The sequence below is a fragment of the Pelophylax lessonae genome (assembly GCF_965119305.1).
Source record: "Pelophylax lessonae genome assembly, chromosome: 2".
NCBI lineage: Eukaryota > Metazoa > Chordata > Amphibia > Anura > Ranidae > Pelophylax > Pelophylax lessonae.
The window spans coordinates 461,329,515-461,617,871 of NC_138769.1; the positions used below are offsets into that span (position 1 = coordinate 461,329,515).

The window sequence follows — 288,357 nt, forward strand, 5'->3', positions numbered from 1 at the left end:
GGCATGGAGGTACACGTGTGTCCTGGGCTGGGGGGACACCCTTTCCTCCTCTCCTCCACCTTCATCCTCCCATACAGAGGTGTCCAGGGACGGGCATTGCCGGCGAGGTGCCCAGCCGTTCTCATACTCCGGGCGGCTTCTCTTGGTGGACCACCAGCCGTCATGGAAGAGCAGAGAGAGCAGCAGGAGCATGAATGCCGCGTACAGGAGCAGCAGCAGCCACAGCCTCCGGGGCCGCTTCTTCTTCATCATCATAGCGCTATCTATGCAGGCGCTGGCAGCAGCATGGTGCCCGCTCCGTCTATGTGTGAGAGTGAGTGAGTGCAGTGTGCAGGTATCCCCGCTCTGTCTCCGCTCAGCTGCCCTACGCCGCTTCACAACCATCCGCCCAGGGGCGGGGCTACGTGCTCTGTTTATGTAACGCTCTATCCTCGCTCCACACATGAAGTACGCTTCCCTGGTAGGATGGGGAGGAAGGAGCGCGCACACCCATAGAGACACACATAGGGAGAGACTCTCTCACACACAGCATTATCTCCTCTCCACTACCCTAAGCTGGATTTACTGAGAGCCTGGGAATGGAATGTCAGCATAGCATGTAGGAGGGGAAGAGGCTGAAGGGATTCGGAGTATGAGGCAGTGTGTCAGCAATGGAAGGAGACCTCCTCATACTTGTCTTCCCGCTTCTCATTTCATTGTGGAGAGCAGAGATTTCACCAGGGTGTTATACGAGGCCCACTTTAGCCACTTGAAGACCAGGCCTCTTTTTAACACTTGTTGCTTTCAAGTTAACCACTTTAGGACCGGAGGATTTTCCTGCTTTACGTCCAGGCCACTTTTTGCCACTGTGCGACTTTAACTGACAATTGCGCAGTCATGCAACGCCGTACCCAAACGAAAATTAAGTCCTTTTTTTCCCCACAAACAGAGCTTTCTTTTGGTGGCATTTGATCACCTCTGCGCTTTTCATTTTTTGCGATATTAATAAAAAAATCGACAATTTTGAAAAAATAACAATATTTTTCTACTTTGACAGTTAAAAAATATCCAATATATACAGTAAAGCCTTGGATTGCGAGCATAATTTGTTCTGGAAACATGCTTGTAATCCAAAGCACTCTTATATCAAAGCGAATTTCCCCATAAAAAATATAATGGAAACTCAGATGATTCGTTCCACAAGTCCTTCAGTTTATAGTCTATATACAAAGATTATAGCAATGTGATAGGTTGTGTAACCATAAAATGTCCATCCACAATATGCAGCTTTCCCAAGGGGATTAGAAGCAAAATCTAGCAGAGCTACAGAATATAAGAGAGATGAGAGTGTAGCAATATGGTTACATTTAAAGAAGGTTCAACATTTAGCAACTCACATGGTTGATGATTAAAATAGGCACACCTAAGTATGCAGGCATCCGGGGTAAAGCTGTCCATATAGACCATCTTCTGAACCACCGACTCTCACCACTGTCAGTCTGCAATCGTGACCGGGAAGAATAGCCTGCAGTAGAGTGATCTGAAAGTGAGGCTTTGAATCACTCGTGTAGTGCAGCGGGGAAGGGATGATGAAGATGGCTGTGCAGAAGATGGTCTATGTGGACAGCTTTACCCCAGATGCCTGCATTCTTAGATGTGCCTGTTTTATTCATCAACCATGTGAGTTGCTAAATATTGAACCTTCATTAAATGTAACCATATTACTACACTTTAGAGGCTCCTCTCTTCTTTTTTATACATGACGCTACTTGTATATCAAGACATCGCTTGTATATCAAGTCAAAATTTATTTAAAAAATGTACTTGTCTTGCAAAGCGCTCTCAAACCAAGTTACTCTCAAACCAAGGTTTTACTGTATTTAATTTTTGTCATATATTTAGGCCAAAATGTATTTAGCTACATGTCTTTGACAAAAAAATTCTCAATGAGCGTATTTTTAACCGCTTTAAGGGGGAGGTTGCTGTGTCCACCACCACTCACTGATGGTACTAACTCCCTGCTTTTACTTTAACCAGTTCTGGACCGGAAGATTTTACCCCATTCCTGACCAGGCCATATTTTGCGATTCGGCACTGCGTTACTTTAACGGACAATTGCACGGTCGTGCGATGCTGTACACAAATTAAATTTATGTTTTTTTACTTTTTGCGCTATAAACAAAAAAAGAGCTACAATTTTGAAAAAATAACAATAATTTTCACATTTTTTTTATATGAAATTCCCCCCAAAAAAAGTAAAAATCAAAATTTTTTTAACATTTTAGGCCAATTTGTTTTCTGCTACATATTTTTGGTACAAAAAAATCACAATAAGCGTATTTTGATTGGTTTGCGCAAAAGTTATCGCAGCTACTAACTACGGGAAATTTGTAATTTTTATTGTTTTTTTTTTTTAACTAGTTCTGGCGGCGATCTGCGATTTTTTATTTATTTATTTATTTATTTTTTGCGGGGACTGTGACATTGCGGAGGACAGATAGGCTCCCTGACTGACATTTTTGACACTTTTGGGGGTACCAGTGACATTACTACAGTAATCAGTGCTTTAAATATGCATTGTTACTGTAAAAATGACACTGGCAGGGTGGGGTTAAATTTTATTGGTGATCAAGGGGTTAATGTATGCCTGGTGCTTACTGACGTGTGTGGGGGGGAGGGGACTGTGTGACACAGGCACAGATCATAGGTTCAGCTATGCTGAATCCTGTAATCTGTGACTGCATGTCACTTAGGAGATCCGCCCGCTTTGTTTACACAGCGGGCGGATCTCCACACTCGATCCCCGACGATCGGGGAAGAGCGGCGGTGATCACCCCCTCTCCTCCCCTGGCCCTACTCCCGCTGTGTCTGAATACAGCGGGAGCGAGCCTCCGGCCGCACGCGCGCGCCGCCCACAAGGGGAGGAGTCCAGCGATGTAGACTTACGTCGCTGGATGATAACGAGCCACTTTCTCGCAGTACGCTCAAAGTGAGCGGTCGGCAAGTGGTTAAAATCAGTATTTTTGGCTAGAAAATTACTTAGAACCCCCTAAACATTATATATATTTCTTTAGCAGAGACCCTAGAGCAGGGGTGTAAAACTCAGTTTAATCGTGGGCCGCATCAGCGTTATGATTGCCCCCAAAAGGGCCGGTTGTATCTGTAAGACTTGATGTCAAGAGAATCCCCTACCCTTACATAAGATGTCAAGAGCCTCTCACCCATCAGAAGTTGGGTCCCTCACCCTCCCTTACATCACCCCTTATCTTATGCTCCTGCTGGGAAGAAGTTGTAGGCATTGCTGGAAAGCAAAAAGTACAGGGTCTAGAGGAGGACCAGAGCAGGGCTGGAGCTCTCCTGCAGCTGCAGAATAGGCGCGAGGGCCGCATTCGGCCCGCGGGCCTTGTGTTTGACACGTGTGCCCTAGAGCAAGGGTGGGGGAACCTTTTTTCTGCCAAGGGCCATTTGGATATCTATAACATCATTCAGTGACCGTACAAAATTATCAACCTAAAAATGAGCCTGTGATATTTGGTCAAACATTTAATTAACTCCCCCTTAAAGCAGAGTTCCGGTCTCAAAATCGACACAATCGATTTTGTGCCATCCGCTTGCTGAGTGTAACCTGAAAAACAATTGGATAGTCCTGTTTTTTTTTTTTTTTTTACTTACCTTGATTCAGAAGAAAATATACTCACCTTTCTTCCACTTCCTCCCTCTGCGGCCGCGGCCCGCGCCGTCACTTCCTGTCCTGCAATGCGTCCTGGGAGCTCTTACTCATCACTCCCAGAAGGCAATGGGCAGTGACGTAGGCGGCTGGCCGCTCCTCTAATCGCGTTATTTGCAAAAAGGAAATGACGTGATGATATAGAAACCGATCGCATAGTACTGCGCATGCGCGAGATTTTACGCCGCATTCTGCGTACACAACCAGGAAGAAGGGAAGACATCTATACACTGCGGCTTCGTATAACCCCAGCAAAGATGGCCGCGCTCAGCAAAGAATTTTAAAAGTAAGAATTTCAGATAAATCAAAACATATAAAACACTACGGTATTAGCGGATATATTAAGGGCTCAGGATCACTATTTGGGCAGTATTTTTATGAAAAAAAAAGTTTCTGAGGCCGGAACTCCGCTTTAATGTGAATGCTGGAGCTGCTTCTCTTTGGTGAGATGTGTGATGTTAGCTAGTATTGATGATGTTGCAACCTGCAGCTGGTTTTCCAGATTTGCGTCGGTCAGTCTAGAGCGTAGTCGACTCTTTGCGGTGGAAAGTTTTGAAAAGAACAGCTGGTGGGTACTTCTGGGTGGTACAGCTGGCTGGTACTGTGCTGCTGGCTGGTACTGCTGGCTCAGGCTGGTAGTGCTGGCTGGTACTGCTGTGGGTACTGCTGACTCAGGCTGGAAATGCTGGCTAGAGACTCAGGAGTGATGCCGCACTGGAGGAAGATCGAGGCGATGCTTCCCTGTATTATTCAGTCTCCTCACAGGCGGAGTGCATTTGATATCACTCCACCTCTGACTCAGACTATCAGGACGGAGCTGAAACTATACAGGAACCATGGGCTCTGTTCTGACAGCTCAGCTGAGACAGACTCAGCGGCACGGTGGCCAGACCAAATGATTGCAGCCCACGGGCTGTAGGTTCCCCACCCCTGCCCTAGAGAATAAAATGGCGTTTGTAGCAATATTTTTTGTCAAATAATGAGAGTGTATATTGTTGCGGCTAGTAGTGTCATTAAAAGAACTATGTTTAACTATAAAGTGGAAACAAAGTCTAAAACCTTACTCCTTAGGCCCCTTTCTCACGGGGCAGACTCCACTAGCTCAGCGGAGATACCTCCATTGATCCCCACTGAGCAGGCGGATGACAGGTCCGTCTCTACACACTGTGCAGAGATGGACCTGTCAGAGTCCCACTCTCCTCTATATGGAGATCAGATTAAAATGGACACGCTGTCCCTTTTCATCCAATTCGATCTGCTGGACGGATGGCAAACGTATCGCCATAATTCTGTTTTCAGCAGATCTTGTCAGATCAGATGCCATATGGGTGTCGGCGGACACATCTCTGCTGACAATTACCTCCCCATAGAGTAGAACCTGATCGGTCCAATTGTGTGAAAGGGGCCTTAGTGGCCTTGGTAAATAGTATTGCTGAATACACAAATATAGGTGGATCATATATAAATATCGATATCAAACACTGGTTCCTAGATAGACTCTAATACAGTGACTATAAATGTGAAAAAAATTGTAACTGAATGGCGTAATCGCAAAATTACAATATATAATAAACTGAAAAAGTCCCTAAAAGTGCAACATGTAAATTCAATTCATGAGTGAGTCCATAATATTACCAAGCACAAGTGCAAACAAAGTCTGAAACCTTTCTCCTTAAAGAGGAGTTCTGCCCCCCCCCCCCCCCAAAAAAAAGAAGTCAGCAGCTACAAATACTGTAGCTGCTGACTTTTAATACTAGGACATACCTGTCCAGGGTACCTGCAAATTCGGCACCCGAAGTCGATTATTGGATCCACTCTCAGGTGCTGCCACCAATATTCAAGGTAAGGGAAACCAGCAGTGAAGCCCTTCGGCTTTACAGCCAGTTCCCTACTGCACATGTGAGAAGCGCCCTGCACTTTCTAATTGGCATGGCGGTAGAGGAAGAAGGAGGGGGGCCATGATAATAATCTGTAATCAGAAAAGTGCTGGTGATCCCCACCACCGCTCAACTAATGCGCTCACCTCTCTGTTTGACCTCTCTTACTAGGTCAGATTATGCCTTCCCCTATGTGCTGGGGTATGCATGGTGGGCTCCTCTGGTGTCCTCTTTCTTGTTTGTTCCACTGTATATACAGATACAATTTCTTTAGTGGGGTGCCTGGCCCTTTAAAACCGCATGCTTCCTCTAAATAAGGTAAAAATAACAACTAAAAAGTGACAAAAAAATGACTAAATAGGTAAGTGTTTCATATATACAGTGGGTACGGAAAGTATTCAGACCCCCTTAAATTTTTCACTCTTTGTTACATTGCAGCCATTTGCTAAAATCATTTAAGTTCATTCTTCTTCCTCATGAATGTACACATAGCACCCCATACTGACAGAAAAACACAGAATTGTTGACATTGTTGCAGATTTATTAAAAAAGAAAAACTGAAATATTACATGGTCCTAAGTATTCAGACCCTTTGCTCAGTATTTAGTAGAAGCCCCCTTTTGATCTAATACAGCCAGGAGTCTTTTTGGGAAAGATGCAACAAGTCTTTCACACCTGGATTTGGGGATCCTCTGCCATTCCTCCTTGCAGATCCTCTCCAGTTCTGTCAGGTTGGATGGTAAACGTTGGTGGACAGCCATTTTTAGGTCTCTCCAGAGATGCTCAATTGGGTTTAAGTCAGGGCTCTGGCTGGGCCATTCAAGAACAGTCACGGAGTTGTTGTGAAGCCACTCCGTTATTTTAGCTGTGTGCTTAGGGTCATTGTCTTGTTGGAAGGTAAACCTTCGGCCCAGTCTGAGGTCCAGAGCACTCTGGAGAAGGTTTTTGTCCAGGATTTCCCTGTACTTGGCCGCATTCATCTTTCCCTCGATTGCAACCAGTCGTCCTGTCCCTGCAGCTGAAAAACACCCCCACAGCATGATGCTGCCACCACCATGCTTCACTGTTGGGACTGTATTGGACAGGTGATGAGCAGTGCCTGGTTTTCTCCACACATACCGCTTAGAATTAAGGCCAAAAAGTTCTATTTTGGTCTCATCAGACCAGAGAATCTTATTTCTCACCATCTTGGAGTCCTTCAGGTGTTTTTTAGCAAACTCCATGCGGGCTTTCATGTGTCTTTACACTGAGGAGAGGCTTCCGTCGGGCCACTCTGCCATAAAGCCCCGACTGGTGGAGGGCTGCAGTGATGGTTGACTTTCTACAACTTTCTCCCATCTCCTGACTGCATCTCTGGAGCTCAGCCACAGTGATCTTTGGGTTCTTCTTTACCTCTCTCACCAAGGCTCTTCTCCCCCGATAGCTCAGTTTGGCCGGACGGCCAGCTCTATGAAGGGTTCTGGTCGTCCCAAACGTCTTCCATTTGAGGATTATGGAGGCCACTGTGCTCTTAGGAACCTTAAGTGCAGCAGAAATCTTTTTGTAACCTTGGCCAGATCTGTGCCTTGCCACAATTCTGTCTCTGAGGTCTTCAGGCAGTTCCTTTGACCTCATGATTCTCATTTGCTCTGACATGCATTGTGATCTGGAAGGTCTTATATAGACAGGTGTGTGGCTTTCCTAATCAAGTCCAATCAGTATAATCAAACACAGCTGGACTCAAATGAAGGTGTAGAACCATCTCAAGGATGATCAGAAGAAATGGAAAGCACCTGAGTTAAATATATGAGTGTCACAGCAAAGGGTCTGAATACTTAGGACCATGTGATATGTCAGTTTTTCTTTTTAATAAATCTGCAACAATGTCAACAATTCTGTGTTTTTCTGTCAGTATGGGGTGCTATGTGTACATTCATGAGGAAGAAGAATGATCTTAAATGATTTTAGCAAATGGCTGCAATATAACAAAGAGTGAAAAATTTAAGGGGGTCTGAATACTTTCCGTACCCACTGTATGTATAACGTGCCAGTGCAAATTAAATCCATAAACAAACATATAATGCAAAAAAGGCCAATACAATAAATAATAAATACATGGAACATAGGGCGCTTCTGTTAGGGAGATCAATCCTCATTGGTAGGTAGGGGGATATACTCCAAGGACATTTAGGTGGGTGCTATACTGACACCGAGGCAGCTCTTCTGGAGAGTAGAAGCAACTCCAACCGATAGAATAAGAAAGGGAGAAGGCACCTCTAAGTGCAGCATTGACAACGTTTATTTGCACACAAAAACATAACACCTACAAGATAGTTGTGTATAGCGGGCATATCAGGACATCACTGAGGTTCCGTTCCTGTCCCTGTGGCTCCATCTCCTTCGCCCGTCCAGCAGTGGGAGGGATGGTGGAAGTGGAGAGCCTAAACAGGGAGGTCCTTTCGTCCGAGGCTGCGGTGGAACGCATGCGTCACTCGTGGACTGCACGGGGCGTAGTGACGTCAGGGAACGGTAACTGGTTTCAGAGTGTGCGCAGTAGAGCTCCTTTTCACAGTACATATTGTATTTCACATTTATAATCACTGTTAGATTTTTAGAGTCTATCCCAGGAACCAGTGTTTGATTTTATGATATCGATATTTATATATGATCCACTTATATTTGTGTATTCACCAATACTATTTACCAAAGACACTAAGGAGGAAGGTTTTAGACTTTGCACTTTATAATTAAACACAATTCTTTTACTGACACCACTAAGGGCGTTAGGCGCAACAACACACACTCTCATTACTTGATTCACATTGTGGAAACACAATTAGGTTGTATGCAGCCATCTGTTGTGGAAATTTTATTGTGGACGTTTCTTAGGATGTATTTTTAATTAAATTGCCATAATGTCTCCCAGTGTCAGAGTTTCCGGTAATCGCTATGAACAGCGAATATTGCTTTACCTGTCATTGCGGAAAGACTTGTTAGTGAAAACCTTCCATTAGATGGGATTGCACAATACTTGTAGCAAGGAGTCTATCGCACAGATGTATACTCGCCATCTGGGGCCCCGTCTATTTACTGCGGAGATATGTTTGTGATGTTTGTGATGTAGAATTCTTATCGTTTTACCAAGATTAATGGATGACCTCTTTTTTAAGTCATATTTGATCCGTATGACTGAAATACTGCTGCTATTGTCTTATGCAGAGAAAGCCTCATCAACTGGAACAAATAGAATGGTCACTATTAAATATGGTTTATATGAACTATATTTGATGGGATCCACTAACAGGTAATGGGTCCATGTTTGTGAATGAGCACAGACAAGTCCATAAGATGGCAGCCATTTCTGCTTATCTCTGCACATGTCAGTGTTTTTACATAAGCACTGGCTCTTCGTTCCCATTGTACTTTTTGAATGTATACATGTTCTGTGATTGGTGGTCTTAAAGCCACTCCTTGTAACCCCCTTTTGTTCACTTGCTGTAAATAAACCAAGCCCTGCCCTGAGACACACAGAAGACACAGAGAAGGCTCACAGAGGAGACACACAACACTCACAGCCATTCATGCATGCAGACACAGAGACTGGACTGAAACACACACACACACACACACACACACACACACATACATACATACCCACAGAGAGAGACCAGGGCAGATGGCATCGATATGACCCAGCGTATCTGTTCCTTTTTTTTGTCGCTGAGCGCTTGGTAAACCTTATGCAAAAGAGCGGTACATTTGTACTTTTCAGTACAAGCTATTAATGGCGTTTGGTGCGTATTAATCTTCAGTGCACTGAGCGGGTTTCTATGCTCTAAGCCCTATTAATTTCCACAACACATCCATCACAAGACAAGCCATACATCACAACCTATAAGATAGCGCAGGATAACCCACACTTTTTTTTCATAAAAAATATTTTATGTCACACTGTTTATGTCTGACAGCAATAGTCACATGTCAGGTATTTTTGTGGAGGGATCTGGGTTCTAAAAGACCCCAAATCCCTCTTTTGCACTTAAAAGCATTAAAAACACCAAGTTTGGCTGTTCTGAATACTGTCATTTTTTTAAATCTGGCGCCTTTAAAAGAGAAGTATGGGTTTCAATTTTTTCCAGTAATATATTTACCTAGGTGGATGCAGCATTGGTCCCCCAGCACCTCTACAGTGAGAACTGAGCGATTGAACACCACCGATCACTCGGTTCTCACAGCTCCATGAGCAGAGAGCTGCTGACTGTCAGTCAGCAGCTCTCTTCTCTCCTCCTTCCTCGCTCACTGGAGCAATGGGCTGTGGAGGGGGTGGAGCGGTTGGCTCAGGCTCTCAGCGGCTCCCTGAGAGGCCGAGCTGGGTAACGGTCCAGGAACCTGGCGGATCCAGACTCCATTGTCACGATGACGTGGTGTCTGGACTGACTTCTGTAACGTCAGTAGAGAGCTGACTTTATCCCGCTCTCTGTTGAAAATGGGTCACAGGAGTGCAAAACAAACTGTACTCCTGTGATCCATAAGAGGTGTACAGCCAAATGAGCTTTGGCTGTACATCTCATCTAAGGCTCAAGTTAACCTGGAAGTGATGTCATGATGTCCCTTCTGGGTTACTAGATCTGAGACCTGATCAAAGCCGATCTGGCCTCCCGGTGTGACAGGAGAGCAAGGTTGGAGTGGCGAGATGGGGGGGGGAGGATGTCCCCTCCCACTGCTTGTGATAACAGTCAAGCAGCTGCTTAGCCCCGTTGGTTGTTATCACAAGAAAGCCGACTGTCAGCCCAAAAAACGGTTCTGGGGTGAAGCTGCAGGCATCACTCCGGTACAACCACTTGAAGCAGAATGATGTATAGGTATGTGATTTTGTGGCAAGTGGTTAAGATGTCTTCCCCCCATCCCTACTATATAAACTAGGGCTGCAACTAATGATTATTTATTTAAATTATTATTATTATTATTATTATTATTATTATACAGGATTTATATAGCGCCAACAGTTCACGCAGCGGCGCTTTACAACTTGAGGGTAAACAGCAGTGGTGGGATTCGGCCGGATCGCACTGGTTCGTTCAAACCTGGTACTAACATTTTACAAGTTTGCCAAACCGGTGCAAGCCGCAGATCGGGCCGGTCCGATTCTCCTATAAAATGGCCACAGCACTCCGCTCTCCCTATCCTGCAGGAGCCAGGTATCAGTTCTGCAATGCAGGCAGACTTTGCTTCCTTGTTGGCACTGACGTTTACCCCCATATGAAGCTGGCTGGGCTAAGACTCAGCTACCTATTGGCTGAGGAGGTAGCAGGAGGAGGGCTGCACCGCCTTTCCTTGCATCTCAGCCAATGAGTGCATTGCCCATGTCTTCCAGCAGGCTTCCTGTAAGGGGGCATGGAGTTGCTCTGCAACTGCAAACAGAGGTGAGGAAGGAAGTCTCTCTCTCTCTCTCTCTCTCTCTCTCTCTCTCTCTCTCTCTCTCTCTCTCTCTCCCCCTCTCCCCCTCTCCCCCTCTCCCCCTCTCCCCCTCTCCCCCTCTCTCCCCTCTCCCCCTCTCCCCTCTCTCCCTCTCCTCCTCTCTCTCTCTCTCCCTCTCCCTCTCCTCTCTCTCTCTCTCTCTCTCTCCTCTCTCTCTCTCTCTCTCTCTCTCTCTCTCTCTCTCTCCTCTCTCCTCTCTCTTTCTTTCTCTCTCTCTCTTTCTTTCCCTTTCTCTCTCTCTCTCTTTCTTTCCCTTTCTCTCTCTCTCTCTTTCTTTCCCTTTCTCTCTCTCTCTCTTTCTTTCCCTTTCTCTCTCTCTCTCTTTCTTTCCCCTTCTCTCTCTCTCTCTCTTTCTTTCCCTTTCTCTCTCTCTCTCTTTCTTTCCCTTTCTCTCTTCTCTCTCTCTCTCTTCTCTCTCTCTTCTTTCTTCTCTCTCTCTCTCTCTCTCTCCATCCATCCTTCTTTCTTTCCTTTCTCTCTCTCTTTCTCCCTCTCTCCATCCCTACTTCTTTCCCTCTCTCCTCTCTCCCCCCTTCATCCCTACTTCTTTCCCTCTCTCCCCTCCCTGCCTCCCTCTTTCTTTCCCTCTCTCTCTTTCCCGCCACACCTCTTTCTTTCCCCCCTCTCTCTTCTCCCTCCATCCCTCTTTCTCTCTTCTCCCTCCCTCCATCCCTCTTTCTCACTCCCTCCATCCCTCCTTCTTTCTCTCGCTCTCTCTCCCTCCCTCCATCCCTCTTTCTTTCTCTCTCCCTCCCTTCATCCCTCTTTCTCTCTCTCTTTCCCTCTTTCTTTCCCTCTCTCTCTCTCTCTCTCTCTCGCTATCCCTCCCTTCATCCCTCTTTCTTTCCCTCTCTCTCTTTCTCCCTCCATCCCTACTTCTTTCCCTCTCTCCCTCCCTTCATCTTTCCCTCTCTCCCTCCATCCCTCTTTCTTTCCCTCTCTCTCTTTCCCGCCACACCTCTTTCTTTCCCCCTCTCTCTCTCTTCTCCCTCCATCCCTCTTTCTCTCTTCTCCCTCCCTCCATCCCTCTTTCTCACTCCCTCCATCCCTCCTTCTTTCTCTCGCTCTCTCTCCCTCCCTCCATCCCTCTTTCTTTCTCTCTCCCTCCCTTCATCCCTCTTTCTCTCTCTCCTTCCCTCTTTCTTTCCCTCTCTCTCCCTCCCTTCCTACATCCCTCTTTCTTTCACTCTCTCTCTCTCCCTTCATCCCTCTTTCTTTCCCTCTCTCTCTCTCCCTCCCTCCATCCCTCTTTCTTTCCTTCTCTCTCTCCCCTCCCTCCATCCCCCTTTCTTTCCCTCTCTCTCTCCCCTCCCTCTTTCTTTTCCTCTCTCTCCCCCTCCCTCCATCCCGCTTTCTTTTCCTCTCTCTCTCCCTCCCTCCATCCCTCTTTCTTTCCCTCCCTCCCTCCCTGCATCCTTTTTTCTTTGTTTCTCTCTCTCTCTCCCCCTCCCTCCATCTCTCTTTCTTTCCTCTCTCTCCCTCCCTTCATCCCTCTTTCTTTCCTCTCTCTCCCTCCCTTCATCCCCCTTTCTCTCTCTCTCTCCCTCCCTCCATCCCTCTTTCTTTCCCTCTCTCTCTCTCTCCCTCCATCCCTCTTACTTTTGTTCTTTCTTTCATCCTTTCTTTCTCCATCCCTCTTTCTCTCTTCCTCCCTCCCTCCCTCCCTCTCCTCTTTTTTTCTTTCTCTCTCTCTCTCTCTCTCTCTCTCTCCATACAGGGAAAGGGGAGAGGTTGCTGTGTCCACCACCACTCACTGATGGTACTAACTCCCTGCTTTTACTTTAACCAGTTCTGGACCGGAAGATTTTCCCCCTTCATGACCAGGCCATTTTTTGTCTTTCTTTCCCACTCTCTCTCTCCATCCCTCATTCTTTCTCTCTCCCTCCCTCCATCCCTCTTTCTTTCTCTCTCACTCACTCACTCCCTCCCTCCCTCTTTCTTTCCCCCTCTCTCTCTCTCTCCCTCCCCCCCTACATCCCTCTTTCTTTCCCTCTCTCTCGCTCTCTCTCACCCTCCCTTCATCACTCTTTCTTTCCCTCTCTCTCTCTCCCTCCATCCCTGCTTCTTTCCCTCTCTCCCTCCCTCCATCCCTCTTTCTTTCCCTCTCTCTGTTTCCCTCCATCCCTCTTTCTTTCCCTCTCTCTCTTTCCCTCTCCCTCCATCCCTGCTTCTTTCCCTCTCTCCCTCCCTCCATCCCTCTTTCTTTCCCTCTCTCTGTTTCCCTCCATCCCTCTTTCTTTCCCCCTCTCTCTCTTCTCCCTCCATCCCTCTTTCTCTCTTCTCCCTCCCTCCATCCCTCCTTTCTTTCCCTCTCTTTCTCACTCCCTCCATCCCTCCTACTTTCTCTCTCTCCATCCCTCTTTCTCTCTCTCCTTCCCTCTTTCTTTCCCTCTCTCTCTCCCTCCCTTCCTACATCCCTCTTTCTTTCCCTCTCTCTCTCCCTCCCTTCATCCCTCTTTCTTTCCCTCTCTCTCTCTCTCCCCTGCCTCTTTCTTTTCCTCTCTCTCTCGCTCTCTCTCTCGCCATCCCTCTTTCTTTCCCTCTCTCTCTCTCCCTCCCGCCATCCCTCTTTCTTTCCCTCTCTCTCTCTCCCTCCCTCCATCCCTCTATCTTTCCCTCTCTCTCTCTCTCTCTCTCCCTCCATCCCTCTTTCTTTCCACTCCCTCCCTGCATCCCTTTTTCTTTGTCTGCCTGTCTGTCTCTCTCTCTCTCTCTCTCTGTCTCTCTCTCTCCCCCTCCCTCCATCTCTCTTTCTTTCCTCTCTCTCCCTCCCTTCATCCCTCTTTCTTTGCTCTCTCTCCCTCCCTTCACCCCCTTTTTTTCTCTCTCTCTCTCACCCTTCTTCCTTCCCTCTTTCTTTCCCTCTCTCTCTCCCTCCCTCCATTCCTCTTTCTTTCCCTCTCTCCCTTCTTCCTTCCCTCTTTCTTTCCCTCTCTCTCTCTCTCTCTCTCTCTCTCCCCCTCCATCCCTCTTACTTTTGTTCTTTCTTTCATCCTTTCTTTCTCCATCCCTCTTTCTCTCATACTCTCTTCCTCCCTCCCTCTCCTCTTTTTTTTCTTTCTCTCTCTCTCCATACAGGGAAAGGGGGAGGTTGCTGTGTCCACCACCACTCACTGATGGTACTAACTCCCTGCTTTTACTTTAACCAGTTCTGGACCGGAAGATTTTCCCCCTTCATGACCAGGCCATTTTTTGCGATTCGGCACTGTGTTAATTTAACTGACAATTGCGCGGTTGTGCAACGCTGTACCCAAATAAAATTGATGTCCTTTTTTCCCACAAATAGAACTTTCTTTTGGTGGTATTTGATCACCTGTGAGATTGTTATTTTTTGCACTATAAACAAAAAAAGAGCGAAAAATCTGAAAAAAAAAAACAATATTTTACACTTTCTGCTATTTTTTTCATTATTTTAGGCCAATCTGTATTCTGCTACATATGTTTGGTAAAAAAAATCCCAATAAGCATATTTTGATTGGTTTGTTATCACGTCTACAAACTAGGGGAAAGATTTATGCCATTTTTATTTATTTTTTTTTGCTAATAATGGCGGCGATCTGCAATTTTTAGCGGGATTGCAACATTGGAGTGGACTGACATTAGATAAAAAAAATTACACCATGCTTGAAATTCGGAACTGGTTACTAAAATTTTTGAATCCCACCAGTGCTAAACAGTACAACTACAATACACTTTAGTACAATAAGAATCAGAGAGCCCTGCTCGTTACAGCTTACAATCTAAGAGAGAGGGTCAAGAGATACAAGAGGTAATAACTATGGGGGATATGCTGATGGAGATTATTTTCATAATGAATTCGTTGGCCAATATATTTTTTGACTAATCAGATAAAAATCTCAAAATAAGTTTGGTGTATACTTTAATTAATATGCAACGTTTTAAAAAAGACAATTCATTCTGGAATACAGTAAAACCTTGGTTTGAGAGTAACTTGGTTTGAGAGCGCTTTGCAAGACAAGCACATTTTTTAAATAAATTTTGACTTGATATACAAGCGATGTCTTGATATACAAGTAGCGTCATGTATAAAAAAGAAGAGAGGAGCCTCTAAAGTGTAGCAATATGGTTACATTTAATGAAGGTTCAATATTTAGCAACTCACATGGTTGATGAATAAAACAGGCACATCTAAGTATGCAGGCATCTGGGGTAAAGCTGTCCACATAGACCATCCTCTGCACAGCCATCTTCATCATCCCTTCCCCGCTGCACTCCGCTAGTGATTCAAAGCCTCACTTTCAGATCACTCTACTGCAGGCTATTCTTCCCGGTCACGATTGCAGACTGACAGTGGTGAGAGTCGGTGGTTCAGAAGATGGTCTATATGGACAGCTTTACCCCGGATGCCTGCATACTTAGGTGTGCCTATTTTAATCATCAACCATGTGAGTTGCTAAATGTTGAACCTTCTTTAAATGTAACCATATTGCTACACTTAGAGGCGCCTCTCATCTCTCTTATATTCTGTAGCTCTGCTAGATTTTGCTTCTAATCCCCTTGGGAAGGCTGCATATTGTGGATGGACATTTTATGGTTACACAACCTATCCCATTGCTATAATCTTTGTATATAGACTATAAACTGAAGGACTTGTGTAACGAATCATCTGAGTTTCCATTATTTCTTATGGGGAAATTCGTTTTGATATAAGAGTGCTTTGGATTACAAGCATGTTTCCAGAACAAATTATGCTCGCAATCCAAGGTTTTACTGTATCTATATGCAGTAAATATAAATAAACAGCTACAGTGGGGAAAATAGTTATTTTATCCCCTGCAGATTTTGTAAGTTTTCCCACTTAAAAAGTAATGAAGGGTCTATAATTTTCATCATAGGTGTATTTTAAATGATAGAGACAGAATATCAACCAAAATTCCAGAAAAAACACGATACAAATGTTATAAATTGGGTTGCAGCTCAGTGAGTAAAATTAGTATTGGATCCCCTACCAACCAACAATAATTCTGGCTCCCACAGATTTGCTACAGTATGTGCTCATGTGGTACACAGATTAGTCCTGTCAATTTAAGAAGGTGCTCCTAAGGACAACTCGTTATGTGTAAAAAAGACACCTGTCCACAGAATCTTTCTTCTATTCAAAACTCACCATCTTGGACAAGACCAAGAAGCTATCAAAGGACATCAGGGACAAGATTGTAGACCTGCACAAGGCTGGAGTGGGCTACAAGACCATCAGCAGGAAGCTTGTGAGAAGGAGACAACTGTTGGAGCGATTATTTACAAATAGAAGAAATACAAAACAACCATCAATCGCCCTCGGTCTGGAGCTCCATGCAAAATTTCACCTCATGGGGTATGGATGATCATGAGAAAAGCGAGGGATCAGCCCAGAACTACATGGGAGGAGCTTGCGAATGATCTCAAGACAGTTGGGACAACAGTCATCAAACAAACCATTGGCAACACAATTCGCTCCCTTGGATTGAAATCCTGCAGCGCCAGCAAGGTTTCCCTCCTTTAGGAAGTCACATGTACAGGCCCCTCTGAAGTTTGCCAATGAACATCTAAATGATTCAGAGAAGATTGGGAGAAAGTGTTGTGGTCAGATAAGACCAAAAGTGAGCTCATTGGCATTGACTTGATTTGCTGTGTTTGGAGGGAAAAAATGCTGACTCTGACCCTGGGAACACCATCCCTACAATCAAGCACGGAGGTAGAAACATTATGCTTTGGGACTGTTTCTCTGCTACAGGCTGACTTTGCTGCATTGAGGGGCCTTGTATTGTAAAATCTTGGTGTGTTAGAGACCTTGCGCTTCTCCACCTTCCATTTGAGGATGCCCCACAGATGCTCAATAGGGTTTAGGTCTGGGACATGTTTGGTCAGTCCATCACCTTTACCCTCAGCTACTTTAGCAAGACAGTGGTCGCCTTGGAGGGGTGTTTGGGGTCATTATCATGTTGGAATACTGCCCTGCGGCCCAGTCTCCAAAGGGAGGGGATCATGCTATGCTCCAGTATGTCACAGTGCATGTTGGCATTCATGGTTCCCTCAATGAACTGTAGCTCCCCAGTGCCGGCAGCACTTATGCAGCCCATATATATATATATATATATACATACACACTACATATACAGTATCTCACAAACATGAGTAAACACCTCACATTTTTGTACAAAGACAGGTGTGCTACCAAAATTGCTGCAGAGGTGGAAGGGGTGGGGGGTCAGCCTGTCAGTGCTCAGAACATACGCTGCACACTGCATTAAATTGGTCTGCATGGCTGTCGTCCCAGAAGGAAGCCTCTAAAGATGAATCACAAGAAAGCCCGCAAAGACAAGCAGACTAAGGACATGAATTACTGGAACCATGTCATCTGGTCTGATGAGAACAAGATAGACTTATTTGGTTCAGATGGTGTCACGCATGTGTGGCAGCAACTAGGTGAGGACTACAAAGACAATGTGTCTTGCCTACAGTCAAGCATGACGGTGGGAGTATCATGGTCTGGGGCTGCATGAGTGCTGCCGGCACTGGGGAGCTACAGTTCATTGAGGGAACCATGAATGCCAACATGCACTGTGACATACTGATGCAGAGCATGATCCCCCTGCGTTTGGAGACTGGGCCACAGGGTGGTATTCTCACATGATAACGACCCCAAACACACCTCCAAGATGACCACTGCCTTGCTAAAGAAGCTGAAGCTAAAGGTGATGGACTGACAAAGCATATCTGCAGACCTAAACCCTATTGAGCATCTATGGGGCATCCTCAAACAGAAGGTGGAGGAGCGCAAGGTCTCTAACATCTACCAGCTCCATGATGTCGTCATGGAGGAGTGAAAGAGGACTCCAGTGGCAACCTGTGAAGTCCCATCCAAAATTGGTGTAGCCAAGCCCTCCTTTCTCTCTCGTCTATACAAGAGCTCTGTGATTTCAGAGCTTTACTTAAATTTATGACTATCGATGTAAATTAGAACACTGCCTGAATATTTAACGGATAAGTCCAAGCAAAAACAAAAGCATGGAAAGAAACCATGTAAAAGAAGGTACTAACACTAAGTTTATTTTCCTTAAATCTGAAGGAAAAAGTCTTCAGAAAATCTTATAGTGTGTATGGCCCTTTAGTGTCCAATTTTATTAAATATTTTATTGAGAAGTTTTTACACTATGCAAAGTTCCGATGGAGATGGTCCAGAGATGATGCTATTGTTGGTCCTATTGAGTGTCCATTCATCTTGATTCCATCCGCATGTTGACATATTGGAGGAGTGGAGGCGATTACCATTGGTTGTCTACACGATAATTGGAGAAGTCGAGGTAGTCACCTTTGGCTTTTCATGCCTTTGTTGGCCCATTAGGCGTATGCCTATTTGAGCCTACAATATCTGGTAAGCCCCCCTCTATTACTGAGGGTGGTTTATACACAATTGGGTGATCTCTATAAATGAAACGTGAAGACTTTGGAAATCTGTTGAGCACTTTTCTTTTCAGATTTTTACCACAAGTGACTTTGAACTATTCTTTATTCATACCGATTATTTTGCACATGTTTTGTGATATGTTTGCCCCTTTTTGGGACAGATGTACCCACTTTTATTTGTTAGCCCATTATATATTTTTATCTTCAGCCCTACCAATTTATTTTAATTAGATATATTTACCGGTGCTTCCACTAGGCAAACTAGGCAGCCGCCTAGGGCGCATTGCCACCTAGGGGCGCAGCCACGAGTCAGCACTCACGCTCCATCATGAATGATCCTTGTGAGCTGAGGAAAGGGGCGGCAGTGGGGGAGGAAGAAGGGACAGAGGAAGATGCCAGGTATCTGGGGCAGTGGCAGAACTACCAGGCCCTGGCTTTCCACCATTGTTGGGGGAGCCCCAAGGGGCAGGAAAGGAGCCCACCGGAGTGCTAGCTGCATAATGATCCTCTTCGTCTGGAGCTGAGCGGCCTAATCCCTGGGCGGGAAGGGACTCTAATCTGAGCTGGTGGGCAGCCGTTCATTTCCCTGGGTCGGTATTAAGCCGGGAGTGGAGGAGAGCTGAACCTGAGCTCGGCACTGGAGGGCGGCACCTTTACTGGAGCAGAAGCGACGAGGCAACGGAATGGTCTGAGGAGGTTGGTGATGAAGGATGTGCGGAGCTCTCTGACTGCTGCTTCTCCCTACACCAGGAGTCGGTTGGAGCTGTGGTGAGCACTGTGGTCAAGGAGAGGAGCGTCCTGGGAGAAGGAATAAGCAGGATCATGGTGAAGGAGGGAAGAGTGCAGGCCACTCTCTTCATACTGCCCAGTGAGTGTCCCCAGAACAGGGAATCAGGGTCCCTGGGTGTGAGATGGAGTATCCCTGGTGTGAAAGATAATAGCGGTCACAAGGTATGCCATGGGGAATCTGAGTCACCAGGTGTGACATGGGGGAGAGGGGTCACAAGTGTAAAAGGGGTGCCATGGGGGACTGAGGTCCCCATTTGTGACATGGAGGAACATCAGGGTCCCCAGGTGTGACATGGAAAAACATCAGGGTCTCCGGGTATGACATGGAGGAACATCAGGGTCCCCAGGTGTGACATGGAAAAACATCAGGGTCTCCGGGTATGACATGGAGGAACATCAGGGACCCCTGATGTGACATAGAGGAACATTGGGATCACTGGGTATGACAGCATTACATGGAGGAACCATCAGATCAGGGTCACTGGATATGACATAGAGCAGTTTTTAACCCCTTCCCTTTTTTTTCATTTATTTTTTTTTTGGGGGGGGGGGGGGGCGCAAGTAGCTGATCTTGCCTAGGGCGTAAAACAGTCTAGCACCGGCCCTGTATATTTATATTCCTATTTATGCACTTTTTTTCTTGTTTCTTTGTGAGATTTTACAGCCACTAGCAATAATCACTGTGTTCTCCTGGTGGGGATGGCTTCCCCCGTGGGGAGAACAGCACAATGGCTCGGTGGGAGGGATACCCCCATCAACACTGACTGTGTTGATGAGGGAAGAAAGCTATTTTCTTTCCTGCAACCTATGGCCGGCCTAAAGGAACTCTGACATGCATTTATCAAGAGATCCTGACTATGCTAACCCTTTCCCTACTACAATGCCTATGAATGGAGGATGGGTGGATGAATAAAAGGTCCACCCCCTTCTTTCAAAGATCACATTTCATTCATTGAAGCTGTAGTATGTCTTCTATGAATGAAATAAGTGGGTGGACTGGAATATTAAATGCTTTAAAGCAGGGATTCCCAAACTACGGCCCTCCAGTTTTTCAGGAACTACAATTCCCATCATGCCTAAGTCATGTCTGTGAAGAGTTTTACAATACCTCATGGGATGTGTAGTTCTGCAACAGCTGCAGGGCTGTAATCCCTGCTTTGAATCCAACACAAATCAAGGCACAAAAAAACACACATTAGGACATGTGCAAACCAGTGGTATAAATGGGTCTTTCAGTCATCTGCCCAACACAGGAGAATTTCTGGAGCAGCATTCTCTATTTCAGTAATTGAGTTTTTATAAAAGGTGTGATACATTACAAATATAGCATAGCAGAAAGATCACTCCAAGGGTACATAAATATTTAATGCAAATTGCACAACAGAGTGAAATGAAAGATGAGCTATAATGTTTTGAATTAGTAAGGATAAGTAGTGCAATAGTGCAATAATAGTGCTTCTATTTTATTTTGTAAATTCCACAAGGTAATAGGAGCATATTAACCACTTAAGGACCAGGCATATTTCTGGCACTTGTTGTTTACAAGTTAAAATCAGAAATAGGAAAAAATCTCAACCAACCATAAATTATGGAGGAGGAGAAAATTGGGTTGGGGATTTTTCAGGTGCCAAAAAAATCAAAAAACATTTTTTATATATAAAAATACAAATTTTATTATTACATTTAAAATAACACAAAAAGAAAAAAGAGACATATATTGCACATATATTGTTAAAATCAATTTGTTTGCTGCGCCGCCGTACACGGACATCCCTGCTGCAGTTTGTTTTGGAGTCCTAAAGATAAATATATATACAGATAGATACTCCGTTTTACCTAATACTTGGGAAATAGAGAGACTTTGCATATCTGCCCAAACCATTTGATCCAAAGTTCGGATATTTTGGGGGAGATTTACTAAAGCTAGAGAGTGCAAAATCTGTTGCAGCTGTGCATGTCAGCCAATCAGCTTATAACTTCAGCTTGTTCAATTAAGCATTCACAAAAAAAACCTGGAAGTTGATTGGTTTCTGTGTAGAGCTGCCCCGGATTTGGCACTCTCCAGTTTTAGTAAATCAACCCCTTTGTGTCTGCATTTCTGCAGGAATGCTTTCCTGAGAGCTGCTTGAGCCTTAATTAGTTGACCTATTAACCCTGTGTCCGCCCTTTGATCCATGCTATAACCAACTTAATACTGTATTGAAAGCTAATCCTCTTTTTGGTTTCACCATTGAAGTAGCTCAGAAAGAATCCCCTGAAGAAACCGTTCCGGTGAAACATGTCGGGATTGCTACTCCGTGATATCAGTATATTTTCTACCTCTGAACTGATACGATAATAAAAATATAAAAAATCACAAAGTCCCAAAGATGTGCAAAAATGAAGTGCAATCTAGAATAAATGAAGATATTAAAAGTTCATATGTGATCCAGTGATAAAAAAAACACTTCCGGTGACGACCAAGTGCGATAATTAGTGAGCCTGGAATCCAGATTATGTGCAATGGCCGCTCGCCTCCATTCACACTCAATAGAGCGTTTTGGTGTAACCAATCACCATAGGGGACCTCCGGATATTCTCCAGTGGGATAGGGGGCTTATGGAATCGACAAATGGATCTCCAAATAAAATGCTCAAAAAGATCTTCCTTTCCTTTTATGGGGTCATCATATAGGCAGCCATAGATAAGGTGTTCCTGGGACACTCACTCACCAAAGATAAAAGGGGGCTCTCATAGTGTAGTAAATCAGGTTTTAATACATCAAAAATATAGCAAACTTACAGTTAAAACAGGGAAGATGCGTTCAGTAAACAACGAGATACCGCCGATGCGGTCTGTACCGATACTTCCGGTCTTGGCCGTAGACCGGAAGTGACGTCACCCGGCTTCCTCTGACGCGTTGCGTCACAAACACACATGATTTTCTCAAGGGTAAAAACTTCCAGCATGACAATGACCCAAAACATGATGCCAAGGCAACAAATGAGTGGCTCAAGAAGAAGCACATTAGGGTCATGAAGTGACCTAGTCAGTCTCCAGACCTTAATCCTTTAGAAAATGTATGGAGGGAGCTGAAATTTCAAGTTGCCAAGAGACAGCCAAGAAACCTTAAGGATTTAGAGAAAATCTGTAAAGAAGAGTGGACCAAAATCCCTCCTGAAATGTGTGCAAACCTGGTAACTAACTACAAGAAACGTCTTACCTCTGTGCTTGCCAACAAGGGTTTCTTCACCTAGTACTAAGTCATGTTTTGCTCGGGGATCAAATACTTTTAACTCACTGAACTGCAACTTAATTTTTAGCATTTGTTTTCTGTGTTTTTTTTTTTGTTGATATTCTGTCTCGATCATTTAAAATACCCATATAATAAAAATGTTAGACTCTTCATTTCTTTGTAAGTGGGCAAACTTACAAAATCTGCACTGTGCGCAGTCATGTTGGAACAGGAAGGGGCTATCCTCAAACTGTTCCCAAAAAGTTGGGAGCATGAAATTGTCCAAAATGTCTTGGTATGCCGACGCTTTAAGAGTTCCTTCACTCGAACCAAGGGGCCAAGCCCAACCCCTGAAAAACAACTCCACACCATATTGCCCCCTCCACCAAATGATTTGGACCAGTTCACAAAGCAAGGTCCAAAAAAGACATGGATGAGTGAGTTTGGGGTGGAGGAACTTGACTTGCCTGCACAGAGTACTGACCTCAACCCGACAGAACACCTTTGGGAGGAATTAGAGCGCAGACTGCGAGCCAGACCTTCTCGTCTACATCAGTGCCTGACCTCACAAATGCGCTTATGGAAGAATGATCAAACATTCCCCTAGACACACTCCTAAACCTTGTGGACAGCCTTCCTAGAAGAATTTAAGCTGTTATAGCTGCAAAGGGTGGGTCAAATCAATCTTCAACCTTACAGACTAAGACTGGGATGCCATTAAAGTTCATGTGTGTATAAAGGCAGGTGTCACAATACTTTTGGTATTATTGTGTATGTATTAATAACTTATGTTGATGTTCGCTCAGTCCTCCAGCTATTTTGTTAGGTAATGATTTACAGCTGTGTCTGAAAAGGGAGCCACTTCTGATGTGCTCTCTCCAGCTAACCTGTGATGCTTTGGAAATTCTTTGTCATGTATACAAGGCTGTATAAATATAAATGTATAGTAAAGAAAGTAACATACATTTATAAAACCCAAAGTTATGACCACACAAAATATGCGCCTTTAGAAAAATAGAAATCCAGCGGTTTCTGAAAGGAAGCTATATCTGATGTGCTCTCCTTAACTAACCTATAATACTTTGGGAATCCTTTGTCATGTATAAAATGTTTTTTTGTAAAACAAAAAGATTGTATAACTGTATAAATATAGTTTAAAAAAATGTGTTTATAAACTTGTAAAGAAAAAAAAAAAAAAAAGTAAAACGGATGGAAAATCATTAAAGTCTCTCTTTAGAAAAAGGGAGGATTAACCAGCAACATCTGGTTTTCACATCACATGCTGAGGAACTCATACTTTTCAGCTGGCTATTTGGCTTTACTACAGCTGGAGGCTGGTATCTAATGTAATTCCCAGGGTCTGAGACAGGAAGATTAGAGTTGTAATCAGACATGTTCCAGCAGGAAAAAGGCTTTGACATTCTGTAGTTTAGTAAACAGACTGTCTGACCAGGTAACAAAAGCTACAGGTGTCTTCTGTAATATAGTACCACAACACTACTGGTCTATAGGGATTTACGAAATGTAGTCAAACTTAAAGAGATGCCGTCACCTTGCCAATTCAGGACAAAGTGCCATTGTCCCAGAACCTTTATTACTCTCAGTGCCAGCACTCGCCTCCAGTTCCAGCTTCTGTCGCAGTCCACACTAAAATCCCTGATGTTGGGATGATAAAGGGAGCAGTGACATCACTTCCCTTATAATGTGATAGTGTTCAGGCCAAAACCTTCTCTACCTGGCCTGTTTGTGCACTACAACCTAACCACCTCAAAGCCACCTAATTATGCCTTTCCTATTGACTCCAATGCAATTTGCCAAAAGGTGGAATTGATGAGGTGAGTCTTTAAACACAAGACAGCAATGAGGCTTATTCTTAGATTGACTTCACACTGCTATGCTTTGGTAACATGTATGTTAATATGCACCTTTTGCACATTGGTGCACTCTGGTGAAATTTCCTTCCATGCGTTGTGGTGTTCTACATTACAAAACATTGTGCGTGCACCTTTTTTGGTGTTCTAGTCAGCCCTGCAACTGCCTTAAAGCATAAATAAACTTCCAGTCATTTTTTTGACCCCCAGGAGCTTTTGGCCATATTGTATAAGTATGCACAATATCTTTGCACATTATGACACATGCTCACCTAGCAAAGTGATCCTTCCCAGAGCTACAAAGTTTATGCTCCCATCTATAGCTGGTGGTTTCAGCTTTACCTGGTCTTCTTCTGGGTTTGGAGTTTTTGGCCATCTTGATAGGTTGGGCAGGGATGAAGTCACTCCTACACATGTGCACAGGACTGCCAATAGGCAGGTATATGCAGTCCTTCCCTACTGGACTCCGACTCCATCAGGTCACCAGGGGGGTCTAGCAAGGGTTGTGTTTGGTCGCACAAGTGTAAGTGGAGACTTAGGTGCAATATACCATCCAATGTTGCAATCCCAGATGCTACCTTTATAAAGTATATCGCATATATATATATATATATATATATATAAATATATATATGCAATCCACCAAATGAATGTGCAAATATCAAATAAAGTTAGAAAATAGACAAAAAATGTTTGCCAAAGTCCAAATAAGAAGTCCCATGACTTAAACCAATACAGAGGGTCTCAACTCCAATCTTCTTCACAAACCTGCAGAGACTGTAATAATCAAGCTCACACATGGGTCACATCACACAGTGCTTGGGGGAGGCTTACGACATATCTTTGACCCTCCATTTAAAGAGTAGTTATAAACAGCTTTACTATGAGAATCCTTAGGATTCCTGCTTTCCTTCAATCACCCAGACATACTGAAACAAGTGTCTACCCAATGTTGCAATTTCAACCACAGGCTCACACTGATCAAACATTCAGCCCAGATATGCAACAAGTGGATACGTTCCCCATAGATGAGAGTAAAACCAGTGATAAAGCTTAACCCTCCCAACGTCTGGAGAAGTCTTCACACAGAGCACCACTTCAGCTTCCCAGGATCCAGTCAGATGGAATCCAGTCGGTGTCCTTGGAAACAGCAGACAGGTCCGCTGCATATTGGTTTGGTACCTGCATGCTTTTGAAAGCATGAAGGTAAAAACCCTTCAGCCTTTACAACCACTTTAAGACATCATCTCTAACCAGAGCTATGCAATTTTAACATTTTAGTATTATACTCACATCACGTTAAATGGAAGATATTAAAGTGATTGTTATTTTTAAAGAAAAAATAATGACACTTTACAAACAGGTTTTACTTCCTCACAGAGCAGCCCAGATCCTCCTCTTCTCGGATTGCTCGTCTGCGTTCCTGACTCCTCCCCTCATGTCCAGTGCCACCAGAGAAGCAGCTTGCTATGGGGGCACCTAAGCGGAGTCACAGCTCCGTGTGTCCATTCAGATGCAAAGCCGTGGTTCAGCCTCGCCCCCTCTCTCTCCTAATTGGTTGACAGCAGTGGAAGCCAATGGCACTGCTGCTGTGTCTCAGCCAATCAGGTGGGAGAGTCCGGGACGGCCGAGGCATCGCTGGATAGAGATGGGGCTTAGGTAAGTATTAGGGGGTGCTGGGAAGGCTGATGCACACAGAAGGCTTTTTATCCTAATGCATTAAGATAATAATAAAAAAAAACATTCTGACTTGACAACCACTTTAACCTCCCTGGCGGTATGATTCTTTTGGATTTTAGGTGCTGAAAGCGGTACCATTATTTTGCATGCAATTCTTGTGAATGAGCAGCCCAAACCAACTGTATACATTTATTATATATATATATATATATATATATATATATAAATATATATATATATATATATATAATGTATACAGTTGGTTTGGGCTGCTCATTCACAAGAATTACGTATATACATATATATATATATATATATATATAGTTACATAAAAGTACAGTAAAACTGCAGGAAAGGGCACTGGGGGGCAATGTAATGTGAATTTTTTTTATTTTGAATGGTATCAGTGTGTTTGGTGTGTTTTACATTTGAATTTGCCGCCGGTTCCACCCCCCTGCGAACGTCCCGTCGCCGGAGACGAAAGCTGGGGCTCGCAGACGATCGAGAGGAAGCTTCGCCGCCGCATACCGCCCGCATTCTTCGCTGGATCCCGGAGAAAAGGTAAGTAAAACCTCTTCCAGGATCCAGCAATCTTCCTAGCGGTACCCCGAGCGCTAGGAAGGTTAAAGGGTAACTCCACTTTCTTGGGGGAAAAAATAGCAAATAAAGAAAAAACTATATAGCGTATACAACTGCAAATACAAGTCATATTGTAATTGAATGTTATTAAAAATGACCATTCCTTTTAAATCTGCAGCTGTTGTAATTTTCTGAAAATGCAATGCAATATGGCTAAATGGAGGTGTTCTGTACACAGAATGTTTACTGACCACACCCCAGAAACATAATTTCCTGCTTGTGTGACTTGTCTGCCTACAAGTCAGATTTCAGGCATCCCCTGCAACAAAAGTGTCATTTTTGGTGACATAGGAACACGTCTAAAGGGATGCAGGCCCAGCAGCTTTTCTCATTTGTGCTCTGCAGCTGTACAGCTGATAGATTAATATGAAACCACTTCCATTACACCCACTTAGTACAGAGGAACAAACTGGGATTTCTTTAGAAAAGCAAAAGGTAGGACTCTGCAACAAAGGTTGTTCTAATCCTTGCAATGTACATAGATCACCCAGAGGGGAATGTTTCCCCAACAAAAGTGGTGTTACGCTTTAAGTATTTAAATGGTGACTAATATTGTTTGCACCTTTGTGATATAATAAATGAATACAGACAGGCCATGTAATTACACAGAAGGAAATTATTTCAGCAATTTATTCAGCCAGGTTGTTAAATTTTCTTAATACTAGTCTCAACATATATACAATAAAGTGCATATTACATCATAAATGCTGAAATAGTGAAGTGAAAATATCAAAGCTTGACAAATACAGAACACAAATGAAATGGGGAATTATTGCTTACTAAATATACATATTAGTTAATGCTACAAGCCAGTAATGTAAGGGTGAATTTAACATGACATACATATCTGTTAAAGGTTTTTGCACTCAGAGAGAATACAGATTATGGGGACTGTTTGTAACCTCTTTGTATCACTTTTGTTAGGTACTGAGAAAGGCTATACTTATAGTGCACCCAAAACTAGAAAAATTAAGTATTGCGATGAAAGGGTTTTGTTTAATATAATGTTCATTGCATTGTTGAATTTTTTGCACTTACTAGACTTTATACAGATTGGGACCTCCTTGTATCAGAGAGAGACCATGCTTATAGTGTGCACACAATAGGAATAATGGGGTCTTGGTGGAAACTTTAATGCTGCTTTCTGTCTTTTGATCATGGACTCCAGAGAGCAATCTGGATGCAACACAAAGAACTTCTTGGCGTAAACCGTATGAGAAGTCTTCAGCCAGCTGAACATATCTCATACATTGGACAACACTAATACAAGTCTTTTATGTTATATATAACTTTTTACTAGGATAGGATCCACAATATTTATTTTTTATTATGCTAGATTTTCATCTATCAGACATATTGTGCAAATGAATGAAGACCAAATAATACATTTGTTTATATAAGAAGACATTTCACGTAGGAACAGCTTATCTCCAAAGAGGAAGTCCTTTGTGAATTTTCAGTTTCTCTCTGTGCTATTTGCGTGTTTCACACATACAACCACAGCCAAATAATCTTACATTAATACAGACAAGTAGTGTCTTCTATGTGAGTTTGAATATGGGTCAATAAACCGACATAAAGGGGACCTGAGCTGTAAGAGCTGCTATTGTTGACCATCTTCTGAAAATACAAATTGCCTGTCTTCAATTTCTTATACGTCAGGGACCTTAGACAGCCATGCAAATTACAAAGATTGACATCAGAACTCCTAGATACTAGAAACCATTAGGGCTTTTAGACACTGCAGCTCAAAAACCCCCTGATTTTCAGGCTTTGAGCTTTTTTTTTTTTTCCCATTGCCTCTAAACGCCCCTCAATATTAATCTAGGTGCCCATTCACACATAGGCATTTACAGGAGTTTAGAGGCAGGGGCATTAACCACTTTAAGACCGGAGGATTTGGCTGCTCAATGACAAGGCCCTATTTTGCGATTCGGCACTGCGTTACTTTAACGGACAATTGCGCGGTCGTGCGATGATGTTCCCGAACAAAATTGACGTCCTTTTTTCCCCACAAATAGAGCTTTCTTTTGGTGGTATTTGATCACCTGTGCAACTTTTATTTTTTGCGCTATTAACAAAAAAAAAGCGACAATTTTGAAAAAATAATTTTTTTCACACTTTTCTATGAAAAACTCAAAAAAAATTTGTAAAAACCAAATTTTTTTTAACATTTTAGGCCAATTTGTTTTCTGCTACATATTTTTGGTTAAAAAAAAAAAAAAAAAATCGCAATAAGCGTATTTTGAGTTGTTTGCGCAAAAGTTATTGCATTTACTAACTACGGGAAAGATTTATGTCATTTTTATTTTTTACTAGTAATGGCGGCGATCTGCGATTTTTTGCGGGACTGCGACATTGCAGTGGACAGATCGGACCCCTGACATTTTTGGGGGTACCAGTGACATTACTACAGTAATCAGTGCTAAAAATATGCAGTTACTGTAAAAATGACACTGGCAGGGAAAGGGTTAACTGTACAGGTGATCAAGGGGTTAAATGTGACCCTAGGGGCGTGATTCTAACTGTAGAGGGGCATGGCTTGAGAAATCATCACTGAGACATGCGATCCTATATAGCAGGATCACATAGCCTCTTTGATCATCTAAGGGAGAATGACAGACGGCTGTGTTTACATCAGCAGTCTGTCCTTCTCTGTCAGCAGCGGGAGATCGTGAGTGGCTGGCGGCCATCGGAGCCGCCGGTCACATGCACTGGCCCCCCAGCTGACGAGCAGGGGCGGGAGCGTGCCGCCGGCGGCGGGCGCTCGCCCCCTAGGGTTTCCTGAGCGAGCGACATAGTACTACGTCGATTTGCCCAGGAGCTGCCGCCTGCCGCAGTAAAACTGCAGTGGGCGCTCGCTAAGTGGTTAAGAAACAGAAAAAACCCCCACCAAAGTTGCATTCAGGAGCAGAGCTTTTGAGCATAGAAAGCACATAAATGTGCATTTATGCGTGTTCGTGCGAGAATACAGTCTAATGGCCAGAATAAATTAATAATCTGGCCAACAGAATGCATTAAAGGCAGTCGTGTTAATGCGCATGCAAACGTGGCTTTTAACCACTTTTTTTTTTTTGTGCTAAACTCCTGTAGGAGAAAAGACATCAGGGAGAATACAGTGTGCATGTGGCGTTAAAATGGTTGTAAACCCCGTTCAATAAGTTTTACCCAAGCACATAGATCTGTAGTGTTTACTAATCTCTCCCCAAAGCTCTAAATGCCATGTATTTCTGCTGCTTTGTTTCTCTGTTATCAGCATGATAACTTCTGACAAGCACTCCAACACAAGATAACAGTAGCAGAAAATTTGTGTTGGGGAGGGAGCTTAGAGGTAGCTAATCAGAGAGCTTGTCTATTCACAGCACAGCTCTGCACGTTCCTTCATTTCTCTGCCTATGTGGGGTGGGGTGTGTTCCTTTCCTCCAATCAGCTCTCACACAGTGTAAGCCCAGACTTCACACCCACTGCTGAATGAGGAAGAAAAATGTATAACCCGATCTGCACTTTCTAAAGAGTGCAGAAAGAGAAAGGCAGCAGATATACATGTAAAACCTATGTAGGGAGATTTGTTTCATCTGGGGCTGTTCACCTCACTGGGTATAGGAGAGGGTTTACAACCACTTTAAAGCCTGACACAGCTAGGCACCTTGCATTGTCAGAAGGAAAGTTCAGTAATGAAATCTTACATACAGTACTTCCCTCGGTACATATATATTTTATTGTGTATCAAAAGTATTTAGATACACTTTACTGCTGCAAGACTGATCAATATTTTTACTTATAGAGAGGCATTCAGGTTGTAATAAAATGAGGTCCTACCTTGAATAAACATAAGTAGTATGCAAAAAAGATGTAAAATGTACATCCTGTACCTTTACTAATGCGTTCAAGTCTGAAAGATCTACTATATTCCACAAACTAGTCAGAATTTCTCTTTTCTTTTCAAATTGGCTTGCTCCAGTCCTTTATTTCAGACATTATAGACAACCTAATGAAAGATGAAGGGGTTGCATTGCGAGACTGGTCTTTAACCCTTTAGCTACCAGGCCCTGCCTCTTTTTTCACATTTAGTGCCAGTTCACGCTTATGCGCTGTAAATTAGGTGCAAATTTAAATTGGTATACAGTGCGAATTTGCATTGCAATTTCTGCTTGCCATGTGCGATATCAATGTGAATTTGTGAAGGAAGTGGTCATATCTGCGATTTTATTTCTATAAAAGAAAAAGATATTCGCAGCGATGTGAACACTGGACTGCAATTTCAATCCAGCCCCATAGAAGTCTATGGAGCTAAAATTCTAACCACATCGCACTAAACTCGCACAGGACCCTTTTTTAGAACCGGATAAAATTAACACCACATAATTGTGAACAGCCTTCATACGGAAAAATGCTTTTTTAGATGACATGCGAATCTATGCTTTTCAGATTGCATCTGATCCGCACAGAATTTGCACAAGTGTGAACCGGCCAGACAATTTTTGTTACTTTTTCAAGTTTCAAAGACCCCGCCAAACCATTAATTTTCTCACAGCAAAAAACCTGCAGAATTGAAAGATGAATATACCGATTTTGTTCGCTTCAATTGTGCAATTATCAAATCTGTTTTTGTTTCCAAATACACTAAATTAACCCAACATATCTTTTAAAATGTATACTAAAAGATAGATCTACACTGTTAAATAACCATTAAAGGAATGCAAATCTGTAATTAAGCAACTTGAGCCAAAAACCCAAAGACATTTATATGTCATAGTAACACACAAACCAGTTTAGGCATCCGCAGTGCCGAGGATTTTTAATTGTACAGCAACAACCTTAATGCATTTTCTGAAGTGGTGCATGATGGCAACTGAAGCACTGGTGCCTTTACTGCCAGAGAAATACCCACAGGCACCGCAGTGCTCAGGAGTGGGCACAGGTTGGAGAGGGACAGGGACTGGGGCACAGCATGTGGGCACATCCATTCACGTGAGAGCAAAGTGTCAGGTGCCCCTTTTTACAGTAGGAAAATGTTAGAAGCCCTGTCAGGTTTTTAATTCCAACACATTTTGAATGAACAATCTCACCCTTTTCTGTTGGTTACACCGTATTATATACAACTATTCTCTCATTTTGTCTGACGCCAACACTAGATTCCTCTGAACATCTGAGCTCATCTAACAATATGGTTACAATAAGCCTTACAGTCTAGTCAGAGTCCCCAGTTTTGTGTGGACAAGCAAAATGCAGTTTTGGTTTGATGAAATGGAGCCCTTAGGCAAATGTGCATTAAAGTCATTCTAAACCTAAATAAATATATATATATATATATATATATATATATATAATCTATATATATAAAAAAACACAGCTTTTAAACCTACCCAATTACATCTTCAAAGCCCCTTTCACACTTGTGCGACTTGGGACTGTAAAGTCGCTTGTCAAGTCATATCCCATGATTTTCAATGAGTACCATTCATATCTGAGTGACATGTGACTTGAGGTCCATAGATCTCAAGATTACACATGTATTGCTTCAAGTCACACGAATTTCAGGTCGTACAAGTGTGAAAGGGGGTTTATCTACCTGTACCCTTTGTTTTTACTATATACAGCTTTCCTATACTTGGAATTACTTGGTGACGCTGCAGTTCCTCGGGTTTCCTCGCTCCTGGTGGAAACAAACTGCAAGCTCATAGAGGCTCTGCCAAACCGATTCAAACAAGAAAGCCTTACTTTGAGTACACTCAAGGTTCTCATTTTTAACTGAATCCCTGATGAAGGGGGACTTCATTTGACCCCCCAAAACACATTGGTTGTCTTTTAACACAACATCAATAAACTAATTTAAACTTATATTGTGGTTTGACGCTCCTTCCATGTAAATCTTTTCCTGGTAACCTGCTGGAGTACCCACAATAGGGTAGCCTTGCCTGTAGTGAGCAGCCTAACCTGAGTCAGTGGGTTGGTCAAATGTTTTTCCCCTGCTCATCACCTTGATTAATATCTCATATCAAAGTCCCAGCACCTCTTGGGTGCCGCCCTTTTTCCATTAATGTGACAGTGTTTAGGTTTTACACACCCTCCCTTCCAAGCCATTCAGAACGGAGTGAGCTGTTGGTCACGCATGTGGTCTTCCCCCTTGGTGGCTAAGATGCTTGAATGATCACACACTCCTCTCTGAAAAGTATGGAAAGGGAGGGAGCATAAAAATGAAAGCGATGTCACGAGACATATGATGCTCCGCACTTTAGCTGTGCCAGATCCGGACGGTGCAGCGGTGGTAAAAGGAACAGTGATCATGTGACCCAAGAAAACCAGTAAAAGAAAATAAAAATACAAAAATCAGTATATACATCCTGTATACTGTACATACCTATGTGGGCATTGCTGTGCCCCACTTATAAAAGGTAGGGTAGGTATCAAGAGTTTAGTACCTGGCCTGGAGTCAATGGCATCAGTTTCTTCAGCTTACCAATCATTAGATGTGCAGCACAGTACTGTAGTGGTTAGCACTTCCACCTAGCAGTACCAGGGTCACTGGTTCGAATCCCAACCATGACAGTACCTGCCTGGAGTTTGCATATTCTCCATGTCTGCATATGTTTCCTCTGGGTACTCCGGTTTCCTCCCACACTCCAAAGACTTGCAGGTAGGTTCATTGGATGGATCCGGTCGAAATTGGCCCTTGTATATATGAATTTGACCTTAGATTATAAGCTACTTGAGGGCATTTTCACTAGGTGATCTGGACTGTAACATACCTCCTGTATTAAAGTGCTCCCACTTTGGATGAAGGAGCAGAGAGTGCACTTTTGGACAGCAGCATTGTCAGTCTTGGAGGAAAGGAATGATATATATGTACTAGCAAATTTAAATACACTAAAAAATTTAGGCCAAACTCCAGCTAACACTGCATAAGCATTTACAGCAACTGTTTTGTTTCTTTTTGGGGTAAAGATTTATCAAATGAAAGCTGCTCATTATAAGCACCCTTCAGTGTTGATTTGTCCCAACCCTCTAACTGCTCCATCTGCCAGACAACTTGTTCTGTTAGAAAAAAAGAACAGACTTACTGATCAAATCACCAGATAAAAAGAAAGAAAGCCTAAAAAAGAAAACAAATGCAGCCATCACATCTAAGAACGGGTAAGTTGCACTATAATCAATGTATTTTGGGTTGAATACCCCTTTAAGCTGACCCATGTATTATAATCACCCTTCAATATGAATGATCTGTATGGAGTCTGTAGTTCTCACTGCGTACCAGTTTTCTGAGCACTAGTAGTAATCAGTTTCCACCTTAATTAGTTGTACTTTGTCAGTGTACAACCAGGGTTATGTCATTAAATTTTAAGGACAAGAAACGACATGCTAATCGTATGTTTTATGTAGAATGCACTGTGGAATAGGTCCACACTAAACAAACTAGTAAAAAAGGTAATCTCTTTTTTATTAAACAATACACATCATTGTTTGATAGGAGCATTTCCCCACTGACCTTTACACTAAGCTGATGTATGGCTTACCAATGTAGATTGGATATAGCTATCAAAGTAAAATCTTAAGCATTTTTTTTTTTGTTTCACTTTTATCCTGCTTTAAATTATTTTGTCAACAGTCGATTTTTAAATATATAAAATGATAGTCCTAAAATATTTAAATTTACACTGGTGATTCTGAACCACCCAAATAAAATGTAAAAAGCACATGCACGCATTGAGCGTTGCATTTCGTACAGCTCCATACAAATGAATGGGAAATGCAGTTTAATGCATACAAAGCAGCACACATAAAATTGTGCTGCACATTCAGCACTGAAGTATAAACAGAATTTGATCATGTCGGTTTTAATCCAGCTATAAAGCACACTGGTCAGCACAAACTCCCTTTACTTTAGTGCATTTGAATGTTCACTATTTTACAGACTTGGAGGTTGCATTAAAACCAGACACATACTTTGAATACAGTATAGTACATTTTTACAGAGATTGAAAATGTATAAACTTCCCAGCAGACAGCACAGCAAATGGAATAACAATCTGATGTGCCCAAGAGGTCAGCAAACACGTATTATCTTTTTGCTGGAGGGAATCAGTGCTGTAACAAAGGAGTAACACTAAACATGTAAATGTACATTGTAAGTTTTATAGCCTAAGACATAAACATGAAAGTCTAATATATCAGCAAACCACAACATTACATTATCAGCCATGCTTACTCACTGAACGCACATTAACCTAAATTTACAAAACCATAAAAAAAATACTCTTATTAAGTAAACTGTCCTTTTCATGCATTTCGGCATCTATATATTATGCTATACAGGAATGGTAAAAAATGGATTAACACTTCTTCCAGATGCCATAACATCACCACTTGATCTTTAAACAGCAGGCACTTTCCAAAAGAGGTTGCTCCTTGCTACAAATAAAAGTTGTTGCATCAACAGCAGAGGGTAAAGCAGTCACATTTCCTCCATTGTTCAGTACATAACAAAATTTGAGTTTTCTTTTTACTGGGACACATGGGAACAAGCAAGGAGAAGGCCGCAGCAAAGTTATGTGTGCAATTTGTGCGCCATACCTAAAAATAATTGCAGTTGTCACATTTGATAAGAAAAGAAAGTCATCTTTTAAATTTCCACCTTTAGTACCACAAGAATGGTTATGTTTCTAGTGTGTGAACTGCACCCAACTCTTCACCACACTGGGGCCTGAGATGCTCCGGTACCATACTTGGTCATACATTTTTCTTTCGTAGCCATTTCCTCTCTAGGTCATGCATTCTCTTCAAGAGGGAATACTAGCCGTGTTCCTCTATTGGTAATTTCATAGTCTCCTCCAAGTTCACGTTCCAGTGCTTCTTCTGAACTGCTTTTTGTTCTTCTGCCATCTAGGCTTGTGGTGGCCGTGTGAGAGCCTGAAGACCCATTAGCTGTGATGGTGGTGTCTCCATAAGTCAATGTAAGGTCACCATCATTAAGAATGAAATCTGCATCATCTTCTCTCAGCTGTTCTGAATTCTACATTGAAAGAATAGACACAGTGTACATGTTAATTTCTACTAATTGAAATATAGATTATGTATAGCTTCTTCGGGCAGCCTGGCAGACAAGGATTCAGAGTGCCCATATTAGTGTGTAGAATCATCAACACTAATCAAGTGTGTACACACATCTACAATGGACTGGGGAATTTATCTGAGGGGCTCTTAACATTTTATTTTAAATATTCATGTAAAGTCCAAGTAACAAATGCGGCCTTTTCCACATGTAAACTTTCTCTATGAAAATACTTTACATTTAGCTCCCTTCTAACTGACCGAAAAGACTGTCCAGCTTGATAGTAACCATAAAGGCCAGTTGTACACGGGAGTAAAAAAATGCTTTTTTACCGATCTGAAATTAGATACACTGTTGTTCATGGGACATTGCACAAGGCCGAGTAGAAATTCCTTCTTTCCATGAACTATGTTGAACCTCCCTTATTTTTTGGTAACCTCTTTCTCCTCTCTGGGGCCAGCATTCACATCTCCTCAAATGCATTTAGTCAAGCACCCTAAAAGCACCCAACTTGGTCAGGAAGGCTAATGCTTAGGTTCTAACTCAAAGTATATCTCTATCCAAACTTCGAAACATTTAATAGTTTTTGAATCAGTAGGGAATGATTAAAACCCCTATCTTGTTTTTTATATTTGCTGTCTTTGTCCCATTTGGGAGAGTTCAAGACAGCAAATGAGAGGGAGTGTTCAAAAAGTAATCTCAGACAGCTGTAACCAGAACCACTGCGGTTTGTGAAATTCTGTATTTCCCATCACTTTCTGGCCTGGTGACAACATTAGATAGTGAGAGTCAATTTCACCTACTGGGACAAGTACAGTAATACAAACCTGAAAGATGTTCCAAGCCTTCCCCTTTATACAAAACTAGAAAGAAGGTAGATCTAGTAACTCTGTCACGCTACCCTATGTTGAGGATCCTGCATATGAACCTAGACTTCTCTCCGATCACTCTGTATTCTTGGTAAGATTGTAAATACCTAGTCCCCCCTGCACCCCTTGTGGCAGGTCAGTCTGTTCTGGCTGACCCTTTTCCCAAACGCTGACCCTATTCCAAGGGACTTCTCTACCTTTCCTATGCAGTGCGGGGGGAACGGCCTCAGAGGCTATATTATGGGACGTCTATCAAAGGGGGCCTATTAGTGGAGAGATAAAGGCTGTCAAATGGAAATGGGAGGAGACAGATTGCAGCTGCAGTGCAGGAAGGCTAGTCTGGTTGCAGATCCTAACCCTATCACTCAAACTAGGTGGTTGGAAGTTCAGTCTCTATACAACTCGGTAGTCCTATCTGCTGCTGAAAAGAAACATTACTTTTTACAACAGTGTTATTTTTGAGAAGGGGAGAGTGCTGGCCATCTACTGGCCTTGGTGGCCAAAGAGCAACAAGAAGCTTCTTCTCTAGATGCTATCCGCTCCACTCCTGGAAACCTATATACTTCTCAAGCAGGTATATGATCTACGTTTCATCAGTTTTACGACAAGTTGTATGCTTCCAAGCTCACTACACCTGACAAAGCTAGCTATGCTTAACTCTCCCATCATGATCAAAGAGCCCACAGAGGCTTTGGCTGCGGCACCCGTTAATAAATCCCTGAGCTCTGACGGTGTATACCAAATATGGGAATCTACCCCATCCTTTCCTATTGCAGGTGTTGCAGGAGGTAGCAGATACTGGTGAACTAACAACCTCTATGCAGGATGCTATTATTATTGTCGATGGACAAACCTCTCCCTGACTCATATAGTCCCATTTCTTTACTGAATATGGATGCTAAACTCCAGCTTGAGTCCTGGTCACCAGACTAAGGTTATAGGCAAACTGATTCATGGGGATCAATCGGGGTTCATTCCCTTTAGATCAATGGTGAAGATCATCTCTGCCTTTTCTCAAAATACATATGCCAGTGGACAACCCAGGGGGCAGGGAAATTCTCTCCTTAGATGCTGCCAAGGCATTTGACAACGCTGACTGGCCTTACCTCTGGGAAGTGCTATCCAGATTTGGCCTGGGGAATACATTTATTAATTGGGTGCACATACTTGTTTCTGCCCCCAGGGCTAGACTCCATATTAATAGAGATCTCTCTACAACCTTCCACCTGCAGAGGGGCACTCTGCAGGGGTGCCCTTTGTTGCACCTCCTATTTGCCCTCGCAGTGGAACCCCTGGCCATCATGGTCCGTAGATCAGCAGATATAGTTGGGTTCCGTAGACACCTAACCAAAGTGAAAAAAATCCCTTTATGCTGATGACACCCTATTATACCTGGGTGACACCACGGTTTCTTTGCAGGCCCTAATGGCTCTTGTCATTAGATTTAGGGATTTTTCTGGTTTTACTATCAACTGGAACACATTTTTCCTCATGCCTTTGGTTTCTCCCTTACCTGACTGTGCTCACCAGATACCACGTTGCTGCCTCCTTTAAATATCTGGGGGTAATAAGTCTCTCCTGACCCTACACAATACCTTAAATTTAATTTAGCTCCTCTACTGGATAGACAGAGTATGGTGTCATAGCTGGAGTACACTTCCCCTCTGGGTGGTAGGAAGAGTTAACTTAAATAAAATGATCTGGGCACAGCAGCTTTTTTATATTTTCCACAATTATCCTATTTGGATTACTAAGAAATGGTTCTCATGTATAGAATCCCAATTTAGCGATTTAATATGGAAAATAATCCAGGCCAGAATACGATAATTGACCCTGCAATATGGGATTGACAGAGGGGGCTGGCTGTCCCACAGCCCAGAATGTACTTTTTGGTTTTCTGGTACAATATTTTTATTGAGTTAGAAGAATACAGTGGTAATATTCCCACATAGGGGATACAGAAAACAGGTTTAACATTAACCACTTCTGGACCGGAAGATTTCCCCCCGTAAAGACCAGGCCATTTTTTGCGATACGGCACTGCGTTACTTTAATTGACAATTGCGCGGTTGTGCGAAGCTGTACCCAAATAAAATTGATGTCCTTTTTTCCCCACAAATAGCTTTCTTTTGGTGGCATTTCATCACTTCTGCAATTATTTTTTGCGCTATAAACAAAAAAAAAAAAAAAAAAAAGCCACTATTCTGAGAAAAAAAAAAAATTTCACTTTCTGCTATACAACATTCCAAAATTTTTTTTTGTCATCATTTTAGGCCAATTTGTATTCTGCTACAAATTTTTGGTAAACAAAAAAAAAAATCCCAATAAGCATATTTTGATTGGTTTGCACAAAAGTTATCACGTCTAAGAAAGATTTATGTCATTTTTATTTATTTTTTACTAGTATTGGCGGCGCTTAGTGATTTTTAGCAGGACTGCGACAATGTGGCGGACAGACCGGACCCCTGACATTTTTGACACTTGCTAACAGTAACATTGCTAAAAATATGCACTGTTACTGTACTAATGACACTGGCAGGGAAGGAGTTAACACCAGGGGAGATCAAAGGGTTAAATATATGCCTAGAGGGTGTTTCCTAACTGTGGGGGGGATGGGCTTATGGAATCAACACAGGGACCTATGTTTCTAAATAGGAGGAACACAGGAGCCCTGTGTTGATTGCTGACAGAACAACAGTCTCCTGTGTTTACAACAGCAGACCACCGTTCTGTCTCCACAGGGAGTGATCGCGGGTGCCCGGCGGCAATCGCGGCCACCGGCCCTGCAGATCAGCTTACCTGCTGACGCATGGAGGTGTGCCCGCGCCCCTAGGATCGCTCCCGTGATGCAACGTACTGGTACAGCCATTTGCAGGAACCTGCTGACCTACCACCATATATCTGCAGCGGCTGGTTGGCAAGTGGTTAAACAGCGTAAAAAATACACATATATAGTGTGTTTTAAGGCATTAACAGCTGAGAAACAGTAACCCTCCGAGAAACAGTAACCCTCCGAGAAAAAAAGGGGGAAGGAGGGGAAATCTAGCATAAGAACACACGTGGCGTGTGTTTTTAGGCATACACTGTCAAACAGCAGTAACTCTTCGACCAGAGGCGGGAGTCAACACAGGTTCCCTGAGCTTTACGGCTCATAGGCTGAACTGTGGCGCAATCCACAAAAAATTGGGATAAATATAACGGACACGGGGCATAAAATAAAATGGGAAAAAGAGGAGAAGAAAAAAAAAGGGGGGGAGGGGCCAAGTAACAGGGGAGAAAGTGAGAGGGAACATAATAGAAATGAAAGGGGGGGGGGGGGAGGAAGAAGAGGGGTAGAAGGGGGAAAATTCTCCCAGGCTGAGAGGCAGGTAAGGTCAATTAGAGAAGTCCAGGCTGCGCGGATGCAAGATTGGGAGAGCGTAAGACCACCACGGGGCCCACGCCTTAAGAAACTTGCAGTGGGAGTCGAGGAGGATACTACTCATATTCTCATTAATCATGAGAGTCTTCAAGATGCTCTTTACCTCTGAAAACAGAACAGCTGTTTTTCCAGGCCCTAGTTACCGCATGTTTAGCGGCAATGAATAGATGAGTGGCCAGTATATGCTGATAGGAAAAGAGGCCTGGGATCAGACAGTGAAGTAGCGCCAATTTATTGTCTTTGCGGATAGGTACATGGAAGAAGGTGAACAAAAGTTCAAAGACACTTGATTAAAATCCCACTTGATGGGGGCAGGACCACCAGATATGAAGTTTGTCTCCTCGTTGACCACATCCCCAGAAGCATCATTCATTGTAGCATGGGTTTGATTTGGCAATGTGGGCTGGGACCCAGTACCAGCAGAGGAGTACTTTGTAGGCCACCTCCAGTGTGATCGTATTAAAGGAGCACTTTGCAACACTGGACCAGGCTTTGCTCCAATCCGCTAAGTTAATGGGGGCTAAATCTTGCCCCCATTTGGATACATAGGATAGTGAGACTGAGGTACCGCTAGAGGTGAGGGAGGAGTATATCAAGAATATGGTGCCAGGATCTCCTAGGAAATGTAGAAAAGTAAGCTTGAAGGCTGTTTTCTGATACAGGAAAGTATCATGATGTTTGAGAGAAGTTATCTAGTTTGGCAATTGAAGATGGTGGAAAAACTCAGCTGAGGGGGCATTGTGGGTCTCTAGGATCGCAGACCATGAGGGGAAAGTGTGAGATCCAAAAAAATGTCAAACATGTAAGAATCCATGGGCGGGCCACCATGAGAAGACGTGGTTGTTCTTGGCCAGGAGGAAACATAGGGTTGTTGAAGAGAGGGAGGAACGGAGATATGAGCATGCCCGAGTGCCAGACTGAGTCCCAAAATGTCAGGCTGTGAGCCATTAGGGGGTTGATGAAGGGGGGCGCATAGTATAGGGGGAAGCCAAAGCAGTTCTTTTTAGTTTGAATCATTTGTATTTTAAAGTGTTCAAGAACATAATGAAAAAATACAAAAAGCACTGCGAGCATAATCTAAGAACAGAGGTACAGTTGCGTAAGGCAAATTATAGGGCTCACAGAAATGGTCAAATACTAAAAGCCAAAACCTATATAGTAAAGTACAATAGGGCAGGTTCTAGTAATTACAGAACGTCAAAGAATTCACCAAATCTGCAACTAATGGAAGACAAAGCCCCAGAGAGCATGCCTTAGAAATCAGGTCATCTAGACCGCTAGTATAAGTAGTGTAAGAACGTACTTTTTAGCGGCACAAAACCAGCAATTGGCTGGTTGGGGGGGGGGGGGGGTACTGGGTAGTTCAGATTCTTTAGTTAAAAGTATCACATTAGCCAAACCTGCCCTGCCTGCGATATTATATTTAAAGGTGGCTCTGCCTGTCCTTCCATCTAACTGCCCTGCTGCCAATCTCTTGCGGGGAGTATGGGGCACTGTACATATTACAGGGTTTTTGGAATCTACTCCTATATGGACCAGTATTCTCAGATGCAACCTTTAAGTCATTTGAGCAATTAAGCTCTGAATTCCTTTGGTCCCACGGGCAATTTTACCAATACTTACAAATCCAGCATGCAGTACAGGCTCAGTCACACTCTGCTGATTCAAGTAAAGCTGACTTCCCACTTATAAAAGAAGTGACCTGAACTGCTGTGAGGAATGGATTGATTTCTTGTATATATACATTCCTGCTCTCTACTATACAAAATCCTGCTACCCTAAGCAGTAGGGCACACTGACCAGAGATCAGTGGTGAACAATGGGATATGGCCCTAGAATCAGTAACCCTAACTTCATTGTTGGCTTCCCTTAGTTTACTCAATTATTTATACTTCATCGGGACTATAGGGCTGTTCAGGAGGGAAAAGAAACACCTATCTGCCCTAAATGCAAATTATATAGGAAGGACTTCATCCACATGTTATTGGGCTGTCCGAAGCCTTCCAGATATTGGACAAAGGATCTGCAAACTCTTAGCTGCCCAAATTACTGTTCCCTCTGATCCATTGCTATGTCTGCTGGGAGCATTTGATGAATTGTAACCACCAAAAGGGTTATATTATGGTCTTCCAACTTCTGTACCTAGAAAACTTATAGCTAGATAGATAATGGATGTCATCTACCTCTCAAACACGTACAGTGCATTCGACAAGTATTCACACCGCTTTACTTTTTCCACATGTTACAGCCTTATTCCAAAATGGGTTAAAGTAATTATTTTCCTCAAACTTCTACAAACAATACCCCATAATGGCAACATGAAAGACGTTTGTTTAAAATCTTTGCAAGTTTATTAATAAAAATAAAATCAACTGTAAATAAGTATTCACAGACTTTGCTCAATACTTTGTTAAAGGACCTTTGGAACCAATTACAACCTCAAGTCTTTTTGTGTATGATGCTACAAGCTTGGCACACCTATTTTTGGGCAGTTTCTCCCATTCTTCTTCGTGGGACCTCTCAAGTGCTTTAGGTTGGATGGGGAGAGTCGGTGCACAGCCATTTTCAGATCTCTCCAGAGATGTTCAATCGGGCTCAAGTCTGGCCTCTGGCTGGGCCACTTAAGGACATTCACAGTTGTCCTGTAGACACTACTTGGTTATCTTGGCTGTGTGCTTAGGGACGTTGTCCTGTTGATGAGCCTTTGTCCCAGGCTGAGGTCCAGAGTGCTCTGGAGCAGCTTTTCATCAAGGATGTCTCTGTACATTGCTGCATTCGTTTTTCCCTCGATCTTGACTAGCCATCCCCACAGCATGATGCTGCCACCACCAAGCTTCACTGTAGGGATAGTATTGGCCAGGTGATGAGCAGTGCCTGGTTTCCTCCAGACATGATGATAGCTATTCAGGTCAAAGAGTTCAATCTTTGTTTTATCAGAACAAAGAATTTTGTTTCCTATGGTCTGAGGGTCCTTCAGGTGCCTTTTGGCAAACTCCAGGTGGGCTGTCATGTGCCTTTTACTGAGGAGTGGCTTCCATCTGGCCAATCTTCCATACAGGCCTGATTAGAGGAGTGCCGCAGAAATTGTAGTTCTTCTGGAAGGTTCTCCTCTCTCCTCAGAGAAACGCTGGAACTCTGTCAGAGTGACCATCGGGTTTTGGTCACCTCCCTGACCAAAGCCCTTCTTCTTCAATCACACAGTTTGGCCAGACGGCCCGCTCTAGGAAGGGTCCTCGTGGTTCCAAACGAATTCCTTTTATGGATGATGGAGACCACTGTGCTCATTAGGCTCTTCAATGCTGCAGACAATTTTCTGTACCCTTCCTCAGATCTGTGCCTCAATACAATCCTGTCTCGGAGGTCTACAGACAATGCCTTGGACTTCATGGCTTAGTCTGTGTTCTGACATGCACTGTTAACTGTGGGACCTTATTTGTACATGATTTGGAAAGGCACACGCATGTCTAATCAACTGAATTTATCACAGGTGGACACTAATCAAGTCGTAGAAACATCTCAAGGATGATCAGAGGAAACAGGATGTACCTGAGCTCAATTTTGTTTGTCATGGCAAAGGCTGTTAATACCTATGTACATGTGATTTTTTTTTTTTTTGTATTTTATTTTTAATAAATTTGCAAAGAATTCAAAACAAACTTCTTTTATGTTGTCATTATGGGGCATTGTAGAATTATGAGGAAATTAATTAATTTAATTAGTTTTGGAATAAGGCTGTAACATAACAAAATGTGGAAAAAGTGAAGCGCTGTAAATACTTTCCAGATGCACTGTAAGCAACATGTAGAATACATGAACTTCTTACTTCTGAGGGAACAACCTACTTATTGCAATTGCAATGCACTTTGGCAGTTCCAGTTGGTTAGGCAAGGCTGGTTAGATATTCTGGGCTTAGTTCCACTGCAATTAGTTATGGATAGGCTCCTTCAAATTTAACAGTCATTGAATCTTTACAGAGTATATTTATTGACCTGTTTTTTTATCTTGTGTTGACTGCAAGACTCATTACTATCCCATCTTTAGCTGGGCACTGCTTCATACTAATAAAGCCACCTGATGTTGGTAGGTATGGTTAGCATTGGTAGTGACATGATAGTACTTGACTTTTTGTGAAGAGAGGTTCTTTCATTCTATACAGTGTTATTTGTGCTTAATGCTTACTACGGTGTAGGTTATGCAACACCTCAATTTTCTTTATCACTTGTTTGTACTTTTGATATATTGTGCTGTAGATTCTGCTCTTTGATAATAAAAGTATGTTTGGATAAAAACAAAAGTAGCTGAGGGCAGAATGGAAGGTGAAGGAGTTCCACATGTAGCCCCAAACCACCAATTTGATATATCCATACTAACTCAACCATTTAAGGCAGGGGTGTCAAACTCAAATTCATTGGGGGCCGCATCAGCAATAAAGTTACCCTCAAAGGGCCAGTTGTACGGAGTTCGGAGTTCAGGAGTGCGCTGGGTACAGAGTTCGGAGTTCAGGAGTGCGCTGGGTACAGAGTTCGGAGTTCAGGAGTGCGCTGGGTACAGAGTTCGGAGTTCAGGAGTGCGCTGGGTACAGAGTGCGGAGTTCAGGAGTGCGCTGGGTACAGAGTGCGGAGTTCAGGAGTGCGCTGGGTACAGAGTGCGGAGTTCAGGAGTGCGCTGGGTACAGAGTGCGGAGTTCAGGAGTGCGCTGGGTACAGAGTGCGGAGTTCAGGAGTGCGCTGGGTACAGAGTGCGGAGTTCAGGAGTGCGCTGGGTACAGAGTGCGGAGTTCAGGAGTGCGCTGGGTACAGAGTGCGGAGTTCAGGAGTGCGCTGGGTACAGAGTGCGGAGTTCAGGAGTGCGCTGGGTACAGAGTGCGGAGTTCAGGAGTGCGCTGGGTACAGAGTGCGGAGTTCAGGAGTGCGCTGGGTACAGAGTGCGGAGTTCAGGAGTGCGCTGGGTACAGAGTGCGGAGTTCAGGAGTGCGCTGGGTACAGAGTGCGGAGTTCAGGAGTGCGCTGGGTACAGAGTGCGGAGTTCAGGAGTGCGCTGGGTACAGAGTGCGGAGTTCAGGAGTGCGCTGGGTACAGAGTGCGGAGTTCAGGAGTGCGCTGGGTACAGAGTGCGGAGTTCAGGAGTGCGCTGGGTACAGAGTGCGGAGTTCAGGAGTGCGCTGGGTACAGAGTGCGGAGTTCAGGAGTGCGCTGGGTACAGAGTGCGGAGTTCAGGAGTGCGCTGGGTACAGAGTGCGGAGTTCAGGAGTGCGCTGGGTACAGAGTGCGGAGTTGTGTGCGGAGTTTCTGGAGTGCGGGGTTGCCTACGGCGTGCGGAGTTCAGGAGTGCGGGGTTGCGTGCGGGGTGTGGGGTTGCGTGCAGAGTTTTCTCGTGTGCTGGGTACGGAGTACGGGGCTCAGGAGTGCGCTCTGCTCCCATCCTCCCACCTGCCTCCACAGCCCTCACCACCCCCCCCTGGCCCCCCCCCCCCCCAAAAAAAACTGACATCTGTGCTTTCTCTTACCTTCCTATCTGTCCCAGCTCTGGTAAACCCCTGCCTGTGTATTGGGCAAAATGCCCTCTCTCAGGGTGCAGCTCACTGACAGGAAAAAAAAAAAAAAACACTGACACTACTAGCCGGCGCCACTAGAGGGACTGAGGAGAGAGAGAGCAGGAGACTGGCCGGCCGGGCATGCGCTCAGCTCAATCAGCTGGCGCCGCTAGGACAGAGGTGAGTGCGAGAGGTCTCCTTGGAGACCGGCCGGCTGCGCATGCGCACAAACACAGGCGGCGCCGGAGAATGTATTTATGTAATAAAGAGGTGGCAGGCAGCGCCCGCTACGCGGGCCGCATGAAAAGGCCTGGCAGGCCGGATTCGGCCCACGGGCCTTGTGTTTACCACCCGTGATTTAAGGGAAGAACTCACATATACAAAAAGGATGAACAGGTAATTGAACACCAGATTAATAGGCCCCTTTCCCATTGGTGCGCTTTTCCAGGGAAACAAAAATACATGAAAAAACTATTCTCCATGAAACCCTATGTAACAATTAGGGCTGCAGGTGTGCTGCGCTTTAAAAAGTCCTGCATTCTGCATCTTTGGTGTCGTTTTTCAAAAGTGCACCAAAAAGGCACCTTCCAATGTAAGTCAATGGGAAGACGTCAAAAGTGGAAAACGCCCTTAAAACAGAACTTGACCAAAAAAGGTAAAGTTCCTCTTTATATCCTCCTCCCTCTCTTGGAGATTTTCTTTTTTTTAGGGAGCGGGTACCTAATTCTGACAGATACCAGATTACACAGTACTTGTAGCAGTTGACTTCATTTTTTTTTTTTTTCATATTGAAGAACCACTTTAAGATGCACAAAAGTGCATCAGTGTGAAAAGGTCCTAATAAATATATATAAATATATATAAAAGAGTAGGATGAAAAGCAACAAAAATGAAAATTGGTGTAATATACTCACATTATATACTTGTGGGCTTGTAAAACATCGGGCAATCAAGCCACACCAGCTGGGCAGTGTTGTAGTTAATGGAGGACCACTGTGGGTCAGCATAGGCTTCAGATAACTTTTTTGGAAATTAAGGAAAAACTGACATATTTTAGACAGACATTTCTATAGTTCTATATGTATAGAAAAAAAGGTGCGCTGATCCGTGATAAAGCTGCTACCAGAAAGTAATAATAAATGTGCAAAAAAATGAAGGTGCGCTAAATCTTAATTAAACATATTCAAATGAATATAGACAAAACAATACAGGTCCTTCTCAAAAAATTAGCATATTGTGATAAAGTTCATTATTTTTTGTAATGTACTGATAAACATTAGACTTTCATATATTTTAGATTCATAACACACAGCTGAAGTAGTGCAAGCCTTTTATTGTTTTAATATTGATGATTTTGGCATACAGCTCATGAAAACCCAAAATTCCTATCTCAAAAAATTAGCATATCATGAGAAGGTTCTCTAAACGAGCTATTAACCTAATCATCTGAATCAACTAATTAACTCTAAACACCTGCAAAAGATTCCTGAGGCTTTTAAAAACTCCCAGCCTGGTTCATTACTCAAAACCGCAATCATGGGTAAGACTGCCGACCTGACTGCTGTCCAGAAGGCCATCATTGACACCCTCAAGCAAGAGGGTAAGACACAGAAAGAAATTTCTGAACGAATAGGCTCTTCCCAGAGTGCTGTATCAAGGCACCTCAGTGGGAAGTCTGTGGGAAGGAAAAAGTGTGGCAGAAAACACTGCACAACGAGAAGAGGTGACCGGACCCTGAGGAAGATTGTGGAGAAGGACCGATTCCAGACCTTGGGGGACCTGCGGAAGCAGTGGACTAAGTCTGGAGTAGAAACATCTAGAGCCACCGTGTACAGGCGTGTGCAGGAAATGGGCTACAGGTGCCGCATTCCCCAGGTCAAGCCACTTTTGAACCAGAAACAGCGGCAGAAGCGCCTGACCTGGGCTACAGAGAAGCAGCACTGGACTGTTGCTCAGTGGTCCAAAGTACTTTTTTCGGATGAAAGCAAATTTTGCATGTCATTCGGAAATCAAAGTTCCCACAGTCAGTGATGGTCTGGGGTGCCATGTCAGCTGCTGGTGTTGGTCCACTGTGTTTTATCAAGGGCAGGATCAATGCAGCTAGCTATCAGGAGATTTTGGAGCACTTCATGCTTACATCTGCTGAAAAGCTTTATGGAGATGAAGATTTCATTTTTCAGCACGACCTGGCACCTGCTCACAGTGCCAAAACCACTGGTAAATGGTTTACTGACCATGGTATTACTGTGCTCAATTGGCCTGCCAACTCTCCTGACCTGAACTCCATAGAGAATCTGTGGGATGTTGTGAAGAGAAAGTTGAGAGACGCAAGACCCAACACTCTGGATGAGCTCAAGGCCGCTATCGAAGCATCCTGGGCCTCCATAACACCTCAGCAGTGCCACAGGCTGATTGCCTCCATGCCATGCCGCATTGAAGCAGTCATTTCTGCAAAAGGACTCCCGACCAAGTATTGAGTGCATAACTGAACATAATTTTTTGAAGGTTGACTCTTTTTGTATTAAAAACACTTTTCTTTTATTGGTCGGGTGAAATAAATGGATTTTTGTAAACTCTTACCGTAAAATCCTTTTCTCTTAGCTCATTGACAGACGTAGTCCTCGGTGATACAGCACCTTCGGGTTATGTTGCCTCCACAGGAGTAGGACTAGACAGGAAATAAAATGCTCTGGCCACACCCTAGGGGCAGTCCCCGAGGGTATATCCTCTCTCTCTCTGCCACAGCAAATCAGTTATGTCACAAAAGCAGTGTTTAGAGAATTTAACCCAACCCAACTCAAAAACAGAGGGGCGGGTACTACGTCTGTCAATGAGCTAAGAGAAAAGGATTTTACGGTAAGATTTTACAAAAATCCATTTTTCTCTATCGCTCATTGACAGACGTAGTCCTCGGTGATACAGCACCTTCGGGACGTCCCAGAGCAGTATCACAAATGAGGGGTGGGAAAATGGAAATCAAATCCAAATCTAGAAGGCCCAACCGGTGCCAACTAGAAGTTTACAATGCTCATCCTTAATGATGAGACTCAACAAAAAAATTTTCAAACAGAAAAAAACCCTCGAGGTAGACCACCGGTCTCCTCAAATTGCGGCCTGCAAAACCTTGCGGCCAAATGAGGCATCCGCCGATGCCATCACATCAATTTTCTAAAATTTTGTAAAGGTATGTACCGACGACCAGGTGGCCGCCTTACATACCTGGACCACTGACGCCTGATGGCGAAAGGCCCAGGAAGTACTGAGCGCTCGAGTGGAGTGCGCCCTAACAGGGAACGGAGGACTCTGACCCTTAATAGAATAAGCCTGTACCACCGTCTGTCTAATCCATTTGGCAATAGTCGCGGCAGATGCAGGCAACCCCTTTCTGGGGCCATCCGTGATCATAAAAAGTGAATCCGTCTTACGGAACGATTCCGTGGCCTTCAGGTATACCCTGATTGCCCGAACCACATCCAAGGAATGCAACGCATGTTCCCGATGATGATTGGGCTGAGGACACAAGGAAGGTAGTACAATATCTTCATTCAGATGAAAATCTGAAACCACCTTAGGAAGAAAGGATGGCTTAGGATGGAGTACTACCTTATCCCTATGAATCACCAAGTATGGGGACTGGCCTGATAAAGCAGCCAGTTCTGACACCCTGCGTGCAGAAGTGATAGCCACCAAGAAGGCCACCTTCTGGGATAAAGTAAGCAAGGGAATCTCCCTGATGTTTTCAAAAGGAGGTTTCTGTAGAACCGACAAAACCAAATTAAGATCCCAGGGCGGTAAGGGCGCGCGGACTGGTGGAGCCAGGTGCCGCACCCCCTGGATGAAATTCCGCACCAAGGACTTGGTAGCTAAAGGTTTCTGAAAGAAAATTGCTAATGCTGAAACTTGACCCTTGATGGTGCTCAAGGCTAGCTTCTGCTCAACCCCTTTTTGCAAAAAGGCCAATATTCTAGTCACCGAATAGGTACGTGGAGGAAATCCTAAAGATTCGCACCACGCGATATAAGTCTTCCATGTGTGATAATAGACTCTGCTGGAAGTCGCTTTCCTTGCTTTAATAAGGGTAGGAATGACTGAAGCTGACAACCCTCTGTCCTTCAGTACTTGGGTCTCAATGGCCAGGCCATTAAAACCAGCGACTGTAAAGCACAATGGTAGATTGGTCCTCGAGACCACAGATACTCCCTGAGACGCAGTTCCCACGGAACGTCCGCGACTAGCAAGTCCAAGTCGGCCAGGCCGGCTTGACGAGGCCAGCCTAGAATTTCTAGGACCACTGACACTGACGGGATCTGAACCAGGCGTCCCTAGAGCTATCTGGCCCCCACCATCCGACAAAGTCTGCTCGTTCTCTGTTCCCACACATTTATCCGACACCTGATTCCTATCAGGAACGGTGATCTCTCCTGGTTGGATCTCTCCTGGTTGAATCTCAGGGACCGAAGTCACCCGGCTAGAGGCTTCTTGGTCTGTCTGGTCAACCAGATCCGATTCCTGTGGGGAATTGAGACTAATCTTAGGAAAAGGTAAAGGAAAAGATCTATTCAGGGAACGGTGACTACCGCTCCCTGTAGTACTTAAATGTTGGAAGGGAAGAATCGCACCGGTAGTAGTAGTCGATGCTCGATCTAATGTCCTGAATACCGGTGAAAACGTCCCCCCACCCTCAACCTGGGTGGGGGCGCACCTTCAGGCTGTGTAATCCTTTGCTTCAGGTTTGGCTGAGTCGGTCCTCTGTTTGTCCGACCAGCCTTTCTTGAACCCTCCTGGAGGAGTCTTGCCTTTCCCGCTTGTTCCAGCCGGGCGTGCAAACCCTTTATGGGCGGTAAAGAAAGGTCCTCACTTGTTGCGAGGTCCCTTAGCTTTAGCAGCCTGTGGCAAGAAAGTGCTCTTGCCCCCAGTGGCATCCTTAATAATTTCATCTAGGGTGGCCCCAAATAGGCGATTCCCCTGAAAGGGGAGATTCGTCAAGGTCTTTTTGGAACCTAGGTCAGCTGACCAGCATTTTAACCACAGCACACGTCTGAGGATTACCGCTGACATAGATGCATGCCCTAATAGGGGGGTAGCATCCAAGGCTGCGTCACAGACAAACTGTAGCCCTTGTATAATCTGTTCCATCAAATCAGATGTTCCCTGGGGGATATCTTTTCCCCTTAGGTCTTGGCGTACCAATCTCGCCCATTCCGTTAGTGTCTGGGAAACTAGACCAATAACAATTACTGGTCTAAATGCTGACCCTATCTTTCGATCCACCGGATCCTTAAAGGACGAAGTGTCCTCCACTGGGATAACCGTGGCTTTATTCAGCCTGGAAATAGGTGGATCCACCACTGGTGGTACCGTCCATTTCTTAATGAGGGATTCCTCAAACGGATAGCGTCTAGCAATACGCTTGGAAATAGTAAAGGTACGCTTAGAATGCTCCCATTCTCCTTTAATTTTATTACCAAAACACTTGGGTACAGGAAAAACCTTCACTGTTTTGATGGGCTTGTTAGTACCAAAGGGAATCTCTGTTTCAGTTGCCTCTGCCGGTAAAACCTCAAGTCTTAAGGTTTCCCACACCGCCACAACTAGTGCGTCCACCAATGCTTCTTCCTGAATTATGGCGGAAGAATGAACGTCCTCCTCACTGTCTGAGGGAGCTTTACCTGAGATAACAGCCCTTGCAGAGGGACCTGCAGCTGCAGTGACCATCTCTGAATCTGAGTCAGAGGTGTCAGATAATATAGGGGTAGGCGGGGGTCCCTTTCTTGACCCCCGTCCCTGACAGGCCGCCACCACCCGAGCCACCATAGACTCCAAAACTGCTGTAAATGCATCCATACTCTGTGCACCGGCGGGTCCCGTGGCCCCCTCGAGGGAAACAGGTGGGGTTACTTGTGTGGCAGGTTCCATGATTATTCCAGTAACTACCCGGAAAATACAATCCAAACTTAAATAAAAAACTTTTTTTTTTTTCAGACCCCCAGCGCCACAAAAGCCCCTCAGTGTTACCTGCTAGGGATCCCTATCGATCGAGAGAGAGAGAGAGATAGACCCCCAGGCTCACCACTTGATGCTCAGAGTTCACTGCAACAGGTTACAGCGCTGTCTTCACAAACAGGAAGTCTTTTGGCTGGCTGCCCGGGAAGAAAGGAGGCGGCTCCGCCCCTCTGCACGCCTTCCGGCGCCTCCCCTAGCTCCACGAGGTGTTTGAGTCACCTCAAACATGGCCGCCCCCATGCTGCAGACACGAGGCTACGCCAAAATGGCGGCCTCGTGCGATCTACGGCGGTCTGATACAGCATAGCGGCGTCCTGCAGAGTAACTAGGCATCGCAAAATCTCTCTCTCATGGAGATCAGCTTGACCGGCGGTACCGAACCCTGGCGGAACCGCGTGGCAGTCGGGAGACCTGCTTCAGCTGGAGGAATGACCTGGCAAGCCGCATACCTGTCCTGTGGCTTCTGACAGGTAGGATGCTTCTAGTAACACAGTAAGATTCCAGTGCTGCCACATATTACAATCATTTTAAACATACTTTGTAATTAGATTGTCAGCTCCCAAACCAAGCCTGCTGGCTTTTTGCACACACAAATCACACTCAATATAGGGGGATCTGTGCTATGTTATAGGATAGAGGGGAACCCATCCTTACCATTACAGAGAGGGGCCCGCGTTCACCACAAGACCCGTCAGGGGGAAAAGGGGAACATACTACTCACCATACCGGAACCAGGCGGGCGCCAACTCCTGACAGTACCCCTCTCCACCGAAGTTGGAGGGCTGTCGACCAATACGGACGCCGTGACTCATGGACCTTGGCGTTTCAGCGAGACGTTTAACTCGCAGGGTCAGTCCCCTCAAGTGGGACTATGTCGCGGCCGACCCAGCGCGGAGCTATGGCCTGCACGCGCTCGTAGGCTGAACTGGGGTGACCACTGGATCTCAGCATCCCGCCCGTCGCCCAGTTCAGCTTTCTTGCTTGAAGATCTCACAGGAACACTGGAGAAAAAAAAAGCTGTCTAAAAAAAAATCTTTTCTAAGAAAAAAATCCTGCCAGGACCGAAGATCCCAGCAAGGTATCTAGGTCCTTACTCCTGACTAGACAGAAAAAAACTGATTTGCTGTGGCAGAGAGAGAGAGAGAGGATATACCCTCGGGGACTGCCCCTAGGGTGTGGCCAGAGCATTTTATTTCCTGTCTAGTCCTACTCCTGTGGAGGCAACATAACCCGAAGGTGCTGTATCACCGAGGACTACGTCTGTCAATGAGCGATAGAGAAATGCTAATTTTTTGAGATAGGAATTTTGGGTTTTCATGAGCTGTATGCCAAAATCATCAATATTAAAACAATAAAAGGCTTGCACTGCTTCAGTTGTGTGTAATGAATCTAAAATATATGAAAGTCTAATGTTTATCAGTACATTACAGAAAATAATGAACTTTATCACAATATGCTAATTTTTTGAGAAGGACCTGTATTGATCATAAAGTCCCACAAGTCCAAAGAAATAAATTCCTCAATTGACAATATGATAACGTGAAAACAGATGTGAGGTACAAAATAACATCGAATGATGGTGATGAAATCCCTCCACCTGGTGAATTTCCTCCTTACCCGGCGGACGGTAGATAAGTGCAAAATATAATGATCAAACTGAACTCTTCATGTGACCACACCAAAATAACCGTGCTCTTCACCGCAGGTGTAAGAACCAATATAGCCTCTTACCAGAACGATATCTATGACACGCTCTGTGACATCCCTGGTGCTGTTAATCTGCTTCTCTCCCTTCAAACAGGCACAGCAGGCTCTCCAAGGCTCACCAGAAGCATAAATGGATCCTCCTCTCCTGCCAATCCCAGAGATGTTTCCTCCCAGAGAAGTAGTGAGAAGACATCTTTGGGATTGGCAGCAGAGGAGAATCCATTTATGCTTCTGGTGAGCCTTGGAGAGCCTGCTGTGTCTGTTTGAAGGGAGAGAAGCAGATTAACAGCACCAGGGATGTCACAGAGCGTGTCATAGATATCGTTCTGGTAAGAGGCTATATTGGTTCTTACACCTGCGGTGAAGAGCACGGTTATTTTGGTGTGGTCACATGAAGAGTTCAGTTTGATCATTAGATTTTGCACTTATCTACCGTCCGCCGGGTAAGGAGGAAATTCACCAGGTGGAGGGATTTCATCACCATCATTCGATGTTATTTTGTACCTCACATCTGTTTTCACGTTATCATATTGTCAATTGAGGAATTTATTTCTTTGGACTGTGGGACTTTATGATCAATATTGTTTTGTCTATATTAATTTGAACATGTTTAAGATTTAGCGCACCTTCATTTTTTGCGCAGTTCTATAGTTCTGTAATGATCCATTTATGTATGTAAAGAGCAATTCCAGGCAAGAAGTAAATGCATTCAGTTGGCTGTGAACTCTGAATAGAGTGTACAGAGCTGTCAATTATCTACCCGACCCCATTAACAGATCCCATGTCTCCTTTATAGAGGCTGTAGCATGGCTCCCAAGAATAGCAGATCGGGTTCACTTCTTCTAGATCCAAGCGGTATGGATATACAAAGTTTTATAAAAAAAAATTATTTATCAGTACTACTTGGACCTGGAGGAATTAAACACCCCAAAAGCTTGTCCTGAAAATGTAAAAGTTAGTGGAAATAAATAAAGGGTCATGGACAGGATTCTAAGCTATAAACAGTGTCCACCTTAACAAAAACAACTGACATAAAATAACCGACACAAAAAGATACTTGTGATCAAACGTATACCAGAGCCGAAACACCCAGGCGCTCTCCTGCCGTGTGCGACTCTTTTCAACCGAATCTCCAGCATCCTACAAGCACCATAAAATACAAATTGTGAAGATCATTCATGTCCAAATATATCACTGGCAACAGATGTCATTAGACAACAGTCCTATCTTGACTGCCCAAACCCAACTGTCAAACTTTTTAAGAACCACCCATGTTTTTTTCAATAATGTGAGCATTACTTAACCTGACAAATTCTCAATAAATATAGCAAGATCACAATAAAATTCCACACTACAGTAATGTTTGACAATTTGTATAGTCAGCTTGCGCCCTACATAATGTTAAAGCCCACCTCCAAGCAAAAATGTTTTTTTTCCCATGCAGCGGGGCTGTGCCCGCACTGAACAGATCAACTGCTCTTTTGTCTAGGGGTGAGCAGAAAGCATATACTCCCCCGATTCTTTGGAAAAAAGCGCTTCCCTACAGTACAACGGTGGACCTGCGCTCCACCAGTCTTGAATAGTGGACTGTTCCTGACGTCATCACACACGAAGCAGGCTCTATAGATCAGGAACAGTCCACTATTCAAGACTGGTGGAGTGCAGGAGTGCCGGACTGGTCTTGTGCTGGGAGGATTGGAGGATCAGCTAAGCATATTTCCCTTCTCTTCCCTAGAAAAAAAAAAACAGTTAACTTACACACTCTGCAGGCACATCTCCACTGCATGGGAAAAAGTATTTTTTTGCCTGGAGTTGGGCTTTAAAGTACACTATAGTGTCAAAAGTATTTTGACGCCTGCCTTTACACGGACATGAAATTTAATGGCATCCCAGTGTTAGCCGTAGGGTTTATTATTAGGTTGGCCCACCCTTTGCAGCTATAATGGCTTCAACTCTTCTGGGAAGGCTGTCCACAAGATTTAGGAGTGTGTCTATGGGAATGTTCGACCATTCTTCTTCAAGCACATTTTTGAGGTCAGCCACTGATGTTGGATGAGATGGCCTGGCTTGCAGTCTCCGCTCGAATTCATCCCAAAGGTGTTCTGTTGGGTTGAGGTGCAGGCCAGTCAAGTTCCCCCACCCCAAACTCGCTCATCCATGCTTATAAAAGCCACACTATAAAAAGTGTCAGCATACCAAGACATTTCGGACAATTTCATGCTCTCAACTTTGTGGGAACAGTTTGGGGGTGGCCTTATCCTGTTCCAACATGACTGCATACCAATGCACAAAGCAAGGTGCATCAAAACATGGGCGAGCGAGTTTGGAGTGGAGGAACTTGACTGGCCTGCACAGAGTCCTGACCTCAACCCAACAGAACACCTTTGGGATGAATTAGAGCGCAGACTGCAAAAGCCAGACCTTCTTGTCCAACATCAGTGCCTGACCTCACAAATGCGCTTCTGGAAGAATGGTCAAACATTCCCATAGACGCAGTCCTAAACCTTGTGGACAGCCATCCCAGGAGAGTTGAAGCTGTAGCTAGCTGCAAAGGGTGGGCTAACTCAATATTGAACCCTACAGACTAAGATTGGGATGCCATTAAATTTCATGTGTGTGTGTGTAAAGGCAAGTGAAGTGTCCCAATACTTTTGACAATATAGTGTATATCTAAAACAAACATGTTTTTCTTCTCTATGAATAGAGTAGTGAATGGTTAAAAATCTTTTTTTTTTTATTTTGCAATTTGTGTCTCATAAGCAAAGCAAAAAGGGGGATAAAATCTATCCAAAGTTAAGGCAATCCCATCTTAAGACAATTGTCACACAAATGCCCCCTCCATTCCTGTTATGGAGATAACATTTCGGATTCTCCTTTACCTTCAGCCATACACAGCTCGAAATATGAAATGGATGGATTCAAAATTTGAAATTGGAACCATGGATGGCCCTGTTGGCACCACAAACCTAGATGTAAACATCTAAGGAGCCGGGAAGAAACGTTGCTGCTGAACAGCAACTGCAGCCAATCATATGTAGTCACTGAGTATTCTGACGGCTGGGGGAGCAGCAGCTATCATAATGCAGTAGCCAGTAGGGGGGATTGATCACTTCACGCAGGCTGAAAGAGAGATCCTAATGTTTATGGCTCACCTCAATCTCCCTAACAGCGATAAAACTTGACAGTGGTTCTAACCCCCCACCATGCTATCCAAAACAAAAAAACTAAAAAAGGGTTTGCTTAAAGATACACTTTTAACATAGAAACTGAACTATGCATGATCAGCTTATGTTAAAGGGAAACTCCAGTCAAAATTACATTTTTTTCAATATATAGTATGTAAAATATCTATCTTTGATATTATAAATTTTCTGGCTAGTTGCTTTTGTAGCTTAGAAAGTCTTATTTAAGCTGGATAAACAGCTTCTTGCTGTTCAACGACAACGCCATCTCCCTTTATCTGAATTTGCTAAGCTGTCTTTCACTTCTTGAAAGGGTTGTCTGTCTTTCTTAGACAGGCATGCCTAGACCTACCCAGCCCCACCCCCATCCCTTCCCTCCTTCACCATGATCACCTCCTGTCTTCATAACCTCGTTTAGGCTAGCAGCTTCTCCTGAGAGAGGGAGAGGGGAGAGGGGAGAGGGGGGAGAGAGGGGAGAGGGGAGAGGGGGGAGAGGGGCGAGAGGGGCGAGGGGGGAGAGGAGCGAGAGGGAGAGGGGCGAGAGGGAGAGGAGCGAGAGGGAGAGGAGCGAGAGGAAGAGGGGCGAGAGGAAGAGGGGCGAGAGGAAGAGGGGCGAGAGGGAGAGGGGCGAGAGGGAGAGGAAGAGGGGCGAGAGGGAGAGGAAGAGGGGCGAGAGGGAGAGGAAGAGGGGCGAGAGGGAGAGGAAGAGGGGCGAGAGGGAGAGGAAGAGGGGCGAGAGGGAGAGGAAGAGGGGCGAGAGGGGGAGGAAGAGGGGCGAGAGGGGGAGGGAGAGGGGCGAGAGGGGGAGGGAGGGGGAGGGAGAGGGGCGGGAGGGGGAGGGAGAGGGGCGAGAGGAAGAGGGGCGAGAGGAAGAGGGGCGAGAGGAAGAGGGGCGAGAGGAAGAGGGGCGAGAGGAAGAGGGGCGAGAGGAAGAGGGGCGAGAGGAAGAGGGGCGAGAGGAAGAGGGGCGAGAGGTAGAGGGGCGAGAGGTAGAGGGGCGAGAGGTAGAGGGGCGAGAGGAAGAGGGGCGAGAGGAAGAGGGGCGAGAGGAAGAGGGGCGGGAGGAAGAGGGGCGGGAGGAAGAGGGGCGGGAGGGAGAGGGGCGAGAGGAAGAGGGGCGAGAGGAAGAGGGGCGAGAGGAAGAGGGGCGAGAGGAAGAGGGGCGAGAGGGAGAGGGAGAGGAAGAGGGGCGAGAGGGAGAGGAAGAGGGGCGAGAGGGAGAGGAAGAGGGGCGAGAGGGAGAGGAAGAGGGGCGAGAGGGAGAGGAAGAGGGGCGAGAGGGAGAGGAAGAGGGGCGAGAGGGAGAGGAAGAGGGGCGAGAGGGAGAGGGAGAGGAAGAGGGGCGAGAGGGAGAGGGAGAGGAAGAGGGGCGAGAGGGAGAGGGAGAGGAAGAGGGGCGAGAGGGAGAGGAAGAGGGGCGAGAGGGAGAGGAAGAGGGGCGAGAGGGAGAGGAAGAGGGGCGAGAGGGAGAGGAAGAGGGGCGAGAGGGAGAGGAAGAGGGGCGAGAGGGAGAGGAAGAGGGGCGAGAGGGAGAGGAAGAGGGGCAAGAGGGAGAGGAAGAGGGGCGAGAGGGGGAGGGAGAGGGGCGAGAGGGGGAGGGAGAGGGGCGGGAGGGGGAGGGAGAGGGGCGGGAGGGGGAGGGAGAGGGGCGAGAGGAAGAGGGGCGAGAGGAAGAGGGGCGAGAGGAAGAGGGGCGAGAGGAAGAGGGGCGAGAGGAAGAGGGGCGAGAGGAAGAGGGGCGAGAGGAAGAGGGGCGAGAGGAAGAGGGGCGAGAGGAAGAGGGGCAAGAGGAAGAGGGGCAAGAGGAAGAGGGGCAAGAGGAAGAGGGGCAAGAGGAAGAGGAAGAGGGGCGGGAGGAAGAGGGGCGGGAGGGAGAGGAAGAGGGGCGGGAGGGAGAGGAAGAGGGGCGAGAGGGAGAGGAAGAGGGGCGAGAGGGAGAGGAAGAGGGGCGAGAGGGAGAGGGAGAGGAAGAGGGGCGAGAGGGAGAGGAAGAGGGGCGAGAGGGAGAGGGAGAGGAAGAGGGGCGAGAGGGAGAGGGAGAGGAAGAGGGGCGAGAGGGAGAGGGAGAGGAAGAGGGGCGAGAGGGAGAGGGAGAGGAAGAGGGGCGAGAGGGAGAGGGAGAGGGGCGAGAGGGAGAGGGGCGAGAGGGAGAGGAAGAGGGGCGAGAGGGAGAGGAAGAGGGGCGAGAGGGAGAGGAAGAGGGGCGAGAGGGAGAGGAAGAGGGGCGAGAGGGAGAGGAAGAGGGGCGAGAGGGAGAGGAAGAGGGGCGGGAGGGAGAGGAAGAGGGGCGGGAGGGAGAGGAAGAGGGGCGGGAGGGAGAGGAAGAGGGGCGGGAGGGAGAGGAAGAGGGGCGGGAGGGAGAGGAAGAGGGGCGGGAGGGAGAGGAAGAGGGGCGGGAGGGAGAGGAAGAGGGGCGGGAGAGAGAGGAAGAGGGGCGGGAGAGAGAGGAAGAGGGGCGGGAGGGAGAGGAAGAGGGGCGGGAGGGAGAGGGAGAGGGGCGGGAGGGAGAGGGAGAGGGGCGAGAGGGAGAGGGGCGAGAGGGAGAGGGGCGAGAGGGAGAGGGGAGAGGGGCGAGAGGGGAGAGGGGCGAGAGGGGAGAGGGGCGAGAGGCGAGGGGGCGAGAGGCGAGAGGCGAGAGGGAGAGGAAGAGGGTCGGGGAGGTGCAATATGACAGAAATAAGGTACAAAGGAACATTTGAAAGTTTAGTAGGATACAGATTGATTTTGCTCATTACATGCAAGGCTTTTTTTTTTTTTTTTTAATCTGCCTTTAAAAGGAGTTGTAAAAGCAGAAGGTTTTTATTTGCATTCTATGCATTAAGATAAAAAGCCTCCTGTGTGTAGCAGCCTCCCCAGCACCCCCTAATACTTACTGAGCCCCCTCTCTATCCGGAAATGTCCACGAGCCCCTCAGGGCTCTCCCTCCTTATTAGCTGAGACACAGCAGTGGCACCATTGCCTCCCGCTGCTGTCAAAGTCAGTAAGCCAATCAGGAGAGAGGAGGGGGTGGGTCCAGAACGGCAGCTCCATGTCTGAATGGACACACGGAGCTGCAGCTCGGCTCGGATGCCCCCATAGCAAGCTGCTTGCTGTGGGGGCACTCCACAGGAGAGAGGGGCTAGGAGCAGGTAAGAGGGACCCGAGAACAGGAGGTAAAACCACTGCACAGAGGAGGTAAGTATAACATGTTTGTTATTTAAAAAAAAACAAAAACACGAGACATTACAATCACTTTAATCCACAAAGAGGTTAAACTCAAAAGAAAACAACATGTACTTAAAGCCCATTTAATACGCTTAATAGTAATGTATTGCACCTTTCCAGTCCTTAGATGTAGTGGCTACATTTCTTTTCTTTGGAATTTCCCCATTAATTTTACACCAGGTAATCCTACAAACAAAACATTACCTAGGTGGCCAACTCCTTTACTGTGTCTATGGAGGCAGGCATGGCTGCCACAGTTTAACCATCAAACATGTCTGCCTTTGTTCATCGCTATTCCATGGGGGAGGGGGTGATAATAAAGGTTTAAAGAAGCAAGATGAGTGTTTTTCTGTCAGTATTTTCTGTACTTACTGAAATTGTTCTTAACATGTAAAAAGAAAAAAAAAAAAAAAAAAAAAAACTTATGCAACCATCACATCTAAGGACTTACAGACTACAATACGTTTGTTCCTAGGTTTCATTATGCTATAAAAGGGGGGGGGGGAAACTTTACATTCAGTGCATACATTAATATAATAAATTCAGCTTACAGAGAAAGTAAACACAAAATTACGAATTTGGGTACTTACTCCATGTAGTACTTGAAAGCTGTCATTAGTTGGAGGCGGGTCTTGATCTGGATCAACACCTACCCTGTTACACAAACAATTAAGTAATTTATTGATTAGATCACACTAGTAAACTGAAGATGCTTTCATGCTCATTAATAAAATAGAAAATGCCATGTTTGGAATGCAAAACACTGCACTGTATTATTAGTTTTGAAAGGGTACATGACTACAGTTAGTAAGCATACACAGGCAAGACAGAAGGTGTAATGGACATACAATTAAACAGGCTGCCAGGTTTAGTAAGACAACTCACTAGGGTGCCCTCAGCTCCCATAATGTAATATTACCCTTTTTAATCTGTAGTAGCATATATAAACTGTCAACATTCTTTAAAGTAGAACTATAGGCAAAACTTTTAGATAGAGTATGGGCCGGTTATAACCCTGGTTTGTTTTTTGCCTTCTGTGCCCCATTGGGGAGATTTATCTTCACTTCCTGCCCCATAGCAAAAACAGGAAGTGAGGGATTCCCTGCAAATTAAGGGAATCCCCCAATTTCCACATTGCAAAATTTTCCCTCTATTACTTTACTGGGGACAACACAAAACTAGAGATTTCCTTTACTTTCAATGTTAATGGTAAACAGGACAAATAGAAAGGATGAATCTCCCTAATGGGACACAGGCAGCAATAAAAACTGACAGGTATTCTAATCCATCTCCTCTACCCAAAACTAAAGAAAACATTTTGCCTTTAGTGATATTTTAATGATTCAGATAGTACTGCATGACATCAATTCTCAAATTAACATGAAAGTTACATGCTTTAGTATATTTAGGAAATGCTCAATTAAGAAAAAATATAAAGGGGAGGGAGATCTCTCTCTCTTCCCCCTGCCTTTTTAGGTGGAGTTTCATCCTTACAATTTTGATGACACTGTTTTAGATTATTACAACTTCCTATTTTTTATTTTAACAAGGGTTCAAAAACTGTGCAACTTAGAGACAAAAGGCATTCAAACCCACAGAAAAGTTTAAAAATCTAACCTGAAGGAAGCGCTATACTGGTTAAAGAAAATCGGTCCTTACCATTCTCCTTCTAAAAAATACCAGTTCCCTGGCTGTTTCTGGGCTCTATTTTTGAGTCCCTTGTAAGCAGGTTGGGAAATTCTAGTTAGCTAGTTAGGGAGGGAAAGGGTTTACTTATTTCCCAGTCTTTTCACTTTGTGGGCTCTGCCATCCATTTTCTATGCAAATAAAATCAAGATGGAGCTGTACCTTTGCCAACCAGGTAGGAGCAAGGACAGGCTGACAGCTGCTATGTAACCTGATCCTTCAGCAAACCATTGGAGGGCTCGGCCCCTTCTGCCTTCAGCTACCTTCTCATCCTGACATTGACAGCTCACTGGAGATTGCCTGCGTGAGGAGCATGCCAGCATGGCTAGGGCTGCGGAGCCCTGAATCCCACAACACACAGCCTGCTGTATAGGGAAGAACGACACAGACAGCCAGCAAAGTGTGGAAGAGTGCTTCTTTCCCGATTCCTGCAAAGCCGCTACAAACCTGTGTCCTGAAGCCTTTCACATGTAGGGGGATTGCTGGGACTTACAGTCCTCCCTGAAGATACCAACCAGGGACTCTGCCAAAAGGGCCAGGACAAGGGGTGGGCAAAAAAGGGGCGGCTGCCCTGGGCACTGTGGTATCATGTGAGGTGTGGGGGGCACCTCAAGGAGATTGGGGGGAGGGGGTTTGTGTGGGGAGGGGGAATTTGGAGGGTGGCAGAGAATACGAATTGTGCTAGGAGGGGATATTACCAAGTGTGCGCTAGGAATGGTGATTTGGGGGGGGGCGGGATTTGTGTTGGGCAGAGGAATGGGGGAGGAGCATTTGTGTGGGTTTGCGCTGGGGGGGGATATGTGCTAGAAGGGATGTCTGGTATGTATGTTAGGAGGGGAAATTTTTTTGGGGAAGATTGGGGGGAGAATTTGTGCTAGGACAGGTGATTTTTTAAGAGGGGGTTTGGAGAGAGGGAGAGAGAGATGATTTGGGCTTGGAGGGGGGATAGGGGGGCAGATTCATATTGGGAGGAGGGGGGATTTATGCTGGGGGTAAGCATGCAGATTAGTGCTCAATTTTTTTTTTTTTTTGGAATGGGATTTTTGCTTACACAATGCTTATACATCTTAGGGAGGGGTGCAGTTTGGTATGTTTGCCCTGGGCTCTAGATGACCTTGTCCCGGCATGGTCTGCCAAGAATGGACTCTTTCCTGTGAAGGCATGCTGGGGCAGCACACAAGCCTGTAGTTAGGCAAAGACTTATTGTTGAACTGTTATCTTGTTTGTTTCTCATCATGCTGCATTATTCAAGTTAAGTGTTTAAAACTTTGTCATGCTGCCTGGTCTGAAGTTACTTAAAGGGGAGCATGGTGGTAATGGCATATAGGAGGACTGGGCTGTAACCCACAAACAGGAGGTGAAGTGGAGACATATCATTGCTGGGGGCAGCAAGCACAAGAGGATGATATGATAACCAGACAGCGGGCAAACGCTGCCGGCAGGGATGACTGGTCTTGTGCATGGTGAAGGAAACAGTCGGTACACCAGCAACTGGGACCAATCCCGGGTGGCGGGGACCCTAGGGACCTAGTAATATGGTAAGCAAGAGTTAATCATGCACATGCATGGGGTCTGCGCAGGTTCATGGCGGGATCTGCTCTGCCAGTGGGAGATCGTGGCAGAGTCAAGCTGGACTGGTGGAACGGGACACTGAAATGTAGGATCCAACCATTGGGAGACAGGTGGGGGTGTCAAGCTGGACTGGTGGAACAAGACACTGCAATGGTGGATTCTGAGCAGGTGTATGCATCATGGGACCTGGAGGCACTTGTATACTGCTTCAGGTCCTGATACAGAGACACCGGGGTGTGCGGCTCGCTTCTAAGTTGGGTTGCTGCCATAATTTTGATGCCACATGAACGCGGTTCATGGGCATTAGTGAGCGAGTACACCAGAGTGTCGAGGGGGAGGAGAAAAGTGAGAGAGAGAGAGAGAGAGAGGAAAAAAGGCCCAGTGTGCACCAGGTAAGTTGCGCCCCCCACCCCCACACACTGACCTTCAACAACCATGCAGCTTGTGAGGTAAGAACTCCTAATACATATTCCAGTTCAGTGACTCCTAGAGCTGCAGCCTATGGACCAATAAGACATCACGCTAACTACCATTTTCAAAGGAGAGTTCCACAATGACAACTTGTGTAGTTTTTAGTGCAGGTCTCTTTAAGGCCAACAAAAGAGGAATAATACAACCTCACATGCACCCCTCAAAACAACAGCAGTCTGGTCTACTGGGTGTGAATTCTGGGAAAACAAAAACAACCACACAAGGACAAATGTGTTCCTCACTGAATTATCAGTCTTGTCTGGGGTCAGTAATGGTGTAACATGGGCGGCAGAGACAGCAAACACTACTTATAATACGTATCTTTCACTCTCTTACACCAATGAAAGCACTATGTAAGAAGAGGTGTTAATGACAAGAATGTTCTATTTTGACAGACTTTGGTATATAGTACAGTGCGAGGGAATAAAGAGAAGATTGCATGGCACCCCAAATCACGTCCTATAGTTTATAGTAGTTTAGGCTGTGGCAAGTCGTTAGCAAACTAAGTTCATTGATCTATAGCCAGAGAAGAGAAAATGGCTTTCTAGACCTGTTCTGTAATATAAAACCGGTGTCTCGGTTTTACTTGCAAGATATCTTCTTACATGTAGTTTGTTGCATTTTATAACTATCTATTGCACTCTTTGCAAGAGTAAATCCTTTCTACTACAAAACACATCATGCGATAAGAGAACATAGATAAAAAGCTATATAAAGCTGTATGAGAATGTATTTTAAAAATACAAGACGCTAAACCAGAAACCAGGATTATAAAACATCTACGCATCTTGTAAATGGCACCAAAGAAAGAGATCTCCAAAAAAAAGTGTTGCGTCTTCTGCTTTTCAGAAGCTGTGGCATGTTTGCAGATCTGTACTAATTGTTTTTCATTGGGTTCGAGTAACCTTAATGTGGACCTTCACCCTCTCTACCCACTTTCTGTCATTCCCCCTTCTTACCCCCCCTTCACCCACATAATCAGGGTTCCTGGTTTTCCCACCAAGGCAGAAATGACCTAGTCATTGCCTGCATCCCAGGAGGGAGCAGGGTACTCTACTACGCATGTATTGACCCTTTAGGGGCTGGCTGTTTCTTACCGATTTTTACAGCTGGCCACATGATGATGTGCTGTAGCCATGTGACCGGTTGGCTTTGTGATTACGTCAGAAGAAGATGGTGGAGCGGACTGTGCAGTGTGTGTAGTGGCAGAGGAGTGGATTCCTACAAAACACTGCTGGATTGCTGGACCTTTTTTGTGCACAACCCATCCACAGAGGTTAGAGGGGGAAAATAGAAAACATTAGGGAGGGGGTGAATTCCTTTTTTAAAATGTACTAAGGGCAATATTAGATGTAGATTCTGAACCTGGCTGTCCAATGTGTCTAATCTCAGGTACAGGCAGTGAAATGTATCCAAGAAGTTAAAAGTAGGCGAAGAACTACATTCCAAGAACTGAAATGTAGTTCTTCGCCTACTTTTCACTGCATGTACCTGAGATTAGACACATTGGACAGCCAGGTTCAGACGTTTACATATAATAATGCTCTTCGTATATTTAAAAAAGAAATTCACCCCCTCCCTAATATTTTACTTTCCCCTCTATAGATGGGTAATGCACAAATCAAACCAGGCCCAGCAATCCAGCAGTGTTTTGTAGGAATCCACTGCTCTGCTGCTACACACATTACACGGTCCACTCCACCATCTTCTTCTGATGTCATCACGGCTACAGAGAAACGAAGGACAAGAATATCTACCAAAACAAATGCAATTCATGGATATCTTTCACAGTTGATTTAAATGTGAGTTTGTTTTCCATGGCAAAATATCCATGGAGGAAAATGCCACCTGAAATTTGATTACTTGAGAGAAAACTTTGGGTGAAAACATTCTGTATGTCTGCCTGTGGTTTCTTGAGCGGTAGCGGATTATTCTCCCATTTGATGGTGCCTGCATAGTTCCAGTTCCAACACATCCTATTTTTGTTACTTTGTCTGTAAAAGTTGCATTCTGACCACCCCTGTAAGGGTTCCATTCTTTTTACTGACCACCAATGAAAGAAACAATTTTCTCATTTACAGTGGTGATCGAAAGTTTAGGCACCCCAGGTAAAACATTGTATTAATGTGCATAAAGAAGCCAAGGAAAGATGGAAAAATATCCAAAAGGCATCAAATTACAGATTGCACATTCTTAAAATATGTAAAAAAAAATTAGATTTTATTTCCATCATTCCTTGGCTTCTTTATGCGCATACAAATTTTTACCTGGGGTGCCCAAACTTTCGATCACCACTGTACCCCCAAAGAATTGGTTTTAAATAAGGGTTCCCCAATACTGTAAAAGTTTAGGAGTTCCTCTGGAGTAAAAACAAGAAAGAAAAAAAAAAAAAAAAAAAAAAAAAAAAGAGAGAACTGCTGTAAAAAACAGAACCGGACTTTGGCCATGTGTGCTGGCCTGAAAGTATTTGCACATAAAATGTAGCATCATAAGCTGAAAAGTGGTTGTGGCCAAATAAAATAAACATACATTTGTTTCCACTTACATCATGATGGAGAGATCGATCAGCTGTTGCACACCAGTGAGCTGCAAATGCACAGCCTATGTGCTGTTAAGATTTCTTTTGCTTCCATGAAACGTATTTTTATCTTTTAAACACATCGATACACATTACTCTAAATCTCAGATTTGTAGCACACATAGCTACAGGAGGTTTGTTAAATCTCTAACTTTGTCAGTGTCATTCAACACACGCTGTTTACATTAGCGTTTTGTCATTGAATGAAATGTATGAGGTCAGCAGCAGCTATTTCTAAAGAGAAAAAGTAATTTGTTTTGTCTTCATCAGCGAGTGAATGGAATTGGTCTATTATTCCACCATGGCAGCTGCAGAATGACACAGTCCATTTCAATTTGTCTTTACTTTCATTTGAAACTACTGGCTAAGACACGATGAAACAAGTGAGCCTTGATCTCACCACAGAGCTTCCATTGTTGAGCTATTGGAGAGGAGTTTATGTGATTTGAAGGGCATATCATGGAGTCTAGCCAAAGCTGGAACAGCTAGACTCTAGCCAAGTGAATCTAGTTAGAAAACAGCACTTAGGTTTCCCACTCCCTTAAAAGTGAAACTCCGTTTTTGTTCAGAAGAGAAAAAAGAAAAATCGCCTCCAGGTCAATCACACATTACAAAACTTTTAGTTACCTGCAGGTGCTTTTGCTGTGTAGGCACTATGGCAGTACATGGATTTGTGCTTTGATATAAGTAGGAGGAGCCAACATTATATCACTCTTTTGCAGCATCATTTTAAATGTGCAGCAACCTTGTATCTCAGGCATAAACTTTGGTGCAGGGCATTGCTAGGAATGCCATGAATTTTTACTTAATGGCTGCTCATACTTCTAGGAAATATTAGGTGCCGATAAGGGAAGAAAATCACAACACAAATGCAGTGGGAAGCACCATGGTTTAGGGGCTAGCATTGTAGCAATAGGGTCCTAGGTTTGAAGCTCAAGCACAACACTACATAGAATTCTCATATTCTCCCTGTGCGTGATTGGGTGGATTACACGCCAAAGACATGCTGGGAACTTGCAACCTACCACCCCAAAAAAAATATATAATGCCCAGAGAGCTGGCCTATAGAATTACCAGGAGACTTCTATGACAGATATGGACATACAAATATAGTATTGATGCCATGGACGCAGGCAGGGAAATCTGATCTTTTTTCCCAGTTTAAGAAAATCAAGAATGGCTGCAGGCTGAAATAGAAAAATAATTTTTGGGAGCTGTGGGTCTAGGTGATAGTCAAGACCATACACAAAAAATAAGGCTCCAAACAAGTGCTATAGAGCCACCACTACTCCATGCACACTACCCTCTGCAGACTTTGGGCCTGACTAGCCAAAGTTCAAAATGCTGCACGGGCAAGTCAGCGAGATGGGAGACCTTGTCCAGCGCATCCCACAAAATGGCACACAGCAGCCAGCCCACAGCAAGACCAGCACCAGCTCCTAAAGCAACCCGGATTAGCCCTAGATAAAACTCACCCCTGTTCTTCCTATGGTTGTAGAGGAAACATATCCAATCCATCCTCTCTGCTGATTAAATTCCAGGCCATACTGCAGAAGGACTTATACCAAACTAAATAACAGACTTCCTGTTCTAAGAGATTTAGAGGGGGGGCTCTGCACGTCACAGCTGAAAAGTTGAATAAAATAACATGACCACCATACTTGAGGGACACAAGGAAGAAATCGATAACCTCAAACTAGAAATCCAGACCCCGTTACAAGCTAGAAGAGGTAAAAAACAGGCTCACAGAGCTAACCTCAGGGTCTCAGGGCCACAGTGATGCATTATGCCAAGAACATGTACTGGAACTCTCCAAAGCATACATGGAGTTAGAGTTCACAAGGCCCTAACCAGAGAAACGCCCCCCCCCCCTCCTCCACAAGGGATATATTGATAAAGCTCCACTTCCACATCAAGGAGTGCATATTTGCACGAAACTCAGGGGAAGGTCTCTTCCAGTCTCAGGGGAATCTGTACCAGCTATTCCTGACCTCCAACCTTCAACAATTAAAATGAAGACTGAAACCCTTCATTTAGACCTCTCAACATAATTAAATATATCATAGAGGAATTTTCCCTTCAAGATCACAAGCATTGATGGAGCCAAGGAGTGCCTCTTATCCTTGGACCTGACTGTGGAGGATCCACAGCTGAATACCAACTCCAGCAAGAAATCCTGTCCAGACAATGCAAAACCCCTCTTACCTAAAGATTAGTGCCTACCCAAAAAGCCATTCTAGAATCCGTCAAGGGTCCACAGCTATGATAGCGGAGACAAACATCTTAACATTGTAAGTACCTGCTTCAGGTAAAATGGCTTGTACCTTGTCACTGCTCTAGTACCTACTGGAAAAAGCATGATATTGTCCCTCTTTTCCTACCACTTGGGACTGACCCTGTTAAGGGTCTAGTTATGCTGTGTATAGCAAACTCAGCCCACAACCTTTACCTATTTACAATCCTTTGACAACTTTCATGTTTTTGCCACCTTACAATCACCCACACACCTAAATGCCATACACCCTTCTGGGTCCCATGCAGGTTTTATACCATAGGCCTTTTATGCCCTATAAATTATTTTTAGGCACTTGACCCAAGGCCCTAACCTACTTGGGATAATACCAGTGCAACTACAGTCCTGTTTGTTGCTTCTGCTGGAACAAGTTGACTCCCCTTCCTTCCACATAGCACTTTTCTGCAGAAACATCAATCAACTTGATGGAGAAGGTTGTTAATAAAAGTCTCTCTCTACAAACTGGTAGAAACAGCCAGCTCCCCTTTCACCTACAAGTCTATGACAACAGAGGACTATGGAACCACTTCTGTTGTTCTAAGGTATGTTTCTTGCTTTTGGAATTTTTTTTCTTCTTTTAATATACTTTGTTTTATGCCCTCGTCTTACATCTTCATTCACGAATACATGTTTTATGTAAACTTTATTTAGTTGCCCCTTCCTAAGAGATCCCTGGCTTGCACTTCTTAATCTCAAACCCTTTTTCACCAAACCCCAATTTAACCCTTTCTCACTAAACCCCAATTTAAATTAGCCACTTATGTTGTACTAGCTTCTAACAAATCACTGCAATTGCTTGGAAGAAGCAATTAACACAATTTATGGAGGTCCACCATTGCACAGATGCATTCTTTATTATTGAGAAACTTACTAGTATCCTGCGGGGTATCCACAGGAAGATCTATACTGCTTGGATTCCATGGATTCAGTACACCTACCCCTCATTCTCACTTGAAAGCCATGCCTTCCTGTAGGCAGTATAATTCAGAGGGGAACACATGGAAATCCCTGGTGTCCTTTTCTTTCCCTTATTTCCTTCCCCTCTAAAGTTTCTACCTTTATTCATGTACGTACTTTTCTGCCTCCTCTTCCCTTACACAGTTTTAGAGAAGGACTATTTCCTCCAACCCTCCTTTTTTCCACCCATCTGTATAGACATGAGCTAGGGGTGTCCCAAACGCGCTATTGTATTTATCCCAGCGATTCAGCCCTTTTTATATTTGCCTGCATGTATTTGTCTACTACCATGTAAGTAGAACCTTAATAAAGCTGATAATTTTACCATACGGGATTACGCTATGATTTCCTCTATCCCTTGCATACTGCCACACATACTGGAGTCATATCTGGATTTGTGACCGAGCGAGGTGTAGATATATATGGAATCAACCCTGGTCTATCGAAGCAGAGGAGAAAGTCCATCCCATAAGGGTTAACATCACATGCTTAAGTGGCCTGTCAATTAATTTGGAGGCCCACTAGTTACGGAAAGCAGCCACCTTATCTAAACACACGGTGTCTTTCCATCTCTGCTCTTCGCATCTTGGGATTTTCATTCTAAATTGGACTTTCTACCACCCCTGCATGCTGAATGAATTTTTGATGCAATGGACTCATGATTTTATGCACATTCTCGTTTGGTTTAGTGACTAATCATATTGTACTTTTAGTCTTTTAAATGCACAATTTGTTTTGATGTTCCTAGCGCTGCACTATTTGAAACAGATTCAGCCCTTGCCACTCACTATCCAAGTAATTTCCAATGTCCAGGGCATAGAAGTCGCTGCTACTGCTAAATCTTACTAAAGTCAATGACAATGTTTTTCTAAACGTGTAAAAATTCTCAATTACTCTGTAGCCATCTCAGGTTTATGGGTCAATGACTCAAGTAAATGGTCCTAGACCTTACACTCACCAGCCGCCACACTCAGAACCCCAAAAATATTTCCCTTACCGATAGAAGACTTTCATCTATCTGAAGATTTACCTTTCACCATCCTGTATGCACCTAACTATACATACGTTTTGGGTCAACACTTAAATTCCGGAAGAAATAATCAAATATCTTGATAGCAGCCTTGAAGATGAAACCAAACCACCATACCCCTTTTGAACGTTCTCTTATTGACATACCGCTTCATATCTTACATTCAGTTCAGACAGTGTTCCTAATCTTAATATGACATGACTTCACATTAAATACATTTTTAGTACAAATAGTAACATGAAGTAACATGTGGATATAAGCAGTTACATAGTTAGTATGGCTAAAAAAAAAAGACAAGTCCATCCAGGTCAACTAATAATTTACTACTCTTGCCCTGAGGACCTGTGGTGTGGTGATTTCTGCTTCCATAGTTTCTATCAAAGATTGGGATATATAACGGAGTTCAATATTTTGACATTTTTGAAGTGATCTGCAAAATCTCTACATATAAGGTCTAAGGGTTGATATAAGGCCGATATAAGTCCATGTATATTTATTCATAATTGTGGACGGATTGGCCACGATCATGTTAGTAGGTAAACATGTTTACTAGCATAAAACCTGGTTTGTTAGCACAGGTGTAAAATTTCCTTCTAGTGCATTGCAAATGTTTTTTGGCCCTATCATTTGTTAATTTTTGAGGCGCTAGCTTTTTAATACAAGTGTATATGTGAAATTCCTCCAATGCCAGTAAATGTATAAAACAAACAAAATCATGCGACCAATACTATTTTCCAAAATGAATAACCAAATAACCATAAATATACAATAAAAAAGTCCATGCAAAATAATGAAATCTTCTAGTTCACATCTTTTTTCCACCTCATGTGAGTTAGTGATGCATGCTCTTTTTATAGAACAGTGTTCCACTACCTAGAATATGGGGGGCCACTCACCAGAAGGCTTTGGGCCACCAAGACCCTCACCACTTAAATACTCACGTCTATGCTTGGCTTGCAGTTAACATCCACTTCCTTAATGCTTACATCCAATGCCAACTGCAGGATTAACCCAGAATGAAAGAAAGAAGAACGCGATGATCGTGCAATAGGTTTATTTAAAAAAATGTAAAAATAGTAGCCGATACATTCACATTTGCCATATAGCAGCACCCACTGTCTAAAGCCAGATCAGTATACAATCCTCGCCGCAGCTCGTCTCTCTGAGCCAGCGTGTGTTCCACCTGAGCCGGATGTGACCAGGTCTTTCACTAACGCACGCTGTCTCAGAGAGACCAGCAGCGGCGAGAATTGTATACTAATTAGGCTTTACACAGTGGGTGGCGATATATGGCACATGAAAATGTGAGTGTATTGGCTACTCATTTTTAATATTTTTTTTAAATAAACGTATTGCACGATTACCGCGTTATTGTTCTCTCATTCTGGGTTAATCCCTCAGTTGGCATTGGATGCAAGCATTAAAGAAGTGGATGTTAACTACTAACCAAGCATAGGAGTGAGCAATAAAGTGGTGAGGGTCCTAGTAGCCCAAAGCCTTCTGGTGAGTGCCCCCCCCCCTCATACTAGGTGGTAGAGCACAGTATTTAAGTGGAGCACTGTTCTATAAAAAGAGCATGCATCACTAAGGTGTCCGTTTATGAAACTGAGAATTTTTCTCTCAGTTCAGTTCTCAGAGGGAAATTATCTCCTCTGGCAACTTGTTTATGAAGGGAAGAACGTCAGTTCTCAGAGGAAGAACAGAGGAGAAGCAGAAGAAAATGGACGAGATCGATGTAAAAGTGAATGGGCTGCCTGTAATCTCATGAGACATAGCGAGAGTACAGTACTAGAAAATCACTGAAACACTCTGGTGCCCATTTATTAAGCAGTGGTAAATTACCACTGCTGAGCACACAGGCATTCTCAGAGGAGACCCCCACCTCATGTTAACCACTTCTGGACCGGAAGGATTTGCCCCCTTAATTTTTTCCACAAATAGAGCTTTCTTTTGGTGGTATTTGATTTTTTGCGCTATAAACAAAAGAAAAGAGCGACAATTCTGAAAAACAAAAGCAAAAAGAAACTTTTTTTTTTTAAAAATATCGCAATAAGCGTATTTTGATTGGTTTCGCAAAAGGTATGACGCCTACTGACTACGGGAAAGATTTATGTAATTTTAATGCTTTGTGTTTTTTTTTTTTTTTTAACTGGTAATGGTGGCGATCTGCGATTTTTTTTCAGCGGACAGATAGGACCCCTGACTGACATTTTTGACACTTTTGGGGGACTAGTGACATTACTACTGTAATCAGTGCTAAAAATATGCACTGATACTGTAATAATGACACTGGCAGGGAAGGGGTTAACAGTGTGGGTGATCAGGGGGTTAAATGTGTACCTAGGTGCGTGTTTCTAACTGTAGCTTGTGAAATGATCATAGAGACCTGTGATCCTATATAGAAGGATCACAGAGGATCTTTGTTCATTTTAGGGAGAAGAACGGTCAGCTGTGTTTACAACAGCTGACTGTTCTTCTCTCTCAGCAGGGAACGATCGCGGGTGTCAGGCGGCAATCGGAGCCACCTGCCCCGTGCATCGGCTTCCCCGCTGACGACTAGCTGCAGGAGCACGACCGACGTATACCTATCTCTCGAAGACAGATTTAGCCAGATTTGAATAATTGAGAAAAATAGGCCTTTTGTGTACATAGAAAAAAGTCTTAGATCTTTGAGTTCAGCTCATGAAAAATGGGGGCAAAAACAAGTGTGTTGCCTTTATAACTTTGTTCAGTGTGTGTGTGTATATATTACATACTATATATATATATATATATATATATATATATATATACACATACATACATATACATATATACATATATATATATATATATATACATATATATATATATATATATATATATATATATATATATATATATATATATATATATATATATACACACACACACACACACACACACACACACACACACGGCAGGGGGACAGGTTTACTGAAAATACAAAGCAAAGAAAAGGGCGCACCAGCCTAGCGCATTATCCTCAGCGAGTTTATTAAATGAAAAATTAAAATCAGCTACTCACAAACAATCGTAAAATTCAGGCACATCAATTCCATAAATCTGCCTCATGCCAGAGGATCAACGTCTTTACTGGAAGCAGAGGGCTGACGCGTTTCGAGGCTGTGCCTCTTCCTCAGAGCCTGGAGGCCATGGTCAAGTCCGTAGTTTAAATATAATATGGAAGACCGGGCCTCCACATGGCCCTTGGGGATGTGGGAGGAGATATCGCCCAAGTGGGCGTGACTACACAACTGATTGCCCAAAACTATTGCAGATCACAATTACAATTACAATTTCAAGTGGCTAGCCCTAAGCGACCATTTGTTCCACTGGTGAGCTATCCAATCCATCAAAAATTCCCAACTCATCGCAGACTCTATTTCAAAAATCATACATGCCAAATGATACATTTAAGCTTGTGTGGTAAGACAGACCTGTGCCTGTCTCGATCCAGACCAAACAGAACATCGCATCCTCCTCATACAGTGACACAGGGACAATCCAGCGCATGGTATTAGTCAGGCCATTGTTTATGCACATCCAAAGAACTGTGCATACACACACTCTTTGTAGGTAGATATTATGTAAGGTTGCTATAATAGTGCACTGTGGACTGTTAGGGGTTAATGTGGTAGACTGTGGACTGTCAGGTGTAGTCAGTTGTCATACAGTTGGGGAAGATATTAATATTAGGCACATTACCTGGTGGTCTAGTGGTGTCCGCTATTGGCTTGACCGTTCGATTATTGAAAACAGTAACACTGCAGCGGCGGAACAGCGGTGGAACGCACGCCGCTCATCTCGGAACTGGCGTGCGCACCACCGCATGACATCACTTCCGCCCGTCCAGGCAGTGACGACTTCCGCCCGTCTCACTAGCCGGGCGGTAGAACACGACTTCCGCATCCGGAAGGTGAGGGGAAGCCATCCAATCCGATGGTGCCCCCGGCAAGCTGTTCCCACAGTAACCACAAGAGGAGGGCGCATGTATGCTCCGCCCATACACAGTACAAACCATACCATGTGTATGGGCGGAGCATACATGCGCCCTCCTCTTGTGGTTACTGTGGGAACAGCTTGCCGGGGGCACCATCGGATTGGATGGCTTCCCCTCACCTTCCGGATGCGGAAGTCGTGTTCTACCGCCCGGCTAGTGAGACGGGCGGAAGTCGTCACTGCCTGGACGGGCGGAAGTGATGTCATGCGGTGGTGCGCACGCCAGTTCCGAGATGAGCGGCGTGCGTTCCACCGCTGTTCCGCCGCTGCAGTGTTACTGTTTTCAATAATCGAACGGTCAAGCCAATAGCGGACACCACTAGACCACCAGGTAATGTGCCTAATATTAATATCTTCCCCAACTGTATGACAACTGACTACACCTGACAGTCCACAGTCTACCACATTAACCCCTAACAGTCCACAGTGCACTATTATAGCAACCTTACATAATATCTACCTACAAAGAGTGTGTGTATGCACAGTTCTTTGGATGTGCATAAACAATGGCCTGACTAATACCATGCGCTGGATTGTCCCTGTGTCACTGTATGAGGAGGATGCGATGTTCTGTTTGGTCTGGATCGAGACAGGCACAGGTCTGTCTTACCACACAAGCTTAAATGTATCATTTGGCATGTATGATTTTTGAAATAGAGTCTGCGATGAGTTGGGAATTTTTGATGGATTGGATAGCTCACCAGTGGAACAAATGGTCGCTTAGGGCTAGCCACTTGAAATTGTAATTGTAATTGTGATCTGCAATAGTTTTGGGCAATCAGTTGTGTAGTCACGCCCACTTGGGCGATATCTCCTCCCACATCCCCAAGGGCCATGTGGAGGCCCGGTCTTCCATATTATATTTAAACTACGGACTTGACCATGGCCTCCAGGCTCTGAGGAAGAGGCACAGCCTCGAAACGCGTCAGCCCTCTGCTTCCAGTAAAGACGTTGATCCTCTGGCATGAGGCAGATTTATGGAATTGATGTGCCTGAATTTTACGATTGTTTGTGAGTAGCTGATTTTAATTTTTCATTTAATAAACTCGCTGAGGATAATGCGCTAGGCTGGTGCGCCCTTTTCTTTGCTTTGTATTTTCAGTGTTTGGTCGACCGCCCTGGTCGTAAGGGGCAGCAAAGCCTAGCCATCATGGATGCCTATTATCAGCACGAGTTCCGGGATTGAGGCAGCCTGAGGACCAGGTTCCGAGCGCAGGAAAGGGGGTGCTGTATAGCACTTATCTTTTTTGGGACAGGTTTACTGCCTTGGGAGGTCAGATCGAGGAAGAAGGAAGTCAATTTTCCTTCTTCCCCTTAGCTCTCCACGGATTCTGTCTTCTCTCCCCGATTCTCCCCCTCTGGGCTGGTGAATGAGAATGAGTGTGAATTCTGGCACAAATCGCAAGTGAACTGCGTAGATGGCAGCTTCATAAACTGGTCGTTTCTGTATCAGTCAATGACAAATTCTCTGTGTGTAGATGATCAGCGGAGAACATGTTCTCCCCCCGATCAGCTCTGTTTCATAAACCAAAAATGATCTGAGATGAGCTGCGATCATCAGGATCACTGCTCATATCGGTTTCATAAACGGACACCTAATTCACATGTGGTGGAAAAAAGAAGTGGAATAGAAGATTTTATTATTTTGCATGGACTTTATATTGTAGATTTATGTTTTTTTGGTAAGTTTGTAAAATAATATTGGTTGCAAAATTTTGTTTGTTGATGTATATATTGGCATTGGAGGAATTTCACATATACACTTGTATTAAAAAGCTAGCACCTCAACATTTAATATTATACTACATTTATGGGTTAACCAAGTATAGATGGCAGCAGCTGATAGATAATCACTGATCGTAATTACACTTAGGGGGCGCCATTGTATGTTTAAGGAAAAGTTCTACTCTTTTTCTTATTGCAAAGATACAGTCTCTAATGACTGGAATTATGTCCCTAATTCTGCAAGGTGAGGTGATAAGGAGAATATAGAAACTTGTTTTGCGCACAGTGATTTGAATAAGCATTCCTTTTATGGGCTTCCCATAGGATTGTTGAGGAAGAAGCTAAATTGGCACTTTTGATAAAGTTTGATAAAGAAGACCAAAAAGGGAGGTGTGAATTGCGTTACCTATGTCAGTATAAGATAGCAGGGAATCATTTCAGTGCCAAATATAGTGCTGTGGGCTCAGTGAAATGGATTTACAGTCAAGTCATGATATGACACGATTTCACACCTGGAGTCTCAAAAAAAATTAATTTTTGTCTTACTGTAAAATCCTTTTCTTTGAGGTTCACTGACAGACAGCTTCAGTTCTTCAGACCATTGGGTATTATGCGGTCTCTCTTCAGGAGTAGGACTAGGCGGAAACATTTTTGGTTACGCCCCTGGGGCAGTCCCAGAGGGTAAACCATCACTTCCTGCTGTAGGACTTCCAGTTTGTAACAAGCAGTGTCAGAACAAATAACTCAACCACAAAAGAAGGGCGGGTGCGGTGTCTGTCAGTGGACCCCAGAGAAAAGGATTTTACGATGAGACAAAAATCCAGTTCTCTTTCGTTCACTGACAGACACAGCTTCAATTCTTCAGACCATTGGGACGTCCCAAAGCAGTGTCAACATGAGGGGTGGGCAAAAAACACAACAAATGCAGAAGTCCCAACAAGGCTAAACATTGCCAACCAGGTAACAACAGGAGCTTAAAATATGAACAACTGGCGCTCACCACCAGGAAAAATTGCTGGTGCCTCCGCAACGCAGCTTGCAAAACCTTGCAGCCAAATGCTGCATCCAAAGATGCAAGTACATCCACCTTATACAATTTTGTGAATGTGTGTACAGTCGACCACGTAGCCGCCTTGCACACCTGAACTACTAACGCCTGATGACGGAAGGCCCTGGAGGCACTAAGCGCCCTCGTAGAATGCACTTTAACAGGGAAAGAAGGAACCTGACCCTTAATGGATTCGGCCTGCACCACATCTGCATGATCCACTAGGAAATGGTCGCAGCCAAAGCGGTCTGCCCCTTACAAGGTCCTTCTGTAAGAAAAAAGAAACAATTCACTTTAAATAGGAAAAAAGGCCAGGACCGCAGATCCTGGCAGAGAGTCAGGTCCTTACTCCTGACTAAGCAGAAAAAAAACTGGAGTCCTACAGCAGGAAGTGATGTTATACCCTCTGGGACTGCCCCAGGGGCTTAACCAAAAAGGTTACCGCCTAGTCCTAATCCTGAAGAGAGACAGCATAATACCCAATGGTCTGAAGAACTGAAGCTGTGTGTCAGTGAACAAAAGAGAAAAACCCTTTTCTGCCCCACATCATCAACCACTACTGTACTACTAGGCAGCACAATTCGCTTCTTTAACCTGGTAAAATGTTTCAACCAAAACACCCATTTGTGGGTCAGCACAAAGCATATTATTTAGGGCTACTTGCAATCCCCTGATCTGTGCAAACATAGCATCGACCTGGCCCCTAAACACTCTCTAAAAAACGTTTTAATTCCTTTCCTTTTCTCTCCTCTTCCTGCCCTTTCCTCCTACATCCTTTTCCTTCCACACTGTACAACATCTGACTCCTAAAAACACCATCCCCTCTTCCTCATTCCCCCACACCCGACATCTCTTATCTCTTCTCCACAACAGAACACCCCCGAATAAAGAACACTCACAGGGGTCATCCACTCTCTGTACTATTTCAATGACTATGTGTTGTACAACAAATGCTCTGACAACTGTTTGTTAGGCCCTGCACAGAAAGAACAGCGCCCAACTGGAAACTTTAATAAAATGCAAAACCTGGAAAGAAAAAGCTGGGATTCTGTAAAATAGTCAAGCAAATTGCTGTACCAATGCAAAAACCTTTTGAAACCATAACTAATAACTTTTCTCTCTTCATGGATATGAAACACCCTTTAGATTCCTGTGGCTGACGAAGGGAGGCCTTTGCAGAATGTATGACTAAACCACTGAGCAAGGAACACTCCACTCTCTTATTATAATCCACACAATATGCCTCATCTGAGATATTTTGCCATCTCCACATTAATAACAACCTCCAAAACGATGTACAGTCCAACTTAAAACGCAGACTCCCCTCTAATCCTCACCTCTTTTGAACATGACCCTGTAATCCATTTAACAAAGACATTGGGGTTGAATTACTAAAACTGGAGTGCGCAAAATCTGGGGCAGCTCTGCACAGAAACAAATTAGCTTCCAGTTTTATTTTTGTCAAAGCTTAATTGAACAAGCTAAAGTTAGAAGCTGATTGTCTACCACGCAAAGCTCCACCAGATTTTGTACTCTCCAGTTTTAGTGCATCAACCTCAGTCTCTTCAATTTATGGCTTTCTTTTAATGAGCGACTCTAAACGATGTTTACACAACATATCCTAATGGGGGAAAGATTTCGGCAGCTCAATTGAGCTCCACCAATAAGTTCCAAATATGGGACACAACTGAACACATAGCAAAGCTCCTCATTCAACAAGGCCATTTAGAAACTAATAATTAGATGGTACATGGTGCCCCATTGACTGGTTAAATTCTACCAGGGTGCCTCACATCTTTGTTTGTAGCAGCATTCTCAAGAATCCAAAGTTCTCTTTACTCCCTCATCAAATGGTTATATATACCACCAACCAATTCAGACTTCTAATCTTCATTTTCAAGGCGGCAAACCAAACACAAGCTAAAGTCTGGTACTCCAACAGGTTAAACAGAAAATGACATGGTATCTAGTCAACAAAATGTTGGTGGACAATCTTTATGATAAAGTCAAGACATTTTCCTGGAGATTCCAATGACCCTCTATAGACCATCTAACATCCACCCTTGCACAGGAATGGGGTGTTCCTTTACATAAACAGTTTTCTATTTACTTGCAATGTGCAACTGAACTTTCTATAGAATTGACATTTCAGAAAGTGTCCCTGCCCTTCTCCCTTCACAGAGATCTGTCAACGAATGATCTACAAGTGCAGTCTGCCTTCACAGAAGACATGTTTGTAATTCTCAAGGAAACATAAATGTGGTATCTGATCAAGGTTGAATTGCTTTTCAGGCTAATTTGCAAAATAAAAAATAAATAAATAAATAAAATAGCACTTTTTTTTTAACCTGCAAATACGTGCATTTATTTTTGGTAAAAGGTGGACTTAGCCTTCAAATGCCCATATAATCTTACAGTAAGACGTTTGCTGAAATGATTGATCTTACAACAGTGCATCTTTAATATGGGTGTTGATTTCTTTCCAATAGAAAAAAAGAATAGTAGTAAAACATCTACTAATAGTACAATTTGGACAGATCCCCAGAATGCTTCAGCATCAGATGTTTTCTGAACCAAATGTGTACATAAAAGAATTACCAAGGACGTTAAAATATTAAAAGAAAGTGAAATTCGCAAAACTGAAATCGTAACGAGATTGTTAGCTAACCAACTCTAGTTGTTAAAATGAATATCATGCCCAGTCAATTCTCAAAATAAGTCTTAATAGTGAGCAGTGCTATACATTTCTTGTTAAATGGATGTTTGCATTTGAAACCTGAATTTGTTGTTCTTTAAGATAAAGCAGTATGATGTTGATACAAAGTTTCCCTCTGACATAGACTACGCTATGATAAAATCAAACAATAAGAAGCTCGACTCTTTGGTTTGTTAACCTCAATAGTACTTCATATCTTCATAAAAACATATGAGTAAACTATATGCCTGATTGAAAATGTACCAAATGTTTTGTAAACTGCCATAATGAAAATTGATTAAAAGCTTGTTTTTATAAACCAGCTTCTTTTTAAGTTCACTAGTTCTTCAAAGAAGACATTAGGAGGGGGGTATGGCTGTCAACAGTAAGTATTATCTAATTATAATTCAGAAATCAAATTTCCAACAAATCAAATTTCCAACAATAAAGTAATAAGCTAAAACGTTGAAGAAAGCTAAGCACAGAGCAAATGCATACAAAAGCTACAGTCCTAAAGAAGGGCAGCTAGATCAACAAAAGCATCAGAAAGAGGTTCCCAAGGATTGTACTTAAAGCTGTGTGTTAATTTCACATGTTAGAACCCAATCACCTGAAATACTGCCAACGTCTAATGGCCTCATCGTCCATCGATGGCACATGGTCACCAACTCTGGCATAGTACAAGAATGAAATGAAAATGAAGACAGGGGTGTGGAAGATGAATGGGCTATTTTACTATTTGATGCGATAGCCTACAAGTGAAAAATACAAACCTGTTTAAATGAAAAAAATAAAATAAAAAACGCTCAGCTTGTGCATTCATAGCCGCTTTGCTGCAGATGACTGATGTTGGATGACTAGTGTTTAGTTCACTAATTGTGATACCACTCACCTGATATTCAGCCAGGATAACATGGGAGTTGTACCCCCACCTATTACCCAGACAGTAAAAAATACAATTAGAAGAGTTGTGGAAAACATCATCTGATGAGCATATGAGGCAGTGTCACGAATTGAGAGAGCAAATGCCATTGCTCCACGGAGACCTATGGAAAAAAGGAAACTAATTTTAGTTGAAGATAAACAACTTACATTTAGCCCCATAGAAGATTGGTTGCCCTAATGCAAATTAGTTTTTTAACAACTAATATTCATCAGAAACACTATACAAGATCACAAGTTGAGGATTCATATTAAGTAACAAAAGCACTAAAGTGGAATACTTAGAGGAGGCACCGCTGAGTAGAAAGTGGGCCAGAAGTGTCTTTTCCTGCAGATTCCTACTCTATGCTCCACTACTCCAAATTCCCTCACCCTAAGGAGTAAGGGCCCTTTGACACTGATCAGTTTTTCAGTTAAAAAGTGCAGTGTAAGTGCAATGTAAGAACAATGCATCCCTTTAAACCCTACAGAACTCTTCACACCAGTCAGTTGCCTTTTGGACTACTTTCACACTGCTCATTGCTAAAATACATAAAAACACATTCTTCAGCTTTTTTTTTTTTCACCTGAAAAACTGATCAGTGTAAAGGGCTTTAAAGTGGAGTTCCAGCCACCTGTAAAAAAAAAAAAAAAAAAAAGTCAGCAGCTACAAAAAGTGACTGACTTTTTAAAAAACCAGCCACTCCAGCGGTGCACTCAGCCCAGCCCTGTTCATCCTCTATCCCTCCTCTGTCCCCCCTTGGCGGCGCTGGCCTCTTCACTATAGGCACCCGGCTGTGACAGCTTGGGGCTTCACAGCCAGGTGCTCACTGCACATGTGTGAGTCGTGTGGCGCATTGTGAATGGTGGAAGCAGTCTTCTGGGACCTGTCAGTGTCTCAGAAGACTGCAGGGAGGAGGGAGGGAGAACTTCCGTTGCCACGGCGCTCGGAACAAAAGTGGGAGCAGGTACCTGTCAAAATCGTATACCTGTAACCTCTGTCAGTGAGGGAGCTTTTGTTCCATTTCCTATCTTTTACAAGAAAAAAACATTTAATTTTTGTACTTACCGTAAAATCCATTTGTCTGAGTTCGACGGACAAAGCACTCCATAGATCATAACTACTGGGTTATATTGCCTCCTCCAAGAGTAGAACTAGGCAGAAAAAAAACACCTGGCTATGCCCATGGGCCATCCTCAGCTTGGTATTTAACCCCTCTCTCTGCTCTAAGTAATCAATTTAGTAGCAAGCAGTATTAGAAGTATCAGAATTCCATAGAGGGGTTGGTAGCTGTGTCCATCGATAAACTCAGAGAAATGGATTTTACGGTAAGTACAAAAATCCCATTTTCTTTCGTTCATCGACTGACACAGCGCTCCATAGATCATAACTACTGGGACGTCCAAAAGCAGTACCAAAAGAAAAAAAAAAAAGGGGTGGGGAAAATAACCCAAGGCTAAAACATAAGTGCCCTTAACCAGGACACAGGAGCCTTAACCGGTTCACAGGAGCCCCATCTGAAAAAATAAAAGTTTAAAGATAAACACCCCTCAAGAGGGAACAACCCCTCTTAAACAGCAGCCTGCAAAACTTTACGGCCAAAAGATACATCCACAGATGCCAAAGTATCTACCTTATAGAATTTTGTGAAGGTATGCACCGATGACCAAGTGGCTGCCTTGCAAACTTGCGATATTGAAGCCTAATGACAGAAGGCCCAAGATGCACTCAGCGCCCGAGTAGAATGTGCCGTGACAGGGAAAGGTGGGACCTGGCCTTTAATGGAATAGGCCTCAGTCACTGTCTGTCTGATCCATCTGGAGATGGTAGCCAAAGAAGTGGCCAGCCCTTTTCTTGGTCCGTCCGTAACCAAAAAAAGCGAGTCTGACCTCTGAAAGGACTCAGTAGCTGCCAGATACACCCGAATCGCAGAGACCACATCCAAGGTATGAAAAGAAAATTCTTTAGAATGAGCCGGCTTGGGACACAAGGAAGGCAACACAATGTCCTCATTAAAATGAAGTCCGACAACTTTGGGCAGGAATGATGGACAGGGACAAAGAACCACTTTACCCTCTGAACCACCAAATAGGGACCGTGAAAGGATAATGCCACAAACTCCGATACCCTGCGGCTGAGGTAAAAGCCACCAAGAAAGTCACCTTCTGGGATAAATGTAGACAAGGGAATCTCTCAAATATTCTCAAATGGAGGTTTCTGGAGAACTGAAAGCACTAAATTTAAATCCCACTGTGGCAAAAGAGACTGTGCAGGTGGAGCCACATGTCGAACCCTTTGACTGAAGGAATTAACTAAAGAGTGTGTGGCTAGGGGTCGCTGAAAGATTGCCAAGGCAGACACCTTGCCCTTGATGGTACTCAAGGCCAACTTCTGATCAATGGCCCATTGAAGAAAGGTTAAGATCCGAGCCACAGAATAGGATTGAGGATGAGCGGCAATCAACTCACACCAAGAAATGTACGCTTTTCACGTACGATGGTATATCTTGCTGGAAGAATACTTCCTCGTCTTCACCATAGTAGGGATCACTGATCCAGACAGACCTCTATCCCTCAGTACCTGGCTTTCAATAGCTAAGCCATTAAAACCAGTGACTGTAAAGCAGGATTGTAGATCAGCCCTTGGGACAACTGGTCTTCTCTGAAAGGAAACCCCCAAGGGACAATTACGTCCACCGGGATGATTGGAAGATCCTCGCTCTTGATTCCTCACAGTAACTGCGGAAGAAGCCTTAGCCAAGGATGATACTCGCCTTACCTGCGGCGTCTGCCAGAGGAACCCTTGATTTCACCACGAACTTCAGCATCCTCCTGTGAAGCTGCATGTAGGACTGTGCAAACAGAACTGTCTTGAAGGTGGATACCACCAGACTCAGAACCCGGAATACAAATCGGGGGAGAGAACTATTGGTGTGACAGCAGCCGGTAAAACCCAGCCTGTGTTTCCGGAAATTTGTCCAGAGGAAGGACTACCCTGGTCAGACCTAGGTAATTCAATTCCCTGGACAGGGATAGGGGGAACTTGGGTAGTTTGGACATTACCTGAACCTTTGCAGGAATTAAATCCCCACAAGGAGACTCAGGACCTAAGAAAACCTGAAAAGGGCAAGCTTTGTCCCTCTTTCTAAGTACCTCCAAAAGAATCATTTTGTGGATCCCCTTGACACTCATGAAGGAGGTTCACAAGGCCAGAAACCAGCGAAGATGTTCCCCCCCACCCCAATAATGGGTGAGGGCAGACCTTCATGGGGTCTTGTCTGCGGGTCCGGAGAAACTAGCTTTTCCAGACCAAGGATGCTTGGAACCTTCCCAGGGAAGATTTGAAAGATCTATTTCCCTTATTCTCTGTCCAGGAAGCACAAAATTTTCTATAGGCTGAGAAGGAGGGCCCCCGTCTGCGACAATGCTCCTTCCCTTTCCTGGACTATGGCAGGAAGGTGAAACCCTTACTGTTGTCATCCAGGATAGCCCCAAACAGGCGATCTCCTTGAAAGGGCAGACAGATCAATGAGAGCTTTCTTAGAGGCTTGGTCTGTGAACCAATTCTTAAGCCACAGCAAGCGCCTAATTACAACCGCTGAAACAGAAAGTTTGGACAGCACAGGAGCTGTATCCAAAGCTGCATTACAAATAAACTGCAGCCCCTTGACCAACTGGTCCTCTAAATCAACGTAAGCAGTGGGGACCTTCTCACTTCCCAGGCCCTGGCGCAAAAGATTGGCCCATTCAGTTAGGGTCTGAGGCACGAGGGCCGAGGCAAAGACTGGCCGCAATGCCAAACCAGCCATAGTAAACATGCTGCGTGCCACAGCCGCTGCTTTTCTGTCAGCCGCCTCCTTAAAGGACGGGGATTCCTCTATTGGGATCATGGTTGATTTATTCAACCTGAAAAAGAGAGTCCACCAACGTTTTTAAAAGGAACTCCTCAAAAGTGCAACATACAGCAAAAAGTTTGGGGACCACAAAGGGTAATTTTGGTTGTTCCCATTCCTTACAGGAAAACCTGTCAAAATAAGGCACATAAGGAAACACCTTTGGAGGAGTACGAGGTGACTTATGCATACCAAACGACACAGCCATGTCCGTTGCAACATCAGCCGCATCCTCCATTTTTAAAGTTTTACGAACTGCTGTGATAAGTGCCTCTACCTTTAATTTGCTGCTGTGACCATGGAGGAATCATCCTATTGGATGGATCTGGGGGTGTGATATTAAGCCCCCCCTGAACAGGCCGCGTCCATGGCGGCATCAGGCTCAGAATCAGATGAGAGACTGAGCAGGGAAAGGTGGGGGACGCTGCCTCCTGGGCCTTTGCCCACACCCCACTTCCACCCAAGACACCAAGTACTGCGGGACAGCCGTCAGTGCAACCATGGGAAGCTGGAGTTCCGAGGGACCTGCCACCTCCATGAGGGGGTCAGTGCGGGAGATGTGACCCTGAGGCTCCATAAAGGAAAGGAAGACCTTGCAGTACAAAAACGATCTTTTGGCACCACTAAAGGATCCCCTCAAGGCTCAGGGTACCTATCTATTGAACAGGGGGGCGCCGAGAATTTGAACCCAGCATCATCATGGATGCCATCCCTGTACATTTGTTCCGGGCACAGGTGGAGGAAACTGAGGAGGTAGAGGAAGAGGAGGAGCTACGGCATTCCCACAAGCCTTCAATCGTCTCCCGAACAAAAGGAAAATGGCCCCCCTGACACTAGGCTACATAAACATTGCTGCCAGCTGAAGACCAGCAAGACTAAGCGAAAATGGCCCCAGTGACATCGAGCTACACAAACATGGCATAGGCTACAGACGCTGAAGCATGCTGCCAGGATCTTCCCTGCGCACTCTGCAACGCTGCACCCTCTGCAACGGGACCCCCCCCCTGAAGGTAGGACACCTGTTTAGGGGAGACTCCGCTGCGCGCTCTGCACCAGTCTCTGCACTGGGACCCACACTACAAACAGGCATGCACCTAGGGGTCTCCTACACTTGGACCCCTCCAGACTACCAGGGTTGGACGCATAATATCTCAGGACCCTTAAAGAGAGGGGATAGCGGGGGAGACCCTAGTGGTCTCCGCTGCAGCCTCTTCCCTGGGACCTCCAGGTCCAGACAGGGGGAAAGGGAGTGAGGGATTTTAAGAATGGTGGGAGGGAACCTGCAGGCAGGTTCGACCATCCCTGGAGGTTACCTGCATCACCCTCAAAAAAAAAACAAAAAGGGAGAGAGGGGACTGTATTTACCCTTCCATGGTGCGGGTAACGCTCCAGACAGAATCCTCGCCATCAAAGTAGGGGGGCGGTCGGCCAAAGAACCGCTGAGACTCAGACCCAAGCCCAGTCGTATGCGACCCTGTGAGACGTTAAACTCGCGGACCAGCCTCTGTCCGTGAGGCTATTGCGTAGATGCGGTCTGCACGCGCTTGCTGGCTGGGCTGGAGGGACCACTGGATCCAGATTATCCAGCGCGACGCCCAGCCCAGCAGTTGATTGTAGATCTCCCATGAGAAAAAACAAAAAGGATGAAAGGAAGGAAAATAAAAATAAATTGCTAGGACCAGAGATCCCAGCCGGGAGCCTAGGTCCTTACTCCTGACTAGACAGATTAAAACTGATTACCTAGAGCGGAGAGAGGGGTTATATACCAAGCGGAGGACAACCCATGGGCATAGCCAGGTGTTTTTTGTTCTGCCTAGTCCTACTCCTGGAGGAGGCAATAAAACCCAGTAGTTATGATCTATGGAGCGCTGTGACCATCGATGAACGAAAGAGAATAGTTTATAAAGCAATTGTAAAGTCTCGTTTTTTGTTTTAAAACAAACAGGTTATACTTACCTGCTCTGTGCAGTTGGTTTTGCACAGAGCAGCCTGGATCCCCCTCTTCTCGGGTCCCTCTTCGCTGCTCTTGGCCTATTCCTCCTATTAAGTGCCCCCACAGCAAAAAGCTTGCTATGGGGGCACCCGAGCCGAGCTGCAGCCCGTGTGTCCATTCAGTTCACTTCCTATTCTGTAAAAATTACGTTTTGTTTTTTTTACGTCAGGAAAGTCCTCTTAGAAAGTTGCCACGGGAATAAGTTTCCCCAATTGAAGATTACCCCTCTTATCCCTGTTCTGGTAGAAAGTCAAAATTTTAAATTTTTCCTCATTTTCATTCCTGGGAATCAGGTGAAAACCTACTAATTTGAAATAAAGTGAAGATATCCAGCAATACCATACCTGAAAACATCATCATGTGCTGAAAGTTCCACCCAATCTTGTGCCGTCTACCCAGGTTCAAGAAAAATGAAAGTGGATATATGTGAGCTGCTCTCCCAACGAACACAGATATCTATATCAGATAGAAGTCAAGGTCTAAAAGCTAAAAAAAGAGATGATCATCTTTCTATAAAATTGGAATTTGACTTGATGCCATATTTGTAAGATTCAAGAAAAGAAAGCATTACGGCTCTCACACATTGTGGGTGATTGGCATTTTTCTGGACTGGATAAATGCCAGTCACTGCTAGGGAACATAGAACTTCCTTATTCTTTAGGTGCTCCATTCACACTGCAGTCGGGAGGTGTAGACACTCAATTTAGATGTCATCTGATATTGCACCTTTATTGCGGAATCTGTTAAAGGCGGTTGCACAGTTCCACAAAACCAGAGACTGTTATTTTACACGATCTATATGTTATATGTAGCAGTTTTTATTGACTTTAATGATTTTATCACTTTTTACACCTTTGTGAATTAATTGGTCCATGTTCATAGCTCTTTCAGGCCACTGTGAACTTTTTTTTATATATGCAGGAATTTTTGATCACATACAGAGAAGATAGCGCACTTTATTTTATTATCACAATACTAAACTTGTGTCAATCCATCCTAGAAGGCTTGTACAGCATAGCTCTAGAGCAGGGGTATTGAATTAAAATTCATGGAGGTCCGATTAGTAAAATTTTCTTCCAGCAGAGGTCCAGATTGCATTTTTGCGTGATGACTCGGATTCTTTACATCACAGCCCTGGTGTACAGGCACGACAGCCCATTCATTTGAATGGGCTGTTGTGTCTGCGTTTTCTGCTGGGAAAAGGCCCTGGCACCTTTTTAAGAATGCTGTGGCATGGAAACTGCATGGTGCATATGTACCATGCAATTTCCATGTGTGGGAAACCGCACCTTGTATTTCATTGCATTTAAGAGTCAATTGTACCCCTGCACGTTTTCTGTGCAGCTGCTTATCCCCCTTCACATCACCACTCACAGCACTGTCCCCCTTCACATCACCACCGTCCCCCCACACACACACACACACACACACACCACTGTCCCCTTCACATATCACCCCCCAAAGCGCTGCCCCTTTCATAACTCCCAACCCACAGCACTGCCTCCCTTCACATATCACTCCTGCAGCACTGCCCCATTCATATCCCCCCCACAGCACTGCCCCCTTTACCTCCCCCCACAGCACTGCCCCCCTATTATCCCCCCCCCCACAGCACTGCCCCCTTCACCTCCCCACACAGCACTGCCCCCCTCACATATCCCCCCCACAGCACTGCCCCCTTCACCTCCCCACACAGCACTGCCCCCCTAACATATCCCCCCCACAGCACTGCCCCCTTCATATATCCCCCCAACAGCACTGTCCCTTTCACATCCCCCTCACAGCACTGTCTCTCTTTACATAGCCCCCCCCCCCCACACACACACACACACACACACACACACACACACACACACACCACTGCCCCCTTATATCACCCCCAGAGAACTGCCCCTTTGCATCACCCTCACACACATACACAGCACTGCCCTGTTAACACACACCCCCATAGCACTGCCCCCCTTTACATCAACACACACCACTACCCTCTTAACATATCACCCCCACAGCATTGCTCCCCTTTACATGAATCCCCACACTACCCCCCCTCTACATGATCTCTGCTCCCCAATCATCCTTCACAACTTCACAGCCCTGCCCTCCCTTCACTCTCCTTACCTTACACAGAGTGAAGAGCAGGAGGCGGGACAATCTCGAGGAAGACAGAGGAACAGCAGCGCTGCATGCATAGAGGCAGCCGACTGTGTGCCTACCAGCCAATCACCTCCCGCCTCCCAGCAGCCAATCACCTTCCGCCTCCCAGCAGCCAATCACCTCCCGCCTCCCAGCAGCCAATCACCTTCCGCCTCCCAGCAGCCAATCACCTCTAGCCTGAAATGCTAATTCAGGCAGCTGCTTCCCTCCATTCAATGCCGGTCCCGCCCCCAGTCTCAGTCCCACCTCCGGCCATCCGCCCTGCTCTGCTAATGACAGCAGCAGAGACAGGGAAGAAATCCAGCAGCTGATGGCGGCGGTCCTGATGGAGCAGCAGCGCGGGCCGGAGACGGCCCGCGGGCCGCCATTTAGTGATGCCCGCTCTAGAGGATAGGAATTTTTTGATATACAGAACATGAGCTGACCTTGACAATACTGATGCTGCTCCAAAACATTGCAGTTCGAGGACTATCCGTATTTCTTTTAAAAGGGAGTGGTATTTAAACTGCACAACTGTTTTCTTTGATATGCTGTGCAAGAGGTTTTTTTTTTGGAAAGCACAAAAGAAAAGATTTGCTTTCAGTCAGCATTATTTTCTGAAAGCTACCCAAGGTTCACCAATGATTAAAACAAGATATTTATAAACACGAAATACATTCCTGGTTCATCAAAATAAAAGGTGTGCAGTCTTATAGTTAGTTTTAAAGGCAGCCACAGCCTGAGAAGAAAAAGATCTGATATTTCTCATGCCAAATCAGATAGAGCCATCTAAAACAGCAGGTAGCTTGAGATTTACTGATTATAGAGCTAGAGGTTTGATTTAGCAGAGGGGTGTGCAAGACCTCTGGAGAGAGACCACTCCTTCCACATAAAGATATAGGGTCCTTCTCTACAACATGCTGGCAAGCGACAAGTGCTTTCTAGAAAACAAACTAAGACTTTGCATACCTTTTTTTGTTTGCGTCTGGAATTTAGCTAGCAGATATAAACGGAAAGTTCAGTTGGACTTTATAAAATCACACATTATTACACTTGTCTTAAGAAAATTGAAAGAAATACAGTAAGACCTTGGATTGCGAGCATAATTCGTTCCGGAAACATGCTTGTAATCCAAAGCACTCTTATACCAAAGCAAATTTCCCCATAAGAAATAATGGAAACTCAGATGATTCGTTCCACAACCATTTATTCATAAGTCCTTCAGTTTATTGTCCATATAAAAAGATTATAGCATTGCGATAGGTTATATAACCAGAAAATGTCCATCCACAAATAGCAACTTGCACAAGGGGATTAGAAGCAAAATCCAGCAGGAGCTACAGAGTATCAAAGAGAAGAGAGGCGCCTCTAAGTGTAGCAATATGGTTCCATTTAATGAAGGTACAACATTTAGCAACTCACATGGTTGATGAATAAAACAGGCACATCTAAGGATGCAGGCATCCAGGGTAAAGCTGTCCACATAGACTATCTTCTGCACCGCCGGCTGCCAGTCTGTAATCCAGACCAGGAAGACCACCCTGCAGTAAAGCGATCTGAAAGCGAGGGGCAGCATGGAAGGGATGACGTAGATGGCGGTGCGGAAGATGGTCTATGATGGTCAGCTTTAGCCTGGATGCCTGCATCCTTAGATGTGCCTGTTCCAATCATCAGCCATGTGAGTTGCTAAATTTTGTACCTTCATTAAATTTAACCATATTGCTACACTTAGAGGCGCCTCTCTTCTCTTTTATACTCAGCTGTGACTTGAGGCTACTTGTATATCAAGACATCGCTTGTATATCAAGTCAAAATTTATTTGAAAATTTTGCTTGTCTTGCAAAGCGCTCTTAAACCAAGTTACTCTCAAACCAAGGTTTTACTGTATATATAAAAGTGACAGTGCTGCTCCAAAAGAAACCCTTTAACTAATTATACCACAAAAATCAGAGTGCTCTTTGTATACCAAAAACATATAGTGCCTCAAAAAATGTTCATACCCCTGGATATTTCCCACATTTTGTCATGTTACAACCAAAAACATAAATTACTTTTATTAGGATTTTATGTGATAGACCAACACAAAGTGGCACATAATTATGAAGTGGAAGAAAAATAAATACCTGAAAAGTGTGGCGTGCATTTGTATTCAGCCCTCTTTACTGATACCCCTAACTAAAATCTAGTGGAACCAACTGGCATCAGGAGTCACCTAATTAGTAGAGTCCATCTGTGTAATTTAATCTCAGTACAAATATAGCTGTTCTGTGAAGCCCTCAGAAGTTTTTTTTAGAGAACCTTAGGGAGCAAACAGCATCATGAAGGCCAAAGAACACACCAGCCAGGTCAAGGATAAAGTAGTGGAGAAGTTTAAAGCAAGCAAGGTTAGGGATTAAAAAAAAAAAAAAAATTTTATAATATATATATATATATATATATATATATATATATATATATATATATATATATATATATATATATATATATATATATATATATATATATATATCTCCCAAGCTTTGAACATCTCACGGAGCACTGTTCAATCTATCATCTGAAAATGGAAAGAGTATGGCACAACTGCAAACCTACCAAGCCATGGCTGTCCACCTAGACTTACAGGATGGGCAATAAGAGCATTATTCAGAGAAGCAGCCTAGGGGCCCATGGTAACCCCAGAGAAGCTGCAGAGATCCACAGCTCAGTTGGTAGAATCTGTCCACAGGACAACTATTAGTCATGCACTCCACAAATCTGGCCTTATGGAAGAGTGGCAAGAAGAAAGCCATTGTTGAAAGCAGGCCATAAGAAGTCCCATTTGCAGTTTGCGAGAAGCCATGTGGGGGACACAGCAAACATGTGGAAGAAGGTGCACTGGTCAGATGAGACCAAAATTTACTTTTTTGCCTAAAAGCAAAAAGCTGTGTGTTGGGGAAAACACTGCACATCACCCTGAACACACCACCCCTAAACCAGGAAAAATGGTGGTGGTAGCATCCTGTTGTGGGGATGCTTTTCTTCAGCAGGGACAGAGAAGCTGGTCAGAGTTGATAAGAAGATGGAAGGAGCCAAATACAGGGCAATCGTAGAAGAAAACCTGTTAGAGTCTGCAAATGACATAATACTCGGGCAAAGGTTCACCTTCCAACAGGACAACGACCCTAAACATGCAGCCAGAGCTACAATGGAATGGTTTAGATCAAAGCATATTCATGGTATAGAATGGCCTAATCAAAGTACCGACCTAAATCCAATTAAAATTTTGTGGCAAGACTTGCTGTTCACAGACATTCTCCATCCAATATGACAGAGCTTGAGCTATTTTGCAAAGAAGAATGGGCAAAAATTGTACTCTCTAGATGTGCAAAGCTGGTAGAGACATACCCAAAGAGACTTGCAGCTGTAATTGCAGCAAAAGGTGGTTCTACAAAGTATTGACTCAGGGGGGCTGAATACAAAAGCACACAACACTTTTCAGATCTTTGGAAAACATTTTGAAAACAATTTATCATTTTCCTTCCATTTCACATTTATGTGCCATTTTGAGTTGGTCTATCACAAAATCCCAATAAAATACATTTACCTTTTGGTCTTAACATGACAAAATGTGGAAAATGTCAAGGAGTATGAATACTTTTTCAAGGCACTGTATACAACGGGTAAAATAGGTATTGAACATGTCACCATTTTTCTAGGCATATATATTTCTAAAGGTGCTATTGACATGAAATTTCCACCACATGTCGATAACAGCCCATGAAATCCATACAAAGAAACCAAAACAAATAAGTTCAGAAATTAGGTTATGTGTAAAAAAATTGAATGACACACGGAAAAAGTATTGAACACGCTAACTGAAATTATTTAATATAATTATTTGTATGGAGAAAACTAGTCACAAGCATAGCTCAGGTGTAATTTTGGCCCATCCTTCCACACATTCTTCAAATTTTGAAGGTTTGGTGTGCGCCTCTTCTATGAACTCTGATCTTTAGTGAGGCTGGCTGGGCCATTCTAGCAGCTTTATTTTCTTTGAAATCAATTAAGAGTTTCCTTGGCTTTGTGTTTGGGATCATTGTCTTGCTGAAATGTCCACCCTCATTTCATCTTCATCATCCTGATAGATGGCAGCAGAATTTTATCAAGAATGTCTTGGTACATTTTTCCATTCGTCATTCCTTCCAAGATATGTTTGCCAGTACAGTATGCTGGAAAACAATGCCACGCCATGATGTTCCCTCCTCGAAACTTCACGCTTGGTATGGGGTTTTTGGGGTGATGTCCAGTGCTATTTGACCTCCTGTGTATTATGGCAACCAAAGAATTCAATTTTGATCTATTCTGACCAGACTTTATTCTGCCAGTATTTCACAGGCTTGCCTAAATGTTGTGCAGCAAATTAAAACGAGCTTAAACAGTGGAATCTTGACTGCTGAGCATGCATACAGGCCATGGCAGATGAGTTCATCACTTATTGTTTTCTTTGAAACAATTGTACCTGATAATTCCAGGACTTTTGTAAGCTCTCCAACAAGTGGTTCTGGGCTCCTGGACAACTCCTTTGAGAATTTGTTTCCTCCGTCAGAAATCTTGCGAGGAGCACCTGGTCATTGCCAGTTTATGGTGAAATTATGTTCTTTCCACTTCCAGATTATGGCCCCAATAGTGCTCACTGGAACATTCAGAAGTTTAGAAATCCCCTTTGTAACCAATGCCATCAGTATTGCTTTGCAACAAAAAGTTTGTAAAGGTCTTGAGAGAGAGAGCGCTTTTTTTTTACCCATCTTGAGAGTTTTTTTTGTGTGACACCTTAGTAATGAGACACCTTTTTATAGGCCATCAGTTGAGTCTGAAACAGCTGATATTAATTTGCACTGACAAGGGGCAGGATTGATTTCTAACTGCTGAAAGATTTCAGCTGGTATCTTGGCTTATGCCTTTTTGCACCTCTCTTTCTTCATGCATTTTAAACTTTTTCCCTGTGTCATTACATTTTATTACAAATAATTTCTGAACGTATTTGTTTTGGTTTCTTTGTATGTATGGATTGCATGGGTTGTTACCAACATGTGGTGAACGTTTCATGTCAATAGCACCTTTAGAAATATAATTACCTAGAAAAATGGTGACGTGTTCAATCCTTTTTTTACCTGCTGTACCAACAAATGCTACTTTGTGAATAATTAGCGTAAAAAAATATATTGTGTACATCTCCATACATAAATACAGAAGTAGCAAAACATAAAATGTTCAAGTCCATGTAGAAAACCCTTACTTCATATGCTGTGTTGTTAAAAAAGAAACAAAATAGCCAGTGCAAAACAAATTCAGCAAATATATCTCTTCACGTTATAAACAAAAAAACTGCTCTTCTTTCAATCCTTTTGCCATTTATATATTACAGCCATCACTAAATGACAGACCTTTCCAGCAGATAGAAGGCAGAAGGCAAGGCATGTCTGGGCAGAGGGCGGGAGCTGCTCAACTTTTCTAGTTAACAAGCCAGTGGTTTGGTGCTAGGATGCGGGACGGTCCTAGCAACCAATCACCTGCTAGTTAACATGAAGAGGTGGGCAGCTCCCGCCCTCCGCCCAGACATGCTACACCTTCTGCCTATCTGCTGTGCAAGGTAAGATTGGAAAGGAGAGGAGAATTGTGATTGACAGGAGTAAATGTAATGTAAGGGAAGGGAAATTCACGGAGGGGGGCTGGGGTGCAAGTAAGGGGATCAGGCTGGGAAGGAGACTGGGGCGCAAATAAGGGGGGTTTGTAAAGAGGACTGTGATGACTGGGAATAAGGGAAAGAGACTGTAAAGAAGATTGGGATGCAAGTAAAAGGGGGGGGGAGACAAGAGACTGTGAAGAAGATTGGGATGCAAGTAAAAGGGGGGGGGGGCTGTAAGGGGGACTGGGATTCAAGTAAGGGGTGCTGTGAACGGGACAGGAGTGCAAGGAAGGGGGGCTGAGGGGGACTGTGATGTGAGGTGCAGACTGAAGAGACTAATGTAAAAGGGGGAGGGGTCTGGGATGTAAGAAGGGGAGCTGTGATGTGAAGGGGGGACAGAGGACATTTATGTAAAGGAGGGGCTGTAATGTCAATTGGGGCTGTCTTTTAAAGGGGGGGTGCTGTGATGTAAAGGGGGCACTGTAATGTAAAGGGAGCTGTATTGTAAGGGGAGTGCTGTAATGTAAAGAGGGGGTTCTGCAATGTAAAAGGGGGCGCTGTGGTGTGAAGAGGGCTGTGATGTAAATGGGAAACTATAATGTAAGGGGGTGGGGCTGTGATATAAAGGATCTGAGTTATAGCACAAACATGTGACTCGGATGTTTGCTGGATGAAATATAATGACTGCACCTCTGTGAATTTTAATCCCATGCTCCAGATATAGTATATAAAACCTCATGCAGTTGGGCATGGAAATCGCTGCTTTTATTGGTGTACAGCATAGTTTTTATGCCTCCAAAGCTCTAGGTTAGCCTATATGGCCATTAACATCATGTGCTTTGATCGGTGTTTAGGAGTAGCATTTAGAGGCATAGAAAGAATTTAAAAAAAGAAAGAAAAAAAAAAAAAGGAGCAAAGCTGTGTTCAGGGAAGAGCTTATAAGCTTAATTTAGGCAGGTAAATGCACATGTTTGAGCATAAATCTATTCCAGTGGAACAAATAAATTAATATTCTGGACAGTAGAATGCATTTACATTTAACTCAATGCGTGAGTAAATATATATGCAACATTTGAGGCATTATTTCTGCCAAGTTCTGGTAAAAAAAACAATTCAGCACATTTGGAGCATAGATTTATATGCCCAGGTGCATGTGGAATTGTATATCTCCAAAAGATCACAGTGCTCCACTCCACCCAGGGCATATTAAATCACTCACCAGAACATATTGACCTTTGGATTAACAAAAGGACTGACAGTGTTTGTATAATGACTACTCCTGTCACCTGCAAAATATGCTCCATAGTTTTCAGTATAACAAGCTCAAATAGAGACCTAAAATGGAATAGTGTTGTATATCGATTAAAAAAAAAAAGTGTAAAAAGCACTCTAAGGTGCACCTTCCTGCACCAGTGTATGAAAGAACCGAGATCGCCCAACATTTTTCTATTATGCTTGTTCAGAGAAGTTCAGGGTGCAATCCTCCAGCTCCACGTCCCAACAAGTTTCATCTTTACCTCTTTTTGTGAGGACAAAGCATGTCGATTGACAATCCTTTCATCTAATGTCTGTTCATATCGAAGCTTTTATATACTAGTGCAGAAAGGTGCACCTCACAGAGTGAGTGCATTTTTACAACTTTTTCTTATAAATGTTGTTTATTTAGGAATTGCAATGAAGCAAGACATACATAACAATCATTTTGGTAACTGAGTAAGATAGTTAGCCACCATTGCTGGACGGTTATTACAATTATAATCAGGTAACATAAATCAATCTTACCATTTATTACTAACTTACATACAAGTGCACCGTGGGGTTGATTTACTAAAGGCACTATGACTCTGCACTTTGCAGGTACAGTTGCTCACGAGCTTAGTAAATGAGATAAAGCTTCACTTTACAAAAGAATACCCAATCGCATGCAAGGAGAAAAAAAAAAAAAAAAACAGTATTTTTGCTTGCATGTGTTTGGATGATGGAAGTCAGCATAGCTTCCCCTCACTTACTATGCTTTGGAGCAACTGCACAGTCTATTTGTCTTTAATAAATCCTCCCAGAGTGTTCCCAGCAGCATTCTGGTAAAGCTAAGACGAGTGCCAGAAACACGGCGGATAGACACTCGCAACATTACAAATTTGCATTACATTGCATTTTACACTTAAAGTGATTCTACAGGTTGTGATTTTTTTTTTTTTAAACCACAAACAGGTCATACTTACCTGCTATTTTCAATGGTTTTGCAAAGAACAGCGGTGATTCTCTTCTTCCCGCTGAATGCCCCTAATAGAAAGCCTCTTGCTATGGGGGCACTCGAGCAGGCTTGCTCCCAAGTTGTGCTGCTGTGAATGGACATTGCCCATTCACATGCAGAAAAAGGCTCTGTCTCACCTCCACTATCTTCTTTATTGGCTCACTGGCGGTCAATGGCTGTGTGAGCCAATGAGGTGACAGAGACCTGGGAGAGTTGCTGCTCTCATGTACACCGCTAGATTGCGATGGGGCTCAGGTATTAGGGGGGCTGAGGGGGAGCTGCACCCAGAAGGTTTTTTACCTTAATGCATAATATGTATTAGGGTTAAAAAAAAAACCTTCTGCCTTTAAAACCACTTTAGGAAAACAGTTTTTACTGATATACTACACTAGGATACATTCCCGCTTTTGTCTCTAATTGAGTTTGTTACAGTAAAAATTACAAATGATTTGTTGCAGGAGACAGGAGTCTATATTAATAAAGCGCTGTCAGACCCTTAGTTAACCCAAAGGTCAATATGTTCTAGTGAGTGATTTAATACACACTGGGTGGAGTGGAGCACGGTGTTCGTTTGGATTATATATGGCAGAAGGATTGAATCAAGAAGCACAGTTCTTTGTTTATAAGATGAATATATACATTTTGTGTCTTTTTAACCAATATAGCATATGCAGAAAGGGTTTTCTACATTGCCTTGAACATTTTATAAGCTGTATGAAATTGTTTATTAATCTATGTATGGATATGTACACAATAGATTTTTTAGGGTAATTAACTGCACTTTACATTTCTAAAAATGCGAAAATAACAACCTAAACAAGTTAAACTAGACTTTTGCTAGTAGGCATAGAGGCTGCCATGGCTGATATTAAAATACTAGCTGCTTGGCCGACTCACTGGGGTTTATTTACTAAAGCTGGAGGGTGCAAAATCAGGCTCAGTTCTGAATAGAAACCAATTAGCTTCTAACCCCAGCTTGTTTAATTAAGCTTTCCCAATAAAGGTGTACGTTTAGTAACCAGTGTTAATTCTTGCATTATCACCATTCTCCTAACACGCTCTAACACCGCCAATTTTAACACCGGCTGTGAGGCTGTTTAGTAAACCGTGTTGTGTTGACTCCAGCTCGGTGATATGCGGTGTTAGCTAGCAGCGTGTTAGCACCGTGTTAGAGAGTGGGGAAGGTTTAACTAGCTGCACAGCAGCCATCCTGTGTGTGAAAACCTATGATCCACAGTAAAGGAACATTTGGGTGTACGTTTAGTAACCGGTGTTAAATGGGTGTTAAGTGGTGTTAGGCTTTATCACAGAGAATCAAGGTGATAATTTCCTAAGACGTGTTTAGTAAACCGTGTTAACTAAGGTAGGAACCAAATATCACGTCTCTTCACCTTACGGTGTTGTCTCTGTGATAAGTACAGTGTTAGTATAGGAATGTACCGGTTTAGTAACCCGTGTTAGCTCAGAAGAGTCTTAAAACCAGTGTAAACTTGGTGTTAAATCTCCTGAATTTAACACCTAGTCAGACCAGGTGTTAAGGCCTTTTTTTACTGCACATTGCGGTCAGTAAGTGCTTCAGGACAACACTATTGTAGACTGCAGGGTATGTGTTCATCTAGAACCCTGTGTCTGCAGCATTCACATATCACACATATATAATGGCAGAGCAGAGTGGACCTCTGTGCTGAGAAAGGAGAGCAGTAGACCTCAGTGACAGAGAGGTGCATATTTCTTACTGCATGAGACCACTATCTTAACCACTTAAGCCCCGGAAGATTTTACCCCCTTCCTGACCAGGGCCAATTTTGCGATTCGGCACTGCGTGATTTTAACGGACAATTGCGTGATCCTGCTACACTGTACCCAAATTAAATTGAAATCCTTTTTTCCCCACAAACAGAGCTTTCGTTTGGTGGTATTTGATCACCTGTGCGATTTTTTGATCATGCGCTATAAAAAAAAAAAAAGAGCGACAATTTTGCAAAAATAACAATATTTTTCAAATTTTTTTAATATGAAATTCCCCCCCAAAAAAATGTAAAAATCTAATTTTTTTAACATTTTAGGCCAATTTGTTTTCTGCTACATATGTTTGGTAAAAAAAAAAAAAAAAAAAAAATCGCAATAAACGTATTTTGATTGGTTTGCGCAAAAGTTATTTACTAACTAAGGGAAAGATTTTGGTCATTTTTATTTTTTGTTTTTTTAACGAGTAATGGCGGCGATCTGCGTTTTTTTGTGGGACTGCGACATTGCGGCGGACAGATCGGACCCTTGACTGACATTTTTGACACTTTTGGGGGTACCAGTGACATTACTACAGTAATCAGTGCTATACATATGCACTGTTACTGTAAAAATGGCACTGGCAGGGAAGGGGTTAACTTTATTGGAGAGGGAGGGGTTAAGTGTGTCAATAAGGGCGTTCTTCTAACTGTCATTGGATGTGGCTTGTGATGTAACAGCAGAGATTTATGGTCCTACATAGCAGGACCGTATGATCTGTGCTGTTACACAGGGGAGAATGACAGGCGGCTTTGTTTACATTAGCCGCCTGCCTTTCTCCCGATGTAACCGACGATTGCGTGTGATCGGCGGACATCAGGTCCGCTGGTCACACGCGCAGGGGGGTCCGTGAGCGAGCGGGAGCGCGCCTCCAGCGGTGCACCCTCGCTCCCTAGAGCCTCACAGGCTAGCGACGTAGTACTACCTGTGAGGGGCTGACCGCCGCAGTAAATAGACGTGCGGCGGTCGGCAAGTGGTTAAGCCAATCATACATGGACGGAAATTTGGCTGGTTCAGCACGGACCAACTGAAATTCCATCAATGTATGGGCAGGCTGGTTGTACAGAAGTTGAGTGGTAGATGGACTTCTGTACAACCAGCCTGTCAGGGTTTTCCCCAATCAATTAGTGCTGCCAGCTATAGCCTGCAGTACTGATCAGTATTCTGACAGAGGAAGTATCCCTGTGGTCAGAACACAATAGCTCAGTAAAAATGATTCCCCTGTCCACATAAATGGAATGTGTGAATGGGTGAATCAAGTCATTTTTTTGTTTAACTCGGTGGTTGAAAAAAAAAAATATATATATATTAATGTATGCCTTAGCATGTCTGATGCTTGGCAGCTGACACGTAGGATTGATATGTACTTTTTCTAAGAGCCGATTCACACCACGCCAGCACATGAATCATGAATTAACCGGTGTTAATTCTTGCGTTATCACCGTTCTCCTAACACGCTCTAACACCGCCAATTTTAACAACGGCTGTGAGGCTGTTTAGTAAACCGTGTTGTGTTGACTCCAGCTCGGTGATTAAATTTTCAGTTACTGCACAAAAGATGTTGATATTTTAGAGGGTTTCTTGAAAATTATTTCTTCTTTCCATGCTGCCCCATATAATGCATGTTTAGAATACAATGACTGCAATTATCAATCATTATTCCTTTGCCTGCAACTGTGCAAACACATAGTACATTATTCTACACCAGTGTATGGATAGCATTTCAGTTTTACTGTACTGAAGTTATGAAAGTACTTAAGGTCAAGATATCCAAGGATGTGTTTTGCTTAAAGGACCCATCTGTCATCCTGTTTGCTCCCTTGAAATGAAAAGCCCCAAGCCAATATGTAACTTGACATTCTGTGAGGGAATGCATACATGTCGGTGAGCTCCAAGACAACAGGAAAACAACACCCAAAACAAGTAATAAGTCCTAATGTTATGCAGTTTTTTGGTCAGCACCACAAAGGATACAAAAGCTCCAACAATAAAAATGGGACTAAACATGTGTTTCTGGAAGGTGAAGAGTGCGAGACCCATATAGGAAAATATGAAGTTTTCTGCCAGAAAGTGCAAGACCTCAAACAGCTGCAGCAAAACACAAAGGAGTAAATTAAAGTCATGAAACAAATGATTGGAAAAAAAGTCTAAGTACTGCAGTAAGCTATAGATTATAAAGACTCAATATGGAATGTGTCAAGCCTGCAGAAGTTTTCAGGGTACAATTTATGCAGTAATAGAATAATGTGCCCTGTTAGCCATTGATGTAGGTTTGGAGATTAATTAATACCCTTGGCTAAGTTCTCCTGCTTTCAGGCGAACTTAGATCCATTCTTGAAGCTTTAGAGCTGGTTCACACCCGGTATTGCACGGGAACGCACCTGTTCCAGTGTGGTGCGTTTTGACAACCCATTCATTTGAATAGGCTGCAAAAAACACTGGACTGCACAAAAAGTAGTGCTTGCACTACTTTCAATAAAGCACTACACCAAATTGCATGGTGCTGCGGGACCATACAATTTGGTGCCTGCAAACGTACTACATTTACAATCTGCTTGGCGTGCCATTAATACACTGGCATTCGCATAGAAGGTGACAGGAGAGTGTGCCCAGCTCTCAATGGAGCAGGTTCACACATCTTCGGGATGGGTGCGGAGCGGTTTGCAAAAGAGTCCTGTGCATCTTCTGGTTTGTTTCAGGTACGAATCTAGCCAAAAATTGGGGCCTGATTAGTCGCTGAAATGAAGAAGAGGGGCGCATTGGACCCCTGCTGTGAGCCGCTCCGCACAGCCATGTGAACTCAGCCTAAAGAAGGAATACAAGTTTCTTTAAAGCTTGCAACTTTAAATAAAATATCTTTTCAACTATAAAACCTTTTACATTGTATAAATATATAAATAAACATTACTATTGAAAATATAGCATGCACTCGGCAAAAAGAAAAAGGAAAAAAAGGATTGCTATATATACCTATATAGTTAGGTAAAACAGCCCCATACAGCTTGCAATTCAACATCCCCAGCCAGACACTTCCTCTTCAGGAAAAAAAGCCTTGCATTTTATTACATGTACAAAAATGTAAACGCTACTATTAATTATTTTTTTCTAAAAAAAAAAAAAAAAAAATCGAATTGCCTGGTTTTCTTTAATATCATCGAAGTCACTGTCCCAAAACTAGTAAGTCAGTGAAATCATAACTCCTGATCTGTATAGTTTTTCCAGATATATATGCCAAATAATAATATGAAAGCCCGTTCGCACTTTAGGAGGAGAGCAATGGCATATATTCCCCGAGAACAGGTTCCATTAGTGCCAGATCACACCACGTGCAGTCCAGTGTTTTTTTTTTTTCTGCATCAGGAACGCATGGATAGTAGGTTATATGGTTTCCAATGGCACAGTTCACACTAGTGCGGTGAGTTCCAGTGCGTTCCAGAAAAAAGTAGAGAATGCTGCATTTTTTCACCACTGAACTGTACTGGAACGCAGCAAAACACATCCAAAATGCACTGGAATGCACCTAAATGCACTGGAATGCACCTAAATGTACTGGAATGCACCTAAATGCACATGTCCCTATTTAGGGTGAGGGAAAAAAAAAAAACATACATGGAAAAATGCATTTGCACTGTGTTTCTTCTGTGTAAACTGGCCCTCAAATTGAACTAAAGCCTGATCTGCAAATTGTAATGACCATGTGATCATTTAGGACACCAGCCATTTGACTGCTAGACAGTTTAGCTGAGAGCACAAGTAACTGACAGTTTTTGTTTATGGCATGCCTTGAATGTAATGGTTTTGGGAAACTGTTAAAATCAATAAGTTTAGTCCTGCTTTATGGTGGTGTATCCAGCCCAGAACTCCTCTTTAATAAACACACAGGTTAAAATGGAAGTAAACCCATGAATATAATGATTTCAAAAAACAGTTATATTACTAGCATGCAAGGAATGCGGTCACATTTGCTAGTGCTTTCAACCAAACTGTCAAACTATTAAATGGCTGCTGTCATAACTGATCACATATTCAACAACATGGCAAATGCCAATCAAACAGGGGTTTCAGCTTCCTTGGCTGAAAAAGGCTTTAATAAAAACGAGAGCAAATACAAAGTTAAAGCGGAGTTCCAGCCATTTCACTCACCTGTCCAACGGTCCAGCAATGCGGCCGCCCGAAGCCTCGATCCTCTCCCTCGGCGCCGGCATCAATGCTGTGGGCACTCGGCTGTGACAGTTTGCGGCTTCACAGCCGGGTACGCACTGCGCATGAGCGAGTTGCGCTACACGCCGTGATTGGCCAGCAATCTTCTGGGACCTTTGACATGTCCCAGAAGATTGCAGGGAGGGAGGGGGAGAGGAGAACTTCCGCACAGGGCGCCGCGGCGCTCCGAGCGGAAGTGGGTGCGGGTACCTGTCAAAACTAGGTACCCGCTCCCCCCCCCCAAAAAATGACATGCCAAATGTGGCATGTCAGGGGGTAAGGACCACCTAAAGAGGAAGTTCCACTTTTGGGTGGAACTCCGCTTTAATGTCTGGGTAAACCAGATTAAATTCTTTAGATTTGTTTTCTGATGCAGGTTACACTATGGAAGCCAAAACAAATGGGCTGCTGTGTCCAAGCAAATAACCATTTCCAATATCAAAAAATGGGATTTTTGACTTGCCGTAAAATCCATTTCTCTGATGTTTATTGATGGACACAGCTCCTGATATTCTTAACCATTGGGTTATACTGCCTCCTACAGGAGTAGAACACTAGGCAGGGAAAAAAAAAGGTCTGGCTATGCCTATGGGCAGTCCCAGGGGGTATACTCCCTCTCTCTGCTATAGGTACTCAGTGCTGTTATGTCAGCACTGAGAAGAATTACAACTCCACAGAGGGGTGGGTGTTGTGATGGACACAGTTCCGGATACTTTTTAACCATTGGGATGTCCCAAAGCAGCGTTAAACATGAGGGGCGGGAACAGCAAAAAAAATTACCAAGGCTAAACAGTAGCCAACCAGGCAACAGGAGCTCAACCAAAACAACTGGAGCCCAATTGAAAAAAAATCAATATACCCTCAAAGAGGATCAGGTCCTCTCAACAGCATCCTGAAAAATCTTGCGGCCAAAAGAAGCATCCGCAGATGCCAACACATCCATTTTAAAAACTTTGTAAAAGTGTGCACCGATTACCAGAGGGCTGCCGTGCAAACCTGCGTCACTGACTCCTGATGATGGAAGGCCCAGGAGGCACTAAGAGCCCTAGTAGAGTGCACCTTAACAGGGAAAGGAGGAACTTGACCCTTGATGAAACAGGCCTGAATCACTGTCTGTCTGATCCATCTGGAAATGGTCGCAGAGGAAGCGGACAACCCTTTACGAGGCCCATCCGCGAGCACAAATAGTGAGTCTGACTTCCTGAAAGACTCCGTAGCTGCCAGGTAATACCCTAATTGCCCGGACCACATCCAAGACATGCAAGGCAATTTCCTTCGGATGTTTAAGCCTGGGACACAGGGAAGGCAACACAATGTCTTCATTCAAATGTAAATCAGACAACCTTTGGAAGGAAAGACGGACAGGGGCGAAGAACCACCTGAACGACAGGATAATGCAGCCAATTCCGACACCCTGCGTGCAGAGGTGATAGCCATCAAAAAGGCCACCCTCTGGAACAGCGTAAGTAGGGGAATCTCCCGAAGATTCTCAAAGGGAGGCTTCTGGAGGGCCGAAAGCACCAAATTGGGGTCCCCAAGACCGCACTGGAAGAACCAAATGTCGGGAACACCCTGAAGAAAGGTACGCACCAGGGAGTGTGTTGCCAAAGGTCATTGGAAGAAGACTGCCAAAGCCGACACCTAGACCTTCATGGTACTCAAGGTCAATTTCTGTTCAACCCCCCTCGTTGAAAGAAGGTCAAGATCCAAGTCACCAAAAAAGAGCAAGGATGGACCCCAAGAGACTCACACCACTCAATGTACATCTTCCACATACGATGGTAGATCTTTCTAGAAATAGATTTTATAGCTTTTAACAGTGTAGGAATGTGTTAAAAGCTGTAAAATCTCTATCCCTCAACACCTGGCATTCAACAGCCAAGCCATCAAAGCCAGCGAATGTAAAGAAGCATGGAAGATCGGTCCTTGGGAAAGCGGATCCTCCCTGAGAGGAACCATCCAAGGAAAGTTGACAGCCAGTAGCACCAGATCAGTGTACCAAGTCCGACGCGGCCAGTCCAGAGCGACTAAGATAACTGGATTCCCTTCTGCCTCAATCCTGCGTAGAAGTCTTGGCAGAAGCTTGAGCGTAGGGAAGGCGTAAATCATATGATATTGACCCCATGGGGCCATCAGCACGTCTGTGGCATCCGCCAGAGGATCCCGTGACAAGGCCACAAACCTTTGCACCTTTCTGTTGAGCCGAGATGCCAACAGATCCACCTCGGTGATGCCCCACCAGCGACACAACTGATGAAACACCTCCGGATGAAGGGACCACTACCCATGGTCCAACACCTGCAGACTGAGGTAATCCCCCTGCCAGTTTTCCACCCCGGGAATGTGTAAGGTGGAGGGGGCTGGAATGAACCGTTCTGCCCACCTTAGAATGCCAGCTACCTCCAGAGCAGCCAGGACACTTTGTACCCCCTTGGTGAGTGACATAAGCCACGACTGTGACATTGTCCGATTGAATGTGCACTGGACATCCCTGAAGACGATCCGTCCAATGGTCCAACCACATTCTGATCGCTTGGAGTTCCAAGACATTGATCGGTAGTTTGGTCTCTTCCAGTGTCCAGTCCCCTGAGCAGATTGCTTGCCGAGGACGCCTCCCCAGCTGGACAGGCTGGCATCCATGGTGACCACTGTCCAATACTAGGGGAGGAAGGATTTGCCCAGCCGAAGCACCGGAGAATGAAGCCACCATATCAGGGACTCCTTTGTTCCCCGACTCAGGCAGATCTGATTGTCCAGAGACTGCGGAGTCTTGTCCCATTTGGCCAATATCTCCCTTTGCAGGGACCTCGTATGGAACTCTGCAAACAGAACCGCCTCGAAGGTAGACACCTTCAGGCCCAGCACCTGCATGCATGTCCAGAGGGATGACCATCTGCTGGACAGTAGGAGATGAATTGCAGCCTGCTATTTCTTAAGTTTGTCCAGAGGAAGGAGTACTCTGGCTAAGGCCGAGTCCGGAGTCAGGCCCATAGAGTCCAGCTTTGTGGACGGAACCAGTGCAGACTTCTGAAAATTCAGAATCCAGCCGAACTCCTGCAGAGTTCGTATTGTGATCTCCAGGTTTTCCACCAGAGCAGTAGAAGACTATTCGCAGAAGGAGATGGTCCAAGCAGACCAGCACCGTGATCCCCCATTGGCGTAACAAAGCTAGGACCGGGGCTAACACTTTTGTGGAGACCCAAGGAGCGGAGGCGAGATCAAAGGGTACCGCCACAAACTGATAATGCTCCACTCCCACGGCAAAGTGGAGAAAGCGCTGGTGACTGGCACATATTGGAATGTAAAAGGTAAGCATCCTTGAAGTCGATAGAAGCAAGGAGATCCCCCCTGACGCAGGGATGCCACCACCGTGCGAATGGACTCCATTCGGGACTTCCGCACCCGCACAAAGCAGTTCAGCGCCTTGAGGTCCAGGATTGGTAGCGCTTTGCCTTCTTTCCTAGGAACTGTAAACGGGTTTAAGTAAAAACCCTGAAAACATTCCGAAGTCGGAACAGGGACAATCAACCCTTGAAGCAACAGGTCTCGTAAAGCCCCAAACAGATTCTGTAAGCGGTCGGGGGGGAAAGGTGCGCGTTGGAAGGAAAGAACCTTGTCGGGGGACAAGAGCGAAACTAGATCTTGTAACCGGACCGAATGCCTTTGTGGACCCACTTGTTTTGTACGGGGGAAGTCCACAGGTCTGGAAAACAACAAATACGTCCCCCCAACCCGGTACGGGTGAGGGCGCACCTTCATGCTGAAGGAGCCTTGTTCGCGGGTCTGGAGAAGCCCGCTCTAGGTTTGCCAGGCCAGGTTTGTTTAGGTCCTCCAGGAGGCGGCCTGAAAGGCTTTGAGCCCTTGTCAGCCGACCCTGAGGGACGAAAAAACGTATGAGCCGAGAAGGAAGGCCCACGTCTACGATGAGGTTCTTTGCCCTTAGCCTGCAGAAGAAAGGTACTCTTCCCCCCTGCGAGACCTTTTATGTCGTCATCCAGGGTAGCTTCAAACAGGCAATATCTTTGAAAAGGAAGATCAGTCAAAGCCTTTTTAGAAGTCTGGTCCGCAGACCAGCATTTAAACCAAACGACAAGCCGAAGGACCACTGCTAAAACAGAAACCTGCGCCACTAGGGGAGCCACATCCAAAGAGGCATCACAGATAAACTGCAGCCCCTGGAACAGCTGGTCCGCCAGCTCAGCAAAGGCAGGGAGGAGCTTTTCTTCCTCCAGGTCACAGCGAAAAAGCTTAGTCCACTCGGTCAGAGTTTACGACACCAGGGCAATGGTGAATACCAGCCTCAGTGCCAAACCAGCCAGAGTGTACATATTGCGAGCCACAGCCTCCACCTTAAAGGCCAGGGACTTTTCAACCGGAATTATGGTTGCCTGGTTTAATCTGGAAACCGGAGGGTCCATCACCAGGGGTGGACAGTCCACTTCTTAATAGGGGGTATCGGTAATAGGGGTATCGCCTTGTAAAGCGCTTAGGGACCCCAAGGGGACGCTTTGGTCATCCCCACTCTTTAGCGACAATTCTGTCAAAATAGGCGAGGAAAGGAAACACCTTTGCCACTCTGGATGGCTTGTGAGTGCCAAAAGGAACATGCGCCTCAGTCGCAGCTGCATCCTCCCTCTTGAAGGTTTCACGCACAGATACAATCAGTGCTTCCACCAGCGCGTTTTAATGCGCGGTTGCAGATGGAGGAATCATCCTCACTATCAGAGGATTCCAGGCACGTGGCTGAAGACCCAGAAGGGTGACCCACGTCCACGGCAGCCAAAATATTCAGGATCTGATAAGACAGATGAAGCATAGGAAGGCGGGGAGTACTTTTTGCTAGCCCGTCGCCTGAGAGACACCTCCACCCAGGACACAAGGGACTCTAGGACCGCCGTCAGTGCATTGATGGATGGGCCCCGCAGCCTCAGAGAGGGGATCAGGTAGGGAGATGTGCTCCAAAGACTCCATGAGTCACCAGGAGAACCCCACAAAACAGGTGTAAAACACTACCAGTGACCACCCCCCGCCCCTTAAACCGTGCTGGCAGCACCCACCAGTCGCCAGGCATGGAGCACCAAGCGATCTTCAGCAGAGAGGGAGAACCCCACCAGACTCCCCACTCAGTAGAAACAGGCACCTGCAGCCACCAGGCTAATCTGCACTGCACGTGCAGTGATCAGGAAGTAAAAGGATCCAAGAGTCAGCACCACTGGATGAGACCACAAAAATCGCCACCCACAGGGCACCACTATCATGGTTGCCGCTATTTTCCATTTCAAACCACTACACAAACATGGCAGCTGTGCATAGAAACACGCAGGCTACAACAAAATGGAGGCACCACGAGGCTTCCAGGGACCCAGGAGGGATCCCTAGGCCTCAGGGACAGACCCGGGCAGGAAGGGCCCTGGCAGGAGCCCCGACCAGGTACAGCCCCTCCCCCACACAGTAGATCGTCCGGTCGCCGTTGGCGCACCCTCCATCGCCTGTATAGCATAATGCCCCCACCCCCAGGAGGTGGACCAGCCCATCCAAACAGCCCCAGAATACGTGGGGGGGAGTGAGGGGAGGGTAGAATGGGGGAAAGATGAAAGGGGGGTGCCTGAGAGGAACCTGGGAGGAAAGAGGGGAACCTGGGGTTTCTACCATCCCAAGGAGGGGCCCGTGTCCACCCAAAAACCCTCCAGGGGGAGGGGGGGGAACAACAGCTACTAACCATTCCAGGAACCAGGTGGGCACCGCTCCAGATAGTACCCCTCTCCATCGAAATGGGGAAATGGGGGGGCTGTCCGCCAGGAGGAACCCTGCGACTTGGGCCTAGACCCGGTCATATTCGACCTTGCAAGCAATTTAACTCGCAGGCCAGCCCCCGTCCAGTGGGACTATGTCGTAGCCGACCTAGCGCAGAGCTGAGGTCTGCGCGCACTCGCTGGCGAGACTGGGGTGACCACTGGATCTAGATTATCTAGCCTGTCGCCCAGTCCGGCAGTTGATTGTAGATCTCAGGAAAAAAAAAAAATGAAAATGAAAAATTTGCCAGGACCAGAGATCCCAGCAAGGAACTAGGTCCTTACTATCTATAGCAGAGAGAGGGAGTATACCCCCTGAGACTGCCCATATGTGTAACCAGACTTTTTTCAGCCTAGTGTCCTAGTCCTTTAGGGAGTAGTAAAACCCAATGGTTAAGATTATCAGGAGCTGTGTCCGCCAATGACGAAAGAGAAAAAAACGTTTTTTTAAATGAATGTGTTCATAAAATAATTAATCTGAACACATAAATCATTTACAACATTCTCATATATCCTAAATGACTATTTATATTAAAAACTCTGGAATGTTACCAGGGGCATTATTATATTATTTCCTAATGAAGAAGAAAAACAGAAGCAGCTCTCATTACCTGTTTGGTTCTATTCCTCGACTCCGGAGATAAATTATTATAAGTATAATGTGCTTGTGTGATACCACAAAACAGGACAGCAACTACTCCTGTAATTACAATATGAAAGTGTCAGAAATTCTTAGTACAATCAAAGTTAAAGGGCTTCAAATATTTAATTTAAAAAAAAAAAAAAAAAAAAAGCAGTCACAATGCCTAAAGTTGAACTCGAGGAATTTAACCACTTTGTAAAATGTGCTGGCTTATTATGAGTGAAGTCTAATGTTGTGCATGCCATCTCGTGGACCTATCCCCTTTTTACAACCAAGAGCCAGGAGTATAGCCATTTCTACAATCCCAGCACTCTGGCAGGAAATATGCTGTCTTCTCACCCAGAGCAGTTCTACCTTCCCCTCCCCTGGTATTTTACAGAAGAATTTAAATTTTGTGAAAGGGTCCATATAATTCAAAAAGCTCTGCGATTGTGCAGAAAGAGGGGAGGGGTGGGCACAGCCACTGCATGCAACTGTGAGACTACAGAAGAAACCAACATACTGTTCAGCTGCTCAGTAAAAATGTATATTATAAGTTATACAAATTAGTCCATAAGGTAGCATGCACCTCATTGGACTTAACTTCCTGACATCCGCGCTACAGCCTATATACTTGAATTTTCGGGAGGCAGTTTTTAAACAGCCTCCCAGAAAGACTCTCCCTGCGCGCTCCCGCGAGCGCGCATCGGGGAGAATCTGTGTCGGCCGTGTCCCTTGGACACGGCCGATCACAGATCGTGGTGAATGGCCAATCACAGCGGCCATTCACCACGTGATCAAGCCGTCCAATGAGAGATGAACTCATATGTAAACATATGAGATCATCTCTCATCGCCGGCGCTCCTTCCTCACACAGAGCCTGCAGTGTGAGGAAGGAGGGGGAGCCGTCAGCCGCCGGGGACACACAGCAGTGTAATCAGGGCACTGATCACCAGTGCCCTGATTACTAAAGGTAAAAAAACATACACACATTGCCCCCCCATCAGTGCCCGCCTCAGTGCCCCCCATCAATGCCCACAATCAGTGCCCATAGTGCTGCCAGTCAGTGCCTGCTCATCTAGGCACTGACTGGCAGCACTATGGGCACTGAGTGTGGGCACTGATGGTGCTGCCCATCAGTGCTCATCAGTGCCCATAAGTGTCACCTATCAGTGCAGCCTATCAGTGCCCATCAGTGCAGCCTATCAGTGCCCATCAGTGCAGCCTATCAGTGCCCATCAGTGCAGCCTATCAGTGCCCATCAGTGCAGCCTATCAGTGCCCATCAGTGCCCATCAGTGCCGCCTATCAGTGCCCATCAGTGCAGCCTATCAGTGCCCATCAGTGCAGCCTATCAGTGCCCATCAGTGCAGCCTATCAGTGCCCATCAGTGCAGCCTATCAGTGCCCATCAGTGCAGCCTCATCAGCGCCCATCAGTGCAGCCTCATCAGCGCACATCAGTGAAGGAGAAAAGTTTATTTTCAAAATTTACTCGCAGAAAACAAGAAAAACTTTTTTTTTTTTTTTCAAAATTTTCTGTCTTTTTTCTTGTAAAAAATAAAAAACCCAGAGATGATTAAATACCACCAAAAGAAAGCTCTATTTGTGTGAAAAAAATGATAAAAATTTCATATGGGTACAGTGTAGCATGACCGCGCAATTGTCAAAGTGTGACAGCACTGAAAGCTGAAAATTGGCCTGGATGGGAAGGGTGTTTAAGTGCACAGTAGGCAAGTGGTTAACCCATAGCAATCGGACACATTTTAGAAAGTAACTGAATTCCTGGAGTTCAGCTTTAAAGTCCAACTTCAGTCAAACCTTGGTTTTGATAGCTTTAAAATACTGTGGAGAAGGGTTAGAACTTTAAGATTTTATATGTTATCTGTATACCAACTGAGGATATTTTTCTGTCAAGTATAAAAATAAACCGTCCACATAGGAGAAATGTATCTTCTATTTTGTAGGATACCCATCAGCTGGACTGGAAGAAATGCGCCCCCCCTCTTTTTTTTTTTAATGAGGCCTCTGTTCTCTTTTAGGAGATTTCCATTTACTTTCTGTTCTGTCTGAGAAATATCAAGTAGATAGGATGTCTATTTCTGTGTTGTGCTGCAGGAACACCCTAGTGACATAGCAGGAGGGTGGGGAAGAACTGTTAACGGGCAGAAGAGACATGCATCTGACAAAACCAGACGTGTTAAAATATAAAGATTATATTGGAGCCTATAACTCATCTGAAGAACCCCAGTTTGAGTCAACAGTGCATCTAATATTATGAATGATGCCCGCCTTTTTCTATGCACAAAAGAAATGTTGGCACCTTCAGAAGAGCTCTTTGAGTGCTAAGGGGGTGGTAAAAATTCACTGCTCAAAAAAATTAAAGGAACACTTTGAAAACACTTTAGATCTCAATGGGGAAAAATATAATTCTGGATAACTATATTGATATGGACTGGGTAATGTGTTAAAAACGAAAGGATGCCACATTGTTTAATAGAAATAAAAATGATCAATCTACAAAGGGTTGAATTCAGACACCCCGAAAATCAAAGTGAAAAAATGATGCAGCAGGCTAGTCCATTTTGCTGAAATTTTATTGCAGCAACTCAAAATGGTACTCAGTAGTTTGTATGGCCCCCACGTGCTTGTAAGCATGCCTGACAATGTCGGGGCATGCTCCTTTTGAGATGGATGGTGTCCTGGGGTATTTCCTTCCAGATCTGGACCAGGGCATCACTGAGCTCCTGAACAGACTGAGGTGCAACCTGGTGGCATCTGATGGACCAAAACCATGTCCCAGAGGTGTTCTATTGAATTTAGGTCAGGGGAGCGTGGGGGCCATTTAGTGGATCAATTCCTTCATCCTCAAGGAACTGGCTGCATACTCTCGCCACATGAGGCAACACATTGTCGTGCACCAGGAAGAACCTAGGACCAACTGCACAAGCGTGACAATGAGTCCAAAGGTTTCATCCCAATACGTAATGGCAGTCAGTGTGCCATTGTCTAGCCTGTAGAGGACTGTGCGTCCCTCCTAGGATATGCCTTCCCAGACCATCACTGACCCACCACCAAACCGGTCATGCTGAATAATGTAACATGCAGCATAACGTTCTCCACGGCTTCTCCAGACCCTTTCACGTCTGTCACATGTGCTCATGGGGAAACCTGCTCTCATCTGTTAAAAGCATAGGGTGCCAGCGGCAGACCTGCCAATTCTGGTGTTCAATGGCAAATGCCAATCGAGCTCCACGGTGCCGGGCAGTGAGCAAAGGGCCCACTAGAGGACGCTGGGCCCTCAGGCCCCCCCTTATGAAGTCTGTTTCTGTCTGACTCATTCACACCAGTGGCTTGCTGGAGGTCATTTTATAGGGCTCTGGCAGTGCTCATTCTGTTCCTTTCTACACAAAGGATCAGATACCGGGTCCTGCTGATGGGATAATGACCTTCTTTGGCCCTGTCCAGGTTTCCTAGAGTAACTGCCTGTCTCCTGCAATTGCCTCCATGTTCTTGAGACTGTGGTGGGAAAAACCTTCTGGAAATGGCACATATTGATGTGCCATCCTGGAGGAGTTGGAATGCCTGTGCAACCTCTATAGGGTCCAGGTATTGCCTCATGCTACCAGTAGGGACACTGACCCTAGCCAAATGCAAAACTAGTGAAAAACCATCAGAAAAATTGAGTAGGACAAAAAATGCCAGTGGCCTCCACCTGTAAAACCATTCTGTTTTGGAGGTCGTCTCATTGTTGCCCATCTAGTGCCCCTGCTGTTAATTAACACCAAAGCAGCTGAAACTGATCAACAACCCCCTCTGCTGTGTAACTGACCAAAACAATACCCCAGCAGTTTAATTGACTTGATGCTATATGATTAAAAAGTGTTCCTGTAATTTTTTTTGGAGCAGTGTATATATATATATATATTTATAAATGTGTGTGTGTGTGTGTGTGTGTGTGTGAATCCATGAAGTGAACAGTCAGCAGCCACAATTAAAATGGCTGCAGCTAGACTTAGTGGAGGGAGATTTCTGCAGCATATTTGGCAAGTACAGAATCACAGTATGTAAAATAATATGCAAAATGTTTGGAGGGAAGCTTTAGAATGGCAAATATGTTTTTATTAAAATTTATGTGAGCAACCCTTAACACATTTAACACCTCACTATTGTAGTATGCTGTCTAAGGAGCCTAATGAAGTCTTTGGGTGCCCATGTAGACAAAAATGTGGTGGCATGCCCAATGTATAAGGTCTTCCTTTTTTTTATTATGCTAGAATGTCTGAAATTACAAACATGTAACCGACTGCTTTTTTAAAAAACATATATAGGTCATTTTCATGTAACATGAAACTTACAATGTGCTGAAATAGGATTCTATATACTGCAATACCACATTTATGAAAGGTATGTCAGGCACCAACCGTGCTGAAACCGGCCAAACTGGTGTAAAAATTAAACACAAACATTACTTATTCACATACACAATTCATCTTGTACATTTATGTATACAGTTACCTGTAAAGCCACACGCTTCAGCCAGAAGGAAAGTACTCCATGATAGCAAGAAAAACAGGGCCGTCTCCAGCAAGGGGAAGCAGTGCAGCTTGGTAAACTTGGTTACGTTACCAACAAGTTAAGAAAAAAAAAACAACTTAACGGTTTCCTATCAGAAAAGTTGTGGAAAGCAAAATGAACACTAAATCATTATGTAGCACCCTACAAATAGGTTCTAGGTAAAACTATAGTGGGCCTTGTCTGCCTAAAAGCAGGGCTGTGATTTATCTAGTCAGGGTTTCCAGATGTGCCTGCTGAGGGGAGAAGTATCCGCACTGGCTCCTGTGAGAGGCTTCTCATAGGGCAGTGTGGGAAGCCCAATCAGGGGAAAGATCCCAGCTTGTAACTACCCCAGAAGGCAGATTATGCTGCAAAGGATTCTGGGAGGGAGTATAAGTTTGGGGGGAAGTGCGTGGCACGCTGTCTTTGGCGGGAGCAGAGTCCCAGGAAGGAGAGTGCGGCTGTCTCTCCTCCTGTCTGGGGAAGGTGGATGTCTCGGGTTGTTGCCTGAAAGTCCAGAGAGTGCTGAGTTGAGCTGAGGGGGGTCGGGTGTGCCGAGACCCTGCAGAGAGAGAGAGAGAGGGGTCCAGTCCCAGGAAAGCCTACACAGGTCGTGAGTACTGAGGATTGCCCCTGGGGGTCTGCCTAGAGTCAGAGGAAACAACAAAGGGACTTCCAGCGCTAACTGTTATATCTCTCACTCTCAGGAATGAATAAAGTCAAATTACCGGGTGGTGCTGCTGCTAATTAATGCTGATTCAGCATAAGTCAGTGAATGGGGGGAGGGGCAGCAGCGCTATCCCACGGTACATAGTCTACAATGTAACTCAGGCAGGCTTGATGGAAAACCTTGAAAAGTTTATTCATAAAAATTATATATAGTGATGATTAAAACATAATAGAATGTATTCCAAACCAGATCTGTGGCGTTGCTGGGGTCACAGGATGACCGAGCCGCTGGGTGAGCCGGAACTGTGTAGATGATCACAGCAGGGAACCAGGCATGAGGGAGAAGGATCTTATGTGCCAAAAGCAGACCGGACCGGCCGGTAAGGTGGCGTGGCTTCCTCCCACCCGATAGTGTGGCTGCTCGCACTGAAGCAGTGTAGACGTGCCGCGGAGCCGCCAACCAGAGGTATCCACAGCGGAGGCCGCTACTCGTAAGGTCCCGACGCTTGCTGACTATATATAATTTTTATAAATAAACTTTTCAAGGTTTTCCATCAAGCCTGCCTGAGTTACATTGTAGACTATGTACCGTGGGATAGCGCTGCTGCCCCTCCCCCCATTCACTAGAGTCAGAGGAGACCACTCCGGAAGAGGTTCTGGGATCCAAGGTTAGCTAGCTGTAAAGGGGGTACCTAGGTTGAGGACCCTGAAGTGTAAAGGGGGTACATAGTCAGTGGACCCTGAAGAGTTCAAGAAGCAAAGGAGCCTGCAGTCTGGGCCCTGAATTGCATTGCATGTGCCAGTTACAGTGTTAACTATTAGGAGTTCTACAAAATACTACCTCAAGCTGTGCCAGGCGGGGGAAAAATTTTCAAAGACTTACACAGTAAAGCAGTCAGGAGTTCTACAGTGCTCAGTCTTGGATCTTGACTATATCTGGACGATCCTCGATCTGGACTATAGGTCGGGGATTCAACACTTCCTCTGTTTTACAGAGAGTGCTCAGTCAGTTTGCGTTGGCTGGCGCTGGCTAGCGTCAAGGAAGCGCCAACGGGCATTTTTCCAGGTTCAAGTCCCAAATCGTAATTAGTTCAAGCCGAGAGGAGTATCCCACTCATTACCTTCTCCCATCACCTTAATTTATAATACAAACCACAAACAAAGATGCCGGAGTTGTCACTGTTTCAATTGTCACACCTGGGGACTCAGCTCACATGGGCTGGAGAGGATTCCGGTACTAATGGCAGACACACAACAGGCCACAGGCCTGGAAACCTTGCTACAATTATAAAAGAAAACATTTTTAAAAGGCAAATTTTCTTAGAAGATCATAAAAAGGATTGTGAATTAAAACGAAAGGGCTGCTGTGCCTGAGCAAAATGTGGGTTGCAGAGCCGCTAAAGTGTGAACCAGGCCTCAACATTTAGGCCCATTTGTCATGTTTAGACACATTTAGAGTGTTTAATCAGATCCTGGATGCACAGAATTCTATTTTCTCTAAACATAACTAAACTGACAACACCTAAATGCACAGTGTGGAAGGCTCCATTAGAAAATCAATACAAGCATCGAGAAATGTTCTCTAAGCGCATATAAACGATGGCTTGACACTGCCAACGTGAATGTTAATGAGGCCTTAAAAGTGTGGTATATTTATAAGTTAGATCATGGAGATGACAAAAAAAAAAAAAGTCCAGCAAGTTTAACCAAAACTTGGCTACGTTACTGGATTTCTGGCAGAAGTACATTTATTTACACTTAAAATGATTGTAAAGCCTTCAATTTTTTTTTTTTTTTTTCAAATAACAAATGGGTTTATACTTACCAGTTCTGTGCAACTGAATTGCAGCGCAGCTCCAATCCTTCCCTTCTCAAGTTCCATGCTGGCACTCCTGGCTCCTTCTCTTTCTTGGTGTGCCACCATAGGATGTCTCTTCCTATCATGACACATCTGGGTGCCCGATCCTGAGCCACGCTGCCCCACATCCTCATTAAAAGGATCTGACTGACTGCTGCAGGAACCAATGGCTCTCGCTGTTCTCAGCAAAGCCTGCGAGAGTGAGGAGAAGCCAAGGGGCACAGCACTGGATCAAGTGAGGACTCAGGCCAGTATTGTGTGTGGGGGCATGATACTTTAACCTAAACATTTTTCACCTTAATGCAAGGAATGCATTAGGTTAAAATATGTTTAGGCTTTACAAAACCTTTAAAAAAAAAAAAAAAAACTGATTTTATGGTATTTATAACAGTGTAAACTGGAACAAAATGAGGTTCATTGTAAAGATTTACATAAACTAATGTAAATGTTCCATTTAGAATTCACTTTCTATTACTTATTGTGAATAAATCTTAAAGAAGTAAAATGAATCTATAACATGAGAATGCTCTGATAGAAGTAGTAATTTCTTCTATTACAGATTTCAGGTACAGCTGCATAGCCCCAGGCTCCATGTTTTAACAGGTAAATCTCTTTCTAAGTTGAGCAATGAATTGCTCGGAACACCCCTTGTAACTATGCGAGTTGCATAAACGGGGAACAAAGCACTCAAAAAACAAAACCACAGTCATTAGTAAAACTTGAATTCTCTGGTTAAAGAATCCTGTGAGCTACAAGCATTACATGAGAAAGCAGATACTTATGTGTAATAAAACCCAGGAAGGATATAAGAGCTGTTGATACACCGGTACAAACACCCATTGCGAAAGATCCGCTGAAAATGCCAAGAAAAACGCCAACACACTTGAAAAAGGCAGCAGCATCAAAGGTGTGCATGTTTTCACCAGTTGGCTGGTAAGCAACAATGGACCTAAGAAACAAGAACAATATAAATTCACATCTGGGAAAACAGACATATGTGGCTAAATCTGTAGGAAAATAAGGTGCAAAGAATGTTTAGGAATCAAAAGACTCTTTGTAGGTCAGGGTATAGGAGAATATATATATATATATATATATATATATATATATATATATATATATATATATATACACACACACACACACACACACACACACACACATACATATAAATACATACACACACACACACACAAATAAATAAATACACTATAGCTCGCCTTAGATGGCTCAATTTTCTCATTAGTCCGTGGGCCTACCTAAATACAGTTGCTCTGCCGAACAGTGATTGCTTCTGATTGGATGTGGTTTGGCCAATAATTTTCCACCTGGCTCAGTCAATTTTGAAATCTACTTCTGCCAAGCTAGGGAGTTCTTGCAGGGCCTCCCAAAGTCTGCATTTAAGTCTAGTCAACATAGATATAAAGCAGACGACCTACATCCCCCAAAAGCAAAATCGGGCAAAAAAAAAAAGAAAGGGATCACGTAATACAAGGGGCGGTGCTTGTACAAAAGAGTGTCATCATTCTGAAACTGTTAGGTGAGCATGATGCAATTTATCGCTGCATCAAAGTCTTATGTTTATCCTGCTACATCATTTTACCTTTTTCTTTACAATAAGAGTTCTACGTGTTAAAGCGGAGTTCCGGGCACAAAATCTGTATTTTTTTTTTGTGCCCCTCCGCTAGCTACACATAACCTGAAAAGGAATTGGATAGTTATTTTTTTTTTTGTACACTCACCTTGTAATCGAAGATCGTAAATACTCACCTCAGGGTACTTCCTCCTCCAGCGCCGAGGCTCACCCCGTCACTTCCTGCCTCGCGATGATTCCTGGGAGCTGAACGTCATCGCTTCCAGGAATCAATGCGACGGCCCCGGCCCCGCACGTCACTTCCGGGCGACGCCGCATTCCTAAACAGCTTCTGGGCATGCACCGGAAGTGACGAGAGGGGCCGGTGCGGCGCATTCTGGGAGAAGAAGATGCGGAAGAAGACACCGAAGAGGACCGCGCCGGCTTCAGCTGCCCACAAGAGAGATGGAAACGCTGTGGAAGAAATTTTCAAAGTAAGTATTTCTTCTTGCAGGTAAGTGCGAACCGGGACAGATCAGAGGCTAGCCATTGTGGAATGTGCTAGCCCTGACTGTCCCGGGGGTATGTTCATCAAAAAATGAGATCTGTGCCCGGAACTCCGCTTTAACTATCTACCCAAGGAGCTTAGGGGCTCCAGCAGTAAATGCCTTAAAGCGGTTGTATACCCTAAAAAAAAAAAACCTGCAAGACAATGGCATAATGTGCAAGTATGAATCGCATACTCGCACATTATGAAATACTTGCCTTGGAATGAAGCCCCTGCAGCGGTGCCCGGTCACTGCTGAGGGGGCTTCTATGTTCCTCTGCGTTTCTTCTGGGTTTGTGGGCTCCGGCGCTGAGAGGGGCTAGAACCGCGATGACGTCAGTCCCCGCACATGCGCACGGGAGCCCTCGGTTCCGGCAAGAAGCTCTTAAGTTCCGGCGCGATATGTCGGACCTTCAGAGCACATGTGCCGCTGACGTCAGCACATTGAGGAGATATTCATTTTACTTACAGGCAAGCCTTATAGGCTTACCTGTAGGTAAAATAACAAAGCTGGGTATACAACCGCTTTAAAATAAAGGGATTACATACTCTAAGCAGACAGCCCCCTGGTGGCAAGGGAAGCCAGGATCCCAACACTGGTAACTATGGAGTCACTGTATTATTGTACATCATTGCAACATATTTCAACGAAGAGGAAAAAACTTACGATGACAGCACAAGGGCTACAGCATCATTGAGGACACTTTCTCCAAACAGAAGAGCATACAAGTCCACATCTGCACGCAGATCATTAAATATAGCTAGGACCGTCACTTTAAAAGAAAAAACAAAAAAACAAAAAACATAAGAGTAAACTGCAAGTTCTTAATTAACTAGGCATATAGGTGATCATCTTTTATTTCTAAGTTGGGTCCTAGGTAAAACAAACCATTCAGTAAAATAAAAAAGTTCTTTATTACAGTTGGCTTTTATATACAATTAAAAAAAAAAGTGGTCTTCCTTAAAATTAGGACTTTAGTAGCATAGGGGTGGGTAACTATCCATTTGTCTTTGATAGCCCAGGAACTGGTCGCTGTACATAAATGGCTTGCCCTGCAGCCTGAGACAGAACGCATGCCGGTGAAAACAATTCAATATCACAATTGATTTGCCCACCAGGTGTATACATAAATGGGTTAATCCTTAACTAATCATCATATCATTTCTGGGCTCTCTATGCCCAGCGATACTCATGGCAGGTATTGTAACCTCTGGAGACTGGTGGGCTAAGCCTAAAGTGGCGCTAAAGGCTTAAAGTGGTTGTAAACCCCAGTCATGGAATTTAAACTAAGCACATATCTCTAGTATTTACTTCTCTCTCCCTCAAGCTCTAAGTGTCCTTTCTCTCTAGGGTTTCCTTCCTCTGTTATCAGCATCACAAAGTTTTCCTGACACATAAGATAAAATTTTAATATGTGGGGTGGGGGCCTGACACGAGAAAAAATTGAGATACAATGTGTGTCCTTCTGCTGTGTGGAGGGGGTTGTGTTCCTTTCCTCCAATCAGCTATTACACAGTAACTGCAGCCTCCACCCTCTGCTCTGTGCTGCTGATAAATGAAGAAAGATTTTTTAACATGATCTGCACTTTTGAAAGGGTGTAGAGAGCAGAACACTGTAGATAAACAAGTAAAACCTATAGAGGAGGATTGGTTTCATCTCTGTACATCATCTGAGGCTGTTCACTTGACTCAAGTGTGAGGGTTTAAAACCACTTTAAGTTATTTTTTACCTGAATGCATTCTCTGGTGTGGCTGTTATAAGGGACAATATGACTGGTGTGGCAGTGCTTGAGAACACTGACTGGCAGCACTGGTCTGGTGACATTGTACTGCTGTGGCAATAATCAAATATAATGGCTGGTGGCACAAACATAGTGATATTAGAGCAGGCTGTCATTGTGACAGTAAAATAAATAGAATATAAATATATTTTTTTATTACATTCTGTCACTAGAGCAGTGTTACCATAGTGACACTGCACTACTCCATTTAAGTGACTGGGGTTTTTATTTTTGCTCTATAACTGGTAAATAAGCAATCATTTCATACAGTTCTTGACTGCATTCATTGTCATTGAGAACTAATGTGATAGCTGTGATTGGTTACAGTGCAGGCAGTGCTTGGCCCTGTACCATGGGAACACTGTAACCAATCACAGAGAACAGTAGTTCTCAATGGCTGAAGGAATGTCAGCCATTTTTACTACTGGACATGTAATCACTGTGAATAGTCACAGCAAATAGCATGGTACCAGGGAGGAGCATCGCAGCCTGGTTCTCAGACCAGTGCATGCAGTGGACACAGCGGTCACAGGATAATGCTAATGCTCTGCCCCAGGGATGTGCATTTATGGGAGGATGAACTGAACATCCTCCCAGGACGACGATTGTCCTGCCCAGCCATAGATGTACAATGGCCGGGTGGGATGCAGTTTAAAGATTTCAGAGTCTAGGTAAGACATTCACGTAGAAGTCTTCAGGCCTATAGGACAATGCCGTTGAGTTGATTAGAGGATAAGGAGCATAATTGTAATTTATGCTATACATTTTCTTCTATCCCTTAGCGCTAACATTTACTGTCCCCCAACTTACCTATGTATAATTTTGTCACACAGGATTCACACAACTTAAACATAAAAGAGACACACATTTTTAAAGGGATTCAGTTGTAAAGATTGTGTGAATGGGTAAAATTTAAGGGAATTATGTGTGAAAACATATGAATAGCCCTTCTAATAACTTGCAAATAATACACAAACACATACAATAAATATAAAAAACACTATTAGGTGTACCTGGATCTGTGGCAGAGATAATTGCTCCAAAAAAGAGACAGTCCGTATAGTAAAATTTACCATTAAGCTGACCAACCAACGTCATTAATTTCACTACTCCATACATGAGATTTCTGTGAGGAAGAGAAAAAACACAAACCACAAAGGGCTTTTTTTAACTGCAGAGGTAAGCAAAAAGGGAAAATATAATATTGCTTGTGAAAGGAACAACAAACCCAGAAAGCAGAATCCATCAGTGTGAAAGAAAACACAGGTATCTCCACTTTCGTAGGGAAAAAAATTAGCAAAAAAAAAAACGTGTATAATATATATATATATATATATATACACACACACATACATATATATACATACACATATATATATATATATATATATATATATACACACACACACTATATATATATAAATATATATATATATACACACATACACACACACATTTGCGACAAGTCATATTGTAATTGAAGGTTATTCAAAATTACTTTTCCTTTTCAATCTGCAGCTCTCATTTTCTGTAAAATGCAATGCAATATGGCTGCCTGGAGGTGTTCTGTACACAGAATGACAATCACCTGCTTGTGTGATTGGCTGAGTTTCTCAGAAGTCTGCACTAAGATACAAATCAGATTTTGAGCATCCCCTGAGACAAAAATCTCATTCTTGCTGACATACTCTCAAAGGGAAATCATGTCTAAAGGGATGAAGACCCCGCAGCTTGCCTCATTCGTGCCCTGCCCCAGGTGCAGCAGCTGATTGATAATTATAAACCACAGATTCATACATACAGATTCAATCTGAACATGGACACAGACAAATAGCTGTTCCTTCAGAATAACAAAAGGTAGGACTGCAACAAAGTTTGTTAAAATTCTTGCAATGTACATAAATTACCCAGAAGGGAATGTTATTTTTTTTAAAAAAAGCGGAGTTACTCTTTAAAGCATAGCACATTGTTTGACTGGCATAGAGACCTTGTGATGCAGGTTAAAAGTAGTAATAAAATCTAAATGTTTTAACCTTAATGCATTCTTTGTATTTAGGTAAAAAAAAAAAAATGTCTACAGTACTGATGGGGACTGTTAGAAGAGGGGGAAAGCTAGGTTTCTGTGCAGTACTGCTACACTAAGCAAGTAGGTGTTCCCACTTTAAAAAAAATAATAATAATTATATATACATATACACACACACACACACACACAGTCAGGTCCATAAATATTGGGACATCGACTCAATTTGAATCTTTTTTGTTCTATACACTACAATGGATTTGAACTGAAACGAACAAGATATCCTTTAACTGCAGACTTTCAGCTTTAATTTGAGGGCATTTACATCCAAATCAGGTGAAAGGTGTAGGAATTACAACAATTTGTATATGTGCCTCCCACTTTTTAAGGGACCAAAAGTAATGGGACAGATTAACAATCATAAATCAAACTTTATGTTTGAGGGTGAGCTTCGGCATCACCTCGAGGCTTTGGTCGTCTCCAGCGTCTTCCAGAATAAGGGAAAATGGCCCCCATGACATCAATGGGCTACAAAAACATGGCCGCCAACCGGAGACCAGCCAGACTAAGGGAAAATGGCCACCATCAGCTAGCAACGCTGAAGCATGCTGCCAGAATCTTCCCTGCGCCCTCTGCAGAGCTGCACCATCTGCAAGGGAACCCCCCCCCCTCCCCGAAGGTAGAATACACATTAGGGGAGACTTCGCAGCGGTCTCTGCACTGGTACCCCCCTTCACTATATCCACACTGTAGACAATAGCGCATTCACCTAGAGGTCTTCTACACTGGGACCCCTCCAGACTACCAGGGCAGGTGACACACTATTGCAGGACCCTTACAGAGTGGGGATAGCGTGGGGGAAGACCCCAGGGGTCTCCGCTGCATTCTCTGACTTGGGCCCCCCACCACTCCAGGTCCAGACAGGGGGGTCTGACTGTCCCTGGAGGTTGCCCGCGTCCACCCAAAAAAAAAAAATATGCCAAAAGAGAGGGGACTGTACTTATCCTTCCATGGTACGGGTAACACCCCAGACAGAAGTAGGGGAGCTGTCGGCCAAGGGGCCGCTGCAACTCAGACCTAAGCCCGGTCCGGTCGTATGCGACCATGTGAGGCGTTTAACTCGCAGGCCAGCTTCTGTCCGTGAGGCTATGTCACGGCGACCTAGCGCATGGCTGCTTTCTGCACGCGCTCGCTGGGATAGGGGGAACATTGGATCTAGATTATCCAGCCTGTCGCCCAGCCAGTTGATTGTAGATCTCCCGAGAAAAAAAACTAAAAAGATGCAAGGAGAAAAAAAAATTGCTAAGACCAGAGTTCCCAGCCGGGAGCCTAGGTTCATACTCCTGACTAGACATATTAAAACTGACTAGCTAGAGCAGAGAGGGGGGTAATATAGCAAGCTGAGGACGGTCCATGGGCATAGCCAGGTGTTTTTTCATTCTGCCTAGTCCTACTCCTGGAGGAGGCAATAGAACCCAGTAGTTCTGATTTATGGAGCGCTGTGTCAGTCTCTGAACTAAAGAGAAATAATGGTTATTGAGCATTAAAGTGGAACTTCACTCTCCCAAACAACATTGATTATTTTTTATTCTCACAAAGCTAGCAATAGTAAATAGATAGAATTTTTTTTGTATCGATCTCGTGACATGTGCCTGACAACAACCTTATCCCGGAGATCTTTTCACAGTGCCTTGCCACTCATAGTTAGTTTGCTTCAGTTTCACTACCAAAGACTGAAATGCTCCAGGAAAGCTCTTTTCATGCTGAGCTAATCAAAATGACTACAGCTGATCACAGTTGAAAGTCAAATAGCTTTGTGTGCTATTGAGAAGGCGATTTGCTACACCTGATTGAGTTTACAAGTCCTCTTTGGGAGGGAAGGGATCCTTTTTCCAACTCAGTGATTCTGTTTTCTGACATGTTGGTGTTCTATCTATCTTTCACTTGGATGGAGTAAATGGAGCTGGATAAAAAAACAAAAACCGTGTCTCTTCATTTCATTTCAGGCTGCAAAGCAACAAAGTGTGATTTTAAAGGGAGTGATTGTTTTCTATATCCACTGTATGATTTGCCTGAAGAAAGGTTTTACTCTAAATATGGAAGGCCTCACAAACTGTATATTTGCGAATTAGATGACAAAAGGAGCACCTAGGGGCCAGGTATAATATACAAAAAATAATACAGAACCACTAGTTGGGTCTTCAATATTCTGTAACAGTTTAGAATATCAAAATCGACTCTTTTAAAGTGGGTGTAAAGTCAGTTATTCCAATTCCTGCCAGCCCCCTGTAATAACAAGATGTACAACACAGTGGTGGTTTTTTAAAATTCAGCAGCTAAATACCTTTCTTTCAAATTGCCCATGCGCGGTCATGTAACCGCCCGTCGCTCTCCATCCCCGATCTAAGGACTTCAGTGGGAGTGGCTGAGTTTCCCCTCGAAACGACGTGAAAAAATTGATTTTTGTAAAATCTTACCGTAAAATCCTTTTCTCTTAAGCTCATTGACAGACGTAGTCCTCCTTGATTAATATCAACTCGGGTTATACTGCCCTCTACAGGAGTAGGACTAGACAGGAAAGAAAACGTTCTGGCCACACCCTAGGGGCAGTCCCAGAGGGTATATCCTCTCACTTCCTGCTACAGCAAATCAGTTATGTCACAAAGCAGTGTTTAGAGAATTTAACCCAACCCAACTCAAAAACAGAGGGGCGGGTACTACGTCTGTTAATGAGCTTAAGAGAAAAGGATTTTACGGTAAGATTTTACAAAAATCAATTTTTCTCTGTCGCTCATTGACAGACGTAGTCCTCCTTGATTAATATCAACTCGGGACGTCCCAAAGCAGTGCCACAAATGAGGGGTGGGATAACAGAAATCAAAATGCAGAAGGCTCAACCGGAGCCAACCAGAAGCATCAAGGACTCATTGAGCAAAAAGATGAGACCTCAGTGAAAAAACCCAACAAACCCTCGAGGTAGACCAACGGTCTCCTCAAATTGCGGCCTGCAAAACCTTGCGGCCAAATGAGGCATCCGACGATGCCATCACATCAACTTTATAAAATTTTTATAAAGGTATGAACCGACGATCAAGTAATCGCCTTGAAAACCTGGACCCCTGACGCCTGATGGTGGAAGGCCCAGGAAACACTAAGCGGCCGAATAGAGTGCGCCTTAACAGGGAACGGAGGATTCCGACCCTTAATAGAATAAGCCTGTACCACCGTCTGTCTAATCCATCTGGAGATAGTCGCGGCAGATGCAGGCAACCCCTTTCTGGGGCCATCCGTGATCACAAACAGTGAATTCGTCTTACGGAACGATTCCGTAGTCTTCAGGCATACCCTGATTGCCCGAACCACATCCAAGGAATGCAACGCATATTCCTGAGGATGATTGGGCTTAGGACACAAGGAAGGTAGCACAATATCTTCATTCAGATGAAAATCTGAAACCACCTTAGGAAGAAAGGATGGCTTCGGATGAAGAACTACCTTATCCCTATGAACCACTAGATATGGGGAATGGCATGATAATGCAGCCAGTTCTGACACCCTGCGTGCAGAAGTGATAGCCACCAAGAAGGCCACCTTCTGGGATAATGTAAGCAAGGGAGTCTCCCTGATATTTTAAAAGGGAGGTTTCTGAAGAACCGACAAACACCATAGCCCAAGGCTTCTGAAAGAAGATTGCTAATGCTGAAACCTGACCCTTGATAATGCTCAAGGATAGTTTCTGCTCAACCCCCTTTTGCAGAAAAGCCAAGATTCTGGTCACCGAATAGGTATGTGGGGGAAATTCCAAAGATTCACACCACGCGATATAAGTCTTCCATGTGCGATAATAGACTTTGCTGGAAGTCGCTTTCCTTGCTTTAATTAGAGTAGGAATAACTGAAGCAGACAACCCCTTGTCCTTCAGTACCTGGGTCTCAATAGCCAGGCCATTAAAACCAGCGACTGTAAAGCACGATGGAAGATCGGTCCTTGAGACCGCAGATCCTCCCTGAGAGGAAGTCTCCAAAGAGCGTCCGCGACTAGCCTGTCCAAGTCGGCGTACCCGGCTTGACGAGGCCAGCTCGTAATTTCCAGGATAACTGGAGTTCTCTCCACCTCTATCCTGCGGAGAAATCTCAGTAACAATTTGAGAGGGGGGAAGACATATAGTAGCTGATACTGCCTTTACAGGCCGTTCAGCGCGTCTGCTGCGTCCGCTAGAGGATCGCGGGTGCGAGCCCTGTTGAGCCAACCTACCAACAGATCCATATCCGGGGTGCCCCAATGAAGGGACAGCTGGTGAAATACCTCTGGATGAAGAGACTATTCCTCTTGATCCAGAATCTGACGGCTGAAATAATCTGCCTGTCCACCTCCGTGATAAATATCGAGGAGAGAACTGGAACAACTGTTCCCCCAATAAGAATGTTGGCCACTTCTATGGCCGCCAGGGCACTCTTGGTGCCCCTTGGTGATCGACATAAGTCATGACCGTGGCATAGTCCGATTGGATCCGAACCGGGCTGCCCTGGAGCTGCTTGGTCCAGTAAATCAGAGAAAGTCTGATCGCTCTCAGTTCCAACACATTTATCAGTAACCTGGAATTTATCAGAAGAAATGACTTCCCCTGGCTGAGCATCGGAGACCGAAGCCACCAGACCAGAGCCTCCCTGGTCCGCTCACTCAATCGGATCCGATTGTCCAGGGAATCGGGATTCCGATTCCCTATGGGAAGAATCTCCTCCTTGGAGAATTCGGGTATGAGACTGGGCAAACGGTACTGCCTCTAAGGAGGCGACCATCAATCCCAGCCAGTTGACGGACAGCAACATCCGAATCATTGACTGAATCTTCTGGAGTTTCTCCGCATGGAGAAACACTCTTGCCAAGGATGTATCCAAAATTAGGCCCAGATAGTTCAGTCTCCTGGTGGGAACCAGGGATGATCTTTGGGAAAAGCAACAAAATCGCTGATGTCCTGCGAATATGGGGATATGAGGATAGGCATCCTAAATGTCTATGGACGCCAGGAAATCCCCCTGATGCAGGGAGGCCACCACTGTATGGATGGACTCCATCTCTTCCAAGACCAGAATTGGACGCACCTAGCCCTTTTTCCTGGGCATTGTGAACAAGTTCGACTAGAACTCCTCCAAGGAATGGGAACTACCACTGCTTGTTGTATCAAGCTGTCCCCCGCAAAGCTTTTTAAGCGACCCGGGGATGTCGAATATTGGAAGGGAAGAATCGCACCGGTGGAAGTGATCGAAACTCGATCTTGTATCCCGACCATATGACCTTGCGAACCCCTTTATCCGGGATTCTGGAAAGCCCTGGATCCGGAAACCGGTGAAGACGTCCCCCCACCCCAGAGATGGGTGGGGCCCATTCTGTCAATTCAACGGGATAACAGTGGTTTTATTTAGTCTGGAAATCGGTGAGTCCACTATTGGTGGTACTGTCCATCTTTGAAATGAGGGATTCCTCAAAATGATAGCGCCTAGCAATACGTTTGGAAATAGCAGGGCTCATTTACGGACGACCCTATTTGGGCAAGGGAAACCCTTCACCATTTTTGGTAGGCTGGCTAGTACCAAAAAAGGAATATGAGTCTCAGCTACCTCTGCCGGTGTAACCTCAAGATTTAAGGTTTCCCGGACAGACCCAACTAGTGCTTCCACCAACGCTTCTTGTGCTATGGCGGAGGCAGAAGCGTCCTCCTTACTGTCGGAGGAGACCGTACCTGAGACAACAACCCCAGAAAAGGGACTGCAATGACCAGCTCAGAATCCGTATCGGAGGTATCAGATGACATAGGGGTAGGCGGGGGTCGCTCTTCTTGACCCCCGTCCCTGACAGGCTACCTCCACCCGGGATACCAAAGACTCCAAAACGCTGATAATGCATCATCACAAGTGGGGTACTAGAGGGTCCTGCGGCCACCCTGAGGGGATCAGGTGGGGATACATGTGTGGCAGGGTTCATGTAACAAGACACTTGCCAGCAAAACACAAAAAAATTAATTGCAAGGAAAAAAAAAAAAACATTTATTTATTTTTATTTTTTTTACTTAGTCCCCCAGCGCAGTAGCGCCCCTCAGTCTACCTGCTTGGACCCCTCAGAAAGAGAGAGAGAGAGACCCCAAGGCTCACCTGATGCACAGAAGTTTCTTATCAACCTGCTTCCAGCACTGTCTGTTACAGACAGGAAGTCTTTGGCTCGCTTTCCCTGGGCCAAGGAGGCGGCTCCACCCCTTTACACGCCTTCCGGCGCCTACCAATTACTCCACGAGGTGTTTGGTCACCTCAAACATGGCCGCCCCCATGCTGGAGACACGAGGCTACGCCAATATGGCGGCCTCGTGCGATCTGCAGGAAAATGCCGGCAGCCTGTGTAGGATAGCGGCGGCTTGCAAGCTAGCAGCGGCCTGCGGGATGTGTGCATTCGGCCTGTGGAAGTGCCTCGGCCTGCGGGAGGCTGTGTGGCCTGTGGAAGTGACTGGCTTTCTGGAGGGATGGCGACCTGCGGATGCATAGGCATCGGCCTGTGTACACACTAGACAGGTAGGATACCTCTATACCTCAATAGTAATGCCTTTTAGTAGTCTGCCACTGACTTCAGTCACCCTTACAGTCATATAGTGACTTTAGATCGTCAGCTCCCAAACCAAGCCTCCTGGTTTCTATTCACAAAATTCACACTCAAATTGGGGGATCTGTGACCTGTTATAGGATAGAGGGCAGACTCAGAAAACTGAGTGTCCGACCATCCCAGAGAGGGGCCCGCGTCCAACAACAAACCCGACAGGGGGAGAGGGGGAACATTCTACTCACCATACCGGAACCAGGCGGGTGCCAACTCCTGACAGAACCCCTCTCCACCGGGGTGGGGGGGCTGTCGACCAATACGGACGCCGTGACTCTGTTGGTCATTGGCGTCCAGGCGAGACGTTTAACTCGCAGGGTCAGTCCCCGTCCAGTGGGACTATGTCGCGGCCGACCCAGTGCGGAGCTATGGCCTGCACGCGCTCGTAGGCTGAACTGGGGTGACCACTGGATCTCAACATCCAGCCCGTCGCCCAGTTTCAGCGTGCTTGCTTGAAGATCTCACAGGAACACTGGAGAAAAAAAGCTGTTTAAAAAAGTATTTCTAAAAAAAAATCCTGCCAGGACCGAAGATCCTAGCAAGGAATCTAGGTCCTTACTCCTAGACAGAAAAAAACTGATTTGCCGTAGCAGGAAGTGAGAGGATATACCCTCTGGGACTGCCCCTAGGGTGTGGCCAGAACGTTTTCTTTCCTGTCTAGTCCTACTCCTGTAGAGGGCAGTATAACCCGAGTTGATATTAATCAAGGAGGACTACGTCTGTCAATGAGCGACAGAGAAAAAGGTATTTCGCTGCAGAATTTAAAAAAAACACCCACTGTGTAGTACATACTTCACTGCCAGACGAAATAGCGGTGGGGGGGCCAGAGGAGACGGCTCACACACAGATTCCCGGGAGAGGGGGAGAGGAAGAGAGGAGGAGGAGGGGGGGGGGAGAGGAAGAGAGGAGGAGGAGGGGAGAGGAAGAGAGGAGGAGGAGGGGGGGGGGAGAGGAAGAGAGGAGGAGGAGGGGGGGGGAGAGGAAGAGAGGAGGAGGAGGGGAGAGGAAGAGAGGAGGAGGAGGGGGGGGGGGGAAGAGGAAGAGAGGAGGAGGAGGGGGGGGGGGGAGAGGAAGAGAGGAGGAGGAGGGGGGGGGAGAGGAAGAGAGGAGGAGGAGGGGGGGGAGGAGAGAGAGAGCAAGAGAGGAGAAGGAGGGGGGGGGAGGAGAGGGAGAGCAAGAGAGGAGGAGGAGGGGGGGGGAGGAGAGAGAGAGCAAGAGAGGAGAAGGAGGGGGGGGGGAGGAGAGGGAGAGCAAGAGAGGAGGAGGAGGGGGGGGGGGAGGAGAGGGAGAGCAAGAGAGGAGGAGGAGGGGGGGGAGAGCAAGAGAGGAGGAGGAGGGGGGGGAGAGGGAGAGCAAGAGAGGAGGAGGAGGAGGAGGGGAGGGAGAGGGGAAGAGAGGAGGAGGGGGGGAGAGGAAGAGAGGAGGAGGAGGAGGAGGGGGGAGAGGAAGAGAGGGGAGAGGAAGAGAGGAGGAGGGGGAGAGGAAGAGAGGAGGAGGAGGGGGGGGGAGAGGAGGAGGAGGGGGGGGGGGAGAGGAAGAGAGGAGGAGGAGGGGGGGGGGAGAGGAAGAGAGGAGGAGGAGGGGGGGGGGGGGAGAGGAAGAGAGGAGGAGGAGGGGGGGGGGGAGAGGAAGAGAGGAGGAGGAGGGGGAGAGGAAGAGAGGAGGAGGGGGGAGAGGAAGAGAGGAGGAGGGGGGAGAGGAAGAGAGGAGGAGGGGGGAGAGGAAGAGAGGAGGAGGGGGGAGAGGAAGAGAGGAGGAGGGGGGAGAGGAAGAGAGGAGGAGGGGGGAGAGGAAGAGAGGAGGAGGGGGGAGAGGAAGAGAGGAGGAGGGGGGAGAGGAGGAGGGGGGAGAGGAAGAGAGGAGGAGGAGGAGGAGGGGGGAGAGGAGGAGGAGGGGGGAGAGGAAGAGAGGAGGGAGGAGTGGGAGAGCAGGAGTGGGGGAGGAGGAAAGGGGGAAGAGGAAAGGGGGAGGAGGAAAGGGGGAGGAGGAAAGGGGGAGGAGGAAAGGGGGAGGAGGAAAGGGGGAGGAGGAAAGGGGGAGGAGGAAAGGGGGAGGAGGAAAGGGGGAGGAGGAAAGGGGGAGGAGGAAAGGGGGAGGAGGAAAGGGGGAGGAGGAAAGGGGGAGGAGGAAAGGGGGAGGAGGAAAGGGGGAGGAGGAAAGGGGGAGGAGGAAAGGGGGAGGAGGAAAGGGGGAGGAGCAGGATGGAGGAGGCACGTAAACTGGCCACGGTATCATGAATCAGCAGCTATGAGTACCATGGTCAGCACACTAAGGGGGGCACAGGAACAGGTAGGATCAACCAGGTAGACTACAACATAGAAAGGGACAGAAATTAGACCAAACAAGCACTATGCGGTTTAACAGTCTTTAACTGCTTCCCATCCGCGCTACAGCCTATATACGGCTGCAGCGCGGACTCGAATTTTCGGGAGGCCATTTTTAAACGGCCTCCCAGTGACACGCCCCCCGCGCGCTCCCACGAGCGCGCAGCGGGGACAATCTGTGTCGGCCGTGTCCCTTGGACACAGCCGATCACAGATCGTGGTGAATGGCCAATCACAGCGGCCATTTACCACATGATCAAGCCGTCCAATGAGCGATTATCTCATATGTAAACATATGAGATCATCTCTCATCGCCGGCGCTCCTTCCTCACACGGAGCCTGCAGTGTGAGGAAGGAGGGGGAGCCTCACAGCGCCGGAGACACAGAGACATGTAATCAGGGCACTGATCACCAGTGCCCTGATTACTAAAAGATAAAAAAAAACATACACAGTGCCCCCCCATCAGTGCCCGCCATCAGTGTCCCCCATCAATGCCCACAATCAGTGCCCATAGTGCTGCCAGTCAGTGCCCATCAGTGCCTGCTCATCTAGGCACTGATAAGCACTGACTGGCAGCACTATGGGCACTGAGTGTGCGCACTGATGGTGCTGCCCATCAGTGCCACCCGTCAGTGCCACCCGTCAGTGTCCATCAGTGCCATCCGCCAGTGCCCATCAGTGTCGCCTCTCAGTGCCCATCAGTGCCGCCCGTCAGTGCCACCTCTCAGTGCCCAGCAGTGCCACCTCTCAGTGCCCAGCAGTGCCACCTCAGTGCCCAGCAGTGCCACCTCTCAGTGCTCATCAGTGCCGCCTATCAGTGCTGCCTATCAATGCTCATCATTGCGGCATATTAGTACCTCCTCATCAGTGCCCATAAGTGCCACCTCATCAGTGCCCATCAGTGCAGCCTATCAGTGCCCATCAGTGCAGCCTATCAGTGCCCATCAGTGCAGCCTATCAGTGCCCATCAGTGCAGCCTATCAGTGCCCATCAGTGCAGCCTATCAGTGCCCATCAGTGCCGCCTCATCAGCTCACATCAGTGAAGGAGAAAAATTTATTTTCAAAATTTACTCGCAGAAAATAAGAAAAACTTTTTTTTTTTCCAAATTTTCTGTCTTTATTCTTTTTTTTTGTAAAAAATAAAAAACCCAGAGATGATTACATACCACCAAAAGAAAGCTCTATTTGTGTGAAAAAAATGATAAAAAATTTCAAATGGGTACAGTGTAGCATGACCGCGCAATTGTCAGTCAAAGTGTGACAGCACTGAAAGCTGAAAATTGGCCTGGATGGGAAGGGTGTTTAAGTGCACAGTAGGCAAGTGGTTAAAGGAACAGGATCTTTTTTTTTTTTGTTTTTGTTTGTTTAGGAGTACAACCTCTTTAATACATTGGGAAAAAAACTAAATTTCTACCATTACAAAGGATATCCATGAAATTGTGGACTCTGAGATAGATGTATGCTTTCTGACGGGTGCTTTAGAATGTACATACAAATGATAATTCTATCAGAACTAGTAGAGCATCTGTTACAATCACATGTACTGTATTTATATCTTCTAACTTTGTCACCTGTTCCGGGTCAGGAAATCAGAAAGTATTGAAGACAGAGACCGACAGGTAACTGGTGTTTTTAAAAGAGGTCACCAATGGCAGCGTCTTACATGATTTTTTATTTTTTTTTTTGGTAATTATGTTCATGTACAAAACCTATCTGAATTAATGCAGTAAAAGTGCAAAAATACTGTTCTAAAAAATGAAGCAGAATATGTTTGAACAGTTTGACTTTTTAATGCTGGTGTAATGTCAAGTGTTAATAAAGATTTTTCAAAACTCAGTCACATTAGATCCCTACATGTAATAACACTACTTGTGTTCCCAGCAATACGCAACTAAGGAACATATGGCCTGATGGTTACATTGCTGACCTGATTATGTCCGTCCCAGCCAGTTATACTGCAATACAGCAAAGGTTCACTTCAGATTAAAGGAAACCTGGAGTGTGATAAATCCACAAGTTGGCCGTCTGTCTCTGTCTTCAATACTTTCTGATTTACTGACCCGGAACAGGTCACAAAATTAGTAGATTAGATTTAAGTATGGTAAGTGTGATTAGAACAAGTTCTAATAGAATCATTATTTGTATGTACATTATAAAGCACCTGTCAGAAGGCAGACATCCATCTCAGAGTTCACAATAGCTTTTTATTAACACTTGACAATGAATTACACCAGCCTTAAAAAGTCTGCAACTGTTCAAACATATTCTGCTTCATTATTTAAAACATTCTTTCTGCACTTTTATTTAATTACTTCAGAAAGGTTTTGTACATGAACACGATTAACAAAAATAAATAAATCATGTAAATATACACTGAAGCAGCTGTGCATGGCAACCAATCAGCTTTTATCTTCAGCTTGTTCAATTAAGCTGGATACACACTATACAACTTTTGCTGTTCGATTTCCCTTAGGCTCGGTTCACACTGCCACAACTTGGCATCCGACTTATGAGAGCCCAAGTCGCGTGACATGTAAATATCCAGGTTAGTCAATGAAAGCTGTCTTAATTAACACTACTGAAGTCGTTCTAACTTCAGAAAAGGTTCCTGTACTACTTCAAGGTGACTTCTATCTGACTTTTATTCTCTTCTATTCTATACTTTTATCAAAGTTATAATCAAGTCGCCTGGCAAAATCCAACTGCAAGTCGCACGACTTTCAGGTCGCAGCAGTGTGAACCGAGCCTTGGGGTCCTTTCAAACCTGTCCGTTCTGCTCAGCGGGGGATCGATCCGCCGATCCCCCGCTGAGCAGGCAGATGACAGCTCCATCTCCGCGCTGTGTGCAAAGATGTCCTCTATGGGGGAATCCGATGAGAACGGACCGTCTGTCCATTCTCATCCGATCCCATCCAATCCGATCCGCTAGACGGATGGAAAACAGGGTTTCCATCTATCCGGATTTGACAGACAGGATCAAAGAAGTCTCCGCTGACAACCACTGCCCCATAGGGATGCATGGGGCATCCGATCAGGTCCGCCTGAAAAACTGACAGGCGGATCTGATCGGACTGTATGTGTGAAAGGGGCCTTAGGGTCCATTCACCCCTGAGCGTATCGTTTTCAGGTGTTTTTTCGGGCATTTCCCAGGCATTTTTTTCCAGGTGTTTTTGAGGCAACCATTGACATCTAACAAAAACGCTTGTAATCTGCCAAAAAAGCGCATTTACATTTTTTGAGCTTCAAGGACTTTGCTTCAGGCGACAAAACATTCAGATGTGAACAGGGGCCATTGAAATGAATGGGATTTTGCTTGTTGGGCGTTTTGAGACTTCAGAGATGAGTGTTTTACGACCTGAAAAACACTCCAGTGTGAACAGGCCCTTAGATTTTCCTTTAACTATGTAGTTAAAGGGCCTGACTGATTGCATACAAATTGAAGGTTTTGGTAAATCTAAAGGAAAAAGAAAATTGTATAGTGTGTATACAGCTTTAGGCTATAAATATGAAAGCTATAAACTGATTGGCAGTCATGTATGGTTTATCACACATATTATATACATATTATATATATACACAGTGGTGTATTTAAGTTTTGTGCTGCCCTAGGCCTAAGTAAACTTGGGCACCCCCCTAATTTAAAAATGACCCATCCCTTCCTGTTGATGACCCTTGTTATCTGTAAACCACAGACCACAACCACTATCTATCATTGCCCATTGGTACAGCCTCATCAGTTCCCATAAGTTCAGCCTCATCAGTGCCCTTCAGTGCAGCCTTACCAGTGCCCATCAGTGCAGCCTCATTACTGCCCATCAGTGCAGCATATCAGTGCATCCTCATAAGTGGCCACCAGTGCAGCCTATCAGTGCATCACATCAGTGCTGCCTTATCAGTGCAGCCCCATCAGTGCAGCTTATCAGTGCAGCCCCATCAGTGCAGCCCCATCAGTGCAGCTTATTAGTGCCACCTCATCAGTGGCCATAAGAGCAGCCTCATCAGTGGCCATCAGTGCAGCCTATTAGTGCCCATCAGTGCAGCCTATTAGTGCCCATCAGTGCAGCCTATTAGTGCAGCCTATTAGTGCCCATCAGTGCAGCCTATTAGTGCCCATCAGTGCAGCCTATTAGTGCCCATCAGTGCAGCCTATTAGTGCCCATCAGTGCAGCCTATTAGTGCCCATCAGTGCAGCCTATTAGTGCCCACAAGGGAAGCATATCAGTGCAGCCCCATCAGTGCCGCCTCGTGCCCATCAGTGCAGTGCCATCAGTGCCCATCAGTGCAGCCTCATTCGTGCCCACCAGTGCAGTTATCAGTACCCACCATTGCTGCTTCATCAGTGGCCATCAGAGCAGCATATTAGTGCCCATCAGTGCCCATCATGGCAACCTATTAACGCCCATCAATGCAGCTTATCAGTGCTATTTTATCAGTGCAGCCCCATCAATGCAGCTTATTAGTGCCACCACATCAGTGGCCATCAGAGCAGCGCAACCTTATCAGTGCCTAGTATTTGCTGCCACTGATTGTAATCATAGGATTATTTCACTTATTTGTATAATGACTAGAAAGTCCATAGTCATTATACAAATAAGTGAAATAATCAGTGGCAGCAAACAAGTCCAAATATCTTATAAAATAGGAGTAATTTTACTAACCCAGTGACATATTGCGATAGCACATATGGAGGTGAGCAGGGCCAAAATATTATTGCCATCATATACAATAAAAAGTCTTAGTTGTATATGATGCAATTCAGTACGCTCGGTCAAGTACAAGGATGTTTAAAGAAGTTTAATTATATTATTGACATGATGCCTGCCATACCTGGGGGCGGAGGAGGGTAGGCGGAGCATTAGGCTGCAGTGCCACAATTATTAGCATTGGCGGCCGTCAGGCCAGTTGTATTAAGTGTGGTCGGCAGCCTGCGGTCTGTCTAAATGTCCTCACTGGCCGGTATTATCATATCGGCAGGTAGCAGTGTGACTGCTTTATGGGGCGGAAAGATTAATTTGCATCCTGGACCCTGCCCTCCCACCCAATTCACCCCATAAGACTGGCACTATATTAAAAGTGTAGCGCAAGCCGGCGGGGACCCTTTTCGTGACGGAGCCGGGAGAAGGCTTTTTTTTTTTCGTGCGTGGTGCAGCTTTTTTGCTGCCCCCCTGCAAAGTGCCGCCCTAGGCCTGGACCTTGTTGCACTATATATATATATATATATATATATATATATATATATATATATATACACACACACACATATACATACACACATATATACACACACACACACATATATATACATGTAGGGATTAAAATTCAAAATTTCCAATGGACATCCAGAAACCCTTCCTTTCCTGTAAGTGATCAGTGCCGAGACCAGAATGGTCATAACAGACCAGCTGCTTCTAGGACATGATACAGAATAGGATTGCACTGATTTTTTTTTTTTTTTTTTTAATTGGGGAGTACAAGTACTTGTGCTCAAGTTCTCGCAGATACCTTTGCGATGCGATTTGAGCCCATAAAAAAGGAACTGCAAAGAAATCGCATGCAATTTGAACAGGAATGCTGTGCAATTCCTGTCTGAATCGCATGGTTTCTCACACCACTCGTGTGAACCCAGGCTGATGGTTCTAAAATAAGCCCAGGTTCATGCAGGAGTGGGTGGGGGAAACCGCACATGATTCTGACAGGAATCGCACCACATTCCTGTTCAAATTACATGCTATTCTTTTCAGTGCGATTTGAGCCCATTCATTTCGCATGGGTTCAAATTGCACCGCAAAGGTATCCATTTGGGTATCAGAGCATTTGCACGAGTACTGCTCAGTATCGATTCCAATATCGGTGCAACCCTAATACAGAACATGAGAGTTCTTGTCCTTTACCAATAAAGGAAAGACTAAAGCTAGCCATACACGTTAAAGCCTGGTACGCACTGCTAGTTCTCTTCTCGTTCAACCCAGTGGGCTGAATGAAAAAAACTGACTGCCCAGGTCGGAGCCGCTGTACTAACAATCTGATGTTAGTACATCAATCTCCCCTGCTATTGTGTTCCGACAGGGGATGGCCTTCCCCCCGTCAGAACACTCCAGCCATTGGCTGAGTGCGCGGATTATCAGACCTTTTTCGGTCATGCCCCTGTGACAGACGCCAGCTGAAAGGCCAGCTTCTGTTGGACCGGCTGCAATACACACGGGCCAAATGTCAGACGGTTTCTATTGAACCGGCTGATGCCACCCGACATTTGGCCCGTGTGTACGGGGCTTTAGGTGAACAAGTCAACAGATTCCTCCATCTACAATAAACAGTGTGGATGGAGGAATATCCCCTCCTGGCTATTGTATTCTGACAGCCACAGCTCCTACATATATCTCAACACCTAAACAGGGCTGCATCTGAATAAATTCAGTCACTATTTAGCCAATAATTTGCCACCTGGCTTCAATGATTTTTTAACTCAACTTTTGTTGAGCCGGGTGGTGCTAAAAGAGCCACCCACAGTTCAAAGCGTGGTGGATTTCGTCTAAATTCTCCACATGGCCAGCCTAACTTTCCTTTTCAGTGTGAAAGATTTAGTCACTAGAAATACCAATGAAGGTATGTGTGGGGTCATAACCAATTAAAATCAATCTGTACTTTCCCACTGTTCTCAGTGTGTACACCAAGATGAATGGTTGCTAGGAGGCTTCACAAGCATTTCTTATTTCCTTCCAATCCATGTTTCAGTCAATGCCAAGTGTAAAGGAACACACTGCAGCATAAGGTAGAAGATTAATAGTACACAATATCCCATTCTAAAAAGCCTTTTTTGAATATTATTTATAGCTGTACTAATCTTTTGCAGGGTCAGAAAACCGCAGAGCTGGAGGAAGATAAATATAGCGGTCTTGCTGCCAGCGCACAATCTGGATGAGGCACAGTAGGCAGACACCAGCAGAGATATCATTTTCAAACAGCCCTTCGCTGTATGACTGTAAATCATCTATATTGTCACACGTTCATGACTCACCCAATGATGAAGCATGAGACTGCAGTACCAAAGAAAGCATAGGCCAGAATGGATCCGATATTTCTGAAGAAGTGTCTCTGTAAAAAGGGGAACATTACCAAACGTTTATTTCATTTGATGCTTTTACGCAGTTAAAAAAAAAGGACAACAGGTAAAGACATGGAGGAGATCAGCCATATAGCCAAACTGTGCATGTACAATCTAATGGGGTAAACAACCCACTATTGAACTAGGAGCAAAACACATCAGACATGATTTTACTAGTTCATAAAGAAATAAAGACCTCATTATGCCAGTTGCACATAGGAGTATAAAAAAACAAAAACAAAAAAAAAAGCCATTTTTTTTTTTTTTTTACAGATCTGTAATCAGATGCATTGCTGTCTATAACACATACTGCTAAGTACAGAGCCATAGTTTTCAGGTTTCCTCCCACAGCCTCCTCTACTTACAGGAAGAGAATGATTGGAAAGTGAAGCGGGGGTGAACAGATTGCTGGAAGGGGGATGGGTGGCACAAATATTGGAACCAATCCTCATATGGCTCTCCTTTTAGTGCATTCAACTTCTCCTCCTCTCCCTCCCTGCTTTCGGGTGCTGCGGGGGGAGACCTTCTGACACTCCGATCACCCCATCTTCCCTTTCCAAACCCCCCTACCAGCTCCGATCCCCGTGTCCCCTTCCACCAGTGCTGCCAGCTTTGCCACCCCCCCCCCCCCCCCCCCCCACACACACACGCTGCAGGTTTCGCAAGGAGAGCCAAGTAGAGGAATCTGTTCCAGTTGTTCTCCTGTCTAGAGGCTTACTTGTATATCCTGGGGTAATAAATAAGTAGGAGAAGGTTCTGATCTACTAAGAAGCATGGGTCCAAAAATTGGAAATGTTCTGCCATTAAGTGTCTTCTATGTGCAAATTCAAAAATGACTCATTTGTTTCTGCCAGTTCCTTCTTCTTTGTCTACTGCCTTGATGAGGTGACAATTGCCCAATTTTTTTTTTTTTTTTTTAAATCTGGGCAGGGTTGTCACCCTCATGTCACCTGTGCTGGCACTAACAGCCTCCCTGCGTCCACCTTGGTGACACCCACTGATACACTCCCTACTTTCCTAGAGTCACAGGCACTGATGGCAGCTGTAGTTTTCTTAGAGGTCTGCGCACTAATCTAAGATGATGTGCAGGTGCTGAATAGACCCTCTAATGCCAAGTCATCTCAGCACAAGGAAGAGAGCCAGGAACATGGAACAGCTATATTTTGGCAGATTTTGAAAGTAAAAAAATTATGTTTTTTTTTTTTTTTCTTTTTATTAAATACAGAATGGCTTTAGAAGTTGAGTAAGCATTACATTTCACATTTAGGAAATCTGAACCCATAACAGACAACAGATATATATACAGTTGACCAAAATAGACTGTGCAGTCAAAGGGGATTTTTGAATAGAAATAAGTGTGCAATAACAGAAGCAACAATTGCACAAGAACGGAGAACAAAATTTGTTACACAATATAGAACCAAGACAACTCCATGATCTATATACAAGCTCCTTAAGAAGAGTAACACACACCTACAGTTTCATAATATTCTCAACTAAAGGCAGCACAGCCAACCAATACACAAGAAATACAAACATAAGTATTTTAATAAGGCATTGCACTATGTTACTACTAGGTGAAATAGTGACATCTAGTGGCCACAATGTTTGCAACTAACCATGAGTTCTGAGCACAGAAGTAGAAAGAGTCTTTGTGAAGTACTGTGTACAGTATATCTGCAGCCATGCATAAAATAGGGGGTATAACTGCAAAAAATCCATAACTGGTAAAGAATTACTTTTATGGGCTACAACACTTCTCTTTAATGCAGCTTTCAGTTATGGGGATAGGTCACTGCTTCCACTTGCTCTATGATAGGTGAATGGTCACTTATCCATCCCCTTATAATATGCAGCAGAAAAACAGTGCTGTCACCACCCAAAACAATCCCCCAAATTAGCCCAGGTAGTGTTGGCCTTCTGAGGGCTCCAGACATTTCCAGCTTTAAGTTCCATAACTGGAATGATTTGTAGAGCAGCCTAATATCCTCTGCTAGAATGCCTTTGAAATAAACATGTGTAAAGGTCATAGCCAGATTAAAGTATATCTAAAGGCAAAATCCCCCCCCCCCCCCCAGTTTTGGATAGAATGTAGAGGGATTAGAATGCATCTCAGTTTTTACTGCTGTCTGTGCCCCCGTTAGGTAGATTCACCCTCTCGCTTTGTCCTGTTTACTATTATCATTGAAAGTAAAAGAAAATCCCAATTTTGCATTTCCTCAGAAAAGTGACAGAGGGGGAATATCTTCCAGTGGGGACACTAATTCTTGGGGTTCAGAAGAAATTTCCTTAATTTGCAGGGATTTACTCTCACTTCCTGTTTGGCTATGGGACAGGAAGTGATGGGAAATCTCCGCAATGGGACACAGATGGCAAAATAAAAAACTGACAGGGGTTATAACCCTCCCTTGCGCTATCCAAAACGAAAACAAACAAGAAAACGTTTTGCCTATAGTTCTATTTAACATGTTTATGCAACAAAACAAACCTTGGGGTGGACAAAGTGCCTGTGCAACCTAGCCCTCTAAAAAGTCTAGGGGCTCATTTTATTTCAACAAACTTTGCTTTTAAAATTCCTAAAGCAGAAAACCAATACCAAAGACGATACCCTGGCACCAGTCTTTTCCTTCTGACATCACTAGCTCAGGCTTCCTAACTTTCTAAGCTAAGGAGGAGTTAGTGATGTCAGAAGGATGAGACTGGTGCCAGGGTATCTTTGGCATTGTTTTTCTTTCATTTTAAAAGTTTCTGGGAATAAAATGGACCAGTGGTCCTCAACTCCGGTCCTCTGGGCCCACTAACAGGTCACATTTTAAGTATTACCTTGGGGAGATTGCAGACTAGAATACTGCAATCACTGAGCAGCAAATGAGATCACCTGTGATGTAATTTAGTTATCTTGCAAACCTGGCCTGTTAGTGGGCCACGAGGACCGGAGTGGAGGACCACTGCCCTAGAACTTAGAAGGCTAAACTGCACAGGCACTTTGTCTACTCCAAGATCTCTTTGGTACATAAACATATTGACCTGGTCATGACATTTGCTTTGTAGGGGGTTTTTCACTGTCAGGGTCTTAAGAATGTTAAACTCTCTTCCACAATTGGTGGTGTCAATGGGGAGTTTTGATACTTTTAAAAGACTCTTGGACGTGCATCTCAAAGAACACAATATACAGGGATATGGGAAATAATTATCTTCACTGACACCCAGACACCTACACAGGTTGAACTGAATGGACTATTGTATTTAATCAAACTGAACCCATACGTTAGAGTTTTAGAACAAAATATGACACAACCCTGCCTGGCCCCCAGGTATGCAGATCATTTGGTATATACTGTATATGCAACAAGTCACTAGCTGAACCCACAAGTGTTTTTTTACAACCTACGTTTCCTTTAACCACTTCCATACCGAGTCATGTAAAATGACGTCGGCAAAGTGGTTGTCTAGATCCGGGCCGCCGTCATATGACGTCGGCCCGTTCTAGCTGCTACTGCGTGCCCCCGGCGGCGCGCAGCGGCGCGATAAGGGATGAGGCTCGTCCCTCGGACATAGCCCATCCCTGATCAAGGTAAACAGCCAATAGAAATTGGCTGTTTACCACGTGATCGGCTGTGTCAATCACAGCCGATCACATGAGCGGCTCCAGCACGAGCCGCTCGTTCTCTCTGCAATGCGCGCCCCCGGGGGCGCGCAGAGCAGCGATCGGGGACGAGGCTCGTCCCTCGGACAGAGTCGATCCCCGATCTAGGTAAAGAGCCAATGAAATTGGCTCTTTACCACGTGACCGGCTGTGTCCAATCACAGCCGGTCACAAATGTCAACAGAGAACACGGTAACTAGCTGTCACCGTGTTCTCCTCCTCACACACTGATCCTGTGTGAGGAGGAGATTGTGGTAACAGCTAGTTACCAAGTACAGTGCACCCCAAACACACTGATTGCCCCCCCCCCCCCAATAAAGAGCACCTGTCACTAGCCCATCAAAGTACCCGAGTACCTGTCACCAGCCCATCGGGTACTCTGATGACAGGTACTCGGGTACTCTGATGACGGGTACTCGGGTACTCTGATGACGGGTACTCTGATGACGGGTACTCTGATGACGGGTACTCTGATGACGGGTACTCTGATGACGGGTACTCTGATGACGGGTACTCTGATGACGGGTACTCTGATGACGGGTACTCTGATGACGGGTACTCTGATGACGGGTACTCGGGTACTCTGATGACAGGTACTCGGGTACTTTGAGTACCTGTCAACGGAGTACCCGTCATCAGAGTACCTGAGTACCTGTCACCTACCCATCAGAGTACCCGAGTACCTTCCACCTGCTCATCAGAGTACCTGACGCCTGAAGTACCCAAGTACTTGCCGCCTGCTCATCAGTACCCATCAGTACTCATCAGTACCTATCACGTATCAGTACTGATCATCAGTACCCATCAGTACAGTATCACCTATCAGTCAGTGAGTACTACTCATCAGTACCTATCACCTGCCTGTCACCTGCCCATCAGAGTACCCGAGTACCTGCCACCTGCTCATCAGTACCAGAGTACCTGTCACCTGCCCAACAAAGTACCCGAGTACCTGTCACCCTTCATACAGCCACCATGTCCAAGTCCAAAAAGGTTTATATACGTCCTCCGTTTAAACCTAAATACCGGTGTTATGGCAGCAGATAGCTGCCATAACCCTGGTATTTTTTTAAACGGTGGACGGTTGGCTTTCCGATAAGGGTGGTCCCAGCGGCGGATTCGCCGTGGGATCACCCTTCCGGGATGGCGGAAGAGGCGCCCCCCCCCCCCTCCCGACGCTTTCCGGTCCTTTTCCCCGCTTACCGGACCCGCCGGCAGCGGGGAAAACGATCCGGTCCCGAATCCTCACAGACAAGCTTGCCCTCACTTGACTCTATGGTCTTGGAGGACCGGAGCTACGGAAAATGTTGTTGCCTAGTAACCGGTTTAAAGGTCCTTTTTTTTTTTTTTTTTCTATCTTTTAGTGTACTTGTGAGATCTGAGGACTTTTTGACCCCAGATCTCACAAAAAAGAGGTCCTGTCGTGCCTATTTCTATTACGAGGAATATTTACATTTCTTTTAATAGAAATAAAAATGATCAATTTTTTTTTTTTTTTTTTAAACGGTGTAAAAATAATAATAAATAAAATAAATAGTAAAAAAAAAAAAAAATTAAAGCGCCCTGTCCCCGTTAGCTCGCGCGCAGAAGCGAATGCATACAGAAACCCCGCCCACATATGTAAACGGTGTTCAAACCACACATGTGAGGTATCGCCGCGATCGTTAGAGCAAGGGGAATAATTTGAGCCCTAGACCTCCTCTGTAACTCAAAGATGGCTGCCTGTAGAAATTTTTAAATTGTCGCCTATGGGGATTAAGTAGAAACGTTTGTCACCATTCCGTGAGCGTGCGCAATTTTGAAACATGGCATGTTGGGTATCTATTTACTCGGCGTAACATTATCTTTCACATTATGGAAAAAAATTGGGCTAACTTTACTGGTTTCTTATTTTTTAATTAAAAAAAGTGAATTTTTTCCAAAAAAATTGCGTTTGGAAGACCGCTACGCAAATACGGTGTGATAAAAAATATTGCAATAATCTCCATTTTATTCTCTAGGGTCTCTGCTAAAAAAAAATATATAATGTTTGGGGGTTCTAAGCAGTTTTCTAGCAAAACAACGGATTTTTGCTTGTAAACACCAAATGTCAAAAATAGGCCTAGGCAAGTGGCTAGGATGCATGATGATGCTCCTTGGATGTTAGGCCCCTCTATATGGCTAGGCTGTGAAAAAGTCTCACACATGTGGTATTGCCATACTCAGGAGGAGTGGCAGAATGTATTTTGGGGTGTCATTTTTGCTGTGTACATGCTATGTGTTAGGAATATCCTATAAATTGACAACTTTGTGTAAAAAAAAAAAAGTTTTCATTTTTTTCCCACATTTTCCAAAAACCTGTGGAAAAAAATAATATGTTCAAACGACCCATAATGCCTCATAGAATATATGTTGGAGTGTTTGCTTTCCAAAATGGGGTCATTTTGTGGACTTTTCCATTGTATTGGTGCTCTAGGGCATTGAAAAGTGTGATAGGTAGTAAGAAAGTTTTATGTGTATTTATGCTCCTAGAACGCCTGAATGTGCTTCTTGGACGTGGAGTCTCTTTTTGTGGCCAGGCTGTGTAAAAGTCTCACACATGTGGTATCGCCATACTCGGAAGGAGTAGCAGAATGTATTTTTGGGTGTAATTTTTGCTGTGTACATGCTATGTGTTAGAAATAGCTTATAAATTGACAACTTTGTGGGGAAAAAAAAAAAGAAAAAAAATTTTTTTTCTTCATTTTCCCAAGAATTGTGGGAAAAAATTACAACTTCAAAAAACTCACCATGCCTCTTACTAAATACCTTGGACTGTCTACTTTACAAAAAGGGGTCATTTGGTCGGTATTTGTACTGTCCTGACATTTCAGGGCCTCAAGAAAGGAGATAGGCAGTCAGTACATCTGGTGTGATCAATTTTCAGTAATTGGTACCATAGCTTCTAGACTCAATAACTTTCACACAGACTAAATAATATACACTAATTTGGGTTAATTTTACCAGAGACATGTAGCAGTATACATTTTGGCCCAAATGTATGAAGAAAAATTTATTTTTTGCAAAATTTCATAATTGAAACTAAAAAAAAGTGTTTTTTTTTCAAAATTTTTGCTCTTTTTTTGCATATATCACGAAAAAAAAAAACCCCAGTTGTGATCAAATACCACCAAAAGAAAGCTCTATTTGTGTGAAAAAAATGATAAAAATTTTGTTTGGTTACAGTGTAGCATGACTGAGCAATTGTCATTCAAAGTGTGAGAGTGCTGAAAGCTGAAAATTGGTCTGGGCAGGAAGGGTGTCTAACTGCTCTGTATGGAAGCGGTTAAGAATAACCAATGCAGTACAGGTGCATTTCAAAAAATTTGAATATCATCAAAAAGTTAACTTATTTCAGTAATTAAATTCAAAAAGTGAAATGCATATTTTATATAGATGGATTACACACACACACACAGAGTGATAGATTTCCAACATTTTTTTTTTTTTTTTTTTACTTTCATGATTATGGCTTACAGCTAGTAAAAACCCAAAATTCAGTACAATAAAACCTTGGTTTGCGAGCATAATTCTTTCCAGGAGCATGCTTGCAATCCAAAGCAATCGTGTATCAAAGCAAATTTCCCCATAAGAAATAATGAAAACTCATATGATTCGTTCAACAACCATTTATTTATATAAAAATGATTACGGCAATACAAAATACAGTATAAAGTGTACTGTTAAAAAATAAAACAAATTAACCTGCACTTCAAAATACAGTACTGTACAGTATAAAGTGTACAGTAAAAAACAACTTAACATGCACTTTGTGGCACCAACCATATACCATTATGACCAGGCTTCCAATCCACAGTTCAATTGGTATTAATGTGTATATATATATATATATATATATATATATATATATATATATATATATATATATATAACAGTACACTCATAATGTTAAGGAGTCTGGTGCAATTCCAAAGCCGCTGGTGTAAATATACTGTACAATGTACAAGTGTCTCAGAGTTCTGCAGGAAGCCCTGGGAGCCACCAGCGCTCCCGGACTTATGGCCACACACAGGACTATATACAGTAAACCAGCAGCTTTGGAATTCCACCAGGCTCCTTAACATTGGGAGTGTAATTCTTTTTTTTTTTTTTTTTAAACAATACAACTACGGCTTGTATATTGCTCGTATATCAAAACAGCGCTCGCAAATCAAGGCAAGATTTAAAAAAAAAAAAAAAAAAAAAACTTTACTCATCTTTCAAAACGCTCGTAAACCAAGGTTTTACTGTGCCTCAGAAAATGAGATTACATAAGACCAATTAAAAAAAAAAAGGATTAAAAATACAGAAATGTTGGCTTACTGAAAAGTAGGTCCACGTACAGTATAGTATGCACTCAATACTTGGCCGGGGCTCCTTTTGCATGAATTATGGCATCAATGCGGTGTGGCATGGAGGCGATCAGCCTATGGCACTGCTGAGGTGTTATGGAAGCAAAGGTTGCTTTGATAGTGACCTTCAGTCCGTTTGCATTGTTGGGTCTGGTGTCTCATCCTCCTCTTGACAGGTTTAGGTCAGACAAGTTTGCTGGCCAATTAGGCACAGTTATACCATGCTCATTAAACCAGCTTCTGGTACTTTTGGCAGTGTGGGCAGGTGTCAAGTCCTGCTGGAAGATAAAATTAGCATCTCCATAAGGTGGTCAGCAGAGAGAAGCATGAAGTGCTCCAGAATTTCCTGGTAGAGGGCTGCGCTGACTTTGGACATGAAAAAATGCAGTAGACTACACCAGCAGATGACATTGCTCCGCAAATTATCATGGGCTGTGGAAAATTTTGCATTTCATTTGGAAATCAAGGTCCCAGAGTCTGGAGGAAGGGTAGAGAGGCAAAGAATCCAAGTTGCATGAGGTCCAATATGACGTTTCCACAGTCCGTGATGATTTGGGGAGCCATGTCATCTGCTGGTGTAGCCCACTGTGTTTTATCAAGTCCAAAGTCAGTGCAGCCCTCTATCAGGAAATTCCAGAGCACTTCATGCTTCCCTCTGCTGACCAGCCTTTTGGAGATGCGGATTTAATTTTCCAGCAAGACTTGGCACCTGCCCACACTGCCAAAATGACTAATACCTGGTTTAATGATCATGGTATCACTGTGCTTGATTGGCCAGCAAACTCGCCTGACCTAAACCCCATAGAGAATCTGTGGGGTTTGTCAAGAGGAAGATGAGAGACACCAGACCTAACAATGCAGATGAGCTGATGCAACCTGTGCTTCCATAACACCTCAGCAGCAGTACCACAGGCTGATCGCCTGCAAACCATGCCGCCTTGATGCAGTAATTCATGCAAAAGGAGCCCCGACCAAGTATTGAGTGCATACTATACTGTACATGGACATACTTTTCCGTAGGCCAACATTTCTGTATTAAAAACCTTTGTTATGGTCTTATGTAATATTCAAATTTTCTGAGATACAGAATTTTGGGTTTTCGGTAGCTGTGTGCCATAATCATCAAAATAAAAAAGAAATGCTTGAAATATATTACTCTGTGTGTAACACATCTACATAAAATATAGGAGTTTCACTTTTTTAATAGAATTACTGAAATAAAATTAACTTTTTGATGATATTCTAATTTTGAGATGTACCAGTAAGTTAGAGGTTGGATGAAATTTTTGTTGTAGTTCAATACTTCAATAGCTAAATAGTAATAGTTATAGTTCCAAAAGAGTAACCAGCCATCCCTTCAAATAAAAAAGTTGGAAGTTAAGCTTATTGCACACGACTTCACTGACAGAAAGCAGAAACAACTACTCTCACATGTAGCACCGAATGGAGCATGAATCATGGAAGCAGTGTCACGGCACCAAAATCCTTGCCCACTCCATATGTTTAATGTTTAAATGTAATATTTTTCCCCAGCATCTCTAAGTGCTCTATTTGGGGTCTGCTTGTGTGCTGCCACATTTGTCTCTGTACAGCCACAGCTGCCTGTGTACTGGTACAATCTTCCATGCATTGTCTATATTTTGTTACAGCTACCTATGTGCTTACAGAGTTTGCCAATTATTATGATAGTTACGTCTGTATTTTTATATCTGTCAGTTTATTGTCAAAGCTACCCAAACATCGCCACAACTGCCCATGCTATGCATGCCATGGCTCTACTGTTTCTGCTCCACCAGGGAGCATAGGTGCCCTCCGACGAGTGTGCAGATAACCCTGGCCCTGGCCTTAGAGACAGCAATAGAGATCAGCAAAATACAAGCAAGTGCACTCTGTTGGGTCATTTGGCAGGACTTTATAGAGACAAATTTCACCACCATTTACACCCCCCCCCCCCCCCCCCGAAAAATATCCAAGAAGTACACATTTATGCTAATTCGAGATAGATTGAAATTTGGCTGGTTCAGCAGAGACCATATAAATTTTAATCCATCTTTGGCTACTCCTGTTTGACAGAAGTCCAACAATCAACTTCTGTCAAATGGGAATGTTGGAAAACTTTTGTTGATCAGCGGCTTGCAGCCGATCAGTGTATTCTGCGGTCAGAATAAAAAGACACAGAGTGGAGGATTCCTCCATCAACCTAGAGGAGTCCATTTGTTTTTCCATCAGCCCACTAGCTGATGGAAAAAATAAATAAAATAAAATGATGTCGGGAATGGTTAGCCTTACACACTATACAAACATATGATTTTATCCTGGGTTACAATAACTGTATATAAAGTATACACAGGTATATTGGTGCTTTAAGCACACTTTCATTCCAAGATTATGTAATGGTTGAGTTGAAATTTAGCCACGTTTAAGTTCTATAAACCTGAGTTTATACCTCAATGATGGAGCCATACAATTCTCACTAAAAACTGTTTTGCATCAATTTCAAGAGAATGTGTGAGAGACATTACAATTATGTGTGTTTTCGTACACATTAAAGTCCAACTCTCTCCTAATAATACACTTGTATGTTTCTGAGCATGTGCAGACATGTCGATTGCTAGCACAATTATACATTCTGTTGTAGGAAAGGACAGGTCCTGAAGACATTGATCTATTAGTAAACCTGAATGTGAAATGTTGGGTTACAAGACAAAAAAAAAAATGTAAATGGACACTAAGGGTCCTTTCACACGAACGATCCGATCAGATCCACCTGTCAGTTTTTCAGGCAGACCTAATCGGATTCTCCATGCATCCCTATGGGGCAGCGGATGTCAGCGGAGACATCTCCACTGACACCGGCTGCTATCCGATTCCGATCCTGTCCGTGAAATCCGGACGGATGGAAATCCTATTTTCCATCTGTCCAGCGGATTGGATCGGATAAGATCGGATGAGAACACACAGGCGGTCCGTTCTCATCCTATTCCCCCATAGAGAGCAACGAGGATCTGACAGCTTCATCTTCGCACACAGAGCGGAGACAGAGCTGTCATCTGCCTGCTCAGCGGGGATCGGCGGATCAATCCCCGCTGAGCAGAGAGCGGACCGTGCTGGACGGTGCATCATGTGAAAGGACCCTTAGGAGACAGAGCTATCAGATTCCCGCTGCTCTCTAAGGGGGAATCAGATGAAAACAGACCACCTGTTAGTTTTCATCCGATCCGCTGGACAGATGGAAAATAGGGTTTCCATCCAAACGGATTTCACGGACAGGATCGGAATCGGATAGCAGCGGGTGTTAGAGGTGAGGTTTCCGCTGACATCCACTGTCCCATAGGGATGCATGGAGGATCCGATCAGGTCCGCCTGAAAAACTGACAGGCGGATCTGATCGGATCGTTCGTGTGAAAGGACCCTTACTCAAAATCGTAGGTAGTTGAATGCCAGTATACTATATATCTCCCATAAAAGACTCTAACTCAACATACAGTAACAGGACTGATCTGTTATGGAAACCGCAATCAGCTTCAACATATCTGGCATTGATAGCCCTCCTTCATCTTTTTTTAGAGCTAGTTCTGAATAAAAAGTTTGCCCATCACAGAGATAGGCCAACAGTATACTACTAGGCTGTAGGGGGCAAATCAGAGGCGTATGTCAAGGGAGCTGCTTGAACGATATTGACTTCTGGCATCATTGAGCACTGTATAGTGGATCCAAACTGACAAGTATCTAGAAAAGCCTGTGATCTGGAGTATGTGCCACTTTACATTTTATTAGAGCTCACATGTTCACTTAACTTAATATTCCATATTTACAGTCAGATTTTCAGAAAAAGGCCATTGTTTGCAGCGTGAAAATATGATCCAGATCTCCTCCTCCACTCACACAGCTGAATAATGCCCGTAAACACAAGATAAAAAGCTACTAAATTTAATGTCTATGGGGAGCTCTCAGACACAAACAGCCAAGGTTCATCAGAATGATAGCAAACAGGTTAGAAAACCTTATCTGATCAGTTTCCCCTGATAAGCCAGTGTTGAAGGTGTCTGCAGCATGTATTCCAATCCTTGTTCCTGAGGCCTAAAAACATATTGGAAAACGTACTTTAAGCAATACTCTGGCTGGAAGTCTTGCTTGTGATTCCATGTCTGACCACCTTCTATCGTCTAGTGTAGCAAGCAAAATGAGGTGCCTTATTGGATGTATTCAAAATAATCAGGAGCCCTCCAATCCTAAAGGGATAATGAATAACCTTCTTGGAGCGGACACCAGTGTGATCCCTCCTTAGTAACATTGCATGCTTTCAAGTATACAGACATTGCTGTGCTTTCCCAAGAATTGCTAATGATTCTATGGCTACCTACAGAAATAGCATCATACACAAAAGTATTTGGTCTCTTAAGAATTTTTTTAAATCATTATTCTGTTTACAGAAAAATAAAATGTATTTATTCATTTTTTGAGTCACTAAATTATAAACACTCTTGCTTTATCAATACTTTTCAAAAACTGATCACATAGGGTGGTGTGGGTCGATGTCTTACCTTTTTTAGGCTGTATCCTGCATGAAATATGATCGGAGGCAGTAAAATATTAAAGAAGACTTCTGGGTCGAAGGTCACCTGCAAACAAACGATACAAGCTTTAGTGGGTGAAATCTAAAAACCATGACATATTTGTCTGTCTTTACATATGAATTGTTACATAATGTTTAACCCGTGCACAGAGCTTTTTTTCCATTCTAAATAAAGAAAACCATACCATACAGTACATGTCATTTTTACCATTACCTCTGACATTATTCTCTTCACATACATCAGTGTTAAGAAACATTCTGGCATTTAAAAAAAGAAACCAGTGAAAGTATTTTCTTTCTAGTCCAGAGATAATCTTATGCTTCTTTACTTTCAGCTGGCTCAGTGTCTCCTCACTATTAGGATTTCTACTCTTCATAAAGTTTCCGCTCTCACTAGTACAATTCCAAACTCACCAGATTTCCAGTGCGACTTTCTTGCGACTTATTACACTCTATGGCAGGGGTCTTCAAACTATGGCCCTCCAGTTGTTCAAGAACAATTCCCATCATGCCTAGATATGTCTGTGAATGTCATAGTTTTACAATGCCTCATGAGATGTGTAGTTCCACAACAGCTGGAGGGCCGTAGTTTGAACATCCTTGTTCTATGGCACAGGTGTCAAACTGGCGGCCCTCCAGCTGTTGCGGATCTACAAGTCTAATGAGGCATTGCAAGGCTGACAGTTACAAGCATGACTCCCATAGCCAGAGGCCTCATGGGACTTGTAGTTCCACAACAGCTGGAGGGCCATTGTTTGAAAGTCCTTGCTCTATAGCACAGGTGTAAAACTGGTGGCCCTCCAGCTGTTGCGGATCTACAAGTCTCATGAGGCATTGCAAGGCTGACAGTTACAAGCATGACTCCCATAGGCAGAGGCATGATGGCACTTGTAGTTCTGCAACAGCTGGAGGACCTCCAGTTTGACACCCCTGCTCTATGGCATTCAACTGGTAAGAAAGTTGCATCAAAAGTAGTGCAGAAAACTTTTTTGAAGTCACAGCAATTAGAACAGTGGCCAAAAAAACACATGGTCATCAACTTGTAATGTGACTTCACATGTTGTAAGTTGCATGACAAGTCGCACTAGTGAGAACGGAGCCAGAATATAATGAACTACAGATAACAGTAAAATAACAATTGTATTTATTGGAAGCCGTCATCATTTCACTGTAAATGACAAAGTTATAGGTCATTTACAATGAAATTGCCTCTTTTGCAGCAGCAGCAGGATTTCTCAACGTTTTACAGTTGCTTCCTTTTGTATTTAAAAGTCATTCTTCTCATGACCATCTGACATCTGGCCAAAAAAATCTCGCTTGCAACTATAAGGCCATGGTGTTCATTCTTCTTCAGAACCTCTAATGTAGGAGAAGGGGCGGACATACCACTTGTGCAGACTGTGCAGCTGAACAAGGGCCCTCTGATGTTTAGAGTCCCATAATAACCAGTTGTTGGTCTGACGAGTCCTGGAATTTCTTACCACTGTCACTAAGATTTGAACACTGCTCACTTCTAAATTAAATAAGTCTTAGGCCCCTTTCACACTTGTACCACTCCAAAGCTGCGCCGACTTTGGAGTGCAACTTTGGATAGGTGCAACTTGGATACGACATTGGCTTTGACCAGTTTTAATGGACAACTGTTGCACACAAGTTGCATTGTATAACATTCGGGTTTGAATTTCATGCAACTTCTGAGTGTTACCATTGAAGTCTATGGTCCTTAAATTGCATGAAAGTCGGACCAAAGTAGTGCATGAACTACTCTGAAGTTGCTGCAACTTTAAGTTGCGCATATATAAATGGGTATCATTGGAAAACATGGGGAACGACATGTCGTGCAACTCTGATGTCCAAAGTTGCATGACAAGTTGCACAAGTGTGAAAGGGGCCTTAAGCCAACCATAGAAGGATCGAATCTCGGCCGGTTTAGCAGGGACCGGTCGAAATTCAATGCATCTATGGGTAGCCTGACTGTACCCAAGTCAATCCATTAGCTGATTTTGGTACAACCAACCTGTTGGATTTTTAACATACGATTACAGCTGACAGCTATAGCTGCTAGCAGTAACCACTGCCGGCCGGCAAGGCTCTTTACGCTCTCAACTGGCAGAACACAACAGCGCTGCAGGAAGAATTTCCCTATCAACGCTGACTGGGTTGATGGGGTAACTGAGCGATTTTCTTTCCTTTCACCCATGCTAGAAGAAAAGAAAATCAAATGAACTAAGGCTTGCCTTGCTTATCTGGCCAGCAGTTATTTGGGGGAAGTCTTGCAAAGGGGCCACTTGGTAACTATCTGCCAATGTGTAGGAGCATTAAATTGTGCTGTAGGGTAATGCTCATTTTGTTAAGCGCTGCGCAAACTGTTGGCGCTATATAAATCCTGAATAATAATAATAATGTGTGCTGCTACAGAAACCAATCAGCCTCTGCCATGTTGCTACAGCAAGTTAACAATTGCTAGAAAATCGGAGTGGCCGAGGACTTAACATACGATTTATTGTAAGTACAGGACAAACCTCTTTTAGTTTGCTTTTTGCCATTTTAAATTGAGTATTTATTACAAAATTCCATTTATGCTGAGGTTGAAGCAGTATTAAACCCAAAACTAAACAAGTAATGTATTGCAGCTTACCAATCCTTAGATGTGGTGGCTGCATTAGTTTTACTATTTTTAGGCTTTATACCCTTCTGTTTTGACCTGGTGATCTGACAAGTAACAAACACACCTGTATTAGTGTATCCCCACTCTGGATGAATGAACACAGGGGGCACCTTTGGACAGCAACATTGTCTGGAAGGAGGGGAGTATTAGACTGACTAGCAGATTTAGATACACTAACAAATTGAAGCCAAACTCCAGCTCCCACTTTATAAACAGTTACGGCAACAGTTTTGTTTCTTTTCCAAATAAAGGTTTTACATAAATAAATTAAAACTGATCATTGTAAGCACCCCTGTAAGTGGTAAAAGATTTTCTCATGCCTCTAACTGCTACAATTGCAGGAGAGCTTGTTCTGTTGGAAAAACTTGAGGCGCCAAAATGGCAGGACAGTACAAATAACACCCCAAATGATCCCTTTTTGGAAAGTAGATATTCCAGGGTATTTAGTAAGAGGCATAGTGAGTTTTTTTTAAGTTATTTTTTCCAACATTTCTTGTGAAAATGAAGAAATACGTTTTATTTTTACACAAGATTGGCATAATAAGGCATTTCTTATACATAGCATATGCATACTTGCAATTACACCCCAAAATACATTCTGCTACTTCTCCTAAATATGGCAATACCACGTGTGAGACTTACACAGCCTGGCCACATACAGAGGCCCAACATGCTAGGAGCATAAATAAATTACACATATCATTTCCTAACGACCTAACACACTTTTGAAGGCCCTGGAGCATTTGGACAAATGGAAACGCCCACGCTGGCCACAACGCTGGATCCTGGGACAGGCGAGTGTGTGTTTATTAAAAGTCAGCAGCAACTTTTTGTAGCTGCTGACTTATAAAACACAAAAAACGTCTGGAATTCTGCTTTAACCACTTCCCACAAACCAACGTACCTGTACGTTGGTTTGAAGACGTGGTTGAACCAGGGTGGTGCCTGCAGCTAGAGGCATCACCTCGGTACTATTTTTTAGAGCCGGTGGTCAGCCTTCTGGAGATCCCTCCCACCACCTTCTATGGCTCTGCCTGGGTCTCCCGTCCCACTGGGAGACCTGAGCAACCAGCCGGCACCTTTGCCAGCTGGTTAGAGTCCCGAGCAAAGCAGGATTTGGCTTCGATCAGGTCTCGGATCACGCAACCCCAGATTTGATGTCATGGCGCCACTTCTGACTGCAAAACAGTGCTGGTTTTAAAAAAAATGACAGTATTCATAAATGCTAATTTCGTCATTTTGAATACTTTGAAGTGCAGTGGAGGGTTCTGGGGTATTTTAGACCCCAGGTCCCTCCATAAAGAGTACCTGTCACTGCCTATTACTGTCACAAGGAATGTTTACAATAAAAGTGATCAGATTTTGGTTTTTTTTTTTTAAATAAATAAGAAAAAATATAAGTAAGTCGCGCCCGCAAATGTAAACCGTGTTCAAATCACACATGTGAGGTATCGCTGCGATCGCCAGAGTGAGAGCAATAATTCTAGCAAGAGACCTCCTCTGTAACTCCAAACTGGTAACTGTAAAATTTTAAAGCATCGCCAATGGAGATTTTTAAGTACAGTAGTTTTTCGTCATTCCACGAGTCTGCACAATTTTAAACAATACCATGTTAGGTATCTATTTACTCAGCGTGACATAATCTTTCACAATATACAAAAAAACTTAGGCTAACTTTACGGTTTTTCTTTTTTATTCAGTGAAATTTATTTTTTCCCAAAAACTTGGGCTTCAAAGACTGCTGCGAATAACCGCATGACAAAAAATATTGCAACAACAACATATTATCTAAGTAATTTTCTAGCAAGAAATACTAATTTTAACATGTAAACAATAAATATGTGCCAGAAAATAGGCTTGGTCCTTAACTGGTTAACACGCAAACTAGCTGCCCAATAGGACTTCCAATGCCGTCAGGGTACACAGGATCTTCAGTGAATGTCTATCTCAGGTCACAGTACTGAAAGCCTTATGGGCAAAAACAGCAAATTTCAGTAAAGGCCTTTGAGGCAATTCTATAAAGTGCAGTGAAGCCAGAGAATGTTTCTGACAATAATAGATGAACTCAAAGTAGAAAATGACTGTCATAAGCCATCTATTTGTCTCAATCTAGATAATAAATTCAATTAGTAGCATTCGAAGGCAGAAAGTACAAAGTCTGATACATCTCATCACAAAGTATAACTCTACTTTGGTGTCAAGCAGTATGGTTCTGCCTTTGATGGTTTTCTTTTTAGAGATTAGAGAGCTTTTGTATATAATAGAGCCTCCGTCTATACAAGCACATGTAACAAACTCGGTGATAGGCAATTGTCAAATTATACCTAATAATATCAGAAAAATAAAGCAGGACTTATAATATGGAATTGTGCTTTTATTATCAATGTAGTTCTATAAACAGAGCTCATCACTTACAATATCCTTAGCTGTATTTAGCACAACTGATTAGGATAGCTTACCACAACCGCATGTTGTCATGTGCTATTCATACATTTGTGCAGGTGACATTTCTGCTTTTTTGCTTTCCCCGATTCCCTATTTCCTCTCTCATCAACATTCTTATGGTAGTGATATAAAAGGTTTGTTTGTTTAAAAAAAAAAAAAAAAACAAACATGTCATACTTACCTGCTCTGTACAGTGGTTTTGCACAGAGCAACCCCGATCCTCTTCTAAGGTCCCCTGTCTGTGCTCCTGGCTCCTCCCCCTTAACCATTTCCCTTAATAGCAAGCTGCTTGCTATGTGGGCACTGGTTTGTGCTCGCTCCAGAGGCCCGGTCTATACATCCATAAGACAGAGCAGCGGCTCAGCCCAGCCCCCTCCTCATTGGCTCACTGGCCGTGATTGACAGCTGTGAGAGCCAATGGTTCTCGGTGCTGTGTCTCAGCCAATAAGATACATAGGTCCAACTTGGACCAAAGTAAGTACACGTATTCCTCACCTTGTTAATCCCTTTTGAACCAGAGAATCATTGCAGTCAGCGTTACTACAGTGATCCTTGTTGTCTTCCAAGTCCAGCACCAAGCAGCTGCCCTTTTGCATAGTGAACGGCCACAGTTCATAGAATGACTTTCATTAGTCTAAAAATGTTCCCTATGGTTACTATGCATGGGACCAGGAAGACCACAAGGAATACTGTACTAGCAGTGGCTAGTACAGTGATTCTCTGCTTCAACAAGAATTGGGCAGGTATAAAATATGTATACCTAACATAGTCCAAGCTGGACCAATGAAACTATGCAAAAAGGATCCTCCTCTTATCGGGTCCCCAAGCAGCGCTTCAAGCCCCTCCCTCCATCCTGCCAAGTGCCCCCAAAGCTAGCAGCTTGCTGTGGGGGCACCTGAGCAAGCACACTCCTGGGTTGCTGCTCTGCATGTTCATTCACACACAGGGCCAAGGCTCAGCCCACTCCCTCTTTCACCTTCTCTTCTTATCGGCTCACTGGTAGTGATTGACAGCAGGAGGACCCAAAGGCCCCTGCTGCTGCCTCAGCCAAAGAGGGAGAGTCCCCAGAGAGCCAAGGCTATTCTGCACATCGCTGGAGCGCAATGGGGCTCAGGTAGGTATTAGGGGAGCTGGGGGGGGGGGGGTGCTGCTACCACAGAGGGTTTTTTTTTTTAACCTGCATGCATTCTAGAAACCTTGAGCCTGTACAACTACTTTAAGGGCTGCTTCCCACCAGATGCAGTACAGTACATTTTTAGTCAGCTTAAAAAATGCAAGAAAAGTGTTTAACACTGATTCCAATAGCCCTGGTTTACATCTGTGCAGTGTGTTACAGTGCAGTCAACAAAAGTAGAGCATTCTACATTTGTTCTGTGATGAACGCATCTGGAACATGGCATAATGCATCGAGAATGCATAATTGAGATGAAGGAAAAAAAAAAAAAAAAAGAAAAGGGCGGGTGGAGGACGACACACCAGACACATCAAAAATGCCCATGCAGAAACACATTCAGAACACAAATTGTGGTTCCAACAGGCCCTAAAGGTTAGAGTACCACTTCCAAGGCATTACAATAAAACAAACAAATCACAACAATGCGCAGGCTTGGGCAGAAATTTCAAAAGCTTTTTAAAAAAATTGTATGGTCACACACAAAGTACTGTTGTGAATGTATGGATACATTCAGTCTTATTTAGATGTGGGCTCTGGGTATACAGGTACGTTACTGGAATTGAGTGCTGCAATCAAACAAGACAGCTAAACATACTTCTGTGGCCACTAGGTGGAGGAAAAAAATTTGATTTTTTAATTACCATAAAAAACATTTCTCTGATGTTCATTGACGGACACAGCACCCACCCCTCTGTGGAATTAGAATTCTGACACTGCTTGTAACTGAAACTGAATGGCTATAGCAGAGAGGGAGTATACCCCCTGGGACAGCCTATAGGGGTAGCCAGAATTTCTTTCTACCTACTGTCCTACTCCTGTAGGGGGCAGTATAACCCAATGGTTAAGAATACCAGGAGCTATGTCTGTCAATGAACATCAGAGAAATTCATTTTACGGTAAATCAAAAATCCCATTTTCATGATGTACTTAACCGATTAATATTGTTTAGGGCCATGTTAAACCAGTTAGAACATAATACAGCTACCTGGGATTCCAAAAAACCTGACTTGTTGGTGCTATATCAGAAAGAGTTGGGCAAGCACTGATCTATGGGCAGCAGTGCACCATAAAATCATAAATCATTTTTTTCCCTCTTTCGTTCACTGACAGACACAGCTTACAGTATTCTTAACCATTGGGACGTCCCAAAACAGTGTTAAACATTAGGGGTGGGAAACAGCAATTTCCAAGGCTAAACATTAGCCAACCAGGCAACAGGGGCTTAACCAAATAACTGCAACCCACCTTAAAAAAACAATAAGACCTCAAAGAGGACCAGGTCCTCTTAACCACTAGCCGACCGCTCATGTTGCTGCTACTGCAGCAGAGCGGCTCGGCTGGGTCCAACGACGTCGCTGGATTCCTCCCTCTCTCGGTGGCTCGCTCCCGCTGTATTAAGACACAGCGGGAGTCGGGCCAGGGGAGGAGAGGGGGTGATCACCGCCTCTCTTCAGCGATCGTCGGGGATCGAGTGAGGAAATCCGTCTGCTTGTGTAAACAAAGCGGGCGGATCTCCTCTGTGACAGGCAGGGACAGATTACAGGATTCAGCATAGCTGAACCTGCGATCTGTGCCTGTGTCACACAACCTCCTCCCCCCACACACGTCAGTAAGCATGAGGCATACATTTAAACCCTTGATCACCAACAGTGTTAACCCCTTCCCTGCCAGTGTCATTATTACAGTAACAGTGCATATTTTTAGCACCGATTACTGTAGTAATGTCACTGGTCCCCCCAAAAGCGTCAAAAAATGTCAGTTAGGGGTCCGATCTGTCCGCCGCAATGTCGCAGTCCCACAAAAAAAAAAAAAAAATAATTGCAGATCGCCGTCATTACTAGTAAAAAAAAAAACCAAACAATAAAAATCTTTCCCGTAGTTAGTAAATGCGATAACTTTTGCAAAAACCAATCAAAATACGCTAATTGTGATTTTTTTTTACCAAAAATATGTAGCAGAAAACAAATTGGCCTAAAATGTTAAAAAATTTTGATTTGTAAATTTTTTCGGGGGAATGTTATGTATCAGAATGTGAAAAATATTGCTTTTTTTTTCTTCAAAATTGTGTTTTTTTTTCAAAAATTAAATATAAAAAAAAAAAAGGACATGAATTTAATTTGGGTACAGCGTCGCAGGAAGGGGGTAAAATCTTCCAGTCTTAAAGTGGTTAAAAATATGCTCATTGAGAATTCTTTTGTCAAAGACATGTATAGCTAAATACATTTTGACCTAAATATATGACAAAAATGTAATATATTGGATATTTTTTAAAGTCAAAGTAGAAAATGTCAATTTTTTTTGCAAAATTTTTGCTTTTTTTTATTAAGATCACAAAAAATGAAAAGCGCAGAGGTGATCAAATACCACCAAAAGAAAGCTTTGTTTGTGGGGAAAAAAGGGACGTAAATTTCGTTTGGGTTCAGCGTTGCATGACCGCGCAATTGTCAGTTAAAGTCACGCAGTGCCAAGATGAAAAAAGTGGCCTGGACATTAAGCAGGAAAATCCTCCGGGGCTAAAGTGGTTAAACAGCAGCCTACAAAAGCTTGCGGCCAAGGGAAGCCTCCTCAGATGCCAACACATCCACTTTATAAAACGTTGTAAAAATGTGCACCGACGATCAGATGGCCACCTTACAAACCTGCGTCACGGACGCCTGATGACGGAAAGCCCAGGAGGCATCAAGCACCCTAGTATAGTGCACCTGGACAGGGAAAGGAGGAACCTGACCCCTGATGGAATAGGCCTGAACCACATTCACTCTGAGCCATCTAAAAATGGTCGCAGAGGAAGCAGACAACTCTTTACGAGGCCATCTTTGAGCACAAATAGTGAGTCTGACCTCCTGAAAGACTACGTAGCTGCCAGGTACACCCTAATTGCCCGGACCACATCCAAGGCATGCAAGGCAAATTCCTCTTGATGTTTAAGTCTAGGACACAGGGAAGGCAGCACAATGTCTATATTCAAATGAAAATCAGAGACCATCTTAGGAAGGAATGACGGACAGGAGCGAAGCCCCACCTTATCCCTGTGAAGCACAAGATAAGGTGAATGACAGGATAACGCAGCTGGGTCCGACACCCTGCCTGCAGAGGTGATGACCACCAAAAAGGCCACCACCTGGGACAGCTGAAGCTGAAGTGCTGAACACCCTCAAAAGATGTGGCCAAGGGTCATTGGAAGAAAAAAAAAAACGCCAAGGCCAACACCTGGCCCTTGATAGTGCCCAAAGCCAACTTCTGGACATTGGGCGGTAGTCTGGATTCTTCCAGGGTCCAGACCCTCTGAGCAGAACTTCTGCCGAGAATGCCTCCCCACCCGGACAGGCTGGCATCCGTGGTGACCAATGTCCAATACAAGGGTAGGAAGGATTTTGTCCTACCAGAGTGCCGGGAAACGGAACCACCAAATCAGGGACTTTCTTGTACCCCGGCTCAGCTGGACTTGGCTCTCCAGAGACTGTGGATTCTCTACCCATGTGATGAGAATCTCCCGTTTCAGGGACCCCGTATGGAACTGCGCAAACAGGACCACCTCGAAGGTTGACACCATTTGGCCAGCTACCTGCATTCAAGTTCAGAAGGACGACCATCTTCTGGTCAGCAGGAGACAAACTGCAACCTGCAGGGTTTGAATTTTGTCCAGAGGAAGAAATACTCTGGCTAAGGCAGAGTCCAGAGTCAGCCCCAGATAGTCTAGTTTCGTAGAAGGGACCAAGGCTGACTCCCGAAGATTCAGAATCCAGCCAAACTCATTCGTATGGTGATCTCCAAGTTTTCCACCAGCTCAGCAGAAGACTCTGCTTGCAGAAGGAGAACGTATAAATAGCCCAGGACCACGATCCCCCACTGGCTTAACAATGCCAGTACCGGAGCCAACACTGTAGTGAAGACTCAGGGAGCAGAGGCAAGACCAAATGGTAACACCCCAAACTGATAATGTTCCTCTCCCACCTCAAAGCGGGGGAAGCGTTGGTGACCAACACATATTGTAATGTGAAGGTAGACATCTTTTATGTCTACGTAGGCAAGAAAATCCCTGATGCAGGAAAGCCACCACTGTGCGAATGGACTCCATCCTGAACTTCTGCACCCGCACAAGCAGTTCAGCGCCTTGAGGTCCAGGACTGGACACACCTTGCTCTCCTTCCTGAGAACTATAAACAGGTTGAGTTAAAAACCCCTGAAAAACGTTCTGCAATCGGAACCGGGACAATCACCCCTTGAAGCAAAGATCTTGCACCGCCCCAAAGAGGACCTGTAAGCGGACATGAGACAGTCGCATGTTGGAAGGAAAGAACATTTCCGGAGGGTGAGCATGAAAGTCTTGTATCCGGATCGCATGACTTCGTAGACCCACTTGTCATCTACCGGGGAAGTCCACGGATCTTGGAACCAGCGAAGACGTCCTCCCACCCCAGATACGGTTTGAGGGCGCACCTTCATGCTGAAGGAGCCTTGTCCGCAGAAGCCCACTCTTGACTTGCAAAACCTTGCTTAGATCCCTCAGGAAAAGGAGGGCCCACATCTGCGACAAGGGTCCTTGCCCTTAGTAGCCTGTGGAAGAAAGGTACTCTCCCCCCCCCCCCCCCCCCGTGAGACCCTTAACTATGTCATCCAGGGCAGCTTCTTACAGACAAGCTCCTTGAAAAAGTTAGAACAGCCAGGGCTTTTTTTTTTTTTTTTTTTTTTTTTTTTTTAAAAAAAAATCGATCAACTTGGGTACATTTAGTCTGCCCATACATGGTTTGAATCTCGGCCCGCTTCCTGCTGAACCGGCTGAGATTCAAAACGTCTATGGTCAGCCTAAGCACACTTTGAGGAACTGAGGTTTATCCTGTGGGTGAGTATTCATGTTATATCACTATCTTCACTATGAAAATGTCTAACCTTTGTATTTTACTTCTAGAAACCCTGTCAATAACATCCACTCACGATGAAGTGAATGAACAGTCACAAAACACACTGAGATTGATGGTGCATTTTTTTTTTCCAAAAAAATTAATTTAGGAGGAGTGTTGATACAAGATGTAAAATCATATATTAGCAATGCTAAGGAGACAAGCAGCAGTAAATCAGTATTATTTTAAAATACTTTCACAGTGAAAAGGAAAACTATTTTTACCTTTTGATAAAATAAAAGATTGATTTTTTTTAATGATATTTCTTGTTGATGGCTTGATGTAACTCAAAGTCTCATGGGCATATTTAGTAGATTTTTTGAGACAGAAGAGATGTTCTTTGTCTTCTGAATCTTCTCTGTTCCCTCAATAGCTTAGAAGCAGTGGGCACAAGTGGTGTGTTCTCACATATAAACCCATTCTCCAAAGCTGCAGACGGGTCTACTTTAATTATTGAAAGCTCAGTGTAGTAAAGGCATCCTGTGCTGAGACAAACATGACAGCATTGCTAGCCTTTTTGTGGAAGATTTAGTCCCCTGGCTGTGCCAGGTCTCAATACTTACTGGGTCATTGGCCAAGATAAAAAATGAAGATGAAATAGGGAGAAAAGTCTCACCTCCTGATCTGTATATTTACAATCAGGATATTTACTATATAAAACAAACGGCCACTGATCTCTACAACTGAGCCCACAAGGATGACCAAAAGTGTTGGAGAGGAGAGGTACTCAGGCAGGTGTTTTATTTATAGTTGGTTAAAAAAAAAAGTTTTTACAAAGTGACCTCATCGTTGTGTGGCTCTGATTCCTTTAGGTAAGAAAGTGCATAGAGGGACAACAGGCTCCTTGACCAGCACCGGAGACACCCATGTTTGGAAGGAGATGTAGGAGTTTGGAGTGGTGATCGCTTTTGTTCTACAAACTGAGGGCACTTTCTTTTAAAGCAGGGGTGGGGAACCTTTTTTCTGCCAAGGGCCATTTGGGTATTTATGAAATCATTCAGGGGCCGTACAAAATTATCAGCTTAAAAATGTGCCTGTTATACACTGTCAAACATTGAATTAACTCACCCCTAATGTGATGGCTGCCACTGCTTCTCTTTGGTGAGGTGTGTGATATTAGCTGGTATGGAGGATGTTGCTACTTGTAACTGGTTTTCCAGGTTTGCTTTGGTCAGTCTGGAGCGCAGTTGACTCTTTGTGGTGGTAACTTTTGAAAAGAACTGCTGGTGGGTACTGCTGGCTGGTACTGCGCTGTGGGTACTGCTGGCTAGTGCTGCGCTGCAAGTACTGCTGGCTAATACTGTTGTGGGTACTGCCGACTCTGGCCGGTACTGTTGTGGGTACTGCCGACTCTGGCCGGTACTGTTGTGGGTACTGCCGACTCTGGCCGGTACTGTTGTGGGTACTGCCGACTCTGGTGGGTTCTGCCGGCTCTGGCTGGGTTCTGCCGGCTCTGGCTGGGTTCTGCCGGCTCTGGCTGGGTTCTGCCGGCTCTGGCTGGGTTCTGCCGGCTCTGGCTGGGTTCTGCCGGCTCTGGCTGGGTTCTGCCGGCTCTGGCTGGGTTCTGCCGGCTCTGGCTGGGTTCTGCCGGCTCTGGCTGGGTTCTGCTGGCTCTGGCTGGGTTCTGCTGGCTCTGGCTGGCTCGTACTGTGCTTTAAGTACTGTTTTGGGTACTGCTGGCTCTGGCTGGTACTGCTGTGGGTACTGCTGGCTCTGGCTGGTACTGCTATGGGTACTGCTGGCTCTAGCTGGTACTGCTGTGGTGTTGCTGGCGGGAAATGCTGGCTAGGAGAAGTGTAGCGGCATCACGCTGGAGGAAGAGGCGATGTTTCCTGTATTGGTCACAGGCGGAGTGCATTTGATATCACTCCGCCTGTGACTCAGACTGTCAGAATGGAGCTGGAACTATACAGGAAGCATCGGCTCCATTCTGACAGATCAGCTGAGAGACACAGACACTGGCCGGACCAGATGACGTATGCGGCCTGCGGGCTGTAGGTTCCCTACCCCTTTTTTAAAGTAATGAAGCATTTGGGTCAGCATCAGAGGCAGGAAAAAAAGCTTTTTAAGAAAGAGTAAAAAAAATAAAAACACAGTAGGGGTTTTATATAAAGTCACCACATTCTAACCTTCATTACTTGTTATACCAGTAAATTAGGTTTCTAATACATGACCAATCAGATGTATTCTTTAGGCAGGCAGGGATAACTTACCTTTCTTAGCATGTCATTCTGCTCCATATTATGGATCTTTTCAGGAATAATTTCACCCTTCAAAGTGTATTCAAAGAATTTCCCACTGACGTTGACTAGTAGTGTGGTATAAGCCCTTTGTTCTTCAGAGCAGCTGATGGTTTTGTTAGAGGTGCTGGTAGAAGGAATGCCGTATCTTAGTATTACACCCACAATAAGTCCTAAAATAAAGTAAAATGAAATAAAAATAATGATTATAATTATTATTTTGGAATTTCCAAGCCAGCATTCATTTTATTTTTAAATAATAGTTGAAGGGCCTGTATCAATGGGCAAATGCAGATTGCTTAAGACATTAGTTTGAAAGCCTTCTGGGACCAATCAGAATTTATTGACAGGTACAATTGGCATCCTTCTGACCTGCATTTAATGTGATTCAAGCTACTTTTTGCATTAACATAGACTTGTGTGGGAGAGAAGCAGTTCTGGCCAAAACCAAAGCCTGGCAACAATGGCCTTAAAAGCTCAGTGTACAGTATATGGCAAACTTAATTTGCAGTAGGGTGTGAAGGAAATACGGAGTTAAATACTGGTTCTCAGGCTATCTACATTTACTTACAATAAGGGGTGGGAAAAAAAAAAAAACACATTACAGAATTACACTTTTAACTGCAAATTCAAAGACTTGGATAGGATTTTATTACAGACAAACAAATCTAATAAGCACACATACACAGGCAGTACAATGGTGGCTATTCCCTAATGAATAATTAAATAGGGCAGAACTTCCATTTAAACATAGAAAAGTCAGTGACTTCTTCACTATATATGCACCAAGTAGAAGTGTAAACCCTTAACATAATTTCCAGTATGTTTGTCATCATGCATTATATACAGCTTTGTTAGGAAAATCATCTTTTTTTTGAGTGTATGTTCCTGCAATAACTTGAGATCCTGCCAGCAAAAGCATTTCCTGTTGTAGGCTGACAAAACTAAGCTACTTCCTTGAAATGAGCAGCAGCGTTGTCAGTCTGCACATGCACTTATGTTGGCAGTTGAGATGACTATTTGAAAGAAACGAAAAGCAGCCCAACAGTCAGTGCCATCTTAAGAGCATTTAAGGGCCCCGGGCAATGCAGTGCACTGGGGCCCTGCCTACACAATCACCCAGAATCACCCAGAATAAAAATGCAAATTATCAATAAGGCTATATTTATTGGTACAGCAGTGCCAGGGTAATGACAGCTTCCAAGTTTGCCGGCAGGGTCAAGTGAACACACACATGGATGGGAGTCAGACTTGACTGTCCTGTGTGTGCCTGTTCCCGTAGAGGCAGACAGGCATTCCTGCAGATGTGGGCTCCCCCTCCATGGCCCAAATGGCCTGACAGCAGGGCAGGGCGGACAGGCGATTGCCACCTGCTAAGTTTGGCGGCGGGATGCACACGGGAATCTGGACTAATGCTTGGCTGGAGCTGGGTTGCTGGGCAGGTGGGGCCCCCTGGGCAAGTGGGGCCCCCGGGCGGCTTCCCAGCGTGCCCATTCGGTAAGATGGCCCTACCAACAGTCAACCAAAGTAGCGCACATGGCAAGCTTGCAATGTTTCCAAATGAGAGGCAGAGATTTTGAGTCATCAACCTGTAAGAGAAAGTTCTGTTCTTGTCAACAGAAATAATAAACTTATGCGCGATTTTGAGGTAAGCGATCAAATGGATCTTCCCAATCTAAAAAATAGATGTGGAACTCCTCCAAGCCAGCAGCTGATTCTGATAGTGTCACCACTAATCACAACGTAATTAAAAAATATAAAGATCAGCGCTCAACTTTTTTTTTTTTTTTTTTTTTTTTCAGGGGGACCACTAGATCTAATATAAATGTATGTAGAAAAGACGTGCCTTAAAAGAATATTGAATGGTGATCAAATTAATAAATGTGTCAATAAAAGTGTGTTCAAAAATGCTGAATGTATAGAGTGATGATAGAATAGATAAATGTGTACAAAATAAATCCAATCAAAGATGCAATGCTGAGTGACTGTTCAAGTAAACCAAACTCATGTGCGACTCTATACGATCAAATAAATCCAACTCATAAAAGTGTAGAACATGAGTGACAGTGACAAAAATAAAGGCAACTAAATATAGCAATATTAAGCTAAAAAAGTGCTTCAATAGTCCATAAAGTGCGTATATTAATTTAACAAATATTCATGATAGCAGTCCCAAATGAAGTAAATAAAGTGCAGTGTGCCAAAAAAAATCTTTCTATATATGGTGATCTTTCCAATCAACTCAAAAAAGTGAAAGGTGCTCTTCAAACACAGCAGGGTGAGTGTATCCCGGTGAGCATACAATCCAGACACCGAGTGCAGTGGCCGCTCACCTCCACAACACTCAGATTGAGCGTTAGATATAACAATCCTGGCAACCCTTTTCAACTTGTTCGCTAACAACCCAGCGTGCTCCAGCAGCAATGGATACAATAATGGAGATATCGCAGCATAGGAAGCTCAGAACTGCCTTAATTCCTGTGTTGGTAACTTAAAAAGAGAGGCTCTCATGGTGCAGAAACGTAGGGTAGTATTTATTAACAGACAATAGTAGTGCAGGCTACTCACATTACAGTCGATAAAATAAAGCAGGTAGTGTCACAAACCGCCGATGCGGTGCAATCCGAAGCTTCTGGTCACGGCCGAAGACCAGAAGTGACGTCGGTACGGCTTACCCTGACGCGTTGCGCTACGAACACCCGTAGCTTTCTCAAAGGGGTGCTACGGGTGTTCGTAGCGCAACGCGTCAGGGTAAGCCATACCGACGTCACTTCCGGTCTTCGGCCGTGACCGGAAGCTTCGGATTGCACCGCATCGGCGGTTTGTGACACTACCTGCTTTGTTTTATCGACTGTAATGTGAGTAGCCTGCACTACTATTGTCTGTTAATAAATACTACCCTACGTTTCTGCACCATGAGAGCCTCTCTTTTTAAGTTACCAACACAGGAATTAAGGCAGTTCTGAGCTTCCTATGCTGCGATATCTCCATTATTGTATCCATTGCTGCTGGAGCACGCTGGGTTGTTAGCGAACAAGTTGAAAAGGGTTGCCAGGATTGTTATATCTAACGCTCAATCTGAGTGTTGTGGAGGTGAGCGGCCACTGCACTCGGTGTCTGGATTGTATGCTCACGGGGATACACTCACCCTGCTGTGTTTGAAGAGCACCTTTCACTTTTTTGAGTTGATTGGAAAGATCACCATATATAGAAAGATTTGTTTTGGCACACTGCACTTTATTTACTTCATTTGGGACTGCTATCATGAATGTTTGTTAAATTAATATACGCACTTTATGGACTATTGAAGCACTTTTTTAGCTTAATATTGCTATATTTAGTTGCCTTTATTTTTGTCACTGTCACTCATGTTCTACACTTTTATGAGTTGGATTTATTTGATCGTATAGAGTCGCACATGAGTTTGGTTTACTTGAACAGTCACTCAGCATTGCATCTTTGATTGGATTTATTTTGTACACATTTATCTATTCTATCATCACTATATACATTCAGCATTTTTGAACACACTTTTATCGACACATTTATTAATTTGATCACCATTCAATATTCTTTTAAGGCACGTCTTTTCTACATACATTTATATTAGATCTAGTGGTCCCCCTGAAAAAAAAAAAAAAAAAAAAAGTTGAGCGCTGATCTTTATATTTTTTAATTCTGTTCTTGTCAAGATGTCCAGGAAAAAAACATTCCAAAAATAGAAATGTATTTGTGTCCACTACAGTGGACGATGAGGCCTTCCAGACCCTGTGCCAAGCGGCTGCTCTTCCACAAAGCGAACCCCTGGGATGTCACTCGTTCCATATTGTCCCCATTTACACAATGCCTTGTATCTTTTTCAATGAGCATAATGTGTTCCCTGATTGGACAAGGTGGAGATAGTGATATCACCACCCAGCCCCTCCACCTTGTCCAAATCTGAGAATTCCTTGTACTCACAAAAAAAAAGTACAAGACTTTCTGCAAATGGCAACTGTCCTGAGCTAGTGACTGCCTCCATAATGACTCAAACTATGCAGAAGGGAAGCTGTTTGACGCAGGACCTGGAAGACCCCAGCAATCACTGTAGTAGCACCGACTTTTACAGTTATTCTTCACTTTTGCACCATTCCTAGGAGGTATGAAATATGTACAACAAACCGATGTAACTATGCCATAAAACACATAGCTGGAGTTATGCTTTAAAGTTTCCTAAGCACAGTAAAAAAAAAAAAAAAAAATGGTACAACTACAAGAAAAATAGGAGGGTGTCATATCTTCAAACATAATCAAATAGATACCTGCCCATCTATAAAGCCCCTAAAGCAAGCTCAGAGAAAAAAATCCTAATGTATCTGATGCCTATACATACCCTCCCTGCCACATCTCTATTTTTTTGGAATTTCTGGGTATAGAGAAGCAAAATACACCACAGATGCTTCCCATCAATGCAGAACTTGGGGCCTGAGTCACACCAGGGAAGAGTGACATGGGAGCTGGGTGTAGGCTGCAGTATTTCCTCCAACCTAAAGGTGGCACTGTGCCATTTCTTTAGGCTGACAGGAGCCAATTGAGGAATAACTGTCTTCTGCTATGGGCTCCAGGCTGCCATCTTGGGGAAGACAGCAGTCCTATTGGAAAAGCTAGTGAGATCTGAGCAACCATGTCGACTGAGAATTTCATCTCACCATTCGGTGTTCCTGCAGTAGAGGGGGGATAAGAGGACCACAACCCCCGCTGGTCAGGGAGAGAGTAGGAGTAGCAATAGTGAGAGGTATCAGTCAAGGAAGGACAGAGTAGGTTTCTTCTTACAAGGTTTCTTTCCTGTGAGCCACCTGTCCCCAACTGGCAGCCAGAAAGCTGCAGGAAAATTTGGACATGGCAGCGTGCACAAGCTATGGCCTCCTCCTAGGGAAGTGTTCTGGCATTCTCTGGTATGTGAATGACTGATCATTACTATTTGGAACAGTGACCTCTTCTGCCTTAAGAAGTGTATAACCTGCCACATATGCAGTGCTATTGCTGTAAAATTACTATTGGAAAGTGCCTTCTGGATAAACAGTGCCCTCTTCTGCCTGAAGAAGTGTATGGGCCACAGAATAAGTTGTGCTTTTGCTTTAGCTTGCGTTTTATCTACCAACAGTCAATTTCTACAATAGAGAAACTTCTTCCTATTAAAATAACAAACATGTTAAACTTGCCTCCATTATGAAGTGTTTTTTTCACAGAGCAGCCCTGATCCTCCTCTTCTCAGGTCCCTGGCTGGAGCGCCTGGCCCCTCCCTCCTGTTCAGTGCCCCCACAGCAAGCAGTTTGCTATGGGGGCACCCAAGCAGAGCTGCAGCTCTGAATCCATTCAGACTTGGAGATGCCATTCACACCCCCCCCCTCCTGATTGGCTGAGTTTGATTGTCTCAGACAGACAATCAGAAGAGAGAGTCCCGTATGACTGAGGCACTTGTGGACATCGCTGGATACAGGGGGGGGGCTCAGGTAAGTATTAGGGGGGCTGAGTCGGGTTGCTGCACACAGGTTTTTTATCTTAATGCATAGAATACATTAAGATAAAAAAAAAAAAACCTTCTGACTTTACAACTCCTTTAAGTATGCACATGTGTTTATTAAATTATCAGGTACACTGGTTAGGCGCCATTTATTTTATTTTTTTATTTATTTCAGGTACTTATGTAGCGCTGTCAATTTACGCAGCGCTTTACATATATATTGTACATTCACATCAGTCCCTGCCCTCAAGGAGCATACAATCTAAGGTCCCTAACTCACATTCATACACAGTAGGGCCAATTTTATACAGGATCCAATTAACCTACCAGCATGTCTTTGGAGTGTGGGAGGAAACCGGAGTACCCGGGGGAAACCCACGCAGGCACAGGGAGAACATGCAGGGTAGGCCCCTGTGCCATTGAGTGTGTAATTGTTAACAATACTAGACAACTGCCAGTGATATTGTGGGGCAGTGGATGGGGGTCTAAGCAATGTTACAGCAGGTAATGGCAGGTAGAGGCACTTAAAGCATAACTAAACGAAAAACTTTGGTTTAGTTGCGGATAGAGTGGGGAGGGAATAAATCACCTGTCAGGTTTAGGGCTCATGTACACTGCAACTTGTAAACGGACGTTTAGGAGAAGTTGGCAGTGCTGTATCTTGGCCTAGGCCAACAAGGCCCAGGCCTAGGGCGGAACTTTGCAGGGGGGAAGCAAAAAAGCTGCACCCTGCACAAAAAAATAAATAAATAAAGCACTCACACTGCTACCTGCCAGTATGATAATACCGGCGGGTGAGGACATTCAGACAGACCGCAGGCCGCCAACCACACTTAATACAACTGGCCCGACGGCCCCCAATGCTAATAAGTGTGGCACTGCAGCCTAATACTCTGCCTACCCTCCTCTGCCCCGAGGTATGGCAGGAATCATGTAAATAATATAATTTCATTTCTTTAAACATCCTTGTCCTTGAGCGAGCATACTGAATTGCATCATATACAAATAAGACTTTTAATTGTATATGATGCAATAATATTTTGGACCTGCTTACCTTTATATGTCCTATCGCAATATGTCACTGGGTTAGTAAGATTACTCCTGTCTTATGAGATATTTGGACTTGTGTTTGCTGTCACTGATTATTTCACGTATTTGTATAATGACTATGGACTTCCCTGCCATTGTATTTCACATTGGCACCTATTCACTTCCCCACTTCCCTTTCCCCACCCTTTTGTTTGTGTGTGGTTTTCTTTGTTGTTCGTCACTTCACTTTCACCTTTTTCTTCCTGCACGACGAGTAGGGTGTGGGTCCTCGGGCCCAGCCTTGAAAGTCTTGGGAGAGGGCGGATATGGCCTTCTGGCTTAGTTTGTCTTCTCTCATGGGGTCTCCCTTCGGGGGAGCCCCACCTAGTAATTGGGGAGGGCTGTTTCGGCAGTCCCACTGGAGAATGGGGTTTGCCTGGTTTCGGCCAGGCAGACCATTGGAAGTACCTCAGTCCCTGTCAGGAGTCTTGCGCCCCGGGGGATCAGGGTCAGGGTCCAACCTCTTCGGAGGCCAGACCATTTCGCACACCCTGTGCAGTTTTTGTGTTCTTCACGTTTGCGTGTGTGCACTTTTTATGCACCGGGTGATAGTCTTGAGTGTGTTTACACACCACGGTCTTATAAAAAAAAAAAAAAAAAAATGGACTTCCTAATCATTATACAAATAAGTGAAATATTCCTATAATTACAATCAGTGACAGCAAACACAAGTCCAAATATCTTAGGCTGCACTAATGGGAACTGATAGGCTGCACTGGTGGCCACTGATGGGGCTGCACTGGTGGCCACTGATGGGGCTGCACTGATATGCTGCACTGATGGAAGTTGCACTGATGGGCAGTTTATAAGCCGGCACTGGTAAGGCTGCACTGATGGGCAATGATAAGGCTGAACTTATGGGAACTGATGAGGCTACGCTGATGGGCACTGATACACTGTGGTTGTGGTCTGTGGTTTACAGATGACAGAACTGGTCAGAAACAAGAAGGGGTGTAGCCTTTACAGGAAGGGGTGGGTCATATTTGAATTAGGGGGTGCACAAGTTTAGTCAGGCCTAGGGCAGCACAAAACCTAAATACACCACTGGCAGTTGGGCGTTTTTTTCAGAAGCCCCTGAACACACCTCTATGTTATCTTATCTGTCCATGTACACAGGGTTGTTTACAGTCATTTACAGGCAGTTGAGTTCAGTGACGTTTTTTGGAAAGAAATTATGCGTTCGAACGTGTGTTTCCAACGCAAAGACACGACCACCCGCGTTTAGCGCTTGCGTTTTCAGGAGGCCTTTATATATATATATATATATATTATATATATATATATATATATATACATATACACACACGGTCACCCTGGCATGGCAGAGTCAGGTCATCCTTACATGGCAGCTGCATGACCCCACTCTGCCATGTCAGGGTGACCTGAGTTTGCAGCTGCCATGTCAGGGTATCCTGACTATGCCATGCCAGGGTGACCAAACTCTGTAGATGTTGGGTTTGGGTTGTTGTTGGTTTGATGACACCCCCCCCCCCCCCATCTTGTAATGGGGTCACTAGTTCTGGTGACCTGGGGGTTTCATTTGTTCATTTGTGTCACTTTCTGTTTGGCTATGGGATAGGAATTGAAGGGAAATCTCCAAAATGTGACACAGCGAAAAAAAAATTTGACAGGGGTTATAACCCTCCTTTACTCTATCAAAGATCAAAACTTTTTTTTTTTTTTTTAGCTATAATTCTACTTTCATTTTTCCTATGCAGGGTTCAGCGTGATGCATGGAGGGAAGCCAGGGTAAAAACTGAACTCAAAGCTGACCTACTTTTTCCCAATCAGGCCTCATTTTATGTTTTTCTTTAAACTAAATGAAATGTTATAAAAAGGCTGAATTTGTATAACAATCAGCTCCTCAAAACGTGAAAGTATGACAAATCTGGAAAACGGGATGTAAACCTACAAAAACAATAGACCCCAAATTCTACTGGACTTTAAGACACATTTCTGCTTTCGAGACTCTTCAGCAATGATAGGCAACCAGTAGAGCCGTAGGTGCTGTAGAGATACAAGAAAACACAGATGGCTCCGCAGCTCGAGATTATACACATACTGGCTGGCAAACCATGCTGATCTGGAGATCCAAAAGGGGCTGCCTAAATTTCCACATTTATAACCGTAAACATGTCTTTCAATACTTGGTCAATAATTACACCAAACGTAATCAGAACACTCAAGAGTCCTGAGAAACAGAATTCTGGAAACCCCCTGAAATTACACTGCTTCTCATATTATACCACCTACAAATTATAAAATGTCCCTGTGGACATGAGCAATTCTAGATTACAAGCTAGAAGATGGTTTATTATACATTTCTGAAACCTGATCATTCTGATCAAGGACGACAGAGAAACCACACTTTATAAAGCACATTTTAGGTCAATAGTAGTAAATTCAGTAGAAAATAAAAAAAAAATAGTAGAGAAAAAAATATTTAGAATTGCCTTTACGTGGAGACGACCGACCAGACATATAGCTGATATTCCCACAAGACATGTGAAAGGTACATGCTATAAGAAAATCGGAAAAGAAAAATTCTGTACGAGGTACGATCCTTTGATTTTCATATAGTGTGTGCACATCGATCGACATCCAATTCAGACTTTCCAAATGAAAATTCCGAAGGGACAAACTCACTCAGGACAGGGGCTTTTGGAGGGGACTCCAGACTAGCCTCTTGCCTACTTACTATGGGCCCTGGCTTATGAGGAAACACTGCTCTTAGTGGGGTGTATGCTGGGGGGACCATTGGAGTAATGTTACTTTGGATTCAAGTCCACATCTCCACAAGAAGCAAAGACTCTGGGACTCTAGGCCTAGGATCCATGTTAAAGACCTAGCTGCCTATTGCCAATAGGGGACTGCTCCACACAGTCAGACTCATGGTAGATGCGAATGCCATCAGCTCAAAGATTTGTCTTTCACACATTGCGGATTGTGCGGATTAACTCACCTATTGTCTAGTGTGCAGTGGGGTATTTAGGTTTTGTGCTGCCCTAGGCCTGACTAAACTACTTGTGCACCCCCTAATTTAAATATGACCCACCCCTTCCTGTAAAGGCCACACCCCTTCCTGTTTCTGACCAGTTCTGTCATCTGTAAACCACAGACCACAACGTATCAGTGCCCATCAGCGTAGCCTCATCAGTTCCCATAAGTTCAGCCTTATCAGTGCCCATCAGTGCAGCCTTACCAGTTCCGGCTTATAAACTGCCCATCAGTGCAACCTCATCAGTGCAGCATATCAGTCTAGCCTCATTAGTGGCCATCAGTACAGCCCCATCAGCGGCCACCAGTGTAGCCTATCAGTGCCCATTAGTGCAGCCTAAGATATTTGGACTTGTGTTTGCTGTAACTGATTGTAATTATAGGAATATTTTACTTATTTGTATAATGATTAGGAAGTCCATTTTTTTTTTTTTGAGCCCGAGGGGTGTAAACACACTCAAGACTATCACCCGGTGCGTAAAAAGTGCACACACGCAAACGTGAAGAACACAAAAACTGCACAGGGTGTGCAAAATGGTCTGGCCTCCAAAGAGGTTGGACCCTGACCCCGATCCCCTGGGACGCAAGACTCATGACAGGGACTGAGGTACTTCCAATGGTCTGCCTGGCCGAAACCAGGCAAACCCCGTTCTCCAGGGGGACTGCCGAAACAGCCCTCCCCAATTACTAGGTGGGGCTCCCCCGAAGGGAGACCCCATGAGAGAAGGAGAACTAAGCCAGAAGGCCATATCCGCCCCCTCCCAAGACTTTCAAAGCTGGGCCCGAGGACCCACACCCTACTTGTCGTGCAGGAAGAAAAAGGTGAAAGTGAAGTGACGAACAACAAAGAAAACCACACACAAACAAAAACGTGGGGAAAGGGAAGTGGGGAAGTGCATAGGTGCCAATGTGAAATACAAAGGCAGGGAAGTCCATAGTCATTATACAAATAAGTGAAATAATCAGTGACAGCAAACACAAGTCCAAATATCTCATAAGATAGGAGTAATCTTACTAACCCAGGAACATATTGCGATAGGACATATAAAGGTAAGCAGGACCAAAATATTATTGCATCATATACAATTAAAAGTCTTATTTGTATATGATGCAATTCAATATGCTCGCTCAAGGACAACTATGTTTAAAGAAATTAAATTATATTATTGACATGATTCCTGCCATACCTGGGGGCAGAGGAGGGTAGGCAGAGTATTAAGCTGCAGTGCCACACTTATTAGCATTGGGGGCCGTCGGGCCAGTTGTATTAAGTGTGGTTGGCGGCCTGCGGTCTGTCTGAATGTCCTCACCCGCCGGTATTATCATACTGGCAGGTAGCAGTGTGAGTGCTTTATTTAATTATTTATTTATTTGTGCGGGGTGCAGCTTTTTTGCTGCCCCCCTGCAAAGTGCCACCCTAGGCCTGGGCCTTGTTGGCCTAGGCCAAGATACAGCACTGCTAGTGTGGGGATGTGTTTACACTTATAATGTGTATTATAATTTATGAGCTCGGTGACGGCAAGGGAGAAAACTCGAAAAAAAATTTGGTACGTGAACAGAACCAATGATTTTCGTTTAATGTGTACCCTTTTTGTACGAGAAAATTTGGATACTAAAGACTGTGCATAATCAGAAACAAATAATAGGTAACAAAAAAAAAATGCTTTGTCGTGCAAGAATTTTTTGTACAATTGTTTCTTAAAATTTTTTGTACAATGTACCATCCTCGGTTTAGACCTGCCGTGAAACACCAAGGAAAACCGAGCGATCGTTTGTCCAATTTTCACATTGTCTACTGGGCATTGGCATAGCACACAACAAACCCCTAGGCATTTTCATGGACCGTATGACTCTCATAACTCTAATCCTCTGTCTCCTTTAGGGTTCATGTCAATGAGTGTTGCTTTTAAAACACTGAACTTGCTATTCAAAAGAAAACACATGCGTTCAAATGGCAAAAGCAACACTTGGTAAAAAAAAAGGCTGTTTGACCTGCAGTTCAAACATACTTTAATAAGACAAGCTGCATGTAAGGAAATGCAGCACAAATCAGTTAAAAAAAAGCCTCTAAACTGCCTTGTATACTGCTTAACCACTTCAGCCCCCTAAGGTTTTACCCCCTTGCTGACCAGACCATTTTTTGCGATATAGCACTGCGTTGATTTACCGGACAGTTGCAAGGTTGTGCGATGTACCCAACTAAAATTTATGTTTTTTTCCCCAACAAAAGGAGCTTTCTTTGGTGGTATTTGATCACTTCTACGGTTTTTTTTTTTGCGCAAAACAAAAAAAAAAAAAGTCAAATTTTGAAAAAAAAAAAAAAAATCTCTATCTATCTATACACATCTGCAGGAAAAAAAATTGGTGAACCCTTTGGAGTGATATGGATTTCTACACAAATTAGTCATAAAATGTGATCTGATCATCATCTAAGTCACAACAATAGACAATTAGGCCCTGTTCACACTGGGGCGATCCGACTTCCCAAGGCGACCACACAGGTCGCGGCGCGCTGCTCGCACCGCGACCTCGGAGCGGCCGGCACAGACTTCATAACATTGAAGTCTATGCAGGTCGCTCCGGGTCGCCCCAAAGAAGCTCCGGACCCTTTTTCTAAGTCGGAGCGACTTGTGTCGCTCCTATTAGAACGGGTCCGTAGCTTCTGTATGGTAGGCGACCTACGGCGACCTGTGAGGCGACCAGGTCGCCTCACAGGTCGCCCCAGTGTGAACGGGGGCTTACAGTCTGCTTAAACTAACACACAAAGAATGAAATGTTGCCATGTTTTTATTGAACACACTATGTAAACATTCACAGTGCAGGTGGAAAAAGTATGTGAACCCTTGGATTTAATAACTGGTTGAACCTCCTTTGGCAGCAATAACTTCAACCAAACATTTCCTGTAGTTGAAGATCAGACGTGCACAATGGTCAGGAGTAATCCTTGACCATTCCTCTTTACAGAACTGTTTCAGTTCAGCAATATTCTTGGGATGCCTGGTCGCTTTCTTGAGGTCATGCCACAACATCTCAATCGGGTTGAGGTCAGGACTCTGATTGGGCCACTTCAGAAGGCGTATTTTCTTCTGTTTAAGCCATTCTGTTGTTGATTTACTTCTATGCTTTGGGTCATTGTCCTGTTGCAACACCCATCTTCTGTTGAGCTTCAGCTGGTAGACAGATGGCCTTAAGTTCTCTTTTAAAATGTCTTGATAAACTTGGGAATTCATTTTTCCTTCGATGATAGCAATCCGTCCAGGCCCCGATGCAGCAAAGCAGCCCCAAACCATGATGCCCCCACCACCATACTTCACAGTTGGGATGATGTTTTGATGTTGGTGTGCTGTGCCTCTTTTTCGCCACACATAGTGTTGTGTGTTTCTTCCAAACAACTCAACTTTGGTTTCATCTGTCCACAGAATATTTTGCCAGTATTGCTGTGGAACATCCAGGTGCTCTTGTGCAAACTGTAAACGTGCAGTAATGTTTTGTTTGGACAGCAGTGGCTTCCTCTGTGGTATCCTCCCATGAAATCCATTCTTGTTTAGTGTTTTACGTATTGTAGATTCACTAACAGGGATGTTAGCATTTGCAAGTGACTTTTGTATGTCTTTAGCTGACACTCTAGGATTCTTATTCACCTCATTGAGCAGTCTGCGCTGTGCTCTTGCAGTCATCTTTACAGGACGGCCACTCCTAGGGAGAGTAGCAGCAATGCTGAACTTTCTCCACCTATAGACAATTTGTCTTACTGTGGACTGATGAACAGCAAGGCTTTTGGAGATACTTTTATAACCCTTTCCAGCTTTATGCAAGTCAACAATTCTTCATCATAGGTCTTCTGAGAGCTCTTTTGTGCGAGGCATCATTCACATCAGGCAATGCTTCTTGTGAAAAGCAAACCCATAACTGGTGTGTGTTTTTTATAGGGCAGGGCAGCTGTAAACAACACCTCCAATCTCATCTCATTGATTGGACTCCAGTTGGCTGACATCTCACTCACATCTCACTCCAATTAGCTCTTGGAGATGTCATTAGTCTAGGGGGTTCACATATTTTTTCCAGCTGCACTGTGAATTTTTACATGGTGTGTTCCAGGCATGACAAATTTGCCTGAAATCTAGGAGCCAGCTAAAAAAGTTAGGAGCCAGTTTTTATTTTTTAAACTAACAACCAAGCTTTAGTTAATAAAACGGATACTGAATTTACACATAAATACGACTAGAACCCCACTCTCTTCTATAGTGCAATTGGATGGAAACAGACTGTCTCTTTCCATCCGCTGCCATCTGATCCGATCCACGGTCGGGATGGATAGAAAATAGAACAACCATCCGTCTGTTTTTGGCGGACAGGATCAGATGGCGGCAGATAACTGCTCCATAGAGGAGAATGAAGGGTCCAATCAGGTCTGCCTGAAAAACTGACAGGCGGACCTGATCAGACAGCCCGTGTGAAAGGGGCCTTCGGCTGTGGCATGGCGATGAGGGGAAAAAAAAAATATATATATATATATATTTTTTTTTTTTTTAATTTAAAAATAAATTAATAATAATAACCACACAAAGGTAACTGGATAGGGAGATGAAGGTCCGGTTCACACTTATGCGATGCGGGAAGGCTGCGAATCCGCAGCCTGTTCCCGCACACGCACCCCCGGCAGTTCACACTGCCATATGCGATACGCTGGGGGTGTCAATGTAATCTTAACGACACCCCCAGTTTGATCGCATATCGCAGTGCGATCTTGCAGTTCGCACAGGATCGGATCGCACAAGTGTGAACCGCTGTGCGATCCGATCCTGATGCGGCTGCAAAAATGCCTCCTGTGCGAGTTTGCTGCGGGTGCGATGCAAATTTAGCCATACAAAGTGTATGGCTAAACTCGCACCGCACAGCTGATCGCATGTAATGAAGGAGCAGTGCGCTAAGACATTACATGCAAACCCGGCACTCGCAGAAGTGTGAACCGGGGCGAAGCCTGCAAAAACTTCCCTCTCATCTCCTCTTGGGAAGAAGATGGAAATGCATTGAGAACAGGGAGTGGAAAGTCATTAATCCCGGCCACCACAAGAGGGCACCAGTTCCCCATTGGAAGCCTCTCTCGCTCACAGAAGAAGGCCGAAAAGCCGGGGCCTCAATTTTCGGACGGCGTGGAAGTCCGTGCACTCGAGGAGGAGGTGGGGGCGCAAAAGGGACAGGACACCTCCTGCAGGGCACCCCAGGCGCCAGGTCGCTAATTCTAGTCGCAATAGTTTAAGCAGCTGTGATTGTCTATTGTTGTGACTTAGATGATGATCAGATCACATTTTATGACCAATTTGTGCAGAAATCCATATCATTCCAAAGGGTTCACCTTTGTATCAAAAGGGTTCACATATACACACTATATATTATATATATATATATATATATATATATATATATATATATATATATATATATATATATATATATATATTTTTTATTTTTTTTTTATTTTACTTTCTGCTATAAAACATAGCCAATAAAATAAATTAAAAAAAAAAATAATAAATTAAAAATTATCAGTTTAGGCCAATGTGTAATCTGCTATATATTTTTAGTTAAATTGTTGGATAGATTTATAGCCTCATTTGTTCTATTTTTTTTTTTTTTTTTTTTTTTTAGTAATGGTAGCGATCAGGCATTTTTAGCGGGACTGCGACATTGCGGTGGACAAATCTGACACTGACACTTTTTGGGGACCAGTGATACCAATACAGTGATCAGTGTTAAAAAATGCACGGTCACTGTAAAAAATGACACTGGTAGGGAAGGAAGTTAACTTCAGGGGCGATCAAAGGGTTAAAGCTGGATACACACTATACAATTTTCTATCGATTTTTTCCTTTAGATTTACCAAAACCATATAATATGAGGTCAAACCTAAACACTTTCAATTTGTATGCAATCAGGAAAGCCCTTGTAATACATAGTTGAAGGTAAATCTAAAGGAAATCTAACAACTAAAGTTGTATAGTGTGTATTCAGCTTAAGTGTGCTCCTAGGGAGTGCTTTCTAATTGTGTGGGGGTCGGGCTGACTGCAGGAAGAGAGACATCTGTTCCTGACTAGTAGGAACACAAGATCTCTCTCTTCCTGTGTGACAGAAGGACGGTCTGCCTTGTTTACATAGGCAGACCGCCGTTCTGCCATTACTTGGAACTGTCATTCCGATTCCGCTAATTGGCTTCCACTGTGTCCAATCACAGTGGGAGCACGACTCCGGCAGCATGCGTGCGTGCCCCAGAGCTGATGGAAGAAGTCACGTACAGGTACGCGATTTAGAGCTTAACCACTTGCCTACTGGGCACTTATACCCCCTTCCTGCCCAGGCCAATTTTCAGCTTTCAGCGCTCTCACGCTTTGAATGACAATTGCACGGTCATGCTACACTGTACCCATATGAAATTTTTATCATTTTTTTCACACAAATCGAGCTTTCTTTTGGTGGTATTTAATCACCTGTGGGTTTTTTATTTCTTACAAAAAAAAAAAAAAAAGAAAAAAGACAGAAAATTTTGAAAAAAAAAAAAAAAAAAGTTTCTTATTTTCTGCAAGTAAATTTTGAAAATAAATGTTTCTCCTTCACTGATGTGCGCTGATGAGGCGGCACTGATAGGCGGCACTTATGGGCACTGATAGGCGGCACTTATGGGCACTGATGAGGTGGCACTTATGGGCACTGATGAGGAGGTACTAATATGCTGCACTGATAGGTGGTACTGATAGGCGGCACTGATGAGCACTGATAGGTGGCACTGCAGGGCACTGAGAGGTGGCACTGATGGGCACTGAGAGGCGGTACTGACGGGTGGCACTGATGGGCAGCACCATCAGTGCCCACACTCAGTGCCAATAGTGCTGCTAGTCAGTGCCCATCAGTGCCTAGATGAGCAGGCACTGAATGGCAGCACTATGGGCACTGATTGCATTTATTTACCTCTTTTGTAATCAGGGCACTGGTGATCAGTGCCCTGATTACATTTTTCTGTGTCAGCTTACCGCTGATCGGCTCTCCTCTTCCTCACACGCAGTCTCTGTGTGAGGAAGGAGAGCTGGCGATGAGAGATGATCTCATATGTTTACATATGAGATCATTTCTCATTGCACAGTCCGATCACGTGGTAAATGGCCGCTGTGATTGGCCATTCACCACGGGCTGTGATTGGCTGTGTCCAAGGGACACGGCCGACAGATTTTCCCCGATGCGCGCTCGCGGGAGCCTGTTACTGGGAGGCTGTTTAAAGACGGCCTCCCGGAAATTAGAGCCCTCGCTGTAGCCGTACATAGGCTATAGCGCGGGTGGCAACAACTTAAGGACTGCCCTTCCGCAGTAAATGTATGTAGGGCAGTCTTAAGTGGTTAATTGGAGTTAATGAGGTTTTGATAAGCTATGCATTACAAATGTGTACAAACAAATACAGAAAAAATATGTCTGATAACATAACATGAGCCCTTTTGGTTGCGCTTAGAATTAACTGCACTGACATATTACATTAAATTGAAAAACAAAATGGTTAGACAATACCGTATACACAGAATATAGGAAGTAATCATATTACAGAAAATTCAGCAATGTCACATCTGCAAGTGAATGGTTTATACATAGACTCCCTAGTGTTTTTCTAATACAGTATGCCATTATATTATCAGACAGTATGTTAATGTTTCAACCTCCCAACGTTTTCCTAAATAACCTTCTGCATCAGGTTTTACCAAATAGGATATGTTCCTATCGAGAGGCTTTAAACTGCAGATTACAAAAAAAGTCAAGCAGACATGCACTTTGCAGGACTGTTGTACACAGGGATCCATAAGTCCCATAGGCAGTGGGTGAAGGGGCCTCTGAAATCACCTTCATACTCCGTCCTTGAACACCATCAGGTGTCTTATATACCAGGTATGCTGATTATGCTGAATTTTACCACGCTCAGTCATTTTTGCAAAGAATCTTTTCTCCTTGGAGGGGTTTATTAGCAGGTTTTACACTTCACTAAGCTGCGGTCAATCATTCTGACATGAGAACCGGCCTGCACCGACTCCAAATCAGTCAGAGAACACAGCGATGAACACCTCTGCCTTGAAGCATTGGAGTCCTTGGTTCAGATCCTAACCAGTACACTACCTGCATGGAGTTCACATGTTCTCCTTTATATAAGTTCATTGGTTCTTGTCTAAATTGGTGAGGTATATACTGTATGTATACCTGTGATGAAGGGAACTTTGATTCTAAGAACCTTAAGGCCCCTTTCACACATGTCCTAAATCCTGTCCGTTCCGTTTTCTGCTCAGCGGGGAATCGATCCGCCGATCCCCCGCTGAGCAGGCGGATGACAGCTCCGCCTCCACTCTGTGTGCGGAGACAGAGGTGTCAGATCCCCGCTCTCCTCTATGGAGGAATCGGATGAGAACGGACCACCTGTCCATTCTCATCTGATCCGCCAGACGGATGAAAAGTAGAGTTTCCATCTGTTCGGATTTCACGGACAGGATCGGATGACAGTGGACATGTCTCAGCTGACATCCTCTGCCCCATAGGGATGCATGGGGCATCTGTTCAGATCCACCTGAAAAACTGACAGGCCTAAAGGATAGGGACTGATAATGTAAGATTGGCACACCTGTAAAAAAATCAAATATATATATATATATATATATATATATACACACATATACAGTGGGTACGGAAAGTATTCAGACCCCCTTAAATTTTTCACTCTTTGTTATATTGCAGCCATTTGCTAAAATCATTTAGGTTCATTCTTCTTCCTCATGAATGTACACATAGCACCCCATACTGACAGAAAAACACAGAATTGTTGACATTGTTGCAGATTTATTAAAAAAGAAAAACTGAAATATCACATGGTCCTAAGTATTCAGACCCTTTGCTGTGACACTCATATATTTAACTCAGGTGCTTTCCATTTCTTCTGATCATCCTTGAGATGGTTCTACACCTTCATTTGAGTCCAGCTGTGTTTGATTATACTGATTGGACTTGATTAGGAAAGCCACACACCTGTCTATATAAGACCTTCCAGATCACAATGCATGTCAGAGCAAATGAGAATCATGAGGTCAAAGGAACTGCCTGAAGAGCTCAGAGACAGAATTGTGGCAAGGCACAGATCTGGCCAAGGTTACAAAAAGATTTCTGCTGCACTTAAGGTTCCTAAGAGCACAGTGGCCTCCATAATCCTCAAATGGAAGACGTTTGGGACGACCAGAACCCTTCCTAGAGCTGGCCGTCCGGCAAAACTGAGCTATCAGGGGAGAAGAGCCTTGGTGAGAGAGGTAAAGAAGAACCCAAAGATCACTGTGGCTGAGCTCCAGAGATGCAGTCAGGAGATGGGAGAAAGTTGTAGAAAGTCAACCATCACTGCAGCCCTCCACCAGTCGGGGCTTTATGGCAGAGTGGCCCGATGGAAGCCTCTCCTCAGTGTAAGACACATGAAAGCCCGCATGGAGTTTGCTAAAAAACACCTGAAGGACTCCAAGATGGTGAAAAATAAGATTCTCTGGTCTGATGAGACCAAAATAGAACTTTTTGGCCTTAATTCTAAGCGGTATGTGTGGAGAAAACCAGGCACTGCTCATCACCTGTCCAATAGAGTCCCAACAGTGAAGCATGGTGGTGGCAGCATCATGCTGTGGGGGTGTTTTTCAGCTGCAGGGACAGGACAGGAAAGATGAATGCGGCCAAGTACAGGGATATCCTGGACAAAAACCTTCTCCAGAGTGCTCTGGACCTCAGACTGGGCCGAAGGTTTACCTTCCAACAAGACAATGACCCTAAGCACACAGCTAAAATAACGAAGGAGTGGCTTCACAACAACTCCGTGACTGTTCTTGAATGGCCCAGCCAGAGCCCTGACTTAAACCCAATTGAGCATCTCTGGAGAGACCTAAAAATGGCTGTCCACCAACGTTTACCATCCAACCTGACAGAACTGGAGAGGATCTGCAAGGAGGAATGGCAGAGGATCCCCAAATCCAGGTGTGAAAGACTTGTTGCATCTTTCCCAAAAAGACTCCTGGCTGTATTAGATCAAAAGGGGGCTTCTACTAAATACTGAGCAAAGGGTCTGAATACTTAGGACCATGTGATATTTCAGTTTTTCTTTTTTAATAAATCTGCAACAATGTCAACAATTCTGTGTTTTTCTGTCAGTATGGGGTGCTATGTGTACATTCATGAGGAAGAAGAATGAACCTAAATGATTTTAGCAAATGGCTGCAATATAACAAAGTGAAAAATTTAAGGGGGTCTGAATACTTTCCGTACCCACTGTGTGTGTGTATATATATATATATATATATATATATATATATATATATATATATATATATATATATATATATATATACACATACACATACATATATACACACACACACACACACTAGGGATGCACCGAAATGAAATGCTTGGCCGAAGGCCGAATACCGAACGCGGTGTTTCGCATTTTTTCCATTTATTTTGCCAATTTTTAGGGGGCACGCTGATGGGCACATTTTATGTTAGGGGGCACTCTGATGGGCAAAACAAAACATTTAAATCAGCGTTGCTCTTAACATAAAATATGCCCATTAGCGTGCCCCTTAACATAAAATATGCCCATCAGAGTGCCCCATAACATAAAATATGCTCATCAGCATGTCCCTTAGCATAAAATAAGGGGCACGCTGATGGCAAAATTTTATGTCAAGGGAGCACTCTGTTGGGCACATTTTTTTTCTTTTTTGTTTAAGGGGCACTTTATAGGGCACTCTAATGAGCATGGCAAGTGGCAACATATGGCAAAATATGCCAGTCTGCACACTAATGCTTGTGCAGCTACCGTATTCTCCCCCAAATGTGCTCCACATACCTGAACTGCAGCCAGGTCGGAGCCAAAAGCCGCGAACAGGGGGGCGGAGCATGCACATAGTGTCACGTCCTAGCTCGCTGGACCGAGTGTGAAGGAGCCGCAGTCAGGAGCAGGGGGCGGGACGCGCGCGTGATGTCACACCCCCTACTCGCGGCTGGACAGGACACCGGCGGCGTGTGAGCAGGGAGCCGGGAGCCGCAGTGAGGAAGGGGACTGAAGGACTCCTAGGTAGCGGGCTCGCGGTCCGGGCGGAAGCATCGCGCGGGCCGCCATTTAGTGACCGCCGCTGTAGTGATGGCGGGTCGCCGGTCGGAACATTGTTCGGCACAAATTTATTCGGCCTTTTTACTTATTCGGCCGAACACCGAAAGTGCTTTTTTTGCTATTTTCGGCCGAATAATGTTTGGTTGCCGAACATTCGGTGCATCCCTAATACACACACACACACACACACACACACACACACACACACACACACACACACGCATACATATATACACACATAGTCATTTCTCCCAGAGACACAAAAGGAACAAGCAAAAAAATAAGTTCGAGCTTGGAGGGTACATCAAACTGGAATTTTAGGCCTTTTTAGCAGTTCCATTACTAGTGACCAATTTGAGGATATTATCTGAGGCAACAGACTGTCCTTAAACTGCATGAAGAAGAACTACAGGCAAAACCTCCCCCCCCCCCCATTTTGGACGAAGGACAAAGGGGTTATAATCCCAGTCAGATTTTTTTTTTATTTAGCCATCTGTGTCCTATTGGGGAGATTTTCCTTCACTTCCTGTCCCATAGCCGCAACAGGAAGTGAGAGGAAACCCCTCCAAAGTCAGAGAATCCCCCTAGTTGTCACCAGAATGTATGCCCCTATTGGAAGATTTTCCCTCTATTCTGGTTTTGGGATTTTTTTTTTTATTCTCTGTGATTACAGTAAACAGGACAAATAGGGAGGGTTAATCTCCCTAACTGGCTCACAGACAGCAGTAAAAACATGGCAGGTGTTTTATTTCCTCTCCATTCTATCCAAAATAAAAGATAGCTTTGCCTTTAGTAATGCTTTAAAGTGACATTAAACCTTGTTACCCACTTCTGGACCGGAAGGATTTACCCCCTTAATGACCAGGCTATTTTTTGCGATACGGCACGGCGTTATTTTAACAGTAATTGCGCGGTCGTGTGAAGCTGTACCCAAATAAAATTAATATCCGTTTTTCCCACAAAAAGAGCTTTCTTTTGGTGGTATTTGATCACCTCTGCGATTTTTATTTTTTTAAATATAAACAAAAAAAAAAAAAGGAGCGACAATTCATGAAAAAAAAAAAAAATATATATTTATATATATATTTCCACTTTCTTCTATATAACATTCACAATAAAAGAAAAAAAGTAAAAATCAAATTATTTCATCATTTTAGGCAAATTTTATATTACATATTTTTGGGAAAAAAAATCCCAATAAGCGTATTTTGATTGGTTTGCGCAAAAGTTAGTGTGTCTACAAACTAGGGGAAAGATTACTGGCATTTTTATTTAATTTATTTTTTTACTAGTAATGGCAGCCATCTGCGATTGTTAGCAGGGCTGCGACATTGCTGCGGACAGATCGGACCCCTGACATTTGACACTTTTGGGGGGACCAGTGACATAACTACAGTAATCAGTGCTAAAAATATGCACTATTACTGTGATGACGACACTGGCAGGGAAGTGATTAACCCAGGGGTGATCAAAGGGTTAAATGTGAGCCTAGGGGGGTGTTTTCTAACTGTGGGGGGGACTTGTGAAATCAACACAGAGACCCGTGTTCCTAAATAGGAGGATCACAGACTCTCAGTGTTGATAGCTGAGAGAACAACGTTCTCACTTCACGGGGAGTGATCAAGGGTGCCCGTCAGACATCGCGGCCGCCAGCCCCGTGGATCAGCTTCCCCGCTGGCAAGTGGGCACGCGCCCCCAGGATCGCTCCCGCGAACCACCGTACAGGTACAGAAATGCGTGGGGACCTGCTGACTTATAACCGCGGCAGCTGGTTGACAAGTGATTAAATTTTCATTTTTTTTTTTAAAAAAAAGAAGCATATCTATACTTACCTGCTCTGTGCAATGCTTTTGCACACAGCGGCCCCGATCCTATGCGAGTGCCCCCACAAAAAGCTGCTTTTGATGGGGGCGCCCGTGCAGGCTCGCTCCTGAGCTACCTTGTCTGCATCTATATACACAGAAGGGGGGGTCAGCCCCGCCCCCTCCTCACAAGATTTGATTGACAGCGGCAGGAGCCAATGGCTCAATCTGCCCAATTGGGGGGGATTCAGCGGCACAGTAGGAATGCATTAAGGTAAAAAAAAAAAAAAAAAAAAAACTTAAAGTGATTGTTATTTTTATAGGAAGAGAAAAAGAGAGAGACTTTACAAACATATTATACTTACTTCTGGGCAGTGGTTTTGCACAGAGTAACCTAGATCCTCCTCTTCTCGGGTCCCTGGCTGGAGCTCCTGTTCAGTGCCCCCACAGAAAGCAGCTTGCTATGGGGGCACCCAAACTGAGTCATAGCTCCATGTGTTTATTCAGACATGAAGCCCTGACCTGCCCCCCCTGATTGACTAGCTGACTGATTGACAGCAGCGGCAGCCAATGGCCCAGCTGCTGTGTATCAGCCAATCAGGAGGGAGCATCTTAGACATCGCTGGACAGAGAGGGGCTCAGGTAAGTGTTAGGGGGGCTGAGGGAGGCTGCTGCACACAGAAGGCTTTTTATCTTAATGCATAAAATGCATTAGGATAAAAGAAAAAATATCATTCTGCCTTTAAAACTCCTTTAGGCTCCATTCACACCTGAACATATCGTTTTCAGGCGTTCCTTTTGCTTTTTTCAGGCATTTTTTGCAGGTGTTTGGAGGCAGGCATTGACATCTAACAAAAACGCTTGTAATCTGCCAAAAAAGAAGCTCATGTACTTTTTTGAGCTTCAGGTGTTTTGCTTCAGGTGACAAAACGCTCATGCGTGAACAGGGGCCATTGAAATGAATGGGATTTTGCTTGTTGGGCGTTTTGAGACTTCAGAGATTAGCGTTTTACAAGCTAAAAAACGCTCAGGTGTGAACAGGGCCTTTAGGTTTTAACCACTTAAGGCATTTTTGAGAAGATAGAAGCTGTTGCCACTAGTAATGTGGCTGATTTACTAAATCCTTTGCAAAGAATCTTCAATGCATTCACTATGTACAGTAAACATGCTTCATTAGTAAATCAGCCACACAGCGTTCTTTTACGGAACAATGTTGCTCAATTTGATCACATGTTTAATTTGCGTTTGACATGCCTGATGTTTAAATCTATAAACAGTACCCAATGCCAGCCTAATTTGTACCAGGGTTTTTTAGTACAATTTTATGCCACATCTACATAATTGAAAAAAAAAAAAAGAAAAACAGATAAAGAGTACAATACCTTCCCTTTAACACATAAGTATAATGCCAAACACTGAAACTAAATAGCTGAAGGCTGAACTGTGAGTCAACAGCTGACAAAAAAGTGGTCTAACAAGATTTCTTGCTTCCTTCAGGTAAAGAGCACAAAGTATGCAACACATGCATTGTAAAGCCTGCAAATCTGTGTTCAGAACAATGAACAGCGTCCTTCTCATTGGAGGCCCATTCACACAAAATAAATACATGTGTGGATGCATTGCAGTGTTATTCATTCTAAATTGTACCCCAAAGCACCTCGCCAACAGAGGAATGTTACAACAAAATGCTTAGGTACCTTGGGGTGCACTGCTAACATTGTTACAGGCAACCCATTCAAACAAAGGGGTGCCTTAATTCAACACAAGGGGAAAATAAGGGCCAAACAAAGTGGCTGTATTCCCTAAAGTGGGGTACACACTAGTAGAAAATCTGCCGAAAATTCCCGTCCGAGGTAAAATCCTACGACTTTCGCCTAGTGTGTACACAACTTTCAGCAGCCGATGCCAACATTTTCAAAAAAAAAAAAAACGGAGGGACAAACACCAAAATTTTTATCTAAAAACAGAAAAAACACTGCGCTTTAGGAGAAGCAGCTAACACCTGAAACAATAGTACAAGTTCCAAATAAAATAATAAAAACAGAATGGTGTAGCGCTAAATTATGAATGACAAACACTTATACTGAAAGTTTTATCGTCGGTCCCCAGCACGACCAATTTTCGTTTAATGTGTATGCAGTACGTCCACGAAAAATCGGATACGAAAGACCGCGCATGATCTGAAGATGCTGACGACCCGGAAGTCTAGGAACAAATGTCCCACAAAAAAATAAAAAAAAAATCGGACGAGAAATTTTGTGAACATTATACACTGTCAGCTGAAAACAGTTATGACCGCTGAGCATCAGAGAAAAATTGGAAGATATTTTGTCCGATTTTCGTCAAGTGTATAGGAGCCTTTAGGCCCCTTTCACACATACGGTCCGTTCAGTTCATCAGTTCAATCACGTCAAAATGTATCAGTTTTTCGTCCGATCCGTTTTTTTGACGGATGAAAAATAGGGCATTCATCCGTTCAAAAAAACGGACAGTGACGGAAGCGGATGAAAACGGATGATCATCAGTTGTCATCCGTTTTTACATAGAGATGCATTGATGTCCGTTTTTCATCCGTCAACGGATGGATGAAAAACGGACAAACGGACAGCATGTGTGAAAGGGGCCTTAGTGTGTTTATAGTGATACCCAGCTAATACCACAGACAATTAAGTGCATATGGATGCATTGGGACTATGTATATGCTGACAATATTGTAACACAAATTGTATATGTACACATATAAAAAAAGTCAGAGAATTAAAAAATACTATTGTTTAAAAATAAGATATACAAGATAAAAATTATTAGATAAGTGAAAAATAATAGATACATAGAAAAACACAAATTACACACATGAAAGGCAATTAGCACACGTAAAAAGAACCTTGAAGAGATTCTCTTAGGCTCCGTTCACATGTGAGCGTATGGATCGCGGGCAGAACAAGAGCTTCTTTGGAGCGTATTGCGTCCCGCAATTTTGTTTGCGCGATGTTGCCGCGATTCGGCAGGCGGAAATCGCGGCAACATCGCTCGGCGTTTGGGGGGCTATTGCAAATCAACGGGCAACGCTAGGCGTCCCGCGATTTGCAATAATCTCCGGATTGCGGGCGGAACCGCGGCGGTTCTGCCCGCGATCCAAACGCTGACATGTGAATGCAGCCTTAAGGCTCCGTTCACATCTAGGAGTTTTTGGGGAGTTTTTCTGCTCTAGGATCAGCTCTCAAAACACCCAACAAGACAAATCCTTTTCATTTCAATGGCCCCTGTTCACATCTGAGCGTTTTGACTCTGTATACAAAACGCCCAACGCTCAAAAAAGTACATGAGCTTCTTTTTGGGCAGATTACAGGCATTTTCCATTGGTTTCTATTCAATCTAAAAACGCCTGCACAAAAAACGCCTGTAAAATCGCGGGAAAAATCGCGGTAAAATCGTGGTAAAAAAGGCTACGCTCAGGTGTGAATGTAGCCTTAGATTAAACACTCGCTTGAGTTAGCATTTTAAGTACAAGGTATAAGCACACAGTCCTAGAACGTCTATCTTTATACAGCCCAACATTACCTGTGTGTGTGTGGCTCAGGGTCCGATATGTATGGTGTCTCATAGTTATGATATGCAGAAATTAAAAGGAGTTAGAAACTTATATAAAAAACTAATATGTATGAATGCCTTCCGCATTATCTGAGATCAGTTTATAGTTCCTTATGGTCGTCGGCTGCATAGGTCCGCAGCAGAAGCGGATCGCATGGTGCTTCACACTGCGATCCGATTCATGTCCGAACTGTCAGTTCGCACTGCGATATGCAAACTGATCTGGGGGTGTCGTTAACTATGTATTGACACCCCCAGGAATTTGCATATGGCAGGGTGAACTGCTTGCGATTTGAATGTGATACGGGAACCCGCAGTGGATTCGCAGGGTTCCCACATCGCATATGTGTGAACCGAGCTTTAGTATAGCAACATTTTTCTGTGTTTTTTTAAACGTCAGTCACCACTAGGGCACATCGTTTTCTATGTGCCCTGTCCACACTGCAATGCAGATCAGGGGGAAGAGTGCAGTGATCTGTAGTAAAACACAGATTTATTGCATTTTACTACAGAGTAGTGATTGACAGATTATCAGCAAAGCCGATATATCGAGGGCCGATCTGCACTTTCCCCGATATATCAGAATCGGCCACCAAGGTGACCGATATTGCCGATATTTCAGGAAAGTGCTTGTACCAGACTGATGCCTGCAGCTAGAGGCATCACCCTGGTACCGGCGTCCATAGCCGACGGTCGGCTGTCATGTAATGACAACCGATGCGGCTGAAAAGCTGCTCGGCTGTCATTACAAGGAGCGGGAGGGGACGTTCCCCCTCCCGCCGCCTTCTGCGGCTCACCCGGGTCTCCCGTCCCACCAGGAGACCCAGGCAACCAGCCGGCACAGCAGCCAAAGACCCGATCAAAGCCGCATTCGGCTCTGATCGGGTCTCCATGTAAAAACCTTCGGGTACTGGCGCCAAATTAAAAAAAATGACAGCATTCAAAACAACCAAACTTGGTGTTTTGAATGCTTTTAAGTGCAGAGGAGGGGTTTGGGGTCTTTTAGACCCCCAGATCCCTCCAAAATAGTACCTGTCAAGTAAAAAAAAAAAAAGTTCAATGTAAAAAAATATCGGCAACAAAAAACTGACAATCACTAGAGTACAGGAAGGCTTCTCAAACAGTGATGTGCTGAAATGTGCATCTCACTGCAGCCAAGAACTGACAGCGCACCGCACACTAAAACAAAGTGTTTAGCATGCACGCAGTGTGAACGAGCCCCAATTAGACCCAGGGTCATCCAGACAATTCGCATTCTAAAAAGGTCTGCAATTTACATATTCTCACTGCAGGATTTCTTACACTTTTTTTGTATTCGTTTAGATATATAAACTCTAAAAACATTCTGGCTCTATTCACACCTGAGCGTATAGTGTTCAGGCGTTTTTGTGGGCGTTTTTCAGGCACTGACATCGAACAAAAACGCTTGTAATCTGCCAAAAGCTCATGTACTTTTTTGGAGCTTCAGGCGTTTTGCTTCAGGAGATAAAACGCTCATATATGAACAGGGGCCATTGAAATGAATGGGATTTTGCTTGTTGGGCATTTTGAGACTTCAGAGATGAGCGTTTTACGAGCTGAAAAACGCTCAGGTGTGAACAGGGCCTCATGCACTACAAAGATGGAATGTAATCGGAGACTTAAAGTGGTTGACATGCGATGTCTGTGCGATGCAAATTTAACCAGTTTGTATAGCTGAATTTGCATCAAATTTGGACCAAAATGGTATAGCACCCTTTTTTTGGTCTGTATTGGAATTGGATCGCACGGGTGTTCACAGCCATGCGATCCAATTCCTGTACCACTTCACAGTTCGCACTGCGAACTGATCTGCAAACCGCAGTGGTTCGCAGATGTCAGTGTGAACAATCTGCAATTTAGGTGCGATGCAGGAACCCACACAGGATTCGCAGGGTTTCCCAAATCGCACCAGTGTCAACACGGCCTAAAAGGCAGGTTTTTTATCTTAATGCATTCTATGCTTTAGGATAAAAAGCCTTCTGTATGCAGCAGCCCCCCCTAATACTTACCTGAGTCCCATTTCGTTCCAGCGAAGTGGAGTGTTTTGGCTGCCTGGGATTCCCCTCCTCATTGGCTGAGACAGCAGCACTGCACCATTGGCTCCCACTGCTGTCAAAGTCAGTCAGCTAATGAGGAGAGAAAGGGGGCCGGGGCGAACACTCGGAGCTGCAGCTCAGCTCGGATGCCCCTATAGCAAGCTGCTTGATGTGGGGTCAGGAGGGAGGAGCCAGGAGCGCCGAAGAGGGACCTGAGAAGAGGAGACTCGAGGCTACTCTGGGCAGAGGAGTCAAGTATAAAACGCATTTTGTTTTTTTTAGTTAAAAAAAAAAAAGCAGACTTTACAATCAATTTTTAGTGTTTCTAAACTCGGGTATCTGCATTTACATGGCCATCAACATTTTCCGAAATTTCCATGTTCAGAAAATACAATGGACACGCATACATGGGTAAACACCAATGCAAGAAAGGAAGTGTTAACAAGAGGAAGGCTGTACACGCCACATGCATCTCCCTGGGCACAGGACAACTTTCAGAAATTTACACTAGGCGCATAAAACATTTACAAAAATAAAATTTACATGAACCCAAAAAGTGTATGTATAGCCAAATCTTTCAGTTTTTATAGCTGTCTGTAGATCTTTACCCTCCCTATTTGTCCTGGTAACCGGTCATTAGGGCTCGAGGGGTAACAAATCCTTAACAGAACAGAAATATAGGAAAAATATTCAATTGGGGAAGAAGTTATTTCTCCTTTTTGGAGCAATCTGCCAAATTAGACACAAAAACCTAGTATGGGTTTTAAGAATTCCCTACTCTATCCAAAATGTAAGAAGAAAAATTGGCTGTACATAAACTTTAAGGTTTATGAGAGACATCATCCTGGCCAATCAAATGGGCTTAAGATGGGAACCCGAACATGTCCGTATACGGCAAGGGGCTGGAGGCGAGTATAGTTAGTTCTGTTATAGCCATTCCAGTGAAGGGGGAGCCCCACTGCAAGGGTATTTTTCCATTTTACCTTAAGTTCAGCTTTAAGCTTAATGTACAAGGATATTCAATTTCATCCCTTTGAATTAAAAGAGCAAATCGTACCTTACAAAAGCACACAACGGTGCTGAAAGGGAGCGCATTTTGTAAAACAGTGGAATGTACTGTAACAAAATGCACTGTGTAGTAACCGATCCCAACTAGTCGACAATAATGCCTCGTTTCCACTGAGCGGAACGGTTCGGGTCGGTACAGTTTGGAAGGGTTAGGTGAGCGTTTCCACTGCAAGTCGGGCCACCAGGGGCCATGCGGCGTTTACACCAAATGAGGTTTGTTTTGCGCTTTCGTTTGACGTGAGCATTGAAGTTTTCCTGTCTGCCAATCAGTGGAATCTATCGTGTGACGCCAGTAGCTCCACCCTAACCGTGCCGTACCATTTCCTATGGCCCTACATCTGAAGGAGGACCAGGAATGGTGCGGTTTGGTTCGGTTGTATGGGCCACTTTCACAATGGAAACACTCAAATTAGCGTACCGTACCGAACCGATCCGCTCAGTGGAAACGAGGCATTTGTGTCAGGACCCAGACTTGAACCTGGTGCCTCTGCTGTGTCTGGCAAGGACTCTACTTGCTGAACCACCTGGAATGCTGGACAGTTCCCTGGACAAATCCTTGAATGATCCTGCCTTGATTCTTAGTTGCCTTGAACCCTTTGCTCCTCCCATGAACTTCCTGATTTAAAGCGGTAGTATCCCGCTTTTTGATGCTTTTACCTACAGGTAAGCCTATAATAAGGCTTACCTGTAGGTACAAATAATATCTCCTAAACCGGCATGGTTTATGAGATATTTACAGTGCATGCAGCCGATCGCGCGAGCGGCGCATGCGCTCTGAAGGTCCGGGGGGACCTTCAATTATGTTTGCCGGAGTTTGCCGGAAAAATCACTCCCGCGCGCATGCGCGGGAGTGACGTCATCGCAGCTCCGGCCAATCATCGCGCCGGAGCCGTCTCTTCCGGCCAATCAGCGCGCCGGAGCCGCCGAACCTGGAAGAGACGGCGAGGGATCATGGCAGCGCCCGCAGCGATGTCCGGGGCTCCGTGTCGGGGCTTCGTTTTAAGGTAAGTTACACATAATGGGCTAGTATGCAATGCATACTAGCTCATTATGCCTTTGTCTTGCAGGTTTTTTTTTTTTTATTTTTTTTTTTATAGGGTTTACAACCGCTTTAAGCCATGTCTTTTGCACTTCCTGGTATCCAGAAAATTGTGCCTTCTCCAGCCAATATCAAGCTTGTCTCTCCTGCTGCCAGCCATATCTTTGCTACTATTCGTTACCAACCTTTAGCTTGTTCCTCGACTATGCTTCTGCTGAAACCAAACCTGCAACTATTCCTAACCGACCTTTGGCTTGTTCCTCAACTACGCTTCTGCCTAATCCCCACCTGCTGTATCTGCTACAGGACACCGGCTTGCTCACCTCCTGGTGGGGCAATCCTGAGAAACGCTACCTGGTACTAACATGCAGCAAAGCCCATCTCCACATTCAGGAGCTCTGGTGAATACCTGTTAGTACTTAAGACTCCGCACCTCAGGTAAACCAGTGTCATCAGCCAAGGTGACCTACGTAAATATCTTTCCCGCTTGTCGGTGGGTGCTGCTCCGCTACTATAACTACTGGACTCCGAGCCTGACTCCAGACCGTGACAATAGGCTTCCATTAGTTTGGAGCAGCCAGCTGTTGGGAATTATATTAAACACTTTCATAAATATACCCATAAGCATAAAAGTTCACTTTGTTACGTTAAAAAATAAAATAAATAAATATGATGGGAAATTACTATATGTCTGCTCCTTTGCTAGACGGGCTGGAAACCTACTCCATACTAATACATATTGACGGAAATAAGTGGTTTGTATTCAGGAAAAAGGCTGATCCTACCAAAATCCAATACAGATTCTATAAAAAAGGACAAGAACAAGTTTTCAAAGATCAGTCTGAAATGTTAATTATGGACAACAAAGAACAGAAAAAGAAATAAGTTTCTGTCCACTTGCAATCCACAGAAATCAGCATAAATGTCAGATACCTTTGTACTCAGTGCATGTACAGCGATAAAAGGTTTAGTGAACCCTAAGGGCAACCAGTGTGCTGATTGTAGTTAGACGATCGGAAAAGGGTGCTATACAAGTGACCATGAAACCTAAAAAGGTACAGCACTTAACAAATTTTTAAAAATGTGTAATATTCAGCTGTCATTTACTGGTTGGACAAGTTCTAAACTATGTAAATGAATGTAACGATATCTATGTACCATTGACATGACGACTTGGAACGGCTTTACATTTTCTGCTTTAACCACTTGCCGACTGCCGCACGACTATTTACGTCGGCAGTCAGCCCCTCATAGGCAAAGCGACATAGGGCTACGTCGCTAGCCTGTAAGGGTTTTGGGAGCGAGCGCGCGCCGCCGGATGCGCGCTCCCGCTCGGTCACGGACCCCCCCCCCGCACGTGTGCCCGGCGGACCCTAAGTCCGCCGGGCACTCACGAGCGTTCGTGACAGCGGGAGAAAGGCAGGCGGCTAGTGTAAACAAAGCCGCCTGTCAGTCTCCCCTGTGTAAGAATGGTGATCAAACGGTTCTACTATGTAGGACCGTTGATCACTGTTCTTACACATCAAGCCACAGCCAATCACAGTTAGAAACACGCCCCTAGGGACACACTTAACCCCTCCCTCTAAAAAAGTTAACCCCTTCACTGCCAGTGTAATTTTTACAGTAACAGTGCATATGTATAGCACTAATTACTGTAGTGTCACTGGTAACCCCAAAAATGTCAGTCAAGGGTCCGATCTGTCCGCCCCAATGTCGCAGTACCGCAAAAAAAAAAAAAAAAAAACAACAAAAATAACAAAAATCTTTCCCTTTGTTAGTAAACGCAATAACTTTCGCGCAAACCAATCAAAATACGCTTTTTGCAATTTTTTTTACCAAACATATGGTAAAAAAAATTGGCCTAAAATGTTAAAAAAATTTTGATTTTTACATTTTTTGGGGGGAATTTCATATAAAAAAAAAAATGTGAAAAATAGTTATTTTTTTCAAAATTGACGACCTTTTTTTGTTTATAGCGCATGATCAAAAATCGCACAGGTGATCAAATACCACCAAAAGAGAGCTCTGTTTGTGGGGAAAAAAGGACGTCAATTTAATTTGGGTACAGCGTCGCACGACCGCACAATTGTCCGTTAAAGTCACGCAGTGCCGAATCGCAAAATAGGCCCTGGTCAGGAAGGGGGTAAAATCTTCCAGGGCTTAAGTGGTTAAATTAAATATTTGAGAAAATAAAACATTTGAAAATTGGCAAAAGGGCAAAGTGTGCTCTCTTGCAAAGGTCAACATATCTCCCTAATGTAGGTTAGGGGAACTAAAGAAAAGCAATGTGTCAGATAATATCTTGCCTTCCTGAAGCTGCAATTCTACCAAAATGTACTCCATCCATAACTGGCTACATTATCTTTTTTGTTTTAGATAGAGAAAAGGATTAGGGATCGACAGAGGCCAATAATCACTTTTTTTGAAGTATCAGTCACAAACTTGCCAATATGACCGATATTGCTTTAATTGGTTGGACCGGAGTGACGCCGGAAGCTACAGGCATCACCGTGGTACCGGTTTTTGGGAGCTGATGGTCGGCTTTCTTGTAATAACCAGTGCGGCTAAGCAGCAGCTCGACTTATTACAAGCAGTGGAAAGGGACGTCCCTCCCCTCCCGCCGATACGCCCGGGTCTCCCATCCCATCGGGAGGCCCAAGCGACCAGCAGGCACGTCCGCCGACTGGCTGAAAACCTGAACAAAGCTGGAATTGGCTCTGCAGGTCTCTGATGTAGTAACCCAGAAGCAATGTCCAGTTACTGGAGCTTTAAACGTGCCAGATTAATAAAAAAAAAAAAACAATTAAAAAAAAAAAATTATAAAAAAGGACTACAGTACTCAAAACAGCCAAACTTGGCGATTGTGACAGTAATAAAAATGATAAAGAAATAAAAAAAAAAAAAAAAAAAAGGACAGTGTAAAAATACAAACTTTAAATGTACAGAATATATCGGCACCGAATATCAGCTATCGGCCTGAAGGGTGGCCGGAAAATCGGTATCGGCCCTGAAAAAAAAAAAACTATATCAGTCGATCCTCAAGAAGGAAACCAGATTTTTTATTTTTTTGCCATCTATGTCCCAAGGGGGGGGGGGGGGGGTTGTCTTTTACTTCCTGTGCTAGAGACACAACATGATGTGACTAAAACAGATATTCCAATTAAGAATAAAAATGGGATTTTTGATTTACCATAAAATCTATTTCTCTGAAGTTCATTGACAGATACAGCTACTGATATTCTTAACCATTGGGTTATACTGCCCCCTACAGGAGGACAGCAGGCAGAAAAAAAGTCTGGCTATGCCCATGGGTAGTCCCTCTCTCTGCTATAGGTACTTAGTTTTATTACAAGCAGATTCAGAAGAATTACAACTCCACAGAGGGATGGGTGTCCGCCAATGACCAGAGAAATTTTACAGTAAGTCAAAAATCCCATTTTCTCTTTTTCTCATTGACAGACACAGCTCCTGATATTCTTAACCATTGGGACGTCCCAAAGCAGTATTATACATGAGGAGTGGGAACAGCAAAAAATTCCCAAGGTTAAAAACAGCCAACCAGGCAATAAGGGATCAACCAAAACAAACGGAGCCCACCTGAAAAAAAAAAAACAATACACCCCCAGAGGACCAAGACTTCTAAACAGCCTGCAAAACCTTGCGGGCAAAAGAGGCATCCGCAGATGCCAACACATCCACTTTTTAGAACATTGTGAAAGTGTGCACCGAAGACCAGGTGGCAGCCTTGCAACCCTGCGTCACTGATGACGGAAGGCCCAGGAGGCACTGAGCGCCCAAGTAGAGTGCGCCTTGATAGGGAAAGGAGGAACCTGACCCCTGGAATAGGCTTGAATCACTGTCTGCTCCATCTGGGAATAGTCGCAGAGGAAGAGGATAATCCTGTCCGAGATCCATCCGTAAGCACAAATAGTGAGTCTGACTTCCCAAGACCCCATAGCCTCCAGGTACACCCTAATTGCCCAAACCACATCCAGGGCATGCAAGGCAATTTCCTTAGGATGTTGTGGCCTGGGACAAAGGGAAGGCAACACAATGTCGTCATTCAAATGGAAATCAGAGACAACCTTTGGAAGTAATGACGGACAGGGGCGAAGCACCACCTTATCTCTGAACCACCAAGTAAGGTGAATGACAGGATAACACAAGGTTTTCATTCCCACCTTCTGAGACAGCGTAAACAACGGAATCTCCCAAAGAATGTCAACGGTAAACTTCTGGAGGACTGAAGGCCCCAAACTGAGGTCCCAAGGCGGCAACGGAGACCGCACTGGAGGCACCAAATGGCAAACACGGTAGTTAAAAGAAGACCACCAAAGCAGACACCTGGCCTTTGATGGTACTCAAGGCCAATTTCTGTTCAACCCCCCCGTGAAGGAAGGTCAAGATCTGAGAAGGAGCGTTGATAAACCCCAAGGGACTCACACCACATGATGTAGGTCTTCCACATACAATGGTGGATCTTCCTAGAAGTAGATTTCCTAGCTTTTAACAGCATTGGAATCACAGATTCAGACCAACCCGACCAACCCCTATCCTTCGGTTCCTGGCTTTCAACAGCCAAGCCGTCAAAGCCAGCAACTGTAAAGCAGGGTTCAAGATATGCCCTTGGGACAGCAGATCCTCCCTGAGAGGAAGCTTCCAAGGAACGTCGGCGATCAGCCGTACCAGAACGGCATACCAAGCCCAGCGAGGCCAGCCCGGGGCCACTAAGATGACCGGAATCCCTTCTGCTTTGATCCTGCGTAGAAGTCTTGGCAGAAGCTTGAGAGGAGGGAAGGCGTAAATCAGACTATTCTGACCCTAGAGGGCCACCTACACGTTTGTGGCATCCGCCAGAGGATCCTGTGACCGTGCCACGAATCCTGTGCACCTTTCTATTGAGCTGAGACAGCAACAGATCCAACTCGGGGGTGCCCCACCAGAGACACATCTGATGAAACACCTCCGGATGAAGAGACCACTCCCCCTGGTCCAATGCCTGCCGACTGAGGTAATCTGCCTGCCAGTTTTCCACTCCGGGAATGTGTACGGCGGAAAGGGCTGGAAGGAATGAACATTCTGCCCACCTGAGAATGCTGGCTACCTCCAGAGCCACCAGGACACTTCTTGTGCCCCCTTGGTGATTGACATAAGACACGGCTGTAGCATTGTCTGATTGAATGCGCACTTCAAATCCTGGGAGATGATCCGTCCAATGCTCTAGGCACAGGCTGATCACTCGGAGCTCCAGGATATTGATCGGTAGTCTGGACTCTTCCAAGGTTCAGACCCCCTGAACAGAATTTCTGTCAAGAACGCCACCCTACCCAGACAGGCTGGCATCAGTGGTGACCACCGTCCAATACAAGGTTTTGCCCTGCCGGAGCACGAAGCCACTAGATCAGGGACCTGTTGGCACCCGAACTCAGCTGAATTTGGTTGTCCGGAGACTGCGGAGTCTTGTACCATTTGATCAGAATCTCCCTTCCAGGGACCTCGTATGGAACCGTGCAAACGGGACCGCTTTGAAGGTAGACACCATCAGGTCCAGCACTCGCATGCAAGTTCGGTGGAATGTAAACAAAATGTGCAGCACTAAAAAAACTAAAATGATAATGAGTGTTCAAATCAGTGCTATAACAAAATATAAATATAACAAGACCAATAGCCACATATTAAACTATAATGAGGCTAGTCCATCTGCTAAGGATCCAGTCAAAGAAATTGTAAGTCCATGAAAATGCGTGTCATTCAAATGCTATAGTGATTATAGGGAGAAGATGATCTTCTTGTTATATAGGTTTAATGAAAAGCCACCAGTGCACTTCTTATATATAAAGTCAACTGAAATAGTGTTCCCCTCCACTGTGCCTATGCACTCACCAGGAACTGTTATCGCACTCTGGATCGTTCCCACAGTCAGAACCTGGTGTCCTTAACACTCTCGCCTTCAGGGTTAACAGGATAGCTGGCGGATCCACTAAAATCGTGTACAGAGTTCAAAACAGGCTGCATTGAACGCTCACAAAATCTGAGCCAAAAAAGGTGCTAATATAGTGTAGCAGGCCTCAACAAAACCTGGACGCCAGGTCGCATTTGCGACTAGAATTAGCGACCTGGCGCCTGGGGTGCCCTGCAGAAGGTGTCCTGTCATTTTTGCACGGACTACCGCGCATGGAGTGCACGGACTTCCGGGCCGTCCGAAAATTGAGGCCCCGGCTTTTCGGCCTACTTGAGATGAGAGGCTTCCAAAGGGGAACTGGCGCCCTCTTGTGGTGGCCGGGAGTAATGACTGTTGTAATTACTGTTTCCACTGCCTGATTGTTCACAATGCATTACCATCTCCCTGTCCAGTTAGTTACCTTTGACAGGGAGTGTGGTTATTTATTATTAATTTAATTTATTTTTTAAATGTAAAAACTAAATAATATTTTTTTCTTTTTAATTATTAAAAAAAAATAAAAAAATATATATATTTTTTTCCAATTATTTAAAAAAAAAATATATATATATATATTATATATATATATATATATATATATATATATATATATATATATATATATATATATATATATATATATAAAATATCTTTTTTTTTTTTCCTCATCGCCATGCCACAGCCGAAGGCCCCTTTCACACGGGCTGTCTGATCAGGTCCGCCTGTCAGTTTTTAAGTCAGACCTGATCGGACCTTTCATTCTCCTCTATGGAGCAGTAATCTGCCGCCATCTGATCCTGTCCTCCAAAAGCAGACAGATGGTGGTTCTATTTTCTATCCATCCCGTGGATCGGATCAGATGGCATCGGATGGAAAGAGACAGACAGTCTGTTTTCATCCAATTGCGCTAGAGGAGAGTGGGGTTCTAGTCGTATTTATGTGTAAATTTAGTATCCATTTTATTAAATAAAGCTTGGTTGTTAGTTTAAAAAAAAAAAAACTGGCTCCTAACTTTTTTAGCTGGCTCCTAGATTTCAGGAAAATTTGTCAAGCCCTGAAGTGTAGTATTTATTGTAAAATGTTAAAACTACATGTACATGTAAAATAATAAAAAAAACTTCACATATTAAGACCGCGGTTTCTACAGCATAAGGACACGGCAGCCAAAATGCCAGTGTGTAAGCCCCTAAAGTCGATTTACTGGAGTTTGTCCAGAGGAGGGAGTACTCTGGCTAAGGCCGAGTCCAGAGTCAGACCCAAATAGTCTAGTTTTTGGAAGGAACCAAGGCAGACTTCTGAAGATTCAGAATCCACCCGATCTTCCTCAATGTCTGTATGGAGATCTCCAGGTTTTCCACCAGAGCAGTAGGACACTCTGCTCGCAATAGGTGGTTGTCCAAGTAGTCCCGGACCGCAATCCCACTGATGTAACAATGCTAGCACCGGAGTCAATACTTTCGTGAAGACCCGAGACCAAAGGGTAACGCCAAAAACTGATAATGCTCCTCTCCCACGGCAAAGCGGAGGAAGCACTGGTGAACGGCGCATATTGGAATGTGAAGGTAAGTGTCCTTGGTGTTGATGGAGACAAGAAAATTCCCCTGATGCAGGGAAGCTATCAATATGCGAACAGACTCCATTCTGAACTTCTGCACCTGCACAAGCAGTTCAGCGCCTTGAGGTCCAGGATTAGATGCACCTCGCCTTCCTTTCTGGGGACTGTAAACAGATTTGAGTAAATCCCCTGAAAACGTTACGAATTCAGAACAGGGACAATTACTCTTTAAATTAAAGTCTTGCACCGCCCAAAGGAGAGCCTGTAAACGGATCAGAGAGTGTGACAGACGCATGTTGGAAGGAAAGAACCTTTCCGGAGGGCAAGAATGAAACTCAATCTTGTAGCCGAACCGTATGACTTCGTGGACCCACTTGTCTTGTATCGGGGAAGTCCATGGGTCCAGAAATCAATATACGGGTGAGGGCACACCTTCAAGCTGAAGGGGTCTTGTCCTCGGGTCTGGAGAAGCCCGTTTTTGACTTGCCAGCCCAAGTTCGCTTGGATCCTCCAGGGGAGGCCCTGAAGGGCTTCGATTCCTTGTCAGTCGACCCTAGGGGGACAAAAAAAAAAAAAAAAAACACACATAAGCCAAGAAGGAGGGCCCAGGTCTATGATGAGGTTCCTTGCCCTTAGTAGCCTGTGGAAGAGAGGTACTCTTCCCCCCCCTGCGAGACATTTTATGTCATTCAGGGTAGCGGCGTCCCTCCAGGTCACAGCATAAAAGCTTAGCCCCCTCGGTCAGAGCCTGCGACACCAGCGCAATGGTGAATATCGGCCTCAGTGCAAAACCAGCCAGGGTGTACATATTGCGGGCCAAAGCCTCCGCCTCCCTGTCAGCCGGATCCCTAAAGGCCGGGGACTCTTCAACTGGAATCCTTGTTGCCTTGTTTAATCTGGAAACCAGAGGGTCCATCACCTTCATAACAGTCCACTTCGTAAGAAGGGACTTCTTATAGGGGTATCACCTAGCAAAGCGCTTAGGGACCCCAAGGGGACACTTTGGTCCTCCCCACTCTGTAGTGAAAATTCTGTCAAAATAGGAGGGGAAAGGTAATACACCTTTGCCGCTCTGGATGGCTTGCGATTGTCAAAGGGGACCTGCGCCTCCGTCGCAGCTGCGTCCTCCGGCTTTAAGTCTCAAGCACAGATACAAACAGTGTGTCCCCCAGTGCCTTTTTCGTGCACAGTTGCAGAAGTTGAGGAATCGTCCTTACTATCTGAGGATTCAGGGCACGTGGTCACAGACCCATGCAGGGTGACCCACGTCCGCGGCGGCCGAATCAGATTCTGGATCTGAGGGGACAAATGAGGCGGGGGAAGGCAGGGGGCACATTTTTTGCCAGCCCGTTGCCCAAAAGCCACGGACTCCAGGACCACAGTCAGAGCGTCGATAGATGGATGGGACCCGGAGAGCCCCGCAGCCTCAGAGAGGGGATTAGGTGGGGAGATGAGCTCTAAAAGACTCCCCGAGTCACCGGGGGGACCCCACAAAAAAGTGTAAAACACTAAGAGACACCCGCACCGCTCTGGCAGCACACCCGGTTGCCAGTCACAAAGCCCCAATAAATCCTAAGCAGAGAGTGAGAAGACCCCACCCAACTCGCCACCCCACAGAAACCGCAGCCACCAGGAGAATCTGCGCTGCACGTGCAGAGATCAGGAAAAGAAAGGATCCAGGAGTCAGCACCAGGGGATGAGGAGGGGCTTCCACCACCGAAATCGCCACCCATAGGGCTCCATTGTCATGGTCTCTGCTGTTTTCTATGGTAAACCACAGCAAATTTGCCGGCGGACTACACAAACATGGCCACCCTGCGTTGCAGCACAAAGGCTACAAGGAAAAGGCGGACCCGCGCGGTACCACGAGACTCCCAGGGACACAGGAGGGATCCTTAGTCCTCAGGACAGGGGGGCCTGGCAGGAGCCCCCACCTGGTTAAACCCCCCCATGCACAGCCGATCGTCCGGTCGCTGGCGGCGCACCCCATGCCCCCATCGCCAGGATAGCGCCCTGCCCCCACCCCAGGAGGTGTACCATACAGCCCCAGCATTAGTGGAGGGGGGGTAGGATAGGGGGACAGGTGAGGGGGGTGCCTAACAGGAAAGCCCGGTGGTCTTACCATCCCATGAAGGGGCCCGAGTCCACCCCAAAACCCTCCAGGGGGAGAGGGGGGGGGACTGCTATTCACCATACCAGGAACCAGAAGGGCAAGGCTCCAGACAGAACCCCTCGCCATCAAAATGGGGGGAATGTCGGCCAGGAGGAATGCTGCGACTCGGGCTGAGACCCGGCCGTATGCGACCTCGCAAAGCGTTTAATTTGCTGGCCAGCCCCCATCAAGGGGGGCTATGTCGCAGCTGAACTAGCGTGGAGCTGAGGTCTGCATGTGCTCGCTGGCCAGACTGGGGTGATCACTGGATCTAGACTATCCAGCACATTGCCCAGACCCAGCAGCTGATTGTAGATCTCACAAGTAAAAACCAGGAGAAAAAAAAAAATCTATCTAAAAGAAGAAATTTTGCCAGGACCAGAGATCCCAGCAAGGAACTAGGTCCTTACTCCCGACTAGAAAGAAAAAAAACTGAGTACCTATAGCAGAGAGATGGAGTATACCTCCTGGGACTGCCCATAGGCGTAGTCAGACTTTTTCCATCTAGTGTCCTACTCCTGTAGGGGGCAGTAAAACTCAATAGTTAAGAATATCAGGAGCTGTCTGTCAATGAACGAAGGAGAAAATTGGATTTCTTATCACTGTCGTCCTGGCAATGGCCACCAAGACAAATAGAGGGGTAAATATCTCCCAGTGGAGAAACCGCAATAAAAACCTTACAGAGGCCCAAACTGTTCCCTACTACCAAAAAAATAATAAAAAGTTTTAGCTTGTATATTATCTTTTTTTCCCCAAAAAATGTTGTATATTATCAATTGTATTGCATCTGCCAGTATCTCCAGATAACCTTGGCTTCAACAGCAAAACACAGCATGCAGAGGGGGATGCATCATCTAACACTGAGATGCTTTGGAGATCAGAATTTAAAGTGGCTCTAAAGCCTTAAGGCTTTTCACCTTAATGCAATGTACGAAGGTGAAAAACCTGTGCTGCAGCTCCCCCAAGAGCCCCCTTTTTCTTACCTGAGCCCATCCAATCCAGCGATGTGCACGAGCGCAATGGCTCCCGCCGCTGTCTCACTCATCATTGGACAGATTGATAGCAGAGGGAGCGACTGGCGCCTGCTGCAATCAATCAAATCTGGTGACACGTGGGGGGGGGGGGGGGGCAGAGTCCTGTTGTCTGTGTCAATGGGCGCAGCAGCGGGGCTTGGGAGCTAGCACACACGGCTTTCCCTGGCGGCACCCAATGAAGAGGAGGGGCCTGGAGTGCCAGCAGGGGATCCCATAATTAGAGGCTCTGAGCTGCCCTGTGCAAAACAACTGCACAGAGCAGGTAAGTATAGGCCCGTTTGTTATTTTCATAGATAAAAAAAAAAAAAAAAGCAAGCTTAACCACTGTAAGGCCCGGTTCACACTGCTATGACATGTGTTCCGACTTTGATAGCACAAGTCACATGACAAGTCGCGACCTATTAAGTGCAATTGTGCCATTCTCATAGAGACTTGAGCCACTCCCACTTAGAAAAAAGACTTTGGCATGACATATGTTAAAGAAATCATATGCAAGTTGTGGCAGTGTGAACCGGGCCTAATGGTGGATGCATCTGACCTGCAGTTGACCTCCTTCCAACCTGCACTTGACCTTCTCATACAGTCTATGAAATGCTTTTGCAATCCCATAGACTTGTATTGCGATAGAAGCAATTCCAATGTGAAACTACACCTTGTACTCTTGTCTGAAAAGCTCAGTTTTCCTAAATCCTTTTAGGAAAACTGTAATCCTTTCCATTTCCTCATCATGTAAACTACGTGGCACCTTTATAATCTGCATCATCATCATCTGATTTAACCACTTGACCTCCGGAAAATGTACCCCATTTCATGACCAGGCTGTTTTTTGTAGCACAGCACTTTGTTAATTTAGCTGACAATTGTGCAGCCATGCAACGCTGTACATAAATGAAATTTATGTAATTTTTTACCACAAATAGAGCTCTCTTTTAGTGGTATTTGATCACCACTGGGTTTTTCATTTTTTGTGCTATAAACGAAAAGACTGAATTTATTTTTTTACTTTCTCCTATAAAACATATCTAAAAATTAAAAAAATAAATAAATAAAAAATCTAATTGTTTCATAAATTTAGGCTAATATGTATTCTGCCACATATTTGTAGTGAAAAAAAAAAATCCCAATAGGTGTATATTGACTGTTTGACTGTGCAAAAGTCATAACGTCTACAAACTATGAGTTATACACTGGAATTTTTATTTATTTTTTAATATACTGGTCATGGCAGTGATTAGCGGCTTATAGCAGGATATTGTGGAGGACAAAATGACACTTGACACCTTGAAGGAACCAGTGACACCAATACAGTGATCAGTGCTAAAAATACGCACTGTCACTGTACTAATGACACTGGCTGGGAACGGGTTAAACATATAGGGCGATCAAAGGGTTAACTGTGTGCTTAACCACTTCCCGCCCGCCCTATTACAAAATGACGGCGGGAATGTGGTTGAGTTATCCTGACCGGACGTCATATGACGGCGGCAGGATAACACCGCTCTGGGCGCCCCCCGGGGGCGCGCAGAGCGGCGATCGGTGATGCGAGGTGTCAGTCTGACACCCTGCATCTCCGATCTCGGTAAAGAGCCTCTGACGGAGGCTCTTTACCATGTGATCAGCCGTGTCCAATCACGGCTGGTCACATAGTAAAACAGGAACAGCCGTTGATCGGCTTTCCTTAGTTCGTGCCTGACAGGCACGAGTAAAGGAGCGCCGATCGGCGGCTCCCCTGACAGGGGGGGGGGTCGGCACTGGTAATCAGATCATTGATTACCAGTGCAGACCCTCGGGGGGGGATCTGCCACTAGATCCACCAGGGATGCCCACTATGACCCCAGGGATGCCCACTATGACCCCAGGGATGCCCACTATGACCCCAGGGATGCCCACTATGGCCACCAGGGATGGCAATCAGGGCTCAGGGAGCCCCCCATTGCCCTCCCCATCAGTGATGCCCACCAGTGTCCTCCCTATCAGTGCTGCCCACCATTGCCATCCTTTAGTGTCGCCCACCAGTGCCCATTATTGCCCACCAGTGCCGCCTATCAGTGCCCATTAGTGCCCATCAGTGCCGCCCGTCAGTGCCGATCAGTGCCGCCCGTCAGTGCCCATCAGTGCCCACCAGTGCTGCCTATCAGTGCCCATTAGTGCCCGTCAGTGCCACCTATCAGTGCCCGTCAGTGCCGCCTATCAGTGCCCAGCAGTGCCGCCTATCAGTGCCCACCAATGCTGCATATCAGTGCTACCTATCAGTGCCACATATAAGTGCCTATCAGTGCCGCCTATCAGTGCCGCCTATCAGTGCCGCCTATCAGTGCCACCCCATCAGTGCCACCCCATCAGTGCCACCCCATCATTGCCTCCTCATCAGTGCCTGTCAGTGCAGTCTCATCAGTGCTCATCAGTGCAGGAAAAAACTTATTTATTTACAAAATTGTATAACATAAACAAAAAAACTTTTTTTTTTTTTCAAACTTTTCTGTCTTTTTTTATTTGTTTAGCAAAAAGTAAAAATCGCACAGGTGATCAAATACCACCAAAAGAAAGCTCTATTTGTGGGGGGAAAATGATATAAATTTGGTGTAAGTACAGTGTTGCATGACCGCGCAATTGTCATTCAAAATGCAACAGCGCTAAAAGGGGAAAATTGGCCTGGGCGGGAAGGGAGGGAAGTGCCCTGTATTAAAGTGGTTAAACAGTGTTTATATGTGTACAGTGTGCTGATTTTATTCCTTGTTTATCTATCACATCCCCGCCGCCAGGATGGAGCTCTGCATTGTTTACATATGGAGAACTCTGTCCAGTGTGTCTCAACGATCACCGGTGACTAATCACAGCAGAAGCGGTGCAAGCTTGCTCCCTACCCCAAAGTGCAGAATCACACACTAATATATATATATATATATATATATATATATATATATATATATATATATATATAATTACATATACATACATACATACATACATACACACATACATACACACACACACATATACACACATATGTACGGCCACCCTGTAGCAGTAAATCTACTATAGGGCGGTCGGCAAGCGGTTACACACACTCCATTTCCCAAAACATGCAGTAAGGTCCGACCTTTTGTTAAAAGTCAGCAGCTAAGCCCACCTCTGCTGATGTATGCAAGGGGGCATCAACCCATGACTGTGACAGGAATGACAGGTGACAGTCTTTGGTGTTTGAGCTGTGACTGACAGCCTCACTTTTCTTTCTCTGTGTGGAGTTAGAGGCAAGACGTTGGCACCCACAGGGGGAAATCACCAGATCTCTGCAGACAGATTAGATCAGGTTTTTATTTGCAGATTATGCTAGGGTGAGTTTTTTTTTTATAAGCCGAATCATTAACATTTGGCAGCAATTTCCATTAAACTGGACATACACAGATTTTTTTTTTTAAATCAGCTTACAAGCTGAATAAAAAATTAGACAGATTCCTCTTTCAATTTTAAATAGCATGGATGGATGAAATCTCCTGCTGTGGTTATTGTACTCTGACAGCCAGCAATGAATGCAGCAAACATCACAACAGTGCCTTTATCTGATTGGACACAGGCGCTGTTCGGCCGCCAATTTTCTGACCTGCTCCTTTGTTCTTTTCAATGGAAGGATGTCAGACTTGAGGATGCAGACATAGTCACCCCCATCAGGAACCATGGATGGCAAGCTTTAGACTTATGGACATCTCTGCCTACAAAAGTCTTCCAGTACAAGAGAGACAGGCACCTTCTCCACCTAGAGCAGAAAGCACCATAAAAAGGGACATCCTTCTGCAGAACTGGTCAGTGATAAAGGAGAACTGAAGAAAGTAATCTAAAGCAAAATATATACGGATTAAAAAAGAACATAACATAGTGACTTGAATCTACCTTAATGGAAGACTCTTCAAAGTAGAGCTACTGATAAGTGTAACCCAGAATTTTCCAGGACAATACAGGAGGGGATGAATGGCAATTCCCTAGATTTAAAGGGGCACAGCTTGCAGAACTGTCCTACCACAGGATTGATTAGTATTATTATGTAGGTATGGTGACCCAGATATATAAATATCCAAGTCAAATGATAAAAATCCAAAAAGGCACAAGTCTATGACATGTGGCAAATATGCAAACCCTTTTTAGAGCTGTTCACCTCAATGTAAATGGGTAATTCTAGACTTTTTTTTTTTAAGTGGTTGTAAAGTCAGAAGATTTTTTATCTTCATGCATTCTATGCATGAAGATAAAAAGCCTTCTGTGTGTAGCAGCCCCCTAATATTTATCCAAGCCCATCGCTCTATTCAGCCAAGTTGCAGGAGTGCCCGAGACTCTCCATCCTCATAGGCTAAGATGGTAGCTCAGTGTCATCTGTCAACCAAATTAAGTGAGCCAATGAGGAGAGAAAGGGCAGGGCCAGGTTGTAGCTCTGTGCCTGAATGGACACACGGAGCTGCAGCTTGGGTGACCCCATAGCAAGCTGCTTGCTGTGGGGGCACTCAATAGCAGAGATGGGCCAAGAGAGCCAAAGAGGGACCCCAGTAGAGATGGATCCGGGCTGCGCTGCAAGTATAACATGTTTTTTATTTTTAACCAAACAAAAACAAGACTTTAAAATCACTTTAAATTTATTATTGGTACTATTATAGCGCCATCAGTTTACGCACAGCTTTATACATATATATTGTAAACCGAGGTACCTGGAGGAAGCCCAAGTGGGCATAGGGAGAGCATGCCATCTCCAGCCAGGTGGTGTCCTGGTGGGGATTTAAGCCGCGGACCCTGGTTACTGCTAGGCGGAAGTGCTAACCACTTAGCCACTGTGCTGCCCCCACAGTATAGACATCTATAGAACTATACTTCCGGCTCAACTATAACATACAGCCACTAGTATCCTATAGACCTGAGAGTTAGGTATGAAGTCTATCTTTAGTATATAAACCATAGAGGACACCAGCGTTCTAGTACCGCTGTTGAAAAAAAAAAAAAAAAAAAAAAAAAACTGTTGATGAACAATGGGGTGTAAACAAAGTCAATGTCTCATAAGAGTGTGCTGTGGTGAAAATAACGTCAGTACGTCAATATGAGCATAATGAGATGCCACTAAAGAAAGCTTTGTCATAGAAGCAGACGGTGACAACTCAAACTACATTACTACTGTATATCTGAATGTTGTAAAGAGTTTGTGCTGTAGGTTATCCAAGACCAGTGTACACTAACTGTGTGCAGGAAGAGCTGGCAATACTCTTCCAATGTGCATCTAAGAGGTATAGCCATTTACCCAAACAGCAATTCCCCTGAAGCAAGGTAACAGGACTAACAAGAAGAGGCTGAGCCGATCCAGACATGACTGGAAACTGTCAAGCAACAATTATAACTGCCTGAAGTGTGTCTCCAACCCAGCACTAATAACTGTAGGTTGGAGAGGCATGAAATGGTGCAGATAGGATTTGCTGCAGGTCAACGCACTCATGGATCAGTGCCTGTAGAAGTCATTAGCACTTAACTGCATTGCTACATAATACACACCATGAGCACTGTACAGTTTCAAAGACATGAAAAGCCACAGTAAAGCACACAGAAGTATAAAAAAAAATTCCTATAGAACATTTTTGTACACAGTTTAGGAGATTTTAGCATTTTTTGCACTTTGCTTATGCTGTGTAATTTGGCCCCCTGTATCACCTGAAATACCTGGCTGATCCTGCCTGGTTCTGCGCTCCCCCCTGTAAACTGACCACAGTTTTTCATGGCTGCTGAGCCATGACACTGTGGTCAGTTTACTTGCCTCTGTCATCCGCAGCTCTCCTCTGTCCTCCTGACGATAGAACAGTGTAAAGTCTCTTCAATCCCCTCTGTTAGATAATGCTATCATCACCAGTGTGTGTTTTTTAAAAAGAAAAGCCGCTATGTACCTTATTCCATAACCCTGATCGGCACTCACGTGACCGCCCAGCTCGCTCCTCCTCTCCTGCTCCTGGCTGATGTCAGTGTGAGTTCTCGGACCCTCCCACTGTAGCTGTCAGCCTGGGAAAGTAGAGAGCTGGGCGGTCAAGTGAGCGCCGATCAGCGCTATGGAATAAAGCCCACAGCAGCTTTTTTTTTTTGTTAAAAATCACACACACTAGGGAACATAGCATTATTTAACAGAGGGGATTAGAGACACTTTACAAGTGGATTTACAACCACTTTAAAATATGCCTGTAATCGTCCTAGTATGCATGGACACAAGATAACATTGAGCGGCTTCCACAAGCAAAAACAGAAAACTCCTGTAGTAGCAGTGATTTTTAAGCCCAATATAAACCTCTGCACATGCAGATAGTGTTCCTGTAGATGACTAACTTAGCATTCCCACAGTGCAAGACCAACTGGTGATACCCAACTGGCTCTCTGTGGCCCAGTAGAGTTAAAGAAAGAATGTGCTGCCTAATATGCGTATACTTCACATAAAAAAAACATACCTACAATATTGTCAAATTTTTCCTTTGCTTATGAATTTAAAGCTGGTACTGTTTAAAAAAAAAAAATAGGTTTAAAGTAAACCCAAAGGCTCGTTCACACTTGATCAAAATACTGACACTTATCAAATGCTCCTATAGCGTAATTAAACGTTAATAGCTGCAGTTAAGCTTTAAGCGAGCATTAAAAACGTTCCCCCCCCCCCCAAATGCTCTATGTACGACGTTTGCGCCGCAGCTCACTTTTGGCTTGTTCAAACCGCACCACAAACGCTTACAATAGCTGGTTGCTAAACAGCGTGCCAGAAAGCTGGCCACCATGTCCTTAACAACCGATGAGTCATCAGCTGTCAGATGCAGGGGGTTGTCCATCTATCCCCCGTCCTGGTATGGGCGGGGGGGAACCCCCATGCCAAAAAAAAAAATAAAAAAAGAAGGGCGGCCACCCGCTCCTTAAAGCGGTTGTATCCTTGAGAAAAAAAAAACAAACAAACCCTGCAGGACAAAGACATAATGAGCTAGTATGCATCGCATACTAGCTCATTATGAAATAATTACCTTAGAACGGAGAGTGGTGAGGGCGCCGTTATGAAATACTTACCTTACCTGGAGAATGGTGAGGGCGCCGTCATGTTCCCTCTGCGTCTCTTCCAGATTCGGCGGCTCTGTCGCTGTGAGTGGCCGGAGCCGCGATGCATGCGCGCGGGAGTTTCACGCCGGACCATCAGAGCGCATGTGCCGCTGACATCAGCGGCTGCATGCAGGTTGAATATCTCCTAAACCGTGCAGGTTTAGGAGATAGTAATTGTACCTACAGGTAAGCCTTATTATAGGCTTACCTCTAGGTAAAAGTCAAATAAAAGGAGTATACTACAGCTTTAACAACCAGTTAAAATCAAACTAAGGAGTATACTACAGCTTTAACAACCAGTTAAAATCAAACTAAGGAGTATACTACAGCTTTAACAACCAGTTAAAATCAAACACATTCCTTAAATATTGCACACCTGAAGCACTACTTTATTTTCGCATGCATTTATTTCCTTTTGTGAATTTACATTTACTTATATGCGGTATTTACCGAGCGTTTTTGCTTTATGCAGTAAATACCACATAAAGCAATAGCGAATTGATATTTTCAGGATCGCACGCGGTGTTTGGAAAAACACCTAAATACAGCATGCAATCTGCTTTTGTGAATGGAGCCCGTAGTTTTCTGACAGCGGGATTTAAATTGATGCTCTCAAAATACACTGTTCAGTGGCTGAGCAATAAAGTTTTCCTACTAGTTAGTTCAACAGAAGTCGATCAGGGATTTGAATTTATTTTCATTTCCTTAATCTCATTAAGGACTTCAGTCCCCTATATACCAATAAATTAGCCAATTAGGAGCCCATACTGGCACGCTACACTCAAAAACATTTTCACGCAAGAATTTGATGGTACTATTAACTATCTTATTTTTTATTTTTCATTTATCAACCATGAGATATCTACTTGACTCACACCTTTTCCACAACCTCCCTTTGTGTGCTATGGTTCAGTACTATTTTAGGAATTTTTATTATACAATTTTTTTATTATATAATTTTTTATTTATTTTTACTTCTCCTTTAATACACATTTTTTCTATATATGGACCATAATATTGGAAATTCGGTTTTATTCAGTTCTATTATTAATATATTCCATGCATATATGACCTGTTATTTGTATGATGGTGCCTTTTAACAATATGGTAATGAGACCCGAGGTATATATATACATATTTATTTTGTGTTATATATATTTGTTTTCATCATTATACCATGCATATATGACCTGTTATTTGTATGATTGTGCATTGTAACAATATGGTAACAAGACCCGAGGTACATATATATATATTTTTTTTTTTTTAAGATTTTTAATAAGTGGGATTAATATAAAATTATTGACTTACCATTACTTGGACTATGTGTGTCTGATTTTAGAGTGGTTTTATAAGATTTTTCATTTTGTGTCTATTTATGATACTATTTATTGTATAGTACCTTGTTTTACACTTCACAGTATTGTATTTCATATTTCTTATATAGTTTTCACCATATTGCAATTTTTAGTGGATCCAACTCAATTGATTTTCCTACCATTTTTTTATCGACTGCCCTATTTATCAGGTTGACACTACTTATATCAATTTTACCTTTATTCACATTTTTTACATTGGACTTTCCATCTTTTCTTTTCTTCTTTCTTCAATTGTTTTAGCACCATCATATACCCCTCACAGGGTTGGATCACTTATTATAATTAAATTTACTTTCACCAGTCACCTTTAATGCACCTGACACTTTATTAACATTTACAGTGGAGAGACACATTTTATATATATATTTATGTAGTATCATTGTAAGACACACGGAATATTTAATTTAATATATTTTGGCAGCGCCATACACCTCTCCTGTTATTTTACTAATCAAAATGTGGCTGGCCCCTGCTGACCTGGTTAAATTTAATCCATCTATGTAGATGGCCACCTAGAGCTCTTACATATGGCAGTAAAAAAATGCCACTTTTTCTTAATGATCCGAACACAGGTGCATTGCACACGTTTGTATTGAAAATGTGGTCCACTATCGCTTCCATTGCAGCATTGTTCGTAACATTCTAGCAACAAGGCCAAATGAGATGAAGCCATCTCAGAGTTTTTCGGCCTGGCTTTAAGAAATACGTAAAATGCCTACGCCTGAAGCAAGGACGTTATTTAATTTTGGTACCAAGCTGCAACCGTCCCCCCTTACATGCATAGGCAGTTTTTGGTAAATTTGAACTGACCCTTTAAAAGTGTACAGCCACTGGCAGGTTCTGCAAAATACTAAATAAACACAAAGTGTGGTTGACACCTCAAATGGCCTTGTGCAAGGGGTAGGGGACATACTTCTAGAACAAATCTCACCAATGGCATCTCAAGGAAACATAAGAAGGTTGTTGATTCAAGACACTGGCACCTTTCCACTGGATAAAATGAACCTTTAGCTGGAATGGTTTCATGTAATTATCTTGACTACTTTAGATGTCAGAGCAGATCTGCTACTAGGTAAGAGGAAATGTATTGTGCATTTAGCTCCTGGCTTTTTACATCAGCTTGCTCATTTTTGGTTAAGATAAGCCTTGGTCAGAGCAGATGTTCCCATACAATAGCAGCATCTGCATGACAGGAGCTCATATTTCAGACAATGTGCTCTTCAAGGCAAACCATTCCTGTAGAAAACAACCCAGCCGAAATAAGATCCTGCAATAAATATTTAAAGCCACAATAGTCAAATATCACCATATGTGACGTTTAGCACAAGCTCATGTTCTGCCCAGCAGCCGACAGCTTTACCTGTCAAAGATCCACAAATTGCAATCATTTGAACTTTGGCAGAACCAAAAAAACACTGCTACCAACCGACAGACAATGGCGTTAGAATGTTAGTGGACACGTCTCTGAAATAAATCAAACAGGATATGAAACCACCGGTGTGTTAGAACAGAGAAGAGGCAGTCTAGATCTACACAGAGTTTGTACTAGTTACTAGAATGGAATGAATGACGTCTAAGAGATTTACCAGTGCAGCCATCTGCTGCTATGGATAAGACAAAGTGACAACGCAAAATGCTAATTTGGTCCATCCGAGCTCCTACGTTATGGTTGTATACAGCTGGTAATTAAAGCCGTGTTAAACCTAAATGTAATATATTGCATTATACTAGTCCTTTGATGTGGTCACGGTGGCTGCATTCATATTTTTTTTAAGGCTTTTTTTTGCCCTGCGGTGATCAGGTCAGTAAAAGTGGCAGTTTAGGGGTTGAGAGAAACAATTTAAAGGGATTCTAAAATGAAAGATTTTTTTTTTTTTTCTTAAATAAACATGTTATAATAAAGCTGGACACACACTATACAATTTTTGTTGGTAGATTTACATTCAACTATGTAAACTATGAAGTGTTTAGGTCTGACCTAATTTTATGGTTTTGCCAAGTCTAAGGCCCCTTTCACACACTCCGCCCGTCGGACGGAGTCCGTTTTTCTCAGCGGGGAATCGATCCGCCAATCCCCCGCTGAGCAGGAGGATGACAGCTGTGTCTCCGTGCTGTGTATGGAGACACAGCTGTCAGTTCCCCATGCATCTCTATAGGGGAAATCAGATGGGAACGGACCGTCGGTTTCCATCCGTCCAGATTTGATGGATCGGATATCAGCGGACATGTCTCCCCTGACATCCAATGCTCCATAGGAATGCATGGGGGGACCGTTCAGATCCGCCAAAAAAAACCTACAGGGGGATCTGAACGGTCCGCCTGTGTGAAAGGGGCCTAAAGGAAAAAATCTAAAGAAAATTGTATAGTGTGTATCCAGCTTTACTTGCTCTTTACAATGGCTTTGCACAGAGCAGCCCCAATCCTCTTCTTTTTGGGTCCCCAGCTGGCGGTCCTGGCTCCTCTCCCCTTCCGAGCAGGCTAACTCCCAAGCTGCACTCTGTGTGTCTATTCACAAACAGAGCATGGCTCAGCGCCGCCCCCCCCCTGCTCTTTTCATTGGCTCACTGGCTGTGATTGACAGCAGGCTCCCACTGCTGTGAGCAATGAGGAGAGAAAGACCCAGGAGAGCAGCTACTCTCATGCACACCGCTAGATCAAGATTGGGGGCAGGTAAGGACAAGGGGTAGTGGGAGGGGGGATGCACCCAGAAGGTTTTTACCCTAATGCATACAATGCATTAAGGTAAACAACCATGAGCCTTGAGAACCACAGGTAGGGTGCCCACATGTGCGTTGCCGATGGCTCGCTTCTGCTGTGAGTACACACAGCGGAAGCCGATCAGCGGGTGTAGGGTACCCGATGTCCTCCAGCACCCGCCGAACATCAGGCAGAGAGACAGAATGGCGGTCTGCCTATGTAAACAAGGCAGATCGCTGTTATGACAGAAGGGAAGCTATGGAATTTGCAGGGAATACATTTTATATCTTCCCCTAGCAAAAACACCTCCCACAGTGTAGTAAAACACAGACTAGGCACATTTAGCCCTTTGATTGCCCCAATCTTAACCCTTTCCCAGCCAATGTTATTAGTACACAGAGTGCATATCTTTTAGCACTAATAACTCTTTTAGTGTCACTGGTCCACAAAAAGTGGCAAAAGTGTCAGTTAAGTGTCCAAATGTCCGCCGCAATGTCGTATTCCTGCTAGAAGTCTCTGATCGCCACCATTACTAGTAAAAAAAATATCCCATAGTTTGTAGACGAGATACCTTTTGTGCAAACCAATCAATATATGCTTCTAGAGATTTTATTTTTACCAAAAATATGTAACATACTACATATGGGTCTAAATCTATGAAGAAATTAGTTTTTTTATTGGATAGATTTTATAGCAGAAAGTAAAAAATATTGGATTTTTTTAAATGGTCTTTACTGCTTTTTTTAAAAAAGGACATACATTTTTTTTGGGGGGGTACAGCGTTGCAAGACCGCGCAATTGTCAGTTAAAATAACGTAGCGATGTAGCGCAAAAAATGACCTGGTCATAAAGGGCGGTAAATCGTCTGGAAGTTAACTGGTTAAATCAGATGATGTGGCAGGTTTTGAAGGTGCCATGTAGTTTACATAATCAGTAAATGTAAAAGAATCACTTGTGTCAAGTGGTTTATACTGACAGGAGTGCTTACAATGGTCAGCTTTTACTTTTTTTAAAATATTTATTCCAAAAAAAAACTGTTGCTGCGATTGCCTAAAAAAAAAAGTGTTTGCTGGAGTTAAGTTTCAATTTGTTAGACAAGTCCATCTATAGGTCATGATATAATCTTGCTACAATCATCTTTAGATTTACCAAAGATATGTAATGTGAAGACCTACCTCATCAATCCAATCAGGTAGACCCTACCTCATCAATCCAATCAGGTAGACCCTACCTCATCAATCCAATCAGGTAGACCCTACCTCATCAATCCAATCAGGTAGACCCTACCTCATCAATCCAATCAGGTAGACCCTACCTCATCAATCCAATCAGGTAGGCCCTTAAACTACACAGTTGTTGGTAGATGTACATGAGACTGTACAATCAGATTAGAAAGTGTGGGTGGATTCTAAACTACCCTCTCCACAGAATAACAATGCTGCTGGCCAAGGCTGGCTCTGTTGCTCCTTGACCATAAAGCTGGCCATACATTATGCAATTTTTTATTCAATTTCATTTAGATTTACCTTCAACTACGTAGTGCAAGGGCAGGGCTCGACAATTCCCGGGCGCCAGGTCGCATTGGCGACTAGAAACTTAGTCCGGGCGCCTAGGATTTCAGCCATCTCCTGTCAGGCATCGGGACGCCGCTCTGTGATGCAGAGATTTGAAATCCCCGCGGCTCCTATCTCTGTCCTGACAAGGCATTTTAATTGGTCAGCATCGTCACATGGACGGCGCTGACCAATCAGAACCAGCTGCCTCTTCTCCAGTCTCCACTGTCAGCCCTCCTCGTTGCGGTCACCCGGCACATCAGGTAAGAGTGCTGGGTCCGCAGCTGAGCGGTGTGTGAACAGGGCCGCCCGGTACAAGGGGTGGGCGGATCAATTTATTTTAGAAAGGGGGGGGGCGCAGAGCAGGTGAAGTGCTGACAGTGCGTTACTTTCTGGGCAACAAGTGACTTCCGCCGGGCGCCGGTCGTGCTACAACACTTCAGAGCTGTAAGGAGGATGTGCCGAGTGCACTCCTGCACTCGGCACAAGCCTAGGACCCGGATTTCACTTTCCTGTCAGGCAGAGCCGCAGGGTAATCTCCGCCTGACAGATGCTTACGAGTCCCGGCAAGGCGCGACGTCACCGGGAGGAGGGATCGGAGAGCACCATAGAGAGCCGCCGGGAAGGAATCAGCCAGCCAGCGCATCCGAAAAGTAAGGAGATTTGCATCTACAGTTGAATTGGCATACTCTGGGTGGGGGGGGGACAGAGGTTATATAATTACAATGGTAATATGCAGCATGAGGGGGTTAATGTATTGCCACTGGTCACTAATGCATTAGTGACCAGTGTCAGAAAATGAACCCCTTTGTGCTGCATTAGTGGCATTAGTATCGGTGTTCATTTATGCTGCAGCATGTAGGGGTTTATAAACACTGCCACTAATGCAGCACAAAGGGGTTAATTTTCTGACACTGGTCACTAATGCATTAGTGACCAGTGGCAATACATTAACCCCCTTCATGCTGCATTTTACAAATACCATTGGTAATTAACCACTTGCCCACCTGCCGCAGTACATATACTGCAACAGGGCTGTAACTACAGGACCTGCAGTGTACCCATACATCACTGCCTGTTTAAGGCGCATGCCCTCACCCGTCAACTCCCCTGGGAGGGCTCTGTACAAAGGGAATAGTTGCTTTGTTTCTTCTCCCTACTAAGCAGGGAAAATAAACAAATCAATCCGCATTAAAAATCAGCACACAATACATACATTGCACATTGTTATATACACTCTAGAAATGTGCTTTAAAATGCATAGACATGTGTGTGGGGGAGCAGAGCAGGCCATTTTCTGAGTGTATATGAGAAAGGTGGAGGTGGGGGGGAGTGCCACACTTCTGGAGAATTCTTCTGTACACACCATAGAGCTGTACATATACACATCTGCCTGAGACTTTCACTCTGTCCCTCCCTCTCTCCCCCTCCCCTCTCTTTCCTTCTCTCTCTCTCTCACCCCCCCCCCCTTCTTTCCCTTTTATTTCTTTCTTTCTTTCTTTTTTTTTTCTGGGCGCGGGGCAGATTTTTTTTAAAAAAACTGGCTCCTAACTTTTTTAGCTGGCTCCTAGATTCAAAGAAAATTTGTCAACCCCTGTGCAAGGGCCTGTCTGATTGCATACAAAATGAAAGTGTTTAGGTTTGACCTCATATTATATGGTTTTGATAAATCTAAAGGGCAATTGCATAAGATAATTGTATAATGTATGGCCAGCCTTAGTCAAGAAATGTGTTGCTGATCAGATCACCAGGTAAAAATAAAAAGTGGAAAAAAAGAAAAGAAAAAAAGAAAACTAGTGCAGCCACCACATCTAAGGATTGGAAAATTGCGCTATATTATATTTTTGTTTCCGGATTTAATACTGCATTAAAGTGACACTATATTCTGGCTGAAACAATTCGATTCAGGTATGCAGTATGGTTTCTTTTTTGCTGCTGTGATGGGACTTCCTGTTAGAAGGTGGCTCATTCCCCGTGGTCCCAGCATATGTTGGAATGCAGTTACCCTCTCCTGCTCTCTCCTGAGATGGACTATGTACTAAAGGATTTGTAGTGTGCATAGAGCAGTGTAACTGACCACAACCAACGTGCACTGCTCATTCCAAAACAAACACAAGTGATGGGGAAAAGGAGAGGGTTCTCATGGAGGATATCACAAAGAAGCAGAAAAACACAGTAAAACATATTCCTGAAAAAAGCATTACAGGGACATGAAGTAGTGGGTGTGTACAGATTTTTTTTTTGGAGAATAAGGATACAGTTTAGTATCACCATTAGAGTCCATTCACACTGCCGTGACTTGTGAGGCGACTTGTGTGCCCTCAAGTCGCTTGACATAACAAAAGCAATGTTAATCAATCAGTGCCGTCTTAATTGGCACTACTGAAGTCGCTCCGACTTCAGAAAAGGGTCCTGTACTACTTTGAGGCGACTTGTATCCGAATTGTCCCACAGACTTCAATGGGAGTCGCCTCCTTATCTTATTTGAAGCGACTTGTGATCCGATTTTGGAGGCAGGCATGCCTCCAAAGACGCCCAAAAAATGCCCGATAAATGCCTGTAACAAAAACACCCAGGTGGAGCGGAGCCATATCCCTGTGCTACTAAAAATTCTAAGAAAATTTATCTTTTTTTCTGGTTCTGGACATGCTACAGAGCTGAAACTTCACAGGTACACTTTTTAGACCCCCCATACACTAAATCCAAAGAAATCTCTTTTTTTTTTTTTTTTTCCAATAATTGGCTCTCTATCAAAAACGACAATTTTTAAGAACTTTTTTTTGTGTGATTGAGCATGACCCAGAACCATCATATTCTGATTGGCCAAATAAAAAGTCGTACAAAGTCGTCTATCATACAAGTCGCGCTGAATACGAGCAAAGTCGGGCTGAAGTCGCCCCTTATGAGGCGACTTAGAGGTCGCGGCAGTGTGAACCAGCTCTTAAGTACTGAGATGTCAAAAAAACAAAAACAAACAAGAACCAAAACAGTAAAAACTCAACAAAATAAAACCTTGAAACATTTGTGTTAACTGTACTAAACTATGTTTTCTCTTAATGATAAATGGATCCCAGAAACAGTCCTCCATTCTAGATAGCCTTCTGAGGACCTCAAAACAAACCCACTTGCCCAAACTGAATCCCTTGGCCTTGCAGGTCCGCTTCCTAGGAGCTCCTCCAAGATCTCCTTGGCATCATCCTGGTTCAGGGTCCCAGCACCACTCCCCCCTGACACCAGCCCAGCACCCCATCTCTACAAAGCACCCTGAGAAGGAGGCCCTACCTACTACGGTCCAAAATCCCATCCATGGCACTGTGGTGTGCAGAGGCCAAGAACAATGACTTGAGTCCAGGAACAAGGGGAGCATCCATTACCCACCCACAGTCCAAGAATAAGAGGGGGGCACCCATTACCCCCCCCCCTGCCTACCCACAGCCCAAAAACAAGCGGAGCACCCATTACCTACCCACAGCCCAAGAACAAGCGGAGCACCCATTACCTACCCACAGCCCAAGAACAAGCGGAGCACCCATTACCTACCCACAGCCCAAGAACAAGCGGAGCACCCATTACCTACCCACAGCCCAAGAACAAGCGGAGCACCCATTACCTACCCACAGCCCAAGAACAAGCGGAGCACCCATTACCTACCCACAGCCCAAGAACAAGGGGGGCACCCATTACCTACCCACAGCCCAAGAACAAGCGGAGCACCCATTACCTACCCACAGCCCAAGAACAAGGGGGGCACCCATTACCTACCCACAGCCCAAGAACAAGGGGGGTACCCATTACCTACCCACAGCCCAAGAACAAGGGGGGCACCCATTACCTACCCACAGCCCAAGAACAAGGGGGGCACCCATTACCTACCCACAGCCAAGAACAAGGAAAGTACCCATTACCCGCCTACAGTCCAATTACAAATGGAGCACCTATTACCCACCCACAGTCCAAGTAAAAGGGGGGAGCACCCATTACCCACCCACAGTCCAAGTAAAAGGGAGCACCATTTACCCACCCACAGCCCAGAAACAAGGGGGGGCACCCAATACCCACCCACAGCCCAGAAACAAGGGGGGCACCCAATACCCACCCACAGCCCAGAAACAAGGGGGGGCACCCAATACCCACCCACAGCCCAGAAACAAGGGGGGGCACCCAATACCCACCCACAGCCCAGAAACAAGGGGGGGCAACCAATACCCACCCACAGCCCAGAAACAAGGGGAGCACCCATAGCCCTAGAACAAAGGGTAGAGCACCTATTACCTAACCACAGCACAGGAAGAAGGGGGAGCAGCACCCACCCATCAACCAACACAGCCCAAGTAATGACCCCATGAAATGGCATGCAGAGATCTCAGGGTCACCGTTGAGCATGTCTCATATGGACCCCCCACCCCCCCTGAATGTCATTGTGTCTCACCATAAATCATGGCCAGCCCAGTCTCATGCAGAAAACGAGCCCGCCTGTGTTTGAAGAGCCATATGGTGAGGATAGTTAAGGTCAGCAGCAGGATGAATGTCAGTAGGCTCACACTGTCCTGTCTATGGCTCTCCTCAGCCTCCTTCTCTGTAGCGATCTCCTCCATGGCGCTGTCCTCAGCACAGATCCAAGGGATCCAAGGGATCAGCAAATACAGGAGGCCGTGCATGCTTCTCACTCCAATCCACGGCTTCTCGTAGCTTCTTCCCTCACTCAACCGGCTCTTATCTATTGCTCAGCAGATCCAGCACTCGTTATCCTTCCTCCTCCCGCTGATGGTGACAATTACAGGGATCTCCAATGCGCAGAATCCCCTCTCAAAACCTATTGCGACTGACACAGCGGCGCTTCCCTACAGCGAACTGCACTGCACAGCACGAGACACGGCGACTCCGCCCACAGACACGCCCCTAACAGGCGTCACACTGGATGTGCTATTCCAGGCTGTGCCTTGTAATCAGACGGTCCCTAATCATAGGGGATCATAGAAGACCCCCTCCATCCATGTCTGTCTACCAGGAAACCTATTACATATTTCGCACACACCATAAATCATGCATTTTTTTGCTAAAATGTACCCGGCATTTTATGGCACTTTTTGTTTACATGTGAAAAACGTATATTTTTTTTTTTTTTTATAAAAAAATACTTAGAACCCCCAAACATCATATATTTTTTTAAAAAGCAGAGGCTCTAGAGAATAAATTGGTGGGTTTTACAATTTTTTATGTCAAACTGTATTTGCGCAGTGGTTTTTCAAACGCAATTTTTGGAGGAAAATTATATTTTTTTAAATTATATTATTATAATTATAAAAAACACAATACAGAAACCATTTTTTTTGTAAAATATAAAAGATGATGTCGTGCCGAGTAAATAGATATCAAACATGTCACGCTTTAAAATTGCGCACACCCCGCACAACGGCAACAAACAACATACATTTTGCTATCACCTGCTACCACCTTATATCTACAGAGTAGGTCTAGTGCTAGAATTACTGCCCATGATCTGACATTCGCGGTGATACCTCACATGTGTGGGACAATTGCTGATTACATGCTTGCGGGACTGACGCACACATTCGCCTTTGCGCTTGCACGGAGGGGGGGGGGGGCAGGGGCACTTACAAAAAGATTTTCTTCAATTTTTTTTTATTTTTACACTTTTGCCTTATTTATTTTTTTATCACTTTCATTGCTGTCACTGGGAATGCAAACATCCCTGTGACAGCAATAGGCATGTGGCAGGTACTCTTTATGGAGGAATCTGGGGTCAATAAGACCCCAGATCCCTCCTTTGTACTTAAAAGCATTCAAAATGCCAAGATGGGCGTTTTTGAATACTTTGGATTTTCAAAAATGGTGCCATTGACATCCAGGTAAACTGGAAGTGATGTCATGTCATCGCTTTCAGGTTTCAGGTTATCATAGAGACCCGATCAAACAGATTCCGACTTTGTTAAACCAATAAAAATCTATTGATAAAAAAAAAAAAAAACAGATTCCGACTTTGTATGGGTCTCCGACTTGTCGGTGGACGTCCTGGCTAGTAAGTCGGGTCACCCGGTGGGACAGGAGAGCCCAAGAGAGCCGCAGAGGAGGGAGTGGCTAGTTAGCCTCCCCAATTGCTATTACAAGAGAGCTGACCGCCGGTGTAACGTGAGATTTACCTACCCCGTGAGAAAAACCTACCCTCGTCACTTCCGGGCAGGAACAGCTGAGCAGCGCAGCACTGCGCATGCTCAGAGCCCCGGAAACCGAATGAAAAAGATAAGGAGCTGACTACTGGGCATGGGCAGTAGTATGACAGTATTAGGGTGTCCATGAAAAAAAGCTACCCACGCGGCGGTGACATTAAAACAGCTGCCCGACAATATGAATCAACTCCGCTCCTTCCCCTGTCACTTCACTGATGTCGGCGAGTAAATATAAAAGCGGCTGGCGGGTCCGTTATGTATCTTCTCATACACCCGGCGGCGCTTTTATATTTACTAGCCGACATCAGTGAAGTGTCAGGGGAAGGAGCGGAGATGATTCATATTGTCGGGCAGCTGTTTTAATGTCACCGCCGCGTTACAGACAATGAGGGTGCCCCGGAAGTGACGAGGGTAGGTTTTTCTCACGGGTAGGTAATTCTCACGGAACACCGGCTCTAAAATACAATCATCACTCCAGCACAACCACTTGAAGTCAAAGGACGTAACAGGTATGTGATTTGGCGTCAAGTGGTTAAAGGCTAGGTTCATCTTTTTATAAAATAAAAAAAATGAATACATACACACGCGTTTTTGAAGGAAAAAAATGGCGATTATTATTTATTTTTTGTAGGAGCCTGCAAAGCATTTCCCCCGAGATCATTGAATTGCGAGTGCAATGTCGGGCTTCTGCAAACTCATAAATCCCTTTCACATGGGAGTTATGATCAGGGGCCCCTGTTGGTTTTTCAGGAGGACCTGATTGGATGTGGGTGTTAAGGAATTTGTGTCCGTTTACACCCGCCTACCTAATCCGATCTGGTCCTCTAAAAAAAAAATGGACCCGTTCCCCTCAATCTAGGTGGAACGAATCGAAGGGCAGTTAGGTGTGAACAGATGTTAATAGAACAGAGCGGGCTCTGTCTATGTCCCCTGTACACCCATAAACTGACCGGACACAGAGCTTCCAACGTTCTCATTTGTGAAGAGTCGATCATTAGGTCAACATCTCACGAATGATCGAAGATGGATGGAAAATTCAGATGGTCCCTGCTGAACCTGCCAAATTTTGATCCATCTATGGCCTGCTTTAGAGTATTGGAGGAAGTGTCAATGGACTATAGGTGCCCTAATTATTGCACTCATGCTCCACTGCAAACTACATGTCCATCTGCCATGGTGGTCGATAGGACTTGTCATTTTTTTGGTTCACAGATCTCTATGAATAAATTATGTGGCTGTGCTGGTGGATCACCGCATAGACATGCAAAAACCTGACAGTGGCTAGGGGGGACAGATATCTTGTCACAGGAGGGGGGCTCTGGTAGGTGCTTAGCACAGGTTACACCCTTAACATGTTACATGCAATATGTTCTAAAGGTGAACTTAGCCTTTAAACCCTAAGGCCCCTTTCACACCAGTGGACCGATCGGGTCCGCCTGTCCGTTTTTCAGGTGGACTCAATGTTCTTTATGGGGCGGCAGATGTCCACTGTCACCCACCGGCATCCAATCCGGTCCCCTAAAAACAGACGGATGGGGCTACGTTTGTCATCTGTCCAGCGGATCAAATTAGATGGGAACGGACAGGCAGCGGGCTGTGTCTGTGTTTGCTCGGAAAGGAAAGACGCTGGAGAATAAAATGGTGGCAGTTGCATGTTTTTTTGGTGGAAAAAATTTTGTGTAGCTTTTTTTTCAAGGCATATTTTTAGGGGGGAAAAAACGCTATGAGTTTTAGTGGAATCAAACACAATATTATATCCAATTTTTGGTGTAATATAAAATATGGAGTTGCTTTAATTGAATAGATAACCAAAATGTCTGCACTGGTGAAATTGCAAAAAACAATGGTACCCTAAATTGCCTATTAACAATGCTTTAAAAGCATTTATCTGGTTAGCAATACCCGTGAATTATGGCTCTAGAATTACTGCTCTCGCTCTGACTCTGGTATTATGTCACAATGTGGTGCAATTTATGTTTACATACACCTGTGCACCCTACACTGCACATTTGGATTGGGGTGTTCATGGGGGCAACAGGGGAGTTTTCATTTTTTTTCTTATAAATTATTGTTTTATCAATACATTTTAGATTTTTTTCTTCTTTTGACTAACAAGCCCCCTACATGACCGCAATGGGTAGGTGACAGGTCCTCTTTATTTGATCATGTTTGATTGGATGGTACCCCAGCTACAGTAGTCAGGGAATGACAGCTCTGAATCTTAAAGTGATGTAATACATGCCACTTCCAGGTCCATTAGTCACATGGGGGATTAGGGAACATACAGTATGTTCCCTGATCTCCAACTGCTTCCAAATCAGAGTGAGTTACTACTGCACACCCTCCGCACCTCTCTTCTATTCATACTGCCAAGTGCCATAGCATCTGCATCTCTCTCCTACACATATTGTATGCTGTCATACCCTCTACACATCTCACCTACACTTATTGTATGCTGTCATACCTCTACACCTCTCACCTACACATATTGTATGCTGTCATACCCTCTACACATCTCACCTACACTTATTGTATGCTGTCATACCCTCTACACCTCTCACCTACACATATTGTATGCTGTCATACCATCTACACCTCTCACCTACACATATTGTATGCTGTCATACCCTCTACACATCTCACCTACACTTATTGTATGCTGTCATACCCTCTACACATCTCACCTACACATATTGTATGCTGTCATACCCTCTACACCTCTCTCCTACAAATATTGTATGCTGTCATACCCTCTACACATCTCACCTACACTTATTGTATGCTGTCATACCCTCTACACCTCTCACCTACACTTATTGTATGCTGTCATACCCTCTACACCTCTCACCTACACACATTGTATGCTGTCATACCCTCTACACCTCTCACCTACACATATTGTATGCTGTCATACCCTCTACACCTCTCACCTACACATATTGTATGCTGTCATACCCTCTACACCTCTCACCTACACATATTGTATGCTGTCATACCCTCTACACCTCTCTCCTACACATATTGTATGCTGTCATACCCTCTACATCTCTCACCTACACTTATTGTATGCTGTCATACCATCTGCACCTCTCACCTACACATATTGTATGCTGTCATACCCTCTACGCCTCTCACCTACACATAGTGTATGCTGTCATACCCTCTACACCTCTCACCTACACATATTGTATGCTGTCATACCCTCTACACCTCTCTCCTACACATATTGTATGCTGTCATACCCTCTACACCTCTCACCTACACATATTGTATGCTGTCATACCCTCTACACCTCTCACCTACACATATTGTATGCTGTCATACCCTCTACACCTCTCACCTACACATATTGTATGCTGTCATACCCTCTACACCTCTCTCCTACACATATTGTATGCTGTCATACCCTCTACACCTCTCACCTACACATATTGTATGCTGTCATACCCTCTACACCTCTCTCCTACACATATTGTATGCTGTCATACCCTCTACACCTCTCTCCTACACATATCGTATGCTGTCATACCCTCTACACATCTCACCTACACTTATTGTATGCTGTCATACCCTCTACACCTCTCACCTACACATATTGTATGCTGTCATACCATCTACACCTCTCTCCTACACATATTGTATGCTGTCATACCCTCTACGCCTCTCTCCTACACATATTGTATGCTGTCATACCCTCTACACCTCTCTCCTACACATATTGTATGCTGTAATACCCTCTACACCTCTCTCCTACACATATTGTATGCTGTAATACCCTCTACACCTCTCACCTACACATATTGTATGCTGTCATACCCTCTACACCTCTCACCTACACATATTGTATGCTGTCATACCCTCTACACCTCTCACCTACACATATTGTATGCTGTCATACCCTCTACACCTCTCACCTACACATATTGTATGCTGTCATACCCTCTACACCTCTCACCTACACTTATTGTATGCTGTCATACCATCTGCACCTCTCACCTACACATATTGTATGCTGTCATACCATCTGCACCTCTCACCTACACATATTGTATGCTGTCATACCCTCTACGCCTCTCTCCTACACATATTGTATGCTGTCATACCCTCTACGCCTCTCTCCTACACATATTGTATGCTGTCATACCCTCTACACCTCTCACCTACACATATTGTATGCTGTCATACCCTCTACACCTCTCTCCTACACATATTGTATGCTGTCATACCCTCTACAACTCTCTCCTACACATATTGTATGCTGTCATACCCTCTACACCTCTCACCTACACATATTGTATGCTGTCATACCCTCTACACCTCTCACCTACACATATTGTATGCTGTCATACCATCTGCACCTCTCACCTACACATATTGTATGCTGTCATACCCTCTACACCTCTCTCCTACACATAGTGTATGCTGTCATACCCTCTACACCTCTCACCTACACATATTGTATGCTGTCATACCCTCTACATCTCTCACCTACACATATTGTATGCTGTCATACCCTCTACACCTCTCACCTACACATATTGTATGCTGTCATACCCTCTACACATCTCACCTACACTTATTGTATGCTGTCATACCCTCTACACCTCTCACCTACACTTATTGTATGCTGTCATACCCTCTACACCTCTCACCTACACATAGTGTATGCTGTCATACCCTCTACACATCTCACCTACACATATTGTATGCTGTCATACCCTCTACATCTCTCACCTACACATATTGTATGCTGTCATACCCTCTACACCTCTCTCCTACACATATTGTATGCTGTCATACCATCTGCACCTCTCACCTACACATAGTGTATGCTGTCATACCCTCTACACCTCTCTCCTACACATATTGTATGCTGTCATACCCTCTACACCTCTCTCCTACACATATTGTATGCTGTCATACCCTCTACGCCTCTCTCCTACACATATTGTATGCTGTCATACCCTCTACACATCTCACCTACACTTATTGTATGCTGTCATACCCTCTACACCTCTCTCCTACACATATTGTATGCTGTCATACCCTCTACACCTCTCTCCTACACATATTGTATGCTGTCATACCCTCTACACCTCTCACCTACACATAGTGTATGCTGTCATACCCTCTACACATGTCACCTACACATATTGTATGCTGTCATACCCTCTACACATCTCACCTACACATATTGTATGCTGTCATACCCTCTACACATCTCACCTACACATATTGTATGCTGCCATACCCTCTACACATCTCACCTACACATATTGTATGCTGTCATACCCTCTACGTCTCTCACCTACACATATTGTATGCTGTCATACCCTCTACACCTCTCACCTACACATATTGTATGCGGTCATACCCTCTACACCTCTCACCTACACATAGTGTATGCTGTCATACCCTCTACACCTTTCTCCTACACATATTGTATGCTGTCATACCCTCTACGCCTCTCTCCTACACATATTGTATGCTGTCATACCCTCTACACCTCTCACCTACACATATTGTATGCTGTCATACCCTCTACACCTCTCACCTACACATATTGTATGCTGTCATACCATCTGCACCTCTCACCTACACATATTGTATGCTGTCATACCCTCTACACCTCTCTCCTACACATATTGTATGCTGTCATACCCTCTACACATCTCACCTACACATATTGTATGCTGTCATACCCTCTACACATCTCACCTACACATATTGTATGCTGTCATACCCTCTACACCTCTCACCTACACATATTGTATGCTGTCATACCCTCTACATCTCTCACCTACACATATTGTATGCTGTCATACCCTCTACACCTCTCACCTACACATATTGTATGCTGTCATACCCTCTACACATCTCACCTACACTTATTGTATGCTGTCATACCCTCTACACCTCTCACCTACACTTATTGTATGCTGTCATACCCTCTACACCTCTCACCTACACATAGTGTATGCTGTCATACCCTCTACACATCTCACCTACACATATTGTATGCTGTCATACCCTCTACATCTCTCACCTACACATATTGTATGCTGTCATACCCTCTACACCTCTCTCCTACACATATTGTATGCTGTCATACCATCTGCACCTCTCACCTACACATAGTGTATGCTGTCATACCCTCTACACCTCTCTCCTACACATATTGTATGCTGTCATACCCTCTACACCTCTCTCCTACACATATTGTATGCTGTCATACCCTCTACGCCTCTCTCCTACACATATTGTATGCTGTCATACCCTCTACACATCTCACCTACACTTATTGTATGCTGTCATACCCTCTACACCTCTCTCCTACACATATTGTATGCTGTCATACCCTCTACACCTCTCTCCTACACATATTGTATGCTGTCATACCCTCTACACCTCTCACCTACACATAGTGTATGCTGTCATACCCTCTACACATGTCACCTACACATATTGTATGCTGTCATACCCTCTACACATCTCACCTACACATATTGTATGCTGTCATACCCTCTACACATCTCACCTACACATATTGTATGCTGCCATACCCTCTACACATCTCACCTACACATATTGTATGCTGTCATACCCTCTACGTCTCTCACCTACACATATTGTATGCTGTCATACCCTCTACACCTCTCACCTACACATATTGTATGCGGTCATACCCTCTACACCTCTCACCTACACATAGTGTATGCTGTCATACCCTCTACACCTTTCTCCTACACATATTGTATGCTGTCATACCCTCTACGCCTCTCACCTACACATAGTGTATGCTGTCATACCCTCTACACCTCTCTCCTACACATATTGTATGCTGTCATACCCTCTACACCTCTCTCCTACACATATTGTATGCTGTCATACCCTCTACACCTCTCTCCTACACATATTGTATGCTGTCATACCTCTACACCTCTCACCTACACATATTGTATGCTGTCATACCCTCTACACCTCTCTCCTACACATATTGTATGCTGTCATACCCTCTACACCTCTCTCCTACACATATTGTATGCTGTCATACCCTCTACGTCTCTCACCTACACATATTGTATGCTGTCATACCCTCTACACCTCTCACCTACACATATTGTATGCGGTCATACCCTCTACACCTCTCACCTACACATAGTGTATGCTGTCATACCCTCTACACCTTTCTCCTACACATATTGTATGCTGTCATACCCTCTACGCCTCTCACCTACACATAGTGTATGCTGTCATACCCTCTACACCTCTCTCCTACACATATTGTATGCTGTCATACCCTCTACACCTCTCTCCTACACATATTGTATGCTGTCATACCCTCTACACCTCTCTCCTACACATATTGTATGCTGTCATACCTCTACACCTCTCACCTACACATAGTGTATGCTGTCATACCCTCTACACCTCTCTCCTACACATATTGTATGCTGTCATACCCTCTACACCTCTCTCCTACACATATTGTATGCTGTCATACCCTCTACACCTCTCTCCTACACATATTGTATGCTGTCATACCCTCTACACCTCTCACCTACACATAGTGTATGCTGTCATACCCTCTACACCTCTCTCCTACACATAGTGTATGCTGTCATACCCTCTACACCTCTCTCCTACACATATTGTATGCTGTCATACCCTCTACACCTCTCACCTACACATATTGTATGCTGTCATACCCTCTACACCTCTCACCTACACATATTGTATGCTGTCATACCCTCTACACCTCTCTCCTACACATATTGTATGCTGTCATACCCTCTACACCTCTCACCTACACATATTGTATGCTGTCATACCCTCTACACCTCTCACCTACACATATTGTATGCTGTCATACCCTCTACACATCTCACCTACACTTATTGTATGCTGTCATACCCTCTACACCTCTCACCTACACTTATTGTATGCTGTCATACCCTCTACACCTCTCACCTACACATAGTGTATGCTGTCATACCCTCTACACATCTCACCTACACATATTGTATGCGGTCATACCCTCTACATCTCTCACCTACACATATTGTATGCTGTCATACCCTCTACACCTCTCACCTACACATATTGTATGCTGTCATACCCTCTACACCTCTCTCCTACACATATTGTATGCTGTCATACCATCTGCACCTCTCACCTACACATAGTGTATGCTGTCATACCCTCTACACCTCTCTCCTACACATATTGTATGCTGTCATACCCTCTACACATGTCACCTACACATATTGTATGCTGTCATACCCTCTACACATCTCACCTACACATATTGTATGCTGTCATACCCTCTACACATCTCACCTACACATATTGTATGCTGTCATACCCTCTACATCTCTCACCTACACATATTGTATGCTGTCATACCCTCTACACCTCTCACCTACACATATTGTATGCTGTCATACCCTCTACACCTCTCACCTACACATAGTGTATGCTGTCATACCCTCTACACCTCTCACCTACACATATTGTATGCTGTCATACCCTCTACGCCTCTCTCCTACACATATTGTATGCTGTCATACCCTCTACACCTCTCACCTACACATATTGTATGCTGTCATACCCTCTACATCTCTCACCTACACATATTGTATGCTGTCATACCCTCTACACCTCTCTCCTACACATATTGTATGCTGTCATACCCTCTACACCTCTCTCCTACACATATTGTATGCTGTCATACCCTCTACGCCTCTCACCTACACATAGTGTATGCTGTCATACCCTCTACACCTCTCTCCTACACATATTGTATGCTGTCATACCCTCTACATCTCTCACCTACACATATTGTATGCTGTCATACCCTCTACACCTCTCTCCTACACATATTGTATGCTGTCATACCCTCTACACCTCTCTACTACACATATTGTATGCTGTCATACCTCTACACCTCTCTCCTACACATATTGTATGCTGTCATACCCTCTACACCTCTCTCCTACACATATTGTATGCTGTCATACCCTCTACACCTCTCTCCTACACATATTGTATGCTGTCATACCATCTGCACCTCTCACCTACACATATTGTATGCTGTCATACCCTCTACACCTCTCTCCTACACATATTGTATGCTGTCATACCCTCTACGCCTCTCTCCTACACATATTGTATGCTGTCATACCCTCTACGCCTCTCACCTACACTTATTGTATGCTGTCATACCATCTGCACCTCTCACCTACACATATTGTATGCTGTCATACCCTCTACACCTCTCTCCTACACATATTGTGTGCTGTCATACCCTCTACGCCTCTCTCCTACACATATTGTATGCTGTCATACCATCTGCACCTCTCACCTACACATATTGTATGCTGTCATACCCTCTACACCTCTCTCCTACATATATTGTATGCTGTCATACCTCTACACTTCTCTTCTACACATATTGTATGCTGTCATACCATCTGCACCTCTCACCTACACATATTGTATGCTGTCATACCCTCTACACCTCTCTCCTACACATATTGTATGCTGTCATACCCTCTACACCTCTCTCCTACACATATTGTATGCTGTCATACCTCTACACTTCTCTTCTACACATATTGTATGCTGTCATACCATCTGCACCTCTTTCCTGCACATTTTACCCACTAAAAGGCTTTTTCAACATTGTATTATTCCCAACCTTGCCCGATCTGACAGGAGCACAGTTTTGTTAGTGTCATGTTAAAACAGAACTCTGGGCAGAACTTGCCTGCTATTTCCCCATACACTGGTCCTGTAACATGCCCTCTAGTCTGTTCTTCATTTAGTTGTCAACCTAGAAGTTACAGTGCAACCTGTCTATTCACATTCCATTAGTTGACTGACAGACCTGGCCTTTCCAGCTCACCAGGACCTCACACTATGACTCACAGGCCAGGAGTCTCCTAATCTAAGTCACCAATGTTTTAAATTCACCGGCTCTGCAAATGAATCCCAAGTTCCACTGTAAATACAAGGTATTGACTGGCAATGTTTACAGTGGAACATGCCACCCACATGCCAACCATTCACAACTATAATTTCTATTACGTGGCGGGAATTGTAGTTTCTCATAGTGGCTTGCCACAAAGAATGGATATGATGTATCCTCCTTCATGGGACCTCCTCTAGGTGCGTGACCAGAGCTGATTTTTAATGGCAGCTTTCTAAGGCAAATATCTACTAAATGGGACAACTTTACTCTTTATACTTACAAGCTTTTTAATATACACATTTGCTTGAGAGGAGGAGAAAGTGAAGAAAAGGAAACAAATATCTATGATAGTGCTTTCAACCCCCAGTTTCTGTGGTTGATGGGTGAAGATAGGAGGAGGATAAGAGGAGGAAGAATGAAGAAGATGAGATAAATACCGGAGGTGTATATACCATTACAACGTCCCTGCCATTCCCCAAGGGGGCCAAGGCACATATTGATATTGGTCACAACCTTAAGGTGAGGGCACATCCGGTAGAGGAAAGTCACGGATATGCGGTGTTGTCATCTTCGCAGTAGGAGGTGGTTTAAAAAAGGAAAGGATCTCCACATATATCTGCTTATAAACTGCGGCAATCTGAATTTTATGCTACATATGAACTTTTAAGGAAATGTTTTATGTTTCCTATGAACTTGATATGAAATTTCTTTATCACATGTAGTAAATTTTGGTGCAATAGGTGATATATTCATATATGAGTTTTTTTCACATGGTGATATTTTCCATTGGGTGTAATTTAATTTATTTTGAACATTTATATAGAAGCATGGCACCATTTAGTTTTGTTTATAGGTGGATTTTTTTAGCCCCTTGGTGGTTGCAGGATTTATGGGTATTTTGGAAGCCCAGGGAAAATTGGTAGCTCATTGGATCTTGAGAAAAAGTGATTCAAAAAGAAATTTAAAAAAATAAACAAATATTTTTGTGTTTTATTTTTATTATTTAAAATATGTGTAAAAAAATTACTTATTACTGCATGGCATTAATGAGATGCATAGATGCATATACTGATTTTCTACAAAGTTTCCAATTTCATCTTTGGCACAACTGAAGAGAAAACCTGCCACAGCAGAGGTTTCAGATAGTCATGAGGAAGTGGCTAAGTGGCTGCTGACTAGCCATAACGTTTGACACGGTCTGTACAGTCTCTATGATTACAACATCTGTGAGCTGTCTGAAGGCGGGATCTGTGAGCAGTGTGGAGTAGTGAAAATACAGTTCATTAGTCTGTGGAAAAGCCCTGAAAGAGACCAGTGTTCCTTTCTGACAGCTTCTCTGTCTTCTCTTGTGCTGAACTTGCATGTCAATGAACAGAGCCAGGAAAAAGGCCATTTAGGCTTCTGAAGAGTAGTCCTAGGCCATTCTTGTCCATGAACTTGTGGAGGAAGCCAGAGACACAATAAGGGGGTCCATCTTTGGGAAACAAAATGTAGACATACATAATGGACAAGAGTTCTATTGAAAGAAAATGACCGATATTAACCTTACAGAATACACATCATATTATTGCAGACCTAGTGCCAAAGAATCAGAGGGAAATACGCCAAAATTTTCTCCTAATTATGCAAATAAGCCTAGTCTAAAAGTCATAATCAACTCCTAGGTATGTGCCATTTTGATATTACAGTAAACCCCCCTCCATTGCAGGGGTTACGTTCCGGACCCAGCCGCGAAAAGTGAAATTCCGCGAAATAGAAAAACCCTATTAAAATGCATTGTAGGCATGATTTTTTTACTGTCACTGTACATGTAAAAGTATTTTAAGGTCTTTAAACACACTTTTAAAACAATAGAAACTCATTTAAACACATAAAAGATACTAAGAGACATAGCAAGAGCTATGAAAAACACAAAAATATTTCATTTTTAATGATTTATATAGTAAAATAACATTACAAAAAAAACCGCGAATTACCGGGACCGCAAAAACTGAACCGCGATGGAGCGGGGGATTACTGTACAGCCATGTAAGTAAATATCTCACACAACTTGGTGTCGGGGCATACCCAGAGTTGAGTATATCACCCCTCTGTCAAGTGGCAGGGTTCGAGTCTGTTAATTGGCTGCTTGGGTCCTTAGCAAGGCATTATTGTAAGAGATCATGTTCTCCTATACACAAAAATACTGAGGATTTTGCAGCACAATTGCTAGATCATTGTGGGCAAAGTGACAAAGTCTCCTAAGCATAATCATATAAAAAAAGCCATTGACTACCTATTTAGTGAATCTAGCTCTAAGGCAGGGGTCTTAAAACTATGGCCCTCCAGTTGTTCAGGAACTACAATTCCCATCATGCCTAGTCATGTCTGTGAATGTCAGAGTTTTACAATGCCTCATGGGATGTGTAGTTCCACAACAGCTGGAGGGCCGTAGTTTGAAGATCACTGCTCTAAAGGTAAAAAAATAAGAATGCATAATTGCCAAGTGGCCAGTGTATCACACTTTAGCTTTTGGATTAATTCACTTCACGTTGTCAACTCAAGCGACTGAGCAGAATAGTAACTTCTGAAGAATGTGAAGATAGGCATTTACAAAAAATGGTTAATAAACTTAGCAAAAAAAGTTACCCTTTACAAGAACTTAATGCTAAAAGAGTGATATTGAGTGATTTCTTTTCTGGAAAAATTATATATGAGAATGCCTTTCCACCTATATCGTTTATGTCTCAATTCCACCCTCACTACCATACAGCATTTTTTGGTCATTACAAAACATTGACTGATCTAACACACCACGACCAGGTAAGTTAGTGTCACGGCACTGCCGCGTACTCACCTGCGTCTGGGCGCCTGCGGCGTTCTAGCAACAGAGTCTCGGTGCTTGCCGGTCACAGAGACACCCCCTCTGGGTCTGCGGTGGCTCCTCCTCCTCCCCTCACCTCTGAGGACTGCAGCAGCACACTGTCATGGCAAGATGGCGGCCGCCATGCGGTTAGTGTTTTACACAGAGGGAGAGAGGAGAGTTGAAGATCTGGTAAGATCAGGTTCTATGAAGCAAACCAAGATGGCGCTGGGTCTGTGACCTCCCTTTATAGCCCCTGGCAGCCCCACCTACTGGTGGGAGGTGGCGGGTCATGTGATCCTGGCTCCCTATATAAACCAAGCACACCTTCCAGTCAGTGCTTGGTTATTTTCCTTACTCCTGTGTGTCTGCTAATTGCATTGTCTGTGTTCCTGATCATTTCTACCTCAGGTGGATACTCCTTGATTGCCTGCCAGACCTGACTCCAGAGTTGTCGACCTTACCTCCTCCTCTTCATTAAAGGCCCCCGTGCCACCACAGTCCCTACGGGGCCCTGTTCCCACTTCCAGGGACTCCTAAGGGTCGTGATTGTAAGGGAGTGCTGTTCCACTGCAACTGGGTTCCCTCTCCACTGCAAGACCCCAGGTGGGTTGTGACAGTTAGACTGCTAGTACATAAGGCAGAGATAACACTCAGAGGGTTCTAATTGCAATTCACTACGCCCCAAGCGTAGTACTCCTTTAGTTCACCTGTCAAGTGACGCTGAAAAAGCATTTGACAGAGTAACCTGTACATTTTTCCAGACCAGCCTGGAGGACATTGACTTGGGAAAAAGGAGGCGGAAATGGATTAGCTCTCTTTACTCTAGTTACTCTAGGCCATTGGCTGTGATTAGAATCAACTAAGTGTTATCAGGTCCTTTTGACATGGAATGCAATGTAGCTGCCCATTATTGCCATTGATCTTTATACTTACTTGAGAGCCCTTCTTGTGGACCATTAGAGCTAATGGTGAATTACACACCCTCCATACCAGTCAAGGCACTCATAAACTGGAAGTACATGTGGACAACCTGATTTTTTTTATAATGTCATCCCTAATATCCCTCCCTAAATTGTTGGGTGAACAGTTCATTTGTCCATGTCTAAAGTGCTGACGATTAAAATAGGGAAGCCCGTGCGGCCCCCCTGCACAGCTGGTGTAAGGGGCAGTGGCATATAGACGACCCAATGCCCTACATTTTCCTCCTGCGGACACTAAAAGCCTGCTTCTTTTCCTCTACCTCCCGCAGGCATTCAGCGGCTGCAAGAGGAAAATGGAGGTGATCGGTTCCTCTATATGGTGCCACCCCTCCTACCCACCTTCTTTCTGCTGCCCCGAGCCTCTGTGCTCTCCTCCGCCTCCCTGTGCTCTCTCCATGTCCCCCTGTTTTCTCTCTTGCCCCCCCCTCCATCCCCTGCAGGTCTGCTGGGTTTCCCCCTCTTCTCTCCCTCCGGCAGCTGCAGGGGGTTGTATCAGGATAGAGAGCAGTACAGATCATTGATTCTGTCCATTCATAAATGAGGTATAGTAAACTGTGTTTACTATTCTTCAGTTTGTGAATGAATAGGCAGCTCTGTACAGAGCTGTTCCTGTCAGTTCATTCTGTGCTGCTAAGGCTGCAGAGATGGAGATTTAGGGCTGTGTGCTCAATCTCCTTTCTCTGTCTCAAAAGTAGAACATCAGAGGTCTATTTAGACCCCTGATATTTCACCAAAGCCCCCCAACGGGGCTCCTAAAAAATTATAAAAAAAGAATACAAATAATATTGTTTTTTAAAAAAAAACTAAAAATAAAATAAGATGGTAAAAAAATAAAATAACAAAAAACGACTGACGCTGGTGGCGGAACTACCAGGGTCGCAAAGGTTGCACTCAAATATTTTGCCGCAGGGCTCAGAGGGAAGGGCCCGGCCAGGGGTCAGGGGGAACTTTCATGGTTTCTTGCACCGGCGGTCTAAAGGTTCTCAAAATAAATTCAAGGTGTATCAAAACAAATGGTGTGAAAAGTCTTAAATGAAAGCAGAACTAAACCCCCCTTTCCATTACAGCCAAAGAAGCAGCCATCTTAGCCTCTGTTTCATTTGCAGTTATCATGGTGGTGTAGATGTGATTGGTTATGACATCAGCCATTTGATGGCTTGACAGTTTGGTTTACAGTACAAGCAGTTATCATTTGGGGCATGTCTTGAATGTTGAACTGGTTTGGGAAAAAGTTAAATCGATAGATTTAGTTAAGCTTTCATTTTCTTTAGAAAGAAGCCACAGCCAGAGTAGAAAAGCCTGCTCCTGCCAGTATCCTGCAGAAGAAGATTCTTGATTTATTTGTGGAAGCAGTGGTCTGTCTGAAGATGTCACATGTCCTGCTAAGTCAGTGCCAGGGCTCTCTAATCAGCAGAGAGAATGAGCTTTGCTGAATGAAGAGCTTCCTCACAATGAGCAAGAATCCTTCCCTGCAGCATGCTGTCAGGGGGACAGGCTTTTCTACCCAACTGTGGCTGCTTTCTAAAGAAAACAAACTGTAAGACTTTGTACACTTTTTGTTTTGATACACCTGGAATGTATTTAGCTGATTTAACCACTTGCTGACCAGCCGCTGTACTTATACTGAGGCAGGCTGGCTCTGTCACACGAAACAACGTACCTGTACGTTGTTTCGCAGGACCGCTAGTGGAGCACACCGATTGGCTACAGGGGAAGCCAATCATTGGGTTCGTCGGCTGTGATGTCCTCCGGGCCCCCGCGTTTGCTCCCCGTGGACACAGTGTCATCGGCGGTGTCAGTAATGAACACAGGGATCCGGTGTTCCTCTTATTTAGGAACACAGATCTCTGTGTTAATTCAGCAAGCCCATTCCCCACACAGTTAGAAAGTGCCCTCCTAGGGACACATTTAACTCTTTGATCGCCCCTGGTGTTAACCGCTTCCCGACCAGTGTCATTAGTACAGTAACAGTGCATATTTTAAGCACTGATTGCTGTAGTAATGTCACTGGTCCCCCCAAAAGTGTCAAAAATGTCAGTTAGATGTCCGATCTGTCTGCCGCATTGTCGCAGTCAAGTTAAAAATCGCTGATCGCCGCCATTACTAGTAAAGAAATAAATAAATAAAAATGACATAAATCCTACCCCTAGTTTGTAGACAGGATAACTTTTGCGCAAACCAATCAATATACACTTATTGGTATTTTTTTAACCAAAAATATGTAGCAGAATACATACTGACCTAAAATGATGAAAAAATTAGATTTTTTAATTTTTTTTTTATTAGGAATGTTTTATAGTAGGAAGTAAAATATATTGCTTTTTTGTTTTCAGAATTGTTTGTTTGTTGTATAGCACAAAAAATAAAAATCACAGAGATGATCAAATACCATTTAAAGAAAGCTCTATTTGTGGGGAAAAAGGGACATTAATTTCATTTCGATACAGCATCGCATGACTGCGCAATTGTCAGTTAAAATAACGCAGTGCCGTATCGCAAAAAATGAATGGCCTGGTCATTACAGGGGTAAAACCTTCCGGTCAAGAAGTGGCTAAACTAAAAGTTCAGTTGGGATTTAAAGTTGTTCCTTGGCTTGGATTCTAGCATTTCCGCAGCTTGAGGCTGGGGTTAAAATAAGCTTTGCCCTGCACTGCTTTTTTTTTTAATCAGAAAAATGTTTTATTATACAAAATGAAACAAAGTACAAACATTCAAAGTACATACTCCAAAGGTATCCTGCAGACAATCAGGAGTTTGTTTTACGCTACAAAAAAAACATTTCTTTTTGTTTACCCATATTCCTTATCTTACAACAATATGTATTTTTTGTCTGGTAAAAAGAACAAAGCAAATGAAATAAACTTGGGAAAAGAACAAACAAACTTGTCCCCTGTATGCATTCCATGTCTCGGCACATATATGAAACTTTAAGAACTTTTTGCCCATCATCCAGCGAACCCTACACTGGCATTACCATCCAGCCTCCCACTCCAGCTCACTGCAAGTACCCTCAAAAACCTCTTAAAATGTGACGCAATCTGGCAAGAACTAGTTGCGAGGGAGCTACCCTGGGAGTATCCAGCCACTCCTGACAGATTTTTTTGGAGTTTTTGTGGTGTGTTCCTATGTTGATAAGTGTTTTTTTCCTGAATGAGTATCTTATTAACCTGTTGAATCCCCTGGTGGTATGTAGGGGTTTGAGACGATAACCAAAATCTTGCTATTATTTTCTTGGCTAAGTAAAGCAACCTGACAAGTGCAACATACAGTCAATCCAGAAAGTAATCACAGCGCTTCACTTTTTTCACATTTTGTTATGTTACAGCTTTATTCCAAAATAGGTTAAATTCATTATTTTCCTAAAAATTCTACAATCAATACCCCATAATGACTATGTGAAAGATGTTTGTTTAAATTTTTACTAAAAATAAAAAACAAAAAAACTCACATTTACATACTGTAAGTATGCACAGCCTTTGTCCAATACTTTGTTGAAGCACCTTTGGCACCAAGCACAGCCTCAAGTCTTTTTGAGTATGATGCTATAAGCTTGGCACATCTATTTTTGGGCAGTTTCTGCCAATTTTCTTTGCAGGACATTTCAAGCTCCATCAGGTTGGATGGGGAGTTTCGGTGCACAGCCATTTTCAGATCTCTTCAGAGATATTCAACTGGGTTCAACTGTGGGCTCTGGCTGGACCACTTAAGGCAGTGGTGTATTTAGGTTTTGTGCTGCCCTAGGCCTGATTAAACTTGTGCACCCCCTAATTAAAATATGACCCACCCCTTCCTGTAAAGGCTACACCCCTTCCTGTTTCTGACCAGTTCTGTCATCTGTAAACCACAGACCACAACCACAGTGTATCAGTGCCCATCAGCGTAGCCTCATCAGTTCCCATAAGTTCAGCCTTATCAGTGCCCATCAGTGCAGCCTTACCAGTGCCGGCTTATAAACTGCCCATCAGTGCAACCTCATCAGTGCAGCATATCAGTCTAGCCTCATCAGTGGCCATCAGTACAGCCCCATCAGTGGCCACCAGTGCAGCCTATCAGTGCCCATTAGTGCAGCCTAAGATATTTGGACTTGTGTTTGCTGTCACTGATTGTAATTATAGGAATATTTCACTTATTTGTATAATGATTAGGAAGTCCATTTTTTTTTTTTTAAGCCTGTGGTGTGTGAACACACTCAAGACTATCACCCGGTGCATAAAAAGTGCACACACGCAAACGTGAGGAACACAAAAACTGCACAGGGTGTGCGAAATGGTCTGGCCTCCGAAGAGGTTGGACCCTGACCCTGATCCCCTGGGACGCAAGACTCCTGTAAGAGGCCTGAGGTACTTCCAATGGTTTGCCTGGCCAAAACCAGGCAAACCCCGTTCTCCAGGGGGACTGCCGAAACAGCCCTCCCCAAGTACTAGGTGGGGCTCCCCCGAAGGGAGACCCCATGAGAGAAGGAGAACTAAGCCAGAAGGCCATATCCGCCCCCTCCAAAGACTTTCAAGGCTGGGCCCGAGGACCCACACCCTACTCGTCGTGCAGGAAGAAAAAGGTGAAAGTGAAGTGACGCACCACAAAGAAAACCACACACAAACAAAAAGGTGGGGAAAGGGAAGTGGGGAAGTGCATAGGTGCCAATGTGAAATACAATGGCAGGGAAGTCCATAGTCATTATACAAATAACTGAAATAATCAGTGAGAGCAAACACAAGTCCAAATATCTCATAAGATAGGAGTAATCTTACTAACTCAGTGACATATTGCGATAGGACATATAAAGGTAAGCAGGTCCAAAATATTAATACATCATATACAATTAAAAGTCTTGGAGACTTCAACGTCGCACTCAATCCCTTGGAGGACACCTCAACTGGTCATTCTTCTATGCCCTTTAAGGCATTAAAACAAATAAAAATCCAACTACAAGACCTATCATTACATGACACTTGGCGCCTCCTGCATCCAGACACGAGAGATTACACCTTTTTCTCAACACCACACAACCGCTACTCCAGAATAGATTATCTATTCATATCACAAAAAGATATCCCACTTCTAGAATCTGCCACAATTGAGCCGATGTGCTTATCTGATCACAATGCAATCTCTTTATCTTTAAGTATCCCACACGAGGGCACACATGAAAAAATCTGGCGGTTAGATTCATCATTGATTATGAACACTCAGAATGCGAAACAGCTAGACCAAGAACTTAAAGATTATTTCATGCTAAATAATACCCCAGAAATAGGACTTACCTCTATATGGGAAGCGCATAAATGCGTGATCAGGGGTTCATTGCTCAAGATGGCTGCTACCAGAAAACGACTAACCCAAAAAACCATTGCCGACCTTTACTCATGAGCCAAAAAATTGGAGCTCACTCACAAATCATCCCTTGCCCAAACACATTTAACAGAGTTGGAGGAAATAAGAAGTGAAATTCGGGATATAATTGGTAAAAAAATTAAGAAACGATATGTGCTTTCCAAAAAACTATTTTACGAGTTCAGTAATAAGAGCGGGAAGTTTCTGGCCAGAGCCCTTGCTACTCAAAAAAGTCAAAATACTATCCATAACATTACTGACCCAACTGGGAAAAAAAAAACAGTCATATTCGGACATTGCTCATGAATTCACTACATATTATGAAAAATTATACAATCTCCCCCCTGAGCAGAACCCGTTCCCCAAATCCAGCTCTAGATCCAAAATTGTTGAAGATTACATCAGAAACAATGGTTTCAAACCCTTGTCAAAACAACAATCAGACAAAACAGACGGCCCGCTTACAAAAGAAGAATTCCTCACTGCATTACAACAAATGAAACCCGGGAAAAGTCCAGGACCTGATGGTTTCTCACTAGCATACTACAGAATGTTCTCTACCATTTTGACGGAACCATTCTTACGAACATTTAACAATTTAAATAATAGCGATTCGTATCATGCAAGTCTATTGGAGGCTCACATTTCGGTGATACCGAAACCAGGGAAAGATCCCTCACTAGTACAAAATTATCGCCCAATATCCTTACTTAATGTTGACCTGAAGATTTTTGCTAAAATGTTGGCCAACAGAATAATTGACTTTATACCTTCCTTAATTAACAAGGACCAGGTGGGTTTTGTACCGGGGTGGGAGGCCAGGGACAACACAATTAAAGCCTTGAACATACACCACCTTATCACATCGACAAAGCAGAAAGGCTTCATGCTCTCCCTTGATGCTGAAAAAGCCTTTGACAGGCTAGCCTGGGATTATTTAGGAGCAATCCTCGAGTCCATAGGCTTGGGACCCAGATTGGTTGGCCTTGTGTTGTCCCTGTACTCCCGCCCTTCTGCTAGGGTCCGGATTAATGGTTCACTCTCTAAACCTTTCACAATCGGCAATGGAACTCGCCAGGGTTGCCCCCTCTCTCCCCTATTGTTCATCCTCACACTAGAGCCACTTCTAAATTCTATAAGGAAAAACCCTGACATATCGGGCATCAAAACCCCTTCTCAGCACTTCAAATTAGCGGCATACGCTGATGATATTCTGGTATTTCTCTCCAATCCGGCTATATCCCTCCCAAATCTACAAAAAGAACTTCAAATCTTCCAATATATTGCTAACTTCAAGATTAATAAATCGAAATGTGAAGCTCTGAATATTTCTCTTACTGACTCACAAGTTACCCAGTGCAAAAAGTCATTTCCCTTCACATGGAAACCAAATTCCATCACCTATTTAGGGATAGAAATCCCACACAAACTACAAGACCTGTATAAACTGAATCACTTAATCAAATCACAATTAATTCTTCAAGATCTCAAAAAGTGGCATCAAGCACATTTTTCTTGGTTTGGCAGGGCTGCCATAGTTAAAATGAATATTCTACCTCGCATACTTTATCTGTTCCAAACCATTCCCATCCAACTCCCTGCTAGTTTCTTCTTGTCCATCAAAAAAGCAACTAGAGCATTCATTTGGCAACATAAATCCCCACGCATAAAATATACCACTCTAACGAGACCCAAATCAAAAGGAGGTATGGGAATACCTGATTTCCTTCTTTACTACAGAGCATCGCACCTCCTTCGTGTAGTTGACTGGCACACACAAATACTAAACAAAGACTGGGTAGCATTAGAGAACTCCTTTTCTGACCTTCCGATACAGTGTCTACCGTTGATCCCATACCCCGATTTAAAAAAACTCATTAAAACGACACCCCCTCATCGGCCCTACCCTACGCTGCTTCCATTCCTCCAACTCTGACCTGACTAGACAACTTGGCCCCTTGACCCCGATTTTACATAACCCTCTATTTCCTCCAGGCCAGACACGTCATTCTCTTTGCAATACTCCTTGTGAAATGGGTTTAAGGATATTTCATCTGTTACAAAATGGGAAATTGTTATCACATCCTGAGCTAAAAGAAAATCTCCACAATAACTCCTTATCATTCTGGGAATACGCCCAATTACATCACTTCATCACCCCCCTTATCAACAAATCAAAATCCCACCCATCAATCTTCACGAAGTTTGAAAAGTTGTGCACTGCAGCCTGTCCGCAACAGCACCTACTTTCCAAAATTCACGCCCTTTTGTGGGACTCGTGTCCTGCACACCTTGACAAGCTGAGTGATGATTGGAATAAAACATTAAACATAGAAATCCAAGAACACCATTGGGAAAAAATATACAGAAACGTCCTCAGAGGCTCAATTAATGTGTCCATTCAGGAAAATAATTACAAAATTCTCACAAAGTGGTATCGCACTCCCCATCTATTAAATAAGTTTGATAGCAAGGTGCCTGATTCTTGCTGGCGCTGTAAAACACATTTTGCAGATATGATCCACATTTGGTGGGAATGTCCGTCCATCAAACCATTCTGGAGCGTGGTCCGTCAACACATTGAAAAAATTACGAAGCAAACAATAGATCTACTACCCGCTCATTTCCTCCTGCCTCATTTCGCTACTCCGCCACCTAAATACTTCAGATCATTACCTATGATAATGATTAATGCAGCAAAGATGTGTATCCCAAGACTTTGGGGTACCTCTAAAATTCCCTCTTTGCAAAATTGGTTGCTCCAAATCGAGCGGATTTCCGAAATGGAGGAATTGATTGCAACCGCCCATGATAATCCTACCCGCTATTCGAATAGCTGGAAAGATTGGATCTCTTTTCGTAATTCTCCTGATTTTCAAAAATTGATTGAGGTATCTCTGCATTAATCAATCTTCTACTAAATGGATACTGTACTAACATGAATTGACTGCTTACCCTTATCAGTGTCTCATCATTTGAAATATTCAACTTCAGGTATATCAGATTTTGCACTGTTTTCCACCAACCTTCCCCCCCCCCCCCTTGTGCTGGACACAAGGGAGTACCTTTGTTCCCCTCTACCCCCCCATCTTTACTTTATCTTAGTTTGGAAGCTGTAATCTGCAACTTTATTATTACCTTTTGACATGTTTCAAGTGTTTTTACCTGTACCTCCATGAATAATACCTACTGTACCTTCTACAATGCTCACATTGTAACGTTTTAATATTGTTGTACCATGTTCCTTCAATAAACTTTTTGGAAAAAAAAAAAAAAAAGTCTTATTTGTATATGATGCAATTCAATATGCTCGCTCAAGGACAAGGATGTTTAAAGAAATGAAATTATATTATTATTGACATGATTCCTGCCATACCTGGGGGCAGAGGAGGGTAGGCAGAGTATATGGCTGCAGTGCCACACTTATTAGCATTGGGGGCTGTCGGGCCAGTTGTATGAAGTGTGGTTGGCAGCCTACGGTCTGTCCGAATGTCCTCACCCGCCGGTATTATCATACTGGCAGGTAGCAGAGTGAGTGCTTTATTTATTTATTTATTTTTTTGTGCGGGGTGCAGCTTTTTTGCTGCCCCCCTGCAAAGTGCCGCCCTAGGCCTGGGCCTTGTTGGCCTAGGCCAAGATACAGCACTGCCCTCTCCTAGGCAGACACCAGGGGCAGTTTGCAGTACTCGCAACTCACAATGCTTTCCTGAAACTCAACCCCAATGCTCCGCTGGTCCTCAGCACACCTGGATCCTTCTCTGCAGCTCAGCCCAGTGTCCTCTCAGGCCAGCCGTCTGGGACACCCGGTTCTTCCTGACAGGAGGAGAGACAGCCGTCACCTCCATCCTAGGACTCTGCTTCCCGCCAAAGACAATCTGTCATGTGCTCCCCTCAGACTTATATCCTCTCCCAGAGTGCTGTGCGGCAGAATCTGCCCTTCCAGGATGGATACAAGCCCTGATGTGCTATTGGTCAGGTTTCTTCCACTGCCCAATGAGAGCCCCATTGTACAGTTTGTTCCCACACCTGGGAACATATGACAGCCTAGCTGAAAACATGGCCCTCCTGATAAGCAGACAAGGCCCACTATAGTTTACCTAGCACCCACATTGGAGGGTGCTACACATTTTAAATATAATGTACATTTACCTTTTACAGTACACTTCCCAGTCACTGTCTATACTGTATACTTGAAATTTGTTGTGAATTATATATGCCAAGCTGCTCTACTTTATACAGCATGCTATGCATTGAGTATGCCACGCTGCTTTATACGCTGTGCTGTATGGCATGCACTGTGTTGTACATTATATACTACACACTGCTTGGCTGTATACACTGACGCAAAGTGCTATTATAAATTCTACACTGGTAAGCTGTAACATTATTTTTTATATTATAAACTTCACACTAAAATGTACAGTATACACTGTGTTATACGTAATATACTCCACAATGCTTGCCTATATACACTGTGCTGTAAATTACATATTCTGCACTTCTTGGCTATATACACTGATGTATACAAAGTGCTGTCATAAAGTCTGCACTACTAAGCAGTATACATTGTGCTTTTCATTATAAACTTCACACTACTAGAATGTTGTGTTGTACATTGTACATGCCACACTGTTAAGCTGTATATGTTATGCTATATATTAAATATTACACACTGCCTGGCTTTACCAATGCACTCTAAAGCATCCAAAATCACTCCATTGTACAGTTTGTTCAAACAGAAACTGGGAGTAATTGGAACTCTACAACACCAGTCAGAAATAGAAAGAACAAACATGGGTGTAGCCAATTGCTAGTGGGACAGACTTCGATCACTGAAGGCTTTAGCCCTCCTAGCAAGATTGTTGAAGACGTGAAGAATTGCTGCTCTTCTTCAAATATTTGTGACACTGTGCCATGAATTAGACTCGTACTGTTTTAACCATTCAGTAGAAAGCCAGAAAAGCAAGTTTCCTTGCTGGACATTCCATTACCGAGCAAGCTGGAATAAGGGAGCAGTGTATGGCGGAGAGGGTTCAGATAACCTTGAGGGGTCCTTGGCACTGGGAAGGCAGGTATACTGGTATCAATTCCAGTGGCCCTCAGGCTATCAGGTAGAGTGTTAAGGACTCCGGAATTATAAGAGAGTGAAAGGCTGCTTTGTGGAAACTGGGTGCACATTAACTTTGTATATTTGCTGGTGAACCATCCATGGACTGTAAGGTTGCTTGTGTTTTTGGACCATGTGGTCATCCGCAATCTGGCAGGCACTGGAAGTCACATTATGACAACAAGTTCCTTACCTGTAAGGAGAAGGTATCCCAACTTCATGCACTACTATAGGCCTCCATGGCACGGGAAGTGCCTAATCAACCACATCTAGGGGGTGCTACACCTAATGTGCATTATATACAGTATGTATGCTCTGCTAATTGCAGTATTATATCATGTCATGTGTGTTCGAAAATTTTGTGTTTATCAGATACTAATATAATTTTTTTATTATTTCATTACATTTTACTTACATTAAAGAAAAAAAAATTAGCTTGTTGACGTTTGCTGCATTGATTTCCATATCTCTTTGGCCAGCTAGGAGTGGCACAGCCATTGCATGGATATCCAAACTATGGCCCTCCAACTGTTGTGGAACTACACTTCCCATGAGGCATTATAAAACTCTGACATTCACAGACATGATTAGGCATGATGGGAATTGTAGTTCCTGAACAAGTGGAGGGCCATAGTTTGGAGACCTCAGGTATATCTTTTGTAGCCAAAGTTTGAAATCTCTTTAAAAATGCAGTATTATATGCACAGATTCTATGTGTTTGGTGTAAGTTGTATAGTGGGGACACATTGCTGTACCCTTGTATTAGTGATTGACCGATATCGTTTTTTCATTGCCGATAACAATACCGATATTTTGGTCATCGCGTATCGGTATGGGCCGATATTTCTGTACATTTAAAAATGTTTTTTTTTTCTCTGACAGGTAATCTTGTGGAGGGATCTGGGAGTCTAAAAGACCCCAAACCCCTCCTCTGCACTTAAAAGCATTTCAAAATGCCAAGTTTGGCTGTTTTGAATGCTGTAATTTTTTTGAATCTGGCGCCATTACCCGGAAGTGACGTCATGACATCACTTCCGGGTTTTTGCATGGAGACCCGATCAGAGCCGAATGCGGCTTTGATCGGTTCTTCGGCAGGCCGTGCAGGCTGGTCCCCTCCCGCTCCTTGTAATGAAAGCCGACCATCGGCTATGGACGCCGGTACCGGGGTGATGCCTCTAACTGCAGGCATCACTACGGTACAAGCACTTTCCCGAAATATCAGCAATATCGGTCACCTTGGTGGCCGATTCCGATATATCGGGGAAAGTGCATATCGGTCCTCGATATATAATGGCTTTGCAGATAAACGGTCGATCCCTACTTTGAGAGGATTGATGCTGGCTTCAGACCGGAAGCAGAGTGGAAGCAGAGGGGGAGGAGCAACTGCGAGCAGCGAGGAGAGCGTGGAGGAGAGCCGCGGGTGACACGTGCGGGGGAGCCGCACTAGGTCACCAGAAGCCGGCACGGGTGCGGGTGCAGGGGACCGGGACAGAGAGCGGCAGGACCGGGACAGAGAGCGGCGAGACCGGGACAGAGAGCGGCGGGACTCGGACAGAGAGGGACCGGGACTGAAAGCTGCGGCGGTGGACGTTGGAGCGGCGGCGGAGGACGGGCACCGCACAGTATTGAGGAGGTGAGTGATCCCGGAAGCAGGGGAGGAGGAGCAGCGGCGACTGGTGAGTATCCCTGCAGCTGTGTGACGGTGCTTTGGGACCTGTGACTGACTGACTGACAGACCTGTGACTGACTGGCTGACAGACCTGTGACTGACTGGCTGACAGACCTGTGACTGACTGGCTGACAGACCTGTGACTGACTGACCACATTGGGATCTGTGACTGACTGACTGACCACATAGGGATCTGTGTTTGACTGACCTTGCTTGCGACCGTCAGCGACTGACAGACCGCTCTGCGACTGACAGACCGCCCTGCGACTGACTGACGGTGCTCTGCGACTGACTGACGGTGCTCTGTGACTGATAGTGCTCTGCGACTGACTGACGGTGCTCAGCGACTGACTGACGGTGCTCGGCGACTGACTGACGGTGCTCGGCGACTGACCGACCGTGAGTATCTTAGCGACTGGTGAGTATATTAGCGACTGGTGAGTATCTTGCGACTGGAGAGATTCTTGCGACTGGTGATCTTTGCAGCTGGTGAGTATCTTGCGACTGGTGATCTTTGCGACTGGTGAGTATCTTGCGACTGGTGATCTTTGCGGCTGGTGAGTATCTTGCGACTGGTGATCTTTGCGGCTGGTGAGTATCTGAGTATCTTGCGACTGGTGAGTATCTTTGCGACTGGTGAGTATCTTTGCGACTGGTGAGTATCTTTGCGACTGGTGAGTATCTTTGAGTCTGTGCTATCTTTGCGACTGGTGAGTATCTTTGCGTCTGTGCTATCTTTGCGACTGGTGAGTATCTTGCGTCTGTGCTATCTTTGCGACTGGTGAGTATCTTTGCGTCTGTTGCTATCTTGCGACTGGTGAGTATCTTAGTGACTGGTTAGTATATTAGCGACTGGGTACCCCAGGTTAGTACCAGGGAAGTTAGAGGTAGTGTAGGTAAGGAAGAGCAGGTCGTTAACATCATCCCCATAGAGTAGTGGGTAATAATGTCCGACAGGATTGGGGATGCCACTCAGTGCACTTCTTGCGGCATGTATGAGTTTCTTGATGAACCAATCAAGGACGAATACTGCTGTGCGAGATGTGAGCAACTTGTTGCTCTGGAAGCCCACATTGTGGATCTAGAGAACACAGTGGCAAGACTGCGTCGCATCTACGACCTGGAAAGGAGCTTGGACATTACCCATCAGGCGCTGGCAGGGGCCAGCATAGAGGAGGGAGGAATAGAGGAGACGCAAGCAGCAGAGGTACGCAGCTGGATGACTGTTAGGAATGTTAGTGGGAGGAGAGTCAGGGAGGCCAGTCCTGAGTTGGTACACCCTAACATATTTGCCGAGTTGCAGGTTGAGGGGGATATCAACTCAGGGGTGGCAGAGCTGGAGCATGCGCCCTCCCCCAGCTGCCAGGGGAGGGACGGCTCCAGGAAGAAGGGGGGCCGTAACTCAGGAAAGGTTAGAAAGGTTGTGGTAGTTGGGGACTCAATTATCAAGAGGACAGAGAGTGCAATCTGTAAAAAAGATCTCGTGAACCGAACAGTATGTCGTTTACCGGGCGCCCCAGTTCGGCACATCGCAGATCTGGCAGACAGATTGTTGTGTGGGGCTGGGGATGACCCAGCGGTCATGGTGCATGTGGGCACTAATGACAAAGTTAAAGGTAGGTGGAGGATCCTAAAGAACGATTTCAGGGACTTAGGTAATAGATTGAGGAAAAGGACCTCCAAGGTGGTTTTCTCTGAAATACTGCCTGTACCTCGAGCCACACAGGAGAGGCAGAAGGAGATTAGGGAACTTAACAAGTGGCTGAGGAATTGGTGTAGGAAGGAGGGGTTTGGGTTCCTGGAGAACTGGGCTGACTTCTCAGTCGGCTACCGGCTCTTTAGTAAGGATGGGCTGCACCTTAATGGGGGCGGTACAGCTCTTTTGGGGAGAAAGATGGCCACCAAGTTGGAGGAGCTTTTAAACTAGGTGACGGGGGGGAGGGCGCAGACCAAACAGGAATAAACATAACCACCAATCACGTTTAACTTCCGTAAAACTAAGAGGGGTATATGCTAATGCCAGGAGCCTAGCTAATAAAATGGTTGAGTTGGAAATGTTAGTACATGAGGAGGACATAGACCTTATGGGAATAACAGAGACTTGGTTCGACCCCTCACATGACTGGCTGGCAAACATCCAAGGGTATTCAGTGTACCGGAAGGACAGGATAGGAAAAAGAGGGGGAGGGGTATGTCTCTACGTCAAGAATAATGTAAAGGTGATAGAGAGGAGTGACATAATGAAAGGGATGAGTATGGAGTTAGAATCCGTATGGGTAGAACTCCATAGGGAAGGAGAAAAGGGGAAAGTAATTGTGGGGGTTTGCTATAGGCCACCTAAACAAGGGGAGGAGGTAGAGCAGGAATTTTTAGCACTTTTGGGTAAAGTGGCAAAGCTAGGATCAGTCATCATATTGGGGGACTTCAATTATCCCGACATTGACTGGGAAGAGGGGACTACACACTCACAGAAGGCCCGGCTATTCACGGAAACCTTACAGGATAATTACATGTTACAGTTGGTGGACTCTCCTACTAGAGAAAACGCAATCCTGGATCTATTGCTCACTAATGACCCAGACCTAATCTCGGAGGTAGGGGTCCAGGACAACCTGGGCTCTAGCGATCACAGGATGATCAAATTTAGCGTAATTAACAATATAGCAAGGCAAGTGGGGAACATAAGAACCCTTAACTTCAGAAGTGCAGACTTTCCAAAATTGTACTCGTTGATGGAAAGGGTAAACTGGGACCGAACCCTGGGAACCCTGACCACAGAGGAAAAATGGGAATGCTTTAGGAATATATTAAGCAAAGGCATCTTGCAGTGCATTCCTATGGGAAATAAATTAAAAAAATAAAAGAGACAAAGCCAAACCTGGCTGGCTAAACCATAGCGTTAAAAATCTTATTAGGGGAAAAAAATTGGCCTTCTGGAAATATAAATCAGAAGGCACAGTATTGGCTTTCGACCAATACAAGGAGGCAAATAAGAAGTGTAAACACGAAATCAAGATGGCTAAAATAGACTTTGAGAGACAAATAGCGGAGGATAGTAAAAAAAAACCCAAAGAAATTCTTTAAGTATATCAACAGCAAAAAAACTAGGGCAGAGCATATTGCACACATAATTAACGATGATGGGAGGATGGTTACAGAAGACACTGAAAAAGCAACCATGCTGAATGCTTTTTTTCTCGTCAGTTTTCACAGGAAAAGGAGGGGTACACTGACCATGACTGTATGGTTAGTAGTAATACACAGGACTTGCCACTATGGCTAACAGAGGGTGAAATCAGGGAAAGGCTGGATAAACTTAACACAAACAAATCACCAGGCCCGGATGGCGTACATCCGAGAGTACTCAAGGAACTCAGTAAGGTTATATCCAGACCACTGTTCCTGATCTTTGCGGACAGTATTAGGACAGGAGATGTACCAGGGGAGTGGAGGAAAGCTAACGTGATTCCGATATTCAAAAAGGGTCAGAGGCATATCCCGGGAAATTATAGGCCTGTCAGTCTGACATCAGTAGTATGTAAACTTCTGGAGGGGATGATAAGGGACTATATCGTAGAGTTTGCTAAGGACAACAGCATCATTAGTAGTAACCAGCACGGGTTTACAAATGGGCGTTCTTGTCAAACTAATCTCTTAACATTCTACGAGGAGGTGAGCTGTGAGCTAGATAGGGGCAGACCAGTGGATGTGGTGTACTTGGATTTCGCTAAGGCGTTCGATACAGTTCCCCATAAGCGCTTAATTTATAAAATAAGGTCTGCAGGTATCGACAGCAGGGTTTGCTCTTGGATACGGAACTGGCTAAAAGGGCGTGTCCAAAGGGTGGTAATAAACAGTGCATACTCAGACTGGTCTGAGGTAGTAAGCGGGGTCCCCCAAGGCTCAGTCCTAGGACCAACCTTGTTCAATTTATTCATAAACAGCATTGAGGACGGGATCTGTAGTTCAATATCAGTTTTTGCAGATGACACAAAATTAGGCAGGGCAATAACAGCACAGCATGAAGCAGATATCCTACAGAATGACCTGGACAAAATAACGGAGTGGGCAACGACTTGGCAAATGAGGTTTAACGTGGAGAAGTGTAAGGTTTTGCACTTGGGGACTAGCAACATAAAAGCACAATACACGTTAGGAGGGGAACCCCTGGGAGAATCAAAAATGGAGAAGGATCTGGGAGTATTGGTGGATGATAGACTAGGCAACAGCATGCAATGTCAAGCGGCAGCTGCCAAGGTCAGCAGAATATTAGCATGCATTAAGAAAGGGATGTATTCCAGAGATAAGACTATAATCCTTCCACTTTATAAAACTCTGGTCCGACCGCATCTGGAGTATGCTGTCCAGATCTGGTCACCAGTCCTCAGAAGGGATGTGTTGGAGCTGGAGAGGGTCCAGAGAAGGGCAACTAAACTAATTAGGGGATTGGAGGACCTTGATTATGAGGAGCGTCTGCAATCGCTTGATTTATTCTCCCTGGAGAAGAGACGCCTGAGGGGGGACATGATAGCAATGTTTAAATATCTCAATGGGGATCTAGGCTTAGAAAAAAAGCTGTTCAGTCGCAGGGATTGCATGAGGACTCGGGGGCATACAATGCGATTAGAGGAGAAGCGTTTTATCCTCAGGCAACGTGGGGGGTTCTTTACTGTTAGGGCTACAAGATTGTGGAATTCTCTACCACAAGAGGTGGTTTCTGCAGGTAATATGGTGGCTTTTAAAAGACCTCTAGACGTACATCTCAAGGATCAGAACATTCAGGGGTATGCAAGATGATTACAGCCACACACACCCACACAGGTTGAACTGGATGGACTATTGTCTTTATTCAACCTCACCTACTATGTAACTATGTAACTATGTATACATTACCCTATGTAACAGTAAAGGGCACACTTTTACTACACTGTTTTCCCCCTTCCAAGTCATTGGATACTGGATTGCCTTCATCATCATGACTTCTCCATTGTCCTGAAAAAGCACACTTTTGCAAGTTTTAATTTCAAATAAATTTAAAATCATATTTATTATTTGAGGATTTTATTAGGGCTGTATATTCATTCTGACTTGCTGCCTTTGTTTTTACTTCCCAAAGGATGCTAAATGCTAATAAAACTATGTGTGTTGCCAGGCCACCAAGGTACTGACATCATGTGACAAGGGACAAATGTGATGTGGGGAGTGGAAAAATATAGGCATCTATGATCAGCTGGATGCATAAACATTTGCTCAATTCAAAAGCTGCAACACGGTTAAACAAAAGTACTGCAATTATTATTGCTTGTTGCTTGTGTGTAGCATTGATGATTGCTATTTATTCCTGTATTTTCTATTGATGAATGAAGGTAAAATAAAAGGGACTTACAAAAATGTGCTCTTGTATAGGTGCAATAACTCAGAGGTAATAAACATTTTTTTAAGTGAATATATTAAAGAATGTTTCCATTAAAGGAAAATAGTGCATTTTCATATTATCTATAGGTAACAGTTTCTAACCAAGAGTTACACAACTCATTTTATTAATGCATATAATTATATATCATGACTGATGTTAGTAGAGTAGAAATAATCCACTAAATAAACATATGAATAAATAGTTAAATACTTGTACTAAATACCAATACTAATAGTGTTAGTGTATATACAGAATTGGATCTTGTCTACTGATTTTTCTGTTTTTTTTGTCTACAGTGCCACCTTCAGTTTATTTATTGTACAGCTACTTTGAGAATGAACACACAGTTTAATTTACATTGTCCCTTCTATTTTTGTATATGGATGATGGCTCTGTAATTATTTTAACCGCTTGCTGACCAGCCGCCAAACCTTTACTGCAGCAGGTCAGCTCTGTCCCGCAAAACAACGTACCTGTACGTCGTTTCGCGGGACCGCCAGTGGGGGCCAATCGCGACGTCCGCCGGGCACTATATCCCAAAAAATGGCCTGGTCATTATGGGGGTAAAACCTTCCGGTCCAGAAGTGGTTAATAACAAAAATCAAAGTACCTTTTTCCTAATCAATATACAGGTGCCACGTTGCCGTGTCGGGGGGGTTCACTGGGAGAGGGATTTGGCTGCCATTGACAGTGAGACTTGGGTGCTGTGTTTATCTTCTGCTCCCTTGGTCTCAGTGTCGGCTTCATGGTAGTCTTCCCATTTATATCTGCTACATAGGGCCTATAGAACACCTGTTCAGGTACATAGGTGGGGAAATAGACACCCCCCTTATGCTCTAAGTGTGAGCAGGACCTGATCTTCTTCACATGTTTTGGAGGTGCCCCAAGCTTTTCCGTTATTGGAAAGAGGTTTTGGATACAATATCACAGGTTTTCAAAAGGGCCTTTCTGAGCCTGTCTGCAGGGAGACATAAGCAAGAGGAGCTTCCAGTCCTCTGCTGCTGGTCACATGTTAAAAAAAAAAAACAGCCTTTGGAATACAGAGTAAAAATACATAATTAATATAAATAAACTATTATAAATTGTCATACAAATATATATTTGAAATGTAATCTTTATTATTTTTGTCAATAACTTGGTGTGGATGGATTTCTGCCAGTCGCAGTCTGTGTCTCTCCCCTCCAGCCTGTGTCTTAGAAGAACAGGGAGGTGAAGTCTCCATCAATCTACAGGTAATATCCCACCCCTATTGTGTTTAGCTGGTTAGTGGGCATGAAGGAAGAGGGAGTGAGCTGTCATTTACTACTGGGTATATGCCCACATGTGTGATTCTATAGTCACATGGGCGGCTCTGATGTGATAGGGATGAAATTCTCAGCATACCGTGTTTCCCCGAATATAAGTCCTGGTCTTATATTCATTTTGGCTACAAAAACGTTGTTTTATCTATGTCCCCTGTATTCTCTCCCCCTCACCATCTGTCAGCTCAGGGGTCATCATTATGACATCTTTAATCCCAAAAATAAACCTTAGTTAAAATCTTTGCAAAAATATGTAATCCATACATTTTGAACATTATATAATGTCCAGTGTGTCTCCTTTTGTAACTTTATTGTCAAAAATACCTTATTTACAGCGCTGCTGGGTGCTCACGTGACCCGCCGGAGCTCTTCTTCCCTGCTCTGAGCACTGCCGAGGGAAGGGCCGAGATACCCCCTGATGTCAGCCCCGCTCCAAGCACTGCAGATGGAGGGGCTGCTGACATTAGTCGGGAGGAGAGGAGAAGATCTCTGGTGGGTCACGTGAGCGCCCAGTGGCGCTGTAAATAAGGTATTTTCAACAATAAAGTTACAAAAGGAGACACACTGGGCATTATATAATCTTTTTACAAAAATGGATTATATATTTTTACAAGGATTTTACTAGGGCTTGTATTGCAGCCCTCCCCGAAAATCATGCTAGGTCTTTTTTTCAGGGGTAGGGCTTATTTTCGGGGAAACACAGTAGAAACTCACTGAAAACTGAACATGTGCAGTGCCAACACTGCTCTGCAAAATCCCTAGCTGCATTGGGGACTGGGGCAGAAGGGGGAGATAAAGAACTGCAGAATCAACCATGTATTTCGCACAATATAGAAAACAAATCTTGTAGTGACTGAGTATGAACAGCATGTAAAACAGCATTTATTGATAGTTTTTTTATGATGTGGGTTTACTGACACTTTAAAGCAATATTGAACACTGATTTTTTTTTAAGCACTTTTTAGCAGCCAATTTAATCACGTACTGAATTTACAGCATCCTAATTGTTCAATCCTTGCCTATAATCCAGTTTAAGCTGGTGTCATGACCCCTGCCCCAGGTTTCCTATTTTAGGATGGCTCCTTTCTCTTGTAGTGCTCTATAGAGCCACCCTTGCATGCAGGGACTAGAGATCGGTCTCCCTATACTATGTGCATCAATAGAAACACACAGCTCCTTAGCATGACAAGGCATTCTCCTCTTCTGCCTTCCTTTTCCCTTCTCCAAGCTAACAGACTGATGGAAGACTGTCCCCTGTTAATTAACAAAACACACAGAGGGCACACCAACCTAGTGCATTATCCCGAGACAAAGGTGTGGCTCTGAGGAAGAGGAATTCCTCGAAACGCGTAAGCCCACGGGGGTCTTCAGTGACTGTTATACTCATACGTGTTGACACATTGGATGGAATTAACAGAGATCTGTGATGCGCAATTTTCTGTTGCCTTTGTGAGTACAATACTTACCGTGTTTTTATTCAATAAAATCTTTGTCCCGGTATAATGCACTAGGTCGGTGTGCTCTCTGTGTGTTTTGTATAGTTGCAGTGTTAGACCTCCCTTTGTCTTTGAGGGCAGCAAGACTGTGGTTACCCGTATCTAAAGGGCAAGGAAGACATAAGCACATCCATCCGGAGGGGCCATTTTCCTAAGCACAGGAGGCATTGTGAGTGTGACTGTTCCCTGTTAACTCTGTCCTGTAAAGACTGGATGTTCAGAGAAAACAGGAGTTAACTGCATTGAAAGTTGTAAACTGAATGTCTAACAAATAGTTTTTTGTTATTTTAATACTTTTTTTTTTTCCATTTTGGATAGCGTAAGGGAAGGTTATAACCCCTGTCAGATTTTTTTTCCCCCATCTGTGTTCCATTGCAGAGATATTCCTTCCCATTCTGTCCTATAAACAAACGGGAAGTGAGAGGATATCCCTCTAAATGAACCAGTTACGGACCACCCACCGCATATATATACTGTGGCAGGGTGGCCCGGCTGTGCCAAATCCTGTACACGTATGTGATTTTGTGCAGGTGATGTAGGGGGTGCACGCGCGCCACCAGAGCACCGCCCCCGCTGCGATTGGACAAAGTGGGAGACAATCAGCGTGTCTTTTGGTGAAATGACAGAACGGCGGTCTGCCTATGTAAACAAGGCAGACCGCTGTTCTGTCAGGGAGTAAAAAAGAGATCTTGTGTTTCAGCTAAACACAGTTAGAAAGCACTCCCTAGGAGCACACTTAACCCCTTGATCGCCCCTGGTGTTAACCCCTTCCCTGCCAGTGTCATATATACAGTAACAGTGCGCTTTTTTTTAGCACTGATCACTGTATTGGTGTCATTGGTCCCCAAAAAGTGTCCATCACAATGTCGCAGTCCTGATAAAAACCGCTGATTACCGCCATTACTAGTAAAAACAATAAAAAAAAATAAAAAGTCCATAAATGTATCCCATAGTTTGAACATGCTATAACTTTTGCACAAACCAATCAATATACTCTATTTAGGATTTTGTTTTACCAAAAATATATAGCAGAATACATATTGGCCTAAATTGAAAATAAACGATTTAAATTTTTTTATTGGGTATGTTTTATAGAAGAAAGTAAAAAATATAATTTTTTTTTTTCTGTTCAAAATTGTGACTATTTTTTGTTTATAGCAATAAAAAAGAAATACCGCAGAGTTGATCAAACACCACCAAAATTAAGCTTTATTTGTGGGAAAAAAAGACATCAATTTTATTTGGGTACAGCGCCACACAACCGCGCAATTGTCAGTTAAAGCAACGCAGTGCCGTATGGCAAGAAATGGCCTGGTCAGGAAGGGGGTAAAACCTTCCGGAGCTGAAGTGGTTAAGAAATATCCTGGGGGACCTCCAGATCATCAGAACTAGTGTCCCCATTGGGAAATTTCCTCTCTATTACCTTTCTGGGGACAACCCAAAATTTGGGGTTTTCTTTTACTTTCACGAGAATGGTAAACAGGACAAATAGAGAGGGTGAATCTTCCTAACGGGGGCACAGACAACAATAAAAACTGACAAGGGTTCTAATCCCTCTCCAGTCTATCCAAAACTAAAAAAATGTTTTGTCTTTAGTTATTTTTTAAGGGTTTCTACAGAATGTTGGGATTTATCTACTCAGGGTCCAAAATAAGGTCTAGGCAATAAGTGAAAACCTCAATTCGCTAGATGTCAAATCTAGTATGGTCCTCATGACATGTTCTTACGCTTGCTGTAAACACAGAGGACTTAGCTACTTATCTAAAAAGGTATGGGTCCACATTAGCAAATGGGGCCTCAATCCAAATATCCCACACTTTGTGGATTTTTTTTTTTTTTTTGGGCAATTCCTTCATAGATAAGTGGCCTTACAATGGTAATGTACTATGGCAGTCCAACAAATAGTCTACTGTGGAATATTTATTTATTTGCACCCAACACACTGGGGGTTTAATACTACTTTAAACGATAACTAATGACAAGAACAAAAAATTATTACATTGTAGCTTACCAGTTCTTAAAAGTGGTGCCTCCATTGGTTACTTTTTTCAGTAAAAAAATAGCAAGTAAAAAATATCTGCTTGACTTTGCCAGAAATTGTCTGCACTGAAGACAAAAAAAAAAAAAAAATGTATATTTCTCCTGTAAACTACAAATCCAAAATCCAACCAGCCTCCATGTACTGCAGATAGTTATATAGTTACATAGATATTTAGGTTGAAAAAAAGACATGAGTCCATGTGGCTCAACCAATATAAAACAATAAAACAGTAAAGAAAACACAACCATACAATCCCATATACACAATCAAATACCCACAGTTGATCTAGAGGAAGGCGAAAAAACCCCAGCAAAGCATGATCCAATTTGCTACAGCAAGGGAAAAATTTCTTCCTGATCCACCGATAGGCAATCGGATATTCCCTGGATCAACTTTACCTAAAAAATATTAGTACCCACTTATATTAAGTACACCCAGGAAAGATTCCAGGCCTTTTTTAAAGCAATCTAGTGAGCTGACCAGAACCACCTCTGGAGGGAGTCTATTCCACATTTTCACAGCTCTTACAGTGAAGAAACCTTTCCATATTTGGAGACTAAATATGTTTTCCTCTAGACATAAAGAGAGCCCCCTTGTCCTCTGTGTTGACCTTAAAGTGAATAACTTAACACCAAGTTCACTTATGGACCCCTTATGTATTTATACATGTTGATCATATCCCCCCTTAATCTCCTCAAGAGGGAATAAATTCAGTTCCTCCAATCTTTCCCTTATAGCTGAGCTCCTCCATGCCTCTTATCAGTTTGGTTGCTCTTCTCTGCACTTTCTCCAGTTCCCCGATATCCTTTTTGAGAGCTAGTGCCCAAAACTGAACTGCATATTCCAGATGAGGTCTTACTTACACAGATGAACAAAGGCAGTGGGGATTGCATGTATAGGAGTAGCTGGAACTGACAGTGATGATTTTGAAGAAGAGGCTTTGTGGCTGGGGACAGGCAGTAGCTTAATAAATGTAATGCTACTGAAAGTAATATTATATTTTAAAGTGGGGTACACACTATAAGAAAATTGGGCAAACGATCGTCCAATTGTCCTCGTTATTTCACAGCAAATCGGTACCGATGAATGAAAATTTGTATGATAATTCTCATATGACAAAGACTTTTTTTTTTTTGTTTATTGTTTTTGATCATGCGCAGTCTTTCTTTTCTGATTTTACTTGTACAAAAATCGTACGAAAACAGTACACATTAAGCGAAAATTTTATATTTTTACTTTCTTACTATTTCTTACTTTTTTACTTTCTGCTGCTATAAAACACACCCAATAGAAAAATTGAAAAAAATCAAATTTCTTCATCAATTTAGGCCAATATGTATTCTGCTACTATGTTTTTGGTAAAAAAAAATCCCAATAAGCGTATATTGATATTGGTTTGCGCAAAATTTACAGCGTTTACAAACTATGGGATACATTTATGGACTTTTTATTTTTTTTACTAGTAATGGCGGCGATCAACGATTTTTAGCAGTACTGCGACATTGCAGTGAACATATCTGACACTAGGGGGTTTATTTATTAAAGCTAAAGAAGGCAAAATTAGTCACAATTTTGCAGAGAAACCAATCAGCTTCTAACCACAGCTTGTTTACTTAAGCTTTAGCAATAAAAGCTGGTAGCTAATTGGTTTCTCTGCAGAATTGTGACTCATTTTACCCGCTCTACCTTTAGTAAATAATGTTGTGTATATTACTAAAGTGCAATTTAAAGTGCTCTAGTGTTGGTAAGTGTTGTAATTGCTCACATACATCAAACCTTGTTACCATACATTAAAATAACAATGTATCAATGTGCAAAGTTTGCAAAAACAAAATCCAATAAACTCCAATCAATCGTGCATATATCAAGTGCAATATAAATAGGTGCAAATTATTGCAATATAAAAACATCTAGAAAAATACTATATAAAAAAATATTATATAAAAAAAGTCCGTATTAGTGCTGAGAAAGGAAAAAGTGCTAATAGTGCTGAAGTTTTATAGGTGCAAAATGCTGATAGGTGATATCTGCGTCCCTCCACTTCACCGCAAAGTGATATTGGTAAGGTAGCTCACTTACCAGATGACGTGGATTCCTTTGGCATATACCAATAGGAATCAATCTGCGCTTGTACCCCGCTCCAGATGGTAGGTATATGGGATTCTTGAAACACTGGTGAAGGCTCAGGTTGAAAGATAAAAGAAATAGCTCCTCATCGTGTAGCCGGTTTAACAACCTTTTTATTTTTTAAAAACACACTTCACACGATCATCCAATAAACGTTTTTCCATAAAAAAGTTTTGCATAAGACACTGCAGTGGTGCAAGAACTATTCACTCCAAAAATTGTGTCACGACAAACGAATAAAACTCCATAAAAACTCCAAACCTTCTATTGATGTGTTGTTTGGCTGAGTCCTTGCTCTAGCCAATTCTGAGTGCCTGTACTAGCCTCACGGCTATGGTAATCCAGGACGCTGCTGTACTAGCTGCCGCGAGATGTGCCGTTCCCGGAAGTAACTCCTCGGCATGCGTTCGAGCAGACAACTCAGGACGAGGCAACGTGCGTACCAACTTGACGCGTTTCGTCAGAGATGTGACGTCTTTGTAGCCCACTTCCGAAGACGTCACATCTCTGATGAAACGCGTCAAGTTGGTACGCACGTTGCCTCATCCTGAGTTGTCTGCTGGAACGCACGCCGAGGAGTTACTTCCGGGAACGGCACATCTCACGGCAGCTAGTACAGCAGCGTCCTGGATTACCATAGCCGTGAGGCTAGTACAGGCACTCAGAATTGGCTAGAACAAGGACTCAGCCAAACAACACATCAATAGAAGGTTTGGAGTTTTTATGGAGTTTTATTCGTTTGTCGTGACACAATTTTTGGAGTGAATAGTTCTTGCACCACTGCAGTGTCTTATGCAAAACTTTTTTTATGGAAAAACGTTTATTGGATGATCGTGTGAAGTGTGTTTTTAAAAAATAAAAAGGTTGTTAAACCGGCTACACGATGAGGAGCTATTTCTTTTATCTTTCAACCTGAGCCTTCACCAGTGTTTCAAGAATCCCATATACCTACCATCTGGAGCGGGGTACAAGCGCAGATTGATTCCTATTGGTATATGCCAAAGGAATCCACGTCATCTGGTAAGTGAGCTACCTTACCAATATCACTTTGCGGTGAAGTGGAGGGACGCAGATATCACCTATCAGCATTTTGCACCTATAAAACTTCAGCACTATTTGCACTTTTTCCTTTCTCAGCACTAATACGGACTTTTTTTATATAATATTTTTTTATATAGTATTTTTCTAGATGTTTTTATATTGCAATAATTTGCACCTATTTATATTGCACTTGATATATGCACGATTGATTGGAGTTTATTGGATTTTGTTTTTGCAAACTTTGCACATTGATACATTGTTATTTTAATGTATGGTAACAAGGTTTGATGTATGTGAGCAATTACAACACTTACCAACACTAGAGCACTTTAAATTGCACTTTAGTAATATGCACAACATTTCGGAGTAAGATACACACCAATAAGAGCATTTTTTGGTTAGCGCAGTTTATACCTACCCCCCTAACACTTAGTCAACTTTGTCTGACTTGAATAGCTGCAGCTTCCCTCGTCTTTAAATTTCTTGTCCTAGGCGCGAGTAAACTATTGACCTTTAGTAAATAAACCCCTAAGTGACACTTTTTGGGGACCAGTGACACCAATACAGTGATCAGTGCAAAAAAAATACACTGTCACTGTACTAATGAAACGGGAAGGGGTGAACACCAGGGGTGATCAAAGGGTTAAATGTGTTCCCTCGGAGTGCTTGCTAACTGTAGGGGGGAAGCTTTGACTGGGGGAAGACAGAGATCCGTGTTCCTCGGGAAGGATCGCGAAGTTCCAATGGACATCGGGTCCGCCAGACCCCCTGATTGGCTCCCACTGTGTCCAATTACAGTGGGAGTCCCAGGTGTGTGATTTTGCGCCTAAGGGCCGCCCTGCCGCAGTATATGTACGTCGGCGGTCCTTAAGTGGTTAAAGGGAAACTCCCCTGTTACCTTTTTAGCTTAATTAATGGTTGCAGCAGCTTTGCTCCTAAGCTATGTACTGTATGCAGCGCTGCGTTCCAGGAACTAAATTGAGTGGGGCTGAGTTCTGTTTAGCAATTCAAAAAAAAACTGTATATTCTATGAATAAATACAAAACTTCCTCTGACTGGCTGAAGTGGAGTTTGTGAAATCATCAGCGCACCCAGTGGTGTATTTAGGTCTTGTGCTGCCCTAGGCCTGACTAAACTTGTGCGCCCCCTAATTTAAATATGACACACCCCTTCCTGTAAAGGCCACACCCCTTACTGTTTATGACCCGCTTCCTTCATAAACCATGAGTTCTCTGACATGGGAAACAAGGTAAGGGGAGTAAGAAGACAGCGAGGCCTAAATGTACACTCAAGGTGTCCCCGATACCGGATGAATGACCTTCCACACCCTGTGACACACTAAAGGCTGGGAGGGAATATATATTTTTTTTTTTTTTCTTTTCAAAATTTTTATTGATATTTATCAAAGAGAACAGAAAAAAATGAACATTATCAGCTATACATTAGGAGCTAGGAAAAAGTATCGAATGGAAGGGTACAAATGACGAAACAGTAATAACAAGCATATGTGAACAGCGTAAGCAATATCAGGTGCTGAATGTAAGGTGCGGAGCATTGTCTAGCACCTCCAGACACCCCATCTGGAAACATACTACGCCGTGAGGGGAATATATATTTTAACAATGCACAATAATTCAAAGAACAGGATAATAGAAAGCAGCAATAAATATGTCAACAAATACATGAAAAAGTTGCAAAATAATATATGAATTTAGTAATTAACAAGGGACCAATGACTGACCCCTAATCCCTATATGGGGGCCTGACTAAGAGGAAATGTAGAAATAGTGGTCTGATAGCCTCTTTAAAACCCCCTCCCACTGGTCAGTGAGTTGGGGCTCAAATCTGGCGTTAGAGTCCCAGAAATCCAGGTGCAGGCACCTAATTGGTGTCATAAGCCAATATAGTTTCTTTAAGTAGTGAGAAGAGGGTATGGCCAGCGGCCTTTCACGGTCACATAGGATGATAACATGTCTCTGCTCTCTATCTGGGGTTTAGCGATACTAGCTGCAGTGACATCCTCCCCACAGCTAGGCAGTGACACCATATTTGAAAGTGGCTTTACTATGGACCAGAAAATATCAGCAAATTGTCTCATCCACAGCCAGCTACATGATCTGTGCTCTACTCTACAACAACTTCCCTGCCACAAGCCCAGGAACAGTTCCTCTTCTGCAGAGCTCTGGATCTGCTGATATCTGTATATCAAGAGCAACAGAAGCTCAGTTTCGTTGGGGACTATGTCCTCCACAAGTCCATGCTCCTCAAAGCAGTTTTTTTTTTCTTTTCCCAGACTTCAAAGTTTTACATTACAGCTTCTTCTACTCTCCCTGGTGGTGGGTGGGGTCTTCCTCTAGCCATCTCTGTGGATGCACATAGCCCTGGAAATGTTCAGGCATTTGTCCCTCTCTCCCCTTCCCTCCTTACTGACAGGCAAAGAGGGGAATAACAGCTGTAGCAATGGCAAGTGTCTGAGTGACTGCAGCATGTGTCACTCTGTCAGTAACAGCCTGGTCTGTACAGCTGTAGTCCACGGTGTGCCTTGAACCGGGAGTACATTTTCCACCTTGCACTAGTTCGGAAATTTGAACAGGCAGACTAAAGTTCCAGTACAGATTAGATAACAGAGTAAAATCTTGATCTAGCTACTTGTTTTTCAAGCATAAAATTGTTGCTTGGACATTTCTCTTTAACACATAGCTGACTATGCGGTTAACAAACCATTTGCATGCTATACTGTGTGTACATCCACAGCTTTACAGGAGTGCATTCCTTATATGGAGGCCAGAACCCAGTGATTTGGCAAATGAATGTCACATTGGTATTCTACTTTACAAGTACATGTGGGCAGCATGGTACAGGAGATGCAGTGCTGCGGGCATGGTACAGGAAAATCTCCTGTACTATGCCCGCAGCACCTGCTGCGGAGTTTCGCTTACCTTGAGGCTCCTTCCATTTAAAAATGGCGCCGCCCGGCGCCATTACATCACCGTGCATGCGCTGCCTGGCGCCTGCCCGGAAATTGCCAAGCGTGTACGGGTATTCCGGCCGGGTGTCTGGCCGGCCGCGGCCATTTTTTTTTTTAGGTTTTATCGGCAGATCGGGGGGATTTTTACATGCGGGGGGGCGGCTTTTTTGCCGCCCCCCCACAAAGTGCCGCCCTAGGCCTAGGCCTTGTCAGCCTAGGCCTAAATACAGCAGTGAGCGCACCCCTCTACCTCTGCCAATCAGAGGAAGCAGGGTTGATCACTTTTAAAGGGATGCTGACACTGCCAACTTTCCCCATTAGAAGACTGCAAGTGCAGTACTTTATTAATAATAAAAAAGTCTGTTCCATTCAGAATTATAATCCATAGACACAAAATGGAAAAAACTAATTTTTTTTTTTTTTTTTTTTTTTTTAGATAGGGTATGACTCTGCTAAAAAGTTTGTTAAAACTCCTGCTATGTTCATTGATCACCAAGAGGGGAATGTTTTTTTCTCAATAAAAGCGGAGTTACTCTTTAAGGCTGCTTGATTTGAACTCAAAGACACATAGCTCAGCGAGGACACTGCCTTGTGTAATGCCTCGTACACACGTGCAGATCGTCGGCCGAACGATCGGCCGTCTTTTGTCCCCGGGCTGTCGTGTCTGTTGAAAAGTGCAAAAGACTGCACAAGAATTTTGTCCGCCGACTGCAGAAGTGATATCATGTAATGGTTAACTTTCCTTGTCTTTTTTCTTTTCTGAGCATGCCCAGTCTTGCAAATCTGCTGTCTGTCGGCCGAATTCTGTATTGACTGGCGAACAATCGGCCGCTCTGGTGTCGGCATACAAAAATTTTAATGCTTGCACGACAGATTCTTTTCGTCCGAAAGTGCGCTGTCGGCTGTCGGAAGCATCATACTAACAAGCCGAAAATCGGCCGATCGTTCGGCGGCCGAACATTTTCGGCCGACAATCTGCACGTGTGTACGGGGCATAAGGCTGCATACACACTATACAACTTTTGTTGTTTGATTTCCTTTAGATTTACCTTCAACTATGTAGTGCAACCTCTGAGCCTCCTGCATTGTATAGTATATGTAGTGCACGGGCCTGCCTGATTGCATACAAATTGAAAGTGTTTAGGTTTGACCTCATATTATATGGTTTTGGTAAATCTAAAGGATAAAATCCAAAGACAAATGTATAGTGTGTATGGCCCATTAGGATCAAACTCACCATCTTCAGATTATGAGTTTATTGCACTGCCAGCTGTGCTGATGAGGTTAAACACTGCCACCATATGGTCAATCACTTATGGTTTTAGCACTTGGAAACTAAGGCTGGCCATACACTATACAATTTTCTTATTCAATTTCCTTTAGATTTACCTTTAACTATGTAGTGCAAGGGCCTGCCTGATTGCATACAAATTGAAAGTGTTTAGGTTTGACCCTATATTACATGGTTTTGGTAAATCTAAAGGAAAGTTGAACAAGAAAATTGTATAGTGTATGGCCAGCCTTAGGCTGGATACACACCATACAATTTTCTTTTGATTTTTTCCTTTAGATTTACCAAAACCATATAATATGAGGTCAAACCTAAACACTTCCAATTTGTATGCAATCAGGCAGGCCATTGCACTACATAATTGAAGGTAAATCTAAAAGAAATCTACCAAAAAACGTTATATAGTATGTATCCAGCTTTAGGCTGGTCATACATGTTAAATTTTCCTGTACAATTTTACTTAATTGACCTTAAACTATGTAGTGCATGGACCTGCCTAATTGGATACAATTGAAAATTGTTTAGTTTTGACCTAATTTTATATGTTTTTTGTGAAAATTGTACAAGAATATTGAACATGTATGGCCAGCCTAATAGGCGTTTTTTCTATTTTTGAAAATTTTTATTTTTCATATGTAATTTCACCTGGCAGCAGCTTCTTTTTCCATATGTCTAGTGGTGAGGGTTCCTGGTTATTGCCCAGGTTCTGCTATTGGCTTTTTGGCAAAGTGTGGGCACACCTTCTCTTTTTCAACTTCCAAATCCCTTGGTGGAATTTGTAGAAAACTCAGTTAAATATATGACCTTTCATTTCATTTGCAAATGTATCTTTCCTGTCCAAAGATTAACTGCTGTGAACAAATGTGGAAGATATTACTGATGAGAGTTACAAATTCAGCAAAATCAACAAAACAAGGAAATTCAGAAACATTTCTTTGCCAGCTTCCTTCTTTTGCAAACAAAAGACTATACAATGTCAAAGGTGGCAGTCATCATTTTGGAAATGGATATACTGTATATTTAAAAAGTAACTTTACCTGTTTAGAAGTAAGCAAAATCCATGAGTGAAAAAGATTTTACAGTGTCACAGAAAATGAAAATTCACTTTTGTTCAAAGTGTTTTATTTTGCCGATATTGGAATATAATGTATAAAAACCTAAAGGTTGGGAAACATGGACTTTTAAGGTACATATTAAAAAATAAAATTTTTTATTTAAAGACAATTAAAAATTATAACATACATGTATACATAGTAAAACAAGTATGTGGTTAAACCATAACATAATTAAATAGATAATGGAGTATAATTTTGATAAAGGTTCACTGGATGTGAAATCAGCAGTGTTAATTTTGGCAGCAAATTTCGGTTTTAGTTATAGTCTTTTGACTAAAATGCCATTTTAGTTTTAGTCGTATTTTAGTCATTTCCAGTACATTTTAGTCGACTAAAACCTCATTCATTTTAGTCAACTACAAATCGAATAGGTTTAGGTAAATTGTAATGCATTATTTAAAAATTTCTCTAGAATTTCCAAACAAATTATATACTCCTGGAAAAAAAAAATCTAATAACATGGTATTATTTATGGTATTAAGGTTTGTACACGCACTACAGACACAGATTTAGCCATTGTGACATATAACGTCTTTATAAATAAAACCGAGTTTCATAGACAAAAATATTGCTTTTTGACAAACAGAAGTGCAACATTAAAATACAAAAAGCCCAAAAAACTGTAAACTCTATTGGCTGTAATGTCTTTGCACATATATTTTTATTTCATTTGAGCGGAGAATTGCCTACAATGGAGTGAATCCCCCAACCAACGATTGTTTCTTGTGAACACACAATTATATTTTGTTTTAAGGTGAGCGGCCACTGCACCTAATGTTGGATACCAGTTGTTGTGAGACTGCTCCATTATCACTATAATTTTAGAAACACTGCATTCACGGAGTAACAGACTTTTTTCATCCCTTTTGCACATTACATTTTGGACATTTGTTTACAGTATGTTTCAGTACCATATTTTTTTGGGACTGTGATTCAATATTTTCACTTGTCGAATGGTGTACATTATTTCTTATGCACTGTTTTTGCACATTCACTTTATTATTGTTTCATTGTTACAGTATATCATGATTATTTGCACATGCACATATATTTGTTGAAGCACTAGTGCACTTTATATTTATCATATTTTTATATACTGTCATATATATATATATATATATATATATATATATATATAGATATACAGTGGGTATGGAAAGTATTCAGACCCCCTTAAATTTTTCACTCTTTGTTATATTGCAGCCATTTGCTAAAATCATTTAAAAAATGTTCATTCTTCTTCCTCTGGTTCCTGGAGACCGGACCAGATCGGCTTCAGAAAAGATATGAACAGTAGGCTTACCTGTAGGTACAAGTCAAAAAGTGGAGTTAACTACTGGTTTAAAAAAGAAGGCTCTTTTTGATGTATGACTGCCTATGACTTGCAAGTCATCGATAGTAGGTTTCTAGCTGTATATCTGATTGCGGTCGCACGTTGTATTCTTTAAAACTTTTCAATAGAAATTTATTGAAAGAGGAAAAGAAGGCATTTAAGCTTAAAGTAGAACTAAAGCCACAATATATTTTTTTAATTTTGGATAGATTAAGGGAGGGTTGTAATCCCTGTCTGTGTTTTCTGTATTTGCCATCTCTGCAATAGTTAAATCAAAAAATGAAAGCAAACTAGAGGCGTACCAACAGGATGGGGGGGGGGGGAGCGTTAGACCGGGTGCCACACATTGGGGGGGAAGTCAGGCTGGCGCCACTTAGGGGCGCCAGGCTGGCGCCGCTAGGCGCCGTTCTACCTCCAGCCTGATACACTGGCCAATCCTCCTCTGCCCACCTGACTCCAGTGCTGCCCCAAACTCGGACAGGTCTGCCCAGCGGCCCCTGCAGTGCATCTAGCGCAGGAGTTTATCTAGCAGGCAGGAACAGTGCAAAGGCCAATGTGTGAGAGAGGGGCCTGGAGGATCTGCCAGTGCCTGGGCTACCCCTTGATGTTCCTGCCCCTGGGACTGGCCTAGACATCCAGGGAGGAGGTGGAAAGTGACAGGTGAGTTCCTGATCTCTGACAGGCCACATTGTAGAAGCTGCAGGTGAGGGCCCCTGTCAATCAGACAGCTGCAGAGCCCTGGAAATGTGTTCTGTACTCATCTACACTTATGGCAGGTTCCTGCACTGTAGGAGTGCTATCACAGCCCTCAGCTGCAGACTCCTGGAAATGTGTTCTGTTTTTTCTGTACTGTGTGTTCCTCACCTACACCTATAACAGGTTCCTGCACTGAAAGGGTGCTATCACAGCCCTCAGCTGCAGATCCCTGGAAATGTGTTCTGTATTTTATGTACTGTGTGGTCCTCATCTACACCCAGTGGTGGGATTCAGCCGGTTCGCACCGGTTCCATAGAACCGGTTACTTTATTTTCAAGTTTGCAGAACCGTTTGAGTTGATGACCGCTCTGCCTCTGCTGCTCCCTCCCCTGTCGGCGCTGTCTCTCTGCAGGGAGGCGGCCGGAGCCCACACACAGTCACTGGTTGCTAGGCTAGAGCCGCTTAGCGTCTAGCAACCAGTGACGTCACCCATTTCTCCTGCAGGCCACCGCCTCCCAGACAGTCCCCGACTCCCCGCCTATTGGCTCTAGTAGGAAAGGAAAGGGTGGACCCGGGACGCAGAGCAGTGTGCGCCCGAGCCCACCCATTGTGTGACAATAGCGAATGAAAATTCGCTATTGTCACACGGATCCTCCTCGGCCAATGCCATTGGCCAGGAGGAGGCGGGAGTCGGGACGCGGGAGGACTCGAGGAGACCCGGGGACTGAAGAGCAGAAGCCGCTGCCTATACAAGTCTACAAGTCAGGTAAGGGACAGTCACTGGTCTGGGAGCTTGGCAAGTTGGAACGCTGTTCACTCTGCATTGAAAGGGGCACGCACGCAGCACATTGAAGGGGGCACGCACGATGATGTCTGCATTGAAGGGGGCACGCACGCAGCACGCTGGCCTGGTCTGGGGGCTTGGCAAGTTAGCACGCTGTTCACTCTGAATTGAAGGAGGCATGATGATGTCTGCATTGAAGGGGGCACACACGCAGCACGCTGGCCTGGTCTCTGCATTCAATAGAAGAAAAGAAGCGGCACTTCCAGCATCAAAGGAACAAAAGTTTATTGCAGATACATAAATCCAACACCCGACATACAGGACAACACTGGGTCAGCAGACGCGTTTCACACCACGTGCTTATTCATTGCTGATTGTGGTTCACACGTGGGGGTTCTTTTATATGGATCGGGGTGGACAATTAATGCCATAACGAGCCAATGGATGAAAGAAAAAACCTTTTTCTCTCATACCCAGATCCATTAGGAAAAGAACATCCACACCTGATCATTGCAACCAGAGATATACATGCTTAAAAAGATTGCAACAACATGTATAAAAACAAATAAATAGATGCATTAAACGTGGTCCATACTAATTGTATAGACCACATACAATTACAACATAAATCCAAGTGCAAGGAAAAACATTAAAATCATGTCTCATCAAGAAAAAAACACATAGAAAAAGATGCACAGAAAAAGTGTGCATAATGCTAACAATATAAACATTGTAATATGCAAAATGCAGTAATAGTCTAAAACGTTTGCACAACAAAAATCGTGCATGTTGGAGTCCAGCCATACACCCATGGGATTTGAACCAAACAACCGCATATATATATATATATATATATATATATATATATAATATATATATATATATATATATGTATAGATCTCAATGAAGAGAATCCAAACCTATAAAAGAGTAAAACACTTTTTATTCAAAGAAGAAGATCTTTAGTAATATTTCATGGTTAAAAAAAGTACATTGTATGACAACCATATAAAACTTCAAAAAACATATATATACAGATAAAAAACGGTCGCCGGTTATTCCCATGAGTGTAGATGCATAATAGAAAAGCATCTCCAAACTCCTAGCAGTAAACGAAATTCACTGCCAAAAAAGACAACCCATTCTAGATACAGATCGATCATTTTCTTAATAACCTCATATACTGAGTATTTTATCTTGCCAAGAAAGAAAATATAAACTTAAGAGGACAAGAAGGCTGTATTGTGTGACATGCACATATAAATGTATGTAGAGGAAGAGAAAACAAGGAAGGGGGAAAAGGAACCCAAGATATAGCCCAAAATATATGAGACCTATAAAAATGGAGAAAGTAGAAGAAAGTACCAGGAGGAGGTAAAAATATGAAGAGAAGATATATAAATGTAAATATCGATGGAAAACCCACACCTACATCAATGAGTAGTATTTTGGATATTACTCAAAATAGTGTGAGATATCCCATTCGTAGTTGATCCCTTGCGGGATGCGAGTATCCAAATGGAATATCCAATATACTTCTCTTCTGCACAATCGTTAAAGAGATCACCCCCTCTGAATGGGAGTTTTACTCTTTCTACCACTTGAACCTGTAGTAAACTAATATAACCACTGTGTAAACTATTGAAATGTCTGGCTATGTTAGTGGATTTTTTAGTCCTAATCGCACTCAAATGCTCTCGGAATCTTTCCCGCAATTAGCGGGTTGTACGTCCCACATATTGCATACCGCACATTTTACAAGTGATGACATATACTACATTACTAGTATTGCAATTGAAAAATTGCTTCAAATGTATAACCTTATTGTTAAATGAGGAGGTAACCATTTGGCCCCCCAGAATGTGTGGGCAGTTGGAACAGTCCCTTGTACCGCATTTATCATCTCCTGTACAATGTAACCACGTAGTTTGAGGTTTAGTGGTGGAATGAAACAAACTAGGTGAAAGAATGGCATCTAAAGAGCGAGCTCGCTTGGGAATAAAACTAATACCATTCTCTAATATTTTCATTTGAGTTTCATCCTCAAACCAAACAGGCAAATACTTATTGGCCACATCCCTTATTTTATAAAAATCTTGACTAAAAGTGGTTACTAATGTGGGTTTATCAGTACGTTTATCCTGTTGTTTGTGTTTTATTGAGAGGAGCTCTCTCCTGTTTTTGTTTTTAGCAATATTCAAAGCACGTGTGAGCATCCAAACAGGATAGCCCTTTTCTCTAAACCTCAAAAATAGGGCCTCCGACTCTCTCTGGAAATCAGCCTCTTGTAAGGTTCTGGCACTCTCAGTGCCTCCTATCACATTATTTCCGGGTGATTTCCATCTACCTAGATAGAAGAAACACATATAGGTGTGTTTCCCTTTAAGACTGATGCTGTCATCACTCAGCGCCGGACTGGATGGCTATTTAAATCGCCGGTTCTCATTCACATGTGTTTGTTCAAACACCCTTACTTGGATGCTAACTTGGCTTGAAGCTTTCGTGCTTGCAAGCATACCTCGCTGACGGAACCTCGCTGTGCTGATCCCTGCATCCCGCTTCCGGATCATCCGCTCCTCCTGAACCAACCTTCGGCTGTATTGCTATTAGTGCTAAGTACCCCGCAGGGGAACCCTCTATAAACTTATACTAAGCTTACACTATCTAGCTCTGCATAGTAAAGACTATTTATCACATCTGCATATCTAGATTGCTAGCTCTTAAGACTACTGCTACTTATTCCTGCACTGGGTTGATCTCTCTTGTATGTCCACCTGCTACTCTGTCATCTGCTACCATACATGATTGCTAAACCTACCTGCATCCATCTGCTACTGTCTTACCTTCAAGTGTCTGTCACCTACCACCTCCACTCAACCTGTCTCTTAAATCTCCATCACTGTGTTACTACATACATAAAGTCACTCTAGGAACCAGCTTGTTGAGTGTGTGTATTTACTAGCTGAATTAAGACCTTCCACACATGATGAGTCATTGAGGTTGGGAATGGTATCTCAGCATCTCTCTTACATGACTACTGAAGTGGAATATTTCTGCAGCTGAAAATCCACACCATACATGAAACGCAGGAGCGTTACACCTCTTCACTACATATACGGCGCAATCGAATAAACTGTCCGACCGGTATACCCTTAATAGTATGTGCCGGTTGGTTCGATTGGGCCATGAGGAGGGTGTTGCCAGCTAGGGACTTTCTGTAAAGACTAGTGACAACCCGATCTGTAAAGGCAGTAAGCAGCACATCCAAAAAGCAAACTTGGTCGTCATTCATGACACCCGTAAAAGATAGATTTTTTTCATTAGGGTTCAGGTAAGCCAAAAATGATTCAAGGCTACCCACATCACGATCACAAATAAACAGCAGATCGTCAATATAATGAAAAAATAAATGTATGTGCTGTCTAAATGGATTTCTATCTCCAAAGATGTGGGACCACTCCCACCAACCCATGAAGAGGTTGGCAAGTGAGGGTGAAAATTTAGCCCCCATCGCAACCCCACATCTCTGGAGATAGAAAGAGCCATCAAAAGAAAAATAATTGTGTGATAGAAGGTAGCCTAATACATCTAGAATGTAGCCAATTTTGATAGAGGACAGAGCAGAGAAATGTTCCAAATAGAAAGAAACGGAAGAGATAGCAAGATGATGTGGGATACTTGAATATAGGCTGGCCACATCGCAGGTTATCCACGTATACTCCTTTTTCCATGTGAATTCCTGCATGATGGTTAAAAGATGCTTTGTGTCTTTAAAAAAAACTCGGTAAAGACATAACTAATGGTTGCAATTGGCCATCAAGCCACTGTCCCAATTTTTCATTCAAGGACCCTATGCCTGCCACAATGGGTCTGCCCATCAATGGGTCTAGACCCTTGTGTGTCTTCGGGAGGTGGTGGAAGATTGGTACAATAGGATGCATAGGTATAAGTGTCTCTGCCTCACCAATACTGAAGATGCCCAAATAAACACCTCACTGGATCAACACATACAGGACACCTCTAAAAGAAGTGGTTGGATCCCCACCAAGTACAGTGTAAGTATTAAAATCAGAAAGCTGTCTTAGGGCCTCAACCCGATACTTGTCGGTGTCCATAACGACAACCGCTCCACCTTTATCGGAATTTTTTATATAATTATGTGTGACAGGAAGTCAGCTAAATCTGGGAATGTAGTCACAGGAAGGAGATACATTTCCACCTGATTTAGAAAGTCCATTAATTAATTTAGGGTGTTGGCTACAGAGCTAGCCAGCAGGAAGTTGAAAGGCCTTCACCTGTTCAGAATGAGGGAGTTAAGGCTCTATAATTTGTTCAGAGAAAGTCCTATTGTTTGCTGCCTCCAGAAGCTGCATCCTGAAGCCATGTGGGCTGGGAGCAGGAGGACAGTCAGCGTGTGCCTCCCGACAGGATGTGTGGGCCTGGGAGAAGACCCCCCAGAGTGATGTGTGCCCGGGACGGTAACCAAGGGTGAATACGTCTCAAAGGTGAGAAGACGAACTGTTGATGTGAAAGAAACAAAGGACTGTGTTGCCCTGTGAAGCTATTATAAAAAGGACTATTGAGTGTCCGCTGTAGGACAAGGAAGTCTGCCCGACGGTAGGTTGGAGACAGACACTTAGGCAGGTTCCAGTTGTGAGAAGGTAGCCGCCCACAGAGGCAAGGATTTATTTTCTGTTTTATTTTATTTTGGATGTTTTGCTGCATACAGCCTGGTGAAGAAAACACCATTTAATAAACCACACTGTTTGTTTGCAAGCACTTGTCGGCTACCTCTCTGGGAAAACGCACCCCCCCAAGGGGTCATCCACACCCGCCACCGAGCTAATCCCTCACATATGGTGGAGGTATGCAGTGGGCATAAGCAGAGATCCCTGCAAGGAAGTGCAAATGTTTGATGAACTTTGTCTGGTGCATGAGATTGCACAATCTATGTGTGCAGGAGAGAAGATCCTGACAGAAAAAAAAAAAAAAAAAAAAAAAGTGTTTTAAAGAGACAGGGGTCTCAAAATTTTTTGATGAACTTTGTTGTGTCTGGTGCAAGTGACTGCACAAACTGTGTGCGCAGGAAAAGAGATCCTGCAAGAGAGAGAAAAACTACATGTGTTGAAGAGACAGTGGTCTGAAAATTGTTTGCTGGACTGTGAAAAATTTGTTTGTGGAGTTATTGAAGATGGGGCGGTCCAAACGCCTGAAAAATGCAAAGATAGATGAAATGAGAGACCGGATTCTATGGATGGAGGGGATGTTGCCGTCTGAACCAGCCCCATCCATGCCTAAAGAGAGTCTACTAAAGAGGAAGGTTGTTGTCCCTAGCAACACTGATGAAACTGCTATGGAGACGCAGTGTGCTCAGATGAAAAGTAAACTCAAAATGGAGGAGATGTTGAAACATCTGATTATATCAAATGCAGCTCAACAGCAAGCAAATGCAGCTCAACAGCAGGCAAATGCGGATTTTCAGCAGAGCTTTGCAGCTCAACAAAAGGCTCATCAAGAGAGCATGGCAGGCTGGAAACAGAGACGCCAGCAGCCAATGGAGGCCATCGGTTTGGAGAAAACTGAGTATGTGTGCAGGGCGGAGTTGGATGCCTTGCAACGGAAAATGGAAGAAAAGGAACAAGCCGTGGAATTGCTTAAGATGGAGCATAGAAACTTGCAGGAAACGAATGAACTACTCAAGTCTCATGTGTCACAGTGGGAAGAAACCACTGCTCTTCTTTTGGTCGAGTTGCAAAAATGTCAAGACACTATAAAGGAGAAAGATACCATCCTCATGGAAAAGGAAATTGAAATTCAGACTTTGCAGAAGCAAAGCATGTGTGAAATGTTGGAGTTGCGTAATCAGCTGGAAAAAAGTCTTCAGTGTTTGGAAGTTACAAAAATAGACCTGCAGGAGTCGCAGGAACAGAATGTCGCTCTGAAAACGACATTGTCTCTCAGCGACAACGAGAAAAGTGAAAGAGAGGCTAAATTACTGAGTACTGTGTATGAGCTCACCACTTTGAGCAATGTGGTAGATGAATTACGTGCAGACTGTGAAAGTTGGAAAGGTGAAGCCCAACGTTTCCAGCAGCAGTTAAAGGAGAAAGAAGCCTGTGTGGCAGAATTACAGTCTCATTCCCAGAAACTAGCCAATGAGGTGAAGGCTCTTATGCAGGGAAAAGGAGATTGTGAACATAAGAGGGAAAAAGTAGAGGCACAGCTTCTGGAATCGCAAGTCAAGGTGTCAGAAGGTGACCGATTGTGTGCTAAGCTGTCAGAGAAGGCAAACCGATTGCAGGTTGAGTTGGACAGTGTCACAAATCGGCTTTCTCAAGCAGACAGCAAATCTAGAGAAATTGCGGAAGATTTTTCTATCTTGGAATCGCAGCTGCAAGACACGCAGGAACTCTTACAGGAAGAGAGGTGTCAAAGGCTGAGTTTTAGCACAAAGCTCAAACAAATGGAAGATGAGAAAAATGGCTTCCTGGAACAATTAAAAGAGGAGGCGGAAGCAAAGAAAAACCTATCAGAGCAAGTCGCAACATTGCAAGCTCAGATAGCGGATATGAAAAAACGCATGGAAGAAAGCGTTGGTTCATTACAGTGTGTTGAAGATGTGAAAAAGAAGTTTGATCAGATGCTTGGTGAAGAGAAGACTGTGTCTGCAAAATATGCAGAAGAACGCGACCGCGCAGAAGCGGAGGCGCGTGATAACGAGAGCAAAGCCCTGTTCTTGGCTCGCTCTTTGGAGGAAGCTCTAGAGTGTAAGGTTGAACTAGAAAGAGTTAACCAACAGCTGTGTACAGAAATGGAAGATTTGGTCAGCTCCAAGGATGATGTTGTGAAAAGCGTTCAGGAGCTAGAAAAGTCTAAGCGAGCCTTAGAACAGCAAGTAGAAGAGATGAAGATTCCGTTGCAGGAACTGGAAGAGGAATTCCAGGCAACAGAGGATCTGTCCCAAAGAGGGGATAGTGTGCCTGATGCAGTTTTTAAAAGGATCAGTGTTTTGGGGTCTGTCCTGAGTGAGCCTCAGAAATGTGATGACACGTGGCTTGAATCACCCCTTTGGAATAAACCGTTCCTTCAAAAACTTCAAGCATTGGAAAATGTATCATTAGAGCTTCAGCAAACAAAAGAGTTGTGTAAGAAATGTGATGATTTCTCAGTTCAGGCTGAAAACCTAGTGGAGAAAACTAAAGCGGAGAAAACTAAAGCAAGTGATATAAATCTGGGAGAAAAAAGCAAACGCCACCTAGTGGAGAAAACTAAGGCTGTTGGTGAAAACGTGAAGCAAATGAATAAGTGCCTTTCAGGGAGTGTTTCCAAAATGGAACTGGTGAAAGACGGGTGGCAGAAGTTTGATCGTGATCTTGAGATGCATTCCATGTGGAATTCAGATAGAGAAAAGGAACTAGGTGACTTTGAGCGGTCAAATAGTTCAGCAGAAAGTGCATTGAAGAAACCTGTAAAAGAATGTGTTGCAGTTCCATGCTTCTTCACTGATGCAGAGAGGAGGTCTATAATGGATACCACCCAGATCGCTGGGTTCAACTGTGTTGTTGCCTTTGACCCCTATGTTGGTGGAAGGAAAGTTGATGATGTTCTGGTTGGCTTCTTCTGTGAAGAGTTTGGCAAGAAATATAAACTCAATATCAAATCAAATAGTAGGCCTTTACTGCGACTCGCTCAGGAGGGCGAAAAGTTTAAGAAGTTGATGAGTGCAAATGCTTCAGATCTGCCTATGAATATGAAATGTTTGGTGAATGATATTGATGTCTCTGGGAAAAGGAACAGGGGTCACTTTGAAGAAATGTGTGACAGCCTGTTGTCTCAATTGGAAAATCCTCTGCACAGCATCTTAGAGCAAGCAAAGCTCAAGAAGGAAGATCATTCCCTTTTACAACAAAAAGTCAATGATTGTGTACAGCTGTATGGAGAGGCAACTCAAGTCACAGAGGGATGTCAAGAGTCCCTACTTGGAACAAAGCTTAGTGAAGCAAAGGTTCTCAAAGTTTTGTGGAAAACATTTATGGATTGCAGAGAGAGGCGTCTTAAGAATGTTGAAGACATTAAGACTAGCCCAATTGAGTTGCCTATGGATCACGGTCCTCCATGGTGGATTGGACAGACGGTTATGAGGGACAAGCTGTCTGACATTTATGAGAAAGCTGTCAATGAAGATGACAGAAACGAGAAGGAGCAAAATGATGCCAAAAATGCAGTTGAAGAATGTGTATATGAGATGAGAGACAAACTGTGTGGCATTTATGAGAAATCCGTCAATGAAGAGGACAAAACAGTTTCATCCGGAAGCTTGAGGATAATAGGAGGCTTATCAGTGAGTCAGCAGTGCCTGACACATGCGTGCCTGGAAATATGTGTCCCAACCCTAGGGTTGAAACAAGAGGGGGGGGTATGTGACAGGAAGTCAGCTAAATCTGGGAATGTAGTCACAGGAAGGAGATACATTTCCACCTGATTTAGAAAGTCCATTAATTAATTTAGGGTGTTGGCTACAGAGCTAGCCAGCAGGAAGTTGAAAGGCCTTCACCTGTTCAGAATGAGGGAGTTAAGGCTCTATAATTTGTTCAGAGAAAGTCCTATTGTTTGCTGCCTCCAGAAGCTGCATCCTGAAGCCATGTGGGCTGGGAGCAGGAGGACAGTCAGCGTGTGCCTCCCGACAGGATGTGTGGGCCTGGGAGAAGACCCCCCGGAGTGATGTGTGCCCGGGACGGTAACCAAGGGTGAATACGTCTCAAAGGTGAGAAGACGAACTGTTGATGTGAAAGAAACAAAGGACTGTGTTGCCCTGTGAAGCTATTATAAAAGGACTATTGAGTGTCCGCTGTAGGACAAGGAAGTCTGCCCGACGGTAGGTTGGAGACAGACACTTAGGCAGGTTCCAGTTGTGAGAAGGTAGCCGCCCACAGAGGCAAGGATTTATTTTCTGTTTTATTTTATTTTGGATGTTTTGCTGCATACAGCCTGGTGAAGAAAACACCATTTAATAAACCACACTGTTTGTTTGCAAGCACTTGTCGGCTACCTCTCTGGGAAAACGCACCCCCCCCAAGGGGTCATCCACACCCGCCACCGAGCTAATCCCTCACATATGGAATCCTCACTCTGTAAATCCCGGAGGGCAGACCTTTCTTCCTGTGTCAGATTGTCGCCATGGACACCTACAGTATCAGGATGAGTACCTTTTTTCAGTTGTAATAGATCCCTCTCCACACATTTCTGGAACCTGTCCATACTAGGTGTACGTGCGTGAACTGGGTAAAAATCTGATTTATTTCTAATGTCAACTTTAATTATATCTTCATTTATCACTTCACCAATGGAACTTGTGCTGTCATTCTCCAAAGTCAGATCCGTTAAATCCCTAAGGGAACAGAATTCTCGAAATGAAAAGTGATCCAAAGACTACTCCTGTATAGACTCAATCATAGGACCATCCTGGGTGATCTCATTCTCTGTGGAAAAATGTCTTTTAATTGTGATGTTTCTAATGAACCGGTTGACATCCAAAAGTGTCCCAAACAAATCAAAATCCTGGGATGGACAAAAACCCAGACCTCTAGATAAAAGAGACTTTTCCCCCAGCGTTAAAGTGCGTTGTGACACATTTATGACATTTATCAGTTCCTGCGTGCCTGGGGTCTGAGAGAGTATGCTCCTCCCCCCCCCCCTCCTTCTTTTCTGGCCTCCTCTCCTTGTTTTTTTCCTCCATTCCTTTTGTTGCGTGCCCACTTGGTCTTTTGTTTCCCATTGTTTGGAATCGCTGGCGTGCTTGTGGCGGAACCAACCTGCCGATCCAATTGATCTATTGAGTTATCAGACATTGTGGCCGCCATGGTATCATCAAAATACTCGTTATCGGTGTCTGAGAAACTTACTCTTTTTTTGGTGTTATTGTAATTATTTGTGTGTTGGTGCCTACTCCAAGTTTTATAATTCTTCCAGGTGTAGACATTGTCAGTATCTTAGTCACATTTGTCACGCAGCATTTTCTCCTTCTTACCGGATACTATATTCCTTTCCAGACTTCTTATCATCCAATTTTTTGTCCATATCTGTAAACTGTGTTAGTGTTTTTAATGGTAGCAAATCCTGTTGGATATCTTGTATTTCCTTTTGTAATTTGTCTATTTCTTTAGTCTTGGACTCGATAATCAAACCCAACAGGGTACGCGAGCATAAGGACAAAGCATCCGTCCATCTGGTCTTTAAGTCTTCATTAAAAAGATCAAAAGTGGGGAATTTTTTTATGCGTAGTCCTTGCGGAATCTGTCCCAGACTCAAATACTCTGATAATGTCGTTTTGTCCCAATATGCTCTCATCTCTTTATCAAGGTTACGTTCGAGTTTGTGGAAAAGTGTCCTCAAAATGCCTGTCATCTTCATTGTTGGTATGTAAAGTGTCCTGTATATTGGCTCTCAAAGGGTTGTCATTAGGAGTGCGGAATGTACAGCTGGTATACTCCTGTGTGTCCTGAGTGCTCATGGTGTTGGACAAACTTATTTAAATATAATTTAATTAAATTTAATAGAAAAGTCCATAAAAGTATTGCAATATAAAAGGTAAAAACCGGATAGCGTACGTGTAACTAAAGGACTAAAATCCAACAGGATGTAAAAAGTTGTAAAATGTCCAAAGATAAAAAACAATCTGTAATGCAATCCGTAATGCACTTACTATTAGCCGTCAAATCTTGATAGTGCAGGGCTGTAGCTGAGCTGGTAAACAACGGAAAGTCCAAGACAAGCAGAAGGGGGAAGGGAAATGGAACACACCACTCCAAAGCTTGCTGCAGGCTATAAATCCAGGGAAGGCTGTAATGATCCTAGAGCACTGGGTGCTCGCAAAGGTCCGCAACCTGAAGATCCATGCAATAGAATGAATCTAGAATCTAGAAAAGAAGCGGCACTTCCAGCATCAAAGGAACGAAAGTTTATTGCAGATACATAAATCCAACACCCGACATACAGGACGACACTGGGTCAGCAGACGCGTTTCACACCACGTGCTTATTCATTGCGGATTGTGGTTCACACGTGGGGTTCTTTTATATGGACCGGGGTGGACAATTAATGCCATAATGAGCCAATGGATGAAAGAAAAAAAACTTTTTCTCTCACACCCAGATCCATTAGGAAAAGAACACCCACACCTGATCATTGCAACCAGAGATATACATGCTTAAAAAGATTGCAACAACATGTATAAAAACAAATAAATAGATGCATTAAACGTGGTCCATACTAATAGCATGTATAATGTGTGTATAATTGCTACATATATTGTATAGACCACATACAATTACAACATAAATCCAAGTGCAAGGAAAAACATTAAAATCATGTCTCAGCAAGAAAAAAACACATAGAAAAAGATGCACAGACAAAGTGTGCATAATGCTAACAATATAAACATTGTAATATGCAAAATGCAGTAATAGTCTAAAACGTTTGCACAACAAAAATCGTGCATGTTGGCGTCCAGCCATACACCCATGGGATTTGAACCAAACGACTGCATATATATATGTATAGATCTCAATGAAGAGAATCCAAACCTATAAAAGAGTAAAACACTTTTTATTCAAAGAAGAAGATCTTTAGTAATATTTCATGGTTAAAAAAGTACATTGTATGACAACCATATAAAACTTAAAAAAACAAAAACATATATATATACTGTGGGGATTTGCTCTGGTAGGTAGGATTTGCGGGTGCAGTATAGAGGCAAAACAGATGATTCTTCAAGTAAATCAGGAGTGTTTTATTTACACTTCAGGAACACAAAAATAACAGTCTTTATTGGTGTTAACTCACACCCAACAAAAAGGAAAACGACAGTCTTTAAGGCAGGTTTTAAACACAGCAACAAGTCCATTCACCTGTGTATCTTTGGTGCTGTTCACACACAGCAACGGATCAGTTCACCTGCTTGAAACCTTTCCAGCCTCAGCACTCACTTCCACAGCCTTCTGGTGCATGGAGATAATTCTCAATCACCTGTTAGGCTGTCTGCCTTATAAACCCCAGGCAAGACCTGGCCTGGAGCGTGGGGAGCAGCCACTCACCCATACCTTAACTGCTCCCAATAAGAGCCGGCCCGGATTCGGCTTTGCAGCCACACTAAACTAGAAAAATGTCAAACAGCACTAGCTGCTGCTGACACAGAATTACCGGCTCTTATCTCACCGAGGCCAGGAACCTCGGTGACACGTATCTTCCGTCGACCACGGATCCATGTGCCCTGTCACAATACAGATAAAAAAAATCGGTCGTCGGTTATTCCCATGAGTGTAGATGCATAATAGAAAAGCATCTCCAAACTCCTAGCAGTAAACGAAATTCACTGCCAAAAAAGACAACCCATTCTAGATACAGATCGATCATTTTCTAAATAACCTCATATAGTGAGTATTTTATCTTGCCAAGAAAGAAAATATAAACTTAAGAGGACAACAAGGCTGTAATGCGTTCTGTATTTTATGTACTGTGTGGTCCTCATCTACACCTATGACAGGTCCCTGCACTGTAGGAGTGCTATCACAGCTCTCAGCTGCAGACCCCTTGAAATGTGTTCTGTATTCTCTATACTGTGTGTTCCTCATCCACACCTATGGCAGGTTGCTGCATTGTTGGAGTGCTATCTTGGTTATCATACAGCTGTAGACCCCTGGAAGTGTGTTCTGTATTTTCTGTATTGTATGGCAGACCACACACAGCGAGCAAAGCATCCCCAGTAAATACTGTATCTACTATTTAAAAACTGAGCATGGGGGGGGGGGGGGGGGACATTATGAACCATAAATGCATTTATGTTTTAAGGACAAATAACGCTTAGTAGAGTCATTTTTATAGCTGGCATAGAAAATTACAGTTTTGCCAAACATATATTACAACATTAGCACTTTGGAAACAGTTTTCCAAGTCCAGATGTGGCTTTTGGAATATTGCCTAAGATGACTATGATGAGCATGCACCTCTGTCAATGGACTTATTCATAGGAACTATGCATTTATAAAACTACTAAACTGTTCCACTAAACCTATGCACTCAGCTTTTGCATTAATGCATTCCTTACCACTTTCAAGCACAAGTGAAATATTTATAATTAATTAAATTCCTTAACAATAGGAGTTGCTTTACCCAATAAGAAAAGATTTCTATGCAGTGACAGTATGTGTGAAAGGTATATCACCACCAAAATATTCTGGAGACAGCATTTCCATCATAGGGAGACAAATGTGGAGGCTGTTATGTGTACAGCTTGTATTACATTTATAACTATTACGGTGTTTCAGCTTGTGTATATGCTATTCATATTCATATTATCATCACATATAAAGTCCACTATGCATTACTTACTGTATATGAACAGATTATGTAAAAAATGTGAAAGTGGATTTAAACAAACTATTAATAATGGAGCACTGTCCCCATAGGGCTTGCAGTATGATGACTTTTTGGGCCTCCGATTACCTGCAGACAGTCACTTAGGGACAGTTCACACATCCATCCTTACTCTCAATGGCTCGTTACTCAATAAGCAGTCCAGGGGTTTGTTTTTTTTGGTATTTATTGTGGAACTTGGATGGCAGAAGGGAATAGTGGAATACTCCAACTTGAACTATTTACAGCAGGTAAGGACAACTCTCACTAGGCCTTATCAGGTTACTTGTGAAAGCAGTCACATTGCTTTAACCATATTGCCACTTGTATGGAAGGGGTTAAGTCTTCTTGCTCTCTCTCTCCAGCAACAAACTTGATGCATTCCATTATCTTTAGGATACTCTCTAGCATCCCCTTGACTGACACCTGTCCACTGACTCTTCTAGCTGAAGGGATGGCCCTCTCAGGACAGGCCCGATGACACAGATCTGTACTCACTGTATGCAGAATAAGATCCTTTCCAGTGCCTCCCAACCAGTCGGCTCTGCAGGACCCCAGGTATCAGCTCCTTTCTAACTCTCAAGCCCTCAGGTCGACCACCTTAGGCTGCATGGCAACTTATACAGAGGAAGGGCAGTCAGCCCTCCCTCCAAGACCCCTCTCTCGAGCTGAAAGACCCTGAGCACATGTGCCGTTGGCATTTATACAGTATCCCAGCATGCACAGATGCACTTTCCTCTGCCAATCACCAGGGCTGTACTGAATGCCTATGCACTCATTTGTCAGGTTTCCTCCCACTGTCCAATATGCCTCCCTACTGGACCAGTGTGAAACACTTCAGACAAACTGAGCTGCACCTGAGCACCATAAGCAGACCTCACTATCAGATCCTGCTCTCTGGTGGGCAGAGAACAATATAGATTTAACTGGCAATCCTTCTGGTAAGAAGAAAAGATCCAAAACTATACTCTCTCTCTAGCACCTACCTAGGAGGAATCAAAGGGAGGGTCAAGCGATACAAAGGGTAACAACTCTAGGGGATACGCTGATGGAGAAAATAAAAGTACAGTTGTTAGGTGGAGGCAGGATATGCTTCTCTAAGGAGAAGTGTTTTCAGGGATTGTCCAAAAGTGGATAGAGTAGGAGATAGTCGGACAGATTGGTGTAACGAGTTTCAGAGGATGGGAGAGGCTCTGGAAAGACTTGGATGTGAGCATGTGAAGAGGTGATGAGGGAGATAGAGAGCAGGAGGTCTTGGGAGCCGGGAGGAGTGAAGAGAATGGTTTGGTTGGTAGTTTGAGACTAGGTTAGTGATGTAGCTGGGGGCAGAGTTGTGGATGGCTTTGTAAGTTGTTGTAAGTATTTTGAATGTTATTCTTTGAGTGAGTAGAAGCCACTGGTGGGATTGGCAGAGAGGGGTAACAGACACTGATTGGTTGGTAAGGTGAATGAGTATGGCAACAGCATTTGCTATTGCCAGACTCATTTGGCATAAACCAATGAGGAGGCAGTTGCAAAAGTCAAGGTAAAAAGATAACCAGGGAGTGAATTAGAAGCTTTTTGGTATCATTAGTTAGGAAGGAGCATATTTTGGAGATGCTGTGGAGGTTGAGGCGGCATGATTTGGACAGTGATTGAATGTGGGGCTGAATGGAGTTCAGATTTAAGGATCGCACCTAGCACCCTGGCATGTGGGAATGGACTGATAGTTAAGACATTAGTCTTGATACAAAAGGCAGGGAAAGGGGTATGTGGGAGAGAAAATATTATGAGCTCAGCTTTGGATAGACTTAGTGTGAGGAAGTTGTGTGACATGCATACTGATATGTCTGTTAGTAAACTAGTCATGCATTAGGACACCTTCGAGCTTTATAAGTTATTCTATAAGGAGGAAGCATTTAATTCACTAAACGTTTCCAAACATTATTTGTATGACTTCAGCAGACATCTAATTATGGCTATGGATTTTCCTGGCATACCAAAGTAACAGTCTTATAAACATTTTTTTTGGCTGTGCATCTATCCAAAATAACTAAAAAGACACCACTTTGAATTGCATATGTTAGGGATGACAAAGTTATGATCGATAAATTCAGTAACTTGCAACGAAAAAGGTCTGACTTTAGATCCTCCCCAAACCATTTGTAGAATCTCTATATCTGACACCTGACACATGTGACAAATTGGGGAGTGTCTTATACCCATTATGGAGAATTATGCAGTCGGGAAGTGTAAAAGTATCCTAATTGGATGAGTTTACCTCTTGTGGATATAACTATATTAAAATAGGAGCATGAAAATCCTTCCCTGACCTGCTGAGTTAGGTCTAGGTTCCAATGTTCCTGTACTTGGGAAAGCTTTGAGAGCCTACCCTGAGAAAGAGTACCATAAGTCCTGGAGATCAGCTGTGTATGGGTGGGTTGACGAAGAACAGTCTCAAGTTTTGAAAGGTGAAAGACTACTGTATGTCCTAAAAACCAAACTGGGCTGGAGCAGCATGTTTAATTTGAAGATATTCAAAATGCCAGGCATCGTTTGACTTCTGTTTCAATAGTGAAAAGTTATTATGATGGTTGTGCATTCAGGCTGTCAGCTGGTGACTGCACAACTGTCATATTAACTTATGTTGCCCTACATTTGTGTGTCCACAGTAGTGATCGACCAATATAGTTTTTTAGTGCCGATACCGATATTTTGGTCATTGGATATCGGTATCGGCCGATATTGGCCGATATTTTCGGACATTTACAAGTTTTTTTATTTTTTTTATTTTTCACAGGTAGTGTTGTGGAGGGATCTGGGGGTCTAAAAGACCCCAAACCCCTCCTCTGCACTTAAAAGCAATTTAAAATACCAAGTTTAGCTGTTTTTAATGCTCGCATTTTTTTTTAATTTGCCGCCAAGTACCCGGAAGTGATGTCATGACATAACTTCTGGGTTTTTTACATGGAAACCCGATCAGAGCCGAATGCAGCTTTGATCAGGTCTTCTCTTTGGCGGCCATGCAGGTAGGATGCCCGGGTCTCCCGGTGGGATGGGAGACCCGGGCAAGCCACGGAAGGCGGCGGGAGGGGGGGGGACGTCCCTTCCCGCTCCTTGTAATGACAGCCAAGTGGCTTCTCAGACGCATTGGTTGTCATTACAAGACAGCCAACCATCGGCTATGGACGCCGATACCGGGGTGATGCCTCTAGCTGCAGGCATCACTCCGGTACAGCACTTTCCCGAAATATCGGCAATATCGGTAACCTCAGGGGCAGATTCTGATATATCGGGAAAAGTGCATATCGGCCCTCGATATATCGGCATTGCCAATAATCGGTATTAGCTTCTGTTTGAAGAGATTAGCCCTGATGAATAGTTCTGAATGTCTGAAACACTTTGGCTTTATCTTCTTACTTTTTAACTAACCTGTGATATGCTTATCCTTTTTTGCTCAGACTTTTCTGGGGACCCTGTGGGCTACCCTAATTAAAGCGTAACTCCACTTTTATTGAGAAAAAA

At 43.9% G+C, this 288,357-nt stretch overlaps 2 protein-coding genes across 3 annotated transcripts in view; both read right to left on the reverse strand.

The window, feature by feature from the left end:
• Positions 1 to 295, reverse strand: part of CHST7 (carbohydrate sulfotransferase 7) — a gene marked incomplete at its 3' end in the record, with an annotated part of 1,336 nt that extends 1,041 nt beyond the window's left edge. The window contains exon 1 of the mRNA XM_082246916.1: positions 1 to 295. This exon is cut by the window's left edge and continues 1,041 nt beyond it. Within this exon, the coding sequence (XP_082103042.1) occupies positions 1 to 255 (255 nt within the window). The 5' untranslated portion in view covers positions 256 to 295.
• Positions 296 to 34,515: 34,220 nt separating this feature from the next.
• Positions 34,516 to 222,401, reverse strand: SLC9A7 (solute carrier family 9 member A7). Of its 2 annotated transcripts, XM_082245921.1 has the most exons (17): positions 222,171 to 222,401; positions 164,011 to 164,210; positions 150,578 to 150,655; positions 137,931 to 138,007; positions 120,938 to 121,050; positions 118,810 to 118,915; positions 116,830 to 116,971; positions 113,457 to 113,562; positions 108,931 to 109,019; positions 100,302 to 100,415; positions 86,835 to 86,946; positions 80,576 to 80,729; positions 80,294 to 80,353; positions 60,199 to 60,262; positions 54,280 to 54,362; positions 46,427 to 46,532; positions 34,516 to 35,650 (listed from the first exon to the last, which is right to left on the reverse strand). In XM_082245921.1, exons 1-17 carry the CDS (start codon positions 222,397 to 222,399, stop codon positions 35,405 to 35,407), a joined length of 2,079 nt encoding a protein of 692 aa, XP_082102047.1. In that variant the 5' UTR covers positions 222,400 to 222,401; the 3' UTR covers positions 34,516 to 35,404. The 2 variants fall into 2 exon arrangements, with proteins under 2 accessions (XP_082102047.1, XP_082102048.1); XM_082245922.1 differs by lacking the exon at positions 80,294 to 80,353.
• Positions 222,402 to 288,357: the final 65,956 nt, after the last annotated feature.

Bases quoted from the DNA above. Each gene is read 5' to 3' on its own strand.
- SLC9A7 (XM_082245921.1), bottom strand. From the start codon at position 222,399: ATGCACGGCCTCCTGTATTTGCTGATCCCTTGGATCCCTTGGATCTGT. The intron at 60,263-80,293 runs GTGATTGGGTTC...TTTGTGTAACAG, and splicing joins AGACGTTGGCAGTATTTCAG to GGTAGGTGTTGATCCAGATC. The intron at 54,363-60,198 runs GTAAGTACCCAA...TGGTGCTTGTAG, and splicing joins GCTTTCAAGTACTACATGGA to GATGCTGGAGATTCGGTTGA.